The 262,992-nt window shown below is 39.2% G+C and overlaps 3 protein-coding genes across 3 annotated transcripts; 2 read left to right on the forward strand and 1 right to left on the reverse strand.

The window, feature by feature from the left end:
- The first annotated feature begins 13,268 nt into the window (after positions 1-13,268).
- LOC128742506 (polyserase-2-like) lies at positions 13,269-15,081 on the forward strand. The gene is made up of 2 exons (XM_053838889.1): positions 13,269-14,406; positions 14,464-15,081. Exons 1-2 carry the CDS (start codon positions 13,280-13,282, stop codon positions 15,041-15,043), a joined length of 1,707 nt encoding a protein of 568 aa, XP_053694864.1. The 5' UTR covers positions 13,269-13,279; the 3' UTR covers positions 15,044-15,081.
- Positions 15,082-95,046: 79,965 nt separating this feature from the next.
- Positions 95,047-198,615, forward strand: LOC128743569 (glutamate-gated chloride channel). Its single transcript, XM_053840170.1, has 11 exons — positions 95,047-95,108; positions 95,280-95,392; positions 156,514-156,584; positions 168,657-168,726; positions 186,208-186,444; positions 195,453-195,587; positions 195,656-195,973; positions 196,668-196,789; positions 196,851-196,975; positions 197,357-197,389; positions 198,495-198,615. The coding sequence occupies exons 1-11, from the start codon at positions 95,047-95,049 to the stop codon at positions 198,613-198,615; spliced, it is 1,407 nt and encodes a 468-aa protein (XP_053696145.1).
- Positions 198,616-209,067: 10,452 nt separating this feature from the next.
- On the reverse strand, positions 209,068-211,154 carry LOC128739433 (proclotting enzyme). Its single transcript, XM_053834920.1, has 4 exons — positions 211,092-211,154; positions 210,352-211,027; positions 209,468-210,280; positions 209,068-209,408 (listed from the first exon to the last, which is right to left on the reverse strand). Exons 1-4 carry the CDS (start codon positions 211,152-211,154, stop codon positions 209,068-209,070), a joined length of 1,893 nt encoding a protein of 630 aa, XP_053690895.1.
- Positions 211,155-262,992: the final 51,838 nt, after the last annotated feature.

Consider the following 262,992-nt stretch of genomic DNA (forward strand, 5'->3'; position numbering starts at 1 on the left):
GTAATATTACGGGCATGTACTACCAAAAATAATTAAGACTTTTGGCTTGTTATTAATTTATCATGTATTAATTACAATTTGAAAATACCATCTCATGCTAAGTGTATATTTTTTTACAAAATCAAAACGAGAGGCAAAAATGCTTTTGGGAGAAAATGTAATCAAACTTTTTCATTATTGAATTATTCTTGACTAATATGATTCTAGGTACAATATTTCAACTAATTTTATACCGATTTCACTTTAAACTTTGGATAATTTTGAAAAATTCATCAAAATTAAAGTGGCGAAATATGGTATCTATTTTTTATCACGGATCCAAATTTCGCCACTTGAAAAAAATGATAAAAATATTTGGAAAGAATGGAACAATAGCACTTAAACGGTTTCTTGTTTTTGAGAAATCGCTAGTGTCCGGGCATAGAGGCCTGTCCGGCCATACAGGACTTCCCCCTAATACAATTTGACAAAAAATATTAGGAGAAAGTTATGCTTAAGTAGATTCAAGGTTTACATTATTTTTAGCATCTCAAAATTCACTAAAATGGTCGGATCCTTCAATAATTTTCCACCAAATTTGGGGGATTTTCCGAAAATCAGTCCTATTTTTATAATATCTAGAGATAATGACCATATGTCTTATGGCCCCGGAGTTATTCTGGAGTTCCCTGGGGTACCGTGACATAACTTTTTTAGATTTAGTTGCCAAATATTTAATTTTGTTTTGAAATCTGTTGATTTTTGTAAATATATCATCGGCTGTGGACATATTAGTTATTTTGCCGCAGTTACGAGCCATAGTGCGCACCATCCGGATCCGGGGGACACTGTGATTCCAGAACCGGTTCCTATAAAGGGAATTTTCAGCATCAGTAATATATGTCGTGTCGTATATCAAAAACCTGATTTAATCCACCTAGTGGTGAAAGGAACCTTTGTTATACGGTTTTATTGCTCTTTGAGATAGAAATCGACACGTCTTCGGAACCTAATTCATCTATTGGTTAACGTTGCGTAGTGCGTTGGTTTTCATAAAACTTTTGGAAATTGAATAAGTTTACAAAATTTTAACAAAATAGCAGCACCTATAAATTTTGATAGATCCTTTTTTTATGAAATTACTGAGTAAGGGTAAGTTGGTTGTTACTAATTTGAGTAAGTGCAAGTAAAAGAAAGTTGTAAGAGGAAATATTATTCGTTAACATATACATTGCGTAGTAAAAGTCTAGTTCATAGGTTTTTGAACTACGCATAAATTTCTGTAATGCCATTCTTTTTGATTGACATCAATAAAGTTTTCTTGAATAAATTTCATCAATTTTTATTAACCTTCGGTTACTCACGCTGTTGCATTTTGTACAACACGTGTAGGTTTTTGAATGCCATATTGTTATAAAGTTACGAACCGCTGTTAAAACTAACGTATATTTTTCAATAAACTTGTTATGAGCAAAATGTCATAATTATTCAATGCACTAATACGTTAAATTGTTGGGAAAATAGATCAGCATAAACCGACATTACAGAAACGAAGCTAGCAGCATTAAGGTGTACCGCAATTGGCCCCAACTGGAATTTTCTCTCGTTTCTTCATATAGAAAAATGGTGTCTGTATGCAGCAAAACTATCAGCAAATGTAAAATGTATAAAATGTATCGGTGTAAATGTATAAAAATTCGGAGTCAAAATCAGGGTATCTTTTATGATCAAAGTTCTACAGTTCCTAAACAAGCAAACATAGAGGGATACTATGTTCAGCAAAGTTGTGTATTTTTACTGTTTGCACAGCTTTGTAATACACAAAAAAGGCATACAACAATTACAAAAAGAGCTAAAATAGACAAACTGATTTTACAAATGCGTATACAATAAATAAGATTTCTCTAACTTAGCTGAAGAGATAGAAGGTTACTGTCTTCAGCAAAATTTCTTGTAATAATATGCTCTAAAGCTTTGCAGAACATATCAATGTGTTATATTGAAACTGAAGAAAAATAATTTTTTTATTTCACTTTTAGGAGGATTAATCAAATTTTAAATTCTATCAGACGATAGAGCATTCAATTTCAAGAAACTCTCCCAAAGGTTTGATAAACTTTAGGCCAAGTTTTCCTAGTCAAAAGTCTAGTACGCACGTTTTCTTTGGTTTGGGCTATTGTGCGCGCGAGTAACCGTGTTACAAAAGATGGCGCGAGTGTTCGAGGGTTAATATCTTTTGACCGGTAAAACCAATTCTTATAAAATTTTGCATATATATTCGTAGTGTCAAAACCTCTCGTTTGATATAAAAATAATTGAAATTAGGTAGATTATATTCGTTAAAATCATTAAAAATTATTGTTAATTTTGGTGTGGTGTATACGATTGCTCATAACTTTCAAATTAAACGTCCAATCAAAAAACCATTCAATAGTGATCTATCCGGCTATATTACCTGCCAAATGAAACTAATAGCGCATAAATCGGTTTGGCCATCTCTGAGAAACAGACGATCATTTGAACCTTGTCAAAACTGGTTTTTTAGGGCTAACTTTTAAACCACTTGTTTGTTTTCAATAAAACTTGGCACAATGTTTAGCAATAGTAAGAGCTTTCATTTGGTACTAAGATCGTTGAAATTGATTGTGTGGTTCCGGAGAAAGTCTTGTCACGTAGTTTTTACATTTTTGCTTATAACTTTTAAACGAAAAGTCGGACCACAAAACAGATAGCATAGCAATATTCTCCACTATAATACCTTTCAAACAAAAATAATAGCAGACAAATCGGCTCAGCCATCTCCGAGAAATAGGCGATAGAAAATAAGCAGCGCACACACACACATACACACACACACACAGACATTGCTCAATTCGTCGAACCCTATCGATTGGTATATGTGACTCGGCCCTCCGGGCCTTAGATCAACTTCGTGTTTTTCGACCAAGTCCTAAACCTTTGTTATATAGTATAACAAAGGTAAAACATCAGCACTCGACAAAATAGCGATTGGCAATCATCTCATGTCTCTCAGAAGCCATATGGTTGATTCCAGGTTCCGGACAAGTTCCTTCGAAACCCGTTTCGTGCTTGAATCAGAAAAGAAACCCTCCCCGGGGCCGGAGCCGGTCATATGGCCTCTGAGAGACATGAGATGACCGCCAACCGCTAATTTGTCGAATACTGATGTTCTTTTATATCCGACACGAAATACTTCATTGACGCAGAAATATCCCTTTATGGGAACCGGTTCCGGATTCATATGGTCCACTCAGATCCAGATGACGCGCACCACGGCTCGTAACTGCGGTAAAGTAACTGAATATCCAAATTTTAAATATTTGACAACTTAATCTAAAAAAGCCATGTCACGGTACCCCAGGGAACTCCGGAATAACGCCGGGGCCACAAGAAATGTAGTCAATATCTATAGATATTATGAAAATGGAAAAGATTTTCGGGATATCCCCCAAATTTGGTGAAAAAATATTGAAAGATAAAAAATTTACGACCTTTTTAGTGGATTTTGCGATGCTGTGAATGATGTAAATCTTAGAATGGTTAATACAGAAGAAAATATTTTGAATTCTTTTTAATGGCTTGAATAAAATGTCGTCGCTTTGCTTAGAGTTTCCTATGACCTATATGGTACAATTGGTATTTGACCGGACTTTCGATTCGAATATGTTTACCGAAGGCAGAGAAAATTAAGTTGCTTTATGAGTGAATTTTAACCAATATGTAAACATATTTCTCCAATTTTTGTGCTTTTCATTGCTTTATTGATATTTTTATTGGTTTTCAAAAACGTTTCATGAACAATCACTTGAAAACGAAGCAAAATATATTTAACAACTGGATTTATTAGGAATATAGAGAGTTCATTTATAAATTTAACATTTTAATCTATTTAAAACAGGTTTTTCTAAAGTGGCGAAATTTGGGTCCAGAAGCTGGCGAAATTTGGCAACTGGGTGGCGAAATTGGGGCTCAGAATACACATTTAAATAATCAATATAACGAGAAAAATACACAATTTAGTATGAATATGATGATTGAATCAGTAAAAGAAATGTCAGAAGTATAATATTTTCATGTTATCAAATATCTGAACTTATAGAAACTTGATCTGTTTCGTTTCATGTAAATTTTCTGGATAAATGTGGCGAAATATGGATCCGTCACCCTAGTAGTTTTATTGGCATTTATGCTGAGACCCTGCCTATCACACCATGATGAAATCAAATTTAAAGCCATTTGCATTCGGTCAGCATTATATTGCATAATATAGCTCTAAGATGTTGTACATAAAAGAGTCATAGCCGGACACTGAAACAAATAGTTTTTATGATCGTGTTGGATTTTATTTAATTGAATAAAAACTTCTGGCTGTTTGCAACATTTATGTAGTCTGATTAGAATAAAATGTTGCTTAGAAAATTCTTGATCGTTTGCTATTATTAACTCATTTTTTTTAAATTTAGCGACTTGGTCCGGTCTAATTTAACACCAACCATATGATATCGCGACCAGCAATCAAGTTGAGCAGGCAAGTCGAGCAGTCGAATCAAGCAATCGAATCAAGCAGTCAAATCGAGCAGTCTAGTCGAGCAGTTAAATCAAGCTGTCCAGTCAAGCAGTCCGGTCGAGCAGTTGAATCGAGTGGTCGAGTCGAGCAGTTAAATCGAGCAGTCCAGTCGAGCAGTCCAGTCGAGCAGTTAAATCGAACAGTCCAGTCGAGCAGTTAAATCGAGCAGTTGTATATCGAGCACCAAAGTTCTGCAGGACCTCCCTCGTAGTTCTAGATCGTTATCTAGAACCAACTCTGACCAGCTTGTGCTCCTAAATATTAGGTTCAATTCCTAATCAAGTCCAGATAATTTTCGGGTTGGAAACGGTTTGGACGAGCCTTGGACAGTTACTGAAATTTTGATATTCGTTTGAAAGTTTGATATGTCTGCATTAGAAGCCAGCTCGTTATTTGCTTTTACCACCTGGCTACATTGTTATATTATAAATATCTTAAGTAGATAAACCGTCCTGCTCAAACCGTTGTAGGGGTATGAGGTGGGACCATCATCATCACCATCAATAGTCTAGTCGAGCTGTCGAATCAAACAGTTAAGTCGAGCCTCTTATATAAATAGATAAGTGAGCACAATCGTTTGACATTCATTACAGGTGGATCAGGTTCGCCCTGACGGAGTTACTATGGAAACATCCATGATTGTTTGCTATTCGAGAGTAAAAATGTAAACATTGTTTTGTTTCGCAGATCAGCTGAAGAGGAACATAATTGAACGGATTCAAACTTTTGTGGTTTGAGGCCAAATTTCCTGAAAGCGCGACTCAAAATACTTTTAACAATCGTGTATTCAAATTAAACACTTGAGTGCACTTCGAGGTAAACATTAACTTACACTCTAAAAAATCGATGTGTTCCATCCGCGTGGAAAATCAGTAGTATCAGCAATTTACATGAACTTCGGTTACTAGTTAATGGGAAAGTTAATAAAATTTAATGGAATCGCACGTAAACCGGATAGCATGAGTGCAAGCTGCCAATAATTCACGTGCACCTTACATGAAAAATGCGGTGGATGAGAATTACCTATGTTTTCACGTAAATTTGACGTACCGATTTTTTAAGTATAGTTGAATAGTTACTCCTTCAGGGCGAACCTGATGCACCTGCACTGAATGTCAAAGGATTGTGTCCACCTGTGCTCAATAGCCGCCATTATCGCTCGTGAAAAGCTGAATAATTGCCTGGTACATCGCTACGCCGAGCTGCAATGTAAAATTGTTCACCGGGAAGTTGCTTGAAATTCATTTTCACGTAGGTTTCGTCGTTCATTAAAATACATTTAGTGAATTCGTCGAAACTTGCCCGTACGAATGCCTGGAATGCTTCTTGGCTATCAAATTCTGCTTCTAGTGCCGATTAGCATGTTTACTGGCACTGTAAAACTCGATGATTTAGAACCGGTGCGCCGCCTAGGTCCTTTTTCTAACGCCGCCGAGGCCATTTTACCACGCCGACGATATAGCCCAACATTGACAAAAATGCGGGCAAAAAGGAACCAAAAAAACGGACGCAATCAAGATACGGCCTGCCGGCTGATAAAATATAGGTGATCTTATGTAAAATTTTCCGGAGAATCGCGTGGTGCCAACCTCTTTCCTGTATGCCATCGAAAAGTGGCCCATTTTGCTCATTTCCCCTATTTTTAACATATTTTTAATATATTTTTACCATTTTTGGACTATACCAAGCAAAGCTTTGAGAAAATAAATCTTAAAAACCGAATAATTCCATGTAAAGAAGTCTTTAGAATCGAATAGGGCTCATCCCAATTAGTTTAGAGCACTTTTTTTTTGCTTGAGCTCCCGTTATCAAACCGACCATACCAAACTGGAACACAATCAAAAAAATTATTGTGCTTTAAACTAAATGGGTCAAGCCTTATTCGATTCTACGGACTTATTTACACAAAATTACTATGTTTTTAAGTTTTGTTTTCTCAAAACCTTGCTTGGTATAGTCCAAAAAGGATAAAAATCTGTTTAAAATGGGCCACTTCCCGATGACATACAGGAAAGGGGTTGGCAACACGCGATTCTCCGAAAAATTTTACATAAGGTCACTTAAATTTTATCAGCCTGCAGGCCGTATCTTGATTGCGTCCGTTTTTTGGTTCCTTTTTGTCCATAGCGCTTTGTGTGAATTCATTCTTATAATCTACTAGCTGACCCGACAAACTTCGTATTACCACAAATTAACCTGTGTTGTACATAAATCATGAATCTTGGATGATCTTTGTCACTTCTCGAGTTTTGCAAGCCCCCCAGTGGGCGGCGCTTCCGACGGCGGGTCACCGGCAACACTCGCGACCGGCTCGTCCTGAATGATCTAGTGTTACTATAGATAGTTTTTGTGGTCTTGTTATTGATTAATGTTTTATGGAAGAGTCTCGAATTTCTCGAGTTGGATTAGTTTTTGAGTTTCGCAAAAATTTCTGTTTTATTTGTATGAGAGTCCATATCCCCCTACCACAGGGGTGAGAGGTCTCTAACTATCATAAAATAAATTCAAGACTCAAAAATCTCCTACATGCTAAATTTGGTTCCATTTGCTTGATTAGTACTCAAATTATAAGGAAATTTGTATTTCATTTGTATGGGAGCCCACCCTCTTTAAAGGGAAAGGGGTCGTAATACACCACAGAAAAAAAATTCTGCCATCTAAAACTCTCACATGCCAAATTTGGTTCCATTTGCTTGATTAGTTCTAAAGTTATGAGCAAATTTGTATTTCGTTTGAATGGGAGCCCCCCCCCCCTCCTAAAAAGGTAAGAAGTCCTAATTCATCATGGGAAAAATGGTTGCCTCCAAAAACACCCACATACCAAATATGGTTCCATTTGCTTGATTAGTTCTCGAATTATGAGGAAATTTGTATTTCATTTGTGTAGAAGCCCCCCCTCTTGAAGTGTGGAAGGATCCTAATTCACCGTAGAAAATATTTTTGCCTCCAAAAACCTCCACATGCCGAATTTGGTTCTATTTGCTTGATTAGTTCTCGAGTTATGGGGAAATTTGTATTTCATTTGTATTGGAGCCCCCCCTCCTAATGTGGGAAGAGGTCCTAATTCATCACAGAAAAAATTCTTGCCTCCAAAAACACCTACACGCCAAATTTGGTTCCATTTGCTGGATTAGTTCTCGAGTTATGAGGAAATTTGTATTTCGTTTGTATAGGACCCCCCCCCTCCTAAAGTGGGGAGGGGTCCCAATTCATCATTGAAAAAAAAATTGTCTCCAAAAACACACACATGCCAAATTTGGTTCAATTCGCTTGATTAGTTCTCGAGTTATGAGGAAATTTGTATTTCATTTGTACAGGAGCCCCTCCTCTTAAAGTGGGGAGGGGTCCTAATTCACCATAGAAAATTTTCTTGCTCTCGAAAACCTTCACATGCCAAATTTGGTTGCATTTGCTTGATTAGTTCTCGAGTTATGAGGAAATTTGTATGGAAGTTCCCCCTCTTAAAGGGGAGAGGAGTTATAATTCCTCTTATAAAGAGGGGAGGGGTCTCAATTCACCATAGAATAAATTCTTGTCACCGAAAAAAACACCCACATGCCAAATGTTGTTCTATTTGCTTGATTAGTTCTCGAGTTATGAGGAAATTTGTATTTCATTTGTATAGGAGCCCCCCCTCCTAAAGTGGGGAGAGGTTCTTATTCATCATAGAAAAAATGTTTGTCTCCAAAAACACCTACATGCCAAATTTGGTTCCATTTGCTTGATTAGTTCTCGAGTTATGAGGAAATTGGTATTTCATTTGTACAGGAGCCCCCCCTCTTAAAGTGAGGAGGGGTCCTAATTCAACATAGAAAATTTTCTTGCCCTCGAAAACCTTCACATGCCAAATTTGGTTCCATTTGCTTGATTAGTTCTCGAGTTATGAGGAAATTTGTATGGAAACCCCCCCTCTTAAAGGGGAGAGGAGTTATAATTCCCCTTATAAAGACGGGAGGGGTCTCAAATTACCCTAGAATAATTTCTTGTCACCGAAAACACCCACATGCCAAATTTGGTTCTATTTGCTTGATTAGTTCTCGAGTTATGCAGAAATTTGTGTTTCATTTGTATGAGAGCCCCCCCTCTTAGTGGGGGGAGGGGTCTCTAACCATCACTAAAACCTTTCCTGGCCCCAAAAACCTCTACATGCAAATTTTCACGCCGATTGGTTCAGTAGTTTTTGATTCTATAAGGAACACAGGACAGACAGACAGACAGACAGACAGAAATCCTTCTTAATAGGTATAGATTTATATAAGAGGCTTATGTCTATACCGAAAACCAGTTCTCTAACAGGACGTCATAAGAGGCTTATCGGTAACCAAAAACAGGTCCCTGACAGGACATCATGTTTTTGTAGCAATGAGTTTTATTCTCAGTCACCTCACTGGTCGACTGCTGGACTGTTCGATTGCTCAACTGATTGACTAGACTGCTCGACTGGACTGGTCGATTTGATTACTCGACTGGACTGCTTAACTGAACTGCTCGACTCAACTGTTCGATTCGACTGCTCGACTCAACTGTTTGTTTGGACAGATCGACTTGACTGATTGACTGAAAAGCTCGACTTAACTGTTCGAGTGGACTACTCGACTTAACTACTCGATTCTACTGCTTGATACATTTGCTTGACTTACTACTCGACCCGACTGCTCAACTGGACTGTTCGATTCGACTGCTCGACTGGACTGCTTGTCTGGACACATGATTCAACTGTTCGACTAGACTACTCGACTCAACTGCTCGACTCGACTGCTTGAATTAACTGCTTGATTCAACTACTCGATTGGACTATTCAGCCGATTCGAACAGCTCGACTCAACTGCTTAACCCGATTGCTTGATTCAACTGCTCGACTAGACTACTCGATTTGATTGCTCGACTCAACTGACAGCTTGATTCAACAGCCCGACTAGACTGCTCGACTCAACTGCTTGATTAGACTACTCGACTCAACTGCTGGACTGGATTACTCGACTTAACTGCCCGATTAAACTGCTCGACTGGACTGTTTAATTAAACTACTCGACTCGACTTCAACTGCCCGACTCAACTGCTCGACCGGACTGCTTGACTGAACAGCTTGATTTAACTGATTGCTTGATTCGACTGCTAGACTCGCCTGCTCGACTCGATTGCTTGTCGCGATATCATATGGTCGGTGTTAAATTTTCTGAGCAACATTTTACTCTAATCAGACTAGATAAATGTTGTAAACAGCCAGAAGTTTTTATTCAGTTCAATAAAATCCAATACGACCATAAAAACTATTTGTTTCCGTTTCCGGCTGACTCTTTTATGTACAACATCTTAGAGCCAAATTATGCAATATAAGAACTCAAACAACCAATACAAAGATTAAACATCTTCGCAAACACTGGCCAATGGAATGTATTCGCAGTTTTCTGAATTCTGAACGGACATTTATATTTTCTGGATCGTAACATTCGGGCTCAACTAGTAATGTAATAAATAAATAAATAACTGAACAACTGAAAATCGTACTATCGATCATTTCCGACAATGTGCGTCTTCGAAAGAGGGAAGTAACTTTCGTCGTCCGAGTCAAAACATTTTCCGGAATAATTTCTGATTAACCAGCGGAATTGGGATTTCAGCGTCAAAATCTGCCCCACAGTATATTCCGGGGCTCTTGTCTTCTTTTGGCATTTTATTCCGACTCTTTTCAATCTCGTTGGCTCATGGAATCCTTTGAATCCATTGAACGGACGAGAAAGAGAACGAAGTCCTTCTGCGTCCATAATTTTGGCTGGTGTTGCACTATCTTGCCAGCGAGTAGTTTTTGGGGAGCTTAGGATATGGTAAATAGTCGAAGCCGCAAAATATTTGCATATTTACTATATGTTAAGGTAATGTATAAGTATATTTTTGAGTTGAAAATCAATTGCAACTGTTTACTTCCTTTAATATTGTATTCCTTCAATATGCTAGGAATTATTTAAAAACGGCGTCTAAAATTTGGGTTTCTCGTCTATGTGAGCAATATGCCCCTGCTGCAGTATAATATGCTCCATGTTTTGTTTCGAGTATTTTTGCAATTGATATGCCTACTCTATTTTGTAGAAAGTTAAACTTTCTTAGATGTTGTCAAACCATAGTGTTTTCTTATAAAATAAACCTAGTTTCGGTCTCCTGGGACAGATTTTCTTTTCTGTATGGGGCATATTATACTGCAGCTAGAGCATATTGCCCCGCATAGTTAGGAATAACCTGGAATTTAGACGTGGCTGATACATCATTCTCAACAACATTCTGTAATACTAACTGCGGCTGATAGTAGCAATAGACTGTCACCTATATCTATTTATCTGTATTTATAACCACATCTGCAATGGGGCATATTGCACCATCGCAAGTGGGGCATATTGGCCGCAAAAATATTAAAAAGGGTAGACGTGCCACTAGTCACGTAGCTAAGCACAATGTAATTTCTTTTTTCTTATTCAGTGAAGTATAAGCTTCAATTAATGCTTGTGGCTCGTATTAATTAATCAAATACAAGGTATTTATCACAAGGCAAGACAATTGCATTCGTTGTACAAGAAGCTTTACAATTGCTTTACAAATTCTTTTAATTGCGTTTTTCCATAAACGTTGTTGGGTGAAAAAACATTGTAGCGCAACTATAGAAATGAGTCTTAAAACTGCGCCTATAGTTGTGTTTTAACAAACAATGCTTTAATTTTAAATGGTGTAGTCTAACTACCAATACTCCCAAAAACTTATTTTATATAATGAACGTAACTGATTTATTTAAAATCCAACGATGACGAAAATATGCATTAATCATGAATAGTAGCGCAACCATTGGTGCTACCACAACTATTGGATTAACTACCCTAATTAAGCAAATTAGGTGTTTCTCACCGGTTTTTAGCCTGAGATAATGTTTTAGAACTTCACTTCACGCAATCGAATCCCAACAATTGGATAGGTACATTTCAACCATAATAAAACTTACGGAAACGACGCAAAAAATTACATCGGAAGCTTTTAGTAAACAAATTTTTTTTTCTTTTGGTTTGACAGCAAGTGTCAACTGTCAAACTTGCATAGTAGGCTGGTTTCATCAAATTTAAAGGTTTCTCGTTAGTTTATCATTTTATTTAGGTAGTGTAGGAATAAACGAACTGGGGCGTATTGCCCAGCTGGGGCACATTATACACATGTCCCCTACACCCTCTTATTTCTATCTACCTGTGCATGAGCGAATAACTCATATCAAAATTTGGTTTGGCTGACATAGTTGGTAAAATAACAAAAAATAATATCAAAATTTTGCTCCTTTAAGGCCAAAAGAATAACTACCTGTGTTATTTGAATAACAAAGTAATAACATGACTGTATTCAGAGTTTGTAATAACAAATGCAGTAGCATATGAGATATTAAAAAGACTTTTTATAAAATATTTATAATCTAAAATCTCTGTAATCAATAAATTAAATTTCATGAAATATTTTGAATGCCATTTTAAGGTCATAATGTGATATGATAACAAAATCAGTTATTAAACTCATCTTACAACCACTGTTTTAAATATCTACTCAATAACAAAATGTGTTATCAATGTATCTCCATAACAAAATATAACATTATAACACAGTTTGGTATTGTTTTTATATTATTTTGCTCTTCGCTCCTGCTCGGGTAGGCTCGTTTGTTGTTGTGCGTAGAGGCCTCGAAAAATTCCAAAATTTTAGTTGCCACCTGCTAATTTCGTTGATAAAAAATATACCGACGATTTGCGATGATTTTTATCTCGTTCAAAATCCGAACGGATGCAAAGTATCGTAATGCAGCGCTGAGTACGGGCATTTGGCCACATGATGGAATACTCTTCAGAGAATTTGAAGGCGTCATCGTAAATGAATTCTGGGCCCAAATCAGGTGTTAGCCATTGCGCCCCGTTTAGAAGTAACCTCAGCGAGTAATTCTCTATCCAGACCGGGGATGATCGCAAAATGAATCTTAGACCCCTCGTCCCAGACCACCACAGACGAGCTACTGGACTGCCGCCAACGTACAACAGTCGTCTCGGTCCTGTGAGTGGGTATGGGAAACAGAGCTGCCGGTACTCAACTCATGGCAAGTATGAATCTTGTCGTTATTTATGCTCCTCTAATGCGTCTCGCGCTTTCAGGTCCTCTCGTCACCAGAAGATAATTTGCCTGCTAATCCTATTTCCCCTTCAACAAAACGCACATTAGAAAACATAATGGAGGACCACTGTGCTATCATCCAGTGTAACAACTTATGTTTACTAAACGGTTTGAATCGATACATGTTTCTGATTGGATTGGCATCTGACGATCGGAAAGCTCAACTCAATCTAGCTGTAAAACCGTTTCCTCTCTATCATTTGATACAAAGTTGGCTACTACTCCGGTGATTCGGTGATCAGCTTTCGAATCAAACATACTGACAAGCGATCGTCATATGATTCCCAACAACGTAGTAATCATCGTGAAATCCTAATCGGAAAACTTCCCCTTGAGTAAATGTGCACAGAGTTTGTTTACAAACCTATCACTCAAGCAGAACCGCAACGGCATTTCTATTTGCAGTTGCATGTAACGATGCTGCTGCTCAGAGATCTGTAATCATTAAACCGGTTCCACAGTGGATGGTTCTAAGTGTGTAGCTCAGTTTACTGTCAGTCAGTCAGTCACAGTAGTAACACCCGCATCATGGCCGGCTGCAGTCGTTTACTAGTGTTACTACTAGTAACTCTAGTTATCGGCACGACGATTGCTCAGGAAATCGCGTTTGACGACGATACTTGCGGCCGACAGCAGGTCTCGTTAGAAGGTTTAGTCAAAGGAGGTTTCAAGGCTCGTGCTGGCGAGTGGCCATGGCACATAGCCCTGTTTCATCGCATCGGAACTAGTGAAGATTTTACCTATCAGTGTGGCGGAAGCTTAGTGCATAAATACTTGGTCGTAACCGCTGCCCATTGTGTAACACTGCGATCGAGCAGGAAGCTGAAAAACATTGCCGATCTACTAGTGAAAGTAGGTCGATTCAACATATCGGAAGAACACGAGGAACAGGGACGGGAGCACACGGTGGAGAAGATTGTGACGCACCAAAGTTATAGACCGATAACGTATGAAAATGATATTGCAATCTTGAAGCTGGAAATTCCCACTATTTTCACACCATTTGTTCAGCCGATATGCTTGTGGAAGCGTGATGATGGAATAGTGTTGCCAAATATTTTTGACCTTATCGGAACGGTGGTCGGTTGGGGATTAACGGATGCCAATAAGACGTCTTCGTTGTTAAACACAGCTAGGATGCCGGTTGTGTCCACACATGAGTGCTTGCAGAGTGATCGCAATTTTTTCGGGCGAGTTTTGTACTCTAAGGCGTTTTGTGCCGGATTCAAGAATGGAACCGGAGTTTGTAACGGTGACAGCGGTGGTGGAATGTATTTTCAGCATCAGGGTCAATGGTATTTGCGTGGTATAGTTTCTTTCAGCAGTGTTCTAAGTGAGTCCAGGATATGCGATCTCAAACAGTTCGTAGGCTTTGCCGATGCCGGTCTGTATCTGGATTGGTTATACGAAAACGCACCGATTAGCGAAAACAGCGATCCAATACTTGGTCACCCGAATGTTCGCCTTATCAATCAAGGTGATTGTGGAAAGAATGAATATGAAATCGATTTCCCGGAGGAGAGAAAAGCTATTATACAGCAGTATCTATGGATGGCACAAGTGCGCCATCCTTTCGAACCCGCGAGCTATGTGCCGTGCAACGGAGTTTTGATTAACAAAAACTATATTCTGAGCACTAAATGTGTCGACTGGAAGTAAGTCAGCGCAAGAAACTTTTGATTGATTTTTTCTATAATAGATTATATTTTCAGCCAGCCAGTGTCTGTTACTTTGGGAGATTATATCACCAGTCAAACACGAGATTGCCAACAACGGAACGACGACCAATACTTTTGTCTAGATCCAGCTCAAATCGTTAGCGTTTCGGAGTTCTATCAAAAAGACGAGTTGGTTTTGGCGCGTCTTTCTTCACCGGCTTACATTGGCCTTCGAAATCACATAAAAGCCGTCTGCCTGCCGATTACTCCGGAACAACGGGAACAAGTTTACCCGAAGTACATTCTGACCGGTTGGAAGGAGTCGGGCAATGATTCACAGTACCTGCAGCGTCAGATAGTTGATGCCATTAGTTTGCAAACTTGCCAAGAGGAGCTGGCGCCCCGACAGTCAGTCAGCAACTACACAATTTGTGTACGCAACGCTGAGGACAAAGCGAAATCTCCGTCTTGCAACGACTATCAGCGCGGAACGGCGATTCAGGCTGTCGAAAAACCATCTAATCGGTACTTTTTGTACGGTATTCAAACCGGGATTTCGTACTGCAGCAGGCCCGAGCAATTTATTGCGGTTGCCAAATATATTGAATGGATTCTGGACAATTTGAGACCTTGAGATTAGTGCGGCAATATAATGGAAGAACTTCAAAGAAAAATTTGAATCAAGGAATAAAAAAATTTAAATATAAGAACTTTTTGTTGTGTGATGATACGTTAATGGAAAGCGTTGCTTCAGAAAGGACGGTTTTCTAAACGCTCGTTTTTGTAAATTTTGTAAATGTCGTTTTCAAAGCCACAGATGTAAATGGCCTACCAAACCAGCTATTTCTTAACGAACTTTGACTGTTTCATATGCTTGAAAATGTCTGCCGTCTTCCTCTTCCTGCTGCCGGATAAAGTTCCTGCCTCTCCTGGAAGCTGTTTGGAGTTTACTTTGACGAAAGCAACCAGACTTCGTCAACGTCATAATTTACAGGTTCCGGAATCGTATTTTGACCGCCTTGTTTAGTTTGTTTATTAGTTTAGCATTTGGAGTCACTGACTTTTCAAAAGTTAACAGTGCGGCTCGTATTTAACTCGATGCATGGTTGAAAACGACACTCCCAGCTTATTTGCAATATCTTAGCCTACGATTTCCTCCGATCCGGGCTTCCGAACTTTAGACGTAGGACCATTCAAAAATAATACCAGTGCAAAAATAATAGGAGCCTCAATGTCGAAGCGTGCATCAATTCGGGGATGGCGAGCAACTTGACGTTTATCTCTTCTCGGCCACCCACGCAGAGTTGCTTCAATGAGTGCAAGTGTCTTCGTAACTACTATCTGTCTAATGTACTTCTCCGTTACCAATCGATCCTACCTAAGCAGCACACTTTTGGCACTTTTAGTTGAAGAAACTTATTTACGACTGAAATTGGCTCTAAATCAGTTGCCGTAACTGCTCTATAACAACTGTGCTAGGAGTGTATTTTCTCTGCAGTCAACTCAAACAATCCTTGGCGGTGGATCTGTTCTACACCGACGGGGAGTTCCCTGGCAATAGAACATTCCCGAGACCGAATGCCCACTACTCCCTTCACGACTCGTCCTTTGGTCTTCACGCGATTTTTACTGCAGCGCCCACATAGTTTGCGTAATCACGTTCCGCTGATCACATTCCTCGTATTTTTATCGCAATACATTTTGTGGACGATGTTATCCGGACTGGTTTCTGCTCCTCTGGTGGCAAACATTACGCTTCGAATTGAACGGAATCGTGGACAGCCAAAGACCAAGTACTCCGGTGTTTCTTCAATTTCAGCATATTCCGGACAGAGGGGGAACTCTGTTTGTTCGGGATCAGCCGATTTCTGAACTCCTGCTGAGGACCTGCTTTTCCAGAAGCCGAACCGCGTGTTTGACAGACCGCTCTCACATTCCGTCTACTTTGTAAGCCTATTCAGGATTACTCTGTCTAGTAGCTTGCCAGCTACTGGACATATGCCAACAAGCAAATAGGCCAATACGCCGTGGGATCCACGGGTGGGTTTCCCGGTTTCGGAAGCGGTTTCTCTATTGCTTTGTTAAGCGCGGTTCTTGCTAATTTGTGTTCCGGCTTTCGCTCTTCCCTGTTCGTGTTATTGCGGTGTAACTTGCTCGTAATGTCGTGTTCCACCAGTAGACTGGGCGGCGATCGGTTCTTTACCTTCATCATGGTCGCATCACAAGCTTTTGACATTGCTGCTGTCAACCCTTTCAGGCTTAGGTCTAAGCGAGGAAATGCGCTTCAGTCTAGCCTCCCACGTGATTTGATCTGCGCCTCATTCCCGATACGATACCGCATCGCTTGATGGTCACTGTGAGCGTATTTCTCGTAGAGTCGCCAGTTCGTAATCCTAGCTGATCCAGGACGGCAGAAGTTAACGTCAATGATCGACTCCCAGTCCTCCCTGCGGTAGGTTCGTTGGTTAGGTCTATGTTCAGCTTTGCTAATGCCTCTAGTAGGCTGCGCCCTCTTGGATTGGTAAGACAGCTATCCCTTTCAAACGGCCACACATTAAAGTCGCCGCCGATGACAACTGGGCAACTGGACAGCTTGTCTAGCATCTGGTTGAACTACTCAATCGTCCATCGTGGAGGTGCAAAGCAACTACAGATAAGGATCAACTTTGGTGATCACGAAACCTTCTTCTGTACAATAGATTACTTCTTGAAGGGAACATCTTCCCACCATCCATATTGTCATCGTTTTAACCACAGTTTCCATCCTGGGACGGGATAGCTACATCACTCTTTGCTTCCAACACGAATTGCAAAAGCAATTGTTGTGTTGTGATGTATCACAGTGATTGAGGTTTATTTGTATGCCATCCAATGTGGTCTAGCAGCCGCTGCTTGTTGACAAACCAGACATCTTGGACATCCTGTCACCTGGTTATTGCCTTCTTCGTTTGGACAGGTCATACATTTCGGTGGCTGCCTGCAGTTATGAGCTTTATGACCACCTTCTGCATAATTTGCTTCTGTCAGACACTTTGAAACTTTAATCTTGGCACTTAAAGCATACTTTCAGTTGCTTTGAGATACTCAAAGTATATACCGAGCAGGCAACTTTAATTTTGAAGTTCTTCAGTGCTTTGTTGACTGCTTCAATAGGAAGTTTATTTAAAACTACTTGCGTTGCAAGAGGTCCTTTTCTCATTCGGATGGTCATATGGACTTCTCCCAACTCGCATTGCTCCTTCAAAGCAGCTAATCTGATCTCTTTCTCCGAAGCCCAAATCCGTGCACTGGAAAGTCGCTTCCAGGCGCAGGGCTCTCACTTCCACCGCATCGCATCATCCATGGCTCTCTCACTTAGCTTTTTCTTGTAAGAAGAGCTACTAACTCATCTCACCATTTTCTCTTCTTCTGTTGGGTACTCTCACCACTGCGTCCATTATTTTGAACTATTGTGGTATGCCCCATTGTCTCTTTTGCTGTACGCTTCAGGCTTACCTATCACTTATTGAAGAAGTGGTAGGCTGGAAGCTGGAGCGAGACAGGTGCCAATCAGGGATGACTTGGTTTATAAACCTTGTAGTCCTGATCGGCGACGCAAACCAGATCTCCCTAGGCTCTAGTAGGGCCTTTTTGAGTTACTGCAGTCTGCGTCCTATTAGTGCTCCACAATTGCAGAGTAGGTATTCCGAGGTTTCGCTCTCGGTATTGCACAGGCGACAAATATCATCTTGCACGAAACCGAGATTCCGAAGATGATATTTGCTCGGGCAATGTCCTGTCACCAGACCGGTAAACGTGCTGAGGTCTCTTTTATTGAGACTCAGCAGCTTCTGAGTAACCTTAATACTAGGCATTATAAATTTCTTTGATTGTTTGAGCGACTGTACAGCCATCCAATTGGCCATAATCATTCGGCTCTCCCATTGTTTCAACCCACTCTTCATCACACAGTCCGAGATACCGCAGAATGGATCCGGACCTGTGAATGGAGAGTTAGAACTACATTTGGCTAGTTCGTCTGCGACTTCATTTCCGTCTATTCCGCAATGACCAGGGACCCAGTACAGGTTTACCGAGTTTACCTGGCTCAGTTGCCGTAAGAGACAAATGCAATCCCAGACAAGTTTTGAGAAACACTTAAAAGCTTTAAGCGCTTTTAGTGCCGCTTGACTGTCAGAGAAAATGCAGATATTGGCATGTCTGTATTTCCTTTTGAGACAGACGTTTGCACATTCTATTATAGCTGCTATCTCAGCCTGGAAAACTGTTGGCCAATCTCCCATTGCTATAGATATTCTAGTTCTGGGGCCGTACACTCCAGCACCCGTTTTGACTCCCACCTTTGATCCGTCGGTATAGAACTTGATTGAACCACTGCGGACGCTAGGTCCCCCCTCGTCCCAGATCGAACGTGATGGTTCGTTCACCGTGTATGGGATGTCGTAGTTGGTTCTAGCTTCCATCCAATCACTGTTCATTTCCGCAACTGGGCCAACAGGTAGAAGTTTCAGGATACTCAAGTGTCCGATTTTATCCCCGACGAGTATTGTTTTCCATCGTTTAAGTGTTAGGGCGCTTTTCTTAGCCTCTAACTGAACGTGTTGATTCAGAGGTAGCAGGTGGAGAATAGCTTCTAGAGCCTTCGAAGGTGTGCTTTTCATTGCTCCGGTTATGGCCATGCATGCTAATCGTTGAAGTTTGTTTAACTTTTTAATAGCCGTGGCTTCTGAAGTTTTTGGCCACCATACCAACGAAGCATAAGCTATCTCACCATTACGGGTGCATCTGATTTTCTAGACATTTGCACCTAGATCCTTGAGTTTCGGCTCAAGGATCTAGGTGCAAATGTACAGAAAATCAGGCGCACCCGTTTTCGGTGACTTTGTTCCCGACGACTTGCCACGGAGCCTGACTGTCTTCTTCGGCGACCTCTTCATTAGTCAACTCCGTGCTAAAACCGGGCGTATCCTTGGATTTCTTAGAGCCCCCTAGTCTTGCATCTCCTGGCCTCTTTGGCGTGGAGAGAGGTACGGATTCTGTCACTTGAGGATTTCCTTTCACCTCCCAAGCAGTAATGTGAGTTTTATTGTACTCTTATGGCGGTTTTCATGACCAATTTTGGTCCTAAATGCCATCAGAAGAGTGTAATAAAACCCAAATTGTTACTTGGGCTTGCTGATTTCCCCTACCGACGAACCGGTGCCGCTTTTGACATTATCTCCAAAGCCACTTGGTTGCCGACAATTCTCAGCTGTTTCAGCTCTCTGCACCAAGATTTTTCATTCATTGATGGCCGATCCAAGCACTCCTTGGATTTAAACAACGAGCGACTTAAGGGCCAAACAGAATGCTGCATCAACGCATCCGTCAGCGTCAATTTGACATTAAACCCACAAGAAAACTGTCAGAATTACGCTGATGGACGCGTTGACGCAGCATTCTGTTTGGCCTTTTATTATCTTTGTGCACGTTATGTCTTTTATGAACGTAATCGTGCAGCTCTTCGACCAGCTTCTACCTCGACCTGCTCTGCTATTGCTATTGCTGCTGTGGTTGCTGGTGCTTCTTTTCTTCCGCTTCTTGCCCCTGATCGTGCTACTGTAGCACTTGCTGGGCTGACGACACTATTGCTACCACAATGTTTTTCGGAGAGTTTTGTTCAAAACAATGAAGCAGCTCAAAAGTTTGTTTGTTTGTTTGTTTATTTTTAATAATTCCATCCGACTCAAGGTCTTAATGTAATATTGTTGTGCTTAAACATGTGTTTTTGCTAAGTGTTAATTAGTCGAAGGTTTGTCAGGGAGCCCGATCTATTTATAGGTTACTTACTTACTTACTTACTTAACTGGCCTAACGTCTTACGACAAGGCCTGCGCAGTATAATTTCTACATCTATTTCGGTCTATGGCAGCTGGTCTCCAGTTCCGCGGGCACCCAGTGCTCGCCAGATCTCCATTGGCGTAGCTAGAGGGGATGCTTGGGGTACCAGGCCCCCTCCAGAATTCTGCAGGCCCCCTCCAGAAATTTTCCTCATTGGAATTGGAAACAGAAAAAAAAAACTCAGTGTATATGTTTCCGATGTGTAGATATTTTCTTTTTCACCAGGCATCGCAAAACCGTAGTTGTCGTCGTCGTTAGTAGCTTTGTAGCCACCCCGACTCATGTTTCAAGTGTTCGTCTCCATTCAACTACATCTTGGACCACTTGTCGCAAATTTCCCAGTCTCAGAAGTCACAAATCACTTTCGACCTGTTCAAGTCATCTTGCACATTGAGCCTCCCTGTTTCTCCGTTACTCTCCGCTTTCAGTTTGTACTCCGCCAAATATCGTCCGCAGTACCTTCCGCTCGAACATAGCGTATGCCTAGCGTTTTGCACAATTATCGACCTTAATTGGGTTAGTTAGCTCCTTACTAGTGTTGTTGTCCGTGTGCACTAGCAATCCCATATACATGAACCCATCTGCCACTTCTAGTTCGTCGCCATTAACAGTTACCGGCCGCGTGAGGAACGCGTTTGTTTCCTTTGAGTATTTGGTCTTGGCCGCATTTACGTTTAGTACACTCCTCCTAGATTCCGATTTCGTCGGATCACCCCTTCAAGTGCGATGTTGAATAGCATGCAAAATAACCCTTCACCTTGTCCCAACTTTCGCCGCATCTCAAAGTAACTCGAAAGTATCTTCGAGAAGCACACGAAACATAACACTCTCTCCAATGTAGCTCTGCTCAGTTGCGTCAGTTTATTCGGAAAACCGTGTTCATGCATTATCTACCATAGCTGGTCTCGATCGACTGTATCGTATGTTACTTTGAAATCAATAAAGATGTGATGCGCGGACAGGTTGTACTCCCGACATTTCTGGTACCGTGAAACGGGGTAACTTGCAACAGTTCTCAACTATGAGTGAAAGTGAAAACTTATCTGTAGTACATTTGAGGACATTTAATTAATACAAAGTTATTAGGTCTAGCATAGAACAATTTCACATATTGAGAAAAAATATGCGATCAATATTGGCTGTTGTAGAATTTTTTAACTAATTTGTTACTAGTAACCCCTTAAACGGGGTAACTTGCAACAAGCAATATTTTTTGGGAATTGAACGAATTTAAAGATTTGTATGAGTTTCTTTTGACTTGAATATGCAAATGATAATCCGCCTTGCGATTTTTAATGGTTTTGCTATGAATATACGCATAAATGTCCTATGTCACGTTGGTGAAAAAAATTTATGAGCCCCGTAACGGAAATTCAATAACTTTTTATATTATTCATGCAGTTGATATTCCTTGCCTGGATCCGATAGAGCTGCCTTCTTTAAGGACCATTAACATATTACGTAACGCACTTAAGGAAACGGGAGTTGTGTAACAACGCATTACACGTCTTATTGCGACATTTGCCCCTATTTAGACTACCCCGATTTACACGATTATCACAGTCGAATCTCGCACACGATTTCGCTCAAAGAAAATGAAGTGAAAAAGAAGGGGAAGAAAGAAAAAGAAGTCAAACTCATTAGTAGATCAAACAAAAAGCCACTCTAGTGTCAGATTAACAGTGCAAAATGCGGTACGTTGCATTAAATGATTATCACAGTAGTCTAAATAGTCATAAAAAGGGCAATATATCCACTATGCAAAATCGCGTCATGAAGTGGAGCCGGAGAGTTAAAAATCATCGATATCTTGGTTACGTAATACACGAATGTTCATTACGTTACGAGTGATCGTAATTAGACACTGTCATATTGCTGGTCGATTCTCTCAGTGAGATTATTTTCTTTTAGGCCTCTTCTATGGCCATTTCCAGTATATCCAGAGAAAAACATATATTTCCGACTTACCGAAAGTATCTTACATTCTTCAGGTGTGCTTTAGTATTGTTTGATGCAGAATTAAATGATAACTTGCCTCTTGAAGCTAACGGAATACAGCTTTTTATATCTACCAGCTGTTGCAAGTTACCCCGTTTAAGTACTTGTTTTACAAATAATGTGGTAACAAGCTAGATAAACAAAACTAGTCATCAATTCATCATAAAGAAAATATTTTGTTTCTTTATTGTTCATTTTACTATAAAAAATGCATGTTAGGCTTCTTTTATTTGAAATGCTTGTGGGCGACACAAACGTTTTAGTGACGAAAAATTGACGATGAATTTGACACCATCTTGTGGGATTTTTTAAACATCACCAAAACAGCAGAAAATCAACATAACAGTATCTAAGGCTTCTTTGAACTGTTAACAACAAGATTCAGTGATTGATATAGATTAAAAATTGAAGTAACAGATCAAAAAGTACAGTAAATTGGATCGATATAGCATTGTTGCATGTTACCCCGCTGTTGCAAGTTACCCCGTTTGACGGTAATTGCGCGGGCCCTCATCAAGCCCGCCTGGTATTTCCCTACAAAACCTTGTGCTATCGGTGACAGCCAGAGTAACAAGATCATAATCAAAAAATTTTTGGAAGGCACCCCCTAGGCCCCCTCCAAGGAAATTTCCTAGCTACGCCAATGCAGATCTCACTCCACCTGGTCTTGCCACCTCGCTCGCTGGGCTGGGCCACTTCGTCTTGTTCCGACCGGATTTGATGCGAAAACCATTTTTGCAGGATAGTTGTCCGGCATTCTAGCAACATGTCCTGCCTAACGTATCCGTCCAGCTTTAACCACTTTCTGAATACTTGGGCTGTGAACCATTTCGTGAAATTTTTAACTTTTTAGTTAAAATTTGACAGTTCGATGGTTATTTCTCCTCGAGTGGTTAAAATCAGTTCAGATTACGAACCATGTCATATTTGACAGATTGATAGTTGTTTTACTCAATGAGAGCATATATAAGGTGAGGATGAAAATATGTTTCTATAACAGCGAATTGATTTATTCAGCCTAGGTTGGAATTGGATGAATTTTTGGTCTTCATTTGCTCCTATTTGATAGATAAAATTTATCTTATTTCATTTCGGGTTGAATAAACAAATTTGTTATATGTTAAACATCCATACATTGGTGAAAAAAATTCAAGGAAAAATCAGTGAAACACATCGAAACTCTTTCCTCACCTGTGGCACATCTCATTGGCTCTCAGAAGCGAACCATCGAACTGTCAAAACTAACCATGCTTCCGAGCAGGGTTATTTTCGGAAAACCATCGAACTGTCAAATTTTAACCAAAAAGTTAAAAATTTCGCGAAATGGTCCACAGCCTAAGCAATACAAGCAAGATAATATTATTATTATGCTGTTTGTTTTTTCTCACTTTACGCTACACATATATCAATATGGTGTTAAAAGGTTTCTTTAATATTCTAGGTTTTTTCGTGAAAACCAGCCTAACGTTTTCAGACTTGTGACGCAGATTTGTGCAATTATGACCTTCTTGGTATGCAGTAGCTGTGGTTCTGTGGTTTACGGCGTCGTCGGCTGTTCGTAAAGAAGTATGACAGACGAGCTCAGTTCGATTCCCGATAAAATCAGCTTTTTTCAGAGATAAAAAAGATTTCGCTATTTTTCGATAGGTGTCGGTAATGTAGCATACTGACACCTATCGGAAACTAGTGAAATCTAGAACTATTTTTATCGACAGCCTTTTCGTGCATTCGTAAAATCCACGAACCATTTTGTAAAATGCAATAATTCGTACGAATGTAGCCTTGGTTATATGTACAAAACATTCAGGATTGATTTTACGAATCTACTTCGTGGTAGAAAACAACGAAAGAATTCATAAAGCAAACGCTCGTTTTCGTACTATAAACCAAGTTTTATTATCAGTGATAGTCCACTCCGTCTTCTAGACCAGTAGCCCAAGTTCATCGGTCACCTGTCGGATTTCAAATTGGACGCACATAAGGAAAAAATATTTGAAATAAGGCCAAAAATATGGTGTAAATAGTACTATGCCCCCTTAAGTAACTTCACTCCCAGGGGTTTTCCTTCTCTTAGTAAATAAAAAAAATCATCTTACATGCCTTATGCATGTTTTTAAACATAACTCTCGAACATCATTACATAAACGCAAGTATCTTTTAATAAAAATTTAAAATAATGTTTTTTAACATCGAAGCTGTAAGCAAATTTTAATGCAAAAATAAATTTTATTATATGTTCCTGTTCCTTTTGTTAAATGTGTCTAAACGAGACATTTCTCATGCATTACACAACCCAATTGCATGGATAGTGTTAAGATCCTATCATAGAGTTGTGATATCAGTGGTATGAGTCAGAGAAATGCTACTGGGTCTCCAGCCAGAAATGCTTATTAGTTTGATGCTAAAAAGGTAAGGAACGTAATAATAACAGTAAAAATTTTATAAACAGATCAGCAACCGTGTCTATCAAACTCGATGCTGCATCTGAAATTGATCGAAAGGTTTCCTACTACGTAGAGGATGCGGTTAGCTTCCTTCAAATGTAGCTTGAAATCCTTCAAAATCCGAAATCTTTTGAATCCAGTACCAAAAAGGTGTCAAATAACGAAGTCGAAGGTATAACCTGTCGTTAAGCTGAATTAGTCACGAAAAGACTTTGAAACCTTTAAGCAATTCGAAAGTTTTTCACATTGAGTAACGTATGAACCATGCGGGAACTGGGACTTTCCTGGAACTACGCAGAGCTGTCGGTCACTCTTTCGCATCTGTAGGGACTGTTATATATGAATATATGGTACTACCACCTGCCTTAGCAGAACATCCGTCCATAGCAATGAGCCTATCATGTCAAAAAGAGTTAACAAATTCAACGATTGGTCATGCTTCCCAACTCTTGTATGAAGGGCCAAAAGGAAATTGGTCGATAAGCAACATCACTTACACGTACCAGGGACTTAGAGAATCTCCTTCTAAGGGCTAAGTCACCTGAGTCAATCGTTGAATAAACCGTCTTAATGCAGAATGACTCCAGCAGGTGGGGAGAAGAGCCTGCTCATTATCCACGATGTGTTGTTAATCGGGCCAAGATTAACCCTAGAAAGTTGACTGTTTCACTCTCCCTAGGCCCACCGCTTCAAACAAGTGCTCTGATGGTCCCTCCCTCTTCCCGATTCTAGTTTATTTATGAAATGTGGTATATATGGATGAAAATAGAACAATCTCACCAGCAGTCCTTCGAATGGAATAGAGTTGCGTCCTTTTAGTTTCCATATATGCTTCTAATAATTAATTTAATTTTTCTTCTGGTATCCAATATCCATGTGCAGTATCAACACTCGTATAGGCCAAAGTTTTCACTATAAAGCAGTAAATGCTTCATAAGCTAAAACGAAGAAAATAATTAAAATAACTTATATTATGCTTACCAGATCGTGTGGCTCCACCGTCTGCCCAAAACCTCGATTATGAGATCAGGCAGCCGGGAACCACACAGTATCGCACCTCCTAGCTTGGCTACTCAATAGAGCATTACCGGGTATGGCCACGTGGAGGCGCTAGGTAGGCGCTTGGGATAGCTAGAGCTATATTGGACGCTCCTCATTTGCCTTCCCCATTTCATACTCCTTTCGCATCTGTAGGGACTGTTAACGGTAAACTACGCCAACGCCAGAGCAAAGTATGATCGTTCGTCTAGAGCATATTCACCTGCTCTGTGAAGGTAATAGCAGTCAACATGTCGTTTTTTAAACTGGGTTGGGACGGTGCGTGTGCGGAAGGAACTTTGAATATAAGGAATTCGTGGAACAACGTATCTACAAGCCGCAAGAAAGTTGGATAAAAATGAGCGGTGCGCAGCTCTTAAGCGTTGCTTCAATTGCTTCAACCCTCCCTAACCTAATTTTCCGCTCTTTACCCTTCACGCTTGGTCTCGTTCTGTAGGATTCTATTAACATCTTTTTTTCATTAGTTTTTCTACCGTCCCTTACGTTAATTGTAAAATACTACTGTTATAAAACTTTAATTTTTATCAGTTATGTAAAAATTATATCGAGATATAACTTTAAATAAGGTTCAATAAAATTTTAATTTTACTGAACTCCTTTCCTTTTCTGCTGATGTGATTTAAATTGTCATTTCCCAATTTCGCCTCTATTTTATGTTGATTTTGCTTAATTCAAATGAATTTTCGGTACTAAGCTGCATATATATTAGACCTAAATAAGCAAAAAGCAAGAACGAACTGGTTCAATTTATTTTTTCTTATAACAATATGACCAGCAGTTTACCAAAATCTGTATTCCGATTGGCCGCCTCTATCAGCGCGGCGAGAGCGCAGTGATTTTTCCGCTCTTCCCATTACAGTTTTCCAAAACAATACCGACCAGGAGAACGTTTCCGGTCGGTAGAGGGAAAATTCGCACCGCGCTCGCGAATCGCTCAAACCGCGAGCGGTACGAAAATTCGCTCGGCCAGAGTTCTAAACAACAAACCAAAGTCTCGCGGCTTCACACTGGTTTTGCTTCATTCTCTCGTGCTAGGAGCGATATGCTTGCTATCCATCTCCCGTGCATGAACGCGTATCCGAGTGCGAGCCAGCATCCCATCCAGGCATGCCAGCACAGTGCACAGTGTAAAGAGTGCTGATCTGCCAATCGATTTTGCCTGGCAGCTCGTCTCAGCTCAGCTCAGCTCAGCTCAGTCAGGTGTAGGCAGTGGTTCGAAGTGGTTCGAAAAGTTAGCTAGCTCCCGTTTGTTCCCGCTGGTTGGTTCCACTGGAGGCAGTAGTAATCCTGGGTCACTGTGGTTTGGTGTGAGGCTGTAGGAGAAGAATGAAAAAGGTGCAGATCTGTGTGAAAATTTGGATTTTCCATCTTGTGCTGGAAGAAGTTTTCTCTGTGTAATCTTCGAACGATCGTTGATCGTCTGATAGAAAAGCCTAAATCTCGCGGAAAGTCGTGAAAAAATATTATCTTTAATTTATTTTTCCTTTCTCCAATGTAGTGAGTGCAGAAAATTGATCGAAAAACGGTTTTCATACGCCCATATTTCCCGAGCACGGTGCAAAGATGCAGCGGAAAAACGGGATGAAATCCTATGAAACCTTTGTTCCTTGCAGAGAAGATGAAAATTGATTGTTGCAATCAGGTGTGCAGGTCCGATGCGGTGATGAAGAAAATTTTCTAATTTTCAAGTGTAATTGGCGGGCAAAAATTTTTGCAAAATGATGGATAAAGTGTAAAAATTGGCAAATACCATGAACCACTCGAGGTCCAGTTCCAGGTGAAGTTGAGACGAAAATTCGAAAACAGCACAAGTAGAAGAAAAAGCAGTGGAAACGAGAAAAGTGAAAAGCTTTTGCACATCTTGTGCTGCGGGTCGAAGAAGAAAAATAGCAACCGAGCCAGGAAGCCAGGGGGAGAGCCGAACGGAACCAGCAGCACCAGCAGCCAGAGAGGAAAATCAGGAAAAATTACCTCCAGGTAAGATTTATCTCATACACACAGTCGCACAGTGTGCTGCGGGAGTAGTCACCTCATTCATCGCTCACCTTAATGGGAGTCTGCTGTTGTGAACGGGTTCTTTTCCGTTTTCTATCGAACCTTCGATTTGATTCTCCGGGGGGCTTTTCGGAATATTGTTGTTTGAGGAAAGAAAAGGATGTCGATTTTCTTCGATATGTGAGGTTGCTGCGAGATGGGATGTGGTGTGCAAGCAAAATTGTTTGTTTGGCTACGCAGATGGGAAAAATGTTGAAACATGAATTGGTGATTTGGATTAAGCCCTCTGAAAGGAGTACATTTCGTAATTATGTAGAGCAGCTAACACTGAAATAGATTTAGTGATGGCTTCAGTTAATTTAATAGTATTATAAATAAATAGCTATTTACTATTTGTGTACAGAAAATGTACTTACGTAATGTTTTCATACCAAAATACTTGCTATCTCATTTTTTTAAAGGAAGGCTCTTAAACAGTTTTATTTAAAATTTGATTCCAATTTTAAATAAAAATTCGAATTACTTAGGGAGAATAATCGTAGAGAGAATATTGTAAAAACGTAAACGGGAAATTAAAGTTACTTCTTCTATCAATATGAAAATGGAATTCTGATGGCAAAATGAGGATAAGTTCAAGTTATCTTAGTTAAAATAGACAATGTTTAATGCAACACAAGTTGAGTTACAGGACCAGTTTGTTCTCCATAGTTTGGGGAAGACTAGCACAATTTCTTTCCAATAAACTACTCAATTTGTAAATTCATTTGATGGAGATAAATTCATTTTTATGGAATTAAAATTTAAGTTTTAAATTCATACTTTGAATACAGCTCTCGAAGCAGTTCGAATATTATTCCAAAAAATGTATCATCGTTTCGTACGCCTTGAGAACAATCAAGCGAACAATCATTTTTTGTTCTAAAGCACTGCCAAGAGTACATTGCCATGCGTCTCCATAGTTTTCCGTTCGCTCAGAATTGGGATGAATTGTTGGCCTTTCTTCGGTGAGCAAGATAGAATTATTTAAAAAAAATACTATAACAAAGGTAAAAACTCCTGTGCTGCGTAGGATATTCAAGATTATATTTCAATTCCTGTAGAAAAACCAACCGCGCTATATATTTCTCTCAGATTTAAAGTTTATCACTTTATGACTTGACAGTCCAAACCTACAAAGTTAACTATCAAAAACCTTTTGTGAAACTTACAAATCATACAATTGCCACATTGTAGCTCCGTTGTAACGACACAGATTTTTTTTCTGAATTTCGATAGCTTTTATTTTAATAACTCTTTGAAATTCCCATCAATCTAAAATCACGCTTTGGATTTGGCTAGATCATACAATTTTCTAGGTATATAAGTTAATTTCACTATAAAAACTTTTTTCAAGCCAACTTATTAACTTATATGCTTTAAGTTCCAAATCAAAAACGCTTCCTTGAGGACGCCTGACATTACAACCAACGCGGAATATGTCACTTTTTGAACTTTCTCACTAACTATGCAAATCACTTAATTGGATGACTGATTTGAAAGAATTAAAGTCCATTTTTACTATTTGTTGATGGTGAGTAGCGACTAACATACAATAAAAGCAAAATTGATTAGATGGGACACGAACAATTGATTCAAAAGTTGAGTATACCACCGCGGAGAATGTGTCAATTCGATTTTTATAAATCTACCAATAAACAAGTAGGTAGGCCGATTCTTCAGCTAAAACATGGAGGTTGCTTTTTGCATGCAATATTTTTGTAATATGAATTGTCTATAAAAAATAATAGAAATGCAGGTTTTCACAGATACAGATTTTGTTTGAACATCAGGTTTTTTGATTTTACAATCTTTCAAATCCAGATTTTGTTTTATTTTTACGGGCAGATCTAGAGCTAAATTTCTTGTTTCAATTCGGTTTGATCTTTCATGTGCAACAACTATCTTTTTAATTAGTTTCGAAATATAGATCTTATATACTTCATACAATAGGTATTTGGCAGGAACAGTTGAACTTTTTTGCGGCATTCCGCTGGTTCACGGAATCCTTGTAGTTGTAAGCACGTGAAAGAGAACGAACTCCTTCTGCGTTCATAATTTTGTGCTTGTGAGTAGTTGTTGAAGATCTGAGGATATGGTAAATAGTTGAAGCCGCAACATTTTTGCTTTTAAAACGTTGTACCATATACTTGCCGAGATCTTTGTGCAATTGGTAGAAGTGCACAATGCGCTCGCGGAATGCTTCTTAAACCAAACTTGGCAAGCATAAGCAAAACAAAAAAATACTGGCAGAAAGAGGAGAGAAAGTGTTAACACATTCAGACTCTCATTTCTCCCTGAGCTCGTTTGTTGTTGTGCATAAGTGCCTCGAAAAAATTCCAAAATTTTAGTTGCCACCCGTTAGTTCGTGGTAATTTAAGCAATCACAATAAATTTTCAGTATAACCAGTTTTATTATGGTTTTATAACCGAGAACAAAGCGGAGATTCCTTTTAGTTCTACTCTCGTAGCCTTCTTCAGCGTGTCGCAAGTTTCTGCCTGCAAGAAGGCTACAGGCCGCAGCTAGAAACGCGTACTCGTGATAGTAGTTACAGAGACAGTAGAACTAAAAGGAAATCATCTCCGATTTGTTCTCGGTTATTCGAAAGTTTTACTAATGTCGAATTTGTTCATTCAATCCGGGTTGAAACTGGATGAATTTTATCTGTCAGATAGGAGCAAATGAACACAAAAAGTTCATCCAGTTCCAATCCGGATTGAATAAACAAATTCGACATAAGACGTTCGGAAATTATATTAATTACTCTGATGGTTTTATAGCTAGCTATAAGCAGAGACAAACAGACATAACTATTGAAAGAAAAATTTACAAAAATTATCATCACGCACATTTTGCCTGAACACATCATCTACACTGGGAAAACTTTTAGTATAATTTCTATGTGCTTCACATATAGATTTTTGCATTGCGCCCTGTAAATGATGCTTATGTGCCAAACAGTTATCATTTATGTACACGCGAAAAATTTATTTCTGGGTGTATTTCTGGGAGGATTGTGTTTATATGCGGCACATGATAATCATATGGAATTTCATATGGAAATTTACTATTAGTTACGTGCAGAATATTTTGAGTGATCGACATTCCCAAAAATATTAACTTACAACAGGAGTATCCCTTAAACAAGCAAGTATTTTTATGGGACATTCCCCTCCTTTTGTAAAAGCTGACGCACAGTGATCCAAAAGGGCAAAAAATGGAATCTAGCATCTTTTGCTTTCATTTTAGCAGTAAAATGCCTTCGCAATTTTTGTTCGCATGAATCAGTGCTCGAAAAAATGGCTATCCCTGTATGAAGACGAATAAAAAACGCATTCAGCGCGTACAGTTTTACCGCTGGTAGTATAATTTTATCTGCCACATAGCACATGTCTACACTCAAAAAAATTTGCACGTCAGGTTTACGTGAAAACATAGGTAATTTTTATCCATCACACTTTTCATGTAACATTCACGTGAATTATTGGTAACTCGCACTCATACTAACCAGTTTACGTGTGATCTCGGTAAATTTTATCAACTTTCCCATTAACTAGTAAACGAAGTTCATGTAAGTTGCTGTACAGAAGTTTACATGATTTTTCACGTGGATGCGACGTGTCGATTTTTTTGAGTGTACTGAACTGCTAGCAGTGGTTGTCAGTCTCACATTTCTATCCCTCAAACAAATTATTCACGAATTGCAGTGCTAAATGATTGAATGAAAACTTGTCGGTCATTTTCTTGCTGTTGAGTGATTGAGTGAAATTAATTAAAACTTCGGTATAATGTTTATGTTTGTAATTTCATTTGTTAACAAATAATTATCTGAAGAAGGAAGTTTTGTAAATTACTTTATAATTAAGCATCAAAAAAGCTTCTAAGTTGGCTTTCAAATGCGTCGTTCACATACTTGTTGATAGGAATTCAAGTAAAAAATTATGTCTTCAGACAATTAGTTTCATCCCTTGCATCTTGAGCTGCAGTATTTTTCCGTGATAATTTCCGCAGCATTGTAAACTCCTTCGTAATCCTCCTGCAAACTCCTTCCAGCCCCAAACAAAAATCCGGGACCGAGCCTCGCGTCCAAAAGGCAAGTCGATCACTCACTCACTTAAAACTTATCCGTTTAACACTAATGACATTGCAATGCAATTGCCAAGTAAGTATTTATTTAAGAATTTTCGGAGTGAAAAATTCATGACGGGGAAAAATATATTTCGACCATTCGCGGTCACAGTTTGCTGCGATCTCTCGTTGGTTAGACCTACTCTAAATGCCTCTAAAGTGTAGGGGAACTGTGGGTAAAATGAACAGGGGGGGTAAAATGAACAGGTAGCCAGATTGCCAGTAAACCGATTAAAATCTATACCAGATCAATAGGCATCGTCTCCTAGAAGTATTTCAAGCTGTTTGAGACAATATGTGGTGATCATAAGCTTTCTAATGTGAAAAAAATTGAAAAAGTAAAAAATATTTGTTGAAATCTGACGCTGATGGTAATTTCCACTAATAGTATATAAGCTTTATTGGCGAAACAAATTAAATTTCGACTATTGGTATCATTTAGTGTTGTTTGCTTATCACTGTCCTGCGGATCTGTCGAAATATTTTTATCACCTGTTTGTTTATAATAAACATTTGAAAACAATTGGTGTTTTGTGGGTAAAATGAACACCTCACTATGGGGGCAAAATGAACAGTGTGTATAATGATATTTTATTTTTCATTTATCAGTAGCCACGAAATAATTATAATTCAAGCAATAAAAATGATCGAGTCTCTCGAAAAATGACAGAAAATGACCGAGTGCTGGAAAATCATGCGAGTTAAAAGTCAAGCATTGTATGAACGTGGCGAAGATACATTATGTTAACTTTGTGGAGTCCCATTTTAATTTCAACAGCCCTGTTGAATATCTACGGTTTATGTAGAACAATGATTATGTAAAATAATGTTTAATTTATCCAAACTGCGTGTTAACTGTAGTTTTCTATGACATGTTCATTTTGCCCTCACTGCATGTTCATTTTACCCACACGAAAAAAATCAGGCTCGAATGTGACGGTTTCGAAAAAAAGAAATTTTTCATGACAAATCGTTCTTTTTCAAACATCTTTATATTTTGCTACGTGGAATATGAATCCAGCTTTCAATTCATGTAGTGCGTTCAGCATTTGGTTGGTTCCTGGGGAAGCAAATGGCGACATTGCTAAGGGTGTTCATTTTCCCCCCAGTTCCCCTACAACCTCAGATTAAAAAAGAATCGCTTCTAGTGATCAAGATCATAGGAGCGATCAGATTCAGATTCGTTGACATTACGACTTGTCAGCGACATATACTTTGTCGCGATCTGTACAGATTATGATAAACATCATGTCAGATCATGTTCATTGCACGATGACGATGAGAAATATAACAGATACAGACGATTGGTTGTGAGCAGCGTATGAATCTCAATACAAACAATATGAGTAATCTTTTTTTTCGCAGCTAGGTAAGACGTAACACTATGACCGACTGCTCAGACAGTTTAGGGAACAAAATCTTGTGATCGATGCTAAAGATTCACTGTTTGTCATGTACTGTACGAATCGTGATCTGTGCGTATGGCGATAACTCATAAGGTAATATAGTATAATGTGCCCCCCTTAAGAATAATATCCATTTATTTCCATTCCATTTCAAAAGGGCTTCCCAAGATAAACGTTATAACTACGAATATATGTTAATTTTTGAGTTGAGAATCAATTGCAACTGTTTACTTCTTTTAATATTGTAGAATAAAAATGCTACGAATTATTTAAAAACAGCGTCTAAAATTTAGGTTTCTCGTCTATGCGGGCAATATGCCCCAGCTGCACTATAATACGCTCTACGTTGTGTTTCAAGTAGGGGAAGGGCGGTAAAGACGGACACTGCGGGAAAGACGGACACTTGTCATATTTCATAAACAATAATTTTTTGAAGCAAACCAATGATGGGAAATGTTTCTATCGACTGAATAAACACTTTTGAATTAAACTGCCGATTTCTAGCAGCGCAGCTGTCAAATTTATAAGCAAAACAAAGAAAAAATGCCTAAATACGCTAACCGATGTAATTTTGTGTGTGAAGAAAATAGCTGGTAAATCGTTAAAAAGCAATACTTTCGTGCTATATCGACGACATTACGTTAGTTTGACCCTTCACTGAATGTCCATTGGAAATCTAGTGAATTTTTGAATATTCAGTAAAAAGTTATTAAAGTATGAAAAAATGGTATCCAAGTCGGGCAAGACGGACACCCGAAGGTAGGGAAAGACGGACACAAAGATTCCGTATTCATTTTGCCTAACAACGATTTCAATTACAAATACTTGCATATTATACATGTAAAAGTATCCAGAAGTCATTTAACAGTTGGAATAGGCCAACTTTTAGAAACGATTAATTCATCACCAATTAAAATATTGAAGATTATAAAAGGGAACCATTTTATTTCCTGGCTCAAAGGGGGAATTGGGTAGGGGGTTTTCCCAAGCCAATTCTTTCCTAAATACATGATGAAATATGTTAATCTTTCTTAATACTGATAATTCGTCGGCGCGTGACACCTTTTCGCGAGTGTCCGTCTTTCCCATATCAAGTGTCCGTCTTTCCCGCCCATGCGCAGAAACTCTGATTTATACATAATGTTTATAATATTAAAAAAAGTATAAATTTTGGAAGAAATTTTCTAGTTCACGCTGTAACTTTATTAGACAGAGACTTAAAGTTTCAGTTTGTATGAAAATTGCAATCAATACAGTTATATTTGAGTAGATATTGACTCTTGACCTTAAGGTGTCCGTCTTTACCGCCCTTCCCCTAAACTTTATTAGATATTGTCAAAAAATATTGTATTTTCATCTAAATGAAACCTCGTGTCGCTCTCCTGGGATAGCTTTTCTTTTCTGCATGAGGCATATTATACTACAGGTAGGGCATATTGCCCCGCATAGTTAAGTAATCTGCAATTTACCTACCTGGAATTCAAATGTGGTTGATAAATTATTCCTAGCACTTTTATTCTACAGTACTAACTGAGGCTAAAAGTGACGATAGACTGTCACTTATATCTATTTAGCTGTATTTATAGCCACATCTGAAATGGGGCATATTGCACCACCGCAAGTGGGGCATATTGGCGGCATACGACATGGTGGGAAAAATATTAAATAATTAAACAAACTAATCGTTTCTCACCGGTTTTCTACCTGAGATAATGTTTTATAGCTTCACTTTACATAATCGAATCGCAACAAAAGGATATTTACAGATCTTAACCGCAAAAAAGCTTCCGGAAACGACGCAAAAAATTACATCGGAAGCTGTTAAAAAACAAATTTATTTTTCTTTTGGGTTGACAGCCAGTGACAACTGTCAAACTTGCATACTTAGTAGGCTGTTTTCCTCGAATTTTAAGGTTTCTCATTGGTTTTGCCTTTTAATTTGTGCTAGTTTAGGAATAAACGATCTGGGGCGTATTGCCACGTTATACACATGTCCCCTATATTTGATCAAAATCACTGATTTTCCATCCCTGGTTTCAACCACGGATTACCTTAATACAGCCTACTTACACGTAAATTCATTTAAGAGTGTAGAGAACAACACGATCACGACTTACGAACGTAACTGATTCGCTCGACTAGTTGGTATTAGGATGGCAATGCTGAGTTCATTTCAGCTAGTAAAAAATAGTAAAGAATGATCAGTATACTGCATCAATCCAGACGTATTGCATGATCTGAATATGAGATTTCTAAGCACTGGTATGAATATCCCCCATATTCTGAAAATGTCAAAAGTTAGTCATGGCTTACTATAATAAAAATAAAAGACCTACTTTTTTGTGTTAGTAAAAATATACATAGTTTTTTCGGCAATTTTGTAGAACATGTAAAAGAAGGCAACTTTGCTGAAGAAATAATATTTCATTCTTTACCGGGTGCTGAGCTATAAAGCATTTTCCTAGGAAGTTCTTTAAAAATTAGTTTCTAATGCTTGGCGATTTTGCAGAAGGCAGCAAATCACTTAGACCACTTAGATCTAGAGTTATAGAGATAAAAGGGGACTAGCGCCCAAGTAACAATTCCAAGTTTTATTACGTTCGTATAGTGGGCTTCATGACTAAAACTATGAACTCCACCAGAACTTACTGATGACCACTATAATGTTTTCACAACCTCTATAAGAATCAGGTTATAATCTCAAGTAGTCGAATGCTGCTCTGCTGAAAGCAGCAATAAAACCGATTAAGCTTTCGCTGCTTGTCAGCTACCGTCATAATTTAATAAAGGTTTTCGCTGTTCGCTCCTGGTAAAAGCCAGATCAGTTCGCCAGCTTTATCAAGCGCATTAAATTTTATCGTGGATATTGGTATGGTAGGTGCATAAAATCAACGCGCCACTGAAATTTTGCAATTTTCTAAAACTGGTTGTTTTAACACAATAAATATATTCAGTAAGTCAATCTCAATTTCTAGCAAAATTATTTTCGTTGCTTCCTGTGACAGGAAAAGCGATTGATAATAACTTTCTTTTTGCAAAACCCTTTACTTTGATGAATTTTTGTTTGCGTGCTAAAATAAAATACTAGAGTATGGCAATATGACCTCGACCAGCAAAAAACTGTTTGGCCAAAGTTAACAGATTTCTTGCGGTTTGACAACCGCAATAAAATCAATTTTAATTGGTGCGCCATTTTGTATTGATACGCCACACTTATGGTAAGTTTCTAAGAGACGTGGTGCATCCAACAATTTTTAACGTGGTAATATTGGCAACCATAATGAAACTGTTAATAAAGCAAATTTATTGTTGTTGCTTATATTACTACGTTAAAACTTGTTGACTGCATCACGTCTCTTATAAACTATAACTAGCTATAAGTGTGTTTAGACTCCTCTTCCTCTTGGTATAGCGCAATACCACAATAAAACTAGGAGTAATGATTAATACCCCAATAAAACCTTTATAAAATTCAAGTAAAACCAAGTGGATTTAGAATTGTTACTTGGGCGGAGACGTACAATCAAGCTTAGCTGCTTAGTGAAGCTTAGTGCTACAAACTTGTATAGTTGCCGCTTGTCCTTACCCACCCATATTAGAGTACGCTAAGCTATTGGATTAACATTCCTCCCCTGTATTGACCTTCACTAATCAGCATATTTGTATACTTGATACAGCTCGCGATTCATGCGTCTGTACCACATACCATTTTCTATTCGGCCACTAAGTATTGTTCGCTCAAAAACCCCCAAACACTCGTCGGTTGGCTTCGTTTAGTGTCCATGATTCATGTCCGTACAGGATCACCGGGTTCTGTAAAGCGCCAGTTTTGTGCGAATTTGCAAACTACGGTACTTCAGCTGGCTATGTAATCCGTAGAAAGCCATGTGAGTTTACTCCTCTTATTGCACCTTCCAAGGTAATGCTGAATTGCAATGTTGGTAAGTGCATCCTCTTGCTTCAGTTCATCCAACGTAGTTAGTTTCGTCGGTAAACCATGTACTTGCATTATCTGCCACAGCTCATTTCGCTTGACTTAATCGTACGCCGACTTAAAGTCCATAAACAGGTGCAGTCTGCAAGTAGTACTCCCGGAACTTGTCTGACTTGACTTGAACTGACGCAGCATAAAATTCTGATTCGTCCTGCAGTGACCATCACGAAAGCCAGCTCGTCGATAAAGGACTCCGCTCACGGTCTACGGGATACGGGACGGAATACGAGAAAGTACCTTATGAGCATGGTAATGGTAAATGAGGCCATTCAACCACTCCTCCAGCATTTATTCTTCCTTCCAGATCCTGTCAATGATCTTGTGGATTGCTTGCTACAGCCACTTGCTCTCCGCATTTAGAAGTTCAACCGGGATACTGGTCGGGTGACTCTTCCTATCTGTCACTCTGTCACAGTTGTTTTAATGGCACCATAGAGGTTCCTTCACCGCCCACTTATACCTTCTTCCCTTTCTTCCTGATGTTCGACAACCTTGCGCGAATCTTAAATACGACGAGATAGTGGTCAAAGTCGAAATTCCTGAAAAAATGTAGGTATAAAAATCGACTTCTTGAAAAACGTTTGCTATTCGGATGAGACCGTCACCTTTTGAATTGGACAAGATCGAAATGCTTACAGGTCACCAGCAGCACTCGCAGCCGTCTTGCCTGAATTATCTATAACCCGTTAACAGTCATTTACTATTAAAAAACAGATGCTATTTAATTTTATGGTTATCGTTCGGTTACCAAGTCAGAAATTTGGTCACTTTCTTGGTGATTCGAGATGTCAAATGATAGGTTTAGTTAACTTATTCCTGACATATCTTCGAAACTGGTTTATCGATTCAAATCCCAATTAATAGCTAGGTATTGGACATTATTGCCTTTCATTTGGTGGCGTTTACTTGCAAATCGATTCAGTGGTTCTCGAGTAAACTTTTTGATACAAACAATGTGTCTGTGAGGAAGAATTAGCCACATTTGCACTCAGTTCTTACAAAATGACCATACCCCTAATCTCAATACGGGATGCATACATCCAATGCACTTATTATCCTGTGATGTATACTATCAGCATGGACCAGCAAACTTCCATGTCTACCACGTCACTGGTTAATGGCACCGTCTACCACGTCCACAAACCAGGATTACCTTCCGTCTGGTCTGGTGGTATGCGTGTGTAAATCAATGGGAAAAACAATTCCCTTTTGTTAGTCTGCCTTGTGCCACATATCACAACAATACCTCGACCGAGCAACATCATTTCCCTCCCATCCATCCAACAATCCATTCTCTCTCTCTGTCTTTCTCATCCATTAATTTACTCGCGCTAGCCTGCTCAGACTCAGAGGCTCACCACTGGCGTTACAGTTAGGAAAATGCCACCCAAGAGGAGCTTTTTTATTCGCTTTTATGTATTTCTTACTCAGAAATTACGAGGCATATAAATCACAAATTTAGAAGGGAAATCTTCCACCTTCTACCATTTTTTTTGGTAAGCAGACTTCATTGCAAACGGAATCGTAAACTTTGAGCAACTTGTGTGGACAGAATTTTACGACCCCCGGTAGTCGTGAAGCTCTGCGCCGGATGCGGACAGCAATGAACCGTAATTCTAATGGCCTTCAATATCTCCTGTTTGGAGCCGCCGCCGTCGCCGTAGGTAAATGGGGACTCTCCCGCGTTTGCTCTCTCTCTCGCTGAACTCGACTGAAAGAAGAGCCCGTGAGAAGTATGCCCTGACTCGGTGAGTGGAAACCCACAACGAGAGTTGCGTTGAACCACACAAAACTGGGAGGCTGTGACAAAGTTGCCTCCCCGTTCCCACTCCAGCTGCACCCTGGTTAGTGGGTTGAATGGGGCTGGCTGGGCTGGACCCAAACGATGATGATGCTGGTTGTCACCCCGACGACGACGACGACGACGAGCTTTTACGCTCGCTCCGCTTGTGTGCAGTCGGAGGATGTTGACGACGGCGGACGAATGAAAGGACAAGCTCGCAGGGGAACGAGCCAGAGCGGTTGCTGAACAACGATATTGAAGTAATTAAAAATCAATTTTTCCGCTTTCGCGGTGGATGTGTTTTTTTTTTCTACTCTTCTTGTTGCCCGCTCGGAAATCGGATCGGCGGATCCCGGGGCGGAGATGGCTCGCAAAACATCAAGAGTGGAAAAACATGACCCGGCGATGATGAGAATTCTGATGTTTATGGTTGAGGAGGATTTTTATTGCGATTTGCCATTGGGGATGGAATCAGGAGAAAAATACGCGCAAAATGAAGAGGGACAGTCGGAACAAAATTGGGGATTTGTTTTTCTGCTTTTTGACCAGAACTGGCGCGGGAGCTTTGAATTGAAAATAATCAACGAAGCCCAACGGAGACGCACGCTCTAAGTATTATTTTTGTGTTGGATTGTCATTCGAATCGGAAACGTCAACGTGAATGTTAATGTTGTATTATTGTTGTACTAACCGTAATGATTTGGAACATTAAACTATCAAGTGTTAAACCATCCCACAAAACCGCGGCAGCAGCGAAAATACTTCAGCTCCCTCCCATCGAGCTCTAACCCGTCTAATGACTTCGCTGATTACGACGCCAGCCGAGCTGCGGGCCGTTCGCTCGTTGGATTGCGGGAGGAAATTAACTCAGATTAGGAATGGATTCACCCCCAGGGAGCAGAGCGAGGCCACACAGTCGTGTCGGAATCGTATACTTCAGACCAGTACGGGGCAGCAATTTGCTGCACAGTGGCGTGCCAATCTGGCCGCACCCCATGAATGGGGATGCTCTTTGTCGGCTACTGATTATAATGGATACAAGATTTGCTACAATGTTCAGTTCTATTTTTGACATTTTGAGCAAACAAACAATTTACTGCTGGAAGACTGCTCTATTAAATCGGTTATTTATGATCAACAAATCCCGCGAAGCCAACAATGCTGGAAAACATGTTAGACTATTAGGATCAATCATCGTTTAATCGTAGTCTTCAGCTGAGAGAAAATGTGGAAAAGAAAGGAGGTGTTAAAACCGGTCCGGTTCTTACGCGGTTGTCATTGGGTAGGGCACCAGCAGCAAATCGTTTCTACGCGAAAATAGATCAAACTCACAAACCCGTCCACCGAATTGCCGCGCAATGCTTTGCGTGCAGCCACTATCGAGGCTAATAAATAAATCATATTTTTCCAAACCATTTCTCCGCCGGCGTCGTCGTCGGTAAAATCTAGCCAAACTAAAAGCGAACGAACGGAGAGCGGACGTTGAATTATTATTTTTGTTGCCGTCAACGCGACGCACGCAAACCCGTGTTTCGATTGGAATCGGAGGTTGAATTGCGGATTTGCAACGCAAGGTTGTCATTTCAGTGCGGGGAGAGGAAATGTTTAAATGTGTTTTTTTTTTTTGCTTCTCGGCTTAGTAAACGAGTTGTTTGTTTAAATGGATTGACTCGGGAATGTTTGGTGGGTTTGTCAAAAAAATGTTTGTTCAGTTTGTTTAACACAAATTACCAATCTCGTGTTCATCACAAAGCAATTTGCTTGTCAAACTCAACATATTGTTCACCAATTTGTTCCTATCACAGACAGCAAAGCCCGGCTAACGATTAAGATTTACGCTTACTAATTATTCAACAGAAGATAAGCCCTTGAGACCAGAGCAGCATTTTCAACATTACCCAACGTTTATAACGCCCTCCTATACCGTTCCAGCATCTCAGTACAAATTCGAACACAGTGCAATTGTGCGAGATTACCCGTCAGAATGTGGGATCTGTTCCAGCAGGCTGGAAAGAAGAAATCACACTAAAGTGTAATATTTATCGTTTCTCATCTTCTACTTTCCGGTGTTGCGTAGGAAAACATTCGGATACTCAAGGGTGTCTCTAGCACCGACTGGAAGCACTTATTATTGCTTAAGATAATCGTCTCCGCTTAGCATGAGTGCGTGAAAAAAAAAGAAGACCAATTTCAGAAAGGGGTGCGTTGTAACATTTAATGAATACGCAGTTTTTATGACAAGCTTAGCCTCTAGAAAAATAAAATCTATAGTGCACGGGTAGCAACGCAACGGGAAGCACGATCCTACGTTGAGGAACTAATTCATTCGTGCAAAAATAACGAAACAAGAGTTGGTAGACTGAGTTTTCATCTGCTGTTATTGTTGAGTTATTGTAGGTGGTTGTAGGGGGAAAATATCAAATTTTCGAATGGACTGTTTTCTATTTGAATAATACCAGATTAGCTGGCTAAGATTTTGCATTTAATCTGATCCTGATCCCACACTTATCTTCAACCCAATCTTCTCTGATTCACGTTTTAGACTGGCGCACAGTGGGACCATTCTGGAAAAAGGCGGTCAAAAGTCTTTTCTCGCTTTTCCTGACGTTTTCGAGCTTAGGTGTCTTAGGAGAAGTTTTATAAAAAAGTATTTTGCATCTAATGACATTTTCATATAATTAGATATTAAGGGGATAACAAATTTGCAAAAATTAATTTTTTATAGGAACTAGATAGCATGATCATGTGTTCGGCAAAGTTGTAGAACTTTGAATTTTATTAAACTTTGCCGAAGATACTAAGTACCTGCATCATATGGTTCGCGAGATATAATTGACTTTCTGTCGTCTGCCCCTTAAAATCAGTTTTTTAAACTTTTTGTACACAAAACCTCATCTAACAGGTTCGACATGTTCTACAAAGTTTTGAATACTATCAAAGTACGTAACTTTCTATAAGGTGTAAATAACATATGTTGCTTTATTTGCTTTCAAAATTGATTTGAAGCATAAATTTTACCGTTTTACAAGTATTCTTTTCCGAAAATAGGCACCTACTGGCAGCTAAAGTTAGCATTGCTTGAACCGCCATAGAATATAGTATAAGTGTGCCAAAAATCTCGGCCGGGTCTGGTCGGGCATTTTGATTATTTCAACCATGAATTACATACATTGGTGATTGTGGATCATGGCATATAATTTAGAAAATTGTTAATGACGTCGGATCATGGGCGTAGCGACGGCGGGGGTTTTGGGGGTTCAACCCCCCCCCCCCCCCCCAAGAAGAAAATTTGTTCTACATGTTCAAGCTTGAAATTTCACAGCCAGGTGTTTAGAGCACAGAAAAATTATCGGGGTTGACTATACGATCCTCGTCATCGTCAGCAGCTTAGAACCGAGATGGTTCGTACTGTTTTAAACTCCTTCACACTTCATCTTGTTATCCTGCGTCGCTCATTTCCCAGACTTTTCTACGGTCGCAGTTTTATTTATTCAAAAAATAAAAAAGTCACTTTAGACCTGGTTGAGCCTCTCTCTGTTCTGTGTGCCTGCGTGGTTACTGAATAGAACCATTTTCCTCACGACGTGTCCAATTCACCGTAGCTTGCCGACTTTCGCCAAACGTATATTGGTAATCTCCCTAAACAGTGTCTGTTACCGTTTGAATCATAGGCATCATAGGCAGTAGGTGCCTATTTTCGGAAAAAATTACTTAAAACGGTAAAATTTATGCTTCAAATCAATTTTGAAAACAAATAAAACAACATATGATATTTACTTACTTACTTACTTACTTACTTAATTGGCCTAACGTCTTATGACAAGGCCTGCGCAGTATAATTTCTCCATCTGTTTCGGTCCATGGCAACTGATCTCCAGTTCCGCGGGCACCCAGTGCTCGCCAGATCTCGCTGCCACCTCGCTCGCTGTGCCCCTCTTCGTCTTGTTCCTACCGGATTTGATGCGAAAACCATTTTTGCGATATGATATTTACGCCTTCCAGAAACTTACGTATTTTGATAGTATCCAAAAGTTTGTAGAACATGTCAAACATGTTAGATGAGGTTTTGTATACAAAAAGTTTAAAAAACTGATTATAAGGGGGTCAGGACAGAAAGTCAATTATATCTCGCAAACCATATTATGCAGATACTTAATATCTTCGGCAAAGCTTAATGAGCTCTACAACTTTACCATGCTATCTAGTTCCTATAAAAAAATAATTTTTTTCAAATTTGTTATCCCCTTAATATCTAATTGTATGAAAATGTCAACAGATGCAGAATACTTTTTTATGAAACTTCTCCGAAGACACCTTTACCGCCTTTTCCAGAATGGTCCAACTGTGTGGCGTACTGGTCTTCTACCGCGTCGAATGTTCTACCGACCGCATCCATGTCGTCGACAAAGCAGATAAATTGACTGGTCTTATTGAAAATCGGGCGCCATATTTCGAACGCTGCTCGTCTTATAACACCTTCTAGCGTAATGTTGAATTGCAGGCAGGAGAGACCAGTTTCTTGACGAAGTCCTCTACGAGATTCGATCGGACCCGACAATTCTCCCGAGATTCGCACACAGCACTGGATCCCATCCCAATCCCAATAAACACGGCGATGCGTGGGGACTCGGAATTCGCTGCACTTCTCGAAGATCTGCCACAGCGTGAAAATTTGGTCCCTTATAGACCGACCATACACTTTCCACGAATCTATTGGTTTTTTGCGATAGTTGATGGTACATAACTTGGGAAAGCACTTTGTAAGCTGCATTTAGGATAGCTCGGTATTTCTCACAATCCAGCTTATCGCCTTTCTTGTAGATTGGGCAAATAACTCTGTCTTTTCACTCCTCCAGTAATCGTTCCGTATCCTAAATCTTGACAATCAATTGATGCAAACAGTTGACCAACTTGTCCGGGTCCATTTTGATAAGCTCCGCCCTAATGCCACTCTTTCCTCCTGTTTGGCTGTTCTTCAACCGCTGACACAATGGGCAAAAACAACATCGACATCATGTGCAGACTTCGGGAAGTGGTCCATTTCGCCGTATTATCCCCAAAAATCATGTTAAAAGCTAATTAAATAATATAGAAACTTCTCAAAAATAAAACGCCGCCCGTCAAATAAACTCAAATAGCTTCAAGTATTTAGGTAGTAAAACCTAATTAATATATTAAACCTAACTCTACAGTCTTCAATCTGTTCTAGTAACTTTTTTGACGAAAAATTTACTACTTTGAGCTTAAATATTTCCCAAGGTGGCAAATGGTGGCAGATCAAACAACTCGTACTTAAAAGTACAACAAAAAGATGTGTTGCTTATTTTATTTTTTGTTTGAGTAAAGTCAATTGTTAACTGCTTGTCAATTCGTGTTTTCTAATTAAATAGACTAATCTAATTAAATAAAGTCATTCCGAGAAAATTAGGTTTTCTGTGACTGTTGTTGAAATTCGGCCATTTGGATTTCGGCCATTCGTGATTCGACCATTTGTGTTTCGGCGTTTGGAACCAGCCCATTATGAGTGGGATCTTTTGAAAAGACACCAATCGAAGGTATTGAACAAAATAGACTTAAGTTCATTTTTGACTCGAAAATAGGCGAAAAAATTGCTGGAAACTCAACTTGTTAGAAAGAGATTGTCAACATAAACAAAATGGCGTTTATTGCATCCGAGGTACATTTTAATTGTTCGATAAACATGACTGTGAAGGATTTTGAAACAACTATAACTTTTGAGGATACAAACAGATACTGTCAACTGACACTTGATTTTAAAGGTTTTTTGTTGTACTTTTAAGTACGAGTTGTTTGGTCTGCCACCATTTGCCACCTTGGGAAATATTTAAGCTCAAAGTAGTACTATTTTTCATCAAAAATGCTCAAAATCTCCGAAACTGCAGAAAATCACTTATAATAATGTTCTACAAAAACGTTGGTTTTAGCAAGATAAACAACTTTCTAGAGCATTATGAACACGTAAAAGTTGACCAGAATAAGTCAGGGTTTAAAAACTGTTTTAAAGGGTTTGTCTACGAATAACGCTTCATAGATAATTTCCATGAAGAGATACAAGTTTGGTGTCTTTGGCAAAGTTTTTTGCATTGATATTTACTACAACTTTGCCGAAAGTACTAAACCTGTATCTCGAATGTACGAGAAAATAAATTTTTTATCTCACTTTTAAGGGAATTAATCACCCAAAAATTTCTCTCACAAGAAGAGGCTTATTATACCAAGAAATGTTCCTAAAGACACTATATGCGAAAAACTTCACGTTTTGGCGCAATATCACACGATCACGTATTTCGCTGATTGGACCACTGTGCAGTGGTCAAATTTTGAAAAAACGCGGACATTAGCAATTGGGTAAAAAATGCGTAATTTTTCAAGGGTAGTGTCTTCTGAAAAGTTTAATAATAAAGTATAACGCATCTATCTGCACTTTTAGGGTGACCGTGAATTCACCTATTAGGGCGATACGAACTATTGTTTTTTTAAGCAATTTCAAAAAAAAAAATTTTCTTCAAAAAGTTGCAGAACATATTAAAATAAGCAATTGTGCTGAATATAGTAACTATCTACCTCTTATCGGTTGCAAAATACAATGATGTGTTGAAAAGGAGCGCTTATGGGGACATAAACGACTAAAAATTTTGAAAAATTTATTATTTTTTTATTTCGGATTTTGATTCTGCAGTCTTTTCCGCTTATTTTGATACTAATTTTGTAATGATCCGACCACGGGAAGTGGCCGAAAAACGATCATATACATAAGCGTTCCAGTACGGTGTGGAACAACCTCGACGGAATAAAACGCCGCTCCTGAAAAACCACCATTTTCAAACTTTATGTACCTTTTTCTCAGAAACTGCGCAACGTATTTAAACAAACTTTTTTTTTTGTTGATAGAAGTTAGACAAAGACTTTCATAACTTTTGAGCTTTGTAAACGAAACGCAGCCAGGGAAAAAAGAAAAGAAGACAAAATTTCGTTTTTTTCAGCCATCTTTTCTTCTTTTTTTTTCTTTTTTCTCTGGCTGTGTTTCGTTTACAAAACTCAAAAGTTATAAAAGTCTTTGTCAAGCTACTACGAATATATACGAAATATAATGATGTGCCAAAAAGTAGCACTTAAAAATCAATTATGCTCAATAACTCAATAACAAATTTTTATTGCTTTCAAATGTTCTACAAAGTTATTCAGTATGCTAAAATACATATTTTCTCTGAAGACTGTTTTTCTCGAAGATGCATATTTAATGAGTTATAAAAAATTTTATCAAAAAATTACACATTTTTCAATTGATTTTTCTAAGATTCCTTTGGAGTGCTCCTGATGGAAATATCTTTTTTTTATAGATAATCGTTGTCTGGTTTGTGCGAAGCTGCCCGAAATTGGATTTTTTTTTGAATATTGCAATTTTTTTTTTCGTTTATTCAATAACTTATTAAATATGCGTCCTAGCGACAAACAGTCTTCAGTGAAAATGTGTATTTTAGCATACTGAATAACTTTGTAGAACACTCGAAAGCAGTAAAAAATTACGTGCAAAGTTATTGAGCATAATTGATTTATAAGCGCTCCTTTTTAACACATCATTATATTTCGCAACTGGTAAGAGATAGATAGTTAATACATTCAGCAAAATTGCTTATTTTAGTATGTTCTGCAACTTTTTGAAGAAACAAAATTTTTTTTGAAATTTTATTTAAAAAAACAAAAGTTCGTATCACCCTAATAGGTGAATTCACGGTCACCTTAATAGTGCAGAAAGATTCGCTATATTTTATTATTAAACTTCTCTGAAGACATCACCCTTGAAAAATTACGCATTTTTTACCCAATTGCTAATGTCCGCGTTTTTTCAAAATTTAACCACTGTGCGGTTGATTTCATCCACCTATCACATCAATATGTGCATATGCAATATACATGCAAATATGCTGCAAACCAACAACAATGGCTCGAAATTTATTAAATACTTTATATTTTAATATGGTCGCTGTAAACCAAATCGATCAGGATGATCTGACAGTAAAACTTTAACTTTGCTGCTCACGGATCTACAAATTACTGTGGGCCACTGTCCCATTGAAATTGATGGATTGATTCCTGGTCCAGTAACCCCTGCTCCTGTAGATTTGCCAATTTTAGAACCATCGGTGTAAAACAGGCGTGACGCCGGACAAGTCTTAGGACCACTTCTTCCTAAATACTGCGATCGGTTTCGATTAAAAGCATCGTAGTATTAACGTAAATCTTCTCCTCGTAATTCACCTCTTATTAGTTACCTTGAAGGGTATATCGAAGTTTGTCCTAGTTTCCATCCAGTCTTTATTCATGATTAGCAGGGTGTTCAGTTGAAAATCTCGAAGGATTCGCAGGTGTCCATTGAGATCTCCATCTTGAAATTTTTTAACATGCCGAATGCAGGCAGCATACGATACGATCGTGCGCGAACAGCCATGACGGATAATGCACTAGAACGATTCTCCGGACAAACTGACGTGGCTGATTAACGCTACCCTGGAGCAAGTGATATGCTACGTGTGTGTTTCGGGGACACTCCGGAGTCCCAGGGGATGAACTATCCTGTATGTTATTCAACATCGCTATTGAAGGTGTGATCCAACGAGCGGGCTTATAAACGAGAGGAATGATATTCAGCAAAAATAACCAACTCCTATTCAATGGGTTGAAAACTCAACATATGATAGGAAGAGGTTCCATAGAAAGCACCGTTTGCCTGCAACTATTGACTATTGACGGCGATGAACTGGAAGTGATTGATGAATTTGCATATTTGGGATCTCTGGTCACCGCCGGCAATAGTTAATACGAGTAAGGAAATTCAACGACGCATTCATGCTGGAAATCAATCCTACTTTTCCCTCCGCAAGACTCTTCGATCAAGGAGCATACGCCGCCGCACAAAGCTGACGATGTACAAAACGCTAATCAGACTGGTAGTCCTCTACGGACTTGAGACAGTAACTTTGCTTGGCGTATTTGAACGAGAGGAGTTGCGGACTATTTTTGGCGGGGTACAAACGGAAAGTGGAGAGTGGCGGAGGCGTATGAATCATACACAGGTACTGCTTGAAGAGATTTCCATCGTACACCTGCGAAAGTTGGGAGACTACGGTGGGCCGGCCACCCTACCGGCATCAGGAATAGAGGGGCCCAATGTACTAGACGGCTCGACCAGGTTGAAGTCGAATTGCGTGTGTAGAGACGTGCAATGAATTGGCGACGAGTCGCCCAGGACCGACTACAATGGAGAGGAATTCTTGATACGGTAAGAGACACCCCGGCTCTCGGTTGATAAAATCACGTAGCGGACATTGACATGCTCGCGGAGGACATACGCGCCATTACCGTGTTCAAGTGGAAGGTGCTGCAGACGATTCTTAACGAAATACAAACTGAAAGCAGAAGTGAAGAGATTCCCGGCGGATATCTGGCGAAAGACAGTTTCGCGGACGGGCGATCGACAACGGACCAAATCTTTGTACTGTGACAGGTCTTCCAAAAGTGTCGCGAATACCAAGTCCCTACGTACCACATATTCATAGATTTCAAGGCCGCATACGATACTATCCACCGTGAAGAGCTATGGAAAATCATGAACGAAAACGAATTTCCCGGGAAGCTGACAAGATTGATTAAGGCCACGGTGGATGGTGTTCAATGCTGTCTGAGGATATCGGGCGCATTATAAAGCCCGTTTGAAACATGCAGTGAACGCGTCTTTTTTCCCCTAAAAGATAACAACTATCTGTTTTCGGTGATACTTTCATAACAAAACTATCTTCAAATGTTTCTTAACCATCGAAACCTTACCAACTTACCAATTTGATGGCTTTTTCTACGAGTTTAAGTTACATGTGCTTTGGACGCTCAAAAATTGCGATTTGTTTCCGTAGCAGTGATTCACAAATTATTATTTTATACACTCAAATTAGGTACAAAATATTTTCTACTTTCTACGTTTCATGTTTGTAACTCGTATGCAATCACGGCAAAATCGTAATCACTCTCATTCTAGTTTATTAACATTTTATCGAACACTAACCGTGCTCGTAAAAACGGGTTAACCTGAAATAAAACACGTGAAGCAAGGAGCACTTGTTTGTTAGCCGTCTTTTTTTTTACCCCAGCAATGGTTAGCCCTGAAGGTCGTAGAACCAAAGTAAAACATAATTATTCTAGGAACAAGTTTTATTTCCCGGAATCAAAAGAACGTACCCAGCTCACTGCAGCTTATACGACTGACCTGATCGGTTGCCGCCGTCAGCTGAGCTGCCCCATTTCACTCGACTGAGGCACAAGCAACAACGTGGCGGTCATACAAATATTTGCCTGCTCGTTGCTGAGCCATTGAAGGCTGAACGTGCTGACGAAGGTTCGACCCTACGACGCCACGGAATGTATAAATTTTGATATCGAACGACCCATGTTAGTTAGAACGATGCGAAAATCACACGGACAGGACGCGCTTTTTGGAGGATCGGGACTCCAAACGAATAATCGATACCCCGCCAGCCAGCCAGCCAGCCGCGGCAGCATTGTTTACTCGTGTTTCATGTTTGTTATTGAGACAGTTTTACTGCTCGTGCTCGATAGCCCAGATGGTTCACTCCGACCACGCCGCCGCTCGACGTGGATGAGTGGTCGGCAGTCAACCGCGGGAAAACGGTAGCGCATGTTTTAAGGTTCCGGTTTCTCACCCGAGCGCTAGATTTCAGACTCGTAAAAATAGTATCAAATTTAGTGCTTGCACTACACTGTCAGCGTGTATTTATTGCCGGTTGACGAAGGCGAAGCGCACAGATGTCTCCGGCAATCCTGAAAATCGCTGGCCGTACAATCAGTTCGATATGGAGGATTTTTACGACCGGGAGCTAGCTAGCTAGGGGGGGCGAAGCCATCGCTGCCAATAGAGCGTTGATTTTTACTGGTTGTTTACTGTCAATTTTCGGGCACTTTTTTCGTTGGAAGACGTGAAACTGTTTTTACCAGCGAAATGGGTTGTAACTTTGGAACGAGAAAATTGTTTGATTGAAATTGAAGTTCCGAAGGTTTTCTTTTATCACTGTGCGAATTATTTTTTAAACCGGTTACTAATACTAATAATTTCACCTTTTTCAATTTTGCCACACACTCAGGTAACCTTCGTCATCCGAGAAGAGACATGTACGCTAAGCTCATCGTTTGACATTTACGTTGGACTGCACGGCATGGCCTCCCTCGCTCGGTTGGTTGGCATTGTCTACCAACCAACCCCAGAGTGCCTAGAATCGTCTCGCGGATGTAAGTTATTTGCAGTGAGGCGGGAAAAGGCAATTTAAAATCAATTTCAGCCATGCCGCACCGCGCCGGGGTTTGCTGTTGGTGTTTTTCTTCCCTGTATACTTTAGTCTCGCTTTACATTGATTTTTTTTCTTGTAGAGACTTGTTCTATATTTTTCATTTTCATCTCATCCGCCCTAAAATACCTTTGACATATAGGTAGGTACGCTGCATTGAAATGAAGAAAAATTCTCATTTCATTTTCCGGAAATATTTTCGTGATCATGTGTCATACACGAGCGTACAACGCTATGGCGGTGCTTTCGAATGAAAAGAAGAAAGTTTGTCGCCGTGGTCGGCGTCGTCGTCTTAGAAAAAGAAACAATTTTTTTGACCATAAATTTCAGCGCCACTTCACCATCCGTCGAAAACGGTTCTCACATTTGATACTAAAAATGTATTTTGAAGCAATATTTCACTCGTCATGGTGGATAAATGGGCAAATTTTTATATACCTTTTGATCGTCCGAACGATCGTGCAGTTGTTCTGTTCGCACCGCTTAAACGCTCGCTCGTATTGTGCTTTAAAATTAGGCATAAACGAATATTTTTAAACTGCGACCGAAGCGGTATTTAATTTTTATAGCGCTGTATGCAAAGCATAATTTATTTACATTGCACAGTGGTCCAGAAACGAAAGTTAAGTGGAAACTTACTTTTGCGGCTAAGCGATTTATAATAGCTCCCCACAATGTTCAGCAAAGTTGTTCAACTCTAAAAGACAATTAATGCGAAATCAACGACTAAGTTCCAGTTTGGCTTGTAAACACATAATCGATAATAACTTTTTATAAGAAAGAGATAGAAGGATAATTTTGTCGACAAAGTTGTAGCTAAAGATTATATAAGTAACTTTGCTAAAGACATAGTAGGCGTATTTTTAGGCGTTTCTAACTTACAGAGTGTTTTACAACAAGACCTCTCAAAAATCACTTTTTCGCTGATTTATTCAAATGCAGTGGTTTTATTGCATCATAATGTTTTACAAAGTTGGTTATCTTATCAAAAGACATATTTTTGTAGAACATTGTATGTTGAAAACTCATACGTATAACGAGTTCTAACGTTTTTCCTGTGTTTTTTTAGTCTTTTTTGGAATAGAATATCTCAAAAAGGGGCAAACGAAAAAAATCAAACTTGGCCGTTTCTGAAAGCTTGGAGTTTTATCTCAAGCATATGTGAAAATAAAAAACTGGTTTTTTCTCTAACTCGAATAATTTCAGTTTACTTATTTCATGTTTGACCATTTTCTACTATGCAGTATTTTCCAATATCTTCTTGAAGACGATTAAAGTCAACATGTCAATAGTAAAAAAGAAATTTGTCGTACCTTGACACAATTTCTTTTGATTGTCACGTAAAATAGTCTTCGAACTCCAGATATGACATCAGTTTTCTATCAGCACCAGCTGTTTTTGATAAATATCTATCTTTCAATTTTCATTATTTTGCAAATATGCTCAATCTACCATCAATAATGTTTTAAAAATAATTTTCAATAAAAAAGCAAAAAAAAATATTGGTTATTTCATGCGTAATATTGTTAACTGTTATTTTAGTTTTATGTCATTTTTTAATCGCAGGTAAGTATATCAAAACAGGCAAAGAGGTAAAAGAGAAAAAAAAAAACCTATAGATCCCTTTCGAACTTCAACCACCTTATATCAGTATATCGTTGATTTGGAAAACAATGGAAGTCATTTATTTGAGAGATTCAATAAATGTTTTGTTTTCGAAATATTTTATTATTGTTAGCAATATAATAATTTATTATATTAATAATTGGTGGAAGCTCCAGAGTACGTGTACAATACGAACGATTTTGTATTGCAATGACTGGATCGGACGACAGCAGGAGGCGTTTGAACGCATCCTCCAAATTGGCAATTCCGGTTAAATTTTCTGGCGTGAAATTCTCTGAACCTACAAATACATTTATTTCGCGTTTCCTGTACCTCTTCGCTTAATAACCCTATGGGTCGTGCCGTGGCCTTAATAATATCTGCGCCGTGTACTAACATTTTATTAACGGTTGGCGATATAGCTAATATGAAAGCGTTCCTCCTTTTTTACTACGATCATAGTCATGTTCCTGTTCCTGAATACGTATAAGACATCAATTTTGAAGACTTCTCAGCTTTCTGACACTAAAGTAATTTAAAAGATTACTTTAGACTAGAATCAGAAAATCAATATAAAATTTAATTTCATGTGCATATATCCAAGTGAAGATTTCCATTTGTCTATTTGTAAAATAATGAAAATTGTAAGATAGATATTTATCAAAAACAGCTGGTGCTGAGCTCCATTTGCAGAGAGGACGATACGACAGTGATTATTTGAAATCCAGGATAACTGCTAACCAGAGTACAGTAGTTCTGTGGAGACTAAGGCCCTTCACTCCAAACCACCGTCGAACTAACTACGCGCGCAATGAACCAGCCTGCCGCTGAAAACTAAAACTAAACTTAAACATGTCGACTGATACTATTAAGAAAAAACTTTCTGACTATTTCTGAGAGGTCAATTACATGTACACTAATACCACTGCATTTTATATTATTTTGTATTTGGTATTATAATTTATATTTATATGTATGGACTGGATGACGGGCGAAGTCCATATATCTTGACAATAAACAATTATAAAAACTACCGTTATACAAACTTATTTAATGAATATTTCAGCAGTGGTTCGAAAACTAGCACAAGGTCGAAAAACTAGATCTCTTAACTTATCCTGAGTTCGAAGACTATTTTACGTGTCAATCAGTAGAAATTGTGTCATGGTACGACAAATTTCTTTTTTACTATTGACATGTTGACTTTAATCGTCTTCAAGAAGATATTAGAAAATACTACATAGTAGAAAATGGTCAAACATGAAATAATTAAACTGAAATTACTCGAGTTAGAGAAAAAACCAGTTTTTTATTTTCACATATGCTTGAGATAAAACTCCAAGCTTTCAGAAACGGCCAAGTTTGATTTTTTTCGTTTGCCCCTTTTTGAGATATTCTATTCCAAAAAAGACTAAAAAAACACAGGAAAAACTTTAGAACTCGTTATACATATGAGTTTTCAACATACAATGTTCTACAAAAATATGTCTTTTGATAAGATAACCAACTTTGTTAGACATTATGATGCAATAAAACCATTGCATTTGAAGTAATCAGCGAAAAAGTGATTTTTGAGAGGTATTTTTATAAAGCACCCTGTAAGTTAGAAACGCTTAAAAATACGCCTACTATGTCTTTGGCAAAGTTACTTATATAATCTTTAGCTACAACTTTGTCGACAAAATTATCCTTCTATCTCTTTCTTATAAAAAGTTATTATCAATTATGTGTTTACAAGCCAAACTAGAACTTAGTCGTTGATTTCGCATTAATTGTCTTTTTGAGTTGTACAACTTTGCTGAACATTGTGGGGAGCTATTTTGAGCCACAAAAAACTTTCCACTTAATTTTCGCTGCTGGACCACTGTGCATTGTTGTTAGAAAGAAAGTTGAGCGTATTTTTTTGTGCTGCCACACTCGAAATACCGAATGAAAAAAACTTTTATGATGAATTGCAAATTTACAGTAATGCATTGAATACCATACCCTTTGAAAAGGGACAGTTAAAGTGTTAACTAAAGCAGGTGTAACAATTGAGCGGACACGGTTTGTGTGTGTCAGTTCAAAACAGGTTGGTTCGTGAACCAAAAATTTCTTTAGTGTAGGTTTATAATCGGACATCTTTATCACAATGTACCTATAATAGAAGTCATACTGTCATAGACCGCGGCTCAACTTGTTGTTGACGTTAATCGCATTGTACAACAGCTGCTGGATTAACTTTCGGCTAGAAATTTTATTATTTTTTCGGCAGTGCCGTCTTTTACGATCGGCTGATAATATATTTACAAATTCAGATTTTTTAAGGTTTAAAATATCACCTCACATTAAAGTAATGAAAATGCGTGCGTCTTCTTTTCTCCTGAGTACTAGCATTTGTAGCTACAATCTATTATAACCGAAAATAATAGTAAAATTAAAAATTCTAAAGCAATTGAATCTATAACTAATGTGGTTACTCTAGCTATTGCTATCCTAATTATTTTAAAAAGGAGCTTACGTCGTTTTTTTACAAACATTAAAGATTTTTGAAATCAATCAAACAAAGGGTTTGGAATCGTCGATTAATTCAGCAATTCCACAGAAAATAGTGTTATCGAGAAAAAAATTGCTTCGCTTTTGTTCTAACTCGCTATAGGGTAGATGATCGATTAATTGCGCCACTAAGCACAATATAACTGCATTTTGCTTGTTTATTGAGGTATATGCTTCAATTAATGCTTGTGGGATATAAATTTATCAAATACAAGGTATTTGTCACAAGGCAAGACAATTGCTTTCGTTGTACGAGAAGCTTTATAAAGAAAAACTGAATTTTCCGATTCAATTATATTGTACCAACAGTTGCGCTAATGTTTCTTTAATTAAGTTTGATGTTCCTTTAATTGTGGTATTCCATATACATTGCTAGGTTGCTAAGTGAAAAAACATCCTAGCAAAACTATAGATGAGCGCCTATAGTTGTGCGCTCCAACTGCGCATTGGATTTTGGAAAATTGGCATTTTAGCAAATAATGCTTTAATTTTAAATGGTGTAGTCTAACTACCAATACTTCTAAAAACCTGTTTTATATAATGAATGTAATTGTGACGGTGACGAAAATATGCATTAATAATGAATAGTAGCGCAACTATTGGTACTACCACAACTATTGGATCAACTACCCAACTTGTTCTTTTTTGAAAATAATTAGACCCCTAATTTCTTATTTGGTTCATAGGATCACGCTGTCTGAGTTAGGGTGCTTCAAAACACGTGATTTTTACCAACCTTCATAATTCTTTCTTTCTTAAAGACAAGGTCGTCAGAGTACAATTATGGCAGACAGTATGGCACCGAATATCACCCTTCCCTTCCCTTCTTCAGTGTACCAACTTGCTCCTATAGACTAGGGAAACCATCACAAAAAATAAAATTAGTCCAACTAACCTGCTAGCCGTAATAACATCTTGCAACTTGTGGCACTACTTTTTACGTTACTTTTTGGGTCATAAATTACACTAAATACTGAGATTTCTGCCCAATTAAAATTCATCACAATATTTGCACTTTTTCGCCGTAGATTTTTATTAATTTTTTCGGCGGTTCCATTCGTCACATCACTCGCGAAACTTAACTTGAGACACAAAAAACTTCAATTTATCACCCGAACAGTTATTTAGTAAGATATTATGATGATTTTGCCCAAACTGTTCACTTGAATTAATAGGAAAAATTTCACTTCGTTTCGATTGCAATTCCGAATCCGCGACCGTCGTTGTTGATACGTTACCAAGGGAACGGACGTTTATACGGAGTGATGCCAACGTAAACATTAGAGCATGAAATTGACCAATTATTTTCGCTATTAAATTAAAGCTCGTAGAGTGTCGGTAATATACTTATAAAATTCACTGATAATGAAATTCACCGTAAACAACATTTTATGTGATAGAATTACTGTCGGATCTAGTTCAACCGCAAAAATAGATACGCGATTCTACGTTTCATAATTGTTCATAACAGATTAGGCTTATACAAATTTGGAAAAAAGTTTATGTCCTGGTCTCGAAATATTGTTCAAGGGGGGGGGGGCAAGAAAAAAATAATAATCAAACCTTCAATAACTAGACAAAGGAGAAGAAACTAGTGTTTATTTTTCAGAATAATAAAAGTTTAATACAAAAAAGTTGTACAGTACTTAAATTTTAGTTCTAACTAAAATAACTTTCAAAATTTTTTGATCCAAGCACATAAAGTTAGTATTCTGGCTGAGATGAATCAACTTGAAAATAGTGGAGTGCTACAGGATCACTTTAGAGAGGCATAAACGTGTAACTTGACGTTCATTTGAATTTTGCTTTTTACTTGCATGTCACTCGGTTAGTTACCTTGAATTTTAGAATAATTCAAATCTGTGTCACTTACTAGTTCAGTAACCACAAAATAGTATAGGAATTTAATCTTCTCGTAAAACTGGCAATTTTGGTCCCTACAACTTTTTTACATGGAACGCATGTGCTTTGCTGCCGACATTTCCTTAAAAAATCTCTGACACCATTCACGTTTGAAACCACTTGTTTCTTGGTCAACCTTTTAGTCATATAAATATAAATATAAATCCTCAACTGATGATGGTTCTCAACAATAACGTGTTTATCTTTGATATATTAAGGATGCAAACGCATCACTATCAGCAACGATTGTCATTGTTTGACTAATAGCATTTGTCCAGTCCGGTGCTGCACTTCGGATGAAGTGCAGTACTGCGCTGGTAGTTGTTTTCCAAATATCGGGGCTTCTAACAGCTCTCTGTCGAAGCACCTTAATCTTTAATTGAAAAATGCCAGACATCGGCATAACAGGTATTCCGAGTCTTTTTTTCTGTGCCACAGAATCGACATTTATCACCTTGCAGTTTTCCCATAAGCTTCAGATAATAGCGATTTGGACAATGTCCTGTTATAAGATCAGTAAAAATGTTTAGATCTTTCTTCGAAATCTCTAGGATTTTGCGAACCATTGAAATGTTTGGAGAGATAAACTGTTTCGACTGCCTAGCAATGAAAGTGTTATTCCAATTTAATTCCACTTTCGTACATTTCCATTCTAAAACTCAATGAAAAAGCAATAATAACTTAACACGACTTGATTTGATGTAATGGTTGGGGCCACCGATGATCCTTATGATAATCACAACATGACAATAGTCAGAAAAATTTCGAACAGTTCAGTGACATCCTTTCTGCATGCGACCAATGCATGGTAAAAATTGTATCTAAGTTTTTCGTCCCTTACATCCAAAATTAGGGTAGGTGCACGGACACTACGGAATAAAACGATCAATTTGGAGCCCCGAAAGCACCGAAAGCTGATGTTCCGGAGTGTGTAATTTGTTGTATTTCTATTTTAACGGGAAATTAGCAGTCATCAACTTTTCGTCGGACAGCCTAATTTTGGAAGCAGTTTTTGGGCCCAAAAGCGGAGTTTTGTTCGTAAAATTGTAGATACTGCATTCTTCTTGGGAATCTGAATACTTCAAATATATTTTCATGAACAGAATTTTTGATTTAAACAAAAAAATGCTTTTGAAATTGGCAGAATCGATGATGACTACTTTCACCTTAACCTTATCTACTACCTATGACAGCAAAATACAAATCCCACAGCAATTCGGAATATCTCCGTCAAAAGTGGTAGCAAATTTCACTAATACATTGTTTAGTTGATTGATGCGTCAACCTAATTCGGTTCTTTTGAAGCAAGTTGAATTAAAATGGAACAAAATTTAAAGTAAATGGAGTCAAAAGTCTAATTCCAAGCAACCCAATTTTCGGCGTCGAAACTTAAAGGTTAAGCACAATAGTCGCCTGTGACCTGTAATATGTTTGGTAATTTAGAGATGTAAACTCGTTGAATTGTAAAAATTTGCTTACCATTAAAGAATACAATATTACATAGGGCAGAAGCACCGGTTTTAGCCATAGCACCTGTTTTGGCCATACTTGTATTTACGTGTTAATTGATGAAATATATGGCTAATAATACAACTTTAGATGAAACTAAATCAAATTTTTGATATTTTTTCATGTAATTTATATGAAAACTAATACTAGAAAATTATTATTCTAGGAATATTGCAAAAATAAAAAAGGCCTCCCTTAATTTCCCACATAACCTATTGACAGCATAGTACGAGAGGAACTTTCAGTACATAACATTTATTATCTAAAATTATTTATTTTTCGTTGGGTTTTTCCATATGGTGTAATGGATTATTTCTCAAACCATATCGATCATATGATAAACGTGAAGAAGTTTTTTTTATATAAAAAAAAATGTTTAGCCATAGGAGATCAAAAACTTTCGCTGTGCCGCTTTTGGCCATACGTCAAAGCAATTTCATATTTCATATGCCCGTTTTCGCCATATGTAAAATCTACTGATATTTAGTTCTGATATTGTGGTCGTGGAATTCCAAAATTTTTTCTTTTTTACCGCTGGAAGACAGTGAGTTACTTAATTGATTAATTTATCAATAAATTTATTGACTATTTGATATTCTTTGTTGAAGATTGTACACAAAATTATGGCTTCATCGAAAAACATTGCCTGTCAGGTGTACAATCAAAGTATCTTCAGAATACGCGACTCGTAAAAAATACGGTATCTAAGGTCTGCAATTTGATACCGTACGTGTGGCAAGAGGCAGAAAACCACAACACAGAGTACTGGAACGATACTGTCCAAGGAGGAGGAAAAAATTGTTTCCTGGCTTATTGATATACTACGTAGCGATTTTATAGTGCAGCATCATACGTAGTTATTCAATGTGAAGGATTTTCTTACCAAAAACAATCGTGATACTCCATAAAATATAATTTTTCATGTAATTTACATATTGTTCAAAATATTCACAACTTTTTTGGTAACTTTTATTTACGTTGGACAGGAAATGGTTCTCGTCTCTCATGGTCCGTCATCAACAACTATCAATTTGAACTCCCGAAACTGTGACTTCAGCCAGCGCCCGAGTTAGCGAAGCTATCATGGAAGCTTCCACGTGGATAAACTACGAAGGAATCATAATTAATTTGATAATTATGATTTGATTATACTCCCAGGATAGCGTTTCAGAAAAAAAGTCGCTCAAGGTTTTCTCTCTACACTCTACATGGGGACTTGGTCAAAGAAAACGGGGTTGGATGACCACTTATAATTTGAAAAGCCATGTAAATACTGGAATAAATTAAATAATACATATGGTTTTCTCAAAGGGAAGTTCAAGTTTTGCTTTCATATCTCGATAGGTTCTAATGTTCCTCGATTACATAAGAAAGTACTGTATCAGACTTAAAATAATGTTGAAATATAATCTATTTCTAGAACAGCATAAATTTCTTTGATTAGTTTCGCTATAAGCGACGATTTCTGTAATTGAGATTAAGTGGCTCGAACAAATGTCTGTTTAGAAAGGCCAATTATTTTTTCCTTACGGTACCTAGTGATTATTATTCTTCACGATCACAATATTTAAAGAAAACTATGTTTAAAATTCAGATATCAAAAGGCTGTTACACACTTTTCAAACGTTTGAAGGTAATGCATCAGTATATTACGATATCTCACCAAATTGTCCTATGTAAAGCTGAAAGTTGAATGTCAATTTTTTGCAGTTGTGGTTTATGAAAAACACTTTTGTTTCACATAACTCCGTCATGCCTCCCAGTTTGCCTCGAGGTATAATGCTGGGAGAGGCTGTTAGAGTTAACAGGATCGCAGCAACTGGTCCTGCAATTGTCCTACACTTTAACAGCTGGCTGTGAAGTCTGTCGTATAAAAACAGTAGGTCAAGTTTCGGTAGCGGAATGTAGCACCAGGGCTTTGCTTTGCTTTGCTTTTTAAATCGGATAAATTTCTTACACTGATTGCACCCGTAGCAAGCAAAAAATAAAGCAGAAGTTGTTGAATCATCGGCTATGAAAATTATCCTAAAGATTTCCCATAATTGATTATCTTGCTGCAAAAACGGATTTATAATTGAAAACTGCTTAAAGGATTAGAAATAATCTCAAATAAACTTAAACATAAGGAAAAATGATTTTTATTAAAACTTTTTTTTTCTAGAACAGCAATTTTTGCACTCTTGCACAAGAAAAGGTGTGACGAAAAAAGGTTAAAATCCCGGAAGCAATGCTAATCCTTGCAATTTCACATTAAAAAGATAACTAATTCAGTAAAATTAGTTTACGTGGTAGTTTAACTTGTGTTGCGATACTTTTTCAGCAGGGTGGCCAAAATAGGAACACAGAGTGGCGAATAGAAGAACATTATGGCCAAAATAAGAACCCAGCAGAGGTTTTTCAATCGACAAAAATTAAAACAAAAAAGCATATTTTCATCAAATAAACTTATACATTATGAAGATTAAGACTGAAATTACCTGTTGAAGAGATTAAACATATTTAGTTTATTCGTTTTTTATAAAACGTGATCGATACCCTTAAAAGTTTGACAAACTATGGCCAAAACTGGTGCTCTTACCCTATTGCACTTTATTTTTTTGCCCCTTCAAATTTCGAAAAATTTTGAAGGGGGGGGTGACATAAACTTTTTTTCAAATTTGTATAAGCCTTATTACCTTCTACTAGCAACTCTATTCTAAACAAAACGATTATGGCAACAAGTATTGAAATCAGTAAAAAAGCAACTGGACTCTGACGACCTTCACCTTAAAGTATTATTTTTATAACTTGCTCTGGCAAGAAGCTTCATTGTTGGTAAATGTGGAATGCAGTAAGCAGGAAATATCGAGGTGCCTGCGAATAAACTCATACTAAAGTCACTTAACATCGAGTGGCCTGATTCTAAGATTCGAACTTACGGCCACTCCTTGTTAAGGCAGACTCGGTAACCTTGTGGCTACAGGCCCACCTTCTCTTTAAAATTAGGGTGATTTATCTATGCTGGACAGGCGTTACCCGCACTCTATTTTGGACATTTGCATTTGATTTTGCTGCAAATGTCCAAAAGACACTAGAATCTCTTTACACTCACATTCCATTGAGTGTAATTTGTGTAATTTGAATTTGAACGTCGATTTTAAGTCCAACTTCAAGTACAATGTCAAGTTTAATTTCATGTCCAATCTTTAATGCTATCATGTTTAATTTAAAGTCCGATTTCAAGTCCAGTTTGAAGTTCAATTTAAAATCAATTTATATTCATTTTATATTTTAACTCCAATTTTAAGTTAACCAACGATGGAAAATTCTCAAAAATAAATATCACATGAGTTCAGTTTTTCTATGGCAATGCATATTCACAGTCGCTTTACCGATTTCTACTTCTGAAGAAAAACGGAGAGGAGCCCGAAAAAAAAACGTGAAGATAAAAAATAAAGAAACAATATTAATAAGAAAAAAATAATATAAGAATAATAAAAACAAGAAATTAAACGAGGACAAACGGGACAGCAAAGCAGTTAAAACGGAACAAAAAAAGAAAACCGAATAGAAATGGAGGAAGAAGAACAGAAGAAAAATGGGAGCTGGAAAATTGAGAGTCAGAAAGAACAGAAAAATAAGAAAAGGGAGAAAAAATTAAGCAGGACGTAATAAAGGCAACAAACGGAACAGACAAAAACAAAACAATATAACAGGGGTTATCGAGACAGAAAACAAAAACTGAGAATGAAAAACAGGAAATACTGAAGAAAAAAGATGAAAAATGGAACAGGAAAGAGATATACAAGTAAAAAATCAGGACCGAAATGGGCGAAAAACGGGACAGGAACAGACGAGAAAGCGGAAACAGCGGGCAGAAAAAAGGTAAAGCGAGATAAAAAGGAGGAAAAATGAGACAAATAGAAGGAAGACTGGACAGAAAAATTGAAAAAAACTTGACAGAAAAGGAGAAAAAACGAGGAAAAGATAACAGAAAGGGAAAATGGGACTGAAAACATGGGAAACTAAAAGGGTAAAGAAGAATAGCGAGAGAGAGAAAAGAAAGCTGATAGAAAAAACGAGGAAAAGGGGAAAAGATGAAACAAAAAGGGGAATTGGAAATAGAAAATAAAGGTAAAATGGGATAGAAAATCAAGAAAAGAAAAAAACAGCAAAAAGGTAAAACTAGTGCAAAAAACGAGACATGAAGAGGAAAACAGGAATCAAATGAAAAACAGCGTAACCGTGACAGAAAAGAAGAAAAACGGGGCATTTACATGAGGAAAAACGGAACCGACAGAAATGAAGAGGAGGAGGAGAGTTGGAAAAAGACGAAAACAGAAAAAGAGAAATGAAAAAAGCAAAAAAAAACCGAAAGTGGAAAATAAGTGAGTGAAAAACAACCCGCCCAGATGCTGGTCCAACAGGCTAGTCGTCGTATGTTCGAATCTCGGCTAGGCGGTGCTGCCAGATAAACACCCTTATTCTGCGAGGAAAAAGAAGAAACATGAAACCAAAATAACGGTACAGGAAAGAAGAAGCAACGGGACAAAAAAAGGAAAAACGGGACTGAAAAAGAGAAAAAAGGCACAGAAAACAGTTCTACCTGTGCGAGAATAAAACGTCAATCGTCAATTCTAATTTCAAGTAAAACTTCATGTCCATGCCAAAATTCAAGTTCAAGTTCAAGTCCAACTGTAGGTAGGGTTTATTTCTAATTCCCGTCGTAGTAAGTAAAGCCATTCTAATTTTCATCGTTTGTTGGATGGATTTAATGAATACTCCAAAAGTTCTTGTGCTGCTTTGACTAAAACACACTTACCTTCCGATCCGTGATTTTTGAAATCACTGAAAAGCGATTATTAAAGCATATTATTGAAATTACGCAACTGACTTTATTGCTTAAATTCGTCGTACCGTTTTAAAATCCGTCCAACAAAATTTTTCATCGTCCGAACTAAGAATCACAACAATGTTTACGAAGCTAACGCGCATGGATTTGTGCTGGACGGCATGACAAATGTTATTCTGCAAGTTTTCTTAGCTGTGGAGTAACGACAATGCCTTGCATGAATAATTTTCATTTATGAATGACGGAAGTTAGAACGATTAGTCGACATTGTCTTCTTCGTCGCACGAAAAAACGAAGGAAATTTGGCTGGTAGGACTTCTTTAATGATAAAAAGCATTTAAATAGATCTCAGCTCACTTTGATTGATCGCGTATGATAGACAACAAACAAAAATATTAGGGAATAAATAGTTTTGCATTGTGTGTCATAAAAATGCTGAAATTTTTAATAATTTGTGTTGGATAGGACGGAAATAGGCAATTACGACGAAGCAGCAACTAATTGAACAGTCCAGTTGAATTCCAATTTCAAGTCGAAGTTCAAATAATGCTTTAAATTCTTTTCTAAGTCTAATTTCATGTGAAATTCCAAGTTAAAATCAACAAACATTACAATTCCAAATCCAATTTCAAGTCCAATTTTTAGTTTCAGTTTGAAATAAATCTTCAAGCGCAAATTAGTCCAAATTCAAATCTAATTTAATGCTCTATATCAAGTCCGTTTCCAAGTCCAAATCTAATTTCTAGTCCAGTTTCAAGTCTAAATTCTAGCCCAATTTCATCTATGATTTTAAATCTAATTGCACCCGAAAGTTCGGCTGGTATTTTTGTGATAAATAATAATTCCCCATTAGAGTGTCCCAAAATAGCACTACATATGTCAGGAAACCCGGGAGCTCACCCCTCAAATAATAGCTTAGGGTGTCACAACAAAACTTTTATATGACGTCAACATTGGTTGACGCGATTTAGGGGTCGCACATTTGAGTTTTATGAGAAAATGGCATTTTTCAGGAGTAAATTCAAAAAAATATTTTTCGAAATGTTAAATTAGGTGAAACAAGGTACTTAACTATTTTTTTCACAATCATTGAGATCTGATACATTCATGAAAAAGTTATGGTGGCATGTCTGGAGTCATATTTGGTTACAAACGTTAACTAAAGCACTTAGCTTTATTTATGATGCCGGCATGTTATTTATCTGACAAAGTGATTCGTTTTTAATATGTAATACGGTATTTTGTGTTGTGTAAAATACGTCATTGTGAAGATCAAGTTTCAATCTACTCACTTCACTAATTGGACAGGGGACTTAGTGCTCAAGTGTTGGATTATTCGTGTTTAAACGCTATCGCTTTCCTGAGCCAAGCCGCTGCGACAATAGACAACACAAGAGCTGCAAAAACCCATCTTGCTGGTCGGGGGTTGTGCGGGACTGCGCGGCGTCGCTATGACGTCGGTTACTTGCAGTGCGTGTGCTCACAGAATTAAAGAAGAAAGTGATAGAGTGTACTGCTTCGGAGGATGTGAACAAATTCTTCACACACGCTGCTGCTCGGAACTGAAAGCTTCGGATGCCACCGCTTTGCGGGACTGCGTTGCGTTGAAGTACATTTGCTTTGACTGCAGAAAACAAATGTCTTGCATTAACGATATTCAAAAGAAGTGTACTGATTTGATTATTCAAATGAATGCGCTGAGCACTGTCGTATTGAAAAATGAAGCAGCTTTTTCTCGCTACGAAAAAGATTTTAGTCGAATAATCGAAAATAGCTTGCTGCCTCGTTTACTATCCGTGATCGATGCAAAAACATCTGCAACAAGTGATGCTTCGAATCTAAATTCCCACGATAAATCAAGTTCTACAGCTGCGCATGGCTCGAAAACTACGAAAAGATCATACGCAGATGTCACCGCAGAAGCGACAGTCGGTAGCAACACCAAAACGGTTGATTCTGAGATTGGGGGTCTCTTACGATCAGGAAAGCGACGTAGGATTCCTACGTATAATGATAACACTGTCAATAATTCTAACGTTATCATAGCTAGTGATGGTGGAAATAAAATTGTTACGCAAGATGAGCGAAACAGCACAAGCAAGTCTGCAACTGTTATTAAAATTGAGCAGACTGTTTTAATTAAACCAAAAGTAGCACAGAATCCTGACGTGACGAAAAGCGATATCCGTGGGAAAATCGATCCTGTGGCTTTTTGCGTTAAGACAGTACACTACAAGGAGAATGGTGACGCTGCTGTTAGATGTGAGAGCAAACAGTGTGCCCTGAAACTTGTCGAGGCTGCATCAAATTTTTTGGCGGGGAGTTACGATATCGCAATTTTGAAGCCGCTCAAGCCTAGGGTCAAAATATTTGGACTTTCTGAAGATATGGCTGCTGAGGATATGCTGGATAAACTAAAAAAGCAAAACGATTTACCCGACTCTGCTGATATAAAGGTAATTAGGCTGTTCAAGATTAATAGCCGCTCTGCTGGCGCTGCGCTGTGCTGGAAACAGATGCGTTAACATTTGAGTGCCTAATTAAGCGGCAGCGTATCAATGTAGGATGGGATCGCTGTAAAGTTGTGGAAGAAATGAACGTGAATCGATGCTACAACTGCACTGAATTCGGACATAAAGCTGCTAACTGCAAAAAACCAGTTTGTTGCCCAAAATGCGCCGGCAATCACAGCGCGAAAGACTGTGATTCAAATGTCGAAAAATGTGCTAACTGTGATCGATCAAATAAACAGCAGAAATCAACTCGTGAAGAAGATTTAGACACCAACCATTCAGCTTGGAGTATGGATTGCCCAATATTTAAAAAACGAGCAAGGAATGCCAGACAAAGGATTGATTACACCGTGTAGCAATCAACGGATCTCACAGACGCTACGTCGAGCTGGATCCTGGACCTTTTGGGTGATTCTTCGGTGGAGCACCGCTTTATTCGTCCAGGTAAAATAAACAATGGTATATGTTTAGCCGAAGTCACACTAGATACTGCACCTCTGTTCACTGAATCTCGACGCTTCCAGTACTACCCTGAACCGCGAAGCCGCACATCTCTAGCCAGCGCATCGGACGCCGAGTCGATGAAATCGCTTAGACCACCGCGTGACGTAATTGTTAAGAGCTATGCTGAGCCGGCCTTATCATCCCTGCCATTTTCTGAGGAAGCAATTCTAACCGTTGCAACGCTTCCTCGCCTTGATGCTTCTGACCCGCTTGATCTACGTGGTGATTCTTCGGTGGAGCACCGCCTTATTTGTCCAGGTAAATCACAAAACGGTATATGTTCAACCGAAGCTTTGCAAGATACTACACGCCCGTTAAATGAGCCTCGACGATTCCAGAACCGTACTACTTCCGTCGACCAATTTTCTGCTAAAGTCTCATCGCCACGTATTGAAACAGAGTCGGCTACGTTGTCTCTACCACCTCTGGTAGTCGCTGCTTGCTCCAGACATGTGCAAGTACCATCACCTGAAAGCACTGTAATCAGCTTTTACTATCAAAACACACGAGGTTTGCGAACCAAAGTGGAAGATTTCTATGTTGCTGCTTGTGACGCAGAGTACGATGTTATTGTTCTTACGGAAACTTGGTTAAATGACGAGATTCAATCACCTCAGCTCTTCGGCCATGGTTACACCGTTTATCGTAAAGATCGTGATCCCATTCGTTCTGGAAAATTAAGAGGTGGTGGGGTTTTGATTGCCGTCAGTAACCGATTAGCCTCCTCGCGTTGTACAATACAAGTTGACGAAGATATTGAGCAGTTGTGGATATACGTAGATGGAGACGGAAGAAAAATTAATGTTGGTGTGGTATACGTTCCTCCTGATCTTGCAGTTGAGGCAAGCGTTATTGGAAGGCTAATTAACTCTGTCGACGAAGTTGTAGACTCCTCAGGAATGTCCGATATGCACTTGATGTTTGGCGATTTCAATCAACCCGGTTTGGCATGGTCGTGCCCTAGTGCCTCTAGTTCCGTTTTCCCAGATCCGTATAAATCAACATTCTCAACTTCCAGTATTGCCCTACTAGATGGATTAGCGGTATTGAATCTAAGACCAGGGATGGTTCGATCACTTTGACTCAATTTTGATTCATTTGACAGTAGCGTCCTAACCGAGCAAAATTTGACAAATTGATGTATGGGACATTTGTAGATAATAACTAGATCTACAATTTTGCTGAACAAAGTGTTGCTGTATCTTTTATAGTTACGGTGCTACAATGCTAGTACATCATTAGTAACTAAATGAACGTTCAATTAGTTACTAAAGAGGTACTAGCATTGTAGCGCCGTAACTACAAAAGTTACAGCAACACTTTATTTAGCAAAATTGTAGATCTAGTTATTATCTACAAATGTCCCATACATCAATTTGTCAAATTTTGCTCGGCTGAGACGGTAGTGTCAAATGAATCAAAATTGAGTCAAAGTGATCGAACCATCCCTGTCTAAGACAACTGAATACGATTAAGAATGCAAATGGTAGAACGTTGGACCTTCTCTTCGCCAATGAAGATGCAGCAACTTGTTGCAAATTGTCTGAAGCTGTGGAGCCTTTGATCCAAATTGATTCTCAGCATCCTCCTTTCACCGCCGCCCTCCTTTGTACCGGCCTCACTCACTTCGAAGACATCGTCGACGACAGGAAATTCGACTTCAAAAGGGCTGAACGAAGCTATTTCGGCTGTTGACTGGTATCCGTTATACGAAGCGACGGATGTTAACGAATCTGTGGAATTTTTGATTACAACTTTGACCCGATTGTTTTATATACATGTCCCTGCTCCTCGACTGCGGCAGAAGCCTTCTTGGGCCAACGGAACTCTAAGAAAACTAAAACGTGAGAGAGCCACTGCACTTCGGAAATATTCAAGAAATCGAAACTGCTTCACACAGAGAGTATTTGCTATAGCGAGCACTAGATATAAAAACTACAACCGTGCCCTCTATGCTGGTTATGTTCGACGTACACAAGCTAATCTGAAGCGCAACCCAAAACGTTTCTGGGCGTTCGTTAATGAAAAACGCAATGAAAGTGGTCTTCCATCGAGTATGTTTCTTGGTGATGAATGTGCAGACTCTGTTGACGGCATATGCAATCTATTCGCGAAGCATTTTTCGAGTGTGTTTGATGGAGAAACTGTTAGCAATCACCAAGTGAGAAACGCGTTGCGAAATGTGCCTTCGGATGTGCTGAACTTCCGTGTGGGGCAGTTCACTACTACAGATGTTGATGTTGCTATCAAAAGAATTAAATCGTCAGCTGTTGCAGGGCCTGATGGAATTCCTACGCTTGTCTTGAAAAGGTGTGCGAGTGCTCTATGCGAACCATTGCGTTTCATATGCAACAGTTCTTTGAGCCAATCTACATTCCCGGACCGCTGGAAGAACTCGATCATGTTTCCAGTGTTCAAAAAGGGGGAAAAGAGAAACGTCGCTAATTACCGTGGCATAACTTCGCTAAGTGCTGGATCAAAACTGCTAGAAATGCTAGTTAGTAGGCAACTGATGCAAGCAGTCAAGTCCTACATCTCAGCCGATCAGCACGGCTTCTTTCCTGGAAGATCTATCTCTACAAATCTACTGCAGTTTACGTCGCACTGCCTTGTAAGCATGAGCGAAGGTGCCCAAATTGATACCATCTACACGGATCTGAAAGCAGCATTTGATAGAGTCAATCATAAAATTTTAATCGCAAAAATCGAACGTCTAGGTGCGCCAACTAGCTTTGTGAAGTGGATAGCGTCATATCTTGCGAACCGCCGACTGTGTGTGAAACTTGGGTCCCACGAATCGAATGGCTTTGGAAACCTTTCTGGTGTACCACAAGGGAGCAATCTCGGACCGTTGCTTTTCTCCATATTCATCAACGATGTTTGCATCTTAATACCCGAAGGATGCAGACTGTTCTATGCAGATGACCTGAAAATTTTCTTGCGGGTGAGATCCGTCGAAGACTGCAAGCGGTTACAATGGATGGTAGACTTGTTTGCAAACTGGTGTAGTGCAAACCGCATGGTGATCAGCGTGAAAAAATGTGCCGTAATTTCCTTTACTCGTAAAAAACATCCACTGCATTGGCAGTACAAGATTGAAAATGAAGCAATTGAACGAGTTTCATCATTCAAGGACCTTGGAATTTTGCTTGATACACAACTGTCATTTAGGGAGCACTACTCTTACATCATAGCGAAGGCTAATCGCAATCTTGGGTTTATCTTCCGAATTTCCAAGGAGTTCAACGATCCGTACTGTCTGCGAGCACTGTACTTCTCACTTGTGCGGTCAACACTTGAAACGGCGGCCGTAGTGTGGAGTCCATACCATGATGGTTGGATTAAAAGAATTGAAGCTGTTCAGAAGAAATTCATTCGCTATGCTTTAAGATTTCTGCCTTGGAATACCCCAAGCGACTTGCCACCCTACGTGAATCGATGCGCGCTGCTTGGTATGAATACTCTATCGAAAAGACGTGACATTGCCAGTGCTGTCTTCGTTGGAAAACTATTGCTAGCTGAAATAGACGCTGCTCACATCTTGACTCAGATTAACGTTAGCATTGCCCCAAGGAATCTTCGACTTCGGCCGTTTCTTAGACTGCATTTTTATAGAACCGATTACGCGCAGAACGAACCTGTAAGAAGAATGTGTTCAGTATTTAATCGAGTGTTTGACGAATTCGACTTTAATGTCAGTATAAATGTATTTAGAAATCGACTGAATTTAATTGATTTGTGACAGTTTATGTAGTTTTAAGTCATTCATGTAGACCAAAGCGTTCGATGAATTATGTTAATAAATAATAATAATAAATAATAATAATAATAAAAATTTACTGAGTTCTGCAAAATTTTGAAATTATCGAAATATCATTTAAACAAATGTCAAAACAGGGTTATACTGTATAAATGGGAAATGTTATAACGAACCACTTTGCTGAAGGAAGTATGGACGTATGTTCAAATCTAGCTGATATATTTACAATTTTTTGAAGGTGGAACAAAACGCATTTCAGGAATTTTTAAATTTTAACAGTTTTTTGTGAAAGAGGTGACTGATAGGAGAGCACCTTGTAGGAGGGTTGATCGGCGTAAATATATAGCAATCGTGCCGATCGTCCTTTATGTAGACGGGACAAACCGCACCATTTCATTTTTCTGGTAGATTCTCATCCTTCTAAATCCGGAAATTAACCTGAGCAGTGCCATTGCTAATGATTCAATCATTGCATTCAAATATGACAAGAAATTTTCTTACCATATTTCTAGAGTTCTGCCGGGAAAGGGCCCCCACTGAGGGCTCTATTAGAATTCAGTTGTCCAATTTCTCGCCGGATCTTCTCAAGATAGATAGTTGGACACTCCCAGGTTAAGTTTCCGTACTCTTACCAACACAAATATGGCGAAAGCCATAAATCTATATAAAAATCTGAATTTATGAATAAAGTATTATAGAAACAAGACTTTTGTATAAAACTTTTTGGTCAACTTAGGAAAAATGTAAGTATGGATAGAAAAGATTCATTGTAATGCAAATTGTAAAAACTATTTGCCTCGTCACGTAGTTTTTTATGAGCGATAGAATAAAAGATTTTTTCGTGGTTTCTATAAAACGCGCGGCGTTCACGATTTCGATATCATATCTGTCATTCAGCTAGTTCTTATATGTAGTACAAAATTCCAAACGCGATTTAACATTCAGACAGTATTCTCGCGCGTTGAATATTAAATCCAAGCTCCAGCATGCACTGTGTGTGTGGAAATGGAAACCCTACTCCGTCTAGCAGTGCGATTGCTAGAAACTCCTCTCGAATAAATCATGCCAACAGACAACAATGGCAGAAACGCTGCATCCTTTCGGATTAAGCTGGCATTCACAATAAGATATGTTTTCGGAAACAGCCTCCCAACCAACCAACCAACCAACCAACCAACCAGCTACCGCAGAGTCTATTCAGAATAAAAGAACCTTGTCACTGCTGTAGCATACATGAAGTGAGGGTACCGAAACTTGACCTTTCGTGTTTATTCGACAGACTTCGCAGCTAGTTGTTACAGGACATTGTCAGGGATGCCACATATAATTCTGTGTTTTTTGTTGAAAAAATCTGACAACCTGTACGGCGAGGAAAAATATCTGTGCAAAAATCTGTCCAATGCAAAACAATGAGAGTGAAAGAGATAGAGAGTCATTTTGCAGACTATTTCCGTCTCTTTCACTCTCATGTAAAAGCTCAAAAATCTGTTTAATCTGTGTGATTTGGCAAAAACCTGTATTCTATGCATACAGATTCTGTACAGGCGATTTCTTTCCAATATCTGTTAAACACAGAATAATCTGTGCATGTGGCAAGTCTGGACATTGTCTGGAATTCAATTTTTCAACTATTCTTGACTAAACGATCTGTTTTTGATTAAAGAGAAAATTCTTAATATTTCAACAAGTTTACTATTCGCTTTTGCTTAGCGAGTAAAGGACCAATGTTGGTGCCTTCACCTTTTCTAAAAATCCGACTGTTCCGAAGAATGATTGCAAACATGGAACGATGTGTACCAAATTTCTAGCTGGGCTCCCACACCACACTGGCACTGGGTGTGAGTCTCCACGGGACTTCGGGAGGTGCACATAACCCCGTGGAAAGTGTCACACAGAACGTTGAGAAAAGTGCCATTAGTCTTTTCGGGTACGTTTAAAACATTTCTCATAGCGGGACTTGTTCGTTCGTTCGTTCGTTCACTGGGATATACTTGGGGATGGTCGAATAGGATAAAATCTTAATTTTTTACAGAAACGACAAGTTAGTCGTTGTTTTATTTCACTACGGTTGAGCATTGCTCTGATAGATTAGAAAATATATTTCGTTTTTTTTTCGTTGGCATCCCCACTACAGAATCATTACATTCATACCGAGAAAAATCTTCCCTTCTTCGGCATGGTACCAGCGAGGAAAGCATGAACGTCAACAGATGCATTTTAGGTGCATCACACTCTCTCGTCGTGAGTGGTGAATTCGGAAATGGCAAACCGTGCATCACCCGGCCGGTATCTCGCGTGACAAGCAAGTGAAAATTCCGAGCACACCGACGCAGAATAAGAAATCACTTGTGGGCGTGGCAGCGGCGGCGGCGGCGACGAGAACAAAAATGTAACCCCGAAAGATTATGCAACAACAATGGCACGACCCTATCGCTTACCGGCTGTAGTGGATCGCACTGGGGATGATGAATTGCATCTGTTTGAAAAATACTCTGAGCAAGAATGTGTCCACGGTTTTGAGTAGATAATTAAGATATTCCTTTTGACAGATACCGCTTCTGAGTTGGGTGCCAAATCTACTTACGGTTTTTGCGCCGCCGACGACAGGCGGACGAATTGGAGCGTTGTTCTGATTTGAATCAAACCGAGTCCATTCTTCATTTTCTTCTATCAAACTGAACTAAACTAAACTAATGTAATGTTTGTTGATTTTAGATCATTTTAAGTAGCTTCTGTTCCGTAAACAGCGCCGACGTTCGGATCGGATTTTCTCGATCCATCCGCTCTATTTATTTGCTGTAAAAACAAAACACACACGGGACGGGTGAGGAGACACGTGTGGGAAGTGTATTAACGAGATCGTAAAATAAATAACGACAAACTGAGCCGTTGTTTGACAATACGATACGATTTACGACTTTAAAGCCGTGTTTGAAGGCTCGTTAAGCGCCATGTCAAACAGAATCAAATAACCGAAAACATTGTCCACAAACATAGTCACCAGGTATTTGCTGATAGATTGGACTAATTGAGGACAGGTGACATTGTTCCCGACTAACCGTGAGCCACATGTTTACCACAGAATTTGTGTTGCGTTTCCATCGATCTTATTGCTTAGCGGAGACGCATGGTTAGTTATAATCATCGTCGCCCACAGTCGATCTGTATGTGATTCCAATACAAACAAATTGCCAAAAGTCGCTCAAAAACACAAACTGCAACTGTCTTGGAGCTTTCTCATTGAAAGAGAATAAAGATTAAAGAAACCCCGTGCAAAATCATCACAAATTATACCTAGCTATTCAATTTCTTTCATGCCTACTGCGTGACCAACTTTTCATAAATTAGCTGTTTTTACTTTTCTAAGAATACCAACAAACGATCACCGCGGTGGACGGCTGTAGGTAGTCAGATTGAATCCCACACATCGCCAAAAAAAATGACCAGCGTATGAAATTTATGCTATTCGGTTCCCCAGATGAAAATGCGCAAATGTAAAAATAAAACCTGAAACAATGTGTCTCATTCATTAAACATAAAACCTACCATATTTACGCATGAATGCAGAATAGTGTCAGCAACTCTAGCGGATGGCATGAATAATAAAAATGAAAGGTAGGTCGCACAGTGGTGGAAGCCATGCAGAAAACCCGCATAGAATTATTTTATCCGATCAGATGATTCTAAAAAAAAATATTACAGAATTGTAGCTCCAGTTGAGATTTCTATCAAATTATATTCACTACACGTGAATGTGATAGCAAAACTGGCGACATGGGAAACGTTTTACAAAGAATCTATCTCGTTCTGCTACTTATCACACGGTTTACTACATTTTATTGAATATTTTTTTGAAACGATGGCTTTTACCATTGATGGAGGGACAGTAGGGGAAAGCAATGAAATTTTTTTTTTGTAAGGAGGGGAAAGAGTGGAAAGGAAGAGGTTAATAGGTAGCTACGCTTAACAAGTTGTCGTTGTGACTCCTATCTTTTGTCCAATGCTGGAAGGTGCATGGGTCAAACCAAGCTATAATCAGAGATTATAACCGGATTTGAACCCACAACACCTGCCAGGGCGTGTGGCTCGCTGGTACCCGTGTACCTTTGAACCATAGAGGCGCTGGACAAAAGAAGACTGCGCAACGCACCTTATTAATGCAGTGACCTATCTGGGTTTGGGCTATTTTTAGACACACAGATTGTGCCTCTTCCTCCGTCAACTGTAGAAACCACCGACCGAGAAGTTTTGATCTAATTCGTTTTTACTTTACCCCCCCCCCTTCCTTTCCACTCTTTCCCCTCCTTCCCCAAAAAAAAATTCATTACTTTCACCTACTGTCCCTTCATCAATTGTAAAAACCATCGTTTCAAAACATATTAATATTAATGCCTGACCGCATTTCAAGGCCAAAAGACTAAAAACACGAGTTTGTTCAATACATCTATCTATATATATAAAAATGAAATACTTTTCTTGTGTCCGGTATAGACTCGCAAACCGCTCGACGGATTTTGATGAAACTTAGCATACACATTGCGTTTGATGTGAGGAATGTTGTTAGCATAGTTTGAGACCCCTCCCCCCTCTAGAAGGGGGGGCTCCCATACAAATGGAACACAAATTTCTTCATAACTCGAGAATTAATCAAGCAAATGGAACCAAATTTGGCATGTGTAGGTTTTTGGAGGTAGAAATTTTTTCTAGGGTAGATTGAGAACCCCCCTTCCTCTAAGAGGGGGGGCTCCCATACAAATAAAACCAATATTTTCTCATAACTTGACTATTAATCAAGTAAATGGAACCAAATTTGGCATGCGGGAGTTTCTAGAGACAGATTTATTTCTACGGTTGTTTGAGACCCCTCCCCCTCTAGAAGGGGGGGCTCCCATACAAATGAAACACGAATTTCTTAATAACTCGTGAACTAATCAAGCAGATGGAACCAAATTTGGCATGTGTAGGTTTTTGGAGGTAGAAATTTTTTCTAGGGTAGATTGAGAATCCCCTTTCCTCTAAGAGGGGGGGGCTCCCATACAAATAAAACCAAAATTTCCTCATAACTTGACTATTAATCAAGCAAATGGAACCAAATTTGGCATGTGGTGGTTTCTAGAGACAGGATTTATTTCTACGGTTGTTTGAGACCACTCCCCTTCTAGAAGGGGGGCTCCCACACAAATGAAACACAAATTTCTTTATAACTCGGGAACTAAATAAGCAAATGGAACCAAATTTGGCATGTGTAGGTTTTTGGAGGTAGAAATTTTTTCTAGGGTAGATTGAGAACCCCCCTTCCTCTAAGAGGGGGGGCTCCCATACAAATAAAACCAATATTTTCTCATAACTTGACTATTAATCAAGCAAATGGAACCAAATTTGGCATGTGGGGGTTTCTAAAGACAGGATTTTTTCAATGGTTGTTTGAGACCCCTCTTCCTCTAGAAGGGGGGGCTCCCATACAAATGAAACACAAATTCCTTCATAACTCGGGAACTAATCAAGCAAATGGAACCAAATTTGGCAAGTGAAGGTTTTTGGAGGTAGAATTTTTTTTATATGGTAGATTGAGAATCCTCCTTCTTCTAAGAGGGGGTTGCCATACAAATAAAACAAAAAATTTCATCATAACTTGGGGGTTACTGGAGGCAAAATTTTTTTCTATGGCGTATTGTGATTCCTCTCCCCTCTGTAAGGGGGGATGGCTCTCATACAAATTAAACAGAATTTGTTACAATATTCAAAAAGTAATCGAACTCGCGAGTGTTGCCGTCCATACTAAAATATAAGATAAATTTGGAACAAAATTGTTAGGAATAAATCGGTGAAGCCACGATAATGGGTCAAATTAAATAGAAGTAAGATAATATAATACTTATTTTAAAAACAAAATTGAAAAGAAAATACATTGTTAAAATGAAAATATGAAGAAAATAATGTTGAGGTTACACTAAGTTTATTGTTTCTGACCAGTTTTCAACTGATTTCAATCGAACTGCACCGATATTTTATTACGATTTTGCCAACATTACCATTTTAAGGGTTGGTAATAAAACCCAAATCGTTACGTTGGACTTGCTGCTCGAGTCACAAATGCTTATGCGTTGGATTAGAAATTTGCGGCAAGATTAAGGAATATCATGGGTTGTCAACAAGAAAGCTCTTGGTTGCAAGATTACAATTAATCAATTCTTCAGGATTATGCATGTACCATCTTTTTAGAATGGCGTAGCAACGCGCGCCGGGTGAAACAGGTTTGGTATAGTAGGACATGCATCGAAGCATGGTTAAAACCCTCAACACATAAGCACGCATAAAAAAAAATAAGCTTATCATTTACTCAATAATGATAAAGCACATAAATGCAGTGCAGAATACAGCATACACCCGGGCAACATTACAATAGATCAATAATGTTGTGGTCAAAGTGATAAGCCTTTGTATGGGCTTAAAAAAAAGTATATACTGGACACTATCACTTATTGTTCTTACAAAATAATTTTTTTTTCTTTCTTTCGCAGCTGTTGGTTGCAAGATTACAATTACCTTCAGCATTATGCATCTACCCCCTTTTTAGAATGGCGCAGCAACACGCGCCGGGTCCTCTAGTTTTAGTTATAAAGCAGGGCAGAGTGCTGGTTCTTATAACTCATCTTGAAATAAACTAGATCAAATTATATCATTATACATATCACCATAGAGCGGATTTTATTACAATTTTTGTTATTTTAACTACTGACGAGACCAAGTTTATAACAAAACACAAAACGCAAAGGAGATTTTGTTATCTTCTTACATATAAAAATGGATTTCTGTCTGTCTGTCTGTCTGTCTGTCTGTCTGTCTGTCTGTCTGTCTGTCTGTCGGGATGTTCCTTATAGAATCAAAAACTACTGAACCAATCGGCGTGAAAATTTGCATGTAGAGGTTTTTGGGACCAGGAAAGGTTTTAGTGATGGTTAGAGACCCCTACCCCCACTAAGAGGGGGACTCCCATTTTTTTCCATATGTGGACTCATTACTGCGACCAGTATAGTTGATCTATTGTAATATCGCCCGGGTGTTTGCTGTATGACCTGCACTGCATTTCTTTTAGCTATAATCGCTATTGAGTGAGCGATATGCTTATTTTAAATTGCATGCGTGCTTGCGTGTATTGGGGCTTACCCTTCCTTCAAAGCTTGATCTACTTTACCCACTTATTACTCGCTGCCAGCACTATCCCATATTATAGCCGTCCCTGGCGAGGACTCATTCGTACCTCTGACCAGTACACTTAACTATAGGAGGGATATTTGCACTGTCAAGAGGCTTCAGAGGGTAAATATAGAATTCAGCACAAAGGAAAGGTAAATGAAGGGGCCTGAGAATAAACCCATACTAAAGTCACTTGACATCGAATGGCTTGATTCTACTGAGATTCGCACCCATGACCACTCGCTTGTCAAAGCAGACTCGGTAACCTTGCGGCTACGGAGCCCCCCTGGGGGACTTGCATCCCAATGAAACACAAATTTCTGAATAACTCGAGAGCTAATCAAGCAAATAAAGCAAAATTTGGCATGTGGGTGTTTTTGGTGACAAGAATTTATTCTATGGTAAATTGGGACCCCTCTCCTATTTAGGAGGGGAATTATGACTCCTCTCCCCTTTAAGAAGGGGGGCTTCCATACAATTGAAATACAAATTTCCTCATAACTCGAGAACTAATCAAGCAAATGGAACCAAATTTGACATATAAGTGGTTTTGGAGGCAAGATTTTTTTCTATGATGAATTGAGACCCCTTTCCTCTTTAGAAAGCGAGTTATGACCCATCTCCCCTTTAAGAGGGTGGGCTTCCATACAAATGAAATGCAAATTTCGTCGTAGCTCGAGGACTAATCAAGCAAATGGAACCAAATTTGGCATGTGGGAGATTTTGGAGTCTTGAATTTATTTTATGACAGTTAGAGGCCTCTCACCCCTGTGGTAGGGGGATATGGACTCTCATACAAATACAATAAATAAGATTTCTCTATCTTTGCTGAAGAGATAGAAGGTTATTGTCTTTAGCAAAATTTCTTGTAATAATGTGCTCTATAACTTTGCAGAACACATCAATATAATACTATATTGACACTGAAAAAAAATAATTTTTTTATTTCACTTTTAGGGGGATCAATCAAAATTTAAATTCCACCAGACGATAGAGCTTTTAATTTCTAGAAACTCTTCCAGAGATTCGATAAACCTAAAACCAAGTTTTCTCAATCAAAACTCTAGTGCGCACGTTTTCTTTGGTTTGTGGCTATTGTGTGCGCGAGTAACTGTGTTACAAAAGTTGGCGCGAGTGTTCGAGGGTTAATATCTTTTGACCGGTAAAACCAATTCTTATGAAAAATTGCATATATATTCGTAGTGCCAAAACCTCTCGTTTGATATTAAAATATTGAAATTAAGTAAATTATCTTAGTTAAAACCGTTATAAATTATTGTTAATTTTGGTGTGGTGTATACGGTTGCTCATAACTTTCAAATTAAACGTCCAATCAAAAAACCATTCAATAGTGATCTATTAGGATATATTACCTTTCAAATGAGACTAATAGCGCATAAATCGGTTTGTCCATCTCTGAGAAACAGGCGATAATTATTACCTTGTCAAAACAGGTTTTTTAAGCAACCCTTTTAAACTACTTGTTTATTTTCAATAAAAAAAAATTCCTGAAAAATTTAGCTTTAACAAGAACTTTCATTTGATACTAAGATCGTTGAAATCCGTCATGTAGTTCCGGAGAAACCCATGTCACGTAGTTTTCACATTTTTGCTTAAAACTTTTAAACGAAACGTCGTATCGCGAAACAACTTGATAGTGATCTACTAGGGGGCCGTGCAATAATTACGTAAGGGCTTTTTCCTCATTTTTGAACCCCTCCTCCCCCCTATATAAGATATTGTAAGATTTTGGCCAATCCCCCCTCCCCACCGTAAAAAATCTTAGTAAGATTTTTTGAAACATCAAAATTCAAGTTTTACTTAAAAAGTTAGACATTGAAAAAACATTGTAACAGGTCAATAAAGTTCAAACAAATTCATAAAAAAAAACAAATAATATCAATTATCTGTTGTAAATCCCTTTATGGCCCACTCACAAACAGAACGTATTTCAGCATTGAGGTTGACAATAAATGTTGGTGTATGCTCAGAAACTCACTAGCGTTCACTTGATTCGCATTGATCCACTCTAAATCGTCTGAACACGTGTCCTCGTCAAGTAGCGTACAAAGAACTTCTTTGCCTCTTCTAGATGGCACGCGACATGGTCTTAAGTTGGAATTGGTACAGCGTTGCGTCTAATGTACGGATCTGTAATGACCATCCGCGGTGTCCTTTGACGCAAAATACCGACCCCACTCTGGTCACATGCGGCATGCAAGATCTTTGGGAACAGAAGAACAATACATCCCAAGAAGCATTTTTGTTGTATAGTAGCTTATCAAGCACTTGTTCCATTGGTACAGCTATAGATTAGTTGAATAAGCTACTTTTAAACAAAAATGCTTCTCGTGATATCAGAAGGGATTTTGCGGCTGCGTTGCGGAATTGGAATAGGCAATTGCAACGAAATATGTTGGAATAATAGCATAAACCGATGACATCAGATGGCTCTGGAACAAGTAAGGCAACTGCAGTTTGGGACGATTCAATAATGACGTCCACCAAATTTCTACTTTTTTAGACCCCCGCTCCCCCTCTAACCGATTGTGTCACAAAACTCAACCCCCCCCCCCCCCCCCCTCTGGACGTCACACAAACTCAAAATTAAAATGAAAAGCGTGTTGATAGCAAAAAGTGGTTTATAAAAATAGCTTAACCTTTTAAGAGTTAGAGTATGATTAAAAGCTATAGAAAATGCTGCTTTTTTACAAATTTTTTATAGAACTGCTGACTTGCTTGTAATTTTGCTGTAATTTTTTTTTTGCTGTAATTTTTTTAGTTGAAATATTTTTATGGGAACGATTTATGAACTGCGAACAAGGACTCAACCATCTCTTGCAAATCGTCACAAATCAGTGAAAAAATGAAGCTTTGGTTTCAATTAAAGTAGCACCGCTTTGCTTCAAAACAAGCTTCAATTTGCGTCGGCGAAGCAGGTTTCATTACATCGTGACAATAGCTTTTAGAGTTCAAAGTCTAGAAACTTTGATTGCAAACGAACTGAAATTGAGCAACTTATATTCTTACGTATGCGTGATTTATCTAGTTAACATTGACAAATTGTTCCTGACTTTCAAGCGTCGTTTGCTGGAACAATTAGGGGAAGGGCGGTAAAAACGGACACCTTAAGGTAAAGACTCAATATCTACTCAAATATAACTGTATTGATCGCAATTTTCGCACAAACTGAACCTTTAAGTCTCTGTCTAATAAAGTTACAACGTGCGCTGGAAAATTTCTTCCAAAATATATGCTCTTTTTAATATTATAAACCTCATGTATAAATCAGAGTTTCTGCGCAAGGGCGGGAAAGACGGACACTTGATATGGGAAAGACGGACACTCGCAAAAAGGTGTCACGCGTCGTCGAATTATCAGTATTAAGAAAGATTAACATATTTCATCATGTATTTAGGAAAGAATTGGTTTGGAAAAACCCCCTTCCTGATCCCCCCTTTGAGCGAGAAAATAAAATGGTTCCCTTCAATATTTTAATTGGTGACGAATTAATCGTTTCTAAAAGTTGGCCTATTCCAACTGCTATATGACTTCTGGTTACTTTTACATATAAAATATGTAAGTATTTGCAATGTTAAATAGTTGTTGGGCAAAATGAGTTCAAAATCTGTGTGCCCGCCTTTCCCTACCTTTGGGGGTCCATCTTTCCCGACTTGGATACCATTTTTTCAAACTTCAATAACTTTTTACTGAATATTCAAAAATTCACCAGGTTTCCAATGGATATTCAGTGAAGGATCAAACTAACGGAATGTCGTCTGTTTAGCATGATTATGTTATTTTTTAACGATTTACTAGCCATTTTCTTCACACACAAAATTACATTGATTAGCGTATATACGTATTTTTTCTTTGTTTTGCTTATAAATTTGACAGCTGCGCTGCTAAAAATCAGCAGTTTAATTCAAAAGTGTTAATTCAGTCTATAGAAACATTGCCCATCAATTATTTGCTTCAAAAAATTATTGTTTATGAAATATGACAAGTGTCCGTCTTTCCCGCAGTGTCCGTCTTTACCGCCCTTCCCCTACCAGCTTCAATTGAAGCTTGCTTGAAAGATTCTGTTCAACAAATGAGTTTCTTGAGTGAAGTAAAGGTAGGATCAGTTTCATTTATGTGTTTCGACGATGTTGGGCGCGCTGCGATCTTCTGAAGTAAGATAAGTTTGAAAATCGAAATAAATCGCAAATTTTTGCAGCCTATTGATGAAAATAAAATTTTCTTCGAAGGATGTCACATTTGCCTAGACCTCCTCTCCCCCTTTGTCACAACCTGTCACAAAATTGACACCCTCCTCCTCCCCATAAGCAATGGACGTCATTATTGAATGGTCCCTTTCCCTAAGTGGGCATGGCTAAAATACTCAGCAGGTTGCTACGCATTTCCTTGCAGCATGAAGGATTTCGACACTTCACAACTTAACTCATCAATTTAAAATTTTTTGTAACAAGTAACATGAGTTGCTATTAAAAATATGAATTTTTTCGAGTGTGAAAATCTTACGTAAGAAATGATTAAACCCCCCTCTCCTCCAAATAAGATTTTGTAAGATCTCGCGGAACCCCCCTCCCCTCATTATGTCTTACGTAATTAGTGCACGGTCCCTAGCCAATAATACCTTTCAAACAAAAGTAATAGCGAACGATTCGGTTCAGCCATCTCTGAGAAACAGGCGATAGAAAAAAATCATTACATACATACACACTCACACACACACATATTGCTTAAATCGTCGAACCCTATCGATTAGTATATGTGACTCGGATCAATTTCGTGTTTTTCGACCAATTTTTAAACCTTTGTTATAGTATAACAAAGGTAAAAAGAAAAGGCGAGTCTTATTCATTCATATTAAAGTCCTGAAATCCTCAACGTAAATAAATTTAAATATTTCTATGTAAAAACGGCTAACGACACGATTTTCCGCATGGGGCGAACATATAGTACATATACGGGGGGGGGGACAAGATAAAATATGGGGCGAAGATTAAATTATTTCTGAAGATTTTAAATGCCAAACTCCAATAGTAAGACGTAACCGATTAATGATAAAAATCATAAATTCTTGAAGAGAAAACGTTGATTGACCATAATTAGTAACATAAACATAAACATAAACAGCTAGCTAAACTCTCAAAATTAATTGGAAATTGGGTTCTAGGGAGCGAAATATAATACATTTACCCTATTTTATTCTCAGCAAGTTTGAAAGGGATCGGTAAATTGAGTAATTTCCTACAGCGTTTCTTGCGTGATGCAGTTTGATGTGGGATACCCTTTACTATCGACGGAATACCAGTAGGCCTTGCTGATATTGAAGGCTTCAATTTCCTAGATGCGGCATTTAATATTCTTAAGAATAAGAAGATATTCTTCTTCCGAAAAGCGGATGTTCACATTGTTTGGAATGTCACGGATGATATAATCAATCTGAGTCGGATTATCTAAAACATTTAAAAGTACACTCAAAAAGTGTTTAGCAGAAAGATTGCAGGTGTCACTCGGTGTGCTGGAAGTTTTTCCGGCAAGAAGAATATTGCAAAGAAGCCCGTTTCCAGATTTGATGAATCTAATATGAATCTAAATATAATCAGAAATGCTCGGAAACCCAGCATACAAAAAATATTCTGATGCTTCACAATGTTTTGCGACTAACCTCCATCTAGTCAGAACCGACCCACCCGAACAAACTACTTGCGTCTCCTTGGAATCAATGTCACCCCCAAATAGTGGAGACGCAAATAGTTAGTTCGTTTGATTATTTCTTCTACTTCACTAATGAAAACATTTGCATACGCTAGTAGGAATGATCATCGCCATACAGTGACTAGAGTGGTATCGTTCCGAAATCCGTTCCTGTGTTTAGCTTCTTAGACAGTACAGCAGCGTGTGGAGAAAAGGAAAATAAAATAAATTAAACCAGCCGACGCGAACGCGCAAAACGCGGGAGACTCTTTGGCGGCATGCCAACCTCGATGCTGGGGTTAGGTTATAATAGTTCTGTAGCTAGCTTTCTTAGTACCCACACGTACTCTCACATATTTTTTATTTCTGTATAAGTTGAGCAGCAGCAAATGAATGAATGGAAGTGCAAACACTTATTAAAAGTGACGGAATTACGGGGGGAGGAACCCCGTTGTTGGGTGACCGCATTAAGCCAGACGAAACCGCAGACGAACGAACCGACTAGCTGGCGAAAGAAAGTGGTTAGTAGAAAGCGGTGTGCGATGTGCGAACTAGCTTCGCTAGTTCTTGACACCTGTCAAAAACGAAGATTGGAAACACTACTAGGTTATTCCGTCTGGATTCAAGAAAGATCTTGTTGGTGCCTGTTTCATTTTGTTTGGCTCTTATTTTTTGACAAATTGTTCGATGACTGATGGGTGGCGGGCTGGGAGGGTGCTGGAAGATTTATGGTGTCTGGTAGTGTTCGCGGAAACGGTGTTTCCTGCTGATGGCAGTTTGCCCAGATGATTCGGCAGCAGAGTACTCGCCGGGGTGATCGCAAATTAACCTGCTTTTTCGATTGCGACATAATTTTTTCAACAAAACTATCGTCTAAAAGCGAGGGGAAAATCAAGAAAGTCAAACTGGCTCTCGGCTCGTTTCAGTAACTAATTTCCTGCAACGATTTTGTAGAGCAGAGCGAGAAAATGATGCTCCCCAAAGCACTTGCTCTCGTCCGTGATTTGAGCTACGAAACTATAATGTTGTTTTGCTGTGCTTACATGGCGAGTCAAAGTAATTACCGAAGCTAATGAGTGAACAAATCGCACCTAATGCGCTGTGATATGCAGAGGCCGTCTGTAGAAGGACCGGGTAGGAATTTTGCAAACTCTCAGGTGGTTGACCTATGAATCAAAGTTGTTTTTAGAATTGATGCTGGATTTCGATAAATCGGCGTAAACTAATATGCCATTCTGTGAAAATACAATGTTTACGACCGACAAACAACATAATGGTAATAAATAAACTAGCTTTCAGGCATTCACTAACCATGTTTACCGGGAAATCATACACGTTGTTCGTGATTAATTTGCCTTGTTCGTGGATCGGTATCGGCACTGTTTACCTTCCGGTAATCTTCACGGTCCGATCACTGTAACTCGTGCTCTTTTAGTTATTTTTGAAATCCATTAGCTGATGACTGATGAACAGGAGCGGGTGTAGGTTGAAATTTGGCCTGTCGAAAAATTTAATGTTTATTCAGTGTCAATCATCAATGTGCTACGCAGTTTTACTATTTCCGGCGTCAGTCAGGTAATGATTGAACGAAAGTTTCGCCGAAATTGGTTACTACTCATTACTATAATTTGATACGACAGCATCTAGTCATAGTAAATCTAGCTAACGTTCGTACTAAATGCTTTTTACACATACGAAAAGGTAATTTCCGAGGTCACTGAAGTCATTTTTAGCTTGTCGAATTTCTTCTGCCAAAAAGATGTCATTACTGGATGGTTGCAATGCTTCATTCTTTGTTCGCATTATGCCCCTTACTTTGGAATGCTACTTTGTGTCACAACAATGTTACTGCCTAGTAGTAGGTCGAACAAGATCCATATTAAAGCCAATCAGACCGGTTCGGCACTGATCACATCGAATCGGCTTCCCGCTGACGGTAATAATAGTTTTCCTTTCACTGTAGTGCGGTGAAATTTTCCCTGCATCCCAAAGAAGCACCGTCGCGTCGTTGCCTTTGCCAGCCAGTAAGCAACTTCAACCTGACTGACTGAACCTGACACAGTAGAGTAGGTAGTGGTGACTCGACGAAGGACAAAGTCGCAACGTCGGCAACGATGGATGTCGACCTTCGGGCGGTTAGATTCAATTTGCTCGTCCCATTAGGGTAACTTCCGGAAGGTGGATCCTATTTTGTGCTCTCGTTCTGCTATGTACGTTGCCGGCTTGAATAGTTACAAACTTCCGCTTGGTTAGGGGTTGAATTTGCTTTCTGGGAGCGACCCGGCTGTTCTGATATATTAGATTTGACCTGTGAAAGAATGCTACATATTTCCAAAACTAGCTAATCCATACAATTTTGTATAGATAGTTGAGCTACCGAATGTACAGTTACTTCCCATCTTAAAAAAGTGATCAACCTTTAAATAATACACTAGAAATAATGTTATTAGCAGTCCAGAACTGTTATTTTAAGCCCAGCGGTTTCAGCAGCAGTTTCCAATGAACCCGCTTAATTTGAATGAGCTGTTGTTATTCACATTACTGAAAGTTCAAGGTATGTAAAAACATCACGGATGTTTTCAATTGCTGATATTAACTCCCTGATATTATTATTGATATTGATTGATATTAACATCTGGCCTTTTGAGTTTAATTTGTTTAATTTTCAAAGTAGTAGCTTACAGCAGTGCTCTTATTTATCGACCGATCCATGGTGATGTTTGGTAAAGTTGTGAAAGCATAGCGTATCATTCGTGACTTGAGGACTGCTAACCTATATTTACACACCTATATATTTAGTTAGAAAATGTTTATTCTTGTACAAATTCATAAATGTGGGTAGTAGGGTATGTTGCTACTTCGTCGTAATTGCCTATTCCCGTCCTATCCAACACAAATTATTAAAAATATCAGCATTTTTATGACACACAGTGCAAAACTAGTTATTCCCTAGTATTTAAGTTAGTTGTCTACCGTGCTGCATCACTATCCGGACACTTAAGCAGGTCACATTTTTAATAAGCTCCGTAAAAATTAATAGCGCACCACTTCGATATTTGCTTTGTGCTATAGCCAAATTTAAAGTTTGAACTTTCAGTAATACATCAATTTAATGATAGAAACTCGATTAAATTCATTAAAATAAGTGAAATAAAATGGCTTGTCTTGTTCATAAATCCGGACACCTCAATCTGGTTGAATCAAAATCCGGACATTTTTGAATCAATTTCCGGACAGGTAAAATTGTCTCATATTGTGGTTAACAAATTAATATCTACAAGTAAAAACGCATTAATTGTAACAATAAGGGTTGATTAATTACTTTTCTTTACTTTTTTACCTTTAATAACACTTTTGTGTCGTTAACAAGGATGGAAAAAACGCTTCTAGCAATGATAAACATACGAGCGATCTGTTTCAGTTTCATTGACATTGTAAGCGATAAGCAATTTGTCGTAATCTGTACATGATATAACAAACTTTACGATAGATCTTGTTTATTGCTTGATCGCAGTGAAAAATATAATAGATACAGACAATCAGTTGAGTGTATTGCGTTTTCTCGCAACTAGGTGAGATGTAACTCTAATCGACTGCTGAGAGTTGTCAAGAGAACAAAATCTTATGATCAATGCTAAACATTTACTGGCTGTCATGAACTGTACTGATTATGATGTGTGCATGGGGAAAACTCGCAGATTTGATCAAAATCACTGATTTTCCATCCGTGGTTGTTGGTAAATACCTGCCTTCCCAGAACGATGGTGATTAACTATTCCAAAGTTAAATAACGTAAAGCATTTAATAGAAAGTGTATTTTACAGTGAATAAATTCGGTAGAAAGTTTCAGACTTATTAGTTAGTTTCTTTAGATTTATAACATTTTTTTAATTGTTTACTCATAATCGCCTCCATCTTCGATCTTTCTGAGTTTCTCCTGTTCCCTTCTAATCTGCTTCGAATGCCTTTCCTCAATTATCATTCTATTCAAATTTTCTTGTTACTGTTTCTCTTTGGCTTCCGCTTGATACATCTCCATCCATTCGTCGCTAGTAGCTACTGCTGGAAACGCACACCATTTACGGTGTCTCTTACCTATCTTTGGAGGTAAATCCGTACTGGTTTCTATAACATTTGAAGGAACAATGTCAGCCTGTTGAAGCTCAGATAACGATGATGTATTCCAATACGATTTTCTCTTCATCGTTTGAAAGGGCAGGCTGAATACCCTTTCGATTTCCAGCATATCTCGATTTTTACTTGTTCTTCAGCGTACTCTTTGTGGAATTGCATATTTATTAGCTGTTCCACGGATAGAAGCTCCTTTTCGTACTACAGTTACTGCTTGGTTCAATATCACCTCACGCATTGCTTTAGAAAAAAGTTAATCAGTTACCATCAATAGTCAAGCTGTCCGGATTTAAAAACATCTTGAGATCTTGGTTGAAAATCCGGACAGAGTAATTAATCATTAAAATACACTTTATTTCAGCATTTTAATGAATGATACGTTTTCAATTGATTAAAACTTACTATTTATATTAATTCTAAGCTTAAGAAACTGTTGTACTAGTGATAAAAAGTTCACAAAACCGCTAAAACTGAGAGCACTACTTCTTAATAATCCGAAACAACTGGTAGACAAAAGACTCTGTTTGACAGCAACGTTACGTTTGGATTTATTTCAATTATGTCGCGCAGCCTACTTAACTTCCGCTTATGTTTAAACGATCTTAGATATATTTGAAAAGCTCTCCACATAATTACACCTCATAAATAGCATAAATTTCTATAGTAATTAAGATAAATTGGTGAAGGTGTCCGGATATTGGTACCGTCCGGATTTTGATGCAGCATGGTATCATACGCGATCAATCAAAGTGAACTGAGATCTATTTAAATGCTTTTTATCATTAACCCTTTATAAGGCAGTGGCAACTATATTGCCACCAACAAAAATTTTTTATTCTGCTTCTATAATTATATTGATGTCATTATAAACGCAAACCAAATATTTTTCGTTGGTGGCAATTTAATTGCCTCGGCCTCATAAAGGGTTAAAGAAGTCTTACCAGCCAAATTTCCTACGTTTTTCGTGCGACGAAGAAGACAATGTCGACTAATCGTTTTAATTTCTGCCATTAATAAATGAAAATAACTCACGCAAGGTATTGTCATTATTCTACAGCCAGGAAAACTTGCCTGACCTGCAGAAATTGTATAGAATAACATGCCGTCCTACACAAATACATGCGCGTTAGCTTCGTAAACATTGTTGTGATTTTTTGTTCGGACGATGAAAAATTTTGAAGGATGGATTTTAAAACGGTACGACGGATTTTAGAAATAAAGTCAGTTGCGTAATTTCAATAATATGCTTTAATAGTCGCTTTTCAGTGATTTCAAAGTTCACGGATCGGAAGGTAAATGTGTTTTAGTCAAATCAGCACAAGAACTTTTGGTGTATTCATTAAATCCATCCAACAAAAAATGAAAAGTAGAATGGCTTTGCTTATTACGACGGGAATTAGAAAAAAACCTATATATGAAAATGATTGTACGTCATGATAGAATCCAGTGAAATACACGATTTACTTATTTCTTAAAAATGCTATAACTTTTTTGACGATACCCTTCACTGAAACTTTTTGCACTGTTGCAAAGCACATTTTTTTGAAACTTCCAACTGAATCAGTTTCTCCACCATTTTTGAGATACCTTTTGATTATAGCCCAGTATCTTTTAGTAGACCTCAGTTCTAGGCATTTTGGTGGATTTCGACATGTTTGAGCAAAATCAATGTTTTCAGTTATGAGAAGTGTAAGTACTCACAGTCGACTGGTGAAAAGAGTACGGAAATTTGCCGAAAAACGACTAAGATATGACCATTTCTATGAAATCAGTTCTGGAAATATTCTTAGTAACGTGCTACTTTTATGGCCAGTATGACAGTCTCCGTTGATAGCATGGGATTATCAGCTGCTTCCAAGCTGAAATAATTGTAATTGCTCCAAATTGTAAATGCTACATCAGATCGCTGTTGAACAAAATCAACCAAATTCCGCCGCCGAGGCAGGATCGGCTAGAAACGGTTATGCAGTTCGGTCTTGCTGTACGGATCATCTCAAGACAGCGCAGCAATCTAATCATCTTACGAACCCTGTACTGTTGCAGAAACTGGTAGAAAAGCTACCCGGCTCGTTGCGCCTCGATTAGGCAATTTATAAAAATCATCATTAAATTGCAACTCTTGACACCTTCGGTGAGTTCATGTTGGGACTGATGACATCAGCAAGGGAAGTTTCCTTTAGCATTCCGGGGTTTAGTGCACAAAAGTGCACCCAAAGCAAATACGGTAATCGTTCCAGCCTATTGTGCGCATGAAAAGCCAGCACAGACACTTAGTAACAAATGCAGCGTTAGGACAGGGAAGCCGTGCCTATCGTGTGGACGAACACGAGCGTGGATGAACAGTGGAAAGTGGTACAGCAAAAAGGACTCTGCAGAACGTGTCTCAATAGGCAAATGACCGTGTAGGTCCTGGCATGATTGAGGTACCGATGAATACCAACAGAATCACCATACTCTTTTGCATTCCACCCCCCCTTCTGAACGAATAAATGTATCATCTCGCCGTGTAACCTCTGGTGATTTACAGTGGCCACTTTTCGGCATACTCCCTGTTATTTTATATGGCAACAATACCTCTGAAATAATTTACGCCTTTATTGACGGGGGGTCATCCAATACTCTCTTGGATGAATCTATTGCAAGACGGTTTGGTGCTAATGTGAAATCGAAACCGCTAGCACTGAAGTGGACTGCAAATGTAACGCGGGTCGAGTCAAAGTCACAACATGTGCAAATCGACATTTATGTTAAAAGCAATTATTAACGATACACTCTTTTAAACGCTAGGACAGTTGGTCGTCTGGTTCTGCCGACTCAAAGCTTAAAGTACCACGATCTAGCGAATCATTTTTCCCATCTACGCGGCCTCCCACTCGACGACTATGATACGATTGAACCCAAATTACTCATCGGTCTGGACAACTTGAGGTTGTGCTTTCCCCTAAAATTGCGCAAAGGAGGACAAACACATCCGGTTGCTACGAAATGTCGTCCAGGATGGAGTGTTTATGGATATGTTCCAAACAAGTCATCCCAATCAGCACTTCTTGGGTTTCACATACGAACGGTTTCCGATCGGGATCACGAACTAAACGAGCAGCTTCGTGATATTTTCACCCTCGATGATGCAGGAGTTACTGATTCGAGTCAGATCCTGGAGTCAGCCGATGAGAAACGTGCCATACGACTGCTGCAAGAAACAACTCGGCGCACGCCTACCGGACCGCACTACGAAACAGGCCTGCTATGGGACACGGACAGCCCAACTTTTCCAGGCAGTTACTCAATGACCGTCCGACGTTTGGAGGCTTTAGAACGTCGACTTCAGCGAGAGCCAGACCTTCTAGAACGTGTCCGTGAACAGATAGTGAACTACGAAAGGAAAGGATACGCATACCAAGCGAGTTTGACCGAATTGACCTCTGTTGAACCCAGTCGCATATGGTATCTTCCTCTAGGGGTTATAACAAATCCAAGGAAGCCTGGTAAGGTCCGTCTGATCTGGGACGCAGCAGCAAAAATAGGCGAAGTTTCGTTCAACTCTCGGCTTTTAAAGGGGTCCGATCTATTGACCCCTCTTCCGATGGTACTATGCCAGTTCCATCAGCACCCAACAACTTAAAATACGCTTCCCGGATTGCCAGTCGCAGCGCTTCGTATTTCGACATCGCACTTTAGATCTTCCTCAGATTTATATAATGGACGTCGCCAATTTCGGGTCATCCTGTTCCCCAGCATTGGCGCAATATGTGAAAAACATTAACGCAGATGAGATTCGCCAGCGATTATGTACGAGCCGCAGCAGCAATAAAAAACAAACACTACGTGGATGATTATTTAGACAGCTTGCAGACTGTCGAAGAGGCTATTGCAGTAGTTAACGAGGTCAGGTTGGTGCACTCCAAAAGAGGCTTCACTCTCCGGCGCTTCCTGTCTAACAAGTCAGACGTTTTGCAAGGAATAGGCGAAGTGGCTGAGCAAAATGCAAAAAACTTACACCTTGAGCGAGACGGCAAGCCCGCGTCAGTGTTGGGAATGAAGTGGATTCCCAAAGTATATGATGAAGAAGATTCATCTATTCCTTTAGTACACGAGATGATCTTCAATGTATTTTGCATCGCGACCATATTCCTACCAAACGCGAAGTAGCTAAAGTGGTGATGAGTCTTTTCGACCCACTAGGTCTCATCGCTTTCTTTCTCATTCACGGCAAAATCCTTATCCAGGAGCTGTGGGCCGCAGAAATAGGATGGCGTCAGCAAATTCCGTAAGATCTCAATGAGTGCTGGCAGCACTGGGTGAAATGGGAGCTCAGAGCAGGGGTTCTGGGCGTCCGCCTAATAGAAACTATCCAGAAACATCACACCTTTACAGTCAGTCAACGCTACTGCTGTAGCGACGCAAGTACGGTACTCGCAAGGATTGGCTCTACTGACTGAAAGGAATACTACTGAAGAAATCGCTATACTTACCAAGTCTCGAGGACCACCTGAAAATCGCCACGCCACCGTGGACAAATGCAGCTCAACGTACACTTTGTGTCCCTTTCTGGACGAGAAAAGCATTTTGCGTAGTCGTGCTCGAATCGATGCTGCACCGTATGCGTCGATCGAAGCTAAGTTTCCAGCCATCCTGCCTAATCAACATCTAATCACTTTCCTTATTGTAGACTGGTATCATCACCGTTTCCGTCACGCCAACCGAGAAACGGTCTTCAACGAAATTCGCCAACGATTTCGGATATCCGCACTAAGACGATTTTTGGATGTCGTCTAGTGAAGGCAACCCCGAAACCACCAGCGATAGCTCCACTGCCCGAAATGCGCTTGGCAGCATTTATTCAACCCTTCACATTTACAGGGTTGGAGTACTTCGGGCCAGTGCTCGTGAAATCAGGTCGAAGCAACGTGAAGCGCTGGGCGTAAACTTGACGACGAAACCCTGGAGACCATTCTTTTGGAAGCCGAGGGCTTGATCAACTCGAGACCTCTTACGTTTATACCGTTGGAGTCTGCCGATCGAGAGGCGTTAACGCCCAACCATTTTTTGCTGGGCAATTCTTCTGAAGAAAAATTTATATCCACTGAACAGATGATGGACATTCGCTCAACGCTCCGTTGAGAGGTTGAGGTTGGCGTCTTGGTGTTGGTGGTTGACGGAAAGGCGAAGAACCACTGGCTACGGGGAAGAATCGAGCGTATAATACCCGGACGAGACGGCAGAGTGCGGCAGGCGCAGGATCGGGGATCCTGCGTAGACCAGCTGTGAAATTGGCTATACTGGACGTCGCGACGAATAGTAAACCAGGATTCGGTGCTTCACAGGCTTTGGAATCTCACTAAGGTTTACGGGTGGGGGTATGTAATGACGAGACCCCTCATCGCAGTAACGCTACAAGCAGCACCGCAGTTATCAAAGTGATAACGATTCCGAATGATAACGTCACGGGCTATTAGTATGTGAAAGACGAAACGAAGAGGCACAGAAAAGCCACGAGTGAAATTTGCAGAATCTTCTAAATTTGTATACCAATTAACAGTGAATTTGTTCCATGCGATACTACTTATGTTAAAACTACATTATATTGATTATCAATCCTAATTATATTGTAAAACCGTGCACATGCTGAATCTAAATTAAAACCTAGTGTGAGTACAGATTGATAAAATTTAAATGAGTAATTGTCGCTGAAACGGGACCACTACTGACACGAGGTCTTCAAATATTGGAACTTTTGCGCTGAATTGGTTGAAAATGGTTAAAAAATAAGAATTACACTTTTGATACCTCGAAATAGTGGACCCCTCGTTCGCCAAGGGGCCTAACAGTTTCAAAACAAGTTAAATTTTGAGCAAACCTTGAGATTTATATCATGCGATAATTCATAAATTTGCCAGGACCCAACTAACAAATGGCCCGGTTCTGTAATGAAAAAGAACAGGGCTTTCAAATGGAGTAAAAATTTTTCGCGGCCATCTTGAATTTGGTCGCCATATTAGCTTTTATCGAAAAATTGCCGTTTTCAGCATGAGCCCCCCAACCGACTTTCATTTTAAGACCACCATTGGAAAGCTGAAAACAACTGCTATAAGAAACATTCATAAAATTAGGTGTGCAATGGCATTAACTGAATAAAACAACCAGTTATTTGTAGCAAGGTTCACAATTTTAATATAATTATTGTGATATTTGCAAAACTTGCTATGAAACAAACTAATGATTATTGATATTCGTATTCATATTCGATTCATCGTGACCGAATAGAATAAGAGAGAGAGTTACCAAAGAGAGTTGTCAAAATTTAAATCGCTGATGAGTTGGCGATGAACCATCATCGCGATGAAAATGAGCAACATTCCCAAGCAGCAATATGAGTTGTTTTGTACCCTTATGCTGATTTTCAGGATCTGTTTTGGTCTCAAATGACATCATAAGAATGTAATAAAACCCAAATTGTTACCTGTTACCTTAAAGACTCAATAAACGAAAAAATCGCCTACAATTTTACAACGTGGACTTAAGAATAATCTGTAGCAAATAAGAAGTGTAAGCAGAATGCTTTGGAAAAATAGCAAAAACGAGCCTTTAACTTAAAAAATCGAGGGGTGTCGGTTTTACCCAGATTACCCCTAATAGAAGAACGAGATAGTAGTGAAACAAGTGACAGCAAAAGGCGCTGAGAAGAGTAGTTGCCGATGATGGCGATGACGCCGGCAGCAGCAGCAGCGGTTGTACGGTTTTGATGCTGCGATTGCTAACAGTACCGTACAGAGTATCTACCCTTTTTCCCGAGTTCGCTTTTGGGACTCGCGGCGCCCTAGTGCGCCGCCGAGATTGATTGTGTGCAAGCGCAGCATTTAATTAAGCTTAATTTTTATGATTATTTTAATTTCATTAGGTAATTTTGAAGGGAACTTTGCGCTGATGACGGCAGTCAGTCAGTCAGTCTGTCGGTGGAATGAAACCAACTCGGGTGCTCCCTTGGTGCGTTGAGTTATGGCGTTGAGCTTACGACGGCGGCGTCGGGGTTGATGAGAGGGCGCTAATTAAAACAAAGATCGCACAGTTTGCGTTGTGGTGCGGTTGCACTTGCAGTATTAATTAGCGTGATTCGGAAAATAAATACGGTACCATTATTCCGAACCGTTTAACAATTCAAATTCGACAGCTTTTGTACTTCGGATAATAAAGGATTTCAGAAATCATTCTGAACCTCAGGCTTTCCCAATAGCTAAGTCATTATTGCTTAGTTACAAAGCTATATTATTACAACCATCATCAGGATGGGGCAAACCAAACACCTACAACTGTTTCTGTTCCATTTTCCGGCCAAACACTCGGCTGAAACTCAATCATCTTGACGGGAAATGATGAGAAAACACTTCACCAAACATCCCATATCGTCGTCGCGTCCACATTCTTAGCTACTCACAACACTCTCACATATGCTCCATTCAACTGCCATCGCACTTCAATCAATAAATCTAGATCTGATTATCTATACCGTGTTTTACGACGTTAAGTTCTCCCGTCCCGACTCAGCAATAGTGGTAGTAAACTGAACTGAACTGAGGAGACAACAGACAAGTGAAGAAGATACCGGCAGATTGGAGGCCATATTGTTCGTTGATTCTATTTTTCCTCTTGAGCGCCCTGTCAGCCACATGAGATATAAATGTGTGTTAGAAAACCATACGATGTCACTTAGGTTCTCAAAATCTCTACCGAGATAGCTCGTATTTTTTGATTGGACTTATTATTTCGAAGTGCAAAAGAAATGCTCTGTACTTTTTTTTCCTTTATTGAGACCACATCAAACAACAACCTTTCGACATAAAATTTACGGTCTCTTAACTTCTACCATTGCATTGCGGAAGCTCATTGTTGTCGTTTGAACTGATTTCGCTTATGTTTTTAACCTACTTACTGGTCTGCTCTTTGAAGCGTTCCTAACAATAAGGGTGTATCGAAATATTTCGATTGGCTTCCAGGCTCATTAAGAAGAAGTGTAGTTCAGAGAAAGCCAACACTAACGCTGATAATACAACTTTTCCATTAAACTGATACCATCTCGAAAATATTGAATCGAAAACTTTCCAAAGTCCCACCACCCTCCTTTTCTATTCAGCTCAATAGGAAACCCGTTTCCACCGGAAACGGCATCCATTTGATGACGGCTGTGTAGTTTCTTTATAGAAGCTCTCCAGCGCTCTACTTAGCTCTCCACCTAGATGGGGGACACACTTTTGATCCTTTGAGCTATCGAACTTTACCGTAAAACTGTTTTAACTTTTCCTCTCTTTTGTTGTTCTTTCTCTATTCACAGAATCAAGCGTAACATCTTCAGAATGGCCCCAGGCCATTACTTCTGGGCAATATTCTACTTCGCCTGTCTGTGCAGTGCGTCACTGTGAGTACATTCGTTCGATTCAGGCAGAGAGAAATAGTTTAGATTCATTTTAACCTAGCCACTATATTATCTACTGATGACAGAAAGAAAATTCGATTGAATCACTCCCATTTTCTCCCACTTTTATTGGCCCACGGTCAATCGCCAACTGCCAATGCATTATCGTTCCAGAGCAAACAACGCCAAGGTAAACTTCCGCGAGAAGGAGAAGAAGATCCTCGATCAGATCCTCGGCTCCGGTAAATATGACGCCCGAATCCGTCCGTCGGGCATCAACGGCACAGGTAAGCGCATCCCGTTTCGTTTCGGAAACCGCTTGGAATCACGTTTCGTTCGTTTTTTCTTTTCTTTCACCGTTTTTTTCGGAATTAGTAATCTACTGTCTCTACTTACTACTTAGTGCTCTTTACCAAGTAACTTGTACACAATCACCTTCGCAACGTCATTATTTCGCGATTTTCGTTTAACTGAAGGCTCATTTTCTTTAGTATTTTTTTTGCTCCATTTGCTGTGGTAACATGGACGATCTGCAGATCGAACAGATTCGTCGCTTTCATGTTTTACCAAGTTGTGGAAATAAGACAATTTACATTGGTTTTTATGTGAAATTTAGAGTTTTTCTTTGTTTAGTTTTATTTAAGGTACTCTTTCGCGCAGAGTACAATTTAGAACCAAACTGATGAATGAAATTTTAATTTATTTTTACCATCAAAATGAAAAGATATAATTTAAACTCTCAAATTTGGTTGCTTTGAAGAAATCTTTGGTGTAAAATTTCAGCTCAGTCCGAACAGACTAGAGACTATAATCCTATATGAGCCGAATAAATAACGCAAAGTTCAGTCGAGTTAAAGTCTTCGCAGCAATTTGTATAATTGCTTTCTGAACTGGTGTTTGAAAATGCAGTTTACGGGATTTCATCTGAAAAATGGCTTATAAATTTTTTCTCAAATCAGATTTTTGATTTTAAATTTTTTAGATCTGTTTTTACATCGACAACAATTTATCATTATATATTTGGCTTTTCGCATTTTTTAATTCGTTTGGCATCCAGTGTTCAGCAAAAAATTGTTCTACTTACAGGTCCACTAAGTCCACTGTTCGATTGAGCTGATATTTCATTTTAATAGGTTCTTCAAGGCTACACTTTCAGAAATGTTTTCTATCGAAATTTCAATTTTCAACGACTGTTACTGCTAAGAAATTGACCATCATTGGTTACTTAATACACTGATTACCAGACGTTCATTAAGTTTTGGAACTTCGTTCTATCGCCAAAACATAAATGGTCATATTTTTATTAAAGCAAAACGGATTTTCTTCTTCGAAGCGATATTTTTGGCAATACGTATCTGTAATAAATTATTCTTTATAAAATTCTTAACATTTGCTTGAGACGGGTAGTTCAATTTCTTATTCACGTGGTTGTTAGTGATGCTGTAAAACAGACTATGGTTTTATCAGGCAGATTCGTCGAAATTTGACAATTTTTTCGAAGATCCATTAAAATACCCACGTTTTTTGTTTGTTGAAGAATATTCTTGAACTTAAATTACAATAACGCAAGCATTACATGAAAAATAGTAGTATAGAAATATAAAAGTATACCTATTTTAAATTTTTTCTCGAAATCTAAAATATTTTTACAAAGAGTAATTCTCGTAAAACGGGGCCACTACTGACGCGAGGTATTCAAATATTGGACCCCTCGTTCGCCAAGGGGCCAAACAGTTTAAAAAAAGTTGAATTTGAGCAAACCTTGAGATCCATATCATGTGATATTTCTTAAATTTTCCATGAAGCAACTAACAAATGGTCCGGTTCTGTAAAGAAGAAGAACAGGGCTTTCAAAAGGAGTAAAACATTGTTTGGCGGCCATCTTGAATTTGGTCGCCATATTGGATTTTATAAAAAAATCGCCGTTTTCAACATGAGCCCTTCAACCGATTTTCATTTTAAGAACCATTGGAAAGCTGAGAAAAAATGCTACAAGAAACATTCATAAAATTCGGTGTGCAATGGCATTTACTGAATAAAACAACCAGTTATTTGTAGCAAGGTTCACAATCTTATATATTTATTTATTTATTTATTTATTAATTTTCTATCCATCCGACCTAATAGGTCTACATGGAGCAATGGTTGGATGGGGAAAAGCCAAGCTGAGGCCATCCTCACGTAGGCATAAAAACCCCATCATCTTCACAAAAATACATAATTACAATTCACATCACATACTACATAATAAATAAACATTAATTGTCAAGTGAGTAACTAACTTAAACTAAATACAAAAAATCATGGTCACTTATAAAATACTAGAATTAGAAATCTTTTGGAAGAATTTGTGCGATGGTTCTCCGAATTCATACATGTGCTCCACTAAAGAAAACGTTCGAATACACGCTGACATAGGTTCATTGAATCCGAAAGTTGTACGGTGCGATAGAGGTTGTAGCAGTCCAGCAGAGCGGAGAGAACGCTGAGGAGCACGGAAGTTCAACGTTGAAAGAATGTTCGTTGAATCAATTTCTCCATTCAATATTTTGGCAATAAATATGGCTTGCTGAATTTTCCTACGGCGTTCTAATGTGTCAAGCCCAATAAGGCGACAGCGATCAGGATACGGAGGCAGGTTCACGGGATCTCGCCAGGAAAGATTACGTAATGCAAGACGAATGAACCTCTTCTGCACTCGTTCAATTCGTAAATTCCAGGTTAGTTGATATGGAGTCCAGATAGGACACGCGTTTTCCAATAGAGGTCTCACCAGGGAACAGTACAAAGCCTTCAAGCAGTATGGTTCCTTGAAATCTCGTCCAATTTTCGAAATAAAGCCGAGCTGCCGAGTTGCTTTGGAGATAATAGCCGAGCGATTTAGATTAAAATTAAGTTTGGCATCGAGAATAACGCCAAGATCATTGACATGTTCAACCCTTTCAAGTGCTTGACCATCAATGTTGTATTCGAAAATAACAGGGTTAGCAATGCGATGGAAAGTCATAACCTGACATTTTGAAATACTAACGATCAGCCAGTTCTTGCAACACCAATTCACGAAAATATCCAGCAGCTTTTGCAAATTACGACAATCTTCAATTGACCGTACAACAAGATACAATTTCAGATCGTCTGCGTACACTAACTTACAACCGTCACCCAGAAGCAAAGCGATGTCATTGAAGTACAGCGAGAAAAGCAATGGGCCCATATTGCTGCCTTCTGGTACGCCCGATTTATTTGAAAATGGGGTGGATAAACAGGAATTGAGCTGTACACGTAGAGTTCGTCCGCATAAGTAGGAACTTAACCACTCAGTAAAGTTTTGTGATGCACCAAGTCGAGAAAGTTTTCGTAAAAGTATTCGATGGTCAATACGGTCAAAAGCTGCCTTTAAATCGGTGTACACTACATCGACTTGGGCCTTCTGTTCCATGTGCGAGATACAAGTCGACGTAAAATCCATAAGGTTAGTGCAAACGGATCGTCCTGGCATAAATCCATGTTGATCAACCGAGATATAACTTTTCGTATGAGAGAGAATAACAGAGCTTACAATTATTTCAAATAGCTTGCATGACGCTGAGAGACTAGTTATCCCACGGTAATTCCTTATATTATGTCGATCGCCGCTTTTGAAAACCGGAAACATGTAGGACTGCTTCCAAATTGCCGGAAATTTTCTTTGCTCAAACGACCGGTTAAAAACACGGCATAAAGGTTCAGCCAGAACGTTCGCACAGCGGGTATAAACAATGGCAGGAATCCCATCCGGACCCGCAGAAAAAGAAGCTTTCAGTTTTTTAGTGGCCTGCATAATCATTTCGGGAGTGATTTCAAAGGTGCTCAAATCAATCAGATCAAGCGGTACCGACTCGGTAGCTGCCTCGGCGTCTAATTCAGTAGCAGTGCTATTGGCGAAAACCGAAGCAAAAAACTTTGCAAACAATTCACACGAATCCAATGTAGACGTTGCTTCAATGCCATCGAGGCAAACATTCGATGGAATATTAGAGTTTTTGCGCTTAGAATTCACGAAGTTCCAAAATAGCTTGGGGTTTCGCCGGAGGTCAGTCTGCACCCGCATAACATAATTTTTGTACAAACTAGCATTTAGCCGTCGATAGTCAGTAGCCGTTCGTTTGAAATTGCATTTTGTCTCGTCTGTACGCAAATTTCGGTGCTTACGCTGCCAGACATTACGTACTCGTTTTAATGCCTGTAGGCGAGGGGTAGTCCACGGAGGAGAAGCAGGCTTCTTTACAAGCGGTAGGTTTGCTCTTAACCACTGGTGCAGTGTCTCACTAAATAAACTAGCGAGATCGTCGACATCATTAACTTCAAATAGAGCATCCCAATCGATACCACGTACAAACTCGGTGAATGCAATAAAATCAATTTTGCGATAATTCAAAGCACCCGCACTATTTGCAGGCAAAACGTTAGCAATGTTACTTCTACATTCAACCAACATTGAAAAGACAAGCGGGGGGTGATGCGTATCAACAGGAACGAGAGGAGCAGCGCACAGATCGACCACACAGTTTTGCTCAGCAGAACAAAAAATTAAGTCAAGCATTCGATCGAGATGATTAGATTGGTTATTCACTTGCAGCAAATTCAAAAAATCGATGCCGTCTATCAGAGCAGCACTAGCAGCGGGCAGTTGTAATGAACATGTGTACAATGGTCTACCGTTTGCCCATATAATACGTGGTTGGTTGAAGTCGCCGCAAACTAGAACGATATCACCCGCTGACTTTTTGTCACACAGCTCCGCAATAAAAGCAATATGCCTATCGATAACAGCCACGTCGGAACTCAAATTTGGAGGAACGTACAGAGCACAAAGCAGAATTCTCAAACCGTGAATGACGGTACTCACGCATACCTGTTCGAGATGGATGCCGTGTGAGGTTTGCAGTAGAGCACATGGATATTGTTTCGAGACGGCGAGCAATACGCCACCAAACGATTTTTTGTCACTGTTAAGAGAGCTTCGGTCACATCGGAAAACGTTGAATGAGTCACCAAACAGTTGTTGCGAATTGATACGATCGTCCAGTCCGGTCTCCGTCAGCAGGATCACGTCGAGATTGCAGTCAATTGTCGCTAGATAGAACTCGTCGATTTTGGTACGTAATCCGCGGACGTTCTGATAGTAGTACCAGACACAATTTGGGCTCCCTGCGGTGTGCTGAAATGCATGATCACACAGTACGGGTTGCGCCGAAGAATTCACAGAATACTCGCCTCTGGCAGAAGCCCGTAGGCCCCCACCGTCCACAATAAGTCGCATAGATACATTAGTAGTTGGCTCGTGATCACTGTTGATAGCAGGCTCGACGGTATGAATTAGTTTTTTGGTAAATCCATAAATTCGCGGAACAGCAGACCAGACGGCCACGAAGCAGGATCCAAAGCAGCATTTTTTAGTTCCGGGTCCAACCCGAGTTTGTAGGATACATACGAGAGGTTGGATGTGTCGGTTCCTTTTTTAACAAGCCGGATAGCAACAGCAGGCTCAGCAGAATTTAGGCAGCGAGAGACTATTTTTTGTACATCGGTATCATTTACTTGTGGGTTCAGCCCGGACAAGTACAGCCAGAAGCGCTTTTGTGTTACGGCAGCAGCGACAGTTGGAACGGATAAATCACTAAGGTCGACATTACTTTCGCCACGATCAGATTGAATTGGTATTGGAACCCGCTCAGTTCGACGACGTTTCAAGCTTTTGCTTGGCCAGACAGGAGTGGCATTTGTGTTCACAGGAGTTGCTGGATCAATATTTATCGGCTTGTAGGGCAAATTTTCAATTTTTTTGCTCAAACCATCGACCACCTCGAATAATTTTTGAACCTGGGCAGGTAGTTCGGCGAGCGGTGGCGGTTGTGTTGTATTGTTCAATTGCAAATCTGCTACGTACGAGGAAATGGAACGGCCATTTAGCATTTCCCTACACTTTGGGCAAAAGAACATCATTTTGCCTTGTGTGAGCAGATCTTTGCACACTCGGCTGTTAAAACCACAGCATTGTTGATTGATGTGGAAGCTAGTTTCACAAAATCCGCAACGGATTGGCTCTAGATCGTTGACGGTTTGTTTACATTCTCCGCACTGTTCTTTATCCATTTTGTTTTGTTCCAACAATTGGCGCGCGCGCGAGTGGCAGTTGAACTTAACGAAAGATAAATAATCGTCAACAATAGCTAGCAGCAAAACACAACTGAAGAGTCACAAAATCCAAATCGTCCGTGTGCAGGTAAAAACAAGTAATTTGATTAAACTTCACTACGATCGTCCGTGAGACTAATACGATTAACTTGTTGCGCGGAAAGAAAACGATTTAACTGACTATATCACTTTGAAAAGCGACAAAATTATGCAGCGAAAAATCAAAACCGTTTACTCAACTCAACGAAACTCGAGGAAATGGAAGTGAAAAAGTTCGACCGCGCATCACTTGAGAACGGAGCGTCCGATTTGAGCCGTCTTTTCTTTATTGTGTTCGTTTCCACCACCGCTATGTTTTTACGGCGAGAAAAGTTGAAAAATTTACTCGGAAGATAGGAAAACTCGAAAAGTTAGTTTTCCATATAAAACCCGCAACGCATTGTATGCGCCATGTCGTTGGCTGCTATGATCATCGTACGATTTTTTGCAGCACCGTTGTCGTATTCAAACAAACACGTGGTTACCTTCATTGGAATCGCCACATCTAACAATGCTATTAAACATTTTGGGGGTTTACAATTTCAGAAAATAACCAATCAATACGTCCAACTTATTAATCAACCTAAATTCAAGCCTAAAGTGTCAGCAATAAAATTCGTTAATTTCATTCATTCGTTCATTCATTTATCAAATTTATGAAACAAACACGAATCATTTTTATTCCTTTTTACATCGGATGCGTAGCCAGAAGATGCAGGTTAACAAAAGGTTTAAGCACTAAATTCACTAAATTGCCACTTCCCAATCGTCAAATGAAGAATACATTTTGCATATGTTAACGGATTATGGGCATATTCGGTTTAACTGAATATCAAGCTAATAAATCAACAGTAAGAGCATATGATTTAGAATTAAAAAAAAATTAGTGAACGAAGCAACTATTATACATCGTATTTAAGGGATCAGTCCCGGCGTAGTGGTTAGCATTCACGCCTTTCACGCCGAGGACCCGGGTTCAAATCCCAACCCCGCAGAAGTTACGAATGACCCAAGCTGGTTAAAGTGACTATAATCAAAACAAAAAACAATCGTATTTAACTTTCAGTCGATTTCATTTCGTATTAGACTCTTTAGAAGTGTAAAAAGGTTCATAAAATGACGCTTTTATGTTAAATTGTTTTAGTGCGTGAATTACCAAAGGAACAATACAGCGATCAATTGATTTTGTGGAATAATAAAATTTAGTTTGTTTTGAGAATTGAGAATAACAGTTATCGAGAGATTTAGCGATGAAATTCCTTTGGGTGATTCTTATCAATAGATTTATGAATCAAAAAAAAATAAAAATCTGATGACTATTGATATTGAATACATATCAGAATATAAAATTGGCCCTTAAATTATCGAGAAATTCCAAAGTTGCAGCAGACGATATTAACCGTCGTACCAAATTTTACAACAAATATATTAACATCCAGTATTACTATTTTTAACCAGCAGAGTTTATAAAACAAGACTCAATGCAACTACCACAAACACGACTGTTGATATTGCGGGGATTGGCAAACCAACTTTTACACCGATATGCATTTCTTACTAATGACTTAATACAGTTGTTAAATTTAGACATTCTCTGAAATCCCAGCGTTTAATAAACCAAACGCAGAACTCCTTAGACAACGGCAAAACTTGACTTATAGCTAGAAAATATCCCTTTTTCTAAAACGCAGCAGGAGTTCATCTGAAATTTACATTCGTATATTTAGCCCAATTTGTGGCAGTACGAAGTTTGCCGGGTCTTCTAGTTTTCATATAATTATCGTGATATTTGCAAAATTTGCTATGAAACAAACTACAAACGACACGGTTATGTAAAGAGGAGCGATAGGGCATACAAACGAAGTGGAAAAATTTTGGCGGCCATCTTGGATTTGGCCACCATGTTGGATTTTATCAAAAAATCGCCGTTTTCGCCATGATCCCCCCAAGCAATTTTAATTTCAAGACCATCATCGGAAAGCTGCTATTGGACACCTAGTTTTATGAATGTTTCTTGTAGCATTTTTTCTCAGCTTTCTAAAAGTGGTCTTAGAATGAAAATCGGTTGGGGGCTCATGGTGAAAACGGCGATTTTTTTTGATAAAATCCAATATGGCGACCACATCCAAGATGGCCGCTAAACAATGTTTTACTCCATTTGAAAGCCCTATTCTTCTTCTTTACAGAACCTGGTCATTTGTTAGTTGTTTCATGACAAATTTATGAAATATCACATGATATAGATCTGGGTTTGCCCAAAATTCAACTTTTTTTCGGACCTGTTAGGCCCCTTGGCGAACGAGGAATCCACTGTTTCGAGGTAACAACAATGTAATTCTTATTTTTTAACCATTTTCAACCAATTAAGCGCAAAAGTTCCAATATTTGAACACCTCGCGTCAGTAGTGGCCCCGTTTCAGTGAGAATTACTCAAAACAAATCAAAAATTCAGAAATGTACAATTTCTGCTTTTGAGATACATATTTCAAGCAAATAAATTATCGACACTTTAAAGTCCGATTTCAACTCTAATTTGAAGTCTAGTTTCAAGTCCAATTCAAAACAAAAAAAAAGAAAAAAAGAAAAAACGGAGAAGAACACTAGGGGAAACCCCAACAAACATTTTTGTTTAAGAACAGCTTATTCAACTATTGTACAGATAATTGCCGTGGAGCATGTGCTTGATAAGCTATTATACAACGAAAACGTTACTTAGAAAAAACTTGCATAAAAAAGAAAAACTCAAACACATGACGGAATGGGAGACAAAATAGGACATGGAAAGAGAAATAAAAATGAAATTGTAGAAAACGTGAGGAAAAACGGAGCAAAAAACGAAGAGACGACAGAAAAAAGATAAGGAACGAAAGAAAAAAAAGAGGAGAAGGAAAAACCATAAAGAAAACAAAGAAAAATTGATTGACCGGATAGAAAACAGGGAAAAGACGAAATTAGGAGGAAATATGGAAATAGGAAAATTAATAAACGAGAAAAATAAAACAATGAAAACGGTAGACATAACAGATCGGAAAAGAAAAACAAAATGTGACATAAAAGGAAGAAAAGCAGGACATACGGAATAGAAATGCGAAAAATATGAAAATTGGAAAAGAAAATGACAATAAAACGAGACAGGAAAAGAGGAAACATGGGCCTGAAACCGAGGAAAATCGCATGAAGAAAGACAAAAAAATCAGGACCCAGTAAAAAGGCATAAAACGGGACAGTAAAACAAGAAAAAAGAAACAGAGGAAGAGGAAACAGCGGACAGAAAGAGGTAAAACTAGATATAAAAAGAGGGCAAACGAGACAAGACAGGAAACTCGTTACCGAAAACAGCAGAAATCAAAATGGAAAAGAAGAATAGTGAAAAATAAAAAAAGAAACTCGACAGAGGAAACGGGAAAAAGAGGTCAAACGGAATATGGGACAAAAAGGGAGAAAAATGGGATAGAAAAAGAGACAATAAAATGGGGAGACAAAACGAAAACGAAAGACAGACAGAAGAAATAAAACGGAAAAGAAAAACTTAACGTCATATAAAATAAACACAAATCAACGACGAACAGACGAAAAAAGAGTTGAAAAATTAAAAAAGATGAAAATCGGAACCGAAATAATGTCGAAACGGGACAGATAATGTCAAAAACAAGAGGCGAACCAGCCGCAGGCTGAAAACCTCTCTAATATAGAATTTAAAAAAATGTCAAAAACGAGACGGGAAAAAAGCTTGTTTCTGCTGGAAAAAGAAAGAAACGAAAAACGGAACAGATGATATTCATGACCCAGGCAAAGGGTAAAAAAATGCGCACAAAAAGAAGAGAAAGGGTACAGAAAAAAGGAAAAACAAAAGATAATAAGACGAGTTAAAAAAGAGAATAGTTTACAAAAACCAGAGGATAAAAAATAACGAAACAGATCACAGATAAGGAAAACAGGAAATAGGGGTGAAACAGATTATATCCCAGAGAGAGAAGGAACAAAAAACGGAAAAATGGAACAGGGAATGGAACAGGAAAAAGAAGAATAGAATAATAGAAAAACAGAAAAAAAATGGACTAAAGAACACGGTAAAACTAAAGAGAAAAAGGCGTGAAACGGGAAATAACAAAGCAAAAACGGAGAGGAAGAAAGGGAGTCCAAAACAAAATAAACGCGACAGAAAGAAAACGAAAATGAAAAAGAGAGGAAGTAAAAAGAGAGGAAAAGTCCAAATGAAAAAAAGAAAAGATGAAAAACGGAAAATAAAATAAAATAACGAATAAACCTGCGAAAAAACAGGATTGATAATTAATAAAAACCGGACAGGAAACGAAGACCAACGGATTAACGAAAAAGAAAAGACGGCTCAGAATACAAGGAAAACGAAAGAACAAGAGGAAAAATGAAAGTGAGAGCATCTATACTATAATCGGTTTGAAGTAAAAAAAAAAATTTATAACCTGATTTCAAGTCCATTGCCTTAAAATGGGCAGAAGAACAGAAAAACAAAAGGGGAAAGAGACAAACCAAAATGGAAAAGTATTAAAATGAATGAGGAAGGAGGAAACGAGCAAAATGGAAAAAAAATTCAAACGGAATACAGTAATGTTTCCATTTTGTCAGTTCTCGATTTTGTCTACCCCTGATTTTATCAGCCTATAAATTGTGTTTAACTTTTGTGCTTTTAAACATGATTTATAAAACTTTTCAGCCTGCTTGAAACTATTCTGATTCTCAGGGAAAGTGTTTTTGAATAAAATGATGCCTTCTTGCGAGTAATTCGGGGTCAAAATTTGGGGTTTTTTTTATAGTAAAAGTTCTATAGTTCCTAAACAAGCAAAGATAGAGGTAGACTATGTTCAGCAATGTTGCGTATTTTTACTATTTGTACAACTTTGTAAAACAGGAAAAAGTCATACAATAACTACAAAAACAGCTAAAATAGAAAAACTGATTTTAACGATTTTAAATAGGATTTTTCTATCTTCGCTGAAGAGATAGAAGGTTACTGTCTTTAGCAAAATTTCTTTTAATAATATGCTGTAAAACTTTTCAGAACACATCAATGTGCTATATTGAAACTGAAGAAAAATAAATTGTTTATTGCACGTTTAGGGGGATTAATCAAAATTTGAATTCCGCTGGACGATGGAACTTTTAATTTTAAGAAACTCTTCCAAAGCTTCCATGAACCTAAAACCAAGTTTTCCCACTCAAAGCTAATGCGCACCAAAAAAGGTTCTGGACCAGGGTGCTGTGCCCGGTTCATTGAGCTTTTGGTTGACCAATTGAGGATTAAAATTTATTTTTAGGAGAAGTTTTTGATATTACGAGGTCTTAAGTCTTAAATTTTGAAAAAAGAAAATTCCCGATTTCGTTAGTTTCAACCCAAAATTCAACATGGGGCTGACAAAATCGGAACATTACTGTATAAAAATATGTATGTATGTAAGAAATATAGGACAAAAAAAGAGAAAAAATGGGATGAAATTATGAAAAAAAATATGAGAAAAAGGTGAAAATAGCAAGAGAATAAAGGGACGCGAACAGAAAAAAAGAAAAACGGGAGAAAAAAGGAAGGTGGAAACGGGACAGAAATTGACAAAAAGCTGACTGAGAGACTGGAAAAGAGGAGAAACCGGCTTGAAAACGGAGAAAAACGGAACAGATGATATTCATGACTGAACCAAAGGGTGAAAAATGGGACAAGAAAAGAAGAGAAAAGTAACAGAAAAATTCACATCCACTTTCAACTTCGACGAGAAGTGGGCAGAAGAGAGCAAAAATGAAAGAGAAACGATGGAATACTTATCTCGAAACAAAATAAACCAAAAGAGAGAAGTAGATTAACGAATGAAGAAAAAGAAAACTGAAAAATGGTAAAAACAGATCAAACAAAATAGTAAGAAAAAGCAGAAAACCAGGATACAAAAGGAAGAGAAGAAAAGAAGAAAATATGGGAGCAGTAAAATGGAGAAACGGGAAGGGAAAATAAGGAAAACGTGATAGAAAAGAAAATAAAATAGGGAGAAAAAAGAAAACGGAAAAGAAACAAAAGTACATAATAACAGAAATAACAGAACAGACGAACGAAAAATAAATAAAGACAAACGAACGAACGAAAAAACGAGTTAAAAAGTGAAACAGGCGAAAAGCGGGACAAATAAAAGTCTAAACGGGACAAGAAAATAGAAAAAATAAGAAAAAATGGGACAAAAAAGAAGAGAAAACGAACAGAAAAATAGAAAATAGTGGACAGAAATAAGGAAAAACTAGAGAGAGAAAGAGGGCAAACGAGATTAGATTGGAAATATGGTACAGAAAACAAAAGAAACTAAAAGTAAATAAGAAGAAGAAGGATGACATAGAGAAAAGAGACCGACAGAGAAAATGACAAAAATGGAGAAAAGACGTCAAATGGGACCTAAAATCAGAAATAAGGGGGACAAAAAACGGGAAAATGAGTCTGAAAAGGAAGAAAAGAGAAAAAACGGACTAAACTAAAAGGTTAACGGATGAGAACAAGAGGAAATACGGAAGATAAAAAAGGAAAACCGAAGAGAAAAAAGTAGTCAAAAACAGAATGAAGGGACAGAAAAGACGAGAAAATGGAAAATCAAAACAAGTTAAACGTAACAGACGAAGACGGAAAACCGGAATTGTTAATTTGACAGGCTACCATTTTTGAGGTATGCAAATTGGTTGCAGTAAACTAGTTCCAGTTTCAAGTGCAATTTAAAACCAATTCATTTCTATTGTCAAGTCCAACGCTAAGTTAAGTGATGGAGAAAAACTCCAAAGAAAAGTAGGAAAATAATGTTCTGTCAGTTGCAAAAGAAGGAAAAGAAAAAGAAGCAAAAAAAGAAAAAATGAGACATAAACAGGAGGAGCGGAAAAGAGCACGAGCGAAAACGGGACAAAATATGGCCAAATGGGACAAGCAATTAACACACGGGACAGAAAGAGAAAAAAACGCGAGAGAGAAAACAAAAAAATGGCATAAAGTAGAGAAAAAACGTGATAGAATGGGAGGGAAAACGGGACAAAACAAAAAAAGTGAAAAAAATACAAGAAATAGAGAAACGAGCACAGCAAATGATCCAAAACGGGACAGAAAATAAAGAAAACGGAAGACAAAAGGGATCGGAAAAGAGCAACAGAACGAGACAGATAAAGAGGAAAAACAGGACATAATAAGAGGAAGAACGGAGTAGACGAAAACGAAAAACGGGATAGAAAAACAAAGAAGACGAAAATCGGAACAGCAAAACAAAAGTCGAAACGAAAAACGGACCGGTAAAAAAAAATCAAGTCAAAACGGGACAGAAAATGACAAAAAACGAGACAGGAAAAGAGGAAGTTTCCTCAAACGGGCCTCAAACGAGGAAAAATGGCTGAAGAAAGACCAGAAAACGGTACGGACACAGGAAAAAGGCGAAACACAGGACAGGAGAGGTAAAACGAGACAAGAAAGGGAATACTAAACAGAAAACAAGAGAAATCAAAAGGGAAGAGTAGAAGAACGAATGAAGAAAACGAAAACTGATAGAGAGAAAACGAGAAAAATAGATAAAAGAAGTCAAACGGAATATAAAAAGAGAATTATGTGACAAAAAAGGTATCAAAGACAAAAAATCGAGATAGAGAAGTAGGAAAAGAAAAGAAGAAAATATGGGAGCAAGAGAATGGAGAAAAAAGAAACACGGGACAGAAAAGGAGGAGCAGTACATAATAAGAGAAATAATAGAACAGACGCATGGCGAAAAATTTAACGACGAACGGACGGACGAAAACAATTTAAAAATGAAAAAAGACGAAAACCGGCTCCAAAAAAAGAAAAGTTGAAAATAAGACAGCAACAGAGAAAGCGGCTTGAAAACAGGGAAAAACGGAAGAAGAAAGACGAAAAACAGATGATATTTATGACTCAGACAGAGCGAAAAATAGTACAAGTAAAAAGAAAAAAGTAACAGAAATACAAAACACAAGAAAAACCAAAAGGGAAAAGAAGAATAACGAGAAACAAAAAAGAAATCTGACAGAGGAAAGTATGAAAACGGGAAAAAGAGGTCAAACAAGATATGAAAGAAGAAAGAAGGTACGAAAAAATGGGATATAAAAGAAGTATATAAAAATAAGAAAAACGAACTAAAGAAAAAGGCGCGAACGGATAATAAAAAGACCAAACCGAAAGCAAAAGAAAAAAAGAGAGCCCAAAACAAAATAAACAGGAGAATTGGAAAAATAGAGTACCAAAAAAAGAAAAACGGAACAAACAAAAAACGAGAAGGAAATAAAATAAAGAAAGATTGAGAAAAACGAAAAAATGGAAAAAGAGAAGAGAAAAGATAAAAAATGGGAAAGGAAATAACAAAAAACATGAGAAAAACAGGATTGGGACAAGAAACAAAGAACATCGGAACGGAACAATGATACAGAAAAACGGGATATAAAAAAAGGAATATATGCAAAAACGAGGAAAGACAGAAGAAAAGTGAATCAAACCAATAACCAAAAACCAAAACAAAATGTACAAGAAAGGAGAAAAACGGAACAAAAAGTGGAAAAACGGGAATAAAAAAGAGAACAATCTGAACAGAAATGAGATAAATCGAGACATGAAGCAAAACTTTAAGTTCAAATTAGTCCAAATTTAAATATAATTTATTATCCAATGTCAAGCTCAATTCCAAGTTAAATTGCATGTTTGATTTTAGGCCCAATTTGAAATCTAATTTAATTCCCATTTTAGGATCAGAAAAAAGGAAAACTGGAAGGTAAAAAGAAGGAAAACTAGACAAAAAAAGGAATACTGAACAGAAAACAAGAGAAACAAAAAGGAGAAATTGAATAACGAATGAGGAAAAAGAAGTCTGTTAGAGGAAATGACAAAAAGGAGAAAAAGAGGACAAATAGAATATAAAAAGAGAAATGAGGGACGAAAAAGGAGAGAAAACGGGATAAAAATGGATGAAATAAATAAGAAATTGAGAGAAAAAATATAAATGGAATACCAAAGAAATAAAAAAAGATTAAAACGACTAAAACCGGAACTAAAAAAAAGTAGACACATGACAGAAAATGACGTAAAACGAGACAGGAAAAGAGGAGAAACATGCTTGAAAGTGGAGAAAAACTGAATAGCAAAGCGTGGAAAATGAGAAGACAAGAAAAGAAGAGAAAAGCAACAGAAAAAGAGGAAATAGTGGACAGATAAATGGAAAAACAAAAGAGAAACGAGACAAGAAGGTAAATATGGTACATAAAATAAGACAAGAACAATGACAAAAAGAAAAAAGACCCACAGAGAAAACGATAAAAACAGGAAAATTGAGTCAAACGAGATATAAAACGATGAATATGACACAAAAAACGAGCAAATGGCTCAGAAAACGAAGAAAAAATAGGAATGTATTTAGTCCGTACCTATTTTTTCCGAAAACCGGAAGCAAAACAAATGAAAACGTGATATTCAGAAGGAAAACCGGAAAGCAAAGGGGAAAAAAGGAATCGAAAACAAATTAAAGAGACAGAAAAGACAAAAAATGAGGCATCAAAAAGAAGTAAACGGAATAGATGAAGATGAGACGAACATGAGAAAGAAATTATATGAATAGAGTTAGAAAAATACAAAAAGTGGAAACGAAAAAAAGGGGAAAAAAGGCGAAAAGAAGAGAAAGCACTGAAAAGGGAAAAGAAAACAAAAAAAAAATCAGTTGAAAGCGTGGGGAAAAATAGAAGTGATAGTAAGAAATAATGGTGCAGGAAACGAAGAAAACGGAACAATGAAACAGGAAACTTAGGATAGGAAAAAAGGAACACGACAGATAAAGAGGAAAAACGGACGGAACGACTGCGGAACAAAAAGTGGAAAAACAAGACTGGAAAAGAGAAAAAGCAGTATAGAAAAGAGTCCAGTTCCAAGTGTGATTTCTAGTCTAGTTTCAACTTTGATTCAAATCCAGTTGCACCCGAACGTCCCGAATGTTTTCAACCTAATCTGCTGGTATTTTTATGATTAGTAATACATAATGGATTCGTCATCCTACGATTACTCGCAATTTCTTAAGGCCAAACAATTCTTCTGAGTTTCTGAGGTTCTTAGTTTCATTATAATATTTTTATTTGGCGGCACTTATGCGGTATAAATTTTTAAGACAAAGCAATGTTCAGAAAAAATCGAATCAAACTCGGGAACGTAAAAAAATCGAGTCAATCCATACAAAATTCTATTGAATTCTCAAAGTCTTTAGTGCAAACTCAAAAAGTCAGCTCTATATGAGTGTTTAAATATCATTAAATGTTGGTTTTAGGCCGAAAATAATAGTCACAATTTACTTTTCGAAAAATTCCGTTTATTAGCTACAGCACATCATTGCCTAAAAGATTCCATTCTCCACGATCTGCGTCTGTTTACTAGCGTCAATGTACAACCACGTGAATCCAATTCTCGAGTCCACAATTGTGAATATTTGATAATATGAATTTTTCAATAAGTAATATTTCACCCAAACTTAGTATTGAAATTGATTACGAAAATGAAATTCAATAAAAGATAGTCAGATCGATCAAATCTTTTCAAATTCAAATTCAAATGCTAGAACAAAAACAAATTTTCTACTTTACAAGTACCAACAAAATTACATTTTAAATCATTCTTAAATTCCGATTCAATGCCGATGACAAATACTTATTTTGAAATAAAATTTTGGAAAAATTGTTAATCCGTTTAAAATAATCTGTTGAAAACTGCAAAATAATCCACCTATATAAAGGTTCGTCATTATAAAATGATATTTTTCACGAAAAATGGCGTTCAAACGCGTTACTTCCCTATAAATATGACACTGTTTCTACCTAATATAGAAGAGTATTTTCCATTTTTTAAATATTTTTATCGTTCATAAGTGTATAAACTGTGTTCGTGTATAGTTTATACTCAAAACGTTACAATACACAAAACTTTGGCACTCTTCAGCCCAAACCTGTACGAACGATTTCGAAAATCCCCTTGTGCTTGAGTGCAATCGAAATATTTTCTTGAGAGGAGACACAGATTTGATCGATTGATGGAGGAGTGCACTTTTATTCATTCCTCCCCTGCAGGAAACAATTACAGATAACAGCATGTAACATATTGCATCCATTAAACAAGGTGTGAGCGAGAAATACTCTTTTTTGCGTAAAAGTAATTTACGTCTCGAGTGAAGATAATTTGGTTTTCGGTTCATGTCTGTTTGTAGGGCAGACATTTACTTTTCACCAATTCATAGAGATTTCATATGTTCTCAGCTTAAAATTCCAACTCAAGTTTTCAAGTACGTTCCTCAAATTGAGTACGATTATTTACATAATCTAGAATGTTTCTAAATTTAACTGAATATTTCTGACCGAAACCAGAATTACAATCACTATCACAAACATATTCGATATAATATTAGTTTTGGTAACAGCTAATTTACAGTGTTTGTAAATATCGGAAACTTGATCTTGAATAATAGATCGCGTAAAAGCTATGATATTAGTTGTAAATCGCAGATGAAACGAGCATTAATCTAAACCACAAGCTTTCTTGCACCAGTAATTACAGACACTGTGAATTGATATTTGTATCCTACGTTTCAGCATATGAAAATAATAAACCTAAATGAATTTCTATAGTTTATGAATTTTTCTACCATTAAACATGTGTAAATATTCTCATTTCGTATATAAAATATACAATGAAAGTTTAAACAACATGTTCAGCAGTGGAATTCTGTAAATAAAATAACAAAGGTCAACATCAGAACCGATCGAAACGTTTAATTCACTGATTCATACAATTTCCCAACCATCAAAAACACATACAGAACAGACAGTTACAGACAACCAACTTCCGTCCTCAAAAAAAAAACACTAATTTCACACCAAACCATCTAGTTGATAAGTTACACTAAGCTACACGCTCAAACAAAACCATGACTAAACTGGTCAATGTTCACACAGAGCTTTTAGACAGCAAACTGTAGATGCACCAATTAGTGTCATTATTACTCAGTCCTAAGTTGCGCTTAGTATAAAAACCGCAGACCACACACACACACTGGCTTCCGATTAGCTGTGCAAAACCACTACGAGAATCACCGAACCTAATCTCGCCCAGCGTGCATATCTTAGAGTTTAAGGATTTTCTCCAACCTTTTCAACCAACAACCATCAACGGCATAATTAAACAATTTTTCTTTCTTTTCTCTTGTTGTTTTGAACCATTATCTCGTATTCTTCCCAATCGTAACTTTACGACAAAAACCTATAAATATACTCTACCAAATCAAAAAAAAATCAAACGCTGAACTCTCTCAACAAACAACTCTCAAAATTGAAACAAAAAAAACCCGAATTCGAAACCAATCACGAAACTCTGCATCCAAAAAAAAAACAAACCCCAAAAATCCCCCTGAAAAAAAAAACCGCACGATGGCCCAACACAGACGGTCCGGCCATAGTTCGTATCAATCTTTTCGTACGAAGTATTATGACAATTAGTGACATTAAGATGGTAAGTCCTAGTTCGATCCGCCAACCCCTCGTTCTGCAATCGCTATTTGTTTACTTTATGGTTTTGTTTTGCTTCGAATTCAAAAATTTTGCTTTCGACTGATGCTCGTTTTTTAACAACTTTCCTTAATCTAGTTTTATCACTTGCTGTTGTTTTGTTTCTTTCCTTAAGAGAAAAAATTAATACTTTTTTAATGTACAATTATCAACTCGAAAGCAGAAGCGTTGCATCATTGGACCGCAAAATTATCAACCCCCAAAAAGAAGGAAAAGAAGCTGACTCACATTGACTAGCTAACATTGCAGCATCCCGTTTGCTTCTGCGGCGAGTTGAGTTCACTCACCACCACTAATGTGGCTGCAACAAATTTGAAACCAAACCAAAACAAAAAAAAATCAGTTTTTGCTTCCATCCCAGATAATCGTGTATCAGATGCTTGCCTTCACTTATTAATTACTTAGATAACGGCCAAATGATATCGTGTACTACTTAGAGGCATCAAAACACCCAGCATTAATCGTCCGTTAACAGACAAAAAAAAAACTGAGTTCGGGCCGACCTTTCGAGCGGCCCAAAGTGGTGTATTTGTTTTTGCTCCCACCCCCAGCCGCCTTCGCCGCCGCCTTTCTATCATTCGATCCAACCGTATTCACTAACTAACTAACTAACTAACTGTCTGTGTTTCACTTACTTTCCACTAGTTTCCAGTTCAAGCTGACATGTTTCTTCTTTCGATTGCATTCTGTCGTATAACTCGTAGTGATTATCCTTTGGTTTTTGTCTTTTTTTTTTGTTAGTATGTTGATCCCGCTGAACGCTAACTTTTTATTCAAATTTAGTAATTTTCTCAGAAACAACAAAGTTTACAGATTTTAACATTTTCACTGCGCTGAAACCATAACATTTATTACTAGTTGTATTTTGTTTTTTTCCTCAAAGGGCACTGCTGCAGTTTATCTTTCCTGGACGGTCTTTCAATTAAACATAGCTTATAGGGTTTCCGTTCAGGGTAATGGTGATCAAACTGCGAAGCTTCGGAATGATCGGTCAGTCTGCGGACTGATCAGAAGGATGGGGGAATGTAGTTTAGTTGGTGGTTGTCGACCTTATTAACCTGACCATAACATTTTATAAATTTTCTCTAAGTTCTAAAGCACTCGTATGCCTACATATGTGTAAAATACTATGCGATTTGGACTGGGAACGTTCTCGATTAAGTTAGTTAATCGATTAGTTAAGAACGATTTACCTGTTTATTTTTTCGACTCATCTTGCATGCAGTGAGATAACCATTGCGATGCGTCATAATACCTGTCCCAAATTCACCTCCGCGTAAACGCTGTCGTCGAGTTAGTCAAGGATTCTTTGCACTGCGAAGATCCGATAAAGGTGATTCCGTTGATAAAAAGAACTGTTGCAACTAGCAACGTGGACTACCAAAACGTGCGAGGATTACGGACAAAGATAGATCCATTCTTTCTGACTGCCAGCGAGTGCGACTACGATGGTAATGTGTTGTCCGAGACATGACTTGATGAATGTTTGTGTAGTGCGCTACAGATCGGCAAGGACTTTGCTTTCCATCGCAACGATCGTAACCCCTCGGACAGTATAATAAGCTGTGGCGGGGGTGTTCTGATTGCTACAGCTACATCGATCCAACGCCTCTGTTTCCTATACTATAGAGTAGCTATGGGTTAGAGTCGATTATTTTTGAGGATCCTTTCGACGAGCTAATTATGATAGGATCAGGTCCGCTATCTCTCGTGTTGACCATCAGACACTAAAATCTGCTACATGTATTCACGAAGTCAGCAAAGAATCTTATACGTGATAACTGACTTTATATCCGACCTACCTACCGCCAAAGCCTCCTTTGTCGAACCTGCGCAGACTAAAATGGCTGCGAAGAAACTGTCAGAATCGTTCTCACCTTACGAAACAGGAGTTCCGTGCAAGTAACGACTACAAGAAACTAAACAGATTTCGGTACCAACGATATGTACGTCTCCGTACGCAGACATCTCTGTGCAGGAATCCAAAGTGATTCGGGTATTTCATAAATTCCAGAAGAAAGAAGCTGGTGTGGCAGTATTAGCTCATCTTGGGGAACAAGCCCAACACTTTATGAATTATCGTTCAACGAAAGCTCTGCTTCACATGATCAAGACTGTCCTATTAGAGAACATATCGTCAGGTCTGCTCTCTAATAGTCAAAACTTTTATATGCTGTCGGTTCAAATGGCATTCCAGCAGCGTGCATTCTGAAGTTATGATTATTTAACAGGTCATCGCAAAAGAGAATATTTCCTGAACAGTGGAAATCCTCATTTATGTTCCCTGCTCACAAAAAAGGTGACAACTGACGAGAGACACGTTCAGAGTTACAGAGGCATGACATGCTCCGTGAAATAAACTAGAGAAACTCGGAGTCTACAGATCCATGACCGCCTGGTTCAGTTCCTATTTGACAAACCAATCACTTCACGTTAAAATCGGAGCTCCTCGTTCTTAAGTGTTTACGAATGTTTCAGGCGTCCCTCAGCGGAGTAATCTTGGACTCCTTTCGTTTTTGCTATTTATTTACGAGCTTCCTGTCATACTTTCATCTGGATGCCGCCTGTTTTACGCCGACGACGTCAAAATATATAATATCATAAACAGTACCAATGATTGCGACTTTTTGAAACTAGGAGTAGATCGTAAGCAGAGTTGAATCACCTGGTACTTTATGACACTTCGCATCAACAAATGATATTCAAACCTTACTATAACGATATTCTAGCGAATGCTAGCAAACAGCTTGGTTTTTATATTTAAAATCTTCAAAGACTTCCGCGACCCGCTGTGCTTTCGGGCGTTGCACTGCACGCTTACTTGCTCCTTGCTTCTACCAGTAGAGACCCAGGGTGGCTCTTGCCGTATCAAGAATTCCTTTCCGCTGTACTCGGTCCTGGGCTACTCGTCACCAATTTGTTGCGCGTTTCTACACACGCAAGTCAGCTTCAACCCGGTCGAGCCATCTAGCACGTTGAGCCTCTCTATTCCTGGTGTCAGTGGGGATCGTGAAGAGAACGGATTGCACTGCACAGTCGTCCGGCATCCTTGCGACGTGGTCGGCCCACCGTAGTCTTCCAACTTTCGCCAGGTGTACGATGGGAATCTCTCCAAGTATTGCATGCAACTCGTGGTTCATACGCCTACGCCACTTTCCGCTCTGCGTTTGTACTCCGCTAAAAATAGTCCGCAACACCTTTCGTTGAAATATGGCAAGTGCGCGTATGTCCGCAAGCAAAATTACTGCCTCAAGTACATCGTCAGCTTTGTGCGGCGGCGTATGCTCCTAGTTCGAAGCGTCTCGCGGAGGGAAAAATATTTCCAGCTTGAATGCGTCATTGAATTTCCTTATTCGTATTATTGTCAGTGGTGACCAGAGATCTCAAATATACGAGGTCATCCACCACTTCCAGTTCATTGCTGTCAATGGTCACTATCTGTGGGAGACAAACGTTGTTTTCTCTGGAGCCTCTTCCCACCATAAATTTGGTTTTCGACGCATTGATTCGTAACCCAATCCTCCTAGCATCCGTTTTTAGTCTGGCGCAGATCACTTCCGCCATCCCAAGATTTCTAGTAATGATGCCAAGGGCGTCAGCAAAGGCTAGGAGTTGGCTACTCTTGCTGAAGATCGTTCCTCTCGTTTCGATGCCCGCTTGTCGGACAACTTCAATAGCGATACTGAATAACATACAGGACAGTCAAACTCCTCTGTTGCATCCCTCTGCGCGATTCAAAAGGACTAGGGAATGCCCCCGAAACACGCACGTAGCTCATCACTCGCTCCAGGGTGACTTTGATCAACCGCGTTAGTTTGTCCAGAAAACCGTACTCGTGCAATAGCTGCCATGACTGTTCGCGCTCGACTGTATCGTATGCTGTCTTGAAATCCACGAAAAGATGATGCGTGTGCTAGTTGTACTTTCGACATATCTGGAGGATTTGTAGTAGAATAAAAATTTGATCCGTAGTAGCACGGACCATTTGTATCCCCGATGACTATATGTCATGTCCAGGGCACTTGCCATATGTCCTTTCGGAGAAGACCATAGAACTTCTCTTGCACGTCATCAGGTTTATCGTTCGTCGGTGCGTACATATTTATCAGGCTGTAGTTAAAGATTTCGCTCTTAATCCTCAATCCTGTTTATGATAGGCGGCAGTAAATACTTTAAGAAAGTACCCTGCATGCGACGCTCAAGAGCATGTTCACGCTTGAATTGCAATAAACCAGCCTGTAGCATACCATCTGCTCCTTCGGTAGATGCTCCTCTTCTTGAATCCTGACAATTGCCATGTGGCGCTCCAGCCAGTACCTAACGGTGGTTCTGGAGGCCAATAAATTGATGGCAGGAAAGTTTTGCAGGTTTTGCCGAGGGACATTGAAGTTGATTTGCTGCAACAACTCAGGATAATCAATATTTCCTTCTATAATGTGGAATACAAACTTTTGCTGGAGTTTTTTTCGCCGGGCTGATGAAGCTTCCAGGCCAATGAGCATGCAATGGGAAGGGTAGTCAGGCAAGTTTACTGGGTCATTCCATGGAAGTCCTTGTCCAGATTAATTGGTTTTGCATTTGCTCCAACTTAACAACATGCACCACTGGATATTCAAGAATGCTGCAAACCAATGAGCAGAAGAGTATGTTCAGAGTGTACACATCCGTAACGTGAGTTGTCTGTCTTCGCTGCAAGCACTGCAAACCCTCTGTGGTAAAACATGTTCGTAAAACCGTGAAGTTGTGAATCAATCGTCTCTCATAGATCGCACATAGAAGTAATGCGATTCAACGATTTGCTATCGACGTGGTACAGATAGTTGACTGAGACGAGACGACGTGAAAGAGAGGTCACTTTACACTTTGACATATTCATTTTCCTACCGTTTTGTTGACATCATTGCGAAAGCTAGTCGACATCATTTTGTAGAGCTAGACAGAGAAGATCATCAGTAAACATTTGTTTCGGGGACATTAGTCGGGAGCACACGTTATTCGCAAGCAGGATGGAAAAATGAGTGGACCAAGTACGCTTCCCTGCGGCAAACCAAAAGTAATGAGAAATTGAGTTGAAGTGGAGCCATCCTCATTTTACGTCTAAAATTTGAATTAACGTCCTCCTTTTTTACGACCAATTTTTTTTACGTCCTTCAATAGTGGACGTAAAACGAGACTTGACTGTATATGAACCACGAGCAACAGTTCTATATAACAACTCCACGGGCACCCAGAACAGAGGACCCCAACGTGCGAAATGGCTGGTCTTGCGCCTTTTTAGACTCTGGGAAATAGGCGACGAGTAACCCAAGATTGAGTTGAATGCAGCCGACTAGTTGAAACAGTATGAGCCACCCCAGGTTTATACTACTGACGAGAACAATAAGGATCGTACAACTAAATTTTCCTGTGCTCCATGAAGCTGATAGCAGAAATTTCAAGCTTCAAAATGTAGAACAATATTTCTTCTGGGGAAAGAACCCTCATATTGATCTTGATTTGAATACGTCAGACAACCGGGCGCGAATCTTGCTTACTACGGCTTAGTGGTCCGAGTCGACGTTTGGTCCCTGGAAGGACCGCACGTATGCAACATTCGAACGAGAACGTGTCGATCTGAGAGCAAACCTCTCCGTTGGGATGTATCCAGATATGCATTCGAATGTTTCGTCATGCAAAATAAATACTTCAGATAGCCCCAAGCAACAATGTGAGTTTTTTGTACTTTTATGACGGTTTTCGAGACCAATTTTGGTCTTCAATGCCATCATAAGAGTGTAATAGTTTGGTTCCACCATTCCACACTCGCGGTACAGCTTCATGGCGCAGGATTTGGCCACCGTATTCTGTTTATACTTCCTAACCGAACCATTAGGCGCCGTCCTTACCTTGAAAACATGAAGTCCTGCCTGCTTCATTGCCTGCTGGGCGAACCAGACGGAAGGAATGACTTTCTTGGCCTCGGCCCGAATCGAAAGGATCGCATTGTGCTTGAAGTAATTGCTAACTTTCCTTACCTTCGCGAAGCCAGTCGTCTTCGTTTTTCTTTTGCTGCCAGCTCGCCGCTGGGTCTTCTCGAACAATTTTAAGACACGATCAAATGGTCGATTCCCAACTGTTTTGCGATCCACCTGTTGGACTGGTCTGGATTTTGCACGACCACGCCCATAATTTTTAGTCGGCATTTCTTACTTGGAAGCCAACTCCATAACCACTTGACAGATTGTGACGAAATTATGCACATGTAAACACTACATTCTAAACTAGTTTTACCCAAATTTTCATCAATTTTTACTCATGCAATAAAAAGTCGTACACAAAAGAAAGTGTTGCTTTTTTTCGAGTACAATCTTCAGCCTCAGACCATTGTCGCTCGTGGTAGGATGGAAGCTTTCTCTACCAGTAACAAGGCTAAAGAACCTGTGCATTTGTATCCCCGATGACTGTCTTTATGACATGTCCTGGGTACGCTCCATATGTTCTTTCGAGAAGATTATAGAGCTCCTCTTTCACGTCATCTGGTTTGTCGTTCGTCGGCACGTACACGTTTATCAGACTGTAGTTACAGAATTTGCTCTTAATCTTCAACTCTCATAGACGGTCATTAATAGGCCTCCACCTAATGACACGCTTCATTTGTTTTCCATGCAATACGAATCCGACTCCATGCTCTGCTTTTTTGCCGCATGCCGTCACTGTAATAAATGTGATACTTGAATGATCTACCCGTAATAGGATCTACTGCGCGGAATTCGCCATCGTCCATCGTCCATTTATCTTCTGCAGCTCTCTTGCTAGGACAACCGCGCGTGTCGGTTCAAGTAGAATCCTGACATTTCAGGTACCCGCTACCTGTTGTACGGCGCCCCTAAGACAAACCACTGTGCAGCGGGATCACCTTCATGAGTCCTAACCTGAGAACAGCCGCTCACGGCAGGCTATTCCTTTCGCCAACTCCCAGCGGAAGTACAGTACTGGACAAAATAAAGTACGCACTTACCACATCTTGAAACTTTCATGCTTTTCTCATTATTTATAGTAGATAACTATTCACAGTGATCGAACAAAAATTAGCTTTATAGATGTACAGTCAGAAGATGTTTTATACAGAGGCTTTATACTCCAGAGGTTTGTCGATATATTTTTGAGCAAATTTAAGACGTTTGATCCTCTACAAATGAAATAAACAAGCCTGTAACATTTCGGATAAATGGCCTTCGTTGAGCAAATCCATTTTTAAATCCCATTTCCTTCAGTCTTCTACGAACAGTTCGTTCGGAAATATTTAAGTTCGTATTTTCTCGGATTACTCGGCTGGTAGAGAACGGATCTTTAGCCACTTTTCGACGAATCAGGCGATCATCACTGGTTGTAGTCCTCCGCTTTCTTCCTCTTTCAGTCTGGTCTTTCACGCTTCCAAGTTCCTCATATTTTTTCAATGTTTTTCGTTCCACTGCCCCACTAATTTCATATCTTCGAGCAATTTCTCTATTCGAGAAACCTTCCTTGCGATTTTTAACGATAAGTTTACGGATATCTTCACAAATTTGATTTTTTGACATCGTACCAGATAAAAACGCGCACCAGTAATGAAAAATCAATCACAAACAATTTGTTTTGACACTTCGCTGCAGTGTGATGGCGAGGAAACTATTCGTATGCAGTAGGCGGCGTTGTGCAGTCATTATATTAGTAGTGCGTACTTTATTATGACCAACTAAAAATTCACTTTTTCTAGAACTATACAATAGCTTGATCAAAATAGCTAATGTTTATATATAACGATACATAAATCGTTTAAAGCATTGAAAATACTACAATTTGTCCAAATATACCGAGTTCATATGTTTGACAATAAAAAAGATACCGCGTGTATGAGAGCGGGTGCGTACTTTATATTGTCCAGTACTGTATGAGTACCTCCTTCCCTGTTGGTATACGACTTTAGTTTACACCGGGGTTGGTTACCCGATCTTCGCTAAGGGTGCTCGTATTCCGGCTGGTACCACGCAGAGGTAGGGATAAGAGCTGCTGGATAAGAGGCTGAGAACCAGAGACTCAAAACGATTGACGTTTATCAGACCCTACAACAACAGTATACAGCAACAACTTGTAGCTCCTCATGTAGCTTAACAGATTTGTTGTCGCTGATCTTCTTACTTTACTTTAGCAGCCGAGAGCCAGGGTGACTCTTGCCGTATCAAGAATTCCTCTCCATTGTACTCGGTACTGAGCTACTCGTCGCCAATTCATTGCGCGTCTCGACACACGCAAGTCGGCCTCAACCTGGTCGAGCTAATGTGCTAGTTGAGCCCCTCTATTCCTGGTGCCGGTGGGGTTCTTGAAGAGAACGGATTTCACTGCAAAGTCGTCCGGCATCTTTGCAACGGGGCCGGCCCACCGTAGTCTCCCAACTTTCACCGTAGCATATTGAGTTGACACACACTAAAGCTTTGCGGTTGATAAGCCATAAGCCCCAAATAAATGCCATGTGCTTCAACTTTCCAATAGTGTGGTATAACATCAAATGCTTTAGAAAAGTCAACGTAAACAGCATTAACCTGATTTTTATGCTTTACTTCGTCGAACAAAACACTAATGTAGCACATAAGATTTGTTGTCGCTGATTTATGCTGCCCAAATCCATGCTGGTGCTCAGATATCAACGAATGCGCAGCTCTGTACAGTACGGTTTGAACAATTGATTCCTTTGCACCATTGCATTGGACCATAGATTAGGACCTTTCCAAGTGAACATTAAATGGATATTCCGCGGTAATTTTCAACACAATCAGTAGTACCCGGTTATTGAATTGGGAACAGTTTAAAACCGCCAGAAAGGTCCTCTCGTCAACAGCTCCTCTCGTCGGACACGCCAACTTCTTCAACTACTTTTTGAATCGAAAATATTATTGCCAAGAGATTGATGTCATTTTGTTGGTACACGCTGAAAGCAACCAGGGTTCAACGTGGTGTGTTGTCATTCTACTATAAACACTTTGTAAGAAGTTGGCAAATAAGCTGACCATATCGGCCAATCGTACTTCATATTGTTCCACCGAACTCCCTATTGGGCGGTATTCTGGGGCTTATTACATTCAATTACTTCACATACTTCACATAAGATGCTAGATTATGCTTTAAATTTTCTTGCACATTTAGTAAATGTGAGCCATAAGTTTTGGCGAGAAGATCCTTGTACGACCTATGTACGTTTTTATATGTATATAAAAGGTAAAAATCGGCATTATGTACAGATACGCATGCTAATAAATCGTATTTGATGCGCATAACTGGCATATCCGTACTATTTTTGAAGTGATGAGGAATAATTATACGCGTTTCTTCCATATAAGTATTTATATACGATAACATCCGATTGCGGGCGACCTGCTCCGTAGTGCCATACAATTCTGTGCTGAAACTCGTATGTGTGTCAATTATTATCATTTTATACGTTTGAAAATCAATTTGGGCGCACTTTATTAAGCTTTAGTTGCGATTGAGAATACGTAAAATAGTATTTACAATAGTTTTCGTACATTGATGTGCGATTTGGTGTTAGCCGGGGAAGCTTCCATGTTACGGAGACAGCTGTGATTATCTGTAGTTCAACTTCACGAAACGTTTTCTCATTTTGCGAAGCGTATTCCTCATATGGCGGAGCGTTAACGCTCCACCAAGGCTTCCGTAATGGCAGGACAACCTTAATACGTGCATGAGAAACGTGTACATGACCCTAGTACAGATCACCGCTAGAACTGAATAATTTTGAAGTTTAACTAGAACAGCAACCTACTCAAGATTATTGCAATCTGATAGCGAAATTAAGATGCATTTGTGATTAATTTTGACTGCAACCAGCACTCCTCCAGCATTCGGGTTATAGCTCTAAGTCATGAATATCCGGTCAAAAACAGATTCCAATAAACGTGAAGATATCATAGTCGCAACTAGAAATCAATCATCGTAAATCGCTCGAGTTGGTACGTAAACCCCGTACATTCTGGTAGTGCACAGTAAGAAAGTTTTCGTTATCGGTAGCATCGGTAGCATACGAGTTTATGTGATCATTACTTACTGGTCTGAAACAGCAAAGTAAATCCGGCAGGGTACGTGTTTCATCTTGTAAATACTCACCTAGTGGAGGATTTTGCAAGACCTCCGCTCTGCCTCGACTTTAGGGCCAAGATGACTTGGATGACTGGAACACGATGGATTGGAGAATTGGAGACTTCTAGCATGCTATCTAACGTGCGGTTTAGTCATGTTTCTCTGTGTCTTATCCTTGCCCTTTTCGCCATGGAAATGTCATGATGATCGCAAGTTATCGCACTCAATATTGCAGTGCACGAAACTACCGTTACATAAAATACGTATTAACAAAAAATTAAAAATTTCGACATGATTCGAGAGCTGTTTACAATATTAGAGTCCATGAATATTTTAACAATTTTCTTGCGCATAAGTTTTAGGTCGTGCATTTTCGTCATAACATTTTCTTTTTTGTCACCTTTTCAAACCCATTTGGGGTGTACTAAGTAATTTCAACTTGAGCTTTAATTTTGCATAAAACTTTTTGTTGGGAATAAGTAAATTCTGCAACGTTTTGTTTTACCGCTCGAAACTCACTTTTTACTCCCAGAAACAAACCTCGCCACTCTAATGCAATGTGACGAGGGATAATTTATTTTAGGCTTTGTTGGAATTAGAAAGTTTTCAACAAGCTGTGCCCGGCTCACGCACAACCCGACCGTCGCTAGCGCTCGGTTTCAATAATTTATTTTGGCACACAATTAGAGGCCGCGTCTGCGTCGTACAAAATCTGCGTTACGTAAGATGATTTATTGGAATCGGACGCTGCTGTTGTGTTCGAGGTACACCGAGGACTCTCTCGCTTGAACAAAAAATAACCCTGCATATTACCGTCTAATTTCCTGCAGCATATGGTGTCTTTCACTTTCTCTGTTCCTCTCTCTCTCTCTTACTCGGCCGCTCTGATCCGGAAGCTGTCTTACGGCGATTTCGCACAATCCCTGCTGACGCCGTCAATAATTCATCCGGCACCCCAGGCCGAACCGTAGTGGCCCTGGTCGCGGCGACCGGGTGTCATTATTCGGTGGGATACCGCATATTCAGTGCGCTTTCACCGTCAGCTGCTGCTGCTGCTGCTGCGGTAGGATGCTGCGGAGTTGGCCCCCGAAACCAAAAAAAAAAAAGATTTTCGTTTTTGCTAGCGCGATTCTGTCCCAGTCCGGGTCGAGCCGAACCGAGCCTAGCGGATTAGAGAGGCTCTTTGTTCCATCGGGCGAATAATTTATGCATTAGGTAGAACCGAACGCGACGAATGGAACATATGACAAGGGCAAGCAGAGCAGAAGGGCAGAAAGAAGCTTATTATCGGCTTTACACCGCATGACCAAACAAATGAGCTTCCGGGCCCAGGTATTAAGCCGGGCGGCGGTTTGTGCAGCGAAACGCTGCAGCACTGTCACGTGGCTTAACCCATTCCGGTTCATTGCGTTAACTTTTAACTCCAGTGGATGGTTCGAAGCGGGCTTTAAATGGTTAACATACCTAGCCTAGATGCACATATAATGTTCTGGTGTTGCCTTGCACTGGCACTGACCACCACTGCACTGACACGGCACTGTTGCCCATTCCATGTGATAACGCGTACTGCTACTGCTGCTGCAGACATGATGATGATAATGATGGCAAATGTCCTCCCCGGAGGGAGAGAATGTATGTACGGCTAACGGTTCGGCTAATGAATGCATAAATGCAATCAAGGGTGGTTTGTCGGCTCCGTTGGTGTTCGCACGAGCCATCATACATATGTATGCAGCTTATGTGTGCATCAATTTTGAATTTAGCTAGCTTCAGTTGAGATTCGATGCTACAGAAACTGGAACAGAATAATCGCTAATAAAATTTTTCATGGAAAAGTTGGGTATTTATAAGCATCAAAAGCAAATCAAAATTGACACAACAAAGCAAGCTCTAGCGCAGTTGCTCTGTCAGACACGGACTGACACTGTTGTTTACCGTTTGTCATAATTTGACCGCAGCAGGCCTACGTAATGCCTGACTTCCTTTCGCTGTAGATAAAAGATGGTGTGACACGCAAACAAACACTAGCCTGCCTGCTGTCAGCGTTTTTCACACGCAACCAAGAAATTAGTGTTTACCTGTTTTCCAGCTGTAATCCAACTGTAATCTAGAATACTGTTTACGTTTAAAGACCGTGACCTCCAGAAAAGATAACCGCAGTAGTGTTTTTTTCTTTCGTAACATACTTTTCCTATCAGTTTTAGTTTAAGCTGTTTCGCTTCGCCTTAAAACTGCGTTACCAACTTTGGTTTGAGTTAATTCTCCCGATTCGATATGAGCAAAAGTCATCCCAAAAAGGCGAACAACAATCCGAGTTGAAAATTAATCATCGTAGAAATTAATTTCCATACACCACTAGAATGCTAACATATTTGCGACTAACGCCGCAGTTTCTAGTTACGTACGGTAGCAATTTCCGCAAATAGCGTCATGAATCGCCGCAAGAGTTCTGCATTGTTTTTACACCATTAATTAAATCGGATCCATCCACCATCCACTCAATCTGAAATTATTCTCACTTTTGATAGTCATCAAGCAAATGGCAGAACTTTTGCTGCAGTTCCCGAATTTTTAGAGCCCGCAAGCTGCAAGCTTTCCTGCATCTGGTTACGCTACTTTTTCTTTACGATTTAAATCATACTTTTCCACATTTTGCATTTTCCTTTTTAAACTGTCAGTATTCTGCTATTCGCCACGTGATTCGATTCCCCAAGTTGAGAAGGTACAACAACCCACAGAGCATAAGAATGTTTGAAATAATTAAATTCAATTAAGTTTAATTTAAATTTTGATTGTTTCCGACTGTGGCCCTCCTCGGCTAACCCCTTCTAAGATTGTGAGTTAAGCTTGGTTTTTACTCTCTATAATTGAAGTTTTCCGTTTTTACGTTACAACCCCAGTCCGTGAATGCGCGAACCGACTGACAGGTAAACTAAACAACCGTAGCCGCATCAAGCCTGCATTTCCCGGTAATTTTTTTTCTTTCGTTTTTGTTTTTGATTTTTAATTGAAAAACAATGTCCGAGCTATAAAAATAGAGTAGAGTGTCGACATCAACCGTGGCACCACGTTGTGGAAAGGTATTCCCATTCTTGCTAACCTAACCGTTCTACAAAGTGCAATGCAGCCGAAAGGTAATGCAGAAATTTTCTAGTTTTTCAGTTGTGTTTTCAGTAGCATGAATATTCCATTTACAGTACCACCATCGACCGTGACAATCAACGGCATAGATTCGCCACCGAAATGCGGAATAACGGTCGTCCAATCCAAACTACTGCTGCTACTTCTGTTTGCGATGAATCCAACAGAACATAGTGTTGAATTGCAACGGAAATTTCATGATTTACCATCTTTACTTATCTAGTGCCTACACACGGAATTACCTACTCAGCTCATGCGCAGTATTTTTTTCCTGGTTCTCCTGTTTCGTAGCTGGTTGCTTTCAAGGAATTGTAGCTTAAGTTTATCAAATGGTGCTCGTCGAAATACGCTAAAATAGTGTATTAATGGGTTTCAGTATGGATTCTACCTCAAAACTAAACTAATTTATATATAAACTTCACAATTCAAAGTTTACAAACTGCATAGTCAATATTTTCACAGTAAGTAAGGACATATTTTAGCCTTCTAGAAATAATCATTTCGACTTTTTTTTAAATTTTAAGTGTTTTGATCTTTCAACCTAGTTGCCAAAGTATCATTAAAATCATAAACTTTACAGTTCTCGCGTAACTTTTCGAAAGACCTAAGTCACATTGAAAGATTCTATTGTTTGGTCTCTCTCTTCATGAATGCTTTGGCCACTTTGCGACCTGAATCAAAAGACATCGTGCAACACGTTACGTCACACTAGAATTTAAAAACTAGCTACCTAGGATCACGATGGTCAGAACTGAACATATTCAGACGACTCCAGGAACCTCTAGGGAATTGGTTAGTTTCGAACATGAATCTACAAAACTCATCAAACGATACCTTAAATCACACTAAACCCAAACAAATATCTATGTAAGCCAAATTTAGTGCCTAGGACCATAATAGCCAATTCCGAACATGGTTTTATAATCGAAAATACCATATACCATATAGTTTCTCGAAGATTCCCGGAGTCCCTCGAACATGTCCAGATACGACCAACGTGACCCTAGATAGTAGATTTGGCTTCCATTAATCATTCGGATTTTCGATATTTGATCAAACTGCCTCTGCCACTTATCGTCTATTTGACTAATCGAATATATTTATTTTGTTTAATTAACGTTTAAATATGATGACGCGTTCATTTTAGTTGCTTATCATTTCAATATACATGATAAAATTTAATGCACATATGTTGCACAACTACAGAAACTGCTGAAACTTTATTATATATTTTTCGAATATTTTATTAAATATAGTCGCAGTAAATCAAATCTGTCAGGATAATCTGAGAGTAAAACTGCCGCTTTTCTGCTTACGGCCATGTATTTTCAAGTTACTAAAGCTGTCTGGTCTGGGTGATTTAATATTTTACACAGCAAGTTTTATGCTTTATAGCTTTATAGTCGAACAAAGGAAAAGCTTCATCAGATTAAGGCGGTTATCATCACGCAGCTTATAGTTTTATTAGTTGAGGCCGAACCTTACGATCCGGAATTGGTCAGTGTTTGCGAAGATGTTTAATCTTTGTATAGGTTCTTTGAGTTCTTATATTGCATAATTTAGCTCTTAGATGTTGTACATAAAAGAGTCATAGACGGAAACTGAAACAAATATTTTTTATGGTCGTATTGGATTTTATTTAACTGAATAAAAACTTCATGCTGTTTGCAACATTTATGTAGTCTGATTAGAGTAAAATGTTGCTTAGAAAATTTCTGATCGTTTGCTATCATTAAGGCTTATACAAATTTGAAAAAAAGTTTATGTCACCCCCCCCTTCCAAAATTTTCGAAAATTGAAGGGGCAAAAAAATAAAGTGTATGTGTATTACATGTTGCATTCTTTAGTGATAAGCAGATTTTTTACAGTTCACCGAGTTTACATCTCTAAATTACCCAATATGTGCAAAGTTAAAGTAACTATCCGCTTAGTCTCGATCAACTTTCCTTCACCAACTAAGTTTTTTGATTCCTGCTACAGGTCGCAGGCGGTCCCAAAGCCGAAAATTGGATGTGCTTGAAATCAGACTTTTGGCTCCATTTGCTTTAAACATTATTCCATTTTATTTTAACTTGTTTTAAAAGAACCGAATTAGATTGAGGCATCAATAAACTAAACAATATATTAGTGAAATTTGGTACCGCTTTTGACGGATATATTCCGAATTGCAGGAGAGTTATTTTATGCTGCCATCGGTAGTAGATAGATTAAAATAGAAATACAACAAATTAAACACTCCGGAATATCAGCTTTCGGTGCTTTCGGGGCTCCATCTTCTTCTTCTTCTTCTTCTTCAGCAGCATAGACCCGGGGTGGCTCGTGCTGTTTCAAGCACTCGTCTCCATTCAACTCGGTCTTGAGCCACTCGTCGCCAATTTCCTAGTCGTCTCAGAAGTCGCAAATCGCTTTCGACCTGGTCGAGCCATCGTGCACGTTGCCCCCCCCCCTGTTCCTGGTGCCGGTGGGTTTGTTGAAGAGGACTATTTTCGTCGCACTGTCGTCCGGCATCCTTACGACGTGTCCGGCCCACCGTAGCCTGCTAACTTTCGCTAGATGTATGATGGGAGTTTCCCCAATCAGTGCCTGTAGCTCGTGATTCATACGTCTCCGCCACTCTCCGCTTTCAGTGTGTACTCCGCCAAATATCGTTCACAGTACTTTCCACTCAAACACGGCAAGGACGCGTGTGTCCTCCGTAAGCAGCGTCACGGCTTCAAGTCCATAAAGAACAACCGGTCTAATAAGAGTTTTGTACATTGTTAGCTTCGTGCGGCAGCGTATACTTCCTGATCGTAGCGTTTTACGAAGGGCAAAGTAGGTCCGATTTCCCGCTTGGATGCGCCGCTGGATCTCCTTACTAGTGTTGTTGTCCGCGGTCACCAGCGATCCCAAATACACGAACTCCTCTACCACTTCTAGTTCGTCGCCGTCAACGGTTACCGTCCGTGGGAGGCGCGCGTTTGTTTCCTTTGAGCCTCTTCCTTTCATGTATTTGGTCTTCGACGCATTTATTTTTAGCCCAATTCTCCTAGACTCCGCTTTTAGTCTGGCGTAGATTGCCTCCACCGTCGCAAAGTTCCTGGCAATGATATCGACGTCATCTGCAAAGCCTAGAAGTTGGCTACTCTTGGTAAAAATCGTGCCTCTCATTTCGATGCCCGCTCGTCGGATCGCCCCCTCAAGAGCGATGTTGAACAGCATGCAGGATAGACCGGCACCTTGTTTCAACCCACGCCGCGTCTCGAAGGGACTCGAGAGTGTCCCAGAAATGCGTACGAAACACATCACTCGATCCAAAATAGCTCTGATCAGTCGCGTCAGTTTGTGCGGAAAACCGTTTCGGGGCTCCAATTGATCGTTTTATTCCGTAGTGTCCAAGAACTTACCTTAATTTTGGATGTTGGAGACATAAGGCTTACAATTTTACCTTACAAATACAATATTTTACCATGCATTGAATGCATGTAGAAAGGATGTTACTGAATTGTTCGAAACTTTTCGGACTATTGTCATGTTGTGATTATCATTGGGATCAATGGTGGCCCCGACATTAACATCAAATCAAGTCATGTTAAGTTATATTGCTTTTGTACTGTGCATCTTCTTCTGCTTTAAACATGGAGTTTTAGTATGGATTATGGCAATGTGCGAAACTGGAATTAAATTGGAATAACATTTTCATTGTTAGGCAGTCGTAACGGTTTATCTCTCCAAACATTTCAATGATTGGTTCGGTTTGAACTAAAATTTAAGTACTGTACAATATTTTTGCATTATATATGCATTAATATGGAAAAATAAACACTCCTTTGTTTCGGTTTTGAAGGTTTGATGTCATTATTTTTTTCTTGCCCCCCCCCTTGAACAATATTTCGAGACCAGGACATAAACTTTTTTCCAAATTTGTATAAGCCTAACTAATTTTTTAAAATTTTGCGACTTGCTCCAGACTGATTTAACACCGACCATATGATATCGCGAGAAGCAATCGAGTCTAGCAGTCGAATCAAGCAATCGAGTCAAGCAGTAGGGTCGAGCATTCGAGTCGAATAGTCAAGTCGAGCAGTCTAGTCGAGCAGTTAAATCAAGCTGTTCAGTCAAGCAGTCCGGTCGAGCAGTTGAATCGAGTGGTCGAGTCGAGCAGTCAGGTCGAGTACTTAAATCGAGCAGTTTAATCGAGCAGTTAAGTCGAGTAGTCCAGTCGAGCAGTTGAATCGAGTAGTCTACTCGAGCACTTGAATCGAGAAGTCGAGTCGAATGGTTTAGTCAAGCAGTTCAAGCGGGTCAAGCGGTTAAATCGAGCAGTCGAGTTGAGCAGTTGAGTCAAGCAGTTGAGTCGAGCAGTTGAGTCGAGCAGTCAAGTTGGGCAGTTGAACCGAACAGTCGAGTCGAGCAGTTTAGTCGAGCAGTTAAGTCGAGTAGTTTAGTAGAGCAGTTGAATCAAGCAGTTGAGTCGAGCATTGAATCGAGCAGTTGAGTCGAGTAGATAAATCATGCTGTCCAGTCGAGAAGTCAAATCGAACAGTTCAGTCGAGCAGTTCAATCGTGTTCATTTTAGTTGCTTATCATTTCAATATACATGATAAAATTTAATGCACATATGTTGCACAACTACAGAAACTGCTGAAAATTTATTATATATTTTTTTGAATATTTTATTAAATATAGTCGCAGTAAATCAATTCTATCAGGATGATCTGAGAGTAAAACTGCCGCTTTTCTGCTTACGGCCATGTATTTTCTAGTTACTAAAGCTGTCTGGTCTGGGTGATTTACTATTTTACAAAGCAAGTTTTATGCTTTATAGCTTTATAGTCGAACAAAGGAAAAGCTTCATCAGATTAAGGCGGTTATCATCACGCAGCTTATAGTTTTACTAGTTGAGTCCGAATCTTGCGATCCGGAAAATAATAATGTCTGTTCAGAATTTGGAAAACTGCGGATCCATTCCATAGGCCAGTGTTTGCGAAAATGTTTGATCTTTGTATTAGTTCTTCGAGTTCTTATATTGCATAATATAGCTCTAAGATGTTGTACATAAGAGTCTAGGCGGAAACTGAAACAAATAGTTTTTATGGTCGTATTGGATTTTATTTAACAAGCATATTGGATTTTATTTAACAACGATCAAGCAATCGAGTCAAGCAGTTGGGTCGAGCATTCGAGTCGAATAGTCAAGTCGAGCAGTCTAGTCGAGCAATTAAATCAAGCTGTTCAGTCAAGCAAACCGGTCGAGCAGTTGAATCGCGTGGTCGAGTCGAGAAGTCAGGTCGAGCACTTAAATCGAGCAGTTCAGCCTAGCAGTTAAGTCGAGTAGTTCAGTCAAGCAGTTTAATCGAGTAGTCTAGTCGAGCACTTGAATCGAGCAGTCGAGTCGAATGGTTTAGTCAAGCAGTCGGGTCAAGCGGTTAAATCGAGCAGTCGAGTTGAGCAGTTGAGTCGAGTAGTCCAGTCGAGTAGTCCAGACGAGCAGTTGAATCGGGTAGTCTAGTCACGCAGTTGAATCGAGTAGTCTTGTCGAGCAGTTAAGATGAGAAGTTTAGTCGAGCAGTCGGGTCAAGCGATTCAGTCGAGTAGTTAAGGCGAACAATTGAGTCGAGCAGTTCAGTAGAGTAGTCCAGTCGAGCAGTTGAATCGAGCAGTTAAGTCGAGCTGTGGAATCAAACAGTTAAATCAATAGTTGAGTCGAGCAGTCGGGTTGAGTGGCTAAATCGAACAATTAAGTCAAGCAGTCTAGTTGTGCTATTTATTGAAGCTGTCAGTTGAGTCGAGCAATCAAATCGAGTAGTCTAGTCGAGCAGTTGAATCGAGCAATCAGGTTGACCAGTTGCTTCGAGCAGCCGATTCGAATAGTCCAATCGGGTAGCTGAGTCAAGCAGTTCATTCGAGCAGTCGAGTCGAGCAGTTGAATCGAGCAGTTGAGTCGAGCATTGAATCGAACAGTTGAGTCGAGCAGATAAATCATGCTGTCCAGTCGAGAAGTCAAATCGAACAGTCCAGTCGAGCAGTTCAATCGTGTAGTTAAGTCGAGCAGTCAAGTTGAGTAGTAAGTCGAGCAATCGAGTTGAGTGGCTAAATCGAGCAGTTAAGTCGAGCAGTCTAATCGAGCTAATGAATGAAGCTCTCAGTTGAGTCGTGCAATCAAATCGAGTAGTCTAGTCGAGCAATTCAATCGAGCAATCAGGTTGAGCAGTTAAGTCGAGCAACCGATTCGAATAGTCCAATCGGGTAGCTGAGTCAAGCAGTTCATTCGAGCAGTCGAGTCGAGTAGTTGAGTCAAGTAGTCCACTCGAGCAGTTAAATCGAGCTGTACAGTCGAGCAGTCAAGTTGATCTGTTCAATCAAGCAGTTGTTGAGTCGACCAGTCGAAACGAACAATTCAGTCGAGCAATCAAATCGAGCAGTCTAATCGACCAGGGCAGTCGAGCTGTCTAGTCAACCAGTTGAGCAATCGAGCAGTCCAGCAGTCGACCAGTGAGGTGGCTGAGAATACAACCCATTACTACGAAAGTATGACGTCCTGTCAGGGACCTGTTTTTATTTGCGGATAAGCCTCTTATGACGTCCTGTCAGAGACCTGGTTTTCGGTACAGACTTAAGCCTCTTATATAAATAGATTAGCGGTTTTATGAAATTGTTCATGAAAACCACTAGAGGAACGTAATAAAATTTAGATTACCATTTGACTCTAACGTTTCGATAATTTTATTTTAACTTTTAGTTTTGCCTCTCTTCTCTCCAATTAGGACACTCAGTTTTTGAACTTTTTCGCTACAAGATTCACGTATTTCTTTAATTTAGGAATTTTCGTTTTTGGTTGTCTCACTTTTTAAACGTTCAGTTATTCTATTTTTCGACTTTAAATTTCTTCTTTTCAACTGAACATTGTTTTTGGAATTTGTGGATCAAAACTTGTACTTTTGGTCTTAACCTGATTTGGTTTGAATTTGAATTTCGATTTTTCCCCCTTTGTTAGTTTCTTGACTTTCAAAATGGGTTTGCCATTTATAAACTTTCTTACTCTTATTATCATTCTGATTTTATATTCTGAGTTTTCTAATTTTTAAACATTCGATTATTCTTGACTCCTTTTCTTGGTTTGACTTAAATTTTTTTACGTTTTAAATTGTTTTGATGTTTTCAATTCTAAATTCAACCTTTTTTTGACGGTTCGACTTTTTATTTATTTTTTGATATTTTGATTATTCATTGTTTTCAACTTGTCGACTTTTTTTGACTTCTGACTTTTTGCCTTCTTGACTACTCTTGACTTCTCAAAGTTTTTTGATTTCTTGACTTCTCCTAAACTTTTTCAACTTTCTTGACTTCTTTCCTTTTTTACTTTTTGTTCTATTGTCTTTTTGACTTTTAAATTTTTTTTAAATTTTAAATTTAATAAACCCTTAAATTTCTTATTCGGGTCTTTTTGACACTATCCAGCTTTCCACGAGTGATAATGGCGGCTGATGGATACGACTTTCTGAAGGGCACAGTTCGGTTATGACATTCAATGCAGGAGCGGCTACTGCGATTACTATGGAAGCCACTACGGTTGTTTCCTGGTTGAGTGAAAAAATGTAAACCTTGTTTAGTTTTCGCAGACCAGCCGAAGAGGAATTTAGTTGAAGGGAAGCGAATGTTTGTGCTTTTTAGCTATCATTTTGTAAAATAATCTTTGCATTGGGTCAATATGACAATTATTCAGCAAAGAATAGTCACAAAACTGCACTTCCGTATAACTAAATTCCTTTTCGGCTGGTCTGCGAAAGCTACTTTAAACAATGTTTACATTTTTCCACTCAACCGACAAACAACCGTAGTGGTTTCCATAGTTACCGCAATAGCCACTCCAGCATTGAATGTCAAAACCGAACTGTGGTCTTCAGAAAGTTGTACCCATCAGCCGCCATTATCACTCGTGAAAAACTGAAAGGTTTCTTGACTTCTTGATTTTTTGAGTTTTAGAATTTTTGACTTTTTGACTTTGACATCTTCTTGATCATCTTGGCAACTTCTTGACTTCGTACCTCTTGATTTCATGACTTCTCATGATATATTGACTTCTTTTAAGCTCTTTATTTCTCATGACTTCTCATGGCGTTTTAACTTTTTGTAATTTTGACTTTTATGCATTTTAACTTTTGTTTTTTAACTTTGATTTCTTGACCTTGCCCAGTTAGCTGTTTTAACTTTTTGGCTTTTTAATTATTTGACTTTTTGACTTTGACTCCTCGGCTTCAAGATTTTTTGAGTTCGTGACTTTTTGACTTCTTAATCTCTCCTGATTTATTCACTTCTTTTGAAATCTAGATTTCTCATGAGTTCTCAACTTCCTGATTCCTCTTAACGTCTTGAATTGTTGATTTCTCTTGTCTTTTTGACTTATTGTCTTTTAAAACTTGACTTCTTGATTTAGATACTTCTCGGCTTCATGACTTCTTGAATTTTTATCTTTTTGACTTTAACTTCTTGACTTCTTAACTTCTCTTGACTTTCTTGATTTCTTTTCACATATTGACTTCTCTTGAGTCCTTGATTTCTCATGACTTCGCAACGTTTTAAACTTTTGTTTTTTGACTTTATGTCTTTTCAACTTTGACATCCCGACTTCTTGATTTCTCGATTCCTTGACTTCTTAACTTTTTATTTTCTCTTGTTTTCTTAACTTTTCTTGAAATCTTGACTTCTCTTGACTTCTTGACTTTTTCCCTTTTGTCTTAACCATTAAGGTTTTAATTTCTGATAACTTTTTGATTTTCTAACTTCATAAACAGACACTTTTGAAGCCTGCTAGTTGTAGGTGAAATATGTATCTGTCGGGATAAATATAAATAGTAGAATTTAATTTGGAAAAAGTTTTCTTCTTTTCTTCAATTTCAGACTATTTGTCAATTTGTTTCATGACTTATTGCCTTTTTGACTTTTTTCCTCTTCGACTTTTATATCTCGACCTCTTGACTTCTTTTATTTTCTTGATTTCTCTTGGCGTCTTGGCTTCTTAACTTCTCTTGATTTCTTGACTTCTCTTCAGTTCTTAATTTCTCAAGACTTTTTAACGTTTTACGTTTTTTACCTTCTGTTTTTTTTTTTGATTTTTTGTTATTGTGACTTTTTAACTTGATTTCTTGACTACTCGACCCTTTATTTTTTTTAACATTTTATCTTTTTGACTTTTTGGCTGTCTGTCTTTCACTTCCTGACTTGCTGATTTCTTCGCTGCTTGGTTTCTAGATTTCTCGACTCCTTGATTTCTTAATTCCTCTTGATTTCTAGACTTTTCTTGAAATGTTGAGGTTTCTTGAGCTCTTAACTTCTTGACTCCTCTTCACGTCTTGACTTGTTGACTTCTCTTGACTTGTTGACTCCCTCTCGAATTGTTAATTTCACTTTGATTTCTTGTCTTCTCTTGACTTCTTGACTTCTCTTAAGCTCTTAACTTTTCTTGACGTCTTGACTTTTAGTCCTTGTATTTTCGACTCTAACTCTCAACCAGGGCTTGAAAAGGGATCGCAAGTTGAATGTGACTGCCGTAAATGCGAATTTTCCGCATTCAAACTCCGCTTTTTGAATGATTATTGGACTGTTTTTTGAATCCAGTCAATCTGCTGCTTGCGCTGCTGCCGCCTTACAATTCATGCGGCATCTCAGCAAACAGTCGATCTCCCGTTTTGCTTTGCGCTTTGAGAATATAAACTGCAAACTGACTGGAAGCATACGGTGAAGTATTTTTTCGTTTCTCTTTTTGTCTCCGAATCGGCTGCTCACAGTAATAGTTTGTCACCCGGACGGCGGTCCGACGCAAGCAAAATATCCGTTTGTATTGGACGGAGTCCGACCGACTTCTTCCATGCATATATGGTTGTTTTTGTAGTATTGAATCATACGATTGTGCGGTTGCTTTTCGTTAGCGTGGTGATTGCCAGTCATTTGGCTGTTTTGCAGTCATTTGCTGCTCCAAACGGTAAAGGCAACTTGATCGAAACGAAAATGTTAAAAAGCTTTAGAATGCGTTCGTTCTACTGCGTGCAATCGGCGTTTGACTGAGCAAACTGCCAGTTATGTTATGCATAGCGTTCGAGTTCCACCACTAAACGGACGGTGTGAACTTGAATGCGCGTTGGTGTGACTGCGGTAGAAAAAAAGGATCGGTCGAAGCCCTGCTCTCAACTGTTAAGCTCCTAACCTTCTATGACTTTATGAATTTTCGACCCTTTGACTTTATGAATTTGGTTTTTGTCTTGTTTTTGTTTTTGCCTTCTTGGCTTTGGTCGTACTTTTCGATTCCTGGAGCTCCAAACTCTTTTATCAGTTTCACGTTAGGGCAGTCGCTTTTTACGAGGCTCATTTTTACGATTTTAAACGAATATTGTAATTTTGAAAATTGCGTTATTTTTTCTACGCAATTATCGGAATTAACGTGAATTTCGGCAATTAAGGTGTTTTAAGGGGTTTTATCATGTTTTTTCAAATTTACGCGATTGAGCACTATTACGACAATTCGTTATGTGAAACCCATTAGATTCTTTATGCTGTTTGACTTGTTAATAGTTATAATTTTTTACGTTTATGATTTTTTTATCGTTTCGACTTAGAGATTTTTGCTCTTATTTGATTTTTTTCGACAGAATTTTTCTAATTTTCTAAATTTTAAGTTTTAACTTTTGACATTTGATTATTTTTGTATTTGACTTTTAAATTTTCATGACTCTGATTATTTTATCTCTGACTTGTGACTTGTGTCTTTGAGCTGCTTGAGTTCTTAAATTTTCGTCTTTACGACTGCTTAACATCTCACTCTTTTTATTGCTTGATTTTTGACCATTTTGAATTTTTAACTTTTTAATCTCGACTTTTTTGCTTTTTTACTTGTAATCATTTTACGTTTTTATTTTCTGTCTTTTTCACTTTTGTAGACTTTTAATTTATTGCTTCTTTCACTCTTTGATTCTGTAACTTTTCAATTACCTGGCTAACTTTTTTCACATTTTGAATTGTCAGTTCTTAAGTTCTTCGAGGTATTAAAACAATACCGTGCTTTTATGTTTTTGACATTTGTTGTTCGATCTTTTGGACATTTTCTTTTGTCTGTTGTTCGTTTTGATCACTTAACTTTTTGACTTCTAGACGTTTTGACTACGGAAACTCTGGTCTTTTTGACTTTCCATGATTTTTTGACTATTATACTATTTTGTTTATGACTCGTGTCTGTATTACTTTTTGAAATTTTTCTAGTCTTTGATTCTTGTGTTGGTTCTTGATTGTTTAATGTTACTCTTTGACATTTCAAGTTGTTACCTTTTTAATTTACGACCATTAAACATTTTGGCTAATGGTTTTTCATTTTCTTCCTTGTATTTAAACTTTTCTGTCATTTTTTTATTTCGATACTCACTCCCTTCTAATTTTAGCTTCATTCCACGTTTGATAACAGATTTAAGTAGTTAAAATAGTAGTGTTTTCTTACGTGTGAACATTATGCTTAAACAATCAGGGTTAATTTATTCAATCAGTAAGAATTAAGAAAATTACAATAAATAATTTAAAGGAAATTAATCTTTTACTCAAAATATTTACCATCGGAAACTATTTTTGCATTGTTTCCGACAACCAAGGTTAAGAACTAACTGTCATTTAACCCGGCCAATTTGCAAATGTGAGGCATCAACCTAAATGCATAATATCGGAGTTGCTACAAAACAAGATTTGTGGCACCAATCCAGTACCGAACAACCTCCGAGCAACCCAAGCTACAAACAATTCCTTGAAAGCACACAAGAAAGCCAACCGAAACAATAAGCTATTATTTTATTTTCTTTTTTTCCTCGGCCTACTCGTTCTTGTCATGCAATTTTTGTGTTAGACTTATTTTCATGTTTCAGTTTTGAAAGAGAAAAAAAACAGATATTGTACTTTTTTACTAAAAGCATGCGACTTTACTTAAACTCACACTTTCCATGCACGATGTTCCCATCCAACTCATTCTGTCATCCTCTATCTCGTAATGTCCTTTCCACGGTTTCAACTAGGATTGCAATGGAATATACCATCACCCATCATCTGATCCGTAATTCGTAATTACAACCGTGCCTGTCAACAAGTGGAAATCCAGTGGTAACCAACGGTAATGAACGGTGTGAAATCTAAAAGCGATAATCAATGGTATGATAGCAGCAACCTGCAGCAAGGCTGTTAATAGGCTGCTGAAGTCGAAAATGGCAACTGAAATGAATAACAATTTTTATGTCTTCGGAAAAAAAGGGGACATACTGAAAGACCATTAGGACTTACTGTCAGGAAATGTGACAATACCTACACTCATCTGCTGCTGCTGCTGCTGCTGCTGGTGGAGGAGTAAGCGGAGTACCACTAACGGCAACAGCAGCTGAAGTAAATTGCCAGGCATTACGTGCCACACTCGTTCGTACCAGCCAGCAGGGCCCGGCTGGAGTGCTGCGAAAGTGGGCCAAAAATAGAAGAAAGCAGCACATTTCCCGGAGAGACAGCCCAGAGTCTAGCCCATATGGAATGCGTTGGCGAGCTTGCCTACCAGTTCAGTTCCTGCCGAGGGAATGGGGGAAGCAGTCCTTTTATTTTGCCACATTCACTGGGCAAATATTTCGCTTCCTTACTGTGAGACGAAATTATATAGGTACGGTAGTGGTCGCCTGTGTACGTACGCGCGGAGGAAGAAGAGTCCTTTTGTTTGCTTCCATATTTGGACCATATACTCGACACCATCCGCAAGCGGATGGATAGGAGGATAAGTGCAAATACAGTCAGCCGAAAGTGCGTGCATGCGGGGAAGTGGATGACAGTGTGTGTGTGTTTCAGTTTTCGCCTCCGGGCGGGGTGACAATATGCGAAGTGAGTGAGAGTTGTTTGTCGAAAGGGATGTGTTAGGATTCACCAAACAACCATCCACTGTATTGGTAGGTACTGGTGGATGGCGAGTGTTCGAGAAGATTAAATTTCGATAAAAGCGTCTGTGCGATGTGGCCTAGACACCGTACACCGTGCGTTCGCTTTGTTTTGTAATCTAATGGAGGCGCACGGTAGTCGGTTTCCGTGCAACAAAAGAAGTAATCTCAGCAACCATTTGTGTGCGGGCTAAAATGGAGGTAAAGTTCAGTTTGCGTTATTGTGATTACATTGGCGGTACTCACGAAAGGGGGCAACAAATACAGGGAGGCAAATTGGCCCTCCCGGCACTTATTTCGAGACGGCGAGAAGACGCGGTTGTGCTGTGCGTGTCTTGTCTCGATTTACCGCATTCTCTGCGCCGTGTGCTGCGGAGCTTCAGAGCAGTAATTTATCGAATTTGACGTCGCATCGGCGGCAACTGTCATCGATGGTGGCGCTTCTGCTCCGACAAAACAAAAACGTCAACGAAAACAAGAAAAATAATCTCCGCTGGGATGATTCGGGGTTGAAGCGGGCCGCCTGTGTCGGCACATTTGACTGATAGCGATCGGGTGGGTGTAGGAAGGGGGTAACTGAGCGTGGCGAGAATATTTCGCTGATAACATCAATCAGATTGTGCCACTTCGTAGGAACTACATATAGATATGTACGAAATACAATTGTATAGCTTCTATGTTGCTCCGTACTGCTCTGTACGGCCGCAGGGAGAATATTAAAACGGCGCTTCAGCACGAAGCGTTTTACTGCTTTACCAAGGAACGGCATACCCGCTTCACTGTGGATTGTGGAATGATTTCAATTGTCAATTAGTATTTCCCGCACGGATTCAGTGAGGCCGGCAAGTTGGCAGCTCCAACGAGCAGAAAAAAACTGAACTGGAAAAAATACCCGGCGCCTGCTGGGTTGTGCGGGAGAAATCCAATAAAAATACTTTGTAGACTGCTGCGCTGGCGCTGGCTGGCGTGGTGAATATTTTATGATACTTTGGAATCTTTAAATCTCCTTTAAATTGAGAAATTAGCAGTATGAAATGGTTTACAGAAGTTTTCAGTTCAAAATTTCAGTAATGTTTGCGCTATTAGACCTCATCTACCGGTTTCCCAAAGTCTGCCAACGTTTAGCGCCATGCTAAAAATAGTGGACACGGGATTCAGGCTAAATGTCGACTTTATTCGCCAATTAAACACTGAAGTCTGAAGTTTGGCCCGTGTTTGAGCAAGAGCCCGAAACGTGGCAAGATTAAAATAGCATTAAAACCACCCACACCGAAAGTGCGCGAACGACGAAAGTCCAACGACATTTCATCCTCACCGACGACCGACACCGTTGTTCATCTCGTAATGATCCAATTAATCTCACGCCGCTTCGGATGCTGCTGCTAAGAGGAGATCTCTGATTGTGTGCGGCTGACGAAAGCACATCTCATTCGTCATATTTGCTTTTTCCCTCCGCAAACTTAAGCTGCCATTCTGACAAAAACGAAACTTGAAGCACGAGTGAGCGAAGAAAAAAACGCAATAATCCTCTTGGAAACTGGCGACGCCTGCCTGCCTGCCGAAGGGCAGAGAGGAGCAGTTGGTAGAAAAGAAATCTACATAAATTATGTTTCCGTTGCCAACCGAGCGACCACCATTCGCTACAGATCATGATACACTGGCCAAGTAGCAAGGAAGAATGAATTCCATTACTCAAAACGGAATGGAGTGGAGTCTAGCAGAAGAGGACGCCTATAAAAAACAAGCTTTGTAGTCATTATTAGCCTCACAGTTTTTAGATGCTCGAGACTCGAGAAACTCCGCCGCCGGAAAAGTACACTTGATCCGTGCCATTTTCTGCGTCTTTGCTGACTTCAAATTAAACTTGCTTATCTTGAAGTCATAATTAGGTACTTGATTTGTTGAGCAACAAAATCGTGTTACGTTTGATTCTCTATACACAAGCAAAAATCTGACACTCGTCGTCATAATGAAATTCATTGCTTCTATCGTTTTATGGTTTTTTTCATAAATCGGTTCCATTCACCTGGAGCACTTGCCAGGATTATCATATAGATTGACAATCTACCGCCGTTCCTAGAAACGTGTATCGTGTCGACGGTAGTCGTTCGGTGCTCTGAATGGATCAATTTCCTTGTCACCTGTGTTGTCATCCGGAAATCAGCTAGAGAGCAGAGGTGCCCGAAGGCACGAACGCAATATCGTCCATCCATGCATGTTTTGCGTCGAAAATGAAGGTTTCCCAGAAATTCTCGAAAGGTTGCGTTTTATAGAAGCACCGAAAGGTTTACCTATCGTTCGTTACATGATGATTCCTGTACGGGGTATGACCATGAGCCTCCGGTTTATTTAATATCAAGCATAGACGACATACGTTTGACTGCACTTCCGGATGCTATCTGCTTATATGTATTTAATGAAAATTATTTTATGATTCATTTCATTTCGCATGAAAAGAATATTCAAATGCAACATTAAGTTGTAACATTAAGTGCAACATTAAATGTATCACAATATGGAAAAGCTTTATTCTATTCGTCTAATACAGACTCTCCTAAAATAATGATTTCTAATTCCATGAGCTCATTATTGTCTGATACTAAAGATAAAATAATGGTCTATATTATTTGTTCTTTATTTTCAACCAGCCTGATGGTGTTGATTAACTTACCTGGTAAAAATAGAAGACCTTTTTAATCTACTAACGAGACTAAGTGACAGGCCTGAACTATTAAATCAGCTCGTTCAAACCACTGAACGTTTTGATGAAAACTCCGCAGTTTTCTCAACTACAGTGCAAACGAACGGTGCAGAAGGGTGAACTTACCCTCTCACACCTATGTTAGTACTTCTTGATGCCTCCAGCTATCATTTTCATAGGTATATTGAGGTTACAAATGATAATTACGTACCGATTTGCATCTAACAAAATCGTATCTGATGCGCAAAACCAGCTTATACGTACCATCTTAGTGGCAATATACGAACTAAGGAATAATTTTAAACGATTCACTTTTATAGGTATTTCTATACGATATGATTCGATTAAGCGCGACTAGCTTCATACACCTATACAACTTTGTACTGAAAATCGAATGTTTCTCAGCTACTATCTTTATTAACGATAGAATGTCAACTTGTGTGCGCTTTATTTGCGATTCCGAATTTGTTAAAAGATATGTATTGTCTGCTAGTCGTACCAGACCTTCATCGCCACGTCCCGAATAGAAAGGTTCGGATTGTGCTATAAGTTTAAGCTCACCTTCCCTGTCTTCACGAGGTCGGTCGTCTTTGCTTTCTTCCGCCGCTGGGTCGTCTGGGACCTTGAACGGGACACGGTCGAATGGTCGATTACCAACTGCTAAGCGATCCACCTATAGGACTGATTTGGATTTTCCGCGACTGCGCCCATAATTTTTTGGGCTTGACAGATTGTGATTGATACACTCTAAACTAGTTTTAGCCAAAATTTCATCAAATTTTACCCATTTAATTAAAAAGTTATGCACAAAAGAGTGTTGCATTTTTTTTCTAGTACAATCTTTATGGTGCGCCAACCGTTGATTGACACCAGCCATCCACCCTTCTGTCATGCTTATGGCGCCTGATGCCTATATTTCAATCTCCCCGAGAAACTCGCCTACCACTATTAGGACGATATCGTCGAATAAGCCAGTGACCCTTTGGGCAGCTTGAGCCTCAGCACCTCATCGTACATGGCGTTCCAAAGCGATCGAGCCCTGTGGAACACCCGTGGTCACTTTGTAGTTCTTCACGTCACCGGCTGTGTCGTATACGAATTCTCGCCGGTTTCGGTTCTGGCAGTAGCTTTTAAGTAACCTACAGAGATGGTCCGGTACTTTCATCTTATGTAGCGCTAGGGCGATCAGTGGACTTCTTTCTGTGATTTCCCTACTGCGACTTTGCCAGTCCGGTCCCGTTTTCTATAACGGGCGTTCTACCAGCCTTCTTCGTCTTTAATCCCTTGGCAATCGCAATGAGCTCCTCCTTCGTGACAGGAGTGAGAGTGTCATTAGTTTGGCCGTATGGAGTCCAAGGCCACGTTACTGGATTGTGCTGCGACAATAGTCTTTTCACGATGACTCTTAGCTTTCGTTGGCAGGCTTCCTACGAAGCCTTCTCGCCCTGTGGCACCTGGAGCGAAACAGACCACTAGTATACCGAACAACGACTGTTCGTTGGCTGCACATTCGAGATACGGTTGTAGCACATGCTCTCGTTAAGACGTTTGTTAGTTCATTAGCAGTCAAGTTCGAGCGATTGGCCTCCACGCTAAGTGCTTCCACGAAGGCTTATCTTTCATCTCCAACCCGACGTCTAAGCCCTCGCGATGAGGCCTCCGTCGGTCAATCTTTTACTTGTATAGCTTAATGATCGCTATGCGTGTACTTATCGGAAATCCTCCATCCCATGTTGGCCAACAAAGTAGGGCTACAGAAGGTGACTAACGGAGCCCTCGTTTCCCAGCCTCACGTCCAGTTTGGGCAAAGCTTCCAGTAAGCTTTTCCCTCTAGGGGTAATATGCCTACTACGCCACTCGACTGGCCAGGCATTGAAGTGGTCTCCAATTATCTAACATCTTATCGAACTGCCTCGGTGACCAGCTAGCAGATGCAGACGCCATCGACTACAGCAATCACGTAACCTTCTTGGTCGGTCGATACCGCCTCTTGGATGAGGTATCTGCCCATGGCAGAAATCGCTACCATCCGACCCTTATCCGTCACCAAATATATTATATCAACAATATAGTTCACTTCGCAAAACTCCATATATATCTGAAAAGACGCAAAAGTAACATCCTCTTGCGGACAAAAAGGTGACTAAAAGCTTGTTGTAATAAAAAATTTTAAGCATGCAACCAATACATAAGAAAAAGGTGCGGTAGATAGAATGTGCTATCTCTAACGGTATGACGTAATTCTTCTAAATTGTAACGTTAGGTATAAAGATTAATTGTGTTACTATCCATAATATACTGGTTCCCTTGTTTACATAGCAAACGACGGAATCCAGCCAAGATACAGCTGTTTAAATGGCATGTTTGTTGTTTAAACAGCAGCATAACTGAATTAGAAAAGCCATCATACCTGTAAAATGTGAAACACTCATGCTACATTCGGTATAAATGAAAAAGAAAATAATCCAAAATTCGCCGGTATCTGTCACTTGACGGTATCTTTAATTTTCTCTATTCCATGAGTGCAAAAGGGATGATAGAGCTTCTTAGTCTTGAATTGAAGATAGTACCAACAAAACGGCGAATGTCGCAAGCGCTAACAAATCATGTAAGAGGGGATTTTCTTATGCTAATCCCTCTCCCGTTGTGCTTACATTTGCGGTTTTCGCCCTTTTGTAAATCCTTTTTAGAATTGGCTAAATTCAATACTGAAAATTGAGGTATTTTCGAAAGATGTGTCGAATTTACGGTGCATATTGGTAACCTTTTATGCCGCTATGGCGCTAGTAGTCGTGTTTTCAGGATTGTAGAAGAGTGAAGTACATTGTTAATAACGGGTGGCAACTAAAATTTCGGAATTTCGGAATTTTTGTGTTTTTCTGGCGTAATGCGATGATGCTCTATCCGGTCGGCGGCCAAAACACGTATTGTCCATCTGCATGATGTTTTTGAAGAAACGGGATCAAAATTTTCTTCAAACATTCGTCTGCTGCATCTAGATTGATAGCCAAACCAGAAGGCTTGTTGTTGAAGAAACGAGAAAGAAAACGATGTTCTTTTGTTTCTATAATTTTGGCTGGTCTTCCACTACTTTGCTTGCGAATAGTTGTTGAGCATCTAAGGATATGGTAAACAGTCGAAGCCGCAACATATTTGCGTTTTAAATGTTGTACCGTATACTTTTTGCCGAGATTTCTGTGGCAATTCGTAGAAGTGTACAACGCGCTCCCGAAATACTTCTTGTTTCGACGCCATTTTTAGCAAAATTGGGCAAACATAAACAAAACAAAAAATATTAACAAAAAGAGAAGAAAGAGAGCTAACACATACATACTCTCATTTCTTTCTGAGCTCGTTTGTTGTTATGCATAGGAGCCGCGAAAAAATTCCAAAATTTTAGTTGCCACCCGTTATAATATATTTGCCGTCATCCAGTTACCGTTACCCTAAGAGACACGGTAGGGGTCTGCGATAAAGGCAATATCGCATTTCGAGTAGACGGCCAATTGCCAGAGCAACTGCTGCGCCGTGTCTCCTCTCTACCTTTTCAGGGCCCGCTTAAAGACCTGACACAATGGTCCAGCTGCGGCGTGTTTCTTGTCCACTCCTACTTTTCAGGGCAGGTATCTGGGTGGGTTGCGAAATGGCCTTCCTTACCATATCGCCTATGTAGCTTAGACCGATCGGGGGCTTTGCATTGACCCGCCTGCACAGTGGGATGGATTCAAAAGAAGACGGACATTGATATTTGTGACGAAACTACTAAAGATATCAACTCGCTGTTTTCTGCGATGTTTCTTCGATTCATAAGAACTTTCTAATACTGCTAGAAAATTAGCGATTAAGGGGATAACACAACAGATAGAAAAAATTACTTTTTTGTATCAAGCTTACCGTCTTCGATTGATACTAAACATTTGTAGATAATATTGTTTTGAGCAACTCCACTGAAAAAAGAATGTTACTATCTCTTAAGAGAAAAAAGTTACGGAGTGAAACTTGCGGGTACCCCCTTAATATTGGTTTTTTTCACATAGCTCTTTTATTTCAACCCCTACAAACATGAAATGTTCTGCAGTTTACTCATATGGCTCATGAGATCCCACAGTCATTTATAAGAATTCTTATACAGAAAGAGTGGATGTTGCAAAAACATTGTAAGTCAGCTGCTACATTCTGCTACTACTCAAGGAACATCCCCTTAAAGTTTGCAATAAAAAAAGCAAAAAATTAAAAACAAGAAGACAACCGGCAATTGTAGAGTTTGCACAAATTCTACAAAAATATGCAAATCAGCACTGTCTACACCTTTGCGGAACATTTCATGTTTATAAGAGTTGAAATAAAAGAGCTATGTGGAAAAAAAACAATATTAAGGGGCTACTCGCAAGTTTCGCTTCGTAAATTTTTACCCTTAAGAGATTTCTTTCTTCAATTAAGTTGCTCAAAATAATATTATCTACAAATGTTTTTTACCAATCGAAGACATTAACCTTGAAACTAAAAAGTTATCTTTTCTAACTATTGTGTTATCCCCTTAATCCCTAATTTTCCAATACTATAAAAAAGTTAATATAAAGCGAAGAAACTTTGCAGAAGACATTAAGGTGATATCTTTAATAGTTTCGTCACAAATATCGATGTCCGTCTTCTTTTTAATTCGTCCCACTGCACTGTGGCCTGATGGCCAAACCCATGCACTTGAAGCATAGGTCCACGCGCTGATTGGGCGTGAGTGCACACATGGACCAGCCTACATTAATTTTGCCAGACGACAACATAACGCTGGCGATGGCCTCTGGCAAATTTCTGGTTCGGGACTTGCATATCACCACTTACCTGTCGCAACCTAATGTCCGAGGGCGTCACTTTGACTTTGAGCTGGTCCCTCAGAACATTTTGCAGCTCAATTGCCGTCGTAACCTCGTTGTAGCTTTTGAACTCGAAGTTCAAACGAAGTACGTTGCGATAGGGCCTTGACCTGTCCCGCTTCGCACAAGGACTTTTCCACAAGTCGCTTATACGTCGAGTTCTGGACGTCGGGTAGTTTTTGAGCTCGAAGCGCATTTCTCCCGCCGTGGTGCGGCGTGCATTTACCACATTGGTCCCAAGTTCCTACAGCGTGTGGTCCATCTTCATCTTGCGCAGTAGGTCAGCGTTACTACAAGTGCGTCACTCTTTTTCTTGGGGGCTTTCTCGGTTTTACAGCCTCGGTCACCTCGGGTTTCTTGGTGGGCAGTTTCCGCATAACGACATAATTTTGTAGTAAAGGGTGTCCCACATCCAATTGCATCACGGAATAAACGCTGTAGAAAATTACCCATTGGGTATTTTCTCTTGAAAATTTGAGTAAAAGTAGTTTAGAGGGTATTGTTTACACTCTATTTTTATCGCGGTCAGGCTTCCGAAAATTGGAAAAAATGGCGTCACCCGAAAAGCAACGTCGCGAACTTAATTTTGCGCAAGCACCTGGAAAATCCTCAACTCGCTCATCCTGAATGATGAGACTTACATCAAGGCGGACTACCGGCAGCTTCCCGGGCTACTGTACTTCACCGCCCAGCACAAGTTTGGTGTTCTGGAGAAAGTAAGGATGCTGAAACTTTCATAGTTTGCCAAGAAATACATGATTTGGCCAAGAAATACATCATGTGACAAGCGGATTGCGCCGTTCGTGACTACCGGGACTGTAAACGGGCAGATCTACCTCAAGGAGTGTTTACAGAAGCATCTGCCTTCTCTGTCGAAGCGAAACAAGGACCCTACGATCTTCTGACCGGGTCTACCTTCGTGCCAATATTCAAAGGATGTATTGGAGTGGTACGAAACCAACGGAGTAATTTTTGTACCCAAGGCCATGAACGCCTCCAACGTACCGGAATTAAGGCCTATCGAAAAATACTACACTATCATGAAGCAGGCACTACGGAAGCATCTCAAGGAGGTTAGGTCTGAGGCCAAATGGCCAATATGCCAAAAACTTACTAATGGATTATATTTTGTTGTCTAAAGGTTTGAAAAGTAACGGTCAATTAGGTAATTTTCTACAGCGTTTCTTCCGTGGTGCAATTTGATGTGGGACACCCTTTAGATAGAGTAGGTAGGATTGTTGCACTAGCCCCGTAACTGTCCCGTACTCTAATAGCCGGCTGTGAAGTCTGTCGATAAAGAAGAGTCAAATCTTAGAAAGGACGTTTAACCCCAAGGCTTTTTAGTAAAAAGAGACGACTTTTTTGAACTAGTAACGAAACAAGCCGGAGAGAAGGCCTCGGAGATCAGCTGCTTCTCCGTTTTGGCAACCAAATGATTGGAGTAGATCCTCCGTTTGAGGTTCACCCAAAAAATTTCTGCGTGGCGTTGGAAAATTTGGCGGCCTTCGGTGCTGCGTTTATCTTCATCTGGTCCATCTTTTCCAGTAATCTCTTGGTAGCCCGATCGGGCCCTAAGGATCGGATCCTTTTTTACCTGCCAGTTCTTGATCAAGGCCAAGGTCTTGTCAAGTAGGTCTCGTCATCCATTGTGAATATTTCGCTGGAAAGATATATTTCACCAACATTTTTAGCCGCTCTGATAGCCGGGGGATTGCTTGCTGCTCAGACACGACTCAGTCGAAACCGGTTTGGCATAAAAAAGTTTCAGTTCGACCAGTAACTTTTTCACCATTTAACCACTTGCTCCGACTTCCCGGTCCAAGAAGCGGAACGAATGAAGCCACCTTGCTCTCGATTTTCGTTTTCAGCTTTTGCTGCACTTTACCAATACCAAGCTTCGCATGGTCTCGTATTTCCCACGAATCTTACTGGGGTTTCCTTGGACATTTGTGTGCTGACTTGTGATTTGACGTTTACTTTCCTCAGCTGAGTTTCACCAAAACGAAAGTTGATGATGAAGTTTCAGCTAGCGAGCTGACGCATGGAAACTTCATCTACTGTTAGCGATCTTCCGCATGTATTCTAACCGAACTAGAACACTGCAGGATTCGCCATTTTTCGGTAACGAGATTATCATTTTGACTCTCTATGAGTCTTCCGAATCTCTCAACATCGAATGACACGCTTTGTGGGAAGAAAGCATGAAGAATTTCTGGATGCGGAATATTCTTTGCATCCAGAGCTATGAGGCTTACCCCTTCCCAGAGTGGTAAACTAGGGGTGGTCCCTAGTCCCTTTCTTTAACCAGTCGGAGGTTACCTGGTAATTGCAAGAAAGAACCAAGTACCTAGGCTTGTACAACCAGCAAAAGAATTTGAGTTTGATCTGCTCGTTTCGTTGCTGCTCTATTGCTATTAATAGAGCATCTTGTATTGAATCTAGCTATGCCGTAATTAGTTCAGTGTTGGAATAGCTCTCAGAGAGGATCCCTCTCAGCCTCCTGTAGGAGACACCAGTGGCAGAGTTCATGGGAAGATTGGAAGCTTCACCAGTAGCCTTCATTCTAGTTCCTCCCCTACAAACGGGATGGGTCTCCGTTTTTTGGAAATGGGCTTTTTTCCACTGTTAGGCAGCTCCGATCTTCGTTGTTTTTTTACCTGACACAAAATCAGACTAAGTCAGTACTTTCTCCCGTGCCTTCTTTGTAGAAAGTCCAAGCAGGGGTAAGCAGACTCTTTATTTTCCCACGATACGATCAAAGTTCAATATTGTTCGAGCCAACATCTTGACGTTATTTGAGAACTTTTCAGCATGATGAAGAGCAATCTGGCTAGCACGTTTCAAGGTAATACAATGATGCACGGTAATAATTATTTTACACTCCGCGTCGATGGAGAATTCCTCCATGATTCACATCCTCCTCTGTTGATTACGTAAAGAATTGGGTCGTTCTTGGAAGCCTTCGTGAAACTTGTTTAAGTTATCCAACGTCCCCTCCGTACCGAAAGACGAATCATCCAAAGCACCTGCAATATCAATAAAAGCACAAAGTGCCGTCTCTTCATATTTGAGATACTTTCCAATTTACCGTACATACTAAAGGGAAAAGAGAGTTTTTTCCAAAACTTATTGCCGAAGTTATTGTTCATTATTTTCTCCGCCAACTTGAGAAATGTTGATGCCATACTTATTGGTTTGAAAGTTTTGGCTACGGTTTTGTATTCTTTTCCTATCGCAGATATGAATAGCACCTTAACTTTCCGCCATCTTTTCGAAATGTATGTGCCAAAATAAATCTGTCTCAGAAAAAACTGATGAGCCTGGTGGATTACGACTCTTGTGATCATCCCGCTGCTGCTCGTTATGGTGTCGATGTATCATCCAGAGGTCACCGTTGAAAAGTGGGTGTTTATGAGAATATCTAAGGTTTCTAGGTGAAAATAGTTACAAAACCATAATATTCTTTCTCAGTTGTTCTATGCCATAAAACCGAAGTTGAAGGTTTGCATGTCGGCATGACACGCATACCGAGATTTCTTTATTCATCTGTGCGTTTCTACGATAGCATTAACTTCAATTAGTCTTTTGAGAACATCTATTTTACGATGGTTTTCCTTCACATCCCAAAGACTGCGCAGATTGAACTTGTTCTTAACAAGACTGAATGGATTTATAAGAAATCTCAAAGCCTTCTAAAGCTATTCGGAGCTAACCATAACTGGCCTGTTGTAAGGCCTTTTTCCTAATATTATTTTTATGTTTTCCCTCTATTCAGTGAATCTGCACGCAGAGCATCAAAAGCTCTAAATAATGGTGCTACCACTGTAATTCAATTACTTCTATAATCATAGGTAGGGTATAGGAGTAAATTCCAAGTTGAAGGTTTGCGTTTACTGCCTCCTTGTCGGCACAATTACTCCGTCACTCCTTTGCCATTTGACCGCACAGCCGGATCGGCAAGACAATCCGTACGCCTCTGTAAATAATTAAAAAATTGTAATTAATTTTATTAGTGGGTGATTATTTATATAACCAAATTTAAACAATCGACTCACTCAAGCAGACGAAAACCTGTCCCGCAAACTCGGGGCACTTTAATCATTTGGACATTCTGCGGTTGCACGGTTTTGAGCGCGTGTTTGATGTGTGCCTGTGTGCGGTGAATGCGTCGCTGAGTTGAACTTTTCAAAGCGGCGTTGTGCGTATGATGCTGCTGGCATAATCACTGCACTTATTAAATACCGGCCGGATCCAGGTCGGGCCGGGACGGGTCAGCAAATGCACGGAGAAAAGGTAAAGCAGCCCGCATGATGCTGATGCTGATGGTAAGCCGGCAGTGACCTGTAAACTATAACCGTGTGCACATTTCACCATTCAAACCTCATGCCCTTTGAACATTGGAATTACGTCACGGAAATTGCATGAAGCAAGCGGAGGGCAAGTAATTCAACCTTTGAAATTAAATCAAAACTAGCAGACGGCAGCTTCACGTGTACGTAATGCGCTCTGCTCGTAATGGTTCTGACATTCAAAATACAATGTAGACTATAATGCAAACAATTTGCGAGATTTTTACCTGAAATGTTAAGCAGCTTGTCACGAGTAGGTTGAAATTATTCATGAAACCATTCATTATCGCTTGATTTCACCACCACCACCGCACTGCGTCGAAGCTGCCCAGAAACTCGGACGAAATGATCGTTGGCTGGTTGGGGCTCGGGCTTGTGGTAAAATGTCAAAGAGCGCCACTCGAGCCAAATCGCATCTTATAGGAGAGAAAGAGAAACCTTCATTTCGCCTGTGCACGTGTACTTATTCCGGCTGGGTCCGCTCCTTTGTTCTGTCAAATCCATAGAAACCAACCGGTCGGTGTACGGCGGTAATCTGAAGCTTCGTCAAGCTTGTTTACTGCCAACGGAGCAAAAAAGCTGAAAGGGAAAATATGAAATGACCATTAGTTAGGGAGAGAAAAGTCCGTACGCAAAAAAGCTCCACCAACGGTTACCAACGACTGACTGATGTAGACGACGGTGGTCCTTAGCAACGAAATCAACAATAAAACCGTAATTGCTTTTCGCCGTAACTGCATACACACAAAGCGAGACAATGAACAGCTCTAATTCGTAGATTTTAATTAGTTGAGTACACTTAATTACGACAACCGAAGGAAAAACCCCTCTGGAACTGGAATGAATCCACCTTGGTTATGACTGATACCCTGCTTTCTAGAAGGACCATTTGTGGTAGAAGCAAGAATGCAAAACAATATCCTATTGTTCTTTTGATGCTACAAACTCTAGTGTATTAATTACCCGTACACATCCAGAAATAATCAACACACAGTAATGAAACAGACGACCTAAAACACTAAGCCACTTGTGCAGCCACAAACCAGCATCGAATGCTTTATTCTGTGTCCAATTAGTTAGGGCTGGCTGTACAAGCAAACCGAAAAAAAACAATGATACAGTGTTTACCTTTCGACCTTCAACATCCCGCATGCCAACACGCCACCCGGAAGCACTTGAACACAGCCTCACACTACAAGCTACAACAGTCGATCGAAACACCTACTGCACATTTACTAATACACATTCATTTGCTTGTCAACTGTGTTGATAACTGTCATGTTGGAAGAGGGCTATTCGAATGATACGTTACGTTATCATCGGAACTGCCTTTCTTTCAACAGAACAGTTGCCGGTCTTCTCACAGCTTGGTTAGTGTACTAGCAGTGCTAGTCGGAACTTGATGGATTTTCCAATTCATTTTTTCGGTTAGTTTTCGGTGTAGGTTCCAGCATTTCTCCCGTTTCCGTGGAGATGAAAACGAGTAAATAAAATCCTCTGGCGGTGGTCTCGTAACATAACCTATACTACGGTCCAAATATATATAACCACAGCGAACCGTTCTATTAATTGTTAAGTTTTTTGTTTACCAACGTCAACTTACATATATTCAGCAAGCTTTCTAACAACACCATGTTTTTGTAGGAAACCAAAAGCAGAGCAGCTCAACGTCAATGACTTACATTATTTTCTCTGTTTCTTTCTTCGTCTTCTCTTGCCTCCACTAAACAAAAAAAAACACATACACACAAAACCGAAACCAAACATCTGCACGCACTCGAAAACAAACAAAAAATCGTACATAAACCGACAACCGTGTACGCCATTGTGATCGTTGACATTCGTGCGCTTCCAAAATTGCAAAATCACACCAAATAAATGCACCATACACGACCGCCACCTGCCAAAACCGACTCGTACTATCATGACGACAAAACAACAAACACTTTACGAAACCAAGATGGCCCCGCCGTTGTTCGCGTCAATATTTTTGTAAGAAGTATCTCAAAAATCGATGACGTGACCATGGTAAGTTTGAGTGATGAATACCGCACGCAAGCAAGCAATCCTTTTACTTAGAATCAGTAGGCGAGCAAGTACAGAAAAAAAAACAAAAAAAAACAGTTTCCCATTCCGAATCTACCGAACACCGAGCAAATGCACAGAGTGAATCGTAGTAGGCCAGTTGTTGTTGGGACCAACGAAACGATCCCAACATACGTTGGTCTCCTCCCACCAGCCACAACAAAACCCATACAAAACCTATTCCCCGACAGTCGTAGGAGCCGTTTGAAATGTTTATGCAGACCAGTGCGAGGCAAAAATATATGAAGAGAGCGTGGAGCAGCAAAATGTCCAATAATGCGACAGTTTTTCACGAACATTTCAAAGGAGACCCGAACGTTGCTCAAGGAATAGTGTATATCACAGAGTCAACGATTAGCTTCTACTGAACTTCTTTCTGATCAGAACTTTTGCTGGTTTGTTTTGATAGAATCAAACTAGTTTTGTTTGAGCTCCCCGTCCTGTGATAGACCTAACCTCGAAAATTGTTTTCCTTGGTTTTCTGCTGCTAGGCAACGCTGTATAGTTTCTCAGCCGTATCGTGAACATCATCATGATTTCTAGACTCTTTTGTTTGTATTCTTTTTTCTTTCAGGAATGTCCAATCACTACCGCAATAATCACTTCTCTCGAAAGCGAAAGCGAGAAATCCGTTATTCTTTTTTCACTTTTCTTCGACTACTAAGTGCGCACCTAACCTAACATTCAGTGAACTAATCGTTGGCTACCTTGAGATACGAGTCGCGTTCGAAAACAAAAATTGATGATTCCCACCAATGTGTTCATATATTTTTTCCAGCAACGGTTGATGATCAGCGCTAATAAAGTTCTCAAGTTATGCCGCTTGTTTTCCGTAGTTTGTTTTTCGTTTTTCTTTACTCTTCTCTCGCTCTTTTTTCTTTCCTAGAATCCAAAACTTTAATCAAATCAATCTTCAACCAACTCATTTTTACTGTGAATGTGTTTGTCGTAATGGTATTTCTCTGATGACGCCGAGTGTTCATCATTCCTTTAAACTATAGTACTTTTCAAGTTATTTCTTCTTCTCACTCACCCTCAGTTTTCACCAGTTTTTTCCCAACATCATTGAATGTGTATTAGATTTGGTTTTCTTCACCTTCTTCAATGTCACCGAATTAAACATAAAGGAAAAACTCCTCTGTACCAGTAATCCATTCAGGTGTTTTTATCGATTAAGTTTCCATTGAAAAAAACAAAAGGTCAGTGATCTTACCCATACAATCATCTTAGTCAGCTAATTTTATATTTTCCAAAAGCGAATCGAAGGGAAAACAATGACAGCAGTTCAGAAAAAAAACAACAACTCGTCGTAGTTGGCTTTGTTATTGTTAGCCTTTCCCATAATCTAAGTATACGCTGCTTTGAATGTGAATGTGAACTGTCGAGATTTATTTTCTTCGTATACAAAACCGAATAATTTCAGAAAAATGTGATAATATTCAGTATGGTATGGTCAGTAAAATATAACTTGTAGTACATAATTGTAGATCTAATGGAAACTGATTACCCCTTGATTGTCCCTTTGACTAGTGATATAACTTCAACACATACACATAAACATACACGACAAGTTGCGTCATAATTTTTCCACATAACATAACAATGAAAGAAACTTTTGGTTCACTGAATGTTAACAGTAGAGAAGTGATTATTGACCCATCATTTCTGTTTGATTGTTTCTCTCTTTTGTTTCCATAGTTTCACATATTTCGTAAGTGTTTGTAAACAAAACTTTTGATATTTGTTTTTTGGTTGTCTCAACTTTGAACTCTGACTTTCAAACTAGATTAAAATACCAACAAAATTAACACTAATTCACCCAGAGCTCTTCTACTATCCTTGCATAGTGATCATGTCTAAAAAAAAATTCAAAACAGAAAAAAATCTTAACTCACTACATCAGATTGCATTCTTACAGACTGTGTAATTCTATAATTAGAAAGCCCTAGCCCTGGCGAACCATGACAGTGACACAGGGTAGCTGTCAGGTAGTCTTGAAAAGCGAATGATATCCGAAAATGGTCATAATACCATAATGCCGCCCAGAAGGTAGAACAAACAAAAAAGGACAACATCAACATCGTCATCCTAACAAAACAAAACACTAATTTCATTCATCTAGTCATCTACGAAATCGCAACAGGCGTTGAGTTCCTGTCAATCTCGTCACAATCACTATTTTAGCGCATAGTTACGTTCCATTTCGTTCGTCTTATGTATAGTAAATGAACTGCCATATTTGTTTTCAGAATTTTTTACTTCAAATATTCGCCAATTCTAGCATATGCAAATTTATTATTATTAACACATCTAATCCGTTCTCTATTTATATGCGTTATTTTATGATTACGAACATTATCTCCTTCCTACTACATAATTGCTGTTGTGTATGTGACGCCCAAAACACTTATCAAAAACAAAACTGTGAAAAAATACTAGATGATAAAGCTACACAAGTGTTCGTCAACATGTTCCTTAGATCGATATCGAAAATCGACGATTACAAAATGGTGAGTTTGTGTGTTTAGCAAAAGACCTACAAATCAAACAAATGCTATTGCTCTTCGATTCAAGCGCTCAGTTTGACAGATTGGCGTTCTCTCCATCTGTCACGCACACACACGCTAATGTGGAACGTGCAATTAGGAGAAGAAAAAAAAACCAGAACACCGACAATCGTTTCTCCGCTCACTTCGCTCATATCCCTTTTCCATTTTCCATTCAACTTTGTTCCCCCTCGAATTTTTATTTTTATTTTTCAGCCATATCAAATCGTTGCCATTTTCTGTTTCGAACTACTGCTTCACCTAACAACACCAAGCGTGTGAGAGAGTGTGCTTCACAAACAAACAAAAATAAACAAAAAAAACAAAAACAAAATAGTGACCTACAAGCCAAGCCTAACCCCGGTGCCAAACGAGAACTGAACCTCCGTCGCCTCCGGTCGGGTCGCAGTATGCCACGATCACGCGTACCATGGCCGCACGTGGCATGCTGTGAGATCACTAAACCCACCCACCCCACTACTAGGCGCTTGTTCACCAAATATATTCACGCTCAATTTGAAAGACAATCATTGCGGGTAAAATCACACTCCCCCACCATTTTTCCACCAGATCAGATTTCGGTTTCTTAATTTATTACTCTCCCTTCTCACTGAAACCCATTCAATGGATGATACCAACGAATCGTACCCCAGTCAGCAATGAAAAATGAGAAGCAGAAGTTAATCTCCACATTATCATTTTACCCTGTTTACTCTCTTCAGTTTCAGAACAAACGTACTTAATAAACAAACAACACAAACGTTCGGATTATTTGTTTTACCTTTTACTCTTTCTAACAGTTTTCTTCCAGTTTCTAACAAAAGTTTTCTTCCTTTAAAAAACATCTAATATACTTCACGAAAAAAAAACTATTATTTTATTAAGCTAACCCAATTAAATCTGCCTTTAACCGAAACTATAAACTACAAAACTCTAACACCAGTTCTTCATCGCTCATGTTCATCCTGTTCGACTGTCATCCATTCTCTTCCGTTCTAATTACCAATCAGATTAAATTTCCATTCGTTTTTCTTCCTATCGATTTTCCGTTTCCGTACCGTTTTCTTTTTTTCCAAATTGATGGCGTACAACAGATCGATGTCAAATGTTGTTGTCCAAGTATCATTACTGCATTACCATACATTTTATAATCGTAAATAACAACCCCAAACAAACTGCTATAGGAAAACAAAAATGTATTGTTTCCGTCTTCTTCGTTTCGTTCCGTAATCACACTTTCACACCCTCGATTTCGATCATTCCGTTCCGTTCCGTTCCGTTCCGTTCATCTTCAGCCTCTTTCATTGTACCATCTTTGCGCCCCTCCCCTCATTGTTTACGTTCCGTTTTTCTTCCGTTCTTCCGTTTGTCGTCTGAGTGATATTTAACTCTACCATAAGCAAAAAAAAACATACTTTTTTCTGTCGGAGTGTAAAACGGCGCGCGCGTTCCTCCTCCTCCCCAGCGAAAGAGGATCCAACACGCGTCAACTGTAATCATGTGAATAATACTTACTCTACTTACTAAGCAGTATCATAAGTGCGTTGCTACACGTTTATTAACTACTATCGGTGTACGGTGTGACTTCGTGGCGATTTGCAAAACTTGTCAAAATGTTTACGAATCTTTTGTAATATAAATCTTCAGTCCTATGTTTGACAGTACTCACATACAGTGTTCTACGTTCCAGTGTACATTTCCAAACAGCTAGGTTTTCCTGTTCACAGTGTGGATTTCATGGTTTTGAACAGATGCCAAATAATTTATTCCATTATACATACTACAGGTATATTGATCCGAATCTCGTTTGCTAAATCAAAGCCTTACCCGGACAACACAAAACCACTCGAGCAAGAGTAAAAGTCAAAACCGTCAAAGCAGTTTCTTATTCTAATTACCTCAATTCAATGGCAGCCAAACGCGCCAGGGTCGATGAAAAAATGCAAATTTTGCACCCCCTGGCCCCAAAACAAAACACGGTTCAACCACAACACGCACACACCCATTTCCAACCGGGACCATTTTGAATCACTTCCGAATGTGGCTTTTCTAGGTTATGTTTACCATTTGCCTGCTTGCCAAAATGTTCTCCAACAAACAATGAAAGATGAAACGGAAAACAAAAACTTTTTCCAATTATCTGCCGTTTCCTGCTGCTTATCGTTTGACCTTGGAGGTGTTTGTTCGTATAATTGTTACCGATCCTGCGATGGCAAATAATGAAATTAAGAATTTTATTGCCGTAGTTTGTTTTTCTTTCGCTCGCTTAAGCGCTCGTTAAAGGTGTCATCCTACTTAAATTTTATCTTAAGTGGAACCACTCAAACTATGCGTAATTTTTTACACAATATTTTGAATAACTCCTACTCTTTTGATGAGTTCAACACAGAAGCTCTTTAATGAATAATATTTCACTCAAAACTGAGTGCTATTTCACCCAAAACCGATTAAAACTTATACAAATCATGATTGAATATTATCCAGTTTACAGTTTACTAAACTACTCAGAATTAAGAAATTGCCAGATTCAGATCTCTGGACTGTTCCACTTTTAGTAAAAGTGAGTCAGATCTTTGTGAGTCGAATCTCACTCATTTCTGCGTTTATCTTATTCTTTCGTGTGTTAAACTTTTTAAGCGTGTACAAAAAAACTTTTCGTCAGAATAATCACAAAATGTTGATCAATCAAGCTCAAAACATGTAACAGTCTGCAGTCTGCTAGGTTGTTTTTCAGAAACTAACTTGAATATTATGCAGTCTGTTTCAATAAAAATACTCAAAAATCGAGTTTTACTTTGAGGTTAGTTTACAGGTGATACTAACCTCTGCCGTGCCGAGGCTGGGACACACCGGTACGCATACCTTCTCTTAAAAGCAAAATATAAAACAAAATTTCTGTAATCCAGAAATCCGCTGTTATTAATTTAGTCGGGTACTATTTATTCAATAAGTAAATTAATTGTGTCAAAATAGTTCCAATTTCAAATCCAATTTAAAGTCAATTTATAAATTAAATTTCAAGTTCAGTTACAAGCTTAATTGAAATGAATCTCAATTTTAATCGCAAATACAATTTCAAGTGCAATTTGAATCCATTCTATATCCAGTTTCTAGTTCAATTGCAATTCCTACTTTAAGTTAGATTTTAAGTCTAATTTTATGTCCAATACTCAAGTTGAAATTCAACTTGATTATCCAGGTATTCAGTTAAATCCAGTTTAAAGTTAAATCGAGACAAAAAGAGAAGACTAAACAGAACCAGAGGAAAAACAGAAGGCAAAAGCGAAAATCAGAGAAAAAATGTCGAAGAAAATAAGAACGAAAATGAGGACAAACGGAACAAAAAAGGAATAAAGTGGGATAGAAAAGGAGAAAAAATGCAATTGAAAAGGAGAAAATATGGGAGCAGGAAAATTTAGAAACGAAAACAGAAAAAGAGAAAAAATAAAAACGGAATACAAACGGGTTAGAATGAAAAGCAGAACATGGCAGACTAGAAGGCAAATGACGAGAAAAGAGAAAAAACGGAAAGCAACACAAAAAAATGAGACTAGCAAAAAAGAGAAACGAGCCTGCTAATGGAATAAAACGACAAAAAAACGGAACAGAAAAGAGAAAATCAAAAGGAAAATCAAGAGAAAAACACGACAGAAAGAGAGGGGATATAAAAGGAGAAAGACGGCACAAATGCAAACAGGAATGGGGAGGGGGAAAAGGGCACAAAAGAAGAATACAAAAACAGGTATACTGAACCGAAAAAAACTGAAAGAAAGCCGCAAAACGGGAGATATAAAAAGAAACCCAGAGAGCAAAGGGAAAAAGTTTTGGTAAACTTGACAGAAAAGAAGCAAAGCGGCAAAAAGGGAAAACGGAATAGACGAAAAGCCAAAACGAGAATGAGCAAAAATAAAAAAATGCAAAGACGGAAAACGGAAAAAAAATTACTAAAAAATGAAAAACAAGAAAATGAGGACTTGAAATAAGAAAAAAATGAGGCAGAATATGAAAAAAGCTGAATAATGAAACAGAAATCATTTGACAGAAAAAGAAAAAAAGTAAATGCGAAAACCAAGAAAACGATACAGAAAAGAAGAAAAAACTGAACGTAAAAATGTAGAAAAACGGCATTGGAAAAAAGAAAAAAAAAGATCAAAAAAGAAGCAAACCAGTATGAAAATAAGAAACGTAAGAAAAATTGTGAAAGGAAAGCGGGACGTAAAAAGAGAAAAGAGTGGAGAGAAGAAGAGTAAAAGGAGGAAAAAAGGAAAAACAAGACTAAAAGTGGGGGCTAAACACCTTCATAAAAAAATGAAAGAGAAGAAGAGGAATTAAATAAAGAAAAATTTGGACAAACTGGGAAAAAACGGGATAGAGAAGTAAAAAATTAGATAGAACAAGTGTAATAGCAAAAGATAAAATATGGTATTAGGAAAATTGAGAAACGAGAACAGACAAACAGAAAAATGGAGAGAAAAAACAGAACAGCAAAGAGAAAAACAAGAGAAAATCAAGAAAACAACAGTTGAAACAGGACAGAAGAAGAGGAGATATAAAAGAAAAAATCTCCCTGTTTTGGAAATAGAAATGGGAAGTGGAAATAAGATGGCAAAATGGGACAGAAAAAGAAGAAACCAGCCAGGGAAACTGGATCGAAAAAAAGAAAGACAAAAAACGGGAGATAAAGAAACAGAACCCAGAGAGCGAAGGGGAAAACTAAAACCACAAACAGAATAAACGGGACAGAAAATGAGAAAAACGAGGCATCTGAAAGAGGAAAACGAAACGAAAAAAAGGAGAGTTAGAAAAAAACGAACACTAGACTAGAGAATAGAAAAAAATGGATAGAGAAAAGTCGGAAAGAAAATTACGCAAAATGGATGAAAAACAAGAAGACAGGAACTGGAATTTTCCGGACTGAAAGGAAGAAAAGTGGAACAGAAACCGATGGAACGATGGGATAATGAAACAGAAAACACGCGACAAAAAAAGAGAAAAACGACTGGAAAGATAAGAAAAGTGGGATCGAAAACCAAGAAAACGATACAGAAAAGAAAGAATAACGGAACGTAAAAAAGTGGAAAACCGGCACTGAAAAAGAAAAACGAACAGAAAAGAAGAAAGCTGGTTTGAACAAAGAAACCCAAGAAAAATTGTGACGCAACGAAAAGGAAAACGAGACGTTAAAAAGATAAAAAAGTGGATAGAAGAAAACGAAAGAAAAAAGAGAAAAAGAGTAAGCCAGACAGAAAAAAAAGGAAAACTAAAAAGCAAAAAAGGAAAAATGATAAGAGGACAAGCAAAATGAGGATAGAAATGAGGAATAGAAAAGGAGAATTTGTGGGAGCAAGAAAATTAAGAAACGAGAGAAGAAGAAAAGTAAATGTAGCGAAAAACGGAGCAATAGAGAGAAAAACAAGAGGAAGAGGAAAATGTGACCAAAAAAAACTAAACAAAAACAGGCCGAAGAAAAAGAAGACTAGACAAAAACAGGAAAATTGGAACGAAGGAAAACTGAAAGAAAAAGACGACAAAGAAAAAGACGACAAAGAAAAGATAAAAAGAAAAAGGAGATAAAAAAGGAAACCCTGAGCGCAAAAAGAGGAGAGGAGACAGGAAAAAAAGGTAAAAACAGAATAAACGTGACAGATACGAAGAAAAACGAAGCATATAAAAGAAAAAAAAACGGAACAGACGAAGACGAAAACCGCGAAAGAGAAGGGCTAGAAAAAGACGAAAACTGGACACGAAAAAGCAAAAAAATAGAGAAAAGTCGAAAAATAAAAAATAACTTTAAAAAATGAATGAAAAACAAGACTTTGAATCAGGACTGAAAACAAGAAAAAATGGGACAGAACACGAAGGAAAACGGACCAATAAAACAGAAAACACGGGACAAAAAGAAGAAAAATGGTTGGAATTAGAAGAAAAGTGAAGACAAAAAACAAGAAGACGATACAGAAAAGTGAAAAAAAAGAATGTGAAGAAGAGGAAAACCGGCACTGTTATCTTTTCTTAAAGAGAAAAAATAACAGAAAAGAGTGAGACGAAATATGTCAATCCTAATTTCAAGTATAATTTCGTGTCCATGTCCAAATTCAAGTCTAATTTAATATCCAATTTCAAGTGCAATTGCAGGAGCCCAATTAAGGAAGAATTAAGGGAGAACGGGGAAGAACGAGGAAGAACAGAAGAATAAAAAATAGAAAAGGAGAACAGAAAACAAAAAAATGAGCCTGGTAAAAAGAGAAACGAGTCTAATGATGAAAAAAAACGACGAAAAACGGAATAGAAAAGAGAAAAACAAGAGCGAAATTCAGAAAAAAAGAAGACGGAAAAAGACGAATAACAGGAAAGGAAAAGAGTGTACATAAAAAGAGAAAGACGAGCAACGGCAATGGAAATGGGATAGGAAAATGGGACTGAAAAAGATCAAAATAAAAACAGGAAAATCGAACGGAGGAAAAAGACGAAAAACGAGCAATAAAAAAGGAAGCCAGGAGAGCAAAGGAGAAAAAGGAAACCAAAAACAGAATAAACGTGAAGGAACGGAGAACAGTAGAAGTAGAGGAAAAACGGAATAGGCGAAAACGAAAAACGAGAAGGAGTTTGAGAAAGGCGAGAACTGGATACTAAAAAAAGACATGAAAGAGAGAAACGTGAGAAAAATTGTAACACGAAAAGAAAAAAGTGGATAGAAGGAAACTAGATAAAAAATGAAAACGAAGCTAAACGAATAAACAGAAAAAATAAAAATAGAAAAATGAGAGAAAATAAGAAAATGATTCAAAGAAAACGAGAAAAATGAGATCCAAAATTAAGATAAACTGGCAAAAAAAGAAAAAAAAATGAGATAGAAAAGGAAAAAAAATAAGATAGTACAAGAGGAATGGGAAAGGAGAAAATGTAGGAGTATGAAAATTGAAAAAAAACAGACAAAGCGTAAAATAAAGAGAAAAGCGGAACAACAAAGAGAAAAACACGGAAAAATCAGGTGAAAAACAAGACTGAAAAAGGGGAAAAACGGGACAGGCTATAAAAGGTGAAAGACGGTACAAAATAGAAATGAGAAATGGGAATAGGAGAAAATCTGTCAGAAAAAGGAGAAAACAAAACAAAAAAGCCGACCGAAGAACCGAACCGAATAAAATCTGGAAGAAAGAAATGCAAAAAGAAGCCCGAAGAGCAATGAGAAAAAAGGAAACCGAAAACAGAATAAACGTGAAAGAACGGAAGAAAACCGAGGCATCTCAAAGAGGAAAAACGGAATAGACGAAGACGAAAAACAAGAAGGAGGAGTGTTAGAAAAAGATCAAAACTGGACATGAAAAAAGCAAACAAAAATAGAGAAAAGTTAGAAAACGGGAACGAAAATTATAAAAAAAATGAGTGATAAACTAGAAGAAAATCAGGACTAAAAATAAGAAAAAAATTTAGCAGAAAACTAAGGAAAATGGAACAATGAAATAGAAAAAACAGAACAAAAAAAGAAAAGAAGAAACGTGGAAACAAAAGCCAAGAAAACGATACAGAAAAGAAGAAAAAATGGAACGTGAACAGTGGAAAAAAGGAAAATCAAAAGAGAAAAAAACAAAAAAGAGGAAAAACGTGTGAGAGAATCAGACAAAATATGTCAATCCTAATGTAAAGTAAAACTTTGTGTCTAAAAAATGAGACTTGCAAAAAAGAAAAACAAGCCTAATAATGGAGAAAATGACGAAAAACGAAACAAAAAAGAGAAAAATCAGGAGAAAACAAGACTGAAATAGGCGAAAAAGGGGCAGGAAATAAGGGATAAAAAATGAGCAAGACGGGACAAAATGGAAATGGGAATGGGAAGGGAAAATGAGCTTTCTGTCTCAGAAAAGAGCAAAAACAAAAAAACCGGATCGAAGAAAAAACGGGAGAATGGGAGATAGAAAATGAAAAATTATTAAAAGGATTAAAAGGAAAAGATGAAACCGGCAAAACGGAACATACGAAAACTGAGAAGCAGGAGAGTTAGAAAAAGACAATAACAAGAAGCAAAACAAGAAGAAAATCAGAACTGGAAATAAGAAAAAATGGGACAGATAACGAGTAAAAATGGCACAAAAAAACAGGCAACACGGGACAAAAAAGTAAACTAGAGAAAAAAAGGAAAAACGGATGAAAAAAGAAGAAAAGTGGAAGCAAAAACCAAGATAACGATACGATAACGATAGTAAAGAAGAAAAAACGGAACGTGAAAAAGTGAAAAAATGGTATGTACTGAAAAAGACAAAATCAAATTAATCTTATTAATTACCAAATTGAAGACAATTTTAAGGCCGATTCCTAGTACCGTTAACGCAGGAAATTCCGATTAGCTCCTAATTCCGATCACTCATCTAAAGTAGTCGATTTTTAGAAAATTAAATTAGAATTCATAGCTCAAGGGTAAGCTTTGATCATAAACTCATTGACTATGAATTCCAATATCAAGTCTAATTTCCAATTTTAAATTGAATTTCAAGCATTTGGATTTGAAATCATCCACTTGCATGTCCAATTTCAACATCAATTTCCTATTCAATTTCTTGTCCAAATTTAAAAAAAAACTTCAAATTCTCTTTTAAATCCTATTTTATGTCCAGTTCTAAGTAAAACTTTCAGCTCATATTACTCCAGATTTGAGTTCAATTTCCACTCCAATTTGAAATAAAACTTCAAACCTAAATCAGTGCAAAATCTAGTCTATTTTAATATCCTAGAGGTCAGTCTGATTTCAAATCCATTCTCAATGCTAATGTCTCATCTTGAAACTGAACTAGTCTAATTTCTTCTCCAATCTCGACTTTCATGTTAAATCCAATTGCACCCGAATATTTCGAGTTTTCAACCGGTTTTCGACCGGTATCGGACTTCGGCGACGGCGACGAAAGACAACCCAAGCGGTGACGCATGAGCCGCGCTTCGGCCACTTAAGCAGTCAAGCAGTTTTCAGTCGCCGCTGGTCGGTTTGCTTCCTGACCGCTGTAGCTATTTTCACCTTTCTATGGGCTGACCCGGATTTATGGGTCGTAGGTTCGCTACATCTACTCCCCCCTTATGAGCTGTTGAGCATCTCTGAAAGAGAGGCTTAGCAACTGGTAGGTAGAATACAGTTAGTGAGCAATTCAAAACGACGGAATGTTTTATTTTGCTGTCGCCGCTGATCAACTTTCCTTGAACTGACCGAGATTTATTCCTCCACGGGTCCTGGCTGAATCTCTAAAGCACGTTCACGCTGGATTTAACATTAGTTTTATTAATTACTGTAAATATGTTGTATCTATTATGTAAAAAATACGTTGATTGGACACTCATTGGGCCTTACTCAATTGTGAAATATTTGCAATTGGGTCAAAATTATCACTTCCGTTAATTTCTGTACTTGGAGAGCTTCAAATTTATGTTACATTGCTCTGTAAGCACAGGTATTTACAAACACGGCGATTAAAACATATTTGTGATTATCACAAATGTTCATAATTTCACTGCCTGAAATTGAATTTGGTTCTTCTATCCAAAAGCTGGCTGTACAACTCCCTCACACCAAGTACGGTTGCCATAGGAGAAAAATACAATGGAACCAAACAATGTAGCTTTTGTTAAGGATTACCCACGAATGGCCGAATCACAAACGGCCGAAACACGAATGGTCCAATGTCATATGCGGCCGAAAATGTTCACGGTCTTCAACCTGCATAAATTTTGGGTGTATGCTGTCCTTACTCGCTGCCGCTCGTTCGGACTCTTTTCATGTTGAGCCTTTCGAAACTCAACCAAATAAAGGTTCGACCTTTCGTGCTTTGGTTAAATTCAATTTTGACCTTCTGTGTCAGTTGTTGGAATTCAGCCATTTGGATTTCGACCATTCGGTACCAACCCTTTGTAAATAGCATAAAAAATTTTAACTACGATTCGCAGTCTTCTGTCGCACGAAAACATCGTACCGTTATAATGATTTTACAACCGAATTTTATGTGAATAGTTTCAGGATTCGATAAACAAACGTACACTGTTTTACCCACTTCTAAAATACAAAAACAATAATCATCATTGTCGAAAAAAACTGTCACCTATTTTTCATCTCAGAATCGGATTTAATTTCAACATAAGCTTCCGTCTGTCCGTCTGTCTACCTTTCTCTCTCACTCTCTGTCTTTCTCAACAAATAACACATTTCAACTAACCAATTAAAACATACATCGCCCAAAAAGCTAATAGCAAAGATTGTCAAGACTAATCGACAGAAAGCAAGATACCACGGTTTCAACCAAAAACTAAAATAAGTTCTACTACTAGTACACTGCCATTGACGACGGTAGCATCTAGGTAGGATTTTCGCATGCCGACTCACACACACACGAACATCAACTGCGGAATGCCACCACCCGGAAGCATGATGCGAAAGGATACCGGACCACGGCGTCCGGCATCTCGCCGTGATGAGGAATGATGACTTCGTTATATCACCTGCACGTGGAATGTTGCATGTTTGCCGCATCCTCCAACCAACGTTGGCCGTTTGCTCCTTCTTTCCTGCTCGTCATTTGAATGCCCCTTCAATCCTTTCCTTAGAACCATCCACCCCCCTCAAATAGAAAAATTGCATGAACCGCATGAATCGCATGACATCGCACGAACGGCATGAGCAATGCTTCACCTTCTTCGATCACGGGAATGTTCTGATAGCGAATACGAATTTGCATGCTAGCATGTTGCATCCCACCCCGAATCCCTCGGAGTTGCACGAATCGACAGTTCGCTTAGCTTCTGTGCTTGCCTTGCCCCCCTTCCCCCTTTTCTTTCTGGCTAATGTCTTGCTGCATGCGGTCCTTTCTTTGTGCTCGATAAGAAACATGGCCGTCGTCCTGAAATCTATCGAAATGTTCGTGCCTAACGATGCATATCGAATGCCGGAGAATGCTTGCATGATTTCTGTTTTGCCTTAGTACCTTAGTGGACGACTTGCAATCTTTGCATGCTGCTTGCTTGCCAGTACCGTTTGCCGCATGAACTGAAAATTATTATTTCTATAATCGCCACCTGCCCGAAAAAAACCAGGCGATTGAATGAAAACCTTCGTCACTCGGGCAGGTTGCTGTCAGTTTTGATTTTGTGCCTCGTTTTATTGATATCTGTCTTAAATTTATACTTTTCAGTTTTCTTTAATGCTCTTTAAATTTGGTTTGAAAATAGTTCTCACTTTTTTACTTTCTGCTAGCCCGGTTCAAAGTTTCTCTCGATAATTTCAATATTTTTAGTTGAAACTCCTTTCTTTGACTAGTTCTTTCTACTGATTCGAACGTCTCTTCTTCCCATGAAGAATAAAAATTAAAATCTTCTTTTTCTCATCCTTTCCCCGTCCAACTAACAATAGAGTCGCGTTAGAGTCTTAGCTCACCCCCCAATTGGAACGAAGATCTTAACCAAACAAACTTGAAAAGTCAGGCAATATTTACGATAGGAAACCCTAGGTTCCCGAACTTTCACCCTCTAACCGTCCAAATAGAGCGTATTACATACGCTCTAAGCCTTATCCTTCCGGCAGGTCCTACAAGTGATAGGAAGAAAATTCGCAATCAATCGATCACTGCGCAACCAAAATTATCCTAAAAATTGAAAACTGATAGCTAGGAATTCCATCCTAAGCCAACAACTACCCGGCCGGCCCAATCCTAAGCTCCCTATAGTCAGCTAAAATGTACCGAAGATATGATATAGCAAACCTCCCTTCCCTAACCCCACCCCCCGTGAATTGCTCTCGAGGATAGGAAAAAAATAAATTCACTAAAAATCCATCAATTTTTTACTAATATTTAATTTCTCCCCTGCTGCTGCTGCCGCCGCTACCGTCTACACCGTTATCATCAATGTCGTCGTCGTCGATATTGGTCCCGTCAACGCCATCACCACGACCGACGGCCGTCCTTGCAATGTCAATCAACGAACGAACGAAAAAAAAAAACATTCGCCAACTCCACCCCCAAAACGCCCCGGAACGGAAACACAACAACGCAAAACCCCCCACAGGAATACAGCGTGCAGCTAACATTCCGAGAGCAGTGGCTGGACGAACGGCTGAAATTCGACGATATCGGAGGTGAGTGAAAAACATTTTTCGACAGGATAAATAATAATCGACAGCGGCCGGTTCTCCCGTTCCCGCATGTTTCATGAGATGTCATGAGAAGAATTCGATTATTGGGCCCGAGCCTTGTTATCACACACTTCGCCGTAGATTAAAACCCGAATGAAGCGGAGCCTGTCCAGGCGGTTTTGTTCGAACCGAACCAATATGTAATCCGTGACAGCCGGCTAGTTATTCGGACGTTCATTCGATTTCCGCCGGGCGGCGCAGCGATGCGTGTGTCAAGCTCGATGTGAAATGGGAAAATTTGTAACAGAAGTTGTGGTAGGGTAGGTTTGACAGCGGTCCCTGTTTTGGACTATGTATACAATAGTAAATGGGGATGAAATTCATGTTATCAATGTACAACTCAAATAATATTTATTGGTTTAAACGGTGTAGTTTTTTTGCCAATTTAAAAAGCGTAAAGACTGCCTCTACTGATCAGCGGTTTATTCCGACTATGTCGATATCAACCACAAAACCAAGAAACATGTGAAGGTCAAACCTTTTCCGCATTTACTTGTTGTATTGCATCTTTCACGGCAATGTTCCGTCGAACAAATCAGCTTGTATTGTCTGCCACAGCTCATTTCGCTTGACTGAATCGTACGCCGCCTTAACGTCAACCAGTACTCCAAAAAATTTACAGTCCTGAATAAAAATGAATATAAAACGCATTCAGTTTTACCCCTGGTAATACATATTCTTTTATCTGCCAGCTTGTGGACATGACTACTGAGCTGCTGACAGTGTTTGTCTTTCTCAATTTCCTACTCTTCAATACATTTCTCGTCTAACTTGTCAGTCAATTTTCTTGCTCTTGCCTTGACTGATATTTTAACTCTCAAAATTTAGTTTTTTAAACTGCCTGCTTTTTAAAATCAACCAAAAGCTAGCTGAAGGAAATTAATTGAAACTTCGGAGCAATGTTTACGTTCGTTGCAATTTCGTTTGCTCTTGTCGACAGTTCAAAATGAATGAATGATTCACATTTGATTTAATTCACTATTGTTGGGAATGAATGAATGTAGAGAACAACACGAACTTTAACACAAGTGATTCCCTCGAATCGTTGGTTTCAGGTTGCAGTGCTGAGTGCATTTTATCTGCACTAGAAATAGCAAAAAATGAGCAGTAGGGGGAAGTGCTGTATGGTCGGACAGGCCTCTTTGTAAATTAAATAAAAAGAAAACTTATCCAATTTAATTCTACTATGTATATTTATTCTTGACAGATACGTATTTCGCCTACGACTTGCAGGATTCCTCAGTGTCTGTTTTCAGTGTCCTCAGTGTCTGAGTTCGAAAGCAGACACTGAGGAATCCTGCAAGTCGTAGGCGAAATACGTATCTGTCAAGAATAAATATACTTAGTAGAATTAAATTGGATAAGTTTTCTTTTTATTTAATTTCCGGATTTCGTATTCTACTAAGACGCACCAAAAACTTCAGTCAGGCCTAGGGCTGTCTAACCGGTAGTACCGGTAGTACCGAAACCGGTAATACCGACCAATTTTTGGATACCGAAATACCGGTTTTGGAAAGGCAAAAAACCGGTATTTCCGGTATTTTCTAATCTGCTTGTTTTTTCCAACTCCTTATTCGAATAAGAACTAAATTTGATAAAAGATTATAAAACTCTTAGAAAAACAACTTGGTGTTAATGCCGACGAGATTCTTCGACTACTAACAATGAAGAGAGTGAAATTGTGGGTCATATAATTATAGCTCTTGAACAGGGCTTCGACCGATCCTTTTTTTCTACCGCAGTCACACCAACGCGCATTCAAGTTCACACCGTCCGTTTAGAGGTGGAATACGAACGCTATGCATAAAACAACTGGCAGTTTGCTCAGTCAAACGCCGAATGCACGCAACAGAATGAACGCTTTTTGACATTTTCGTTTCGATCAAGTTACCTTTACCGTTTGGAGCAGCGAATGACTGCAAAACAGTCAAATGACTGGCAATCAGCACGCTTACGAAAAGCAACCGCACAATCGTATGATTCAATACTACAAAAAAACAACCACTACATGTGCATGGAAGAAGTCGGTCGGACTCCGTCCAATACAAACGAATATTTTGCTTGCGTCGGACCGACGTCCGGGTGACAAACTATTACTGTGAGCAACCGATTTGGAGACAAAAAGAGAAACGAAAAAATACGTCACCGTATGCTTCCAGTCAGTTTGCAGTTTATATTCTCAAAGCGCAAAGCAAAACGGGAGATTGACTGTTTGCTTTTGCTGAGATGCCGCATGAATTGTAAGACGGCAGCAGCGCAAGCGGCAGATTGACTGGATAAGAAAAACAGTCAAATGATCGTTCAAAAAGCGGAGTTTGAATGCGGAAAGTTCGCATTCACGGCAGTCACATTCAACTTGCGATCCCTTTTCAAGCCCTGCTCTTGAACCCGCTTAACCCTCTAACGGGTAAGACCGTCTGTAGACGGCCTTCGCTTTTGAAGCTTCAGAACCACATACGAAATTTTTTTGGAATTGGCAATATGAGAAATATGTTCAGAACAGATTTCCTGACATATTGATACTAACATTACAACATTCTGACCAAGCGTTCAAAAGTTATCTTTCAAAAACAAGAATTCCGAAAAATTCCGAAAAAAATTATGGTGCGAAAATCCCCTATTTTACGTTTGAAGAAAAAGGACATCTAGAACAAAACGTTCAATCTCAAACTTTTCCTGCGAGTAATTTTCATGCTTTTTTTCAATTTTGTGAGATATTTGAACTGAAAAAATATTTGGGTAGAGCGTTAGGCATAAAAAACTAAAAAAAAATTGGACTATTTCATACCTAGCGGTCCTCCAGACAAATATTTTCCCATGAACATCAACACTCGAGCTTCTTTTGAGTGTACTTTCATGATAAAGTAATCATTTGCTCGATCGCTTCGTTTTTACGATGTTGCCCGTTAGAGGGTTAAAGCACAGTAGCGTAACTTTGCTGTAAAAATGTTTCATTGTCGCGTCGCGGTTCAATTTATTTTTGAACAACTTGATATTCAAAAGCCACCAAATTATTCAAAGGCCTCAAATAACGAATTTAAGAAACAAGATCAGGGACCAGAAATGTTACTTACGATAGTAAATTGTTATTCAACAATGAAGTAATGAAGCTTCAGTTTTAACAGTAGCAGCGCCACTTCGTTTCAAAACTGGCTTTAATCAGCGTCATTGAAAGGATTTTCATTTCATCATGACGACCGGTTTTAAAGTTTGATTTGCATTTCTCTATCAAATATTCAGAAAAAGGTCAGCCTAGACTTTGAATGCAATTGAATTGATTTTGAGTAATCTGTTTAATCTACTCAACATCGACAATTCGTGGCTGACTGTCAATCGTCGTCATTTGACACAGTCAGTAGCTTCAGCTGAAGCTTGCTTGAAACGTTCTGTTCAACAAATGAAACAAGTCGCTTCATGTATGAAGCGAAGGTAAGGGAAAGTTAGCATCATTTATTTGTTGCGACAATGCCGGTCTCTGATCAGAATACGGGGATCTTTGCGCTTTTTGAGCATTCTTGCCATCAAAGGATCTACCAGGAAAGAATTTGGAATATTTTTCAAGTCTTTCGAGTGATACATTGATTAAACAAGGAGATGAAATCTGCATCCCACTATCTTCGAATAGTGGGATTGGTACCAGAGAAGAGAAGGTATTTGTGAACGATGATGAAGAGAATGACGTTATGCAAGAGTTCCGGTTTGGGGATGGAGTAAAAATTGTTGAGAGGCTGTAGGAAACCGGGGCATTAATTAAGTTGGAAGCTACAATACAAGATATTTTGTAAATAATTAAAGGCGAGTATCCCTGCTATAAATTTGAAGAAATGAAAGGAAAATGCCTGATGTGCTTAGAGCCGTTCGCCAGACATCGATGAAAGCAGAAGGTTTTTGAATTGTTGGAAGTATTGGCAATTAAATTCGTTCTAGGAAGGGAATTAAATCACTAAAAGTATTATATCTGCTTAAATTCTACTGTGCTAAGCATCAATACTGAAGCTAAAGTTTCAAAATGAAAAGATTTACTGAAAAACAACGACATTTCTATTGATTTCGAATATTTTGCCAATACCGGTATTTTACCGGTATTACCGGTATTTTCTCCGGTTTTCACCAAAAGCGCCCAATACCGACAGCCCTAGTCAGGCCTCTATTACTATTTTTTTGAAACGATGGTTCTACAATTGATGAAGGGACGGTATGGGAAAGAAATGAAAATTTTTTGGTGAAGGAGGGGGAAGAGCGGAAAGGAAGGGGGGGGGTATTGGTAGCTATGCTTGACAAGTAGTCATTTTGACTCCTACCTTTTGACAATGACTACTTGTCAAGCATAGCTACTGTTGGAATACTCCAACCAGTACTAAGCGTCGACTCGCTGTAAGCCAACGGTGAGTTACTGCTAACCCAAGCGCATCAGTTCGCGCGCAATTGCTGTCGACAATTAAGCCTTTATTTCCTCTGCCAACAATACTGACATTGTGACTAAAGGTTATAAAACCACTCTGAACAGCAGCAGCAAAGTGAGTTGAAAGTCAGTAGGCATTCAGATGCCGTATAGTCAGCAGGCATGTAGATGCCAGAACGTGCACGTCGCTCTGTATTAAATTGTACATAGTTGTATATAGTCGCAGTGTTTTAAATATGTGAAATTAAAGTAGACAAAGTTAATTCGTGTTATCCGTGAAAAGAAGAACTTGTCCCGGCAAGGAAAGCTACCCTCCTCGGCAGTTACTCCTCCACTCCGCTCCTTCCACTGGCTACGACAGCTACCAATACCCCCCCCCCCCTTCATCAATTGTAGAACCATCGTTTCAAAAAAATATTAATATATGTATGACCTCATTCCAAGGTCAAGACTAAAATCTTGAGATTAGTCAGGCCTCTATGCCCGGACACTAACGATTTCTCAAAAACAAGGAATGATAACATTATTTGGAAAGAACAGGACAATAGTACCATTAAAGTACTATTGTTCCATTCTTTCCAAATATTTTTATCATTATTTGTTTCTGAGAAATTGCCAGTGTCCAGCCATGCAGGATTTCACCCTATATTGAGCAATTCCAGCTCAACTAGCCAAACGATTTGGCTCGACTATTTTTGAATGGAATGAAATTTTCCTAACATGTTGGATACTAAGCACGAACTCATTTTCCACTAAACTTGATTTTTTTCGTCAAGTGTAACTTTTCAAAAGGGCGTATTTAGAGATGAGATTACTTTTTTTTAAAAAACATCATATCTTGAAAACTACTTATTTGATCAAATTGCCGTCAAAGGGAAAGTTGTAGGAAATTAAGTGTATCTCTAGAAAAAAAATTACACTGAAAGAAAAAGCTTTTCAAAACCAAGATAAAAATTATAAAATGTCAATTATCTCAAAACCATCCCCTCCGATTTGCATACTTTTTTTTAAAGGTAGCTTAAATAATGCCCCAAAATCTGGTAAAGAGCTATCGGTGGACACAATTTCGAATTGTTTTAAATCTTTGAAATTTGTCAAGTTTTTCAAAAATACAGCTTTTTACTAGCCATAATGGCGCACGTGTTCGTAATATTTGAACAGCACTTTTGACATTTCCCTAATACATCGCACGTTTTCTTTTCGTACATTCCTTTGTTTTTTTCCGTGAACGCACGGAAAGAAAACATGCGATATATTAACACAGAGAACAGACTACCAGGTAATTGACAAAAAGTGTGTAAAAGGTTTTTATGTAATCTACAAGTAATCCTTCAATAGAGCACCCCTCGAGCAGTAAGTGACAAACTAAATCTTGATGCCGCTGCCATCGCTGCTATGCAACTCCAGCACAAAGAAATATTGATAAAGGTACATGGATATTTTTTGATGCGTTTGGTAAAACTATTTCTGGAGGGCGCTACCGACAGATTTTACACACAAAAAATCGATTACTTCCTTCGAGCCTGTAAATCTGTTCTCTGTGGTATTAAGGAAATGTCAAAAATGCTGTTCAAATATTACGAACACGTCCGCCATTATGACTCGTAAAAAGCTGGATATCCAAATTCTGCAGTATTTGTTAAAACTCAAACAAAATCAAATTCTACGCATCATATTGAACAAATTATGTCATATGAACGTTTTTCTTAGGCCCAGCCGTTCTCAAGTTATTGCAAATTTAAAATCTAAAAAGAAAAACCCATGATAGGGCCAATAGGGGCAAAATGGGCACCTTAACTTGACGGCTGATTTAAGCATCGAAAATGACTGAATTTTTAAAGTTTTTCATGCAAAACATGAATTTAGAATCGATTATTAAAGGCATACTGTTTACAAGTTATAAAATAACTGTATAATCATGAAAATTGTAAGTTAAAATCATACTTCAAAAACTACAAATTAGTCAGTGTGTGGAGCATAATGAGTACCCTCATAAATACTTGCCTGGGAGGTGTATACAAGTACAACAAGCATATACACGCCTATCACACATTATTGACCGCTACCCGGTTGAAGCCTTGCAATCGAGCCGCAGAGGTTGCCTCTGGAGCACGCAAAGAAAGTTCCGGATGATGCTTTCGAAAGCCACGCAGCCAATCCCACCCAGATAGCTGTATTTTGGTGTTGCAGACATGGGCTTTTCCATTTTTCTCCGCAAGCATTGATACCGTAGCATCGAACCACCATTTCCAAAATATGGTTCACTAGAACTTGTTCTTCAACAGGAGTGAAAACGGTCTTAAAAGAACCGATTTGAAACACCTCCGGCCCCGATATTGCCGCTTAGTATCTCTTCACATACCGAGCTAGCGTCTGCCGTGGAATCCCTTGGTACTGGGCTGCTTCTTTCGTGGATATTGTTCCGTCTCGCCTTACAGTGGTCAAGACCGCTTGCAAGATCGTTTTTGAGCAATTCTGTCTTCCGGATTTCCTTTTACATGTACGCACCATCACTATAAATAAACACTAACGAGATGAACTAGAAAATTGACAAGCCTACTGAGATGAATTGGAGATTAGTATATTCGAGAACGAGAACACTATCGTTTCACCCCACATAGAAGTGCTCATCTCGCTCCTAGTCAATTAGTTAAAGTAAAAACGGGTTCTTACACTAATTACAGTATAAAATCGGATCTACAACGAAGGTAAAACTTTAGGTACAATGTATACATCAGGTTGCAGTGTGCACATAATCGATTAAAATGTTTAAAGCCCATTTCGCCCCGTGTACTCATTATGCCCCTAATTCCCATAAATATCATAAAATGTCACTTATCTCAAAACCTTCCCCTCCGATTTGCCTAATTTTTTTTAAAGATAGCTTAAAATGTGCTCTAAAATCTGATGAAGGGCTATCGATCAGAAAAAAAGTTAGACAAAAGAGAATGAAGATGTACTTATGGTTAAGCAATTGCGTTATCACAGCGACGGACAGTGGGACCATTCTGGGAAAAGGCTGTCAAAAGTCTTTTCTCGCTTTTCCTGTTGTTTTTGAACTTAGGTGTCTTCGGAGATGTTCTTAAAAAAGTATTCTACATCTGTTGACATTTTCATACAATTAGATATTAAGGGGATAACATATTTGAAAAAATTAACTTTTTATAGCAACTAGATAACATATTCAAGTGTTCGGCAAACTTGTAGAACTTTGAATTTCATTAAACTGTGCCGAAGATCTTAAGTATCTGCATCATATGGTTTGCGAGATAATATTGACTTTCTGTCGTGACCCTCTTAAAATCATCCCCCATAAAAATATGTAGGGGAGACCAGGTAGACTTGATCCCTTGGGACACTTGATCCATTCATTGTTTCTCAGTAAATACAATGTTGTTTTTATGTAGAAAAAAAACAAAGTTGTACATTTCATTCAACTAACAAAATTGCAAAACAAAAATGTAATAAATTTTTACATTGCAAGGAAAATATAATATAATAAGATTTGCAACGGAATAATTCTCTATACTTCTTTTTTTAGTGAAGTCCAACTTTTTGGCTACGGAAAACTGCCTTGAAATTTTTGAATTACTTTTCAAACAAAAAATTAGCTAAACATGTTTATTCATTGATGCTGTATACATTTTACAATAAAACTTGTGAATATTTTACAAAATTAATTTTCAGTAAAACTGTCTACGACAGGTACACTTGATCCACATAATTTCAGTGACACTTGATCCTTTTGTTAGGTAGTGAAGAGCTTGGAGGCCGTTATGTCGTAAATAATAAAATGAACAATTTTCCATGTCGTAAACATTCGTTATGTAAAAATTACGAATAGTCTGGAAATCCGGTCAGAACGACCGCAAAAATGTTCAATTTGATTGTAATGACACTTAAGCGATATGTGAGAAAGCGAAAAAATGCTTCTGAAAAGATCATTTACCAACCGGACTACGGAGGAGCAACCTGTGCATTTTCCGAGGATGAAGAAAGACTGCTCGGACAAAGAATTCATCTGAACAAAACAGCTCATCTTCTTTGCAGAATTCTATTAATCAGGTACCAAAATCAATGATTCCGAACAATACAATTATCAAAACACCTGTAAATATAAAACTATTACCAAAGGCCTCACCACGTAAAAACATGCGAAGAGTATGAAAATGAGGAGATACACATCCTTACAGATGCACCAACGATATAGAAGCTGGAGGCTGCTCTGATTATTAAACAGGAAAAACCCAACGAAAAAGTTCTCGTCTCAAATTATAAAAGATGTCCAAAGCTATACTTTTACAGATCGATTTCTAAATACTTTTTATACTTTTGAATTAAACTGTTATACACTAAATAATGATACTATATGAACTAGGCCTATTTTAATAAAACTTCCAAATGAAAGTTGAGCTTTAAAAATATATATTTGCAAATGGATCAATTGTGCCTAAACAGGGGATCAAGTCTCCCGCATATTTTGAATATGTACAATTTTCTGTACTTTCCAAAATATCTCATATCTTTTGTTTAGCGCTACGTATCACTAACTGATAAATTGTAGGTAGTAAGCTGTATTGTAAACTGCCGAAAAATTGAAAACTCAGGTTTTTTTCTAGTAGACTTTTGAGAAATATACAAAAAACAAAATGGGGATCAAGTCTCCCTTGTTTCCCCTATGTCAGCGGTTCCCAAATGGGGGTTCGCGAACCCCCAGGGGTACGCCAAAACTTTAGTTTGCTTCAGAATAGTATAGGGAAATCCGTCAGGGGGTACGCGAACCGAAAAAAGGTTGGGAACCGCTGCCCTATGTAATTCATAATCGAAATAACCAAAATGCCCGAGCACAGTTATACTATATTCTATGGCGGTTTGAGCGATGCTAACTTTAGCTGCCAGTAAGTGCCTATTTACGGAAAAAAATACTTGTAAAACCCGAATTAATCCACCTAGCGGTGTGACCTAGCCTTTCTACTACCACAATAATTATTTCTTAATTTCTCAGGAACATTTATAATAAACTTAACTATATTTTCTGTTCCTTATTCCTCAAAATCCTTATTTACACAAATATTTGTAAGTATCATTTGATTTACTTTATCAACACCTTGTTTAGTTAAATAAATCACGTAAATATTACGTGATTTATTGAATTGATTTATAGAAATTAACCTTCTAACGGGTTTACAGACGGCCTTAACTTTTGGGCGTAGGAGCCACATACGAAGCTTGTTTTGAATTTACAATTGTGTGTGAAGTGTGTTCATAATAGATTTCTTGATTTTAATACCATGCTTTCAAGAGTTAGCATCTTTCAAAAACAAGAATTCAGAAAAATTACAAAAAACATTATTGCGCAAATAATTCCTTTGCACTTTTGAAGGAAAAGGATATCTAGAACAAAATGATTGGCCTTAAAATTTTATTACGAGTTTACTTGACTTCAATTTTGAAATTTATCTGAATTTGAAAAAATAACCAAGAGCATTAGATATGAAAAATGAAAAAGAGAAACTGAACTTTTTCTTAGTTGGCGCTCCTTCAGATAATTATTTTTGCATGGCTCTCAAAACCTGAGCTTCTTCTAAGCTCAATTTCTAAGCTCTAGTATCAATTGATTCAGTGTCTATTTTCGAAGCCTGCAAGTTGTAGGCGAAATACGTATCTGTCGCGAATAAATATTAATAGTGGAATTTAATCGGAAAAAGGTTTAATCGGAATCGGAAATTAATTGTTTAATTTCATGTTTTGTATTCTACTAAGACACTCCAAATATTTCAGACAATTGGCACAATGTTTCTCACTTTTCTTATGTTTCAATGAAATTTCAAAATTGCAAATCGTAATCACATACTCATACATAAATTGATATATACACTCATGCACAAACATACATACATACATAGACGCATACATGCATACACACACTCATACATCATACATACATTGAATACAATCGACATTTGATTGATATATTTTGATTTTACACCTTTCAACGGTTTAATATAAGGTGCTTAAGTGTTAAAGTTTGAATAACTTTTGAATGAATCGTCCGATTTTTAATAACTTGCTTTCGTTTGCTAGATCTCAACAGTAATTTTCAAATAATAATAAATTGTAGGATATACCTCATTGAATCAATAATTATATGTTACAAAAATATGTTTTGAATACTTTTTTCCACATTTCTTTATGTAACTTTCAAACCACATGCCTAATCATCACGAAATTTGGAAGTTAGGGCTGCCCTGGTTAAGGGACCTGTGAGAAAATGAAGTCTCATATTTTTCGTATTTTTATATATAACTTTTGAACTAAAAGTCCAATCAATATGAAATTCGATAGCGACCAATGGTACAACTAGACCTTTCATTTGACACTAAGACCATCAGAATTGGTCCAGCCATCTCTGAGAAAAGTAAGTGAGATTAAAAGCGTTACATACACACACACACACATACACACACACACACACACACACACACACACACACACACACACACACACACACACACACACACACACACACACACACACACACACACACACACACACACACACACACACACACACACACACACACACACACACACACACACACACACACACACACACACACACACACACACACACACACACACACACACACACACACACACACACACACACACACACACACACACACACACACACACACACACACACACACACACACACACACACACACACACACACACACACACACACACACACACACACACACACACACACACACACACACACACACACACACACACACACACACACACACACACACACACACACACACACACACACACACACACACACACACACACACACACACACACACACACACACACACACACACACACACACACACACACACACACACACACACACACACACACACACACACACACACACACACACACACACACACACACACACACACACACACACACACACACACACACACACACACACACACACACACACACACACACACACACACACACACACACACACACACACACACACACACACACACACACACACACACACACACACACACACACACACACACACACACACACACACACACACACACACACACACACACACACACACACACACACAGAGAGAGAGAAAATGCTCAGTTTTCGAAACTGAGTCGAATGATATATGACATTCGGTCCGCAGGACCTTCTTTCTATTTTCGGTTTCCCGAGTGATTTCTATACCTTTATACTATATTTTCATATAATAGAAAGGCAAAATGGTAAAATTTATGCTTCAAATTGATTTTTAAAGCAAATAAAGCAAAATGCGATATTTACATCTTCTAGAAAGTTACGTATTTTGATAGTATCAAAAAGTTTGTAGAACATGTCAAACCTGTTAGATGCGGTTTTGTGCACAAAAAGTTTAACAAATTGACCCCCTTAGGGTCATGACAGAAAGTCAATTTTATCTCGCAAACCATTTGATGCAGATACTTAGTATCTTCGGCAAAGTTTAATAAAATTCAAAGTTCTACAACTTTGCCGAACATATGAATATGCTATCTAGTTCCTATAAAAAGTTAATTTTTTCAAAAATGTTATCCCCTTAATATCTAATTGTATGAAAATGTCAACAGATGCAGAATACTTTTCTAAAGAACTTCTCCGAAAACACCTAAGCTCAAAAACATCAGGGAAAGCGAGAAAAGACTTTTGACCGCCTTTCCAGAATGGTCCCACTGTGCGACGGAAGACAACCTTTTAGGAATGCCATTTATTTACTTTGATGCTACAACTATCATTGCAGGTAAGATTTCGAAGGTATCGATATCTACCGAATCCAGCAGAACATTTGACGTAGCAAACTCAGCGCCTTCAACAGATTCATTCGGGTTAAAAGACAGAAGCGAAATGCATGGCAAGGAAAACGCACACTTTTGCTTCACTCCTTGATATTCTGCCGTTATAGGTCGCATTGGGCGGGATTGACTGAGTTTTACTTTTAGCATTTATCAAATCCCAAAAGGATTTTGGATCCCGACGCAAACAACACTGTTCCTTAAGAACATGCGATTTATTGAGTGTCCTTTTTGTTTTCTTCTATGGCTGTCACTCGCACGGTGAAAGCTGTTCCCAGCTAGCACCAACTCGTATATCAATGTACGAAAACTATCGTAAATATCTCCTAAAAAACTCGAAATCGTAACTAAAGCTGGATAAAGTCGGATCAAGTTAATTTTCTGTCGTATATAATGATTATGACTGACATACACACGATTTTCAGCACAAAATCGTAGATTAGTACGGAGCGACTCGCGCTTAATCGGATATTGTCGTATGTAAATACTTATATAGTCGTAACGCTCAAAATTATTCGTAATCACGTATATCGCCTCCAAAATAGTACGGATATGCCAATTTTGCGCATGAAATACGATTAATTTAGCATGTATATCTGTATGTAATGCTGATTTTTACCTTTTCTATACATATGAAAATGCTTGGTGGGTTATTTATCGATGTCGATTTATTGGTCCTCAAACAACGCTGCCAATAGTTGCGATCTTGTTTCACTTTACGGAGATCATAAGTACTCCAGGGGGGCTAAAATGGTTTTCTTTTCACTGGACCCAGCCACTGGTGGATGACGTTGCAGAAATTTGAACAACCACGCAGTCGTAGGCTCAAAAGCAAAAATTAAATCCAGAGAACGACTAAGCTTGTTCAGCTGTAGATTTATTTGATTCATGTTCAAGAAGTTCATGCTGTACTCGTAGGAGATACATGTGACGAATTATCAAGACGAATTCCTTTTTGGCGGGGCTAAATGTATTTAATCGCCACACACGAGGACAAAGCCACCTAGAGAACTGCTGTCGCAGAGTTCACAGACGTTACTTATGTGTTCTTCTATTAAATCAACTAACCGGCTTTTGTCGGACGGAATGTAGATATTATACCTCAGTAAACCGACCGTATAGGCCGTTGATTATTATCGACATTGGACAAATCCTAAATTTACTGTAGTAAATATGGTACTTGAATTAAGCGCTTTCAATAGGGTCTATTTGGAACTATCTTTCATCTGAATTTGCCTACAAATTTCTTCAATAGCCCCACGCTGGATGATTTGTCCCATCTACAAAAAGTGTGATCGGTTCGACTGCTGGTGTTGTGGCATAACGCTGGTAAACGCCGTCTACAAGGCCTACTCTCCCAGATTTTGTTATGCCGGCTGTCACCGATAGCACAGGGTTTCGTAGGAAATTACAAGGTGGGTATCATGGGGACTCGCGCAACTACACACCAGATTTTTGGAATCCAACAGATCTTGCAGAAATGTTGGAAGTACCAGCTGCCCACACATCACACCTTTTATTGATTTCAAAGCAGCTTACGATACAGTTGATCGAGACCAGCTATGCCGGATAATGCATTATGCGACCATCGTTTTTCGGATAATCTGAAGCGACGCACCAGAGCTACGTTGGATCGAGTGATGTGTTTCGTGAGCGTCTCGGGGATGTAATCGAGTGCCTTCGTGACGCGGCGAGGATTGAGACAAGGTGACGGCTAATCTGGTCCACAGTAGTCTGCCGACTTTCGTTTTGTACGATGGGAATCTCTCCAAGCAGTACTTGTAGCTCGTGATTCATACGCCTCCAGCAATTCCAAACACACGAACTCATCTACCACTTCCAAATTACCATCCGTTTTCAAACGCACGTTTGTTTCCTTTCATATATTTAGTCTTCAACACATTTATTTTTGGCACAAACCTAGTAGCACAGTTGTCACAAATCAGTTGTGGCAACCGATGTGTGACCAATTTTAGTCATAAATGAGTTGCTGCAACTAAAAGTGCCAAATGTGTGTTGGTTGGGAATCCGCCTAGATTCCGCTTTTAATCTGGCGTAGATTGCCTCCGCCGTCGCAAAGTTCTTGGCTATGAAATCTAAGTCATCTGCAAAGCCCACCAGTTGGCTACCTTTGCTAAACCTCATGCCTCTGGATCTCGATGTCCGCTCTTCAAATCTTTCCCTTAAGAACGATGTTGCAAAGCATACAAGATAAACCGTCACCTTGTCCCAACCCTCGCCGCATCACGAAGGGACTCAAGAGTGCCCCGGGGAGGCGAACAAAACACATCACTTGATCCGTTAAACCGTGCTCGTGGCATTATTTAGTTTCGATCGACTGTATCCTATGCTGCCTTGAAGTCAATAAAGATAAGATGCGTGGGCACGTTGTACTCCCGACATTTCTGCAAGATCTGTCTGATGGTCTTCCATGGACATTCCTAGGGTAATTTCCGCTTCCCCTTCTTCTGCAACTTTGCCATTAAGGTGTTTATCGAAGAACTGCTTCCATCTATCGATCCCCTCGCGCTCATTCGTGACAAGATTCCCTCACACGTCACACACATGTCAGATTTGAGTGTGTCCTCCTCGTAAAATTTACACGTTTCATTTGCTCGAAATAGTTGTTCTAATCCTTCACGATCCCTGTACTCCCTCTGACGCTTTTCGCTCTTCAGGATCGTGAATAAACTGCTTTCTTGTGCGTCTGCATTTAGCCCTGTTCTCCCTAGTGCAACAGGTCAGGTAATCTCCATGTAGCCTTGTGAATATTCTTGGGTGAGGAAAAGGTTCTTTGGATCATCAGGCCTCGGGAAATTGCGAAATTTATACATCGGCTCTCGCACGGTATCAAAGTCACCCTCCCGGGCTCACGGAGGGATGGTAGTATCAGGTATCACAAATAAAATGTGATTAGTGATTGTTTTTTAGGCAGGTAAACATAGATATGTGTGAAATTTTGATTTTACTACCACTAGAAAAGCGCCATCTCGTGAAAAGCAACGGTTCGTCTGGTGTCCTATTGCAGAAAACGACCGTTGATCGTCGGGCCTTTCCGCCGCGAATCTTCTGAACATTTTCTTCTTTGCGACAAATTTTCTGCAGGGCAACGAGTTTGCGGAGTTCAAGCTGTTCGAGCAGCACCCGGTGGCTACCTTTGGTCGTTCTTGTTGCGTCGCCTAGGTCGATGCCGAATATTCTGACCCCTGTTCATAGTAACTATTATTTAGGTAGGTTGCCTTATTCGAGCCACGCTACCAAGACCCTTGATGGGACTGCCAGCTTAGCTTTAGTGCCGGGACGCCATGTTTCGTAGTTCAGTCGACCACTTCGGACCTGACGCTGTCGTGAGCCGCTCCTCACCTGGAGTGCGGGTGCTCACTTGATTAAGGAATTTAGAACCGTCAGGATTTCGAAGCTTTTACAAACTGCTTCATACAAACTTCGCCACTATGACAGGTACTTTAGGATCATTAAAAAAGATTTTTGTGCACCTAATTACTATGATGCGATATTTTGAAACAATACTACTAAATGCAGTATTGATACACGCACCCTAGTCATCGTCGTCGTTTGCATTCCAATGTTTTTTTCTTGATTGACAGTAATGGAATCGATACTGAAACCTAAATAAATTGGATTACTGCTTCGTTTTAATCTTCTTCAGCGCAGTAAATTTGGACCTTTCGGGTATTATTGCTTTTCTCAGAATTCGAACTAATTACAAACAAATCAATTTGCTCCTACAGATGAATAAATATTCCAGTGTTAGACTTCCTCTCAAACATAGCGAAGACGAGCGAGTATGTTTGGAATTTTTATTATGTATTATTATTGAGTGTGTGTTCAAGGATTTGTAAACAGGAAACATTGAGAAATGTCGCCATCAAAATTTGTTCCACATTGTAAGAGTTCCTGGTTGAAAATCTTCTATCCGTTAAGTAAACTGTCCATTCAGGGATCACATGGCGAACGAAACTTCGTACTTAACAGCGATTTACACAAGTTTGTTTTCCGAACGGTGATGTAGATTTTTTATTATTTTTATTTCGCTCATCTCATCCGTTCCGAGCCGCTTTCTGCCACCACCCACCTCCACCGCTCCGCACTCCATAGATCTAGGCGAAACCGACCCAGGGGAAAAGGATCAACATCACATCTTACAACAACCGACCATAAAGTCCCGATGAGGCGCTGCTGACAAGAGCTTTTCCGTAAACAACGCAAAACGGTGCTGGCCGGATGTCGTGCTCGGCGCTGCTGCTGGTGCTGGAACTGGTGCTGCTGCTGCGAATAAATAAAAATTTGAGATTTGCGCTGTGTTTGTTTATCTTTATGGGACCAACAGCTCTATTTATGCGAGACGACACTCGAGCGACGCCTCTTTATCTACGATGCTACAACGGCTTTCCGGGTCATGGTGCATCAGTGGACACATTTAAAGAGTTTCTGAGCTCCCTTTGCGAAGCGAAGGTCGACAACTTGGAGCGATGCCCAGGACGGTGATAGAGAAACGTTCCAATTGATTTGAATGGTTTTGGCCCGCGTCAAGGCCTGCTTATTGATGTTATGTTACGGGGAATCTTTTACCTCAACACCTACTTCTCAATGTATTTAGTAGACTTTTAATTGTACCTACTCTGAGTAATGACAACCTTACTTTATAAATAACAATTTTCCCATGTTGATTCACTTCGTACTGACGTCACTCTGATCCCTTGACATTTAAGTTAATGCATCGCTTACTTGCAGGCAATTAATTCCGGATCCGGTACGATGGCAAATCAATAAACTCGTCCATTAAACCAAATATCATTCCACTGTAACTTGCAATGGTTTTATTGATATTAGGTATTTTAATACTAATAGTTCACTAACCAAATATACAACGTCATCAATGAAAAAATAATAAGTTGGAGAGAGTAGTTCCCTAAACACATTCTGCTGTTTTATTTATACCACCCTGTGCAGTCCGTGTCCAAAACGGTATGGGAATTAAACGCTATCGTCATTGCCATTAAACGTCAAAAAGGGGAAACCTTCATCCTAATCGTCAACTAAAAAATGTAGTGGATATTCCAATTCCCTGCTGAACTACAACTTTATCTCTTTTTTTCTTGTATCTTTTTCACCCGCCCAGGTCGTCTGAAGTACCTGACGCTGACCGATCCGAACCGAGTCTGGATGCCGGATCTGTTCTTCTCGAACGAGAAAGAGGGCCACTTTCACAACATTATCATGCCGAACGTCTACATCCGCATCTTCCCGTACGGTTCGGTGCTGTACAGTATACGAATCTCGCTGACGCTGGCCTGCCCGATGAACCTGAAGCTGTACCCGCTGGATCGGCAGGTCTGCTCGCTCCGAATGGCTAGTTGTGAGTATTAATTATATGGCATCTGTCTGTTCAAGTTTTAATTAAATTAAGGATGTTAATGTTAATGTCGTTATCGAGATGGATGAAGAGAAACACATAAGAATTTTAATTTTATGGGAAGCAGAAAGTTTTAGGCTTGAAACAGTTGATTATTTTTGTCATTATTAGAATGCGCTTTTGCAACTGTGGATTTTATTATTCTAAAACTAGTAGAATCATTCAATATAGTTTTTTGACAAATTTAAGCCCAATTTCCAGTTCAAATTCCGTTCTAATTTCATGCCCAATTTGAACACCCATTTGAAGTCCTATTTTAAATCTAGTTTCAAGTCTAATTCCAAATACAATTTCAAGTGAAACTTATATTTATTAAATTTCCATTTCTATTTTAAATTCAATTTCAAATTCAATTTCAACTTTAAGTGCAACTTTAAGTATAATTTAAAGTCCGATTTCAAAACGAATTTCAAGTCTGGTTTCAAGTCCAATTTAAAACTAATTCATTTCAATTTACATATCCAATTTTAAGTGATGATGAAAAATTCCAATAAAAAAGTTGAAATATTATGTTCTGTCACATTGAAATTTTTGGAAGTATCTTTTTCTTGTTTGTTAATTTCCAATCTTTTTATATCTCATAAACCAAATAACGTAGAGTAGTTTTTTGAAAATGTAGGTAAATTTTTTTAAAACAAAAAAAAAACAAAAAAGTAAAAATGAGACAGAAGGAGAAAAACAAAACAGTACACCAAGAAAAACGTAACAAAAATTGAACAAAAATGGGCATTAACAGTCCACACACTCATTTTACGATTTCTTTTCGCTATAATAGAGTGCACAGACAATTCTCGTGTAACTTTTTAAATGGACCTAGGAAACAATGAGAGATGCTCTTTCGCTTGCCACAGCGGTGTAAATGCACTTCAAGACATCAGCATTGCATGAATCGGTGGCCAGCCTCACTATGTACCTAAACGTTAAGAAACTTTTCGTTAATGCATTTATATCGCCGTAGAATTCGGAAGAGAGAAACGCCGCCCTCGCCCCCACGATTTTAATAGCATACGATGGAGGGGAGTGGGGGTAGGTGTAGGGGGGTAGCAATGACATAAGGTTTAAAAATAATTTGTAACGGCCTAACTGGCCTAACAAAAAAATAATTGTGACAGAATGTGAATGTGAAAAAAGACAAAAATCGGGACCGAGTAGAAGAAATAAGTCGTAACTCGGACAGAAAATGACAAAAAAACGAAACAGAAAGAGAGGAAAAACGGGTCAGAAAATGATGAAAAATGGAAGAAAAAAATACAAAACAGAATAGGACGAAAAGAACAGGGACAGAGAAATAGAAAACGGCGGACAGAAAAAAGGAAAAAGAATGGCAGAAAAAGAGGGAAAACGAGGCAAGAATAAGAACACGGAAAAAATGGGATATAGCAAGAAGATGAAAGAGAAAAAAGGGAGCAAAAAATGGGATATCAAAAACGATATAACAAACGGAGCAGGCGAAGAAGAAAAACAAGAAGGGAAGGGAATAAAAGGAGTTAGAAAAAGACGAAATCTTGAAAAGAGAAGACGGAAAACGGGAAAGAATATAAAAAAATCGAATGAAAAATAGGACTGAAAACAAAAAAATAGGATAGGATACGACGAAACAAGAAACACGGGACAGAAAAATGGAACGAGAGTAAAAGAAAAAAACGGGAGCAAAGTGAGAGCAAAAATCAAGAAAAAAGTATCAAAAATGAGTAAAAAAGAAACAAAAAGAGGAAAAAATGGAAATGAAAAGGAAAAAGAGAACAGAATAGGAAGAAAAATAAAACACAAGAAGAAGAAGAACATAACAAACGAAAACAAAAACAGGAAAGAAAAGGAGTTGATAAGCAAAAAAGACGAAAACCGAGACCATTAAACAGAAAATGTCGAAAGTCGGATAGAAAATCAAAAAACGAGACTGAAAATGAGAAAAACGGCAGAAAAAAGACGAAAAATGGTGCAGAGGAAAATCAGGAAAAGGGCTAAAACGATATAGAAAAGAGAAAAGACAAGAAACAGAGAAAGAGAAAAAATGGAGAATGGAAAGAAGAGAAAACGAGTCAAGAGAGGGAATACGGAACAGAAAACAAGAGAAATCAAAAGGAAAAAAAGAATAAGGAGAAAAAAAATAATAATAGCGGAAACGAGAAACACAAGTTAAAGAGGTCAAACGGCATAAAGGGAGGTAGTTGGGACATAAAATGAGAAGTAAAAGTAGAAAAGTAAAACAGAAAAACGGACTAAAGAAAAAGGTAACACGGAAGAGAATAAGACGATATAAAAAAGCAATCTGCGTTCCGGACTCTCCGGTCCGGTCCTCTGTCTACTAGAACTGGACTGCTCTATTTTCCACCTTTGGAGTACCTACGTAGCAAAAAAAGCAAAGCCATGAATATAAACATCCTTAAGAACTTGACCCTTCTTTATCGACAGACGTCACAGCCGGTTATTAGAGTACAGGAAAACTACGGGGCTAGTGTAAATATCCTATTGACTTGATAGCGGGACCGCCCAGTTGAGATTCGAAACTACGACGAATGGCTTGTTAGCATCGTACCCTGGAGCTAACTGGGGGGGGCTGTAGCAGCTACATGCGAATATGCCGTTGTTTTTGGCAATAACGAACCCGTTGTTTGCACTTGCGATCACCTCATAGATAGGGTACCTAACCGTAGCATAATGGGTGTCCCACATTAAATTGCATCACGGAAAAAACGCTGCGACATTACCTTACCTAGTTACCTAGTTGACAGAACATTTTCAAACCTTCAGACAATAAAAAAGAACCATTATTAAGCTTTCGCCATATTTATTACAGGGTTTATTTATAATTCCCGTCGTAGTAAGTAAAGCCATTCTAATTTTCATCATTTGTAGGATGGACTTAATGAATACTCCAAAAGTTCTTGTGCTGATTTGACTAAAACACATTTACCCTCGGATCCGTGAACTTTTAAATCACTGAAGAGCGATTATTAAAGCATATTATTGAAATTACGCAACTGACTTTATTTCTTAAATTCGTCGTACCGTTTTAAAATCCGTCCATCAAAATTTTTCATCGTCCGAACTAAAAATCACAACAATGTTTACGAAGCTAACGCGCATGGTTTTGTGTAGGACGGCATGACAGATGTTATTCTGCGAAATTTTCTGCAGGTCAGGCAAGTTTTCCCGGCTGTAGAATAACGACAATGCCTTGCGTGAGTTATTTTCATTTATAAATGATGGAAATTAAAATGATTAGTCGACATTGTCTTCTTGGTCGCACGAAAAAACGTAGGAAATTTGGCTGGTAGGACTTCTTTAATGATAAAAAGCATTTAAATAGATCTCAGCTCACTTTGATTGATCGCGTATGATAGACAACTGACTAAAATATTAGGGAATAACTAGTTTTGCACTGTGTGTCATAAAAATGCTGATATTTTTAATAATTTGTGTTGGATTGGACGGGAATAGGCAATTACGACGATGTAGCAACATACCCTACTTTAGTAACGACGAGGATACATTGGCCAGCAGACGTCTTCTACTACTCCTTGGTCCAGAGTTATTCGGCATTATCCTAGTTAGTGACATTGGTTGCCTTCGCCACCTTCTCGTAACCGTAGTCATCGTGGCTTTTGGAGCTCTGCCGCTTCCGTTGAGCACACGTATTTCAGCTTCCTATCCGAGATTATGACATGATCTCTGACTGTAATTTGTGCCTGTTGCACTGCCCAAGCAACAATGTGAGTTTTATTGCATTCTTATGCTGGTCTTCGAGACGAACTTTGGTCTCAAATGCCATCATAAAAGTGCAATAAAACCCAAATTGTTACTTGGGTGATTTACGGTTACTATCCACTAGTACTTCCGTTTTGTGTTGAGCTAGCTGGAGTTTTACTCTATGCATCCAGTTAGTAGTAAATAGTCGAAGACCCTCATTTTGTGCAACGCTAGGGTGATTGCTTCTCAGCTGACACTGTTTAAAGCGTTCTTGGCGTCGATGGTTATCCCGGCGAAGTATTGATCTCTCCGCCGCTTCTGCATTAACGATTTCTCGGCCCTCTCGGTTACTGTCCGGATTCCATCTACTGGGGACTTTCCTTTCCGGAAACCGAATTGCCAATTCGACAATCCGTGCTCGTTCTCCGTGTATTACGTCAATCTGATGTGGATGACTGTTTCCAGAAGCTTTTCGAGAGTATCCAGCAAACATAACGCTTATACAAAGTAGAATAACCCGGCGGTTTTCTTGGTTTAGGTAGCAACACCAGCTTCTGTGCCTTACATCTGTTTAGGAAGTGGCTTTCGTCCAGGCATCACCGTCCTAAATGTGTCCAGAAACGCCAGGATCGCCGTTTTCAAAGCAACTTTAGAGATTCCGTCCATCTTTTCTCACCTTCAGTTTTCTGGCGACTACTACAAGTCATTGGTATCTATTCTTTTTACGGCGTTAACATCCTCTTGCTCACGATAGGGTGTCACATAGCTTCTTGAAACAGTTAGATTTGTACCGGTTGATTTCCTGTTTCAGCGTGGCCCTAACCGCTCTGTAGACTTCTGTACACTTCTCTATGCTCGTCTCAAATCTTGCCCACTGTACACGTCTTCTGGCTGTGGGACATCTAGCTCGAAGGATGCTTAGTGTCTCATTCCACCAATACGCTGGTCATGGTGTGTTCCTGGGTTCCAGTTTTCTAGACATGGTTGTATCACAGGCTTTTGCTACCGTTTCCGTCAACTCATCTGCGTTCCGGACTCTCTCTCTGCTCGAAGTGCTTCAACGAAACGATTGCAGTCAGAATATTTCGTTTTCCACACGCGCTCGTGGATGTGAGGCCCCTGTTAAGGACAAGGTCGTCAGAGTCCATTTATGGCAGTCAGTATGGCACCGAATATCACCCTTCCCTTCCCTTCAGTGTATCAACGTGCTCCCATAGACTCGGGAAATCATCAGAAAAAAATAAAATTAGTTCAACTAACCTGCTAGCGGTAATCAGATCTTGCAACTCGAAGCACTAAACATTGCATTCTATAGGTTCTATTACTTTTTGGGGCATAACTAACACTAAATACTGAGATTTCTGCCCAATTAAAATTCATCACTATATTTTCACTTTTTCGCCGTCGATTTTTCTTTAATTTTTTTTCGGTCGTTCCATTTATCACATCACTCGCGAAACTTAACTTGAAACAAAGAAAACTTTAATTTACCACCCGAACAGTTATCTGGTAAGATATTATAATGATTTAGCCCAAACTGTTCACTTGAATTGATATGAAAAACTTTACTTCGCTTCGATTGCAATTCCGAATCCGCGACCGTCGTTGTTGATACGTTACCAAGGAAACGGGAGTGATGCCATATTTACGTTGAGCGTACGATTCTACGTTTCATAATTAATAACAGATTATTACCTACTACTAGCAACTTAGCATAAACTTAGCATAAACAAAACGATAGTGAAATGACCAGTCTCGCCGCATTTGGCCTTGCCAGCGCTGAAAGAGATTTCGTAGGCTGCTCGCACTTACAGGAAATCTCGTGCCGAACTGTCAACGCGTGAGTGTTGACAAAAGTAAAAATACTTCCCTTTCTTTTTTTCTCACGCAAAAACCTGAACAATATCAGCAACGCTGGCAAGGCCATTTACGTCACAGTTTAGGCAGGCATTTGCAGTTCCTCGTCTGGTGACCAAAGTTGAAGCACTTAAATCATCTTTCAGATAGTTGAAAAGTTCTCAGTGAGCATACTGACCATCCCACTTTGACTCTGCCAGTCTCCAATACCTTACTAGTAGCAGCCACAGGGGCTTTATTCGCGGCTATCTGGGTATCCCCATGTCCTTTACTCAGGCGTACAAAGAAAGGAATCTTCCTAGATGTGCTTGCTCCTTCAGAGCAGTTACTAAATAACTCGTCTTCCGTGGTAATTTCCCAGCAAACCAGAGATCGTATATTATTGTTGGTATTAAATTGTATCTATCAAACTCGTAAAAACATTACATGTTGCATGCAGAATGTATGAATTGTATCGTATGTAATGCACATGTCAACTAATATACGATTTTATATTGAAAATCGTAGAAGCGCAAAAAGTTAATCGGATTATGCTTGGTGAATATCGTAATTGATGATATCCTGAATTTAGCAACTGGCAATGGATATCACGAAGATGTCATCGTATTAAATTATAATTTTCATCGGATTAGGCGTAGCAAAATATCTTATTTGACATCGTTTTAGATTTATATACAAACAGTGATAATCATGAGACACTACTTGATTGCATACATATACGACGACTTTGGCTTAAGAGGTGAAAAATATCGTTCAAGTACTCATGTGATAGCAGCTTGGAGGTAACGATTGAAGGCCATTTTTGCACATAATGCATGATAAAGGATAAAGGATAATGTTATACAGTCTAAAAGGTTTGCTGGGTTCGTCCAAGTTCCCCCACTCGAGTGTCATCTCTTGGGACACGGCTCTCACCTTCACCTCGCCACCCAAGGATTTTTCTATACCTACTTAGGACCGAAGGTTCCTTCTTCAACTGGAAGACCATGTCGCCATATTGCGTGTGCCTGGTATTCGCCACGTTGCACCCAGTTTCTTGAGTGCTAGATCGTTTCTCTTTTTTCGCAGGAGTTCAGCGTAGGTGGATTTGTCCTTTAATTTCACCGCTAGAGCGTCAACCTTTCTCAGACTTCAGGGCCGCATCTGTTTCTCCTTCTTTCCTGCCAATGATCGTATTCCAGCCATTATTTTGAACTACCCGAGTAACCAATAAGCATTAGTATAAGCAGTTGCTGTTTATCAGCCTTTTGACTGCATAATTGTTGTTAATTGGCATCCAAAATTCTATTTAAATTCTTCTTGTCGATAATTAGGAATTTTACATCTGAGCCTGCAACCACTAACTCTGATGCGAGTTTTGAACGTACCTGGAGACCTGCCAAGGTTTTACCGGGACGGGGCCGCACCATTAGCCCACTCGCCGTTTCAGAGAGGTTTCACCCTTCTTTATTCAGGAAGCAGAATAGCGCGTTTTCCAGCGTCGTTGCGTCTAGTCCTGAACGTCAGTCCTTTGTCCAGTACATATACCATAATTAGGGTCTTACTGCGTTGACACGCCCAACCGTGGCTTTTTTGTTTATAGTCCTGAGCAGGGCTTCGACCGATCCTTTTTTTCTACCGCAGTCACACCAACACGCATTCAAGTTCACACCGTCCGTTTAGAGGTGGAATACGAACGCTATGCATAACACAACTGGCAGTTTGCTCAGTCAAACGCCGATTGCACGCAGCAGAAGGAACGCGTTCTAAAACTTTTTAACATTTTCGTTTCGATCAAGTTGCCTTTACCGTTTGGAGCAGCGAATGACTGCAAAACAGTCAAATGACTGGCAATCACCACGCTAACGAAAAGCAACCGCACAATCGTATGATTCAATACTACAAAACAACCACTACATGTGCATGGAAAAAGTCGGTCGGACTCCGTCCAATACAAACGAATATTTTGCTTACGTCCGACCGACGTCCGGGTGACAAACTATTACTGTGAGCAGCCGATTTGGAGACAAAAAGAGAAACGATAAAATACGTCACCGTATGCTTCCAGTCAGTTTGCAGTTTATATTCTCAAAGCGCAAAGCAAAACGGGAGATCGACTGTTTGCTTTTGCTGAGATGCCGCATGAATTGTAAGACGGCAGCAGCGCAAGCGGCAGATTGACTGGATTCAAAAAACAGTCAAATGATCGTTCAAAAAGCGGAGTTTGAATGCGGAAAGTTCGCATTCACGGCAGTCACATTCAACTTGCGATCGCTTTTTAAGCCCTGGTCCTGAGCACTAATAAGACTGTGCACCATCCGCTCCTGACAAGGGGAATACGCTTAACCACTAGGTCTAAACCGTCCCTGGCATGAAGACAAGCGATCGGATCGAGGGCAAGACATTTAAGGCGGCGTCAACTCGGCTCACAGAGCTGCTAACGAGTTTTTGTTGCTTCTTTTGGAGACCAAACATAGTCAGATTAATCTCTCATTAATCACAGATGTGTCTACATATTTTTCGTTTAGAGTGTATGTAAATGTCAACACAGCTTGCAAGTTTGTTTCGAATTGTTGGTTTAAGAGTCGTGGTAATCATAGACGCAGTAAGGCAACTTGTGATAACTCTGTTTTTGTAAAACTTTCGATATGATATTCTAAAGAAGCAGAAGCCACTCGGAATAAACAAAAGATTTATCTTTCGTAACATCAAGCGAGACAAGTAAACCGGTTCTAGCAAAATACTCCTCAAACCTAATCGTAAACGTAATGTAAGGACACCGGAAGCCATCAAACGAGTAAAAGAGCGAATTAGATGGAAACCAGATCAGTTTAGACGTAAGATGGCCAAGAGACTACTAGAGACGAAAGATGTCGGCAGCTGCTCAAGCGGCACAGTGAAATTCAGTTTTCGGACAAAAAAATATTCCTGCTACAAGATCACCACAATCAATAAAATAATCGGATATATGCAGCACAAAAATGCACCATACTGCTTTCAGAAAGATTCTGCATCGTCCCACCAGGCGAAAGCTACACAGGCTCGGAGTCAGGATAATGATTCTGATGGAATTTCTTCAAAAGACCAATTGACTGTGGATACTTTCGACGTGTGGAGAAGATTTGGGATGGGAAATTCCTCAGGATATCGCACGTGCCATCTGTAACGCCTTTCAACAACGATTGCGACTGGTAAATAAAGCAAGGGAGAAAGATTTGAATTCGACTAATTCAAAACAAATTTTATGAATATACTTTCACAAAATACACTCAAAATTAAGCGTCTTATATTTGTAACCATTTATTTAACGGTTATTACTACTCACCCTGTAAATTACCATCTATTCTTTCGTAATCCGATACTAATTTCTTATGAAATTGAATGATGAAAAATAATCGAGTTCTTCATTCCTCATTCTCTTTCAGACGGCTGGACAACCGCCGACTTGGTGTTCCTATGGAAGGAAGGCGACCCGGTACAGGTGGTCAAAAACTTACACCTACCACGCTTCACACTTGAAAAGTTCTTAACCGACTACTGTAACAGTAAAACAATTACCGGTAGGTTTGTTTTTATTTTCGTAACTATACTTAAATTGTAACACATTTCCCATTGCTTCCACCCACAGGTGAATACAGTTGTCTGAAGGTGGACCTACTCTTCAAGCGTGAGTTCTCGTACTATCTGATTCAGATCTACATTCCCTGCTGCATGTTGGTCATCGTGTCCTGGGTGTCCTTCTGGCTCGATCAAGGTGCCGTCCCGGCCCGGGTGTCGCTCGGTGTGACAACCCTGCTAACCATGGCAACGCAGACGTCCGGTATCAACGCATCGCTCCCACCGGTTTCCTACACCAAAGCCATCGACGTGTGGACCGGGGTCTGTTTGACGTTCGTATTCGGGGCCCTGCTGGAGTTTGCCCTGGTGAACTATGCGTCCCGTTCAGGTTGGTAGTCCGCTTCAGCTCGGAAGTTGCTCTTGTTTCCAAGTAAATTAATTCTACTGTAGTTTTATTATATTTAGTCTGTAGGCAAACTCTGACGACTTTTTAATACTGATTTCACCTGCATTTTCTTCGGTTTCTTTGTTTGTTTCTTTTTTCCCTCATTTCACGTCATCATTCGCACTTGTACGCTTGCCTGTCAAACGAATAACGTTGGCAAAACATAACCGTTCCTGTAAAACTTTGATTCGAACCAACCGCGTAAAAAACCAATGCCGTAAAAACAATCCCTGCTCGTATCCCTGTTGTGTACATCCAATATATACGCATAAACAATCATTTTCAACATAACGTTTATGTAATCTCTAATTAATTTTGCTATCTTGTAATCAATACTGTAACGCCACGCAAATTGTGCTTACCTGTTTTTTGGCACTTGGCCGTAAATGTTTGTTCCAACGTAATCTTGTTACACTTTAAACCAACAACAACCAACGTTTAACTCTGGCCCGTAACAACACTGTGATACTGTAACACTCGTAAACGAAACATTACAAAACAAACAAACAAAAACCAAAAAAATCAAAACACACTCGCGGTCGCGCTCGTGCCGTTCCCTTCGCATCACTTGGAACACATAAATTCTTGTGCGCTTCTTGTCTGTCTTGTCGCCCCGTTTCATTCACGCTCACCCAAGCGGATAGAGCCGCGGATATGCACCGAGAGAACATGAAGAAAAAACGACGCGAACTCGAGCAGGCCAGCTTGGACGCGGCGTCCGATCTGCTGGACACCGACAGTAATGCTACATTTGCGATGGTAAGTGTCCATTTTATGGTAACTCTCAGCACAATGTTTGTTGATATTTTATCACCCGCAGAAACCCCTGGTACGTCATCCCGGTGACCCGTTGGCACTGGAAAAGCTGCGGCAGTGCGAAGTGCACATGCAGGCGCCCAAGCGGCCGAACTGCTGCAGGAGCTGGCTGTCAAAATTCCCCACCAGGTAGGTCCTTCCCGATCCAAGCATGCGACGCCATTAGCTCTGCCTATCATTTTCTATTTTCGCAATAATAGATGTGATAAAAAAAGATTAAAAGCAAAACCAATACCTTCATCTACAAGATAAAAACATTTACATTTTTTGGCATTTTGTTGGTCAGTGTCCGGTCCAAGCTCAAAAGCACCCAAAACAATGAGAACATCTTCAGGTTTAGAAAAAAAAACTACTCACTTTCTTTGCCCCAAAAACAAAAAACAAAAACACGATGCCGAAGTTCCTTCTGCTTATACTTGCTCACATCATAGCTTATAATCCATCTAAACCAAAAAAAAAACATTCCATAATCTAAATTAAATTGATTTTTGTTACTATACCGACAAATAGCCCGTTGAAGAAGACTCCGTGCTTCGGAAGGGGGTAACTATTTTCCCAGATTTTCTTCTATATTGATTTGAACGTATTCCTATTTAGTTGATGTTGAAAGAATTCAAGCAATTATCTAGCGAGTAGTGCTGCCTACAACTTAGAGTTACTTTTTATTGATTGTCCAAATTCTGTACCAACTGTTTCGAGAACCATCATACAGTGGAAGAAAGAAAGGCGTCTCTAGTTGTCAAGCTTACAATATGCTTCGACGAGCATTTTTTCTGTTACCCTTATAATTTGAACACCTGCAATTGGCCTAGCTCTAGTATAGAAGCCGAAGAAAATCACCTTTTAAACTTAGGACCCTGCATCCAAACAAACCTTATCCCCTATCATTTGTAAAGAAATATATACGAATCATCTCTTGTGAGTCATCACCTCATCCGATTCTCACAAAACGAATGGTGTGAAAACGATATTCTAGCTGAGCAAGTCAAAAACAAACCTAACAAAAGTATTCTTTTGCACAAAAATCAATTTAATCAAAGAACCCTACGGTTCTCAGACTAATAATCCCCCTCCAAAAGGTATCTAAGGAAACCATTTAAACACACCGAGTACACACCAATACACGCGCCTTTTCCCTTCACAAGTAAGCTCTGACACAACACCACTTACTTCGGTTTACTTACTTATTTACTTAATTATTTACTTACTTACTTATCGCTCTGTTTGGCTGAACACACCACTCACACAAGTTTAAGTGAAACGCACATTTGCGCGCCCACACTACTACAGCTACTGTTTGCTCCTTACCTTTCTTCGTTTTATTATCATCTTTTTTTATGGTAACTTTAAACAAAAAATCTTTAACCTAATTATATCCCAGTGTTAGTTTGGTCTTGTACCTTTTACAGTATGGATTAATTGCATCCATAAGTTTTATATTTGATTCTTTGACCTTTTTAGAAAAGAGGAAGGTGATTCTGAGATTAGCATCGTTTATCGTTTGTTACAGTTATTAGTGATCCTAAATTCCCTTTCTCGGAATCACCTTTTATAGTTCATTTTTATTCCTAACTTTTGTTGATTTTTGACATCCAATCACTTGATAAATAAAATTCTAATTACCATCTTCTGCTTCACTTTCCAAAAGACAATGCTCCCGCTCGAAACGGATCGACGTTATCTCGCGGATAACATTCCCGCTGGTGTTTGCACTGTTCAACCTGGTCTACTGGAGCACTTATCTCTTCCGGGAAGAGGAGGAAGACTAGATTCCGAAACGAAGAACATCCCGTACGGGACGACGACGACGAGCACGAGAACGATGACGTAGGACATCGTCCAAATAGTATATGGTTAAATTGAACAAATGATTACGATTACCGTGACAACTAAGTAGTGATGAGTAACGTTACACGTGGGGGCAAGGGATGTATAGATTTAATAAACAATTAAACATGAAAACCCGTAGTGAAGAATGGCAAATGAAAACATTAATAGTAGTGATTTATACGGAAAAACCAGAAACAGATAGCGGAAAATCTTTTTAAAAAAGCAAATAATCTACACCGTCAACAGGAGTTCAACTGTTACAGAATCCACACAAGAAAAGTACTGCTCAACTGTCAGCTCTCATGTATAAGAAAAAACTAATCGCCACAAGTCAAGCATTTTAAGCAACAAAAAAAATCAAATCGTAAACTTCCAAAAATCAAACCCACAGTAAGCTATGCAAATGAAACCCTTCTTACATCACGCCAAAACTAAATCACTTGCACACAAAACGTAAAACACCTACTATTACTGTAATGTTGTGCATACCAAAATGGCCACTCACCAAGTGAGCGCCATGATACAGCATCTAGTTAAGCTAAGAAAGAACATAGACGTCGCTAGTTGAACGTCAAATGTCACATTCGTGTCATAAAAGAATAAACTAAACACAGATTAAAAGTCACACGAGAGCCTAATAGCTGTAATTTCGTTAAGACAAACAAGTGGAAACAATTATTCTAGGGGGAGAGAAGCTGAGGGTGTGAAGTGTTCTGAACCAATACTCGTCTCGTCACAAACTTATCGATGTCTAAACGTATGTTCATAACTGTGTAACACAATCAACAATGGCGCACCCACACAAGCAAGCAAGCAACCAAGCATAGAGACATACATACGAACGGACACCATACTTGCGAATACTAATACTAATCCAAAGCCAATTGCCAACGCTTCAGTGAGATTTACTATTTTGCTACTCGATCGACGCGAAAGATTAGACGAATTCGATTAGTTACAAAAAACCGATGTCTCACTGTCACTTTCAAATCAGCTGAACCCGCCCAAACCAAAGTAGGCGAACAGTAACAATCCCCCCCAGCAGCCCACAGCACTTCCGCAGATAGCATTTATGTAAAAATCACTCCATTCGCATTCGCATTCGCAAGTCGCAAGGACAACAATGATGTGTTTGTTGTTGGTGGTGATGGTGTGACCCCTTCGGCACCGGTATTTAGTTAAAACTTAAAAAGTAATACAGGGTTATCACTTTAAAAAACTAACAATATGAAAAGAAAACGCTATAATTGCGGCGCCATTGAATAGATCTTACGTATGAGGGTGCTCGACTAGTAAGCAGTAAAAGTAATAGGTATTGTAATAGCACGAAGCACGCGAAGCGCCCTCTGTCGTCGAGTAGGAAAATGAAGCGCAAACAGAAAACCCCTCTTCCCGATTTTACGTGATAGTGTGTCGTGTGTTTGTTAAATACGCATCAGCAAAACAGAGGAAAATCTTTTCTAACTAACTGTTCGGTAGAATAAATCAACGGACAAAAGGCGCGGTAGATGGGTAGACAGTGGGCAGTAGATAGTTGAAAACCTTAGAAATGGCAGGCTAGCACAAAAATCATCAATCGGTAAATTTTAGCGTTATGTTTCGATAGCTGGCCAAGACAGTTGACAGTTTTCTACTAGCAATAACTTATTACTTTTGATGCAAACCGACCGTTTACCTTTACAGTAAATTGTGACACATTTAAAGACCTATGCTAAGTGGATTATTTCTGAATTTTCCTCTTAGTTCTACTTTGTTTTCATAATTCGTCGAGATGGTAGGCTGCCAAGATTCGAGGATTTCAGAATCGTCTCAGAAGTCGTAATTCGCTTTCGAACTGATCGAGCAATCTTGCACGTTGAGCGCCCGTCTTCCTAGTTCCGGTGGGGTTGTTGAAGAGAACTGTTTTCGTCACACTCTCCCCTGGCATCCTTATGACGTGTTCGGCTCACCGTAGCTTGCCAACTTTCACCGGATGTACGATGAAAATCTCTCCAAGCAGTGCCTGTAGCTTGATATTAATGCGCTTCCGCCACTCTTCGCTTTCAGTTTGTACTCCGCAAAATGTCGCCTGCAGCGCCTTCCGCTCAAACATGACAAGGACTTGTATGTCCTCCGTGAGCAGCATCGAGGCTTCAAGTTCATAAAGAACTACCAGTTTAATAAGAGTTTAGGACAACGTCAATTCCGTACGGCGGCGTGTACTTCTTGATCGTAGCGTTTTGCGAAGGCACACAAGGCCCGATTTCTCGCGCTACCAGCAATCCCAAATACGTAAGCTCATTTATCACTTCTAGTTGGTTACCGTCGACGGTTGCCGTTCGTGGGAGGCACGCGTTTATTTCCCCCAATCCTCTTAGACTCCACTTTCAGTCTGGTGTAGATTACCTCCACCGCCGCAAAGTTTCTGTATATGCAAAGCCTAAGAGTTCGCTACCCGTAATCTTGCACTTGTTTCGATGCTCACTCGTCGGATCACCCTCCCAAAAACGATGGTGAACAGCATGCAGGACTAGCCGTTACTTGTCTCAACCCCCGCCGCGTCTCGAAGGGTCTTGAGAGTGTCCCCGAGATGCGCACCAAACACATCGCTCGATCCAATGGCAAAATTCGACTCTCAGTAAATCCGCGCAAGACCTCGAAGGTTTTTTTTACAAATAAAAAAACAATAACTTACTAAGGTAAAGGTCATACTTGACTTATAGTTGAACTAGTCTGCTCACATCAATTCTAGAGTCAAAAAAGCATGCATGATATTTGGACAGTGCAGACGAGCAATTACATCCAAGTACATCCACATCCGTCTGCAGACGGCCTTCGCTTTTCTGCATCTTTGGCTCGAGCAACACGTTCCTCACAATCATTCACATATCCTTACTACCCATCCCTATTCTTCCCTTCCCATCAGAAAAATGACGAGAGAATGGGGCAAAGCACAAATTTCCTTATAAATATGGGGAGCGTACCGTTTGAGCCAAAATATTCTGATTCCTGATTCCATCGTATCCTTGGCGAATTTAATTAGCCTTTCCCAGATACCTCCTTGTGGGATGGTTAAAGTGTGCCACACATATGTAAATAATGATTTTATTTCTAAAAACAAATCCCCAGACTGTAGAGCTTTAACAGAGGAATTTTTATGTAAAATTTTTAAAGACGGTGTCATTTGATATTTTTAAAATTCACGCTCCTATCAGACAACCGAGTTTTTGGAGTTTCTTTTCGAATTTCGAGCGCAGCCATCTGCATTAGGAAATTTGAACGCTCCGTGTGGTACACTCAAGTCGTTTGTTTACAATTTTTTACAACATTTTACGAATTACCGGGGTTTCTTAAACGGTTTTCTGCTCCGCGCCACGTATTACCCATGTAAAAAAAGACTTCAAGGGCAACATGTGAAAAGAGCCTATGTGCAAATGAGAGATACTCTTCGTGTCTCCTCTCTTCCGCTTATCACGGCAATGCAAATGTACTTGCACGGATTAATTCTGCATAAAACGGTTGCTGGTGTTATTTGCTAGCTATTGGTAATGAAAAATTGCATTGGTATGCATTCATATCGCCGTGGTAAACGCAAGAGAGGACACACAAATTTGAACATATGCCCTTTTGCACATGTTTCGCGAGACTCGAGTGTATTTGCATTTCTGATTAAACATTTTAGAGCTACGCGATCACTAATAAAATTACCATTTTACGTTGTTTCGCTGTCTTCGGCACACTTTTTTGTTAAAATTCAAGGAAAACCGTGTACCAAAGATTCTACTCTAATCTTATACTAACGCAGCCAATTCTTGAAAGCGTCATGGAAAATGACGATAACTTACAGCTTGCAGGCCAACTGCGAAGCGCGCAGCATGTACCGCAGAAGGAATTTCAAGGAATCAAGTGGAACCTAATTTTATTCAACTCCTTGAAATCAAGGGAGGAAGAAAGCATATAGACGTTAAGTGATACTCCGGACCCTTCGAGGATGAACTAATGGCATTTAAACCGGAAGCCAGGCTGCAATTGCAATTTCACTCTCTGAAAATTGATTAAACTAGCAAAATACTGTTCTGATTCAAACTTCGAACACTATGCTCAAACTTTGTTCAAAGAAAAATGCTCGATTTTTTTGTTATTTTACCCTCTCAAATGGTTTAACAGCATGACAATTGATTTCTTTTCTTGGGAAAATGATCAAAATGACGATAAAATATAGTTTCACATTAAAAAACACTAGAAAGTTACAGTTCGGTTTTGGTTCAAACTTCGAACACTTTCATGGCCGACATTCAAAGGTCGAATTTTTCTGTCTCAGACATCGAAGACTAGTATTATATTGATAAATATTAATGTTGTTAGTGTCACTCAATTTAAATGAGTGAAATTATTTCCCTTTTTGTAAACACAGTCTTTTGAAATCCACCTAAAAGCGTGATTTAAATTTTTCACATAACAATTAGTTACAATCTGCACTTCTGTAGTTTTTTTCCGTGTTGGGTATGTTTATCACTGCGACTATTTGCTTGATCTATTGTGATATATCCCCCGTTTTATTATAGCTGTGTTCTCAAGGCCTCGCAGTCGGTCTCGAGGTATGACGCTGGCCTAATAAGCCAGTCTTCGTATGTTCGAATCTCGACTGGGAGAGGCTGTTAGAGTCAATAGGATGGTAGCAACTGGCCCTGCAATTGTTCTGTACTCTAACAGCTGGCTGCGAAGTCTGTCGTATAAAAAAAACTCGATTTAATCCACCTAGTGGTGAAAGGAACCTTTGTTATACGGTCTTACTTGCTATTTGAGATAGAAATCGACACGTCTTCGGAAAATAATTCATCTATTGGTTGTAGTTGCGTAGTGCGTTGGTTTACATAATATTTTTGAAAATTGAATAAGTTTACAAAATTTGAACAAAATAGGAACACTTTTAAATTTTAATGAAAAAAGGATCATGAAATTGCTGAGTAAGAATAAGTAAGTTGTTATTAATCTGAGTAAGTGCAAATAAAAGTAAGTTGTAAGAGAAAATCTTATCCTTTAGCATATACATTGTCTAGTAAAGGTCTAGTTTATAGGTTTTTGAACTAGGCATAGTTTCCTGTAATGCCATTCTATTTGAATCACATCAATAGAGTTTTCTTGAATAATTTTCATCAATTTTTATTAACTCACGCTGTTGTATTTTATACAACACGTGTAGGTTTTTCAACGCCATATTGTTATAAAGTTACAAATCGTTGTTTAACTAACGTATATTCTTCAACAAACTTATTGTGAGCAAAATATCATAATTATTCAATGCATTAATAATTTAATTTATGGGAAAATTTATGCAGCAAAACTATCAGCAAATGTAAAATGTTTAAAATGTATCCGTCTGCTGATAGTCGAGTAATTCGGATTCAAAATTAGGGTATTCTTTATAATCAAAGTTCTACAGTTCCTAAACAAGCAAACATACAGGTATACTACTTTCAGAAAAGTTGTTTATTGTAACTATTTGTACAATTTTGTAGTACATGAAAAAGTCATGCAACAATTACCAAAAGAGCAATAATAGAAAAACTGATTTTACAAATTCATATACAATAAATAAGATTTTTCTATCTTCGCTGCAGAGATAGAAGGTTACTGTCTTCAGCAAAATTTCTTTTAATAATATGCTCTATAACTTTGCAGAACACATCAATGTGTTATATTGACACTGAAGAAAAATATTTTTTTTTATTTCACTTTTGGGGGGATTAATAAAAATTTAAATTCCACCAGACGATAGAGCTTTCAATTTCAAGAAACTCTTTTAAAGGTTCGATAAACCTAAAACCAAGTTTTTCCAGGCAAAACTCTAGTGCACACGTTTTCTTTGGTTTGGGGCTATTGTGCGCGAGAGTAACTGTGTTACAAAAGATGGCGCGAGTGTTCGACGGTTAATATATTTTAATCGGTAAAACCAATTCTTATGAAATTTTGCATATATATTCGTAGTCTCAAAACCTCTCGTTTGATATTAAAATAATTAAAATTAGGTAAATTATCTTGGTTAAAATCATTATAAATTATTGCAAATTTTGGTGTGGTGTATACGGTTGCTCATAACTTTCAAATTAAACGTCCAATCAAAATACCATTCAATAGTGATCTATTAGTATATATTATCTTTCAAATGAGACTAATAGCGCATAAATCGGTTTGGCCATCTCTAAGAAACAGGCGATAATTATTACCTTGTCAAAACAGGTTTTATAAGCATAACTTTTAAACTACTTGATTGTTTTCAATTAAAAATTCCTGAACAATTTAGCTTTAATAAGGGCTTTCATTTGATACTAAGATCGTTGAAATCGGTCATGTAGTTTTGAAGAAACCCGTGTCACGTATTTTTCACATTTTTGCTTATAACTTTTAAACGAAACGTCGTGTCACGAAACAACTCAATAGTGATCTACTAGACAATAACACCTTTCAAACAAAAGTAATAGCGAACCATTCGGTTCAGCCATCTCTGAGAAACAGGCGATAGAAAAAATCATTACATACATACACACACACACACACACACACACAGACATTGCTCAAATCGTCGAACCCTATCGATTGGTATATGTGACTTGGCCCTCCGGGCCTCGGATCAATTTCGTGTTTTTCGACCAATTTTTAAACCTTTGTTATAGTATAACAAAGGTAAAACAGAAGGTCAAGTTTCGATAACGGAATGTAGCACCTAGGCTTTGCTTTGCTTTGTGTTGTCAAGATGACGTACCACTATCAGACGTGATCGTCATTGTTTGACTAATAGCATTTGTCCAGTCACTTCGTGATGCACTTCGGATGAAGTGCACTACTGCTCTGGGAGTTGTTCTCCAAATATCAGAGGGCTCTAACAGCCCACTTTCGAAGAACCTTAATCTTTTATTGAGAATTACCGGACATCGGCACAACAAGTGTTCCGAGTCTTCTTTTCCTATGCCACAGAAGCGACATATATCATCTTGGTGTTTTCCCATTAGCTTCAGATGATAGCGGCTCGGACAATGTCCTGTTATAAGACCAGTATAAATGCTTAGATTTTTCTTTGAAAGCTCCAGGATTTTGCGAGTCATTGAAACGTTTCGAGAGATAAACCGTTTCGACTGCCTAGCATTGATAGTGTTATTCCAATTTGAGTCCACTTTCGAACATTCCCATGCTTTTAGCTCCTTTTTTTAAGCAGAAGCAGATAAGCCACAGAAGGGCTCAGGTCCTACAAATTGATGAGATGAACCGAGTCTTGTAAGCGCATCAGCTCTTTCATTTCCTTCAATTCCACAGTGACCTGGTACCCAGTACAGGTTGACTTCTGTAGTTAATTGCTAATGTTTTCGATCTGCATGCAGCACATCTTAAAACGGGAAAGGCCGATTAGATTGTTCGAAGTTTGAATCACTCCTCAAAACGTGATTCAAACTTCGAACACTTTAATTTATCTAATATCTTTGAAATAATGCATGAAATATTGTATTATAACAATGCTTTAGTAAATACATACCTTGCATTTATCTAATAATTGCGAAATGGAAAGGTAAACTGGTAAAATAATGCAAACGAAAAAACAGCTACTTTTATACGAAACGCTAAAAGTAAGCGAACCAAGTTAAAATCTGAGATCTCACTTTGTTCCAGCGCCTGCTGATTTCTCATAAGGAGTCCTACAGTTCAATGTCATACCTCACCGGATAGAGGACATTCTAACGAACACGGTGGTGTATAACAAGCATAATATTTTATTAAATTAGCGATACTAACGAGCATTTTATTCAGAAGTGTTCGAAGTTTGAGACTGTTCTAAGTTTGAGTCAGAACGGTATTAGTTTAAATAAAATAACACTTGAAAGTAAAGTCGTGCGGTTCAATGGTTGTCTAAAACTACAGTTGTAAGATTAGGAACTGAAAATCACACGACCCCGTATCTCATAGATTTGCTATTCAATTATACAAATTGGAGTATTTCCAGATATGGCCACTTGGAGGCGCTAGGTATGGGCTTGGGATGGCTAGAGCTAATCTGTTGAGCGCTTTCACAGTCATAGCTGCCTTCCGCATTTCATACCCCATTTCATCGCGTACCAAAGATTCCGAAATCAACATGAAATTGCAATTTTTTTATGTTCATATTATTATTCTAACTGTTCAGTTTCGATTTAAACAGCGGGGAATTAGAAATAAGTCACCTGGTGATAGTGAATAAGTCCACTTCGTAATTTAGAGCAATTTAAATTCAAATAGGGGTTTTTCCAATTCCCGTCGTAATAAGTGAATGCATTTTCATCATTTGTTGGATGGGTTTAATGAATACTCCAAAGGTTCTTGTGCCGATTTGACTAAAACACACTTACCTTCCGATCCGTGAACTTTGAAATCACTGAAAAGCGACTATTAAAGCATATTATTGAAATTATGCAACTGACTTTATTGCTAAAATTCGTCGTTCCGTTTTAAAATCCGTCCATCAAAATTTTTCATCGTTCGAACTACAAATCCCTACAATGTTTACGAAGCTAACGCGCATGTATTTGTGTAGGACGGCATGACAAATATTATTCTGCAAAATTTCTGCAGGTCGGGTAAGTTTTCCCGGCTGTAGAATAACGACAATGCCTTGCGTGAGTTATTTTCATTTATGAATGACGGAAATTAAAACGATTAGTCGACATTTTCTTCTTCGTCGCACGAAAAAAACGTAGGAAATTTGGCTGGTAGGACTTCTTTAATGATATAAAGCATTTAAAAAGATCTCAGCTCACTTTGATTGATTGAGTATGATAGACAATAAACTAAAATATTAGGGAATAACTAGTTTTGCATTGTGTATCATAAAAATGCTGATATTTTTAATAATTTTTGTTGGATAAGACGGGAATAGGCAATTACGACGATGTAGCAACATACCCTACCAAATGTACTTATCATGCCCGGTAAGAATCTTTTAGGTTCCATTCTCCACTTGTCTTGATTTGATTTGATCGGATGCCTTTTATTCATTTTAGCTAAGAAAATTATTGCGAGCACTGATGGCAACGGATGCTAAGCAAGCGTTGACGCAAACTGTCAATAACAAATAAACAAAGTTGCACAGATGAGTTCATTGTAAATGAATGCTCTATCATGTTTATCAAAGTTTATATCGATCAGACAGTTTGTTTTGTGTGCTCAAAGGTGGTTTTAGGTGTAAATTATCCATTACTATAGGAAAATAAAGCTTCGCAGGTAAAGTACTGAGCATTATGAATCATATGAATCATTATGAATCATTCGGGCGTTTTATATGAAACTTGATGATTTTTGGTCTATTCAAGTTAAATCAATTGGGTAAACTGGGTTGAAGCGGATCAAATGATAAATTATTATTGATAGAAACTTTTGAAATCTGCAACAAAAGTCGGTTTGCAGAATTCTCACAGCTCCATTTCGTTTAGATATACAATAAATCAATACCAAAATTGTTCCAAACTTTCAACTAACTATCTTTGCGAAAAGTAAAAACACAAAAAACATCGGCCAAGGTTTTGTTTTACCTAGGGGGTTAGGGTTATCACTCTCTGCTGCCCATCCCATAATAGAAGTCTCCCGGCCCGGTAAGGAAGCACGGCTTGAGCCTTCAGTAAAAATTGTATTCATGATTCTAGGTGCTGTGTAAATGATTATAAAAGCTGATCACCCCATCATGCATACGCGGCGATCGAAGCGCGAGCCCACGGTCCGCGATCAGGACGTAAAATGTAAACATACTGGTTTTATAAAGACCGCCAAAATAAAATTAAAGCAAACAAAAAAAAAACAAAACAAAAAATAAAATAAACAACGTAGGAACTAATTCGTTAGGAGCAGCTGTATCACACAACACTAACCCAACTGGAAATGGAAATGCAAACCAGTCTATTATACTATACATTTAAAGTAAAAAAAAACAACAAGGAAAAACAAACAAACAATCAGTGGTAACGTAAATCGATGAGTTGTTCACTGTACATTTTATTATACCGACTAAACCGCTCTATATAGCGCATACACTAACACATAGGGAAAATAAAATCTTTATTACACGTTACGAACTAGCAGAGAAATGGATAAATTAAAATACGGAGAAAAGTGGAATACATTTGTCGTTGTACATTTTCTATACTAGCTAAGATTTTTGTTCCTTTCCTAACACTAAAGCAAACTGTGTATAAGTTACATAAATTAGTTAAGCATTATTGTTTAAAACAAAATGGGAGGAAAGAAAAAGAATTATATACAAAATACTCGTTTAAAAATTACCGCGTCTTCCACTTCCACTTCCGTTTAGTGCTATCACATTTGTATCCTAGTTTTTTTTTTTTGATTTGTTCTGTATGGCGACTTCGTGAGTTAGTGTACTAGTACTAATGCTACTATTTTTGCGTATTGTCCCGAATCCACTGCATGTACTCGCTAACCCGTGTGTACACACCGGGATAGCCCGGTTCGCCGCACTTGTTGCCGAACGAAACCACTCCGACCTGGGTCCAGCGGGCTTCGACCAGCATCATCAGCGGTCCGCCGGAATCGCCCTGGCAGGCGTCGACGCCTCCCTCGGAGAAACCCGCACACAGGAAGTTATCCGTGATGGGCTGGAAGTACGCGTGGTTGCAGTCCTCGTTTCGCCACACCGGAAGTGTTGCCTGCTGCTGCTTGGTGGACTCTTTGCCCCCATAGTAGGTAGTACCCCAACCGACCACCGTTGCACGCCGACCTGTGAAAAACGAGAGTGAGAAAGACCCAACTAGTGAGCGAAACAAGTATAACTCTTACCGGCCATCCGTTCCTTCGACGGTAGATTCGCCTTCGGCATGCACACCGGAATCACGTACTTGGACTTCCGCACGGGCCGATCCAGCACCAGGATCGCAATATCGTTATAGAAACCGACACGGGAAAACTTCGGATGGGCTCGTACTTCGGTCACGCGGAATGTGACCGGAGCCGATGGTTCGGCGTCCGTCGAGAGATCAATGTCTCCAAGCCGCACGGTGAACTGCCGAGCGGCGAACGGTCGCTGCCGGGAGTCCCGAGTGCAATGAGCCGCCGTCAGAACGTACTTGGTTCCAATCAACGAACCACCGCACCAGAACTCGGTCCGCTTGGGACCGTGCAGAAAGATGGCAGCCATCCAGGGCCACTGGCCAATCGGTGCTTCGATACCGCCGACAATTCTCCCCGATGAGTACTCTTGCTGGCCACAATCCTCCGGATCTACGAAATTATCCGCGATGGTCGGCAGCGTGGCTGCCAGAGGCTGCTCTGTGGTAGTCGTAGTTGCTAGTATCACCGAAGGACGCTTCGTCGTTGTTGGTTTAGCAGCCGTGACGGGACTCAACACTAGGCTCTGGGGAGTTGTACGAATTGTCGGACGCGTTGTAGGCCGCTGAGTGGTTAGAGTGGTACTGGCCGGGAGAGGACAACACACTCCCGGCACGAATAGGCTTTTGAAACATAAGGATTCTCGAAGATGGGTTAGATCAAGCAGCAGTCCCGGACAGGTGCTCAAGTCCTCACATCGTCCTGGTCGGCCATCCGGCGTGGTACAGCGGTTTTCCGAATCTTTACCAGTTTCAACTATTTTACCTACGAGAGAAAAAAACAGACGGTAAACAGCGATTGTTCTAATGAATAGCGGATTTTGGTCCGATACTTACTAACAACTGGTGGTTTTTTGGTTGTTTCGATGTGGGTTGGATCCTTCCGCTTAACTTTGTTCTTTTTCTTTTTCTTCTTTTTCTGCATTTCGCTAGTCGCTGTGACTGCGGCCACATCTTCCTTTTTCTGAACAAGTAATGCCTCCTCAGTAACCGCAGTCACGGTGGTAACTGTTACGTTTGATGACTCTGTAGTTGGGCTTACCGTAGTAGTCTCGACATCCGCAACTCCCACCCGTTTAATCAACGGTTCAATCGTTTTGGTCACATTCGGTCCGAGAACCGTATTCGTTAGTGTGAGGATAGCATCCGGAATCGTTTCCTTCGTGTCTTTGTTGACGGCATTCGCTGCGACCGGTTCCTGACCTTTGGTGATGTTGACGATGTACCTTCCAACGGTGTTAAGAGCCCCCAACGTATTGGAAATTTTATTGATCACATCCGGCGACCACAGCCGGCTTCCTCCATCGGTGCTCGTTTCTTCCTCGGCTTCCGTTTCCTCCTCATCCACTTCGTCATCCTCCTCGTCCTCATCATCATCGTCGTCCTCGCTGTCATCGTCATCATCATCACCCAGAAAATCCAGGAAATCATCGTCGTCATCATCGTCGTCTTCATCTGCGCTCGTGGGCTTCGCGGGCGTCTTTTTCGTTAATGCTCCACCGGGAGAAGAGCCCTGCAAATGAGAAACTTAATTGAGAGATCAAAACATGTCGTTTGGATATTTGGTAACGGTTCACAGTTTTCCGCACGGAAAAGAATGACATCGGAGGTGGAAATTTTCCATCAATGTTACGTGCCATATTGGTAAGCCTCGATCCGATTTTGAAATAAGTGGTAAATATGATTAAGGCTGCTATCTTAACCCGAGCAGGAACGAAGAGCAAAATAATATCAAAATGTGTTATTGGAAATCGAATAACTCATATCAAAATTTGGTCTTGTTTTGGCTGACATAGTTGGTAAAATAACAAAAAATAATTTCAAAATTTTGCTCCTTAAAGACCAAAATAATAACTACTTATGTTATTTGAATAACAAAGCAATAACATAACTGTATTCAAAATTTGGAATAACATATTTTAGTATTGTTAAGGTATTGAATAACAAATGCAGTAGCATATGACATATCAAAAAATCATTTCATAAAATATTTATAATTTAAAATCTCTTTAATCAACAAATTTTTTTTATTAATATATCGAATGACATTTTAAGGTCATAATAAGATATGATAACAAAATCAGTTATTAAACTCAACTTACAACCAATGTTTTAAATATCTACTCAATAACAAAATATGTTATCAATGTATCTCCATAGCTGTTCAATAACAAAATATTGTATTATACATCAGTTTGATATTGTTTTTATATTATTTTGCTCTTCGCTCCTGCTCGGAAACAACTGCAATTAACAACTTTTCCCATCTTTCCGTCGGTAAAGTCTTACGGTAAAAGTCTTCACCTTTTGAAGCAATCCACAAATTAAGCGTTCATATAGGCGAAACTGATCAAGGTCAAGTGCCATTTTTCCCCATTAAGTTTTCCAACTAGATTTTTAAGAGTTTTACTTATGGTCTGTATGACATATAACTAGTGGCTGGAAAAAGTCATCTTGACTTGCACTATAAGCGCATTCTCAAAATGGCATAAAAACTCAGTTTACACTAAACCATCTTATCGACTATAAATACATAAAATACACAACAATCAACAACAACAATCATTGAATTTTATAAAGGTTTTGCTGCGCTGGTTTTACCACAATATTGCGCAATACCAAGAGGATACGAGTCCAAACACACTTATAGCTAGCTAGAAAATCATAATAAAACCGTTGATAAAGCATATTTATTGTGCTTGCTTATATTACCACGTTAAAACTTGTTGGCTGCACCACGTCTCTTATAAAATTACCGTAAGTGTGGCGGTTGCTTGTCAAACCGCAATGAATCTATTAATTTTATAGAGTTACTAGCTGACCCGACAAACTTCGTATTGCCACAAATTAACCTGTGTTGTACATAAATCATGAATCTCGGATGATCTTTGTCACTATCTCGAGTTTTGCAAGCCCCCCAGTGGGCGGCGCTTCCGACGGCGGGTCACCGGCAACACTCGCGACCGTCTCGTCCTGAATGATCTAGTGTTACTATAGATAGTTTTTGTGGTCTTGTTAATGATTAATGTTTTATGGAAGAGTCTCGAATTTCTCGAGTTGGATTAGTTTTTGAGTTTCGCAAAAATTTCTGTTTTATTTGTATGAAAGCCCATATCCCCCTACCACAGGGGTGAGAGGTCTCTATCATAAAATAAATTCAAGACTCAAAAATCTCCTACATGCTAAATTTGGTTCCATTTGCTTGATTAGTACTCAAATTATAAGGAAATTTGTATTTCATTTGTATGGGAGCCCACCCTCTTAAAAGAGAAAGGGGTCGTAATACACCACAGAAAAAAAATTCTGCCATCTAAAACTCTCACATGCCAAATTTGGTTCCATTTGCTTGATTAGTTCTAAAGTTATGAGCAAATTTGTATTTCGTTTGTATAGGACCCCCCTCCTAAAGTGGGGAGGGGTCCCAATTCATCATTGAAAAAAAAATTGTCTCCAAAAACACACATTTGCCAAATTTGGTTCAATTCGCTTGATTAGTTCTCGAGTTATGAGGAAATTTGTATGGAAGCCCCCCCTCTTAAAGGGGAGAGGAGTTATAATTCCTCTTATAAAGAGGGGAGGGGTCTCAATTCACCATAGAATAAATTCTTGTCACCAAAAAAAACACCCACATGCCAAATGTTGTTCTATTTGCTTGATTAGTTCTCGAGTTAGGAGGAAATTTGTAATTCATTTGTACAGGAGCCCCCCCCCTCTTAGAGTGGGGAGGGGTCCTAATTCACCGTAGAAAATTTTCCTGCCCTCGAAAACCTTCACATGCCAAATTTGGTTCCATTTGCTTGATTAGTTCTCGAGTTATGAGGAAATTTGTATGGAAGCCCCCCTCTTAAAGGGGAGAGGAGTTACAATTCCCCTTATAAAGAGGGAGGAATCTCAATTTACCATAGAATAAATTCTTGTCACCGAAAACACCCACATGCCAAATTTGGTTCTATTTGCTTGATTAGTTCTCGAGTTATGAGGAAATTTGTATTTCATTTGTATAGGAGCCCCCCCTCCTAAAGTGGGGAGAGGTTCTTATTCATCACAGAAAAAATTCTTGCCTCCAAAAACACCTACATGCCAAATTTGGTTCCATTTGCTGGATTAGCTCTCGAGTTATAAGGAAATTTGTATTTCGTTTGTATAGGAGCACCCCCCCACTTAAAGTGGGGAGGGGTCCCAATTCATCATAGAAAAAAATTTTGTCTCCAAAAACACACACATGCCAAATTTGGTTCCATTTGCTTGATTAGTTCTCGAGTTATGAGGAAATTGGTATTTCATTTGTACAGGAGCCCCCCCTCTTAAAGTGAGGAGGGGTCCTAATTCAACATAGAAAATTTTCTTGCCCTCGAAAACTTTCACATGCCAAATTTGGTTCCATTTGCTTGATTAGTTCTCGAGTTATGAGGAAATTTGTATGGAAACCCCCCCTCTTAAAGGGGAGAGGAGTCATAATTCCCCTTCTAAAGAGGGGAGGGGTCCCAATTTACCATAGAATAATTTCTTGTCACCAAACACACCCACATGCCAAAGTTTGTTCTATTTGCTTGATTTGTTCTCGAGTTATGCAGAAATTTGTGTTTCATTTGTATGGGAGCCCCCCTCTTAGTGGGGGGAGGGGTCTCTAACCATCACTAAAACCTTTCCTGGCCCCAAAAAACCTCTACATGCAAATTTTCACGCCGATTGGTTCAGTAGTTTTTGATTCTATAAGGAACACAGGACAGACAGACAGACAGACAGACAGACAGAAATCCTTCTTTATAGGTATAGATTAAAACGGTAACACCCTCACCAAACAGTTTTTTGCTGCTATTGTGAAGAATACTAAAGTTCAACACCAAAATCATTTTTTATGCGAGTATTTTGTTTTAGCTCGCAGACAACAATTCATCAAAGCAAAGTGTTTTGCAGAAAGAAAGTTATTATCAATCAGTTTTCCTGTCGGAGTAAGCAACTAAAATGATTTTGCTAAAAATTGAGATTGACTAACTGAGTATATTTATTTTGTTAAAACAATCAGTTTTCGAAAATTGCAAAAATTCAGTGGCGCGTCGATTTTATCCACCTATCATATCAATATGCACGATGAAATTAAATGCGCACATGCTGCAAACCAACGGAATTGCTTAAAATTTATTAAATATTCTGCGCGATATTTTACTATGGTCGATATAAACCAAATCGATCAGAATAATCTGACAGTAAAACTTTAACTTTGGTGCTCACGGATGTATTTTCAAATTGATAAAGCTGATTTAGCTTTTACCATAGCGAAAAGCGAAAAGTTTGATTAAATTGTGGCGAAGGCCACATGTCATGCAGCGAAAGCTTAACCGGTTTAATTGCTGCTTTGAGCAGAACGTGATACGACTACTTGAGCGTATAACCTGATTCTTATAGAGGTTATAAAAACATTCTAAGGAGTGGACCACTTGGTCAGATAGCAGTTTTATAGACGAAACAAAGAGAACAATAGAGGTCCTAGAGTGCTACCTTGAGAAACTCCGGAATTGCTTCGAAACCAACACGATAGAGATGCTTTTACAGCCATTCTGCGGTCTGCGTAAATAAGAAATAATCCACGCAGTTAGGTCAGCTGAGATACCCAGCTTATCAAGTTTAGCTAGCAAAATTCCGTGAATGCGAGCTTTAAGTCAGTCAGTGCAGTTAGATCTATCTGATCACGTTGGCCAAGCAGAAAACTCCAGCAAATTAGACTGATCTTCCGGGAAAAAAATGCCACGCTAGTGCTCGACACTACCCGCTTGCCACCTTTTTTGAACACAGGAAACATGAAGGACGAATTCCAACTGCGAGGAAATTGATGACATTGCATGGATAAATGAAATAAGAAAGCCATCGGCGATTTCAAAGTCTCGCAGCCAGGCTTGGCATACACTTTTCGCTTTGGCTTTGCTCTTATTATTACTGCACCTGCCAAGCAAAATTTGAGCAAAGTAGTGTATGGGGCATTTGTAGAATTAATTATTATCTGCAATATTGCTGAAGAAAGTAATGTTTTATCTTTTGTATTTACGGCGCTGCACAGTGCACTATGGGCCAGAAATGGAAATTTCGGGACAAATATATTTGCGGTTAAACGGCGTGTCTCAGCTCATTGTAGTCTTCGGCAATTTTTTGAATGAAAAAATGATGCATCTTTTGAAGGGGTCGTCCAATATTTACGTGTTACTTTAACAGCAATTTAAGTAATAACTTTTTATGTAATTTTTTTCACCTTTTTGGTTTCAAAATATTAAAGATAAACCAATTTCAAGTATTATTTCTGAAGATATCAAACTTCTACCTTTTACCCATTTTCAGCATTAAACCTTTGTTTATAAACGACCCCTCAAATCACATTTGAATCGTTTGTTTGAGAAACCCCACAAACGCCATTTTTATGAAAATTGACTATTTAACAGTTTTCGAATCCTTGAGGATATCTACACCTTCCCTCAAAATTCCAGACAAAGTTAGTTCCAGACAAAGCTAGTTGCAAATATCCGTTTATTTGAGAACCCCCAAATATCCATGTTTCCGATAATCACCTAGAGCTGCGCTGCGATAGGTATAAAATTATCATTCAATATTTACATGCAATGTTGTAAGCAGTTTGCGCAACACAATTCAATCGTATACAAATGTCTTCGGGATCGAAAAATTACGAGTTGGACGCAGTCAAAAAGAAGAAACATAGTGTTCGGTGGACTACAGAATACAAGGCGAAAGTTATTAAAAGTAAAAGAACGGCGTATGGAATCAAAAAGAAAAGAAAGTTTTAGCTGAAAAAGTGAGAGCTGATTCCAAATGCAGATAATGCTTGGAGTAGTTGGTCGACAAGATAAACGTATATAAATCATTCTTGTAATCTAGATACAGTAAAAACTGTAGCAATCTCGTTCCGGAAATCGGCAGACTAAACTATCCATGCGTTTCTCACAAAAGCAGTAACCCACTACTTACTATACAATGTTAATAATAGCACAATATATAAATAAAAGGTTTAATCTTCTATTTATCTAATGTGAGTGATCTCCTGATGGAAATATTGTTTTTTATAGACAAAATATAGTACTTTCACCTAATTGTCTGGTTTGTGCGAAGCGGCCCGAAATTGAAAAAAAATTTTGAATATTGAATTTTTTTTTTTTTTTTTTCATTTATTTTCTAACTTTTTAAATATGCATCTTAGTGAAAAACCACAGAGAACAGACATTCATCTTAATCCCGCGGGATGTGTAAAAACCTAAGCCGCCATATTGAAAGTAAGTGGTAATGCTCCCGTTACGTGGCGCTCGTATCGCTGACAGGAGCTTTGGTTACTTCGATTGGATTTGACTACTCATAAAACATTACAACCCACCGCGTTGCTATAGTAAATATAACCAAACTTTGAAGAAAAAAATACCGTCAGCATCTAGATCAGCATACTTTTCTGTTGTATATTTGGTTATAAAATTGATATTAAACGATAGCTAAATGGATAAATAATATAAAAACTGCCGAGAATTCTGTTACCAACGATTAGCGCGCAACTACCGTACCATAATGCCGCAGCATTTCTTCGGTTAAGATCACTTTTGTACTTAAGAATAGCAATAAAGCATCTAATCGATAGCATCTCTGGAGCGAGAGATGTGTTACGTGCGCGTTTCAGGGACACTCTCGAGTCCTTTCGAATCGCACGGGTTGCGGCAAGGGGATGTACTGTCTGTCCTGCGCTATTGAAGGTGTGACTCGGCGAGCGGGTATCGAAAGGTGGGGAACGATCTTTAGCAAGAGTAGGCAACTCCTAGCCTTCGCAGACGACCTCGACATCATTACTAGAAACGTTGGGACGGCGGAGGCAATCTAAACTAAAACTAAAAGCGGAGGCTAGGAGCACAGGATAGGGATAGGGCTACAAATCAAGTAAGTAAGTACGATAGCATCCAACTTCCAAATCCAACTTAACCATCGAGTGCCGTTTTTCCGATGCATCAGGGATTGTACATTTGAACATCACGAAAAGAAAAATTGCTAACTATAAATCAAAAGCAAAAAGCATTGCTATTAGCTAAGAATATAAAATATTTCTTTTGACCTACCTTGCACCAAACGTTTTTTTAGTTTTTACCATGTTCAAATCGTATTTTTAAAAGAAGTCTTTCAATGTTGCATGTTGTCTTTCAATAAACAACCACAGTCGTTGCTAGAGTAACTGACATTGGAGTTGCCTGTTGTTCAAATACAGGGATACCTCGATATAAGACAATTTATAATTTCTAAAAGTTGTCTCATATCGAAATTGTCTTATATCGAAACATGGTTTTTTCAAAAAAAAAAATGCATTAGCGGTCGCCAGTTTTGCTCTGTGTTATGTGTTTACGGTTTTTGAACTATTTATTATTGTTTGAACTATTATTTTTTTTACTATTTTGGGGTTATTTTGAAATAATGATCATCTTCATGGCATCGATTTCAGAATGGAAAATCAGCTCTGGTATCGTTATCAGCTATGTCAAAGGGATTTGTTTCGATATAAGACAAAATTGTCTTATATCGAATTGTCTTATATCGAGGTTGTTTTATAACGAGGCTGTCTTATATCGAGGTATACCTGTATATAGAACATCGCAAGAAAATATATTGAATATGGCAACAGGGACGAAGCGCAACTGCTGCGCCCTGAGATAGATGTCGCTAGTGTTTTGCTCAAAATCTTACACATCATTTGAATGAAATTTTATATGAACATAATTGTCTGTTCTCTGTGGAAAAACGGTCTTTAGTGAAAATGTGTATTTTAGCATGCTGAATAACTTTGTAGAACACTGGAAAGCAGTAAAAAATCATGTGCAGAGTTATTGAGCATAATTGATTTTTAGGCGCTCCTTTTTAACACATCATTATATTTCGCAACCGGTAAGAGATAGATAGTTATTATATTCAGTAAAGTTGCTCATTTTAGTATGTTCTGCAACTTTTTGAAGAAATTTTTTTTTTTTAAATTATTTAAAAAAAAGTCCGCTTTTTTTTCAAAATTTGACCACTGTACGCTGTAGGGCCGCAATGCCGCTCAAGAGCGCTCTTTTTGCTACCAACAGGGTAGCAACCTTATAGCGCTGTGAATACGAAAGATAAAACATTAGTTTCTTTATCAATATTGCATATAAAAACTAACTCTACAAATGCCCCATACACTATTTTATCAAATTTTTCTTAGCTGAGGTGCAGTAATCAAAAGAGCAAAATCGAAGCGAAAAGTGCATGCCAAGCCTTCGTCGCAGCATTTCTTTAACAATACAGCAGGAATACCATCCGGTCCATGGCAAAAACACTGTTTCATTTTCCCAACGGCATCAGCAACCTCAGCTTCAGTAACTGTAAATATCCGAGCTGCAATCTCATTACACGGAATAAAACGTTGAACTGCTGCAATATTTTCCGATGAAGCAACTTCATCGTTGCTCATGAAAACTCCAAAAAACTCCAAAAACACTAATACAAGCTTGAGTACTACGAATTTAAAAGTAAAATCTGTATTTCGTCCAAAGTCCAAAGAGGGATGGAGTTATCTATTCAATCTACAAGAAAGGCAACAAGCTGAACTGTGAGAAATAACGAGCAATCACCGTTCTCAATGTCGCATACAAAGTGCTCTTCCTTGGTTCTTTGAAAGACGGTCAGTAAAAGATTGAATATTTACGCTGCGGTAGATCCTTCAAAAAGTCCATGAACACGGAATTTCGATGCACAATCATTTCATTGATTTCAAAGCTACGCATGGTACCATCGATCGTAAAAAGCCGAAAATCATGGCCGTCAACGGCTTTTCCATAAAGCTGATCAAACCAATTACTTACTTTACTCAATTGGCTTGCCGTCCTAAGACAAAACCTGATGAACAAAGTTTCTCCAATTTACTCGGTTGTGGGCAACAGCTCCCCAACTCCTTGAACACAGTATGTGGTGTCCACCAGATCTCGCTCCATCCGGTCTAACCATCTTGCTCGCTGCGCTCCTGGTCGTCTTGTACCTACCGGATTTGAAGCGAAGCCCATCTTTACAGGGTAGTTGTCTGACATTCTTGCAACATGCCCTGCCCATCCTACCCGTCCAGCTTTAGCTACCTTTTGGGTACTGGGTTCACAGGTTGCACTTTGCACGGGATTTAGTTTGTTCGACCGCAATTGCTTATGAAGCCCATAGTAAGCACAACTTCCACTAATAATACGCCTCCGAATCCAACTGGTGTTATTGTCCGCCGTTACCAGTGAGCCAAGGCAGACAAATTCATCGACTGTCATCAAACTCATCGTCATCGATCGTTACATTACTGCCCAAGTGGCGTCGCACAGTGGGACGGATTCAAAAATAGTGCGACATAAGTAATAGCATCGAAACCTGAACACATAGCATAATAGTTGCTTCAGAAAAGTTTCTTAAATCAAAAATCACTTTCTAGTGGTGAAAAAATATTCTGACTTTAGGGTGTCCCTAATCAGATACAAAAAATATTTCCTCTATTTTAAGTCAGAAATGATTGCCACCTACAGAAAAGTTGTAACTAAACTATTTTCGAGAAACTTTGTTGAAAACTGAAGATTTCTATCTCCTACATGAAAGAAGTTATAGAGCCAAACTCTTAGGGACACCCTTAAAAACAGCTTTTTCGATCTAGCTCTTTAATAACGCTTCGTATGCTTTTCAAATGTTCTAAGAAATTAATAATCACATTAAATTGCACATTTTCGTCGAAGACAGTAGAGCTCTATCTTTTTCCCTTTAGCAGCTATCACTGTTTTTTTTTAATTTTTACATGTAATCTTTAAGAGGGTGTAACTCGGGGGAGAGCAGCTATGAGCAGCTAATCTCACTTATTTTTTGTGAATCAATTTATGCTGTATCTCACCATGCACAACTTAGGGCGGAACACTGTGGAACATCTGAGAAAAGTTACCATGAAGGCAACCGTTTTTAAAGCTAAAAACTATGGACCCATGTTGCTATTTGATATTTGGGAATGTCGATCATAGATAGTGCTAGTGTTCAGGCTAAATGTGAGGTACAATAATTTTTGTTGATTTTTCTTCCAAGAGTTATGTCTGTTTGTCTGTGGTGAAAGTCTCTCACGCTTGCGGTTCAACTTAGCGGTACAGTGTGTTATGAACCGAGCAACAGACAGGCACAATCTTCAGCTAATCGTGTCAATTCGTCTGCTCTATCGATTACATCGATAATGTCGATAGAACAACATCTGAGGCAGTGGTTGAGCAAACTAAAGCACAAAGTAGAAAATATTAGGTTAAATAAAAATGCGACCAAACCAAAGTAATTGCTAACCGATGGAATCAACATCGACTGACGCCGCTCCAGCAGTAGTGTAACGATCGATGGACATGAATTCGAGGTATATCCTGTCATGAGAATATTGCAACCTAGGGCCCCTAATCTCAAACGCCCGGTGGGCCCTTCGGCTCCCAGTCCACCCCTGAATCTCTGGTACACTGCAGTCCTTCATCAGCCTGAAACTTTGTGAAAACATCTTTTTCTTTCACCCACAGTTAGACCCTGTTTTGCTTCTTTCTGTATTTGTAGAGCACACAGTCTTTTGCATATCTTCCATTTCTAAGTATCCGTAATACGGTGTATAAAACTACATTTAATATCCTCGTACTTTTGCCTTGTCCATGAATTGCACTTTGCGGCGGATATTGAGCACAAGTGGGCCCAATCTTTTGACATTCAGTGCAGGAGCGTCGAGTTCGCCCTGACGGAGTTACTATGGATACATTCATGATTGTTTGTTGTTCGAACGTAAAAATGTAAACATTGTTCAATTTTGCAGATCTGGATATTTTTTGTGAATGCTTCTCATCGCATTTTCAACGTTGCTACAATTTTTCGACAAGTTATAACCTCCTATTGATATCGTATTTGCCGTATAATGAAATATAGCATCAAAACCGCTCTAAAATATCATTTACTCTCAACTCAGTAAGTATGTTTACGATACATTCGAGCTATCAAATTAGTCACCGTTTCCAGTATGGATACGATTGTGGTCAAGTTTGATAAATTATTGAATCGCACTTTTGCCCCTCTTCGCTTTGAATAGGAAAAGCTTCATCTTTCTTCTTAGACTCTTAGGTGCTCATCGAACTTGATAAGCAATCGAAAAGGGCCAGTAAACCAAATGCAAACAAATCGAGTGAGAGTTATTTTTTTTGCTGGAGGAGCATAGGAAAATGCACTCTCACTAAGTTTGTTTACATTTGGTTGACTGGCCCTTTTCAATTGTTTATCGAGATTAGTGGTCAGTTCACTTCCCAACAATATTCACATAACTTACACTGCTAAGTGATTGGATAATACAATTGACCACTTTTTACAGTTACAACTTCATTGAATTCAAAATCGGTTGGTTTACTATGTAATAATCTTTCCAGAGTTAGTAGCAATTTGAACCATCAAAGCAATTGCAAACAAACGATTGTCGACAATGTCAAAATCCTTTTCCGTGCGGTTTGACCTGCGTCGGTAGCCATAATTGTTACCTTTTGTGTCCCCCTTGGACGATCCGATCCCGGTGTCAATCAACACCGGCGTCCGCTTTCCTTCGCCAGCACTGGCGCCGTTACTTCCGCTGCCATCGACTCCTCCTCCTCCGCCTCCTTCACCATCCCCTTCTCCTCCGCCACCGTCCTCTGCTTGGCAAACTGCGATAACGAGCGTCGTTACGATCAACACTACAAAACAGAAAGAGAGAAAGAAAAAAGTGAAACATAATTCAGTACGATTAAGTAATCCATTTAACACCTGAAACCTGGTTCAAGCGATTGAATTTAGGCCACTACCGAATGTTACAGATCAACGCGTAGCGGAGGGCGTAAACGCCACCTTCACACTGCGGGGTGTGGATCAAGACGCTCGGTTTGTTATTGAAAAAGTCAGTGATTATCTAATCGATCAACCGTGGCGTTTACATGGGGTTTTGTGTTTTTTGCTTTACACACTATCAACGCATGATGCCACCGTCCGCCCCGTTATCGCTGCCTCATTCTTTGCGCATGCTTTACCGACTGACTGCTGCTGCCTGCTGGTGAGGTGCATAATAATAGCATAAACGCCGACACTGCGTGAGGCGCGAGCCATTCATTCATACACAATCGTACAATTCATTCACATAAGTATCAGAGTAGGAATTATGCGGAAATGTTCCGTGTCTAACTCAACCTAGTAGGCTAGGTGTGGCGCGCACTGTCAGGCTTGTCTAGCAACGGAACTGCTTGTATCGAAAGTTTAGAGAAAAATGCCTACCGTGCGGTAGGCATACTTTGGTTTTTAGTTATTCGAATCATCTCTCGAATCAAAAACGCATGATTGTACAGTAAATTCATCGAACGACGGAATTAATAGCCGCAACAAAACGGTTGCAATCACGGGAGCAAAACAAAACAAACAAAACGCGAAACCGGTCGGTGGTGCAGTGGCAGCGAAAAACACTTGGACTCCTAAGTAGAATCACCGGAGCAAAAAAACGGCTGTTTACAAATGGCCTGTAAATGGCGTGAAATTGTTGCACTATCACAGCAAATAGACCCTTGGCATTGACGGAGCCCTGCAGATGGAATTCCACACAATGGCAATGTGATCAATTCGCGGATCAAAGCCCTCGGTAACCACCACGATGAAGACAAATAACAAAAAAATAACAACAGACAGACAAACGCAGGCGCAAGCTATTCATGTGCTGTACCCGTACCGCTGGGTAGGGAAGGTATCCAAGTAACGAGGACTATATGACAAGGAGAAAGTGACTTATGAGCTCTGACAGTTTGTCAGATTTGCGCAATGGTTATGCAATTTTTTAAATAGTGTGTATCCGCCTCTGAATCATGGCACATGCAGATTTAACGTATGAAAACTCGAATGTAGAAACACCCAGCAAGCACTGTATGTCTGTACCCCGGTGACAGTAGGCCACGCGGGTCGAGTCTCGAGTCTGATCGTAGTATGTGGATAGTGTAATGTTAATTGCGGTGTTGATGGCACTAAAATAATAGGTTTTAATTATGGTTAATCTGCGGTTTCTCAGAGGATTTTCAGCAGCAGTGTGCTTTCACCAGGTGTTCATTCTGTTAAATTGTTATTAATTTATTACTTTTAGATTGCAAAGCAACCATTCCAACATAAAAACATGAAGGTGTGCCTAAGGGCATGAACGCCGAGTTGACGTAGAACTCGAATATAGGTAGAATTCGAATACTTCATAATTGTTATACATTTGTTAGACATCAGCAGAAGGTGGGATACTCGACCTTCCAGAAGAATTTTCTGGCCTTGAAAAATCGAGTAAACATAGGATGGCGAATCTATTTTGACTTATTACAAAAATACCGGCCAATTAGGTCGAAAACTCTGGGCTTTCGGGTGCAATCGGATTTATAATCGACGTTAAATTCAAGTTTGAATTAAAATTCGATTCGATTTCGACTTAAATTTGCCCTAATACGTTTTTCCACTGTTTGTTCCATTTTTGTACCGTTTGTTCGTTTAATTTTCGCTTTCACTTTTCTTACTTTTCTTTTTTCTCTGTTCCGTGTTTCCTATTTTATTGTTCCGTTTTTCTTCGTTTCCTGTTCCACTTTTTCTCGTTTTCAATCCTGTTTTTCCTCTTCTTTTTACCCATTTTTTCCTTCTTTTCCTTCTTTCCTTTTTCATGTCGAGTCTTCGCCTTTTACTAACTTTTTTTTTCCTTTCCTTTTCGTTTTTCATCTTTGTCTGTTCGTTTTTCCTCTTTTAGATGCCTCCTTTTTTCTTCTACTCTGTCAAGTTTTTTTTCTGTTTTTGGTTCCCTTTTTTCTCTTTGCTCTCCGGTTTTCCTTTTTAAGCTTCTGTTTTTCGTCTTTTTCTCTTCAGTTTTACCTTTTATAGTGTGGTCCTTTTTCCTTCTTTTCTTTTTTTTCTTTTTTCTTTTCTCTTTTTGCACCGTTTTTCTATCCCATTTTCAATTTGTACCATCTTTTCTCTTACACAGAGTGTTAGATTACTTAGTGCAGAGAAATCAGATTTATCACACCTTTTTAGGAAATATTTGATATAAACGCGTTGAGAAACACTTATTTCAAAGCTTTTTGCTTCAATACAATACAGCAGCAATTTTCAATACAAAATTTTCTCAACTTCCGAATGAACAGAATTGAGCTAGAGCATAGTTTTTCTACCAGAGCTAATTCGAACTTCGAGTTCGAAAACAGACACTGAGGAAGCCTGCAAGTCGTAGGCGAAATACGTATCTGTCGTGAATAAAATACACATAGTAGAATTAAATTGGATAAGTTTTCTTATTTTTATTTTTAGGCTCTTTAACTTCCTCGTTTTCCCACCTTTTCTGTCCCGTATTTCCTCTGTTGGACTCGCTTTCCCTCGTGTTCCCTGTCATTTTTCCTTTCTTCTGCCCACTGTTTCCCACTGGCCAGTATTTTTGCGATAAGTAATAATAGATGCGCTATCCTACGATTACTCCAGTTTTTCACGCCAAAACATTCTTTTGGAAGGTGGTGAATGACCCGTCGGTTAAACCACTCTATAATAAATTCAACAACTTCGTTTGGAATGGACCATGTTTTATTTAGGTACGTCTGGTCACGCTAGTGAGTAGATTAGACTTGAATTTGAACTAATTGAAGCTTGAAGCTTCTCTTCAAATTGAACTGGAAATTGGACCTAAAATTCGATTTGAAATAAGACGTAAATTTGAAGTGATTTATAATGCAAGTTTTACCTGGAAACAGACACGGAATCGGACTTATAACAGAATTTGAAGTTTTTATTCGAAAAAGAATATGCAATTCTGGAATTGGAATTGAATTTGACTTGGAATTGGATCTGAATTGCATAATGCATAGCAACTCTGCACCCAATAATTGCCAACCAAAATAACCGTCAAATCTTATTATTGTCCACTTTACGCCCAATTGTTGCACAGCGTTTGTTTTAACTTTTCCTCGTTGTTCCATCATGAACCTAAAACCTGGCAACAAACGGTGAAAAACGGAATAAATCGTGAGGCGGAAAACTCTGGATTCTACCGCTTGCGTTGATAAACCAAAAGCAACACCAGGGAGAAGTGAACTGCCACATCATATACATGTACGTGTGCAATGTGCACTGGAAGGAGTGTCGTTCGTTGTTCCAACTATTGAACTTACGAATTCATCGGCATTTTGTGTCATAAAGACCCAATTTTATTCATTTATTGAGTCTAGTTAGTTTCTATTATTCTATTAATGCTACGAAGCCCTAAAAGCATGTGTCAAGAGTGTGACAAGAAAATCGTTTGGTGCAGGCGAAACTGGGACACCTGTAATAAAACGTATTATTACGCTAAAATCACGATGAGTCACAGAAAAAATAATAACATTCTGATTGGTATTGAAATTATCTAGCCGATATGGTTAGCAAATTACATTTAATATAATAAATCGCCGAGAAAAGATACAAAAACTAGAAAGTGGGCAATAAGGCCATTGCAAATCATTTTTAAAGTTTTTGTCACCCCCCTCCCCCCCCCCCCCCTTGGAAATTGGTATGAAAAATCGGGGGGTAACAAAATAATTTGCCGGATATAAGTCAAAATATTTTTATAAAATCAATTGTCTGTGGGTTCTATAGCCTAAAAAACTCGTAAAATGCGTTTAAACGCTTCTAACACGGAATAGAAATGTAAATTTCGAATAACGGAATTTCCGAAAATCGGCAAAAAAATTTCATTCGATTTTGTCTTTCTTTTCGTATTTTTTGCATGGAAAATAATAACGGATATATAAGAGAGAGCTCTGGCAGCACGGTTAAGAATTATTGTTTATATTTTATCGCTCCATTGCTTTCAAAATTTTCAGCGTTAAAACTCAGTATTTATTTCCGCAATTTGCGCGAGTGTGTTGTTTAGTGCTGATGGCTTCCTAATCCCACTGATTTATAAAGGATAAGCACGGATAAGTACATTTTCAAACTTAAAGTAGTTTCCGATGACATGTCATAGAAACCCCATAAAAAATAATTCGAGATGCCAATTGTTTTCGATGTTTATGGACGAATATGGGTTTCGTTTGACATGTAGTTGGCGCTACGGTACAGATGATGTTGTTATGCATCAAAATTAAAATAGTTAAGCAGAGTTTTGAAATGTGTAGCTGAGCAACCGAAATGTTCTCTTCGGCTGTATTTTAATTGAAATTATAGAAGCGGATAATTTGAATGAATGAAATTTCGTATTTAATGCAATATCTCCAAAATAGAACTTAAACGGTATATATATAGAAGAGAACTATTTCAAATCAGCTTCGCATGCTGCTTGTTTCAAATTACAACTATGATTTTGTCAAATTAAATACGCGCCAGAATAATGAAAATTATTCTGGAAGTGTGGATATGTAAAAGTATCCATGCGGGGGTTATTGTTTATGAAGGCGACTTCGGAATGTACGTGTATATCCAGGCATTCTAGAAATGGGTCGTTGGATGAACAATAGAGCTATCACCTTCCCTCTCCAGGACTAAAATTAATTGCATTTAGGAAGACAAACTTTCTAACTAAAAGATGCAAGTAATTTTTTTACATAAAAGCGCTGCCGGTCAGCGGGCGATGGATTGTATCACACACAAAATAAAAACGGATATATAAAAAGCAAGAATAAATTTATTTGTCAAGTTTAAAGTAAAAATGTAAAAAACGCAGTTGTTTTTATTCGATTAAAAAATCTCTTTGTTTTTTTTGCCCCCCCCCCCCTTCAGTTGGCCAACAGCGGAAGGATAAAACCTTTTAAAATATTTGTAATGGCCTAATTGGGTAATGTGCAACAATAGGCAAATTGCCACACTTGCAATTGGACTTGAAATTGAACATAAAATTTGAATTAAATTAGACTTGAAATTGGGCTTAAAATCGGACATCGATTGAAATTTAAACTTGACATTGGACTTTAAATTATACATAAATTTGGACCAATTTGAATTTAAAATTTTACTTCAGACTGGACATAGACATGGAATGAGATACGGGGTTTTACTTAAAACTAAAATTTACATTTTATGTTTTATTCTCTCTGGTTTTAGCTCTTTAATTTTAGTCGTTTTCTCTTCCAGTTCAGTTTTTCTACTTTTTGCTCCGTTTTTCCTCCTTTTCTGTACCATTTTTTTGGATTTTGCTTTCACATTCCATCCGTTCTTCCACATCCTTTATTGTTTTCCGTTTGTTGTCTTCGTCTGTGCCGTTTTTCTTTTGTCTGTCTCTATTCTGTTTTGGACTCCCATTTTCCCGTTTGCCTCTTTTTATCTTCCATTTTTTGTCTTTTTGTCTTCGGTATTACCTTTAGTCAGTTGTGCCTGTTTTCTGTTCCATTATGCCATGAGGCTCTTTTTATATCCCGTTTGATCTCTGTTTATCGCTTCCTCTATTGGTTTTCTTTTTCCTCACTCTTTTTCCTATTCTCTTCTATTCTGGTTTTACCAGTTTTCTGTTCCGTATTCCCTCTTATGTCTCTTTTTACCTCTTTTTCGTTTTCGTTTTTCCTTGTTTACGCCTGCTGTTTCCTCCTTCTCTGTCCCTTTTCTCTTCTCCCCCTGTCCCGTTTTTCGCTCTGTTCCTGAGTCCCAAATTTCCACTGTTTCGTTTTTCGTCTTTCGTGTTCTTTCCTTGTTGTTTTTTGTTTTTCTTTCATTTTTCGACTTTTCTCTTCCGTTCTTCATCTTTTTCTTTCCGATCTCCTTGTTTTCCCTCTTTTTCACTTCCAGTTTCTTCTCTTCATTTTTTTTCTCTTAGCATATATTTTCCCTTTCTTTTGTCAAGTTTTTCTTCTGTTTTTCCTTTTTTTTCACCGTATTTCATACTTTTCTCTCTGATGTTCTTCCGTTTTTCCATACTCGCTCGTTTGTCCGGTTTCTGTTACGATTTCCTTCAGGCTCTTTTCCATTTTTTTTCTTCTCTCGTTTTTCCTTCTTTGCAACTTTTGCTTGACAGCAGCAGGAGATGGACTACAACTAGATCAATCGATAATCTATTTGTTGATATGCTAAGAAAATTGACTAACATGTTCATAAGAAATTGTTTGCACTATGATGTTTGGTTCATGAGTAACAAATTTTTGAATTAGTGAAATACATATTCAGAAACCTGAGTTTTTCAGCTATAACTCAGAGATAAGTTTCCACCATACTTACTTTACTTTACTTTAATGACCGACAATCCATATTAGCGGATCGTACCCGAATGTATGCCGAGTGATTTGCAGGATTCTCGGTTTAGGGCTGCCAGTCTCCAATGACTCTGCACTCCTACTGCGCGTGCATCTTCCTCGATCGCACACACTCAACGAGTGCGTGGTCTACCTCGAAACCGACGACCTCGCGAAGGTTCTCTGCCGAACACTATTTTCGCTGACCTTTCTTCTGGCATTCGGGCTACATGTGAAACCGCCGGCGCCTGATTTATACACCTCGTTCAACGCGTAGTTCATGCGTCTACGCCATTCGTCGTTTTTCAAGTTTGATAAGTATAGACCGCAAAATTTTTCGTACCATGTATACGCCGATCTGCTTCTCTTAACGTCCATGACTCATGACAGTAGAGGGACACCGGCAATATTAATGTTTTATACATAGCTAATTTTGTATGCGTCCGCAAACTTCTTGACTTTAGCTGACTACGGAGTGCCTAGAAAGTCCTATTTGTAGCAGCAATACGTCTCTTCACATCTCGAGTGACGTTACTGTCGCATGTTACCAGAGTTCCCAGATATGTGAATTCGCCGAGCATGTGCGATTTAGTGATGATGGTTCCATTGCTTTGCACGCCTGCTCTTCGTATCGCCCTTCAAGTTCTATATTAAACAGTAGGTTAGAGTATGCATCGCCTTGTTTCAGTCCGTCTAACGTCATGAATGCATCTGATATTTCACCAGCTAATCTAACGCTTGATTTGGATTGGTCTAGCGTTGTACGACACAGTTTTATTAGCTTGATCGGAAAGCTGTGTCCGACCATTATTCTTTTCACTGAATCGTACACTGCCTTAAAATCCACAAACAGATGGTGAGTCCGCAAGTTGTATTCCCGAAATTTGTTAAGGATTTGACGAAACGTGAACATGTGATCTGTAGTCGATGTTCCTTCTCGAAAACTACACTGGTAATCACCGACAAAGGTCTCAATCTGTTGGACAGAATACGGGGAAGTACCTTATAGGCGGAATTCAGAAGTGTTCCGCGTCGATAGTTACTACAATCGAGTCGGTGTCCCTTCTGGACCACAAGTTTCCACCATAACTTTAAGTTAACTTAAAACGAAAATGAATTGGTTGCATATTGGACTTTAGTAGGTTTAAAATTGAACTTGAAATTGGAACTATTTTTATGCAATTTATATACTCATCGCAAAAAAGTGGCTGATTGAATTAAAAACTAACGACTCTTCGTTGCAGTGCCCCAGTGTTCCTCAGCCTGGTAATGTCAGTAGTTGTGGAGCGTGCTTGAGGACCCACAGATTAATAAAATCTTACAAATAGGTTGAAATCTTTGAGTTAATAGTTTAAAACTATCATGAACAAATAAATGGTTTTTAATAAAATATTCTATTGAAATCTACTCGTTATTCAACATGAGTAACTGACAGCATAAAATGCTATCTTTCAATTTTGCAATGCAAAGTTTCACATGCCCTCGCGGAACTATACGGGTTCCATGCCAAGTGACCGAGAAAAAGTTCAAACGTGTAATCGACCTTTACGGATTTGAACCAAGTTTTGCCAGATTGTTCGTTTTCGGTCAGAAAGTGAAAATCCAAGATTTGGTACCGATCGCTTGCTTTAAAACGCTGTATCTCGGGATTGACAAAGAATACCTCAGAGCGAGAAGTGATTTTTGTGCAAAAAAAATCTGCAAAACACAATGAAGTTGGAATTTTTGAGATCAAATTGTCTTCGTTGAGAGAAAAATAAAAATTTAGTTTTCAAATTGAGTTTGAAAAGGTTTGGCGGCACTAGGGCTTAAAAATAATATTTTTTTCGAATTCGTTGGGTAATTTCCTTTGAAAATGTGAAAATAGTGTCTTTCTAAACTCAATACTTCCGGAGATATAAGCAAAAGAAAATAAGAGGTTTTGACAAAAACGGGTATTTTGCTTAAAAATGGAGGTGCTCCCATTAATCGAGGGAATGTCCAATCGGCACCAAATTTTCGATTTTTGCTTTCTGACCGAAAACGAACAATCCACAGTGGTTTAAAAAGCGAAAAACGCGAACCAGACGTTTTTAGGAGGAAAAACGTAAATAAAGTGCTATACTATCTATGGCAAAGTTGTTGTATGTCACCAAAAGCAACGTTTGGCATGAATGAATTTTTGATTAATCCATCTAAAAAGAAGATAAAAATTTTATTTTTTCAACGATTTCATTAAACAATATGGCTTCTTTGGCAAACTTGTAGAAAATAAAATTTGAAAAATCTTTGCCAAAGACACTTTGGCTCTATCTCTTCATATAAACGATCTACAACATTTTTTGTATGAACAACATTTAAAAACTAAAAAAAATCCATTTAACTTTTTTTGGTGGGATTTTGAAGGCTCACTGTGTTCTAGAGACTTGTCGCAGCAATCAAAATGACAAATTTTATATTTCATTACTTTTATGCAAGAACGAGAAACATGATACTTTTATTCACTCTTTTGCGCACACACTTTTGCGAAACACTTGAACATCACAATGAAAAAGAGCGCTAGCACTATGGCTAGCGATCTCTTTTTCATCTGCCTCACTCGCAGACACTCAAAAAAGAGTAATTCAAAATAGTATGTAATTATGTCGAGCAGTCTTGGGTTGCCAGAATTAAAGAATACCGATGGAAGGTTTTAAATGACAATTTTTGAGAGACGCTTTAGTCCCAAACTAACCAAGGGATGCCAATGAATATACCTGAGTGTGGAAGCAAAAATGTTAGCCTTTCAAATGATTATTATGTTTTTCACAACTATTGGCCACTTTTGGAGATATTGTAACACGAAAAAGTACTATTTTTCGGCAAAAGGTCATTAAACTAACATAAGGCATCAAGATGTTGCTATGAATCTATGATATTATGAGAAAACGATGTGTTTTAAAAACATAGACAAGTTTCTAGAACATAGTGAGGCTGCAAAATCCCACCAAAAAAAGTTAAATGGATTTTTTTAGTTTTTAGATGTTGTTCATACAAAAAATGTTGTAGATCGTTTATTTGAAGAGATAGAGCCAAAGTGTCTTTAGCAAAGACTTTTCAAATTTTATTTTCTACAAGTTTGCCAAAGAAGCCATATTGTTTTATGAAATCGTTGAAAAAATAAAATTTCTATCTTCTTTTTAGATGGATTAATCAAAAATTCATTCATGCCAAAAGTTGCTTTTGGTGACATACAATAACTTTGCCATAGATAGTATAGCACTTTATTTACGTTTTTCCTCTTAAAAACGTCAGGTTCGCGTTTTTCGCTTTTGAAACCACTGTGCAATCTGGCGAAATTTGGTTCAAATTCGTGAAGGTCGATTACACGGGACTCGGACACTTCGCGTGGAATGACCCATACGGCAAAACAACAGTCCACTTTTTAGCACACAAATGCTTAATGCCAAAAACTGATTCATCTGTTTAATAATCTAGTCCATTGCAGAATCAAATTCATATTGCGATCACCTTCGACGACGACGACGACGATGGTATAGCGGATAAACCCCGGGATTACGCAACGCAGTCGCACGCTGGGAGTCGCGTATTTTCCGAAGGCCTTCTCAAGGCATCGAAACTCGCCTCGCTAATGACCCGCATGTGGGTCATCGTAAACAGTAGGTACACATTCGCTGGCCGACTGACTGTAGGACGAACTGCAATGCCGAATGCGACTTTACCGGGAGGAGATAGCTGACACACACTGGGGCTGCGCCATGTGATTGTCGACCGAAATCCAAGCCATTTCTATTATTAGCACATGTTTATTACATGTCTCGTTAAAAAATTATTAGCTGTTTTAGTTTTACTTTGAGGAACAGATAAAGTTTTTATGTAGTATTTTTATACTGTGTTCACTGCGAGCGTACGTAAACAGATCCCTTCGACACACTGTCTCAGCTGGTTCCTGTCCGTCCGTCCGTGCGGTTGCACTTCGTAATCTTCACCGTTGAAACGTATTATACAACTCCGTTGAGTAACTTAACTTCGCAAAAGTCATTGCAGGCGATTATTCACCGGGCAGCCAGTAGTGTCACGTCGCGTCCGGATTGTGTCCCCGTCGCCGTCGCATTGATGCGGCTTATTCATCAAACTCATTGGGCAATACGTTGGTTGTGTCGTGCTTATTTCAGCAATCTGCTCAACCGACCTCGAGGCTGGCTGCATATTCCGGCAGGCATTTCCCTGTACGTCGTCACTGTCACGATAACGGCCAGCCAGACCGCACTTCGTCTTTGTTCTGTTTTGTGTCAAACTCACAAAGTGTGTTAATTCACCTTTAAAAGCAGCAGCCATATCCGGAGGTTCGCAAGCAAAACAGCGAAAGTTTGATTGCAATTTAAATCAAATGACGGTGCGCCATTCAAGCTGTGATTTCGGTTTGTTATTTGTCTGTCTCGCGCTTAAATAGTTTTGCGGCTTAGCTTGCGGTCCCGTGAGCACACTGTAAACGTCACAATTTGTAAAAACCATCGAACTGCACTTTATCTCCACGCGGAAGAAAGGAAAAAAGTCGGCAAATATTTAACTGGTTCGGGTGATTAAGGAGAGAGAGTACCTTAGCCGTAAAAGAAATGAACAATAAACAATGAGATGCCTTTCCCGCGCAGATTGGTATGGAGACATTTCCGGGATAATTCAATCTGTTTGGGTTGGAATGAAAAGACCCAGCAAATTATGCATTATCATACCGTGGGTAGATTGAATATTAATTTTGATGGGTTCAGCTTGCTGGTTAATTTTGATCTCTAAAAATATTAAAGGTATTGATTCCGGCTAGAAAGCCTACCTGCCACAATGCTGAATATTTTTTCTCGTCTTGCATGCCAGCAAAAATCGTAAAATCGTTTCGGTTCCTGATTAAATTGTTTTAAAATGCCACAAACGATACCTTTGGAAAATGAAAATTACCTCAATATTCATAAATGAATTAGCTTAGCAAGATGGGCGATTGAAAAAAAAAACAGAATAACATTACTGAAGCCGTCACTAATGAAGCTACGTCTCAACAGTACCAACAACAACAACAATCTGCCTCTGTCAAACCGTTCCGCCACCGGCCACAATCGTCCCAGCTCCATTGCCGGCATGGACGCGCGTCCGTTACCTTGACACGGAACTTTACTTTTGCTTTCTTTCGCCACCACGCCGCTGCCGAGGCTGGTTTCTTCGAAAATTCACACCTCAGCCTCACCAGACCGGGCGGTGAAGATGCCCTCGTCACTCGTTGTCCGGTCCATTCCATAGCAGCAGCGGCAGCAGCAGTCATCAGCATCCAGCGATGACTATACAATGACTCCGCGGGGACTCTCGATTTTAAGCTGTTGTCGCGGTTATACGAAAAAAAACAAACCGGTTTGTGGCTTCGATTGTGACTAAAGTCGGAACTGGTCCGTTCTAGTGCAGTGCCGTGCCGGTTACGAAACTGGATGGCGGGCCTAATTGAAAAATTAACAGCAGTTTGGGAACTTCAAAACTTCGGAAGCCCACTCTTTTTAGGAGATGCGCTGACGGGGTCTTTAACCTTCTCATCGTGCTTTCTACTGTTTATATAGAAAATCAAATATAGACTATAAATAGCTTTGAAAGTTAGTAGTATCTGTTAAGATAACACCTAGATAGAATGCTATCTTGATACACCGAACGACGTTAGCTGGTAATTTTTATGACCTCTCCAATTTAAATGCCAATAAATCAATTCCTTGCAACTTTACCGACTTTTTTTGTACCTCGCGGTCCAAGAAACTTTCTTGTTTTAGCTAATGGGAAACTAGCAGTCATTAACTTTTCGTCGAAAAGCCCAATTAAGGAAGCAGTTTTGGGCATGAACAGAATTTTTGTTTCAAACAAAAACATTTGCTTTTGAAATTTGTAGAATCGATGACGACTCATTTCACCTTAAAATATTCCAACTTTGGTTAGTCTAAAGGCCCAGACACAATGCATACGGATTTTACTACGTTGCGGCAATTTGACAGTTTTTCAATGGGTTTTATGTCAAATTTCCGCAACGTATTAAAATCCGTATGCATTGTGTCTGGGCCTTAATTCTTTTGTGATTTTTACTGGTTTATTTTTCACAACTGCAGCACGCAATGTTATGCCAATTCATGGATCGAAGCAAACTGCGACCGTAAGTGAATATAAAAAAGTTAGGCGTCGGAACGGATTAACCATGGTCGCGTATTTTAATCAGTTGAATATAAATGAGTTAAAAATATAGTATTTTGTGCATATTTTCAGAATCGTTTGATAAGAACATCATCTTGAATCACTTAGTCGTAGACGTAATTCATACAAACACAATTTACTGTGTTCTCGACAAGAAATATGATAAATTAAAAATTATTTTCAAAAAACTAGCATTTTTTCAGCTGTTGAACCGAATCGCTAGCTTGCTACTGGTCAAAAGGATCTCCACCTCGCTGCTTTGAGCACTGATTACAGCATTTCTAAAAGTCAAAAAAGCAAAGCCTTGGGTGTTATTAGAGTACAGGAAAATTACGGGGCCAGTGCAACGATCCTACTGGTCACAAGCTTATAACTGATAATTTGGGGCAAGTCAGTAAAATTCAGGATGCTTAAAAAAGCACCTTGGTGACTAAAATCCATTCGGACTGATTAAAATTAGTTTCACCGTCTCAATTTCCAATGTAAAAGGTCAGAAGTTTAGCAAAACAATAGTGACTTTCAGTGGTAACAGCTTGAAAAATTAAAGTTAACAAGAAGATTGGTATGCTGATATCCACCACCTAGTCAACCCATCGTTTATAGGGTGATTTATATATTTTGGACAGGCGTTACGCTAACATCACGAACGTATGCTCCCGACGGGGTGCGGATATTGATTCTGACCATTACCTACATGTGCGCTCAAAGCTGTCCACCGTATACCGGACACGTCAAAGTCGCCCTCCTCGGCTGAACATCAGGTAGCTAGATAACCCACAAGCTGCCGAGAACTACGCGCGAATACTGAATGAGGCACTGCCTTCTTCCGAGGAGTTAGGTGCTTCAAACCTCAAAGACGTTTGGGGCAAAATACGCTCGGCCATCGGAGAGGCCGCTACCGCGGCACTAGGTATTGAACCACGAAGTACACAAAATGATTGGTTTGATGAGGAATGCCAACAAGCGGTGGAGGGGAAAAACTGCTTGGAAAAATTATCTAAGTATTGGCACTAGAGAGAACTTGGCCAAATACTGACGACTTAGGAACCAGTTGACCATGATCCTGAGGAGGAAAAAGCGCCAAAAGGAGGACAGAGATCGTGAAGAATTAGAACAATTATTCCGAGCTAATGACACGCGCAAGTTTTATCAGAAGGTGAACCAAACTCGGAACATGTATAGGGACGAGGGAGGGAATCTAATCACGATGGGAGCAGTTCTTCGATGAACACCTCAATGGCGAAGTCGCAGAAGGAGGCGGAACGAAAATTAACCTACGAGCGACCGTGGAAGATAGTAAGATCCTAGCACCTGATCTCCAAGAAGTCAAACGAGAAATCGGGCTGCTGAAGACCAATAAAGCCGCTGGGAAGGATCGGCTACCGGCAGAGCTTTATAAACATGGCGGAGAAACGCTAGCAAAGGCTCTGCACTGGGTTATTTCGAGGAATTGGGAGGAGGAAAAGCTACCGGAGGGATGGATGGAAGGAGTGGTTTGTCCAATCTACAAAAAGGGTGATCGGCTAGACTGCTGCAACTATCGCGGTATTACGCTGGTAAACGCCGCCTACAAGGTACTCTCCCAGATCCTGTTACGACGGTTGTCAGGCGGGTTTCATGAGGGCTCGCGCAACTACGGGCCAAATTTTTACTATCCGACAGATCTTGCAGAAATGTCAGGAGTACAACGTGCCCACGCATCATATCTTTCTTGATTTCAAAGCAGCATACGATACAGTCGATCGTCACAAGCTATGGCAGATAATGCACGAACACGGTTTTCCGGACAAACTGACGCGACTGATCAGAGCTACACTGGATCGAGTGATTTATTTCTTACGTAGCTCTGGGACACTCTCGAGTCCCTTCGAGACGCGGCGAGGGTTGAGACAAGGTAACGGTTTATCCTGCATGCTGTTCAACATTGCTCTTGAGGGGGTGATCCAACGAGCGGGCATCGAAACGAGAGGTACGATTTTTACCAAGGGTAGCCAACTTCTAGGCTTTGCAGATGACTTCGATATCATAGCAAGGAACTTTGCGACGGCGTAGGCAATCTATGCCAGACTGAAAGTGGAGTCTAGGAGAATTGGGCTAAAAATAAATGCGTCGAAGACCAAATACATGAAAGGAAGAGGCTCAAAGGAAACAAATGTGCGTCTCCCACGGACGGTAACCGTTGACGGCGACGAACTAGAAGTGGTAGAGGAGTTCATGTATTTGGGATCGTTGGTGACCGCGGACAACAACACTAGTAAGGAGATCCAGCGGCGCATCCAAGCGGGAAATCGGGCCTAATTTGGTCTTCGTAAAACGCTACGATCAGGAAGCATACGCCGCCGCACGAAGCTAACAGTGTTCAAAACCCTTATTAGACCGGTAGTTCTTTATGGACTTGAAGCCGTAACGCTGCTCATGGAAGACATACGCGCCCTTTCCGTATTCGAGCGGAAAGTGCTGTGAACGATATTTGGCGGAGTACAAACTGAAAGCGGAGAGTGGCGGAGACTTATGAATCACGAGCTACAGGCACCGCTTGGGGAGACTCCCATCGTACATCTAGCGAAAGTTAGTAGGCTACGGTCAGCCGGACACGTCGTAAAGATGCCGGACAACAATGCGACGAAAATAGTCCTCTTCAACAACATAACCGGCACCAGGAACAGGGGGCACAACGTGCACGATGGCTCGACCAGGTCGAAAGCGATTTGCGACTTCTTAGACGACTAAGAAATTGTCGCCGAGTGGCCCAACACCGAGTTGAATGGAGACGAGTGCTTGAAACAGCACGAGCCACCCCGGCTCTATGTTGAAGAAGAAGAATAAGAAGAAGATGAAGAAGGTAGGTAAGTGGCAGGTGCGACGCGTGGAAGACAGCGTAACTGCTAGTTTGATGCCGAATGAAATGGTAGATGACTAGTGGTAGATAATGCGACTAGTTACGCTAATTCGTGCGACACTGGGTGGGTCGAAATTATGCGTCTGAATAGCGGGTGAGACCTCAGCCGAATCGACCGAATAAACAGAACTTTTTGTTGCCGCTGTTTTTAAGGGGTAAAAAGTGACTTTTCATATGTAAAAATTCACGAGAAATCGATCGATGATGGTCTCAACGTGCGGAAATGACGGGAGGTAGCCCATTTTGCCCCATTCGCCCCTATTTTGAAAGAATCATACACAAACTTTCTCTAATTTGAGATTCTATGATTAGAAGTTAAGAAGAGTGTTAGGAAAAAGGTATATGAATGATTTTATTTTAATGCAAGATAATCTAGTAGTCTGTGTTGCCCTATTTTACTCAAGGTTTTTGTACCACAAGCATAATTCAAGAGAGTTTCAAGAAGGTATGCTTGTTGTGAAAAGTCAGAAGATCGAACGATGATCAATCTTTTCACAAAAATGCCGTGTAAAGGAATGTTTTGCCTTGTTTTGCCCTTCAACTTTTACTGAAATCTGAGAATGTATTTTTAGGAAAAGGAGCAAATGTGAAAGTGCTCCGATTTCGTTCAATTTGGTGTTTTGGTTCCTAGTAGAAAAATTTTGGACCCATATTTTTTGATCGGACGCTTAGGGTACCTCTTTCTGAGTTAGGGTGGCATCAAAAATCATCATGTTTGCCATTCTTTCTTTCTTCAAAAGTTTCAAAGTTTTTGTAGTTCGGAATGCTTTGAGCTACAGTCGAATATATTTTCCGAAAAGTTAATTGAAATATCTTTTATTTAGATCGCAAAATCATTAAAATCGGTTCAGTGGAAAGCATGACGATTTTTGTGGCCACCCTAACTCAGAAAGAGGCACCCTAAGCGCCCAATAAAAAAATATGGGTCTAAAATTTTTCAACTTGGAACAAACACACCAAATTTGAACGAAATCGGAGCACTTTCACATTTGCTTCTTTGCCTGTCAATACGTTCTCTGGATTTCTGAAAAAGTTGTAGGGTAAAACAAGGCAAAACATTCCCTTACATGATTTTTTAGTACAAAACTTGATTATCGTTCGATCTTCTAACCTTTTCAACCTTCCCAACAAGCATGCCTTTTTTGGAAATCTCTGGTAAAAGTATCGAGTTGGCGTGTTACCTGTAATACAGAAACCTTGAGTAAAATGGGGCAAAACACACTTGTAGATTATGTAGCATTGAAATAGAATTGTTTATATACCTTTTTCACAACATTCTTCTTCTTTCCTTACCACAGAATCTCAAATTAGAGAGAGTTTGTAGATAATTCTTTCAAAACTGTGCTGATGCTCTCGCTTACCCTGTAAGTATACTGCTCAACAGTTCTACCAGCGAGAGGAATTTCTCAACTATTTGGAAATGTGCTTCAAACACACCGATTTACAAATCGGGTTCGTTTAACGAAGTAGAGAACTACCGTGGGATCTCCATTTTCAGCTGTCTGCCAAAGGCCCTTGAAAGTATGGTACACGATTCGCTCTACCAATCTGTCAAGTCCATAAAATCTGCAGAACAACACGGCTTCATGAAAACCCGTTCGACTACTACAAACTTGCTAAGCTATGTATCAACTATTGTGGATAAAATCGAAAAACGACAACAAATCGACGCTGTGTATCTTGATTTTACCAAGGCGTTTGACAAGGTTCCACACACTCTGGCGGTTGAGAAGTTTAGGAGAATGGGACTACCTGAGTGGCTGTCGTATCTGACGGGGCGTAGCTCAACGGTGAGAGTTGGCAGGGCGTGCTCTACTCCGTTCCAGATTCAGTCCGGAGTTCCTCAAGGCAGTGTCTTGGGACCTTTGCTGTTCGTTCTTTTTATCAACGATCTTTGCGGAAAATTGAAATCTCCGAAACTGTTATACGCTGATGACCTCAAATTTTACCGTGTAATCACAACACTAACAGACTGTTGTGCGCTACAAATGGACATTGACGCGCTCATTTAATGGTGTAGATTGAATGGGATGAAAGCTAACGTCAACAAATGTTGCATAATCTCATTCACGAGGGTACGTGCGCCGATTGTTTTTGATTACATTATGGAGACAACAAGCTTAGAACGTAAGGGCGCAGTGAAAGACTTGGGGATTCTCATCGACAGCAAACTGAAATTTGTGGAACATATCTCTGCCGTTATGGCGAAAGCATATGCAATGCTAGGTTTTTTGAGGAGGAACACCAAATCTTTGGTAGATGTTTATAGCCTCAGAACACTTTACTGCTCGCTCGTACGCAGTGTTCTCGAGTTTGGGCACCATATCACGCTGTTCACGTCAACAGACTCGAACGTGAACAAAGGCAGTTCATCCGATACGCTTTGCGGAATCTTAATTGAAGAGACCGAATAAACCTGCCACCTTATGTAAACCGGTGCATGCTGATCAACCTACCGACACTGGAAAGTAGACGAGTACTCCTCCAACGTATGTTAATATTCGACGTGTTAGCAGATCGCAGAGTGATGCGCCAAGCTGAGTTCTTTCGACGATCGACTCACCGCACGGCTTACGGAAATAACAACCCACTGGACGTTTGTTGCAGTCGTTTTAACGAAATTTATCATTTGTATGATTTTGGTATGTCAAAAAATGTGTTTAGATTAAGCATTAGCAGTAAGTAGTACTAAGTAACATATCTGTGCGATGTTTTGTTATATCGAAGATTAAATTAAAATTAAAAACTATTAGAAATAGGGGTGAATGGGGCAAAATGGGCTACTTCCTGTCATTTCCGCGCGTTGAGACCATCATCAATCGATTTCTCGTGAATTTTTACATAAGAAAAGTCACTTTTTACCGCTTAAAAACAACGGCAACAAAAAGTTCCATTTTTTCGGTCGATTCTGCCCACTGTGCGTTGGATGGACTGAAGCTAGGGGATGCACTCTCCAACTTGCTATTCGACATTGCTTTGGAAGATGCAATACGAAAAGCAAACGCGGAAAAGCACGTGACTATCATGCTTCTGGCTTTTGATGGGACATGTTTCTTGGTTTTGCGGAAGCAGCAAAATTGGGACTGATCAAAACGAAATACATGGATGCTGGCAGAGATTATTTGGGCAGTTCCCGGTAACGTACGGTAACTAAAACAGAGAAGTGAAAAAAGTTGTAATATCACACGCATCATCTGACTATCGTTGCAATTCTAATATAGTTTTGATTGTCATCTTTACTCGTTCCCACGGACCACCTGCATATAGTGCATTAGGTGGGACCAAGGTTAGTCAAGAGAGGTTTTCTGATGTTCAAATTTGTTTTTCACCCCCGCTGGGTAACCCTTGACGATCACCGAAATTTTCAATGCAACAACAATTTTCAATGAACAACGTCGATGGTTGCTAACCAATCGTTCCGCGCACTTCTGTTCGACAAACTGTGAAAACTAGATCACCTATTTTAACTCACCTTGAGTGGGACAAATTCGCATATCGATTTCGCCGTAATAGTGTGATTGAACAAAGTAGTTCATACACCTCGTTTGCTACCGTTTATACAGAATGATGATGAAGCGCTAAGAATACACATGATTTCTAGTACGAAAACGTACATTTGCTTTATTGATTCTTGTGTTGTCTACCACGGAGTATATGCATAAAATGAATCCTGAATGCTTCGTACATATAAACGAGGGTGTGTCATTTCAAAGATTGCAATATTTACCAATAAGATTATTGCATGCACACTTTGCTACAAAACCTCAACTAAGTATTGCACGAACCAGCTCTAACCCCAGCCGATGTATTGTAATAAGTACAAGTAACTTCGCATGCTTATTTGCGTACGCGTTTGTGCGGTTAGATTTACGCAATCCCCGCTATTGCACATTTCTTCAATGCAATATAAGAAAAAAATGTACCTACTCTTTGGAGTGTTAATCCAACTCATAAGAAGAAAAGAGATTATCGCAAGTTGGATTATCCGCCGACGCACCAGGCAGGCAATAGGCCAAGCTGGGACGAACGAGCTGCACCGGTAGCAATCGGAATGGTCGGTCGACCGGCTGAAGTTATTTCTGGCACACTGGTACTTTCGCAACATCACACCGAGATAGGCCTGCCAGCACCTGTAAATGTCGTAATAAAACCAGCGGTCTTTCCTCTTTGCGGTCGTGATTTGATGGGAACCGGAACATCCATTCGCACTACAATCGCTTTACTAGCGTCTGCTATGACGGCTGCGAGACATGATGAACGCCATTTACATCGTACCAAATGACTAACGAGAAATGAATATGAAATAAAAATTATGAAGGCAAATCATTAAAAAAAAATCTCTTCGAGTGGAAGCAACCGGGGTCTTATTCCACTTCCCGTACCCGGACGGAACGGGCCTATTTATATACCAAGCAGGCTTTAAAAGGCCGCTGCACTACCTACGGAGCCAAATGAAAGTGAAATGTAGTTTACAATCCGATATGTCTTGTGGAAGGTAGTTATGGCATGACTTGGCCCGTGCCAGCTGCCATGTCATTATTAGCGCAGATATCAGCGAGCTTGCGAAGGAGGAATCGCACACTTGCTAATTCAGCAGCGCCGCAACAACCGATGAGCATCGTTGTGCTGCTTTCGGACCGCATGGACTGCGCCCTTCTGTACTGTAACGAAGATGCAGATGAGGGGATGAGATAACAACACTTGGTCCGTGGTTACATATTCGATGAAACGGAGGAGGAAGAGTGTACCGCGAGCGGATAATTAATGACAGTTTGAATTAGCTGTAGGTTGTGTGTCCAAACAAATATTTTTCATGTTTCCAACCTGCCCGCCGTAGGTGGGTCGAGTGGGCGTTCGTTTTTAGTCGAAGTTTAAGGAATCGCGGTAAGTGAATTGTAGGATAAGCAAATGAACGATACGATTCCGCTTGCATTGCAGTGTCTTATGATTCACTCTAAACGGCTTCCCACCATGTATCATGTAATGCTTAAGCACAGTTTCTTTCTCTTTTCTTTCATCCCAACACGATCGCGAAAGCTCGCGCTCACCCCGAGCACTATAATTATAATACCGACCATTAGGTATTATTCAACCGACAGCGGACAAGAAATCGTTGCGATATGTTGCTATTTATGTTGGCTGCCGGAAAACCATAGCCAAGCCACGAACAACGGAAATTCCCTTCGATTTTTTGAAGGTCGTTTTGCAACCTTCGATACATTAGATTCAGTCATTCACCCACAAAATTTACAAAGCTTACGCTCATTTAGTTTACGATTGAAATCGTAAACCCAAAGAAAAATTTTAATTGCTCACAAACACAAGCTGGTTTTAGTTTATGCCAACTTCATAAAAAAAAACTCAACCACCATCTCCGGCATTAAGTTCCTTCGATTCGATAACATAGAAAACATGACCTAGTTTGTTATCATCAATTAAAGTGCTGCTGTAACCTCATCGCAATGCTTGCGTTCCCTTTTCGGCACTGTCGATCGGTACATTCGCCTGTGCCATCGCCGTCATTACCGGTACACTGTTTCGTCTATATACGTTTGGAAATTATTTTGTAACTCTACTGAGCTGTTACAGTAAGGTCTCGCTGTTCGCTCGTTGTCAGAGTTGTTTTGCAACAACTTTACGATACTAATGTCTGAAATTTTGAATGGAAGTAGTTGAAAGTATGTTGTTTATATCAGCAGAGTATCATCAAAATCGATTGAGTGGTTACAGGTTCAGTGACGGCTTCGGAAGACGAAAAAATGCACACAGAATACTCGATCATTCACTTCTAAAATCCAAATATCTCTCATCGATTAATCGATAAACAGCTCGGAACCCTACCTTCAGCCATATCCGAAGTGATCAAAACGTTCAAGGAACATCAGTCTGCTAAGCGCTAACATGATAGCGACCGGAAACCGGCACTAGAGAGTTCCGAAGAAGGTCAGGATGGTGGTTAACCAATTCAAGCGTCGACCCTACATTTCTGTTCTAAAAGCTTCGGTTTGTTTTGTGAAAAAAAGGGTGAACACGTTCTGGACCACACTTGTACGAACTTCGGGGCACCAAACCGACGTGGCAAAACTCGCGCAAGAAAGCTGTACATTAAGTGACTCCAGAGCTTCACGCTAACGAGAAATGTTGGCCCATGGTAAAGGGAAAGCTTCCTAACAACCTAAAGGTTATCGAAAATGATCTTGAGTTAAACAAAGTGTGGTTAAAAGTGTCTAAATAAGTCGGTCCTTCCAACTGTCCCAAACTTTACGTACAGAGAAGCAGAAGCGGGCTAGAGTAAAGTAACCAAATTTTTTTCTTGATGAATGCGAGACATGTTGAACGGCTTATTTGCTTAATTGGTTCTGTAATAATGCTTAGATCATTTAGAAAAGGAGCACTTCATTTTAGCGATAGCGGCACTCCCAGTGGTAGTATATGCCAAATTCTGTCAGCGTTTTGTGATTTATAAACGGTTCTGCTCGGTATATTTTTCTCCCAGTTGAAAGCTTTCATGCGATTACCCAGCCAACTGGTGATGAATCCACCTATGTACCGCCAATCGTTGCAACCCGATTTTGTACAGAAATACAGAAAATTTGGCAGCGTTATCAATTGATTTTTAGCAGCTATGACGAAAACAATCGAGCAACTACACTCGATGCTTTAACGACAAGGTCATCAGAGTCCATTTATGGCAGTCAGTATGGCACCGAATATCACCCTTCCCTTCCCCTTTTCAGTGTACCAACGTGCTACCATAGACTCGGGAAACCATCACAGAAAAATAACCCTAGAAATTAACCGTTATGTGTGCGACAAAAAAAACACCTTTAGCAGGGCGACAAGGGTACCCGGGTACCCAAAATTGATATTGTCATAACATCAACAATTTTAAACCGATTTTGATGAAATAGGTGTCATTTGATTCGTTAATTTATCTAGTTTTGAATTCTTTGGCTATTTGGCCATTAAAAGACATACGGGGCCCGAAAATCCGGAATTCCGACAGAGTGTCCGCTGTGAGGTAGAGAACTGGTTGTATTGCAGGAAAATCAGTCATGCGGATATAAAAACTCTAAAAATTCATACAATGAACTATTTCATATAACGAGATGAATCAGGTTGGCCATTCCGGAGTAGGTTCCTGTGGGGTCATGGGTGGCCAGTCTAGGATTGGAGGTAAAACCTACCAATATGGGTATCAAAGTTCTTGGAATTAGTTCGGTAGGTGATATTTTTTACATTTCGATGTATTTTGATTGGTTATTTCGAAAATGGTTTCTACGGGATCCCAGATGATACCGCAGGATTCAAGATAATGCTTAGCATTATCAGAACAGTTCAAAACGTAGAACCATCCGTTATACATTTGGAACCAGTTCCAAAATTATTAATCAGTACTAAACTGGCCATATCAGTTCAAAACATCTAAAAGATCCGCGAAACCAATCCTAATATTGGATTAGGCACCCAACTGGTCATCTGTAACCCTACAGGAACCCAATTCTGGAATGGCCAAATACTAAAGTAACCAATTTATATAATAAGATGAAAAAAGGGTCCACAATGTCAAGTTCAAAGCTAATAGCTTTGCTGAAAGCTGATATTCTTTCAAAACAAGCGGCTTCCCACGTTTTACCGGACGTTGCTCCGGAATTACCGATTCCCGGGAACTACATGTCATTTGATGGCCAAATGCTTTATCTAATCAAAACTAGATAAATGTACGAATCAAATGCCACTGGTTTCATCCAAATCGGTTCAAGATAGCCAAAGTTATAAACATAGCAAATCATGGGTACCCGGGTACCCTTGTCGCCCTCCTACGTAATAAAAAAATTCAAGTGGCTCTCATTGCTAATCCCCTTTATGGATATGCACCAAAAAACCCTCAATTACTTAAGATCAACGAGTTTTACGATGTCGCTAAATTTCGATGACGTATGTTTTAAATTGAATGTGTTATAACAATTTTAAAACTGAAAAGGTACCCGGGTACCCTGTTGCACACATAACGGTTAAATAAAAAAGAAAACTTATCCAATTTAATTCTACTATGTATATTTCTTTCTTGACTTGACAGATACATATTTCACCTACAACTTGCAGGCTTCCTCAGTGTCTGTTTTCGTACCAAAATTTCAGACAAAAAAATAAAATTGCAACTCGAAGCACTAAACATTGCAGTCTAAAGGATCTATTACTTTTTGGGGCATAAATTACACTAAACCTTAAGGACCGTCACCTTAAGGTTCGTACTGTCAGCTACAGCCCGGAGTAAAGAAGTGGACAATAGTGAGCCCCTTCGTGTCCGCCTGCGCCTTGGAGAGGTTGAAGCCAAACGGTGAAGAAGTAGCTCGTCAAAATGGACATTTTTATGGGGATGCGTCAGTCGAGGTCGGCCATATCTGAGCAGCAAGAATCAAGGCTGCAGGTGCTTGTCAAAAACTTCTTTCCGGCAAAAGATGGCGAGACCTACTTGATGTTGCAGGTTGCCCTGTAACTGACTGGCAAAGCACTGGGTTCATTACGCCCCACCTAGGAGTAAGCGATGGCGTCAAATATATCTTCCACAATAAGTTCCCAAAGAAGGTTCTTCTGTAACTGTAAGGGGACTCAGGGTATAATGCCGACGTTAACAATAACCACGTATTACTCGTTAATGCAGAATATATTTAATGAAACTAGACAGCAGGTTCAAAAGTACAACAGTTTTTCACCTAACATGCTCGTCCTGAAACGTAAAAACCAACAAAATATGTTTAAATTGTGAAGTTTTATAAGGCATTTGAAAATTTGTTTGTGTACAAAACGAACCACAAGAAAGGGTAAAAATGCGCCACAACAAATGCGCGAAATCCGCCGACTGTTTTCTTTTAGTGCAAAACCGGTACGACTCAGAACAACGTAGGTACCTACATACTCCTTAATCTGTTATTCCGGATCCCGATCCGGATGATCGGTAGATCTTTTTTCACTGGAGCGGTCGGTGCTAAGATATCGGTTTATACGAACGTTTTGACATTTGTCCACACGCGCATGAACTACTAGATCTGAAAACGTTTGATTGCACTGCAAGCGTTTGTTGAGTAAATTCGTGCTTCTCAACGCGCATTTTGCCCCGCCTCAACTTGTTTGATGAAAAACGTCAAACAAATAATAATTCAATTATAAAATTATACGTTGGCTGCTGAATACCGAGAGCATTGTTCATAAGAAAAGCAGTTTACCGGTATGTAATACTGTTTCTTGGCGGCGTAATGTCTTACGAAAAGAGATGTGAAAATTGTAAGAAATATACTTGAAAATATTTTTTCCATTATTCGTAGGATTTGAGTAACATAGAAAACTGGTATGATCTACATTGCTTTATAACTTAAAATAGAAGCGATTGGCAACTTAATTAGCATTCAAAAGTGAGTGTTTCGTGAAATATTACAGCAGAGCGTTTTATAATATAAAAAAACGCCCAGTCAGCTTCGGTTTATGATGCTCACCTAACAAAGTGTGCTGCTATAGAGTCGGTGGGATCGTTGACTAACGGGTGACAACTAAAATTTTGGAATTTTTTTCTCAAGCTGTCAAAAAAGACAAAAATACATGAAGAAAATCTGATTTACCGAAATTAAAGATACATTATCCTTAGTTGAACAAAAACTAGTGTACAATTGAAAACGGTCCATAATCGGCTGTTCGGCGAAGCTTTCGTTTAACGACGAAACAGCAGCGTTGTACGGCCGTCATGTCAACTTTGCGAATGCATCTCTTGATTCCACCAATCAACTGTTTGCAATTCATGGTTCTCCAGTTATTTTTGTACACAAAGGAACTGAAAATTACGAAGAAATTTTCGATTGGGCGCACTGAGACAGATTTTTCGGGTCGTGGTTTTTGGGTAAAAATGGGATCGAATGGGTATTCCGGAACGATTGTGTTTTTTTGGCGTAATGCGATGATGCTCTATCCCGCCAAAACACGTATTGTCCATCTGCATGATGTTTCTGTGGAAACGGGATCCAAATTTTCTTCAAACATTCGTCTGATGCATCTCAATTGAGAGCCAAACCAAAGGGCTTGTTGTTTAAGGAACGATAAAGAGAACGATGTCCTTCAGCGTCCATAATTTTGGCTGGTCTTCCACTACTTTGCTTGCGAATAGTTGTTGGGCATCTTAGGATATGGTAAACTGTCGATGTCGCAACATATTCGATTTTTAAATATTGTACCGGATACTGTTTGCCGAGATTTCTGTGGAAGTTCGTAGAAGTGTACAGCGCGGTCGCGGAATGCTCCTTGTTTCGACGCCATTTTTAGCAAAACTGGGCAAGCATAAACAAAACAAAAAATATTAACAAAAAAAAAAGAGAAAGAGCTAACACATACACACTCTCATTTCTCTCTGAGCTCGTTTGTTGTTGAGCATAAGGGCCGCGAAAAAATTCCAAAATTTTAGTTGCCACCCGTTAGCCACGCAATTGTCTTGTACTCTAATAACCGACTACGAAGTCTGTCATTAAAGAAGCGTTAAGTTCTTAAATACGTTTAAACCAATGGTTCAAAACGGCTACATAAAGAATTTCTCGCGTAACTTTTCAAAAGGACCTAAGTAACAATGAGAGATTCTCTTTGTGCCTCTTCTCTTGCGGTTGCCACGGCGATGCAAATGCACTTTAAAACATCTGCTTTGCATAAATCGGTTGCTGGTGTCACTACCTACCTAATCGTCAAGAAATCTTTTGTTGAAACGCATTTATGTCGCCGTAATAATCGGAAGAGTGGAAGACCAAAGAGAATCTCTCAATGTTACTTAGGTCCTTTTGAAAAGTTACGCGAGATTTAGCGATTAGCGATTTTAAGGGTTTATTTTTAGCGAAACTAAAGGTTTTGCTAACGTACTTCAAATTTAGCGAAAACTCGCTAACCAGAATTTAGCGTCGCTAACTCTCGATTTAGCGAATTAGCGAAATTGTGCGTAACACTGCTTAGCTCTATATACCATATTTATTAAGAGGCAAATAAAAAAATTTATAAATTTTTGAGTTGAATACACTTGTTTCAACAATTTTTCTTAAATAGAGAACTTTTTGAAAAGCTCTTAGAAGTCACCTGTAGCGTTTCTGTGAGCATTTCAACATTCAAAACAAAATTTCGGTTTTCTTTTCCTGTCTTTGTTTTGTTATTTTTTCTTGTCCACTGATTTTTCAACTTTTCTCCTCCGATTATCATCTTTTTCTGACTAATCTCCGTGTTACCCTCCTTTTCGCTTCCGTTTTCTTATGTCCAGTTTTCCCTTCCATTTTGTCATGTTCTATTTTTCTTTTTTTATGGTACTTTTCTTTTTTTTTCTCTAATGTTGTTCCTTTTTTTTAATACGCCCATTTCTCCCATTTGTTTTCGTTACTTTTTCCTTCGTATTCTTTTCTGGTTTTTCTCCTCAATTTCCACGAAATTGTGGATAACGTATTTCCTTTTTTGGTTTTTTTTTCTGGAGAGTAGCAGAAGATGGACTAGGGTAATGGAGGTATATTGGACCATGCGTTACGCGGTCTCTATTTTGGCCCACTCCACTAGATTTTGCCGAGGTGGGTAATTTCTGTAAATAAATTTTAATTGCGTTAAAATAGTTTCAGTTTCAAGTTCAATTTCAATTCTAATTTCATGTCCAATGTCAACACCGATTTCAAGTTCAGTTTTCAGCCTAGCCTCAAGGCCAGTATAAAACCAATTCATTTTCATTTTTGAGTCCAATTTTAAGTCAAGTTGTAGTGGAAAACTCCAAATAAGGCCATTACAAATGCACTCAAGTCGCTTTTTACGCGAAGGATACGTCCCGCGTAAATCAAAACCTCGTAAATTCTGAAATTCGCGTAAAAAAACCGCGTAAATTCTGAAAGTCGCATACAAAAAACGCGTAAATTCCAAAAATTGCGTAAATTCCAAAATTCGCGTAAAAAACAAAATTTCGCGTAAAAAAAACTTTGTGGATTTCAACACTACGCGAAAAATAGACGTTTTGAGCACATCCGCGTAAATTCCGAAAATTGCACAAAAAGCAGCGTAAATTCCAAAAATTGCGTAAAAAACCGCGTGAATCCCGAAATTCGCGTAAAAAATCGCGTAAATTGCGAAATTTGCGTAAAAATAGTCGCGTAAAAAACCGCCTCAAAAAACGCTTAAAAAGCGACTTCAGTGTATTTATTATAGTTTTTGTCCTTCCGATGTAGGACAACTGAAAGGGGGAGGGGGGTCGAAAAAAACAAACACTTTTGTTTCGTGCTAGAAGCGTTTACATTCTGTACACTCATTTTAGGAGTTCCTTGGGCTGTAAAACCCACAGATAATTGATTTTATACAAAAATTTTTGATTATGTAGTTTAACCGGTAATCCGTCTGTTTTTCATTAATTCATTCATTAATTAATTCACTTTCCATCCAGGGATAACTGCTATACAAACAGTTAAAAAGAGCACCAATGGGCAATCCGCTATCACCGTTCCTGCGCGAACCATTTAAAGCTTATCTTGAAAATAAACAGAAACAAAATATATGTCGGACTGTGCCTAGAGGAACGAACAAGAGGCTCAAGTAGGACTACGACAATGCTTGGCAATTTGAAAATGTTTAGCAGTTTGTTACGCCAATTTATAATTTACTGTTACAATACAATACCTAAAACATTTATATACATTTGTTAAATAAAATTAAGTTTAAATATTCTAAATGTCTTTACTCTGTATAATATTTTTACTAATTTCTTAGGGTTTGTAGTTCCACCAAGAGTTAAACCATCAGGCCTTAATTATACATCGTCTAATGATTGGTGAGGATTTCGCATTTCGACAATTTTTACATGACTTGTAGCACTAGTTAACTTTAAGTAACTGCATACCAGAATTGACGAAATTAGCTGACTTAAGGAGCTTGGCTTCAACTACGATTAAACCGAAAAAATAAATAACTATGCTGGGTTATCATTTACAATACTGATTCGCATTCCTCAATTTCGTCATTCGTCAATAGCGTCATTCATTGTGATAGATTGATTTGAAGTATAATTGTCTTACAAGTAACATGTGGGCAGCCAGTTAAAACATCAATTTGCTAACGTCCTCTGCATCTTACTTGTTCCTTTCGACACTCTACTTTATATCTATTAGCATACGTGACAGAAATATAACTGAGACTATGTAAAAAATTGCAAGCAACTAACTGACGTAAAGCAGCACATGAAACGCTCAAAAACTATTCTCAGATAAGACAGTCGCTGATTTACCCCGCTTTAAGAGTTGCTGCGTCACGTCACATGCACAAATCACCCTTCAGCTCTGTTTCTGTGTAAGAAAACAGTTCGGAACATTTTCATGCACTATATGGATGCAATCTGGCAAAAGGAAAGAATGATCGGTCACTTTTCTATGATGTTTCGCTTTCAGGACACCAAATTGAACTAGGTTAAATGTTCAAACGATAAAATCGGTTAAAGTAAAGGGATAGTTTTGCACTCTGGCGTGCTTCCCAGTTCCCAAGCACCAGCTATCAAATTGGTATAGGTTTAAAAGTCGTAAAGAATCTTCGACCTTTTGACTTTTGAGACAGGGGATTTTGTTACTTTTTGTGTAAAAGGACACCACTGTATTTAACTGCCGCCAACTGTCACGAACAAAATGTATGGAAAATTTAGTTTTAAGGTCAAACTTTTCGTTAATTTTCACTATATGCATCTTCCACAGATATCGGCACCATTTTGATTCAAGATTCATTAAAAAAAACCTATTTAGTTTCATGGGAGTTATGTTTGCAAAATCATATCTCGTAAACTATCGATTGCTCCAAAATTATGTCTACGGATGAGTTGAAGAAAATTGATTTCTTTACATGAAAGTAGTATACACTGAAAAGAATAATTTAACATTTGTTCGAAAATCAGATAAGAAAACTTTAGAGGAGGACCCTACTCTGGAATATCGGAACGTGGTACGTGTATCTCAGAATCTGGTGATCCGATTTGGCTGGCATTTCTTTTCCAGCATGTAAAAATTAATTCTCTAAATTGTTATGTCAACTTTTCAATTTTTTATGAGTTCTCAATTAACAATTTTTGTCAAAAAACACCTTTCTTTCTTCGCTATTTTGGTAATTTTTCTAATTTTCAAAAACCGCTTCGTAACAATTTAAAGGTAAAGGTAGGTAAAGCTTGAATTGAATTTTTAATATGAATAAAAATTGCTTGAGTGATTTACAATTCAGTAATTTCTTCAGTCCAGCTTTTTTTGGAGGATTTCCCATAGATTATTGCTCATAGATTAAGAACAAGAACATTCATCGAAAGCGTATTCTTAAATAAACTCAACAATATCGAATTGCAATTGCCACGCATGAATTAATATGAAATTGAGTTTGTGAACAACAGGCATTTATTGGATATTTACCACTTATTGAAACGTTAATCCAAGTTGATCTCATTTTTCTTCGGTTTGTTTTCGGAATGGCTTCGGATTCTGCAATACTCTCGCTTCAAGCCGCTATTACTGGCGAATGTAGTTTACGTAATTGCACCGCAAAAAAGAAAAAAACACAAACTTAACCGAAAAAATCAGACACTCTCCTGGCACAATGACGGTCACTGGCTGTTTCGCATTCGCCACCAACAACAAAAACAGCAGGAAGAAAACCAAACTGTTAGGATCCTACAACTTCAATTTCTTTCACTGCTGATCCATTGCTCGGTTTATACTTTTTTTTCTCTGCACTACAGTCACCGCGAGTCGTTGTTTCCGGCTAGGCAAAAAAAGGTCTCTCCGATGCCCTCTAAAACTAGTTACATCTGCCTGCAAACTCGAACGTATCTTTCTCCACTTTGCGCGCGCGCGGTCGCTCGTTAAAAGGCAAATAAAAAAAAGATGTTTATTTCCTTTCGTCACTTCTTCAAAAAACCATATTACACAATCGCCATCCGGAGCAAGCCGAAGCACTTGAATAATTTCCTTGGCCGTCTTTCGTCACCGTTCTGCGATTGACAAATTGCTTCTCTTATATATCTTAAAACCAGCGCTCGTTTTCGCTTTCATTCCGTCCGAGCTGAACACGCTTCCCGCGCACGCCACTGCACCCGCTGCTGGCTTTGAACCGTTCGAACCAGCACGTCGTGAAAAACCCAACCGTCGTGATTCAGAGCCACTTCAAAACTGACCGAAATGGCCCCAAAATTGCGGAAGGTTGTACACTCTCCTCGACAAGAGCGCAGCACGAACGAACGAACGAACGGAGTAGTGGGCACGATTCCTGATTAAGGCCCCGAAAAGGATCGCCTGCAAGATTGACGGAATGGGCTGACTGTCGTCTGCTGCGCGAGACGATCGGATCGTATCTGAATGCACACATGTATGCCATCGACGGATGAGGTTCGTCGCCTGCTAAAGTCACCGACTTGCCGGGAAAAGTAGCAACGGAAAAAAGCTCACACCCCGCGCACATCACCCAGTGTGCGTGAAAAAAACACACAGCCGAACAAGCGCATGCAGCCGATGAGGTAATACCAGCCAGCCAGCCAGCCAGCTTACCAACCATCATGATCGGCAATAACTCCCACTTCCTCCTCTTGAGGCGCACTCTTTTGTTGTCGAGTCGCGTGCACGCGATCGAGCGGCACTTTGCATGCGGCCTCTACCGCATGCGGGTTGCGTTACCTACCTGATTCCGTTGCAGCACAGCGCGCAGCTCACAGCTGAGCCTACACCAGCCATCAGGCCCATCATTGAAAGTGAATCGTGTGATAGAGATTGTTGTGTTGCACCGAGACGGGTGTTTTGTTGCACGGCGATCGAAGCTCGGATAGTTAACAAAAGCATTTTCCGTAGCATTTTCTTGCCAATCAGAAGTGGGCGATTTCCAACGTTTTCCCGAAAATGCAAAAATGATTTTATAGTTAGTTATATAAAATATATTGAATCATGCTCTTGCAAAATTGCACAGTTTGGCACAGTCAATCAAGTTTAATGTTGAGTGTATTTCATGTACAGGATATATCCATAACATTTGTCTCCAATTCATTTCTCCCTTTGCTTTAGACGCCAGTTGCAATCCCTGTTGAAAAGCGTTACAGCTGGCACGCATGATATTTTGAGGTATTTCATCCCAAATCTTCTTCAAAAGTTGCTTGAAAGTGTCCACAGCGAGACACCAAGTCGAGAGGATTTAAATCAGGCGAGGAGGCTGGTCACTCTTTCGAAGAAATAAAATCTGTAAAATTGTCCTCGTAACAAGCCTGCGTAGCTTTCACCTGGTGAGGCGGTGCAGAATCTTGATGGAAGAAGTGTGGTGCATTTTTGTAATGTTTTATTGACTATGGGAAGCAAATGGTTTTTCAAAACATTGTCGATGTAACATTAAGTGTTGATTTTGCCACCAGGTTCAATGAATAGCAATGGAACCTTCAATGTCCTGGAGAAACAGTCCCATACGATCACCCTGGCCTGGACACATTCTGGAACTTTTAAACAACCAGTTTCTACCGAGGAATATCAGAAAGATGTGCTGCATATATACGATCATTTTTTTGGTTGTGATGATCCTGTAGCAGTTTTTCATCGAAAACCCGTGTTTCATAATAACCGTGCCGGTTGTATAACATTTCGCCGAAGACCATATCGCGGAGTACCGTTTCGCGGAATACCATTTCGCGGAAAATATTTTCGCGGAAAGTACTATTTCGCGGAAAGTACCAAAACGCGGAAAACCCTTTCGCGGAAAGGACTATTTCGCGGAAAACCGCTTGGCGGAAAGAACTATTTCGCGGAAAACCATTTGGCGGAAAATATTGTTTCGCGGAAAACCATGCTAGTAGCAAACGTTTCCTAGATGATTCAGGGCGAGCCGGCCGCAGGCAACGGCGAGTGTTCGCCGGTGACCCGCCGTCGGAAGCGCCGGCCACTGCGGGGGGGCAGCCCCCCCGCAGAGATCACATCTGTCTAGGTTTATTCGTTTTCCTAGGTCTACTGACCTCTAGTTAGTTTTCCCTAGTCCTCGCATCGATTTAACTTTCATTGAATACAAAGCGGCGAAGCCGCTTTTTGCGGCTCCCAAACTGAATGAGCGGTGGTGCACCGCCAAATAGTACTTTCGGCGAAAATTTTTTCCGCGAAATAGTACTTTCCGCAAAAATGTTTTCCGCGAAATGGTACTTTCCGCGGAAATGTTTTCCGCGAAATGGTTTTCCGCGAAACAGTATATTCCGCGTTATGGTCATCCGCGAATTGGTTTTCCGCGAAATGGTATTCGGCGAAATGTTATACAATCACCGTGCCTCTTACTTCGACAAGGCAATGGTATTTCCTGTCTCTTGTTCAACATCGCGCCTTCTAGTTATGAAAGGTGTGGGATTTAACATTTCAACAATTTGAATCCTATTCTCACAGTCACCTCACTTTTCTCACGTGCCCTATTCTTACAGTCATCCTCACCTCACCTTACAGGCCCCATTTGATTTGCCACCATGCAGAGAAGGTTGGATTAGTGGTCTAAACCCAAGTACCTCTTAGCAGGAGGAACCGAGCATGATCGAGCTCGCATGGGCAATAGTGTGGTAGTCGATGGGGTCGAGTTCGAGATGGTGGACGAATTTGTATACCTCGAGTCATTGATTCCGTCCGATAATAACCGCAGCAGAGAAATACGCAGACGTATTCTTGCCGAAAGTCGTGCTTACTACGGACTTCACAAAACCCTAAGGTCTGGTAAGTCTTACACCCGTGCCAAATGTACCATGTACAAAACGCCAGTAAGACCGATAGTTCTCTACGAGCACGAAACTTGGCAATGCTCGATGGGGACTTGAAAGTACTGGCCGTTTTTGAGTGTCGTGTGCTTAGGACCATCTTTGGAAGTTGAACCACTAGCTAGTGCTGCTCTTCGGCGAACCCAGTATCCAAAAAGTATGCTAAAGCAGGGAGGGTCAATGAGCGGGACAGCGTGAGAATGCCGCCCAACAACCCCGCAAAAATTGTGTTCGCCTCGAGTCCGGCTGGTATCATACGCAGAGGTGCGCATCGTGTTAGATCAAGTGGAGCAAGACCTGGAAAGTGTACACGGGAGACATTCTAGAAATTGGAGACGGACAGCCATGGACCGAGTTTGTTGGCGGAGGATGGTTTTGCAGGTGAAAGCTCAAAGCACATCGCTTCAGGATAGGTAAGTAAGTCTAGCTTACGAATAAAATGATAGCATTTAGCGAAATTGGCGCTGATTCTACCAGCAACCGATGTAAGAGCTGAACAGAACCATTTTCGAAATCGGTTCTCGATTTTTTGCTGGGGCAGCATAGGCAAACGAACTTTCACTCGATTTGTTTACATTTGGTTGTATTGTTCAATTGAAGATGGAATTAACAGAAGGGCGAATGTCGCAAGCGTTTATGGTTAACAATGCGAAATGTCGCCGTTAGTGAACCCTCTTCATGCAAAATACACTAGAATTCCTATAATGGACCCGCTTGCTATCCTATTGCAAACCACAAGGGCCCTTTAAGGAAAAGGGACATTCCAATCTGTGTAAAATATAGAGATTTGCAACATAAATTGATATTTTTTTAGGCCTAATCGAAAGTTACTCGTATTGTAAGTGCCATCGGTTGCGTGTTTAGAGTTATTAGTTTAAAATAATGCGTAGAAGAAAACTACTCAAGTACTAACTGGTTCGCCAATGGTTAATTTACCTGTGGTTTATTTTTTACCTTGCTTCAAGAAAATCAACATCAAACAGACAGGTAGTTGCTTGCAAATACAGGATTTCTTCTTGAGCTGTTTTTTTTTCAGCAGCGTACCCCGCTTAACCCTCTAACGGGCAACATCACAAAAACGATGCGATTGCTAATGACTACCCAGATATTTTTTCGATTGAGATATTTTTCAAATTGAAAAAAGCATGTAAAATACTCACAGAAAAATTTTGAGGTCAATCATTTTGTTCTAGATGTCATTTTTCTTCAACTGTAAAAAAGGGAATATTCGCGCAATATTTTTTTTTTGCAATTTTCAAAACTAATTTTGTATGTGGCTCTGAGGCTCCAAAAGCGAAGGTCGTGTACAGACGGCCTTACCCGTTAGAGGGTTAATCATGGAATAACACTCTTGTCGATGGAGCTGCTCGCTTTATGTAGGCAATTCGTGTGCATCCCAAGTAACACTTTCAGGCTGATCAAACGCTTTTATAGCTGATTTTATTCAACCTGTGGCTGATCTATTTAGAGGTTTAGAAATAAAAACCTTTTTTCAGCTCTTAAACATCTAAATCTGGTGATTTTATCAAGCTTCAGGCTAATTAATGGCTGCTTTTGAAGCTTAATAGAAACTTTTTTGCGCTTTTAAAGAGTTAATTTGCGCAATGCTGTCAATTTTATTTTTAGAACGAGAAATAGTTTTGCAATATGCTCTTCCAGTCGCTAAATCAACGTCTCATCAACCTTTATGCAGCCAAAAAAATCTATTTTTAAATTTAAAAAAAAATGGAACGAGTCATTTTTATTTTGCTGTGAACATGGTCGAACGCGATATTTTTAATTTCGAATAACTCTAATTCGTATAAGTAGCATGTCTTTGTTCCCGGAATTGAACCCGCCATCTTTTAATCCATAAGCACTCACCGTATGATCCGCCCCATTTGGATCTGCAGAACAATATCTTTACACCTGAAGCCTAGCCCGCCTAGTGTGAAGCAGTCGATAATGTCGATAACTGACAAACTTATATGCTGTCAGCCGAATTGCGAAATTCTATGATCTGACACTGTGTGCTGTGTGCTTGGTAGAAGTTTGTAAAGCCACTTTAACACCCTTAAGCAGTCCTAAAATAGTTTGAAAGCTGTGAGCCTAATAAAGCTTCCAGTCTACACTTTGGGCCCCATTCTCACAGTCACCTCACCTTACCTTACTTCTCTCAACGCGCCCTATTCTTACAGTCACCTCACCTCACCTAACGGATTCCCGTTTGATTTGATCGAATTGCCACCTCCCCTGAAAAATTTAGGTGAGGTGACTGTGAGAATAGGACCCTTTAACACCTTTAGGCAGCCGTAAAACGGTTTGATATTTATGGCTGTTTAGAAGCAGATTGTTTAACAAAAAAAAATCCACTATTAAGCTAGTTTATCAGCTTTTGGGAGAGAACTGGTTTGAAAAACTTAAAGTAGCTTAAACATCGCTTATTTAAATACCATTTGAGTGCTTACTTTATGCAGCTTTGATCGCCTTAAACCAATCTATAAACAGCCATTGCTCTTGCAATTCAGCTACCGTTTTGTTACTTGGGATCTTTCTCTATTCATGCACCTGCAGCTGTAAGGCGACGGTCGCGAATTGCCTACATACAGGCATTTCGCTGCTCGTTTGCCGCTCCGCCTGCAAAGCGCTGAATTCGTTTTTTTCAAACAAACCTCATAATCATTAGACAAGTATTGGCACTGGTAGCACCAAGGTGAGTTAAAATAGGTGATCTAGCTGATTGTTTATACACATTCAATAGTTTTTGCTTTGAAAATTTCCGTGATCGTCAAGGGTAACCATTACTAACTTATTCAGCCAAGAGCCGGATGGCTCTTACCGTATCAAAAACTCCTCTCCATTGTACTCGATCCTAGGCTACTCGTCGCCAATTCGTTGCGCGTCTCGACACACGCAAGTCGGCTTCAATCTGGTCGAGCCATCTAGCACGTTGAGCCCCTCTATTCCTGGTGCCGGTAGGATTCTTGAAGAGAACGGATTTCACTACACAGTCGTCCGGCACTCTTGCGACGTGGCCGGCCCACCGTAGTCTCCCAACTTTCGCCAGGTGTACTATGGGAATCTCTCCAAGCAGTGCCTGTAGCTCGTGATTCATACGTCTCCGTCACCCTCCGCTTTTCGTTTGTACTCTGCCCAAAATAGTCCGCAACACCTTTTCGTTCAAAAACGGCAAGTGCACGTTAGTCTTCCATAAGTAAAGTTACTGTCTCAAGCCCGTAGAGGACTACCGGTCTGATTAGCATTTTGTACATCGTCAGCTTTGTGCGGCCGCGTATGCTCCTTGATCGAAACGTCTTGCGAAGGGAAAAGTATGCTCAATTTCCAGCTTGGATGCATCGTTGGATCTCCTTACTCGTATTATTGTCGGCGGTGACCAGAGATCCCAAATATACGAACTCATCAACCACTTCCAGTTCATCGTCGTCAATAGTCACTGTCCGTGGGAGGCAAACGTTACTTTCTCGGGTGCCTCTTCCTACCATATATTTGGTTTTCAACGCATTGATTTGTATCCCTATCCTCCTAGCCTCCGTTTTGAGTCTGGCGTAGATTGCCTCCGCCGTCCCATGGTTTCTAGTAATGATGTCGAGGTCGTCTGCAAAGGCTAGGAGTTGGCTACTCTTGCTGAAAATCGTTCCTCTCGTTTCGATGCCCGCTCACTGGATCACACCTTCAATAGCGATATTGAATAACATACAGGACAGTCCATCCCCTTGCCGTAACCCTCTGCGCGATCACTTGTTTCAGAGTAGCTTTGATCAGCCGCGTCAGTTTGTCCGGAAAACCGTACTCGTGCATTATCTGCCATAGCTGTTCGCGTTCAACTGTATCGTATGCTGCTCTGAAACCCACGAAAATATGATGCGTGGGCACGTTGTACTCTCGACATTTCTGAAGGATTTGTCGGAGAGTAAAAATTTGATCCGTAGTAGCACGGGCCCCCATAAAGCCCGCCTGATACTGCCTTACGAATTCTCTTGCTATTGGGGATAGACGACGCAACAAAATCTGGGAGAGCACCTTATAGGCGGCGTTGACCAGCGTAATGCCGCGGTAGTTACAGCAGTCTAGCCAGTCGCCCTTTTTGTAGATGGGACAGACTACACCTTTCATCCACTCCTCCGGTAGTTTCTCTTCTTCCCAAATCCTTGAAATCAGCCAGTGAAGTGCCGTTGCTAGCGGTTCTTAGTCATTTTTGTAGAGTTCTGCCGGGAGTCGGTCCTTTCCGGCGGCTCTATTATTCTTTACCAGACCGATTTCTCGCCTAATCTCTTCGAGATCAGGAGCCGGTACGCTTTTGTCGTTTGTAGGTACTCCGAGGTTATCTTCCAATGCGTCTCCTGCTGCTATATCGCCGTTGAGGTGCTCATCGAAGAACTGCTTCCACCTGTCGACCACCTCGCGCTCGTTTGTGATTAGATCCCCTCCCTCGTCCCTACACCTGTCACGTTTTGGTGTGTGGACCTTGCGAGTTTGGTTCACCTTCTCATAAAACTTGCGAGTGTCATTAGCCCGGAATAGTTGTTCAAGCTCCTCACGATCACTGTCCTCCTTCTGGCGCTTTTTCCTCCTCAGGATCGTGGTCAACTCATTCTCTCTCGTGGATACGCTCAGGTAGTTTTCCCAGCTCTTTTTTTTCTTCTCTATCGCTTCTTGGCATTCCCCGTCAAACCAATCATTTCGTGCACTCGAGGTTTCCACACCTAACATCGCGGTTGCGGCCTCGTTGACGGCCGTGCGTATCCTACTCCATCCGTTTTCAAGGGTCAAAGCATCTAGCTCCACAGAGGAAGGTAGAGCTTCAACCAGTACGCGCGCGTAGTTTTCGGCAGTTCGCGGGTTGTCCAGTTGCCGAATGTTTAGCCGAGGAGGGCGACTTCGTCGCGAGGTATAAACCATCGATAGTTTTGAGCGCATACGTACTGCTACTAGGTAGTGGTCCGAGTGGATATCCGCACTCCGTAGGGAGCGTTGGTGATGTTCGAGAACAACCAGCCCTCGATGAGAATATGGTCGATTTGGTTTGAGGTTCGTTGGTCAGGTGATCTCCAGGTGGCCTTGTGGATATCTTTGTGGGGAAAGTAGGTGCTTTTGATCACCAAGCCTCGGGAAGCCGCAAAGTTGATGCATCGCTGGCCGTTATCGTTCGTGTCGGTGTGCAGTCTATGGGGCCCGATCACCGGTCTATACATTGCTTTTCTGCCGATTTGGGCGTTCATATCCCCGATGACGATCTTGATGTCCCGTGGTGAGCAGCTATCGTACGTTGCCTCTAGCTGCGCATAGAACCCTTCCTTCTCGTCGTCGGGTCTACCTTCGTGTGGACAATGTGGACCACTCTGGAAAAATTGGGCTTTGCCCACACGGATCCTCCACAGCTTCTCGCCTTTGTGACAGATATCCTGCAGTGCCACGATGCCAAACTTTTGGAGTTCTAGCTGATCAAGCAGCACTCTGTCGCCACCAACGAAATTTAGCGATCTGCAGTTCCAGGTACCAAGTCTCCATTCCATGTCCTTATTTCGTCGCCTTGGTCCATGCCGAATATTCCGAGAAGATATTTCTTGACTCCTGTTAGTTTTAATAACCCAGCGGGGGCGATAAACAAATTTGAATATCAGAAAACCTCTCTTGACTAACCTTGGGTAGCACTAGATTTTTACTGGTTATATTTGTTGGGAAAGTTAGACTTGCTTTCGTTTGCTTCCGAGTTTTGACAGATGTTTTTCGGGAGTACAACGTACTCACGCATCACAGCTTTATTAATTTCAAAGCAGCATACGATACAGTCAATCGAGACAAGCTATGGCAAACAATGCACTAATACGGTTTGCTGGATAAAGTGACGCGAGTGGTCAGAAATATATTGGATCGAGTGATGTTTTTTGTATGCATCTCGGGGACACTCTCGAGCACCTTCGAGACACGGTGAGGGTTGAGACAAGGTGACGGTTTATCCTGCATGCTGTTAAACATCGCTCATTAGGGGGTAATCTGACGAGCGGGCATCAAGACGAGAGGCATGATTTTCACCATGGAAAGCCAGCTCCTAGGCTTTGCAAAAGACTTCGATATCATAGCCAGGAACTTTGCGACGGCGGAAGCAATCTATGCCAGACTGAAAGCGGAGTCTAGGAGGATTGAGCTGCACATAAACGTTCGAAGACCAAATCGTTTACGAATGGAAGAATGGCCTAAGCTCTAAGCTGCTGACGACGACGAGTTAACTGCCCAAAACTATTTTCTCTGCATTTTTAGACAATTCAAATCCATATAGATAGACTCTATGTTTAAAACGAAAATCTTTTCCCCTAATTATTGCCATGCATCTGAATATGCTTCAGTTAAACATTGTTTTAAAAAATATTTGTTATCATTTTTTACAATACCGAGCAACATTTTTGAGATGAATTCATTTTGTGAATTTTAAAACCAGTTTTTCGTTTGAAATTAAAATTCAGTTCATGGAAACATATTCTCTGTGTTAAGATTGGCAAAAAGGATGCAGTGAATACATTTCTAAAAACAGAGCTTTTGTTTGGCCCTAAAAACTGCTTCCGAAATTCGAAAAATTACTGTCAACTCTTCAAATTCATGCGATGTCAAAAAAACACCAGTCAAAAAACTATTCGGACAATAGTTTTTTGACTGATGTTTGCTTGACAATTTCGACTAAAACAATGGCTGTATCCCTCACCTTTGACAGCTCTGCCCAAGTAACGAAAGTCATTCACTAAGTGGGTTAAGGGTTTAGTGCAATGAGCGAAAATTTACTATAGTATTTATATGATGAGTATGGATTGGTATTCCTTTGAATGTTTTTGCAAATACCAAAACGAAGCGTCTCCATTTTCGTTAGAAAAAGGTATTTGGAATCCGTTCGTCGGTAATTTACGGGAACGAATAATAAAAATTTAAATCGGCGATTTAAATCTTTTAAATATATTGTTCTGGAAAACATTGGTAGTTATAGTTAAATTCGATCCATAAATAGTGAAGAAACTGCTTGTGCTTCTCATTCACCTATCCACCATCAATCGCTTTTATAAGGTTCGTTTCCAATTACACCTACATCAAGTGCCATAAAACTTAGCACGTACATCCACCAATGTTATAAAAATGAATCAGTTCACGTATAGCCAAATATGCCCTTTATGCAATAAGCCTATAAAATTTTCCACTTTAATTCTTCAGCGAAGCTATAGCAAAATTTCTTGTAGAGCATATACCCTACGTACACGGTAAGAGCTCAAAAAAGCGATTTTTTCCTAGCTCTGCTAAAAACTATAGGGCTAAAAAACAGTAAAGGTCTGAATTTCCCATTTCAACAATACTAACCGACTCAAATTCTGTCCAGATACTCTATTAATGATTTTGCATTTTAAGTT

The sequence above is a fragment of the Sabethes cyaneus genome, chromosome 3, assembly GCF_943734655.1.
Source record: "Sabethes cyaneus chromosome 3, idSabCyanKW18_F2, whole genome shotgun sequence".
Classification (NCBI taxonomy): Eukaryota; Metazoa; Arthropoda; class Insecta; order Diptera; family Culicidae; genus Sabethes; species Sabethes cyaneus.

Bases quoted from the DNA above. Each gene is read 5' to 3' on its own strand.
- LOC128742506 (XM_053838889.1), top strand. From the start codon at position 13,280: ATGGCCGGCTGCAGTCGTTTACTAGTGTTACTACTAGTAACTCTAGTT. The intron at 14,407-14,463 runs GTAAGTCAGCGC...TTATATTTTCAG, and splicing joins ACTAAATGTGTCGACTGGAA to CCAGCCAGTGTCTGTTACTT.
- LOC128743569 (XM_053840170.1), top strand. From the start codon at position 95,047: ATGGCCCCAGGCCATTACTTCTGGGCAATATTCTACTTCGCCTGTCTG. The intron at 186,445-195,452 runs GTGAGTATTAAT...ATTCTCTTTCAG, and splicing joins CTCGCTCCGAATGGCTAGTT to ACGGCTGGACAACCGCCGAC. The intron at 196,790-196,850 runs GTAAGTGTCCAT...TATCACCCGCAG, and splicing joins GTAATGCTACATTTGCGATG to AAACCCCTGGTACGTCATCC.
- LOC128739433 (XM_053834920.1), bottom strand. From the start codon at position 211,154: ATGGCACGTAACATTGATGGAAAATTTCCACCTCCGATGTCATTCTTT. The intron at 211,028-211,091 runs GTGAACCGTTAC...TCTCATTTGCAG, and splicing joins TCTTTTCCGTGCGGAAAACT to GGCTCTTCTCCCGGTGGAGC. The intron at 210,281-210,351 runs GTAAGTATCGGA...TTTCTCTCGTAG, and splicing joins CAAAAAACCACCAGTTGTTA to GTAAAATAGTTGAAACTGGT.